The following is a 288,358-nucleotide window of genomic DNA, read 5'->3' as shown; positions in this document are numbered from 1 at the left end:
AAACCAGAAATGGCCAGAAACTGATACTCTTACTAGACTCTCCTTAAGAGCACTTAACTAAGAGCAGTTAGTTTGAAATTAGGATTTCTGTTTTCCTTACCAGTTTTCTAATCGTACCCCAAACTATACATTTCTGCTTCAATGCCCTTTACCTCTTCATCTTTCTTGCTATTAAGGAAAAATCAGTTTCCTCTGATTCAGGAAAAACCTAAGAGAGATCAGTAGAAACACAGTGTGTCCTAAAACATAAAGGATCGGAGGCAACATTTAGGGGGGCTGCTAACGACAGAACAGTGGTGTTTGCTTTTTCTACCGGTGAGTTTACGGGGGTCGTGGGGCGTCATGCATTCACTCTACAGCTAGTGTCTGACTAATGAACAACAACTCACAAACTACAACAGTTTTTTTTTTCTGAAAATAGACTATGTTTTTACCTCAAAATGTTGTACAGGCTTGTGCCTAGGCAACAATGAGCAGTTACGTCTTCAGAGTGCAGCACACACAGGCCAACAGTGCGTACCAAGTCTTATCTGTAACCCCAACTGCATTCACTTGCCTGCTGCTGACTTCACTACCAGACATCGATGTCCTCTTCACCTTCACCTTTTCAGACAATGCAGCAGGATTAGCGTGGAACCAAATAACCAAAGGGCTGACGGGAAGGTCTGCTGCTTTGCAGTACAGTCAAGCTTCTCGATATCATTAAGGGGGCTGGGTGGTAGCCTCCTCACTTAAGAGGCTGGCATTTCTCTTAGGAAGTCTGGTGTCAATGCACTGTGCCTTTACCAACTTGGAAGAGTGCACACCAGGAGCAGTCAGCAGCCGAGGATGTGTGACAAAGTGAGTGCTGCTGAGCAAACAGTATGCAACAGTTGAGATGCTCCTTTTATATGTACTATGATTAAGCAATCCCAACAACAAGATCATTTAACAAATGGTTGGAATCCATTAGAGGGTAACAGAATAGTATGGTACATATTACAGGGAAACAGAACTGTAATCCCGAAGAAGTATGTATAAAGAATTAGTGTCTCTTTCCTCACCTAGAAAGTTGAATAAAAAATCTTGGTCAAAATAATTTTCTGACAGTAAGACGATGGGTATTTAAAGTATAAAAAGTTGAAAAATCAAAGTTAGAAGACAAGCAAGGTGGGTTTACGTAAGTACTGCTTGACAGAAGAAATCATACTTGTAATTCCTCTTAAAAACCATAAACGTTTAAGATGTTTTAAAGGTTCAAAAAGCTTCTAAAATAAAAAGAACTAGAACATCTTCAGTTTAACAGACTTATAAGAGAAGAGGGAAAGTTGTATTTAGATACTGCATTTTAAAAACCCAGGGCACACAACACTAACATACAGACTTTCTATTCAGGGCATAACTTAAATATTTCAGTCTACATGACTAATAAAGAGTTTTCTTTGAATCAACTGAAACATGCTGGTCAGCAAGCGGGAGCTGGCATATACAATAAACGATACAGTAACAACACCTGGTTTTCCCTGCTCAACCAAAGTCTGTATCAATAGAGATGGCTTATCAGCAAGGAAATACAAAATATGAGAATCTTCTGAGAGCATGTCAGTTGTTAAAGTGCAACAGTGAAATAATCCATTCTACAGAAATAAAGCTAGTTAATCGTCAGACTAATACGAACTAAGAACACATTCATGCTCGAATTTCTTCTGAAATCATAAATCCAATCCTGTTCCTACAATTCAAAAGGTGTTATAGTCTCAAAACTTTAATTTGCCTAACAAAGTGAATGCAGCCTGTCATACGAGTAGAAAAGGGATTGATAAAACGGCTGACAACCTCAAGAGACTAGAAATCACGACTTTAAACCATCAAAAACAAACTTGCTATTTCAAAGCATATAAAAAGGCTATTAATGTATTTTAATCCTAAATATTGCACATTAACAATGACCTAAAATACCTTACTCAAAAGGAATTTTGCACGAAATGTATGAATAACATGCCAAGCGGGCTTTCAGATGCTGCACGCTGAGCCACACCCGTTCTTGCTCCTGTTGGTCATTAATTCCAATGGGCTTTCTGCCTGGAACCTTTCGCTTATTTAAGTGTGCATTTCCCAGTTCATTACATGATATCCCTCTTGTTCCAAAAATAATAAAAAGTGCCTGGGGCATTACAGACAACGTATTTCAGAGATAATGAGACTTCAATGACATTTTACTTAAGAAAAATTCAGTTATAGAGAAATAATTCTGCAGATATAAAATGTAAACAGTTAACATACAACTTGTCAGGAGCAGCACCATTCTTACACTGTTCAACATCCACATTGTGTGTTTTACTGAAAATCAGGTATTAAAAAAAAAAAAAGGAAAGACTCAGACTAAATAACCACCACTTATGCCTGCTCTGCTCAATGTGAAGAAACAGTCCTTAAAACATGATATCCTATATATGGCTGTGTGCTACTATTTTTAGATGAACGGTATATTGCTCATTTTATACATCACCTACAGAAATCTAAGTAGGCTTTGGAACCTCCCGACAGCTAGTATAAATATGATTATGCCACAGGTAGACTCAAATGGCCAGAAACACCTTGAGAACTGGTGCTCAACTGACTGATACTCTAACAGGAAACTGGACAGGTCCAAGGGCCCGAGGCTGCAGGAAAGGGAAAGACCAGACTCCAGATCACTGCTGGGACCCACAGCCTGCGTAGATTCACTCAGTGTATACAAAAACAGGCTCACGGCTAGTAAAGGTGAACCATCTGTTTATTTGCATTGAAATGTATTATTCATGAAGTATCCTCTTGATTTTACGTGACCATAAGCTTTGAGCATGCCACAGATTTGCAGAAAACACCATATTCTCCTACTTTACTTTTGGTGGGTGGGATAGGGGGATAGGAGAGTGGTGGTAGACGCCCAGCATCTTCATTGACATGCTCTGAGTTATTCTGCCATTTAGATGATGGGGCTTTTGCTAAAATTTGTGTAGGATTACCTACCAATTGTTGTTAACTAAATCAGAATTGGCAAGTAGAAAATATTGGAGGCTTTTTTTTTTTTAAAAACACGTTCATCATTTACAGTAGTTATTCCTGAATATAACTGGCTGCAGGTTATTTTCCCTCATTCCTCTGGGGTTATTTCATTGATAAGCACATAACCCTGAAGGATAGCATCATGAACAAAACATTTGAAATAAATTCTAATTAAAAAAAACTATAAAAATCTTAAATAATTCATGATATAGGCAAGTCACCACATAATAGTTGCTTTGATAAACAAAATCTTACAAGTTCAGTAAAAAAAAATCAGCAGCATAAGATAAAGCAAATATGCAAAAATTTAAAACCATGATAAAATAATTAGGTTTACATTATACAGTTAATTACAGCAAAAATACAATACAATTTTGTTGCTGTTTTAAAACACAACTTAAGTTTTAAATTACATCACTTGAAATTAAAAAAAAATAAAACTACTTTACTACAAAATGAATTCTACATTTTTGAAAAATCACTCAAAAATAAGACCACTGAATTGTTTTCAAAGTAGTTCTATCAATGACTAAACGACTCCCCAACCCTCCCACCCCCCCAAGGCCCAAGTAGTCATCTACAGCAGCCCAGAGGTCCAGCTGATGCTTCTAGACTGCTGTCTGTATCCGAGGCCAAAGTCGGATCTGTTGACATTGAAGACACATCATTGACAGACGATGATGACGATGGATGTTGAGAGCCATTGATCACTGCTGCACCTGTGCTATGAGAAACAAAACAGCAAATCAGTTGCAGACAGAGTTGCAGACCGAGCTACTTGTATTGTACTGACTATCTCTAGTGGTCAGTAACGTCTCTTTTGGCTTTAAAAGGCTCACTAAAAATAATCGCAAGTGATACTCAACCCAACACTAACACTTCACTGCAAACTATGAGGTGAGAATTCTGAAAATGTCTGGAAACCTGAAGCCCTGTCCTTTCTACTAATTTGTTTTTCATTTTCAATTCAAGACAAAAATTGTTAAGTCCAAGCCATATTTAGAAATGATCCTATGGTAAGATTCATGAATTGGCTTTAGGTTGTGTATGAATAATACTGATAATACATACAAAACTGTCTGTATTGCATTTTGTTGGAGAGAGGATCTCAATGGGATGTATGACTCAAAAAGTTAAAAACTGCTGCCCTAATAAAGAAATGCTTTATGACATCTTCTCACTGTGAAGTCCAAACAATCCTTCTGGTACATCCTGTTTTAAAGCAAAAACCAAGACAAAGACCAAAATCAGCTTACTTCAAAGGATCCTTAGTTCAACTGCCCCATTTTACATGAGGTTACATGACTTGCCAGAGTCACACAAGTGCCCTAGTTAGGTAAAGTCAGGTCTTGTTGTTTCTCTTCTAATACTTGATAAATGCAAATATGAGTTTATTAAACAGATAAAGTTGGGGAAGACCTTTACCAAAAGCATACCCTAACAAGAATTTCCTGGATTTTAAAAAGTAATAGGAATACTTAACATAGAAAAATCCTCTCAAGGGGGTTCGGTAAGGAAGGAGAGGGAATGACATGGGGTAGGAGATGGGGAATATGTTAAAGGTGATTCATGCCCTAGGTGAGTGCTTTTGAACTAAATGATCATTAAATAAAAGTCACTGCAAATTTGAGTATATTAAATAATGCAAGTTATATAAAAGTCTTTAAGAACACATTTATGGAATAAAGAGAAATGGTTTACAAACTGAGCAATAAGAATTTCTTAGGGGTGAGTTTCAGGGACCCAATGATGTTAAAACAAAACAGGCTGAAAAACCACTGCTCTAGAACTCAGCACATCAGTGCTGGGGTGGAGGCTGGGAGACAGAAAGGAATGGAACCACAAGGGAAAGAGCAGGAGATGGGAGGTGAAATGGGAAAGGAAAGCAGACCAGGCACTTTAGGCCAGACAGAAGAGAGAAAACGGAGAAATGTGATAACCTTCTAGACACAAGGAAGGTCCATTAGGTTCCCAGTCGGAGTGAAACAGAGACATTACTTGTTTGGAAGTCCAACCCATACAACACTGTGCACCTAGAAAAGGCTGCACCTTTTCTAACTGAAGTGTACAGAATACATACCATGGCTAGCTTCAAAGACTTGTACTGAAACGTTCAAATCATAAAAGAGTTTTATCATATATAATTTTTCATGCCTCTGTTTTTTTAGTCCAAATTTCATTTTAACCAAATTTCTTAAGCTGATAAAAAATTAACTTTTAAATGCATCATAATTAAAGTTATTTTAATCTGAAAATCAAATACCTAAGGGAAAAAAAAAACCACGTGTTTTTTTCTAACCTTTAAAGCAATACAGTAAATTCTCAAAATCTGAATGGCAATAATATGGAAAAATCTTTAATTTCAGGTATCTGGGTCATTTCCCTCTCGGTGAGTCTCTACACACTCAAAAAAGTCATGCAAACTCATTTTAATATTAGCCAAACCAAAATAAAAATAAGATGCAATCCAGGTGAAAAAATAATATATTTGAAAATCAAGTCAAAATGGCACTGTGATTATCTGATATTTTGATTCATTAAATACTGTTTCCTTCTGTTTTTGCATATAATTAAGAACTGAATATTTTTATAACAGATTAATTTACTAACACTCTTCTTTGCAAGCTACAACTGAGAATCCAGAAATGTCTAGAAATTTGCAGTCCGGTCTTTTTCCACTGACTTATTTTATAACCATAGTCAAGTAATGTCTAGGATTCAAATTCTTCACTTATACATTAAGAACAAATACAACTGCTCTATCATGAGATTAAGTTTACTCAAACATATGGTACTTTGGATGTGCCATCCACTAGAACAGTATGCTAAAGTGTAAAACTCTCCCTGATAATGGACTTTTTCAAGTTCTATTCGAGTCTCCATCATGAATAATTCACTTATATGACTACTGTATATCAATACAAAGCTAATTAACTAACAGCTATAAAGCATTTATAATATAGCTTTTTAAAAAAGCAACTGCAGGTAAAAGATGTCAAAACCAATTTATATTTTCAATAGATCTATATTATAATTTGGAAGATTGCATTCCTGATTAAGAATTTAAAAAACAAAGAATTAAAAGAACTCAAAATACAACCAAAAATGTTACAGGAAGCTACAAAAATTGTTTAAACAAATATATGTTTATAGTACAATAAAATGGGCACCTAAAACTATAGTTATAAATCTTACTTATAAACAAGATGTTAGATACGACATCCAATTTTTTTCTTAGAATGCAGAAGAGTTTTAGAAGGATGATTCAAATGGCACAGTTTTACTCAAATTCAAGATCTATCTGTTGAAACATTACTCAGCCTTCAAGGTTCAGCTCAAATTTAATCTTTTCCATAAAACTGTACTAATCTCTGTAGCCAGAAGTCTCTGCTGGCAGCCAGAGACCACATGGGATCTGGAAAAACCATGTCCTCTAAACTTACTGATAAACATGGCTTCAATTATTACCTTTTCTACATAAAAAGATCTATTGTCTTATATCATTTAATTTTTCTAAACTTTAGTTTCCTCATCTGTAAAATGTTCATAAACAATCCTATCCTTGGGGTTTTGGAGGGCCAAATGAAACAAAGTACGTAAGCCACCGGTGTCTGTCATGTAGTGTGTACTTAATATGTACCTGTTACCTGTCATTTAACTTTTCCTTTCAATTCTTTATGCTTTACAAGTACTAAAATTAAATATAAGATGAGCTTATGATAAAAGAAAATGTTTACATCCTACAAACCAGCGTTCTTCTTAGAGATAGAATACTTTCTGACAGGAGTTTTATCGTTACTGCCTTAGTTAAATCAAAAATACCAAAAGGAGAAAAGCGTTAACTAGGCATCATGTTAAGTGCATCATGTTAAAATTTTGCACTGAAGCTCTAGTTTATTTATCCAAAGTAAAGACTGTTAAAATAATAGAAAGGTAAATATAATGGATTATGAGAAATTTTTTCTTTAAAGACAATGCCAACAACAAAAAAAGGTTTTAAATTTCTGTTCTTTAATGGAAAGTCAGTAGCACAGGAAAAGATGTGCATTTTATGAAGTCAGTTACTGACATATTAGTACAATGCACTGGTACAACCGTGTGCCAATGCTTTCAAATTTAACCACCCAAATTGTACCCCATATACTTACTACACTTTGAATAATGATGGTAGTAAATATGGAAAGAACTGAAGGTTTCAGGCCACTGAAGATTACAATACAAGAAGTAAACTGTAATCTTAACCAAGCTTATATTGTAACCAACCTAAAGGAGAGGGCTGCCCCCGTATAACTCCATTCTTGGTTCTCTCCTCCAAGTCCATAACTTCTTTGTATATCAATTCTGAAAAAGAGGTGAACAAAGTTCTCAAAGTCTGAAAGCCAATCTCACAAGATACGTATGTTTCAAATAAGAAATTTTTACACACGTTAAGTACTATGAATAGTTTCCTTACGATGGTCCAGAAGTGTCAGACTCCCTGACATTCAAAGGTGTTAATAACAAGTCCTTGATCCTCAACCATGAATTATATTGAAAGAAAAAAATCTCTGCTATAATACTCTGAAAGGTGGGGATAGAGCTGGGGTTAGAAGCTTTATCTTTCTTACTCTACCAGCACTTTGTACTATAACCGTATCACACATAAATCATTCTGTACTAAAAATGCTCATTTAATTCTCTCCGTGAGGGCTTGAATCAAATTTGTCTTATGAACTTCTATTTCCTGAGCCCTGACATTACCTGATACACCGTAGGTACTTACCCACAGATACTGTTCAACAATTTAGATGCAAGAGTATGTGGAAGCTTCTTTAATCAGAACAGAATACAAATAAATTTTCATTAAAGGAAAAGAATCAGGCAGCTGTAGTTTAACTCCTTCTGAGTTGAAACACGGCATGCTATCACTGCCAAGACTTCTCCATGGGAATCTTGTTCCTTAACTAGGCTTCTGGCCAGTGTGCAGACTGCTGGGAGGACTGCTCCAGAGGCAGAGAGATGCCGGACTGCCCTACCGGTGGATGTGCCTTTGGCCCTGTATTCGTCTACATGATCCTGACATCAAGTGTGACATGCCTTGTGAGCCTGCAAGTCCACTTAGGAAGAACCTTCTGGTGGATGCTAATATTGCCATTATTCACTGTCTTCTCTGGGTCACGAAATCCTTTGAGAATTGCATAAAAGCAATAAACCCTCTTCTGAGGAAAACGTACAAGCAAAAATGTTGCACAGAATTTCAAGGAGTCTGTAATTCCTTATATTTTTGACAAATTATTTCTGATCACAGGGTATGGCAACATTTATGCTGATAATAAGGTAAAACAAATGGATACCCTGGAATGAACAGGAACTACAAATACCTAAGTTTGCCTACCACCGCGGTAACCTACTTGGGCTGGGAAGGGGAAAAACAGGAAGTCATGATAGAGGAAAGAATGGGAGATGCTTTTCTTCAAAGAAACAAAAAGGAATGATAAGCATTTTAGATAGGAGGTTTAAAAAAAAGAAAACATCACCTGTTTATGAAAAGGGATTAAGGCAGGAGAACCAAAGCTAATTAGGAGTACTACCTAGATAAAGCAATCTGTAATCAATGGCTTTGGCAATGAATTTTTCTTTCTGAAATGATGCTAAAATTCTTAAGAAGATCTTTAAAAAGATAGTTTGTAAGTACTCACTAAACTGCATTTGGGGCTGGGGAAAAAGATACAGAATAAAGATAAACATGTTTAGAGTAATCAAAAATCCCAGCTACATCCTTCTACAAATGAAAGTATTATGTTTCACTGATTTTAAATATGCACTTTTTTCATGGTTTAAAATCTCTGAAATTGGGTTGCATCTTATAATCAATGGTGCAGTACAGCTGGCATTGTTTTCTCTTTCTCAGTGGCGCGTTACGGTGTTTTACAACTGGTGACCTATTAAGATTCCATGAAATACCGTAAGTATTTATTGTAGATGTAATGATATATAAAAATATCTTTTTAGATATTTTAATACATACTCTGACCCATAGTTACTATACTCTTATAAATTACATATCTTACATATACAGATGCACTAGGTTCTACTCAATTCTATCATTCTGGTGGGCTCTATAGAGTCTAACTATATGTCTCCCAAAGTCAACTTACAGAAAACTAGTCTCTGGTTTTTTCTAAGAAGAAAGAATCAAATTCATTCCTCCCCGGTGAATTGATAGATGGATTACCTGCTCTGGTTTATACCTCCCCAGTCCCCTTTCCCTTCCAAATAGTTAAGGTCTTAGCTCTTGTCTTCTGTCTACCTGATTTTCAGATCAGGTGAAAAAGGGGATCAAGTGACTTGCCCAAAGTCATGAGCTTCAAGAGCGGTCAACACTCTAAATGACAACAATATAAATGGAGGTAAACAGGATCTAAAAGTTACATGGCCCAAATGTCCCAGAAAATCTTGTAAAGAAATATTTTAACATTTCCATGACTAACAAAGCATTATTCATGTTCAACAAAAGTAAAAAAAATACAATAAAACTATTATATTAGATATGCAAAGATTAAAAATTAACTCACCCTGCTGGTGAGGGTAGGGGTAAAACAGACACTCCTACACAACGCTGATGGAAGTGAAAAGCGGTACAATTCCTTTGGAGAGGAACTGGAAATAACTGAAGAATATCCTCTGGCCCAGCAAATCTCCTTGTAGGACTTTTCTTACAGGCATGTGCACGTTCTCAGATGTGCACAAGAACACTGCAGTTGTTTGTAACAGTAGACTAGACACAACTTAAAGGCTCTTCAAGAGGTTGCTGGATACAGGACAACCTTGTGACACTGCCACACAGTAGATCACTAACCTGGCACTAAACGAAATGAGCCAGGAAGAAGAGAGAATAATCTCTAAAATGTATGATTATATCAACAAAGCAAGTGTGCTGTATGCAACCACTGGTGATTAAAACAAGGTGGGAGAGAGAAAGCTGAGACATCAAACACACGTTTGTGTATCTGTAGACTGCGGAAAAAAGTAAGTTCTAGAAAGCACTAAAGTGTCTGTGTCTGGGGTGGGGAACACAAGACATTAGGATTAAGTCTGCGAGGGAAGGAGACTAACTTTCTACTTTCGTAAAAATATTAATAACTATATTATCAAATATCAGTTACGAATAATAGAAAATGTCTTTCATTTCCCTAACATGATGAATAATCAATACAGAAAGCCAGAAGCTCTTCCAGCTTCATCTTAAAGAATGTGGTGAATGTTACCTTTCCACTCTTCTATCGTGTGTTCCCTTTCATCTAACTGCTTGTCAGGTATCTTTGGTGGTGGCTGAAAAACACAAGGCAATAATAATTGAGCCAGTTTATTGGGAATATGGAAATTCTTCATAATTATTTGAAATATTAGTCAGACAGAAGGCCTGGAAAAATATATCATTAGACCAAGATTAATCAACAATCAACAATGTTCTTGTGTAGAGAGGCTAGTTTTGGAAGACTCCATGACAGGAAAAAAGATGTTTAACCCTGTTTTTCTTTTCTTCTTGTTTTTGAAAACTGTCACATTTTACTTATATCATAGAATTGTGCAAGGCTTTGGAAACAATAATATGTTTCACAACTAAATTAAGATGTTTCCCCAAAGAGCTCCTCAACATGCTAACTCATCATATCAGGTATCGAGGCAAAAAGGCAAGAAACTGGGAGGGAACCTTATTTTGTGTAAGAAGTGATTGGGTATGTTCGTTCTCTTAAGGAACTTTTCATGCAAAAATAGGAAAACACCATGATTATTTATTTGTATTTTTATTTAAAAATTTAAAAATCCTCTAAACCTAACTTCAATTCTAACTGTAAGAGTGTAACATATTCTTAAAACATTAAGAAGACAACTTACAGCCTCTGCTTCAGAAGGATCATACCAGACATTGATATACGGGTGCTGGAGAGCTTCATCTACGGAGATCCTTTTAGATGCATCAATTACCAGCATTTTGGATAACAAATCCCTTGCCTGACTGGCTGCAAAAATAATGATGTTAATGTATACATATCTCATAAAAGCTTTAAAATTATCAATACATTTCAGAAACTTGAAATTATCACTTATTAAAAATGTTTTTAAAGGATAGAATTTACTATAAAATTATGCACATGTTTAGAAAATACAAAATTACCAAAAAAAATTAACTAAAAATAAACTGAAACTTCACATTGTTCCACTACCCAGCGATAATGTTATGTCCCATAAGAATATAAACACAACCCCACGTAACCCCCTCATACACCGAACTACCCACAAAGGGATTAAAGATATATATTTATCAAAAGTACCTTTAAGTTTGTTGTGTTCTGAGTCAGCTGGGAAAAGTACATCAGGGAAGAGTTTCTCAAAGCTATAGCCAGCATATTTAGGTCTGTTCTCGACGTAAGTCCTTACTGTTGGCTGTAGTTTCTTCATGAATTCAGGACATGGCGTTCCAAGCTGTTCAATAACTTTATTCCACTGATCAATATCTAATATCAAGTAGCTAAGAAAAATACTGTGTATCTAATGTCCAACATATTAGTCACATCCATATTAAAATAACAAGAAAATGGCAATTAAAAAATCCTAAGAAAGAATGTGGCAGTTATAAATCTTATAGCCACCTTGTAAAAGGCAATGACTGCAGGTGGACAAAAAGATCAATAAACAAGCTTTGTTAACCTTATTTATTATGTGTATGTGTATGTCTACTAATACTGATTTTTATCATAAAAATGGAAGCTTAAAATCACAAATTCTAAATACAAATGGTAAGTGGCTCAAAGAAAAATGATAATTAGTACCCACAGGAACTCTAAATGTAAACTGTACACAGTTCTAGAATACAAAATTTGCCTTTTCTTCCAGCTTATCGGAAAATATGAATGCATTTCCAAGAAGGTAAGAAATATTTCTTATCATCTGTACTGCTTTTTTGAGTTTTCTACACTAACAGAAAAAAATTAGTAGCAATAAAAATGATGGCTCTGATAAAAGTGGCATTTTCTTTTGCCATTCTGTTTAGCTTATGTTAATAAAAATTTTTTAAAGCTCTGAAATTTAAAAACATAACTCATTATTTTGGTAAGTTGTAAGGTCAGAATCCCTGGTCTCTTTCCCCTGAGTCTTTAACACTTCAAGTCCTCCCTATGGACTAAGACCTAAAACTTTATTGTAATTCAGTGAATATGGCTTTTCCCATTCTTCTTCCTAAAACAATTTCAAGTGTCACTAGCTGATAAACACATAACAGATCACTGTTAATGTAAATATTAAAAGTAGTCAGCTGAACAAAAATCATGAACCTAAATCTACTCATCACCATATAAAACTATTACTGCTGAAATTCTTTGGCAAACAGATCCGTATGTTATGCTGAGTAATGAGACAACAACCAAAAGACATAAAACACACAGAACATCAACAAAAAAAGGAGGTGGGGGGGTACAAAACAAAAGGATGACCAGAAGCAACAGACAATTCCAAAATTCATATTAAGTCATAAGTACTTTTAGACTTACTCAAGTGTAAAATTACTGGGAAATTTTAATGCAAGCCATGATTTTTGATTTAGGTCAAATAAATCAACTCAAAGCCAGCAAGTGATTGTGGATAATTAACTTGAGCAGTTTTCAGAATTAACATATGAGACAACCAATGAATGAGGGAAAGGAAAGTCTATGTCAAATAACAGGTGGTATTTTGAAAGAGTAATTTAACAATACTTTCTTATCAGGGAGAGACAAAATACATTATACCTGACCAAGCTGAAGTGCTGTCATACATTTTGACCTTTAGAAACTACACTTTAGGCCAAAGATAAGGATACGATCTGTACCTGGGAACAAAACACCACCTTTGATCATTTCTCCCATGATGCACCCAACTGACCAAATGTCAACTGAAAACAAAATGCAATGACATTAACGTAAAGATTTTGGTTAAAATAAAAAAAATATAAACATTAAAAAAAAATCACGCACACCATGTATACTTCAAAATTATAGAAAGCCGTATAAAATAAAAATGAGTGACAGTGAATGTGCTCTAACTACCAGCAGAGACTGTATGTCCTACTGCCAGATGCAGCCTACAAATATTTCAGCTTCATCTCTCAACAATTTTTGAACTATAACAGCCACAAACTTTACGTCTGTTTAAAAAACCCCACCTGTATGAATGTGCACTCTATTCATTTTCATTAGAGAACATACTGGGAGTTCACCTGACTAATTAAACTGCTGCAGCAGCACAAGGATACAGTCCCTTCCTGGAAAGAGGATTTTGTGGCAAACCATTTCTCCCATAATGCACCCCACAGACCATAAATCCACTATATGTTTGCAGCACAAAAGAAGGAAAAGCAAAGCAAAAGGTTGTTAAAATCAAAGAAGCATAATATGACTGCATTATATAAAAACGGCAAAACATCACAAAAAGAAAAGTGATCTTAATTTTAGCTAATGGAATAATTTAAAACACAAAGTATTTTTCAAAAGGCTTTGATTCACAAAAGCAAATGTGAAGTGTGGCCTTTTAACTACATATTTAATTTTAAAGTGAGAGCTATGCACAGAAATCCCATAATTAAAAAAAACCTATGTATCTTGTCCCTGAGAATTTGTTTACAAAATATAAGAAAGAACCAAACACACATCTTGTAAATTAGGCTGAAAATGCACATGAAGTAGCAAAATTTTAAAAATAAAATCTTGATACTATTTTGAAGTTCAACTGTGCATTATACTCTCTCTTTAAGTCAAATGAAAGAAAAAAGCATGAGCAGAAATAATCGAGTATATCAAAAGGTTTAACAGAAAGAATGTTTCTATGAATGACTATAGTTAAAAAGTTAAAACTCTTCAGAAATTTTCAAGTTGGATTTCATAAATCTGCATTGAGAAGTGCTAAGTTTATTCTGAATTGAAAGTTATCTGTCTTTTTGGCAACACTATGCTGCATTTACTCTACTGTTCCCAAAGGAAAGCACGCAAAGAATGAACAAATAATCAATTAAGGAAACTTAGTAAAAAATGTATTTCATATGTTTTTCGCCTTAAGTTTTTTAAACCCATAAATCCAAACTATTTTGACTTAAGAAGTTAGTTTTGGCTGAATACAGTATGAAAGTTCCCACAGATTTATTATCTACAGTCTCCTGGTGGATTTATTGGCCCTTGTCAACTTTAAATGAGAGCTCTAATCAATGCTGAAAAGAATCTGCTAGACACAGAAATGGGCAATTTGAGGACCTCCACCTGTTTCACTAAAACTAACAAATACTCTGACATTTTCTATCTTTCGGTTTCAAAGTCGGATAAAAAGTAGATGCCTGTAATTTAATATAAGAAAGGGAAAAGGAGCAACGTGAAAGGAAAGCTTCAGAAACCTGCATTTGTTTTTGAAGTCTGAAGGCTCCAATTCTTGAATAGCAAAATGTTAGGAAGGATGTTAGAGATATACCCTTTACCCATGCTGCAGAACTCAGGCACTTAAAAGTCTGTACTTTCTAGTACACTCATAAGGAGACGGCTAGTTCATTACAGAATTTTAGGAGTTAAGTTGGGACAAATTTTGGAAATCCTATGGAACTAAGGTTTCTCTAAAATTTCACATTAAAATACATTAGAATCTTTTTACATTTACAGCATGATTCAACTTTCAAGGATAAAATTTTAGAGGAAAAACTAGTATTCATAAACCAGTTCAGAGAAAAACCTTTTCCAGGGTTTTCATTTTTGGCAAAAATCTATGACAATAATTTTTCCCTATGGATTTTATAGAGAATAGCAAGATTTAGTTAAATATTCAGAACACAACTTATGCAGGTAATCTTAAGAAAAACATTTTAAAACAGATTTCAAAAGCTGCAAGCATGAGAGAAGATACTGTGTGGGTTAGTAAAGCCTTTCCTCAGAAAACAATAAGCCTGATTTATATGTAAAACTAGCTTTACAGGGCCTAACTGCTTAGTCTATTGGGCAGTTTAAATATATTCTGTTATCTTACACTTTCCAAAAAGCATTGGGGTAGCTTGCAATAAAAGCCATATAAAACAACGTTGTTAGAACAGGTGGGGGTGGATGGGAAGTGTCCCCAAAAGGAGGAAGGTCTTATGTTTAACCCTGCTGGCTAATGCAGTTACATAATTAAGCATTACATTTGACTCAGTTTCCTGGGGGCAAAAAAAGGCAATAAAGTGATCTATATAATTCTTATCTAAGAAAGGAAAGTATGTCAATTTTTATGTCAATTTTTTATATGATAGTTTTTCTTGGTGCTAATTTTTGGTAGGAGGCTCCCAAGATCACAATTATAGGACCGAGTGACACATTACACATTATCTGTGACAATCAATGGTTTTACAGCAAATGCAGAAGTAATCTTCATGCTGGTCACTGGAAGTACCAATTCTCAAAAAAAAAAAAAAAAGTCTAATACTAAACCTAACATGCTGAATTCTATATGGTATAAACAACTTTAGGAAAAGAGTAAGAAACAGTCTATTTCAGAACAAAAGAATTATAGTAAATGTTTAAAGTGTTTGTTTTTAATTAGCTCAGAAAAAGAAATTAAGCTATAGTCCTGAGTTCAATGTTATCTTTTATAAAAAAGAACCCAGAAGACTGACTTGATACAGTTTCCTGATTCGAAGTGAACTGCTGTTTCGGACTCCTTCCTAGCAAAAATGTCTAGGTCCTATTTCAGGAAATGTTTCAGATTAAATTACCATATTAAAAAAGTTATGGTTTAAGTCAATAAAATCCTGTATAAACTTATTCATCTCCTAAATGACTGAGATTCAACAAAATTTCTTAAGTATAAATATATGTATGTATATGTATACAATTTTTTAAAATTCATGAACTACATGCCTAATAACTTCCTTCAACCTTGATTCTAGTGCTGATATATATAACTGACTATATTCACACATATTTATGCCACTTCTTTAAGGCTGGACATAAGGGCTTTGATGAAACAGTGAAAGTGACCCTCCGAAAGGTCTCTTTACATCAGTTATCCATCAGCTTTGCAGAATGGCCTTGTTGTAACTCTCAAAGTTTGCACTGAGCGCTACTGCTATTAACTTTTGTGTCATGGGGTTGGAAATGTGTGCAAATATCACTAACGCAAACTAAGATTACTGAAGGTAAACTATTGGTCCACTGTATACTTCCTTGAGCCCATGTTAGAATGCTCATTTTCAAGTTACAGGCAAGCAAATGGCATATGTTCTGTTACAGGGGCCATGGCAACAAATTCTTCATCCAATGGTAGTGTTGATGGTTATGTATTTGTGTTTAAATAAACAGGGGCCCCCAAGTTTTTTCAAACATTTATGACAGAATTTGTAGTTACTTGTAGTTTCAGTTGATAAACGTTTCTAACAGCGATACACATTTAAAACTATGCACTTCATTTTAAGTATTTACATAAGAAATCTGAAAAACAGAAGCAAATAAACCAGAACATTATTCAAGGAAATAGCGTTTGCTGACCGTTTTCTTTGTAGCCCATCCCTAGGATGACCTCAGGTGCTCTGTAGTAGCGAGTCACTACGTAAGGTGTCATCATAAAACTAGTTCCTGCAGTCCTGGCCAGTCCAAAGTCAAGAATCTTCAAAGTGCAGTCTGATTTTACTACTATATTACTGGGCTTTAAGTCCTTCAAAAATAAAAATAAAAAAATTACTGCTATGATATAAACAAATACTTTGCAGTCCACAAGTTATAAGATCACTTGTAAAACAATTCACGTTAATTGTTCATTTTTCTCACTGTAATTATTATCACTGCACAGATTCATTATAACAGGCAAATTTGAGAAATGAGCTTGATGGCATTTTAAATTTATGAATACATACAGTTCTTAAAGAAGTTAGCAATGTTTTATTTGCTAGAAATTATGATTAGGTAGAAATTAAGTAGAGTAAAAGTGATTAGGAAAGGCATCTCAAAGCTCACATAAGAACTACTATGGTAAAAGAAAGAATCTTAAGTTAGCATTTATATTCGTTTGTATACTAAATTACCAACTTTTAAAAAATCTCATTTTAAAGTCACAATAAGCTTTATACAGATATTATACATCAACAATGGGCCATTCTATGTCAACCAAAGCAAATGTCATTTGACCTTTCGAATCGGTAGATGTTCAACTCTAAAGGACTGAAATAGTCATTATCAGTCTTTCCATCACTGATTTGCCACCCAAAGTCATACAAATTTGTTCATAAAATTTTTGACTGACCTTAGAGTTAGGACACCATTGTCTTGGTGCCACTATCCATAAAATTACTTGCTATTGATACTACAATGTCTTTGTGAAGAATTTCCCACCTGATTCCAATACACTGAATTAATTAATTAAGGAATTCTGTGCTATGATCATTAAAAGGCAGCAGCATAAACACTCATGGCTTCAAGTTCAACCAATCTTGCCTGTTAGCTTCCATAAATCCTATTATGAACTAAGAGGCCAAAGAAAGCAAGCGTACACCCACATACATTGAATACCAATGACTAATACAACGGAAAAGAAAGCAGACCTGAAAGATAATGGTTACTTTTGTAATGTCTATAATCCAGAAGGGCATGTATGTTGTCTGTAACATATTCTGATAGGCAATCATGGATGGGTTTAGAAGATGTGTCCTCTAAATGTTTTATCAAATTAAAAATAGGTATCAATAGGCTTATTGAAGTAAGATGAAAATTTTCATTATTGCTATCCTGTAAATATGTTGCCACTGTTTCCAACATATAATGTCTCAGCAAAGTAACACTGCACATTCAAAAAAAAGTATTACAAACTTTGATACTACTTCAATGTCTACCATGTTGGTTAATGATTAATGGCTCTTCATACTACTGCATTCTAGTCTAGGAATAAGGTTCCAACCTTAAACACTTTTATTCTGAAAAAATTAAGAACAAAACACAATTTTTAAAAAACAAGTATTTTTTGTTAAGAAAAAGAAACTCAAAAAAATGCCTCAAAGAGTGTCATCTGAGATCCATTCTTGCATATCAACATGTATCTCTCTACAGATGCTAGTAGCACTGCTATCCATATTTGTGAAGAAGAACTGAACTTGTGTGAATGTGTGTGGCAGAGGTAGTGGACTAACTCAATATTTCACCTTTGCTCCCACATTTTTCCAGCCCAATTGTGATTAATTCTAGTCAATGAATGTGAGTGGGAACAAGGAACAGAAGGGCCAGTGCATAACATCTTTTTGTTTCTTGCCCTGCTCTGGTGATGAGTAATATTCTAGATAGTGAATTGCTGAGCATCTGTGTAAAGCAGTCTTCACCTCACCAAGACCTGTGCTGGACATGCAGTGTGGGAAAGAGATCTTAGTTGTGTTAAGTCATTGAGAATTCAGTGTTTGTTACCTTGGCCTACTTGTGATACTGTAATTTATAATCAGAAAAATAGATATGGTCTTTGTCCCAATTAGTGGCACAGAGGCCTTAGAACTCTTGGAATTTTCCAAGTGACAAGAGCAATAAAGGTGAAAGGAGTGCATAAGAAGTACCTTTCAACTACACCAGAGTTTATGTTAATGGGGTGTCTTCTGGAAAGTGTGAAAGGATGAGACTGGCTTCCCGGGAACCAACAAAGTAATTAGAGGGTTGGCTCTTTCAGCCCCACCCCACAGACCTCCTGGGAGGGAAAAGGGGCTAGAAATAGAATTCAATCACCAATGGCCCAATATTTAATCAATCAAGCCTATGTAATTGAAGCCTCCATAAAAACCCCAAAGGACTGGTACAGAGAACTTCTGGTAAACAAATAGAGAGAAACACATGGAGGTGGCTGGGAGAGTGATGTACCCAGAGACGGCTTGGAAGCTCCATGCACGTTCCTACATACTTTGCCTTATGCATCCCTCCATATGGCTATTCCTGAGTTAGGCCCTTTGTAATAAACCAGTAATCTAGTAAGTAGATGTTTTCCTGAGTTCCGTTAGCCACCCTAGCAAATTAACTAAACATGAGGAGGCAGTTGTGGGAACCTCCAAATTACAGACAGTAGACCAGGAGCATTGGTAACAACCTGGGATTGTGACTGGAATCTGAAGTGGGGGCAGCCTTGTGGGACTGAGCCTTTAACCTGCAGCATCTAATGCTATCTCCAGGTAGATAGTGTCAGAATTGAGTAAAATGATAAGATACCCAGCTGGTGTCCAGAGAATCTGAGAACTGTTTGGTGTGCGAAAAACTATCACACATATGGTGTCAGAAGCATTATGGCATTAGTGTGAGAATAAAGGAGACACAGAAGAATGTCTTCCTTTATATTATTCTGACACTGAAATTGATACCAGGAGTGGGGTATTACAATTATAAACGAAGGATCATAGCTTAGCAGCTGAGTAGCAGTTCAAAGGTTGGAAAGGTGATCCAGGTTATAGAATAGCAATACATTCATTACATTCATGACACTGTCATCTACAATAACCAGAAGCTCTAGAACAGGGGTTGGCAAATTAATGCCTGCTTGTTTTTGTGAAGAAAGTTTGATTGCAACACAGTCACACTCACTCATTACCTACTGCCTATGGCTATTTTTGTGTTACTGTCATAAAGTTGAGAAGCTATAACAGAGACTGCAGCTTACCATCAGCAAAACCTAGGATATATACTATCTGGCCTTACCTTTACAGAAAAAGTTTGCTGACCCCTGCTCTAGAAGAAGAGATTGAAAAGCAAAACTTTAATAGTGTGTGTAGGTGGCTACTGGGTGCATATCAAAGAAGTGGCCACTTTACAAGATATATTCAAAGTCCTAAAAGGAAAAACCTGCAACCTAGGATACTCTACCCAGCAAGATTATCATTGAGAATAGAAGGAGAGATATAGAATTTCTTGAACAAACAAAAACTAAGAATACAGCACTACTAAACTAATCCTAAAAGAAATATTGAAAAGTCATCTCCAAATAGAAAAGAAGCAAGAATCCACAAGAAAGAGACAATCACAACTGGAAAGTAAATCACTTAAATAAGCCAGTACACAGATTAAAAAATAAAATAAAAATTAAAACATTTAAAAAGAATTGGCCACTCTACAAGAAGAAATAAAAGGAACAGAGAATCCAGAATTTCAGGGCTTTGCCATTCTGGAGAAGTTAAATGTTACTAGATCTTTTAAAAAAAAAAATGGTGGATTGTTCAGCAAATATCTCCTCTTCCCAACTTATATACTTCTTCACCTTATTGATGGGCCTAGACTAATTTTGGCCAATGGAATGTGAGGGAATGTGGTGTTCACAAAATCTGAAGAGAAGTTTTACATGTGCCTGATTGAGTTAGCATGGCTCTTGCCCTTCTTTCACTGTGAGAAAAGGATGTGCCTCAGGAAGGCACTCCTTCAGCCTGGATGCTGAAACCTGAACATGAATCAAACCCTGAAACTGACTCTGTGACCTGCAGCAGTGCCACACAGCCAAACTGCAGACCCCTAAGCAAGCAATAAATGTTTTAAGTCACTGATATCTTGGATTTGTTTTTAATGCATTATTTTCACACGGCAATTCTGAAAGCCTTTGAGGTAAAAAGACCTGTAAACTCTTTAAGCTGATGAAAATATTTCAGACTTGCCAACAGAGGCTTAAAAAACCATAAAGGTAGACATGGAGTCCAAGAATCTATAGAGGCAGTGAGCTAACAGATGTGCTCTGAAAAGAACTGTAATGAAAAAGGTAAGAAGCCTCCTAAGTTTCTAAGAGAGTTGTACTATTAAAAAAAAAATTCTAGCCTTAAAACAATGGTTCTTAAACCAGGGCAGTTTTGTTCCCAGAGGATATCTGGTAATGTCTAAAGAAATGTTTGGTTGTCATAATTGGGGAGTACTACTGGCTTCTAGTGGGTAGAGGCCAGGAATGCTGCCAAACATTCTATAATGTATAGGAAAGTGCCTCAAAAGAAAGAATTATTCATCCGAAATGTCAGTAGTGTCCAGGTTAAGGACTGCCTTAAATGACACTAGGGCCCCCAATCTTTTACAGATAGGAAGCTGAAAAAGCTGTGCAGCCCTCAATGAGAACACATTTCCAATACTCACTTGATACATATTCAAGAAGGCTGGTAGAAAAGACTCTCCACAGGGTGGAGAAGGTATCACAGAGAAAAGAGAGTATTCCTTGCAGAGATAAGATTCAGGGCCTAATCACATAGGCCAATATCACATATGAACACAGATGCAAAAAATCTGCAACAAAATAGGAGCAAAACAATTCCAACAGCATATCAAATTACACACTATGACCTAGCAGGACTCACCCCAGGAATGCAAGGGAGGCTCAATACACAAAAATTAACCAATGTAATGTACTACATTAATTGAACCAAGGAAAAACAAATATATGATCACCTCAACTGATGCAGAAATGCATCTGACAAATCCAACACCTTTTCAAGATAAAAACTCTTAAACCAGGTATAGAACGTATGTGGTGAAAAATTAATCCTATGTAAAGAGAGGTATGGTATTTGCCCTCAGCTACAGCTGATCTCTAAGCCAGTGGAATGTCCTGACTGACAGCAGTGACTTTATTTGCCAGGGGGTTTTTGTCACAGGACAGTCTAACAATGTGATTTATGACTGGGGCTTTAGGACACATGTTAGTTCCAACTTCTGGAGAAATAGGAGACTAAAGGTATTAGCGTGAACCTTAGGGAGGGTTGGAGACTAAGGGAGGCAGCATGTGATTGAGCAGCAAGGAAAACTCTGGAGTGAGCTTTCCTTGTTGGCAATACTCTGCATGCATTTTCATACTTTGTGGCTGGGAGAAAAAGGATTAATGACTGAAATCTCCATGATGTCTCCCACATTCTGCCCTAAGCACCTCCTTCTTCAGTTGGTTTTAATTTGTATCCTTCTGCTTAAAAAAACTTTTAAGTGTAGTGCTTTTTGGAGTTCTGTGAATCATTCTAGTGATCACTGAATCTGAGAGTGGTTGTGGGGACCCCAAATTTGCAGCCAGCTAGTCTGAAGTGAGGGTAGTCTTGTGGGGTTTGTGCCCTCTAACTGTACAATGTGATTAACTCCAATGCAAAAGGGAACTTACTCAAACAGATAAAGAGCATTTAAAATGAAACCCCATAGGTAATATCATACTTAATGGTGAAAACTGAAAGCCTTTCCCTTAAGATTAAGAATAAAACAAAGATGCTCACCTTTGCCACTTTTATTCAACATTTTACTTCAAGTTCTAGCCAGAAAAACTAGGCAAAAAACAAACAAACAAAAAAACCCCCAAAAAACCAAAGCAACAACAAAAGGCACCCAAATTGGAAAGGAAGAAATAAAACTATTGTGCAGATGATGTAATCATATATAGAGAAAACTGTAGGGAAAAAAAAAAACAAAAAAACAACCCTAATAGGATAAACTGAGCAGAGGTGCAGGATATGAGATCAACACACAAAAATCTGTTCTGTTTCTATATAACAGAAACGAACAATCTGAAAAGGAAATTAAGAAAACAATTCCACTTATAATACCTTCCAAAAGAACAAAATACCTAGGAGAAGATTTTAACTAAGGAGGTGAAAAGACGTACACACTAAACACTACAAAACATTGCTGAAAGAAACTAAAGATCTGTTGTAGACTGCACTGTGTACCCCTAGCCCACACCCCAGAGCAAATGTTGAAGCCCCAACCCCCTAATGTGACTGTATTTGGAAACAGGGTCCTTATGGAGATAATTAAGGTTAAATGAGGTCATAAGGGTGGGGCTCCAATACAAAAGAACTGGTGCCCTTACAAAAAGAGAGACACCAGAACTCACTCTCTCCCTGCATGCACAGAGGAAAGGGCATGTGAGGACACAGCAAGAAGGCAGCTATCTCCAATCCAGGAAGAGAGGTCTTCTCAGCAGAAACTGAATTTACAGGCACCTCGATCCTGGACCTCTAACCTCCAAAACTGTGAGAAAATAAATTTATGTTGTTTAAGACACCCAGTCTGTGGTATTTTGTTATGACACCCAAACAGACTCATACAACCTATGTAAATGGAGAGACATCCTGTGTTCATTAGTTGGGATACTAAATATAGTTAACATGGCAAAACTACCCAAGCAATCTACAGAGTCAACAAAATTCTTATTAAAAATTCCAGTGGCCTTTTCTTCAGAAATGGAAAAGCTAATACTCAAACTCATATGGAATCACAAAGGGCTCTGAGTAGTCAAAATGATATTGAGAAAGACTAAAGTGGTGGACTCACATTTCCCCATTTCAAAATTTACTACAAAGCTATAGTAATCAAAATAATGTGGTACTGATATAAGCATGGACACAAAGGCCAATGGAATAGGGAACTAAGAGTCTAGAGGTAAAACCACATGTCTATGGCCAACTGAATTTCAACAGGGGTGCCAAGAGCATTCAATTAGAAAACAACTGTCTCTTTAATAAATGGTGCTGGGACAACTGGATTTCTATAAACAAAAGAATGAAGTTGGCACCTTATTTCACACCATACACAAAAATTAATTCAAAGTGGGTCAAAGACCTACACTTAAGAGATAAAACTATAAACCTCTTAGAAGAAAAACTAAGGATAAATCTTAATGACCTTGGATTTGACAATGGATTCTTACATATGACATTAAAAGCACATGCAATCAAAGAAAAAATAAACTGATTTTCATAAAAATTAAAAGCATTTTTGCATCAAAAGAGATCAAGAAACTGAAAAAACAACATATAAAATAGGAGAAAACATTTACAAATTACATATCTGATTAAGATCTAGTTATCCAGAATATACAAAGAACTCAACAACAAAAAGACAAACAACAAATTAAAAAATGGGGCCAAGGGCTTGAATAGACATTTTCCCCAAGAAGATATATAAATGGCCAACAAACATGAAAAGATACTTAATGTTATTAGAGAAATGCAAGTCAAAAAACCACAAGATACTACTTCATATTCAACTAGGATGGCTAGAATGAAAAAAGACAGTAAGTATTAGCAAAGATTTGAGGAAATTGGAACTTTTTGTGCATTGTTGGTAGGAATGTAAAATGGTGTAGACATTGTAGAAGACAATTTGGTGGTTCCTCAGAAAGTTAAATACGAGCCAGCAATTCCATTCCTAGGTAGATACTCAAAAGAACTGAAAGTAGGAATTTAAACAAATGTTCATAACAGCACTATCCACAAAAGCTAAAAGGTGGAAATAACCCATATGTCCATAAATGGATGAATGGATAAAGAAAATGTGGCAAATACATACAAAAGAGTATTAATCAGTCATAAAAAGCAATGAACTATTAATACATGCTTCAGCATGGATAAACTTGAAAACACTATGCTCTTAAAGAAATCAGACAGAAAAGGTCATATATTATATGATTCCACTTATATTGAAATAACCAGGAGAGGCAAATCCATGGACACAGAAAGCAGACTGGTATGATGCCAGGGGCTGGGGTGAGAGGGATACGAGGAGTGACTGCTCGATGGGTAGGAGGTTTTCTTTTGGGGCAATAAATATATTTTGAAATTTGCTATTAGTGGTGGTTGCACAATGTTGTGAATACACTAAATATCATTGAATTGAACACTTTAAGATGAATAATTTTACATTTACATGAATTTCACTTCAATGATCAAAAAGAGAATATGATAATTTTTTCTACTAACCCGATGAATAATTCCAGCAGAGTGAAGGTGCTTGATTCCACACAGCATCTGGTAAAGAAGGTAGGACATTCTTTCATGATCTAGTTCCATTTGAATCACTTGACAAAGATTTGCATCCATGAGCTCCATGACTATGTAACTTCATGGGAAAAAAGAGGACAGCTGAAGTACACAGTAACAATCAGAGAGTAATATACTAACAAAATTTTAACTGTCACACTTACACATCTTGAAATTCTTCTAGGGACTTCTGTGGTGTAAAAACATTCAACAGGCCAATTATCTGTGGTAAAAGCAGAGAAATAAAAAAATCAGAAATTGCTTAATAATTTTTTTAGAGGAGCTGCAAATACATAGATTAAGAAAAAAAAACTACCCTCAGTGTAAAAATTTTCTAGTCTTATGTTCTAAGCTCAAGCAATCTTTTTTATTTTATATATTACAACTTTATGGCCAGGGGTTGGGGGCAGGGAGGGAAGCAGAGCACAGAGGATCTTTAGGGCAGTGAAAGTACTCTGAATGATACTATAATGGTAGAAATATGTCACTATACATTTGTCTAAACCCAAGAATGTAAAACCTCAAGAGTGAAACCTAATGTAAATTACGGATTTTGGTGACATGGACGTGTTAATGTAGGTTCCCTGACTATAACAAATGTACCACTCTGTTGGAGATGTCAGTAATGAAGAAGCTATACATGTATGGGGGCAGAGGGTACATGGGATATCCTCTCAGTTCTGCTGTGAACCTAAAACTGCTTTTTAAAAAATAGTCTTAAAACACACACAGGCACACACACACACACACACACACACACACACAAACTATATCAACAGAAGAGCCTCACAAAATCTATTCCATTTATGAACACTCAATTATCAAGGACCTACATTATATAATCCTCTATAATTTGTAAGCAAATCTGAAATACCTTCTGCCAGCTCTTATCCAACTCAGTATTTCTAAATAATCTCAGCCCTTTTGCCTGCTGGTTTTTCATTAATACTGCACTTCCCCAGTTTTCCTCATTTCCAGTCTATTCCACTAGTTCATCCACAGGCATGTGCTCTTTCCTACTATTCTGTCTTAATCCTCCTCCTTTCTCTATCTGTATCCTGTTCCTGGGTGATACTATGTATGTTTTTTTCTCCAAACATCTCTACGTGGGTAACTTGTAAGTAGGCATTAAAAGTCCTTTTTTAGCTTATGAGTCTTAGATTTTCCTTGATACTTCACATGATCTCTCACAAAATAATATAAAATTGAACTCATTATCATTCCTACCCAAATCCCTTACTTTTCCAGAGTGCCTTTTCTTTTACAATAGAAGGTTCAAAGTCTTTTTTGACATTTTTTCAATATTTGCACCGTAATAAATATTTAAAAGGATGTTGCCCACTTTACTGGCAGTTTGAATTTCAGCCTCTTCTTTTCACTCCCTGTGCTACTATACACGTTGAGGATTCTAACATTTCATCTAGGCTGTTCACGCTATAATAACTTCTAACACTTAGTTCCCTAACAACGATTTTCTGCAAATCCAGCTACCATTTTACTGCCTATAATATACGGTAATGAAAAGACCTGATAGTATTACTCACCTTCTCAAAAACTTGATTCTAATAACAACAAAAATTACAACCCCCTCTTGCAGTACATTCAAAGCCCTCCACGACAGGACAGCAACCCACTTCATCTCCTGCTGAGCCCTCTACTAAACTTGATACTTTATCCATACTAAATCAGTTTAAAGAATATCGTTAAAAAAAAAAAAAAACCACAAAGGCCTTTAAACATACTATTCCCTATGTTTGTTATTTACCTACTAAACTCTAACTACTAAAACTTCAAGACAGGCCTCTTTGGAGAGTCTGACAACCCCCTAGTCCTCGACAGAGCTGAATATTCTACTTTGTCCCCACAATATCTTATGTGTTATTATGGCATTTAACACACTATAGCATAGTTTCACTTTCACAACAGCCTCATCCCAACCACACCAAAACCCTTGTTAGAAAGAATTGTGTCTTATTCCCCTTTACAATTCCAGCATATAGGAAAATATCTGACACACATTTCTGAAATGTCTTTTGACAATTATACTTAGAAATGGGAATGCTTTTCTAGGTATACACTTCATGTGGGCAGAATCTAGGTTACTGATTTAAGCATAAAGCTTTGCTTTAGAGGCATTCAGGTATTTGTTCAGTGAATAAATTCGGAAAAATAATTTTCAGATCAGAGAGGTTTTAAACAAATTTGTTTAAGACAGAGGAAGTGATAATAAATATTTAGTTGCTTGAAATGAATTCCTGTCTTCTAACCAGATGAACTGAATACATATACCTGGACACTTGGAGAAATACTAAAACCGTTCTCATTAACATCTGGGAAATCCCAGAGTAGAAGAGAGGTGTTAAAGATGAAAGCCATTTAGACACAGAAAGGTGATGAGTGGTTGCTTAGAGCTGAGGGGGATGGGAGATGGGGGAATGAGAGCTAAAGGAATGGGGCTTCCTTTGAGGTGATGGAAATGTTCTAGAACTGACTGTGGTGACAGTCACACATATCAGTGAATATACTAAAAACCACTGAACTCTACACATTAAACAGGTTAGTTGTATGGTATGTGAATTGTATCTCAATAAAGCTGTTATTAAAAAAGATTAAAATGGACAGCTTCAGCAATTACATTAATTATGTAATCAAGAAAATTACATCAATCATAGACTTACATCAACAAAAGTCAAGGACTGATTAAGTGGGTGGTATATGACTACTTTGAAAGAAGTAAAAATTACTAGAAACATGTAAAATTTTATTTGTTTATTACTTCTGTGAATAAAAATAACAACAAAACAATAACAACAAAGAATAGCAGCAGTAGATCAGGGAAATGCAACCAGATATAATAAAGATTTCAAAAAGGCATTTTTGAAAATGTCACTAGTAACAATATCCTTGTGAACAGGTTGAGGAATTGAGGAGATCTGGGCAACTGTTATAGTGAGACATGTACTTTTTTGCGGTATACCCAAAAGTTGCTAATGAATTAATCCAACTATTATGCAGGCATCCTGAGCAAAACTAAGTGAAGCGAACAAGTGAAAAATCAGAACAAAGAAGAAGAAAGCGATCCCCAACAGTCCAGTAAGAGGAGCCAAAATTCACATGTGAAACTGAATAGGAAGATACAGAAAGTACTAATACTTATTATCTAAAACAAAACAAAACAAACAAAATGAATGGGAAAGACCTGTTAGTAGGTCTGTGACAAAGAATAACTTGCTGAGATAATGTGAGTCAGATGATGACCTGATTTCCAAACAGGATTACAATGTCCACACTTAAGAAGAGATGATATGCCTCAGTCCCTCTCAGAGGATTCAGTCAGACACGCAGTACTGTGTACTAGGTGACAGAGCCAAGTGCATTCAGAAATAAGTGACCAAGTTGAAAAGGAAATTCAAAACCGTCTATGAAAAGAGTGGAAAATGTACAATATGAATGTACTTAGTACCCCTGAACTGTACACTTAAAAATGGTAGACAGTAAGTTTTATCTTATGTGTATTTTACCAGAATTTTTAAAAAAAGAGAGAATAGGAAAAACCAGAGATGTTTAGACCAACGAAGAGATGATTTGAGCAAAACATGAAATTGTTTAACAGCCAAGACATTACAGAAACATCCATCCATGAGGGAGTGGAAAAATCCCATTACCATTCTTCTTTTCCCTATCTCTAGTTCCACATTCATTCACTGAACAATTCACTGAATAAGTATGCTCTGAGCACCTATTCTGTGCCAGCACTCTTCTAGGTGCCAAGGGTATTGCCTAGATGAATTTGCGACACCCACACTAGAGGGTTAATCATGTGAAACAAGCTTTCCATGCCCTCTATTTAGGCGACAGAATCATCTTTCTTTGAAGTCACTTGCCCAAGCTCAGGAGGAGGGTGTCACTGGCCATCACCCTAGTATAAAACCAAGGGAATGCCACCATTATCGCCACAAAACAAGGCACAAGCACTTCTATTCCAGAGCAGGAGCCACCAGCAAAACCCTGACAAGCAACAAGCCTGGTTCCCATGCAGAACAAGAATGGCTGACACACCTTCTTTCCCCATCACTGATTGAGCAATCTTCTCTCTCCTTAAATCTCAGCACTTTTTTCCATTTGCCATAATTTGACAATTAACTTTTACTGCTTTATTACATTTGATGTTTAACTCTTTCTGTATTTATTCTGTCTTCAAAGTAATACTGTAATCTCCCCAAATGAGTAGTCTAATCCTTAACTTCCATGAATGCTTCCCCTTAGGGGCCAACCTAACAACTGCAATACATGGAGGCTTGCACATAACTAGCTCTCAAAATGTGGTAAATTGTGTTATATGCAATCAGAAAGTACAGAGCTCTTCATATCTTATAAACTCCCTTGGACAAACACCACAAAACGTCTCCAATCAGATGCTTTTGGTTTAGTACTTCATAAAACTGTCCCTTTCAGAATTCACTCCTAGTTTGTTTCCTCTTGACTTGGAAAAATCATCCATTAAAATAATCATAAAAGTAAAAGTATGCTTAATTTAAGTTTAAAAAAGTGTAAATGGGATGAAAGTCATATGTTGAAGTCTTTAAAATCATTAGAAAATAGTATTAGGAACGTTTTACTAATTTCACTTAAATATTTTTTTAAAGTTTCTGCTAAACTGCTTTATCCAATAGTATTAAATAACAGTTCCAATGTCGAAGAATAAGGGGAAGGGGGAGGGAGGGTTTAGCTCAAGCACTAGAGCACGTGCTTAGCATGCACGAGATCATGGGTCAATCCCCAGTATCTCTTCTAAAAATAAACAGATAAACCTAATTGCCTCCCTGCTAAAAAAATAAAATAAAATAGAAGTTAAAAAAAAAAAGAATGGGAACAATTTCATCTCTGTGCTAAGGCTTCAGTTTTTGGAAATGTCAGCTTAATAGAAAACAAAAAGCAGAAGATGAGATCAAGCCTAAATAAAGTTCTAAAACACCTCCCTCTTTAAAGATCCTTTTGCAAATTAAACGTCAGAAATTTATACAATCTAAATTTCAGAAGCCATTTTTCTTCTGACATAATTTAATAAAGTTGAGAAAAATTTCACAATGTAGATATCCCTTTAAGCAATGTTTCAATCCAAAGGAACAATTTAAAGTACCTATTTTAAAAGTTTTTTGATATCAATGTATTCATGAACAAATCTTGATTTCATTTATACTTAAGAAATTTTCTACAGTGTTCACTTACATTTTTGTGATTTACACATTTCATAAGAACTAGCTCTCTGTAAGCACGCTTAGCATGAGTTTGATTCTGAAATGGCCGGCTTAGCTTCTTGATTGCAACGTTTCTTTCAAGAATGGCATCATACGCTGCACTGTAATAAGAAATTCAAACAACAAAAAACTTATAAAAATCTGCAAAACTGAATTTATGAAACATTCATGTAGATTCCTCACTTTCTCCAAAGATAAATGCAAATGAATCAATTTCCAGACTTTGATGCTCAACATGTTTTTTCTAGATCTATTACAGCATATTCCAGCAAAGGACAGCATTGTTACCTGTTTCTTAATATTAAAAGTAAAAAATTGACCGTGAAGAAAGAGACTGTTTACTGGGTGTCGTCCAAGACCACCTAGCATACAATGGGCACTCAATGCACAAATGTTTAATAAGTATTCAGGTACAACAGATAGCTTAAAGCCTAAATGAATCCTTTTCCTGAAATCTACACCAAGGAAAGACAGGATAAAGAATACATGTGGTCATAAGTTCTACTCAAAATACTTGCTGAAGAACTCTACATTAAGTACCTCACCTTCTCCTCTTTAGACACAACAAAATGAATATAGAAAGAGGAAGGCACATATAGAGGCATCTATATGAAAGATTATTGTTTTAAAAAGTAAACACTTAAAATTTGCTTTGGAGGAGAAATTAAAAATCAAGGTATTTATAAACATAAATGCTAGATTTCAGGACATTAGAAGTGGCTTCATAACTATTAATGAAACACCTATAATTCTGTGAAATATAACACTATACTCATTACCCTTCACATCTTCCTTTACTGTATGACACTGACTAAATGGCACTTCGCAAATGACAGGTGAGAGAAAGTAAAGCACAAGTAAGGTAAAGTGTCTTAAAATTATACACTATCATGATTGAAAGAGACTAAAAATCATTTGGATTAATCACTTCCTGTTATAGGGCCAAAGAGGTTAAGTAATTTCCCCAAGGTTAGCCAGAAAATCAAAAGCAAAGCTGAATGAATAAATGGACACATGTACATATTCTATATACAGCATAAATAACCATTGCCTGTCTGCATATATATATACATACTCATACCAAAACATACATAAATATTATAATCTTTACTTAGAAAATGCTGTTATTTATAGATAGGTCCTTCCCAAATGAAAAATAAATATTAGGGGTCAGGCAGAATTAGAAGTTTTGACTCAGAAAAAGTATGTTTTATTTTTAAACACTGAATTCACTCCTATTAATTTTTTATCTGCTAAATCAAAGTAATATTTCAAACTCTAAAAGTTCTAAAGTTCAAAAGTATCTAAAAGTTCAAAAGCACTATTTTGTACCCAAGGTAATTAGATTTCTAACTATTAATTCCTAAGTGTGCACAAATTAGAAATACCTGGGGACTCAGAGGCCCCAATCCAGACCCAATGAATCTTACTATCTATAATTGGGGCCAAAATAATGCCTTTTTAAAAAAATTTAAGTTCTTCAGTTGATTCTGATAGTAACCCAACAGTGACGTTTAAAATATTTTTTAATGTTTCTCTATTTCATAGCAATCTTTTATGAAGGAATAAGCAAAAATTTGAAGGCATTTATTCCTTAGGACAGAGGCTGGTTACCTTCCAAAGCAATTAAAAAAAAATTCTGGTACACAAATTTCAAAAAGCACTTACCTGAGGATAAGGGAAAGCACAGAAACCTAATAGATTTTTAAATCCTATTAAATATTTTATAAATATATTCCTCACAACAACACTGTAAATTAGATAGGAAAACAGGCTTTAGAAGAGCTAATTTGTCATGAGTCACAAAGTTAATCATAGAGCTAGAATATGAACCAAGAGTGAGCTATCAAAAGCCTTTCCACATTGACATTACATTATTTTCTTTAAATTTAATTTGTGGTTGGTTAAATGTGATCAGTTAAAATGACCACCAGCCAGCCAATAATGCATTTTTTTGGTATTCTTTTTTATTGCTGTATAGTCAGTTTACAACACTGTGTCAATTTCTGGTGTACAGCATCATGTTTTAGTTATATATATCATACATATATTCATTTTCATATTCTTTTTCATTGTAGGTTACTACAAGATATTGAATATAACTCCCCATGCTATACAGTATAAACTTGTTGTTCATCTATTTTATATACAGTAGTTAGTATTTGCAAATCTTGAACTCCCAGTTTACCCCTTCCCATCCCCTTTACCCCCAGATAACCATAATTTTGTTCTCTATGTCTATGAGTCTGTTTCTGTTTTGTAAATAAGTTCATTTATCTTTTTTTTTTTTACAATTCCACATATAAGAAATATCACATGGTATTTTTCTTTCTCGTTCTGGCTTACTTCACTTAGAATGACGATCTCTAGATCCATACATGTTGCTGCAAATGGCATTATTTTATTCTTTTTTATCAGTCAGCCAGTAATACTTTATAAAATAACCCAGCTTCTGTAATTTGTTATAGTATAAATTATTTTAAGAATACATAAAAGAATAAAAATAGAATACATAAAAGAAAAAAAAGTTCCCATTACACAAATTTGCTTGATTCTAATATTTTTATCATATTTGCTCTGAATTTTTAAAAAAATAAATATATTATTTTAGGTTTTAAAGTCCCCTTCTTTCTCTTTATTCTCAGAAGTAAGTACTATCTTGAGTTAGGTGTTTATGAATGTTTTTACACTTTTCTACATGTATATGCATACATAAATACATGGCATTGTTTTCCATATTCTAAATAATATATGTGGTATAATCATGTGTGTATATTATACATCTTGCTTTTACACTCAGAATTACACTTCTGATTATCCTTGTTGATATATATAACTCGTTAATTTTAAATATTGTATAGTATTTTGCTGTATGACTATTTTTTACTCTCTTACTAATGGATTTGATGCTGTTACCAATTTTTTGCTATTATAAATTGTATAGCAAAAAACAGCCCTTTGCAGGTCTCTTTCTACATATGTGCAGAAGTTGTATGCAAGAGTTTTTCTAGAAACTGGGAGAACTGCAGGGATATAAACACTTACGATTTTTTAATGGATCCCAAAACAAATCTGGTTCAAAAAGAGGTAATAAAAATATAATTATGCTTGAGTGAGGCTTAGAATTCCCTAAAACACTAGCTTATTATGCTAACTTAGTGATCTAAAATCATTAACAGAACTGTCCCAAAGAGCATTTTGATTTTCAGTTTATAAGGAATTATGCTGATCCATAAAGCCTAGGCCTTTTGCAGAAATTAGCTTGTAAATCAATTTTAAAGATACATAGGAGTTTTGAAACAAATATAGAGATACTAGCTGACTTCATTCCCCAGCGTAAAGTAAGATTTATGAAATTCCAGAATTTTGTTGCAGTGTAAAAGTGATGATTAAGTGAAGCTTCTTATTAAACAATTAGCTATGGGAAGAGATGTAGACATGGAATTACCAAGCATGCCACTTACTCTTTTCTGATAGGTATTTGTCTTTATATGCTTATGATCAAGTATTTAATCATAATTTATACTTATCGATGACAGTGCTGATTTTAAAAGTTATGTTTTATGAATAATGAAAAGGTCATCAATCTCAGAACAAAACAACTTACCATGCTATGGCTTTAATTTAAATTTTATAGGTTTGATTAAATTTTTTGAAGCAAGCTAGATATTTACCAAGGAATCTACACTGTGAGAGTAGAAAACAGAGCAGTTAATGATTCTTTGCCTATTTTTAGAAACAAAAACTTACCACACTATTCCTTGAGCTCCTGAGCCTATAGGTTTTAAATTCTGATACCGTTTCAGGACTGTGAACGTAGAATCTCCAATCTCTACACTATAAAAATTGCTGTCACGCTTGCTTCTACTCATGGTGGCATGCAATTAATTTAATGGCTTCATCCAAAAATTCACTGAGAAGCTGCAAAATATAACAAAATGTGACATTAACAAAATGAATTTGTTTAATCTTAACATTCAAGTCACCACTCTGTTCACAGATTGCTAGATCATGTTTAAAAAAAGCTGCTTCATTAGAAAACACAATTAGAAAGAAAAAAAATCACAGAGCCTGGTTAGCGCACCTGTTATACTTAAGGAAACAACTGGTGGTTTATAAAAGAAAAGAAAAAAGCAAATAATTATAACTAAACTTGTTTTAAGGTTACTTCCACAGTTTAAAACTTTAAACCAGTCCTTTTCATATGTTTATTATAGAGTACTGAAATCTTAATTTTTGTAAGTGATAGGCTAGTGAGCTGGTTATCACGTTATCACCCCTACCTAACAAACTAACAAACACAGAGCCGCACAGTCTGTCATTATAACATAGCCCCTGACCCACAACAGCAACTTCTGGGTGCAATGCATATGCTGAAAGATATGAGAATCAGGGTAGCAAACAAAAGATATAAAGATACAAGATAAAGTTATTTAAAAAATAAAATGTAAGAATGAGAGAAGCATTTAGTATATTAGGATATCAAAACAATACTGTTCTGAACTGTTTGGGGCATTATAACCATGACCTAAGTCCTGACCACAGTTTTTTTTTTTTTTTTTTTTACCATTTGTATGATTATAAGCCAATGGAGTCTTTTTCTACCCATCTGAATATTGGTTAGTGACAAATCTATTATCCATCCTTACTAGACAAAAGTGGCCTATTCCAAAATGCATGCAAGACAGCTCCGGCTACTCTCCACATCCTGCAATAACAGAGAAACCAGTTAGGTCTAAAGAACTACTGCTTTTGTGTGTGTGTGGTTGTAAGACAAGGCTGACAACAACAACAACAAACCCAAATCCTGGTAAGACTTACAATGCAGAGATTTAATCCAACAAATATTAAGTGCTTACCATGTGCCAGGCACTGTGCTATGCCCAGGGGCCAGACTATGTAGAGGCCCATAAACTGGATTCTAACAGTGGAATTCTTAGGCTAGGATAGATGTCACTGGAAAGTACAGAACAAGAGAGTGCCTTGACTAGATACCTAGCTGCTAGCTGGGCATACTGCAAGAGGAGGGGGAACAAGAGTTGGAAGAAGAAAACTAGTGAGCTATTGAACTGCATTTCCAAATGAAATAAAAGTAAAATTAGTAAGAAGTCCTAGGTATGTAAAGTTAAAAGTAAACAAAAACTAAACCAAAAAGTTCAAACAATGTAGGTTTTAAAAGAGAAGATAAATAAATTGGAAGTAACTGAAGAGGTAGAGAAAAGATATGGATAAATTAAAGACCCAGAGAAACAGTTTCAGAATCAATAACTAAACTAGTCATGTAATTAACTCCAGAGAGGACTGAGTAAGTCTCATTAACTCTGCCTAAGTTGACAGACCGTATGCTTTAAAAAAAAAAAAAAGTGTAGTAATGATGTAAACACTCAGCTATGCTCATAGGATGATCAAATACAGGTACTGTCAACCAGACCAATTTCCCACCTTAACTTGGATTCCCTCTTGCCTACCAGCGTAGGAAAAAGGGAAGAAGAGAAGTGGGGTCAGGAAGACAGGAAGTGTTGGGTGTCAGGCCCTTCATCAAATAGTCCATAGATCTGTCCTGGAAACTGGGTCAGCCCAGGGCTTGAAGACAATAATGATGGTCTCCTGTAATCTGCACAAGGCTTAGAGGCTGAGTGCAGATCTGACGGTGCTTGTACCTCAAGTAGTCAAACTGTGTTTGTAGATGAGCTGTCTTAAGCCTTTTTGGAAGACTGGCATTCCGTTCCTTAGGAAGTTAAAGGATCCTCTCAGAGAGAAGGGGGTACTCTGCAGTGCTTCACAGGAGTTTGCTTACTGTTACCAAAGCAGGTAACAAACAGACTGTGTTTTGGTTTCCTAACTTGCTGAAAATCAAAGAAAAAAGCGGAGTAGATCCAGGAATATACTTTCTGCTAAACAATTAACAGCAAGGAAAGGCTTCTCTCTATTCTCAGCATAGCCCAGCAGCAGGCCTGGAGTCCATGGTGCCCACATGAAGTCTGGACAAAGCTGTGGCTCAGCAATGACAGCAACCACAACTCCCCAGGAACAGCGCAGGGGCAGCAGACAGAGGGCCCAAAGTTAAGTTGGCAGCCTCAGCCAATAGCACCTTCTGCAGAGGCCACAGCCACTCCTATGAACAGGAGAGAGAACTCTACTCACTTATGCTCGGTTGTACAATATTTACTGGAGTATCTGAGTCAAACTCTGTGCTCAGTACTATGAACACAATAGTAATTAGCGCTTGGCACTTAACAGAGCTTGTAGTTAAGACAGAAAAGCAATCTTACGCTATTTAGTATACCATCTGATGGTAACTATGGCTGTGATCAGAACAAGGAAGGAAAAGGGCAGGGTGCTACAGAAGCAAGGCTATGCTAGTCCAGGCTCAGGAAAGGATTCCCTTGATATGGAATGTTCAAGCAAGATCTCAGTATTGAATATGTGCTAACCAGGCAGGCAGAGAAGGGAGCTCTCTAGCAGAAGAAATAGTGCAAAGGCCCTAAAAAATTCACCAACTCTGTACCATTTGATTAGTTTTTTTATAAACATATACAACCCTGTAACCACCACCAAATCCTATAACCAGAACCAAAATCATGATATAGAATATTTCCATCACCACAAAATGTTCTGTGTATGGCCAATCCCTGCCCCTACCCTCAACCCCTGGTAACCAATGAACTGCTTAGTTGTGCCTTTTCTAGATCTTCACATAAATGAAATCATAGCATGTCATTTTTGTGTTTGGCTTCTTTCACTGGCCCTAATGCTTTTAAGATTATCTGTGCTGCAGTCATTTTTATTACTGACTGGTTTTCCATTGTGTGAATACACCATTTGGACACTTGGATTGTTCCCAGTTTGGGGGTTGCTATAAATAATGATAGTATAAGCAATCACACATTTTTTTTTTAATCCATCTTTAGTTAATACCTAGGAGTGGGATTTCTGAATCCTATGCTTAATAAAAAACCGCCGAACTGTTTTACAAAGTGGCCATACCATTTGTCATTCCTATTAGCAATACGTAAGAGTTCCACTTGCCCCACAATCTTTTGATTGTCATTAATTTTTCCATATATATATATATAGATAGATATATATATCTATATATATATAAAATAGTATTTCATTGTGGTTTACATTTGTATTTCCTAATAACTAATGATGCTGAGCATCTTTTCCTAGGCTTATATGCTATACATGTATCCTGTAGTAATGTACCTAATTAAAAATGTAACTGTCTTCCTTTTATTGAATGCTTATATTTATATATTCTGGATATATATCCTTTATCAAATGTTCGCAAGTATTTTTCTCCCCATTTGTGGTTTGTCCCACCATTTTCTTTAGTGTCTTTTTTTTTTTTTTTAAACTTTTTACTTTGAAAAGAACTTTAGAATCACACAGAAGTTGCAAGAATAGTACAGAGTTCCCGGGTATTCTTCACCAAGCTTCACCCAATAACAGTATTTGACATAATCATAGCAGAATTACCAAAATGAGAAAGTTGACACTAGTATAGTACTATTAACCGAACTACAGACTTCACTCAGACTTTATGAGCTTTCACATGCACTGATTCTGTGTATGAATGTGTTTGCATATGCAGTTATACATATGTATATTTATATATGCAAACTTATCACATACACATGTATTAGTGTTATCTCCACCACAATCAGGATACAAAACTGTTTCATCACCCTCAAGAAACTCCTTTGTGCTATCCCTTTATATAATCGCACTCTCTAGCCAACCCTAGCTCTGGCAACTGCGATCCATTTCTATCATGATTTTTTTTTCCTTTAAAAAATGTTATATAAATGGAATCACATACGAGTACTCTTTTGAGACTGCTTTTCTCACTCAGTATAATGTCCTTCAGATCTTCCAAGTTGTTGGTATGACAACAGATTCAGTTCTTCTGCATCCTTATCAACACTTGTTCAAGCCAGTGCTTTTAATTTTAGCCATTCTAGTGTGTGCAGCATCCCATTATGGCTTTAATTTGTATATCTCTAATGGCTAATGATGTTGAACATCTTTTCCTGTGCTTATCTGACATCTGTATACAATCTTCGGTGAAGAATCTGTTCAAGTATTTTGCCCAGTTTCTAACTGGATTGTTTGATTTCCTACTGTTAAGTTCAGAGTAAATATACTCTGGATACAGGTACTTTGTCAGACATATTTTCTCCCCGCTGTGGCTTGTCTTTTCATGCTCTTAACAGTATCTTTCACAGGGTTAAAAACTCTTAATTTTGGTGAAGTCCACGTTACTGATTTTTTTCTTTTACGGATTTTGCTTTTGGTGTAAGAAATCTTTGCCTAGGCCCTAGATTAACAAGATTGTCTTCTATGTTTTCTTATATAAGCTTTATAGTTCTACACTTTACATTTAGATCAATGATCCACTTTTTCTTAATTCTTGTATAGGGTATGAGTTTTAGGACAAGGTTTTTAAAAAAAATTTTGGCAGGGGTTGGGTGGAGGAGATGCTACAGATGTCTTATTGTTCTATTTGTTGTAAATAGCATCCTTTCTCCATTGAATTGCTTTTGCACCTTTGTCAAAATTCATTTGGCTATTCTTCTGTTGAGTCTACTTCTGGTCTTCTTGTTTCATTGATCTACCCCTTGACCAGTAGGTACCACAATGTCTTGAGGGCTAAGTCTTAAAATTGGGTAGTGTGATTCCTCCAAATTTACTACTCTTACTCAAAATTGTTTCCAGTTACTGCACCTTTCCATATAAATTTTAGAATAAACTTGGCTATGTCTATAAAAAATATTGCTAGAATTTTGACAGGAATTGTGTTACTAATGAACTTGAATAGCCACTTTCGAAAAGCAAATGTTTTTAATTCAGATGAAGTACAACTGATCTTTTTTTCTCTTACGGTTTGGCTTGGTACGTCTCATCCAAGAAATAGACCTTTCCAGGGTGACATTTTTTTTCCTATGCTTCTTCTATGAGTTTTATGGTTTTAGCTCTTACATTTAATTGAAATCTATGATCCATTCCAAGTTAATTTTTGGGAATGGCATAAGGTAATGATTAAGGTTTGCTGTTTTTGTATATGGGTGTCCAACTGACTCAGAATCATTTGTCAAAAATACTAGTTTCTTCCATTGAACTGCCTCAGCATTTTTGGAAAAAATCAGATGAACCTAAGTTTGTGCGCCTGTATCTGAACTGTATTCGATTCATTTCATCTATATGTCTATCCTTAAGCCAATAAATACCATGCTGTCTTGATTAATACAGCTTTACAGTAAGTCTAGAAATTAGGCAATGTACATCATTCAACCTTGTTGTTTTTCAAAATTGTTTTAGCTATTCTAGGCCCTCTGCACTTTCATATAAATTTCAGAATTAGCTTGCCAATTTCTACAAAAAAGCCTGTGGAGACACTGATTGGAAATGCACTGAGTAGTAAACATCAATTTGGAGAGAAATGACATTATAATAATTTTGAATTTTCTCATCTATAATATGATACTCCTTTCCATTTATTTGGTTCTCCTTTTAAGTTCTCTTAGCAGCATTTTATAATTTGCAAAACACAGGTCTTGAAAAATTTTGTTCAACTTCTCCATAGTATCATTGATATTTAGATGCTATTGTAAATGTTTTCATGTTTATTGTAATAAAAATTTTAGTTGTTCATTGCCAGTACAAGAAATACAATTAAATTTTTTTTGCATAATAACTTTATACTAAGCTCATTTATTAGTCTTAGTAACCATTTTTTGGTGGATTCTTTGAGATTTTCTACATATACAAGCAGTTTCATTTCTTCATGTCCAATCTGGATGGCTTCCCATTCCTTTCCTTGTCCCACTTCACTGACTGTAACTGCCATACAACCCTGAACAGAAGTGGAAAGAGCAAACATTATTCCCTTATTCTTGATCTTAGGGGGAAAGCATTCAGTCTTTCACCACAAAGTATGATGTAAATCACAGGATTTTACTAAATGCCCTTTAACAGGCTGAGAAAGTTCCCTTCAAGTCCTAGGTTGCTGAGAGTTTTTATCAATAAGAGTATTGAATTTGGTCAAATGATTTTCCTAAATCTACTGAGATAATCATAGTTTTTCTTTCTGAGTAGGTTCATATGATGAAGTACACTGATTGTCAAATGTTAAACCAAACTTGTACTCCTGTAATGAATCCCACTTGGTCAAAAGTATTATCCTTTTTTTTTTTTCCATAGCACTGACTCAGTTGGCTAAATTTTCATTAAAGGTTTTTCAATCTATTTCTGTGGCAGATACTGGTCTGTAGTTTCTTTCATGTTAAGGGTAAATGTTTACCTCATAAAATGAGTTGGGAAGTATTCCCACTTCTTATTTTCTGAAAGACTGTGTAGAACTGATACTATTTCATCTTGAATGGCTGATACAACGCCTCAGTGAAGCATTCTAGGACAAGAGATTTTTTTGAAGGAAAATTTTAACTGCCAATTTATTTTTTGAAAGTATATATAGGGCTGCTCGGGTTACCTATTTCTTCTTAAATAAGCTTCAGTAATTTGTGTTTTTCAAGGAATTTACTCATCTCATCTAAACTGTCAAATTTAATGTCTAGAGGATCTGCAGTCATGTGTCCTCATTTATTCCTGCTATTGTAATTTGCATCTTCTCTTTTTTTCCTGATGAGTCTGGCTAGAATTTTATCATTATTACTGATCTTTCTAAAAAGCTAAAATTTAATTTCTAATTTTCTTTATTGTTTTGTACTTCTCTATTTCATTGGTTTCTGCTCTTTTTATTCTTTTTTATTTGTTTTGGGATTACTCTTGTCCTTCAGTTTCTTAAAATGGAAACTTAAGAGTACTGATTTGAGAACTGCTTTTTTTTGTATAATATAAGCACTAGATACTATAATTTACCCTTAAAGTACCACTTTATAGCTTCATCTCACAATTTTACTGTCATATCCATATTTAATGATAATAAAAGCAAAAACTTTTGTAGAGTTTAACTTTATGCCAGGTCCTTTTTCAAGTGCTTTATAAATAATCTTAATACTCACAATACTCACAACAGTCCTATGAGGGTTTTCTAACTGTTTATGGCTAGAAAGTAAATTCAGTTACTGTCACTACAACTTGGCTGGAAGTATCAGTTCCATATACTCACTATGTCTGATGTTTCCTTATGTTAAGAAAGGAACTATTGTGTTTCCATTTTACATATGATGAAATTGAGTCTTAGAAAGGTTACTTATGGTTACAAAGTTAGTAAAGAGTAGAGTGAGGATTTGAGTCCTTTATCCATACACTGTATTGAGTCCAACAGAAAACAGGTCTTGGTGCTGAAGAAGATATGAAGGAAGAGAAGTTATAAACACGTTAAGTCTTAAGCATGTTGAGTCTGAGATACTGCCCCAAAACATCCAAGTGGAAATATCAATTTGGTAGCTAGATACAGAACAGGACCTAAGAGGAGAAGCCTGGATAAAAGATATAAATTTAAGAATGGTCATTGTTATTGAAGCAATGAGAGAGAATGATATTACTCAAGAGGATGTAGTAGTAAGAAAAGAAAGGCCTAAGAGTCAGCTTTGTGGATATCCACATTTAATGAGCAATTAGAGAAAGATAAGCCAACAAAGTCAGAGAAGATGTAGCCAGAGACATACATAGAAAATGAAGAGAATATGCTGGAGAAGACAAAGGAAGAGTGTTTTAGGGAAGAGAGTGACCAACAGCATTGACTGCTACAGAAATATCAAAAAGCCATTTGAGTTGAGTGATGTGGTAGAAGCTGGATTAGAATGAACCGAAGTGTGAACAGGGTATGACTTTTTAAAATTTATTTTTATTTTAAGGATACAAATGAATTACTTATTATTTATAACTTAGATGACTGATTTCTTGAATATGTGTAAGCACATTTGACTGTCTTTTATGATTGGATTACTGCATTGTTGATTCTTATATTGTGGTTGGCTTTATTCCTTTGATAACTACATAAGTTTAAAAAGCTAAAGCTCTAATCCGTTCTTAAAAACAATGAAGAGTACATATATGCAAACAAACAAAAGTGCAGTATATTTGTATTTACATGCAATATAATGTATATGTGCAGTCAAATTACAATAATTCTACCTAATAAAACTGAAAAAAATGTATTTTTATTTATTTTTTAGATGATGAGAATATACATGCCATTTATGTCGTCTAGGATATGATTTTAGAAATAAGTTAAGTGGGTGGAGCTACTTCTTTAGAAAAGTTAAGCAAAGAAGAGGAAATGGATGGAGAAAAGTATATGGTCAAGGGAGGATGATTAGATGTACAATACAATATACAATACAGTGCAGCATGGCATAGCGCACAATATATATAACATAGAGACAACCTCAACACATTCATCTGCTAATAAAAAGGGCCCCAAAGCAGGGGAAGGGTGAGACGAGAGGAGTGAGAGGAAAACTGAGGTTTCAGTTAGCACTACATCTCTGAAAAAGTAGAAAGGAATGGGATCCAGAACACATGTGTGGCCATACAGATGGAGATACTGGTGTAGCAATGCCATCTGAAAATACGTTCAAAGGACTAAGGCAGAAAGAACAATTCCTAAGACAAGGGCATGAGGATACTAGTGAAACTTATGGAGGATGCATTTGGTATACTCTTCTCTCCATGAGGAAGCAGGAAGAGGAAGAGAGTGAGGAGGAAACGGTATGGAGTCTGTTAACTCAGTCCCCTACTCAGGAAGGTCCATTTGTGGACTGAAAAAAAAACTCAAAAACCAAAACCAAAAACAAAAAAACAAAAACAAAAAAAAGCAAAGGAACTATAGTTTTAGAATTTAGATGTGACTGGTTATAAGGCTCACAGGAATAAGAGAAAAGACATTATCATGCCATTCAGTAGATGAGTAACTGAGGCACAAAGGGGTTAACATGCAACATAATGTCATGGACATATTGAGTCAGGTTTCAAAATACTCCTCTGCAAGAACACTACACTCATGTCAACATGGCTAAATGATCATCCCCTAAAGCTCTCATGCACCGGATTTGCTCATTTAACTTTTTTTTGGTGGGGGGGGGTATTTTCACCTCTTTTTTGTATCTACCCAAATTCTGTGTAACAAAGACTGGCTTAAATATGATCTTCATGAAGCCTTTTCCAGCTTGAATCTAATTTCTCATCAAAACTACCTTGCTATATATTTAGATATGCAGATTTTACTATCAGACTGTGGTCTTTTTGAGGGCAAGGACTGTGTCTCTTACACTTTCAGATTTCCAAAACATGTCAGTTCTTCAAGAGTTAAAATTCAATACATAACTGCTAAAAATGTTAACCAAGAATGTGAATCTTTTTAAAGTAACAAATTACTTAATAAATTGTTCTGTTTATCTTCACCATTGTTTTCCTTCATTAGCAGGGAAAAGAAAGATTGAATAAGATTTTTATGACTCAAGGTCTATTTCTGTAATGTCTATACAAGAAACAAGACTCAACTGCTACCAAGTTGGCCCATTCATAAAATAGTTGGTCTGGTGAGCCTGAATGTAGGGACAAATAAGTTAAACTAAACAATTACAAAAAAATGAACTTAGAGAAAAAAAGAGTGAGTTCAATGCAGCCATACAGCCAGGCCTCAAAGACAATGGAAAATAATTCAGGCAACACAACAAAGCCCAGAATTCAAGACAGCTGTAATCATCGCACATTTTGAGACTAAGTCACTGGGGTGAACTGGAGCAGATCTTTACTTATCTTGCTTTCATGACTACCAGCAAACCCCATCTGTGATGGTTAATTTTATGTGTTAAACAGACTAGGCCACAGGGTACGCAGATATCTGGACAAATTGGTCAAACATTATTCTGCACGTTTCTGTGAGGGTGTTTGGATGACTCTGACATTTAAATCGATAGACTGAGTAAAGCAGATTGCTCTCCCTCATGTGGGCAGGCCACATTCAATCAGCTGAAGGTCTGAATAAAAACAAAAAAGGCTTATTCTCCTTTAAGTAGATGGGAACTCCTGCCTGACTGCCTTCAGACTATATAACTAAAATATTAGCTCTTTCTGAGTCTCGAGCCTGCTGGCCTTCAGGCTAGAACTTACATTATCAGCTCTCCTGGGTCTCAGGCCTTTGGACTTGGACTAGTATTACATCAGCTTTTCTGGGCCTCAAGCATGCTGACTGTAGATCTTGGAATTTGTCAGCCTCCATAACCATGTGAGCTAATTCCTTATAATCCATCCATCCATCCTATAGGTTCTGTTTCTCTGGAAAACCCTGACTAATATAACACCTCACTTTACTCCGAATATTTCTTCCATATAACTCTTGGCTTCTACTATCTCACGGTGGCTGCATGCTGCTTTTTCCTCTTCATCTTCTACTTAGGACTCTGCCTGAACATCAGCTTCTGAGAAATGCCCTTACATGACAAGCCTATCTAAAATGGTACCCTCTAATCATACCCTCTTCTTTCCCCAACTTCATTTTTCTTCAAAGCACTTACCACTACTGACATCTTATTACACACAAATTATCTGTCCTCCTCAAACAGAAGTTCCATGAAAGCACGAACTTTGGTCTGTTCATGATTAAATCACCAGAGCCTAGAATAGTAACTGGCATTCCTTCAGAAAGACTCAAATGCCTGACATTTTCTAATAATAACTTTCGCCAAGTCTTTTAGTAATAAGATTCTCAGGCTTACAAGAGAAGAAAATGTTGATGGCATTCAACCACCACCAGAGACATTTCTTAAAACCACAAATTAGGAATAGCAAATAAGAAGTGTCCCAGATGCATCTTAAAGGGAATTTTATTCATGTTAGTTAATTCTACATAATTACCTTTAGTTTATCTCGCCAGAAATGTAATTATGATGAGAATTTTTAAAAAGTGCTAGGTGTTAGAAGAAAATGATTCCATGACAAACAGGTTTCTGTAATAAAATGTGCCTATTCCCAGCAGGGTGGGGGGGAAGACCTTAATTTCAGTAAATTACACCATGTTTCAGAATCTGTAAACTCAGCAAGATGGGGAGAAAAACAGCATTTCCACTTGATTGTGTTAACCAGATACGACAAATCTAAGTTGAAGACTTGCAAGATTAGTAAAAAGGCTTAACTGTCCAGCTACAAACCTATCATCAATCCCTCAGAAACAGGTTCTGTTTTAAGCTCTATCACATCTTTAAGTTGCCCTTCATTGGATAAGACCTATAGCTTGAGCTATAAAAATCTTTGTTTACTACCAACACATTAACAGCAAGAAAAGCTAGAGATTAAAAACACAAAATTTTTCCCACATAAATCTGTAACATATATTAAGTGTTTCTCCTATCTTCTCCCCCCTCATACCCCATAAAGAGATATATGACTTTCTAGAGTAGTTCAATAACCTACATACGGAAAAAGCTCATGAAGTCACTTAGAAGACTACAGGAATATAGCATGGGTGTCCAACATGTCAACTGGCAGGAGTGATAAAATGACTTGCTTTTTTCCGGCTTGGATTTTTTGATTCACAAATGTTAACAGGGCTAACTATTTAAAGTGTTATTTATTTGTTCCTAAAGGGCTCTCTAACAATTTTAAACTATAACACAGTGAAGTGCTTTGAAGGAAAAAAGTCCTTGAATAATAAATCCAAATGACTTAGAGGAAGAAGACCTCAAAAAACAAGGCACACTAGAACCATTCAGTACAAGAACAAGTCCTAACAGTGCTCAAAAGGCCCCAGCAGTATTACAGCCCTGAGTAATAACTATGATACTCCTGAGGCATTAAGAAATTAGGCGACCAGTGTATTCCATTTCAGAAAGCCAGAACTTGGCTAATAAATTTGTGTAAAGCAAAGTTATGTTTTTTAAATGTTAACATATTGAGATTTCAAAAATCACATATAATATGCATCATTCATTGGCAATAAACATACTGCCAAAAAGTCAGTTAATCCTCACATCCTTACAATCTCCTTTCATGTTCCACTGTCTCCTGACCCCTCTGGAGAGCCACTCATGAGTTCCCAAATCCGGTGGCCTGCTCAGTCAACTCCTCTTTAACCTCTCAAGTTTCTCTGCAAATTGCTCAAACCCTGTAAGCACCTTTTCTCTGCCTCTACCTCTCACTCGTTAAATATACACAGTACCTAAGACGACCTTATCACTCTCTGTATTTCTCTTCTTGGTGAATGCATGGATTCAATTATGACTCCCAATTTTGTTTTCAGCCCTGACCTCCCTCCTATATTTTCAACTGCCTCTTGGTCATCTTACTATGACATTCTAGAGGTATTCAAAATCTAAATAGTGAAAATCAAACTTATCTTCCTTCCAAAATGCACTCTTCCTTCCATATCTATTTTTATTATCAGCAGGACTATTTGCCCAACAACACAGGCACTCTCCAAAGAAACTACTGGTTCATTTCCCTTTAGTGACACCTTCATTTGAGGATCAGTTCTCACACTGAGTTACTCTCACTTACTGTCTGCACATAAAGACTCCTACCCAGGCCTTTAACAACACTACTCTCCTGTTGGAGCTCCCATGCTTTTACTTCTTTCCTTCCTCATGTTATATTCCATGGCCCATCAGTTAGATCACCATGATGGCAATATCCCTGCCCTGCTCTCTCCTGATGCACCAACCTGAACTTGCACTTCATGGACCAAACTAGCTGTCTCCTTCTGAGTGTATACCTAGGCTGCTGAATGAACAAAAACCACAATGGTGCATATAAACCCAAGGCCTTCAATCTAACCTAGGCAGAAAACCCCAGATTTCCCTAGTCAGCTACCCTCTCTAATTTCTACAAGGTCTATTTCAGAGTCTCACTGCTCTTTACATCTTCAGCCGTACCTTACTTGTAGATAACTCCAATTCCTTTCCAGAGAAAACAAGTCAGAAAATAACTTCCCTTTACTAAACCAGGGTCCATACACTTCTTTTTGCTTCGTTCTTCACTATTAGAATGCAGCAGTGCTCTGAATAACTCTTCTGATCTTAAACAAAAATACACACACACTTAAAAACACTATTTCACTGTCAATAACAAACACTAGCCATTGACTCCTCTCTCTCCTTCCTCTCCAGCCAAATTTCTCAAGCACTGTTTATATTTGCTATTTTGATCTCTTTACACTCCACATAAGCCATCATATAAAGCCAGGAAATGGTAATTTTCATCTGAATTTTATCCGTACTTCTCATGACACTCAATATTTTTTATATTATACTAAACGTTGTCTACGTACCTATTAACTTTTTATTGAAATATAGTTGATGTATCCGTTAGTTTCAGCTGTACAACACAGTGATTCAACATTTAAATACATTACGAAATGATCACCATACTGATAGTTACCATCTGTCCCAATACAAAGCTATTACAATATTACTGATCACAGTCCTTAATGCTCTATAAATTACATCGCCATGACTTATTTATAACTGGAAGTTCATATCTCTTCATCTATTCTACCCATTGCCATGCCTGCCCTCCCCTGTGACAACCTCCTAATTGTTCTCTGATCTATGAGTCTGTTTTGTTTGTTCATTTGTTTTGTTTTTCGGATTCCACATATGAGTGAAATTATACAGTATTTGTCTTTCTCTTTCTGACTTATTTCACTTAGCATAATGCTCCCTAGATTCATCTAAGTTGTCACAAATAGCAAGATACCATTTTAAAAAAAAATATTCTTTATCCAGTCATCTATTAATGGACATTTAAGCTGCTTCTACATCTTGGCTATTGTAAATAATGCTGTAATAACCACAGGGGTGCATATATCTTTCAAGTTAGTGTTTTTGTTTTCTTTGGTAAATACCCAGAGTTTAAAATTAATGGATCCTTAGTAGTTCTATTTTTAATGTTTTGAGGAACCTCCACGATGTTTTCCATAGTGGCTGTACTAATTTACAATCGTGCAACAGTGCACGAGGGCTCCCTTTTCTCCACATCCTCACCAACATCTGGTATCTGTTGTCTTTTTCATTACAACCACTCTGACAGGCATGAGGTGGTATCTCACTGTGTTTTTCATTTGCATTTCCCTGATGATTAGTGATGCTGAGCATCTTTTCATATGTCTGTTGGCCATCTGTATGTCTTCTTTGGAAAAGCGTCTATTCAGATCCTCTTCCCATTTTTTAATCGGATTTTTTTTTTTTTTGGTATTGGGTTGTATGAATACTTAATATATTTTGTATATTAATAACCCCTTATTGAGGTTATTATTGGGGTGGTAATTTGCAAATATCTTCTCACAGTCAGTACGATGCTTTTTTGTTTTGATGATGGTTTCCTGCACTCTACAAAAGCTTTTTAGCTTGACACAGTCCTCTTTAATTTTGCTTTTGTTTCCCTTGCCTGAGGACACATCCAGAAAAATATTGCTAAGACCCCTAATATTACTGGATTATTGCCAATTTCTTCCTTGATATACGTTAATATTTGCTTTATATACTTAGGTACTCCTATTTTGGGTGCATATATATTTAGAAGTGCTGTGTCTTCTTGTTGGATTGATTCCTTTATCACTATGTAATGCCTTTCTTTGTCTCTTGTTACAGTCTTTGTTTTAAAGTGCATTTTGTTTAATGTAAGTACTGCTTTTTGTTTCCATTTGCATGGAATATCTTTTTCCATCCTCTCACTTTTAGTCTGTGTCTTCACATCTGAAGAGAGTCCCTTGTAGGAAGCATATATATGGGTCTTATTTTTTAATCCATTCAGCCACTTTGTCTTTTGAATAGAGTATTTAGTCCATTTACACTTAAAGTAATTACCAATAGGTATGTACGTACTGCCATTTTGTTAATAGCTTCCTGGTTGTTTTTGTAGTTTGTTCCTTTCTACCTCTCTTGCTTTCTTCCCTTGTGATTTGGTGACTACCTTTAGGGCTATGTTTGGATTCCTTTCTCTTTATTTTTTATGTTATCTATTATAGGTTCTGATTTGTGGTTACCATGAAGTTCATATATAACTATATATATTTATATACATATATATATATATAGAGAGAGAGAGATAATAAGTCTGTTTTTGTTCAGTCTCTTAAGTTTGAGCACATTCTGAAAGCACTACATTTTTACTCCCCCTCCACCCCATTTTGTTTTTTACCTCATATATTACATCTTCTTGTTCTGTGTATCCCTTAATTACCTATTGTAGATATAAATGATTTTTACTACTTTGTCTTTTAACTTTCCTACCTGCTTTATAAGTGGTTAATCCACTACCTTTACTGTATGTTTGCCTCTACCAGTGACATTTCCCCTTTTGTAACTTTCTTATTTCTAGCTGTAGCCTTTTCAGTTCCACTCAGAGAAGTCCCTTTAACATTTCTTGTAAGGTCAGTTTGGTGGTAATGAAGACTTTCAGCTTTTGCTTGTCTGCAAAGCTCTGTAACTCTCCTTCAGTTCTGAATGATAGACTTGCCAGGTAGGGTATTCATGGTTGTTAAGTTTTTTCCTTTTATTACTTTGAATATATTGTGCCACTCCCTCCTGACGAACAAAGTTTCTGCCGAAAAGTCAGTTGATAGTCTTGTGGGAGTTCCCTTGTTCATAACCAGTTGCTATTTTCTTCCTGATTTTAAGACTCTATCTTTAATTTTCGTCATTTTAATTACGTCTTCCTGCAGACCTCTTTGGATTCATCTTGTTTGGGACTTTCTCTGCTCCGTGGCCCTGGATGTCTGTTTTCCTTCCTCGGGTTAGGAAAGTTTTCATCTATTACTTATTCCAGTAGGCTCTCTGCCCCTCTTCTGTCTTCTCCTTCTGCGGCCCTTACAATGCAAATGTAAGTGTACTTGATGTTTTCTCAGAGGTCTCAAACTACATATTTTTTAAATTCTTTTTTTCCCCCTATTCATCTTGGGTGAATTCCAATACTTTGTCTTCCAAATCACTGATCCATTCTTCTGTATCATCTATTCTACTGTTGATTCCTTCTAGTATATTTTTCATTTCAGTTATTAAATTCTTCAGGTCTGACTGGTTCTTTGTTACATTTCCTAATTCTCTGCTGAAATTCTCACTGTTTTGTTGCTGTTGTTGTTGTTGTTCATTCTTCTCCCGAGTTCACTGAGCATCTGTAAAATCATTACCTTGAATTCTTTACTGGGTAGATTGCTTACATCCATTTCATTTAGTTCTTTTTCTGTGGTTCTGTCTTGTTCCTTCATTTGGAACATATTCCTCTGTCTCCTCATTTTGTCTAATTCTCTGTATTCATTTCTAAGTATCAGATAGATTCTTTATGTCTCCCAAATCTTGGAAAAGTGGCCTTATGCAGGAGATGTCCAGTGGGGCCCAGCAGCATGCTTCCTTCTGGCCACCATAGCTCAATATTCCGGGCTGTCCCCTATGCGGGCTGCACGCACCCTTCTGTTGTAGTGGAGCTGACTACCGTGAGCACACTGATAGGTGGGACTGGCCCCTGGCCCTACTGGCTGTGAGGCCCTGCCTCATGCGGTTGCTGTGGTGCATGTGGCAGGTTTCCCAAGTGACTGCTATGGGCTGCTTGCTGGCAGGGCAAGCCCCCAGCACTAACAGGCTAGAGTGAGGATTCCAAAATGGTGCTTCCTAGTGCTGGTGTCAACAGGGTAGAAAGAAATCCCCCAAATGGCTGCCACTAGCATCCCCAGGGAAGTCCCAGCTGCCTCCTACTTCTCCAAGAGGCTCTCCAAGATTAGTAAGTGGGTCTGACCCAGGTACCTTTCAGATTACTGCCTCTGTGCTAGGACTCAGTGTGTGTGAGATCTGTGTGTGCCCTTTAAGAGTGAAGTGTCTGTTTCCTATATCCTTCCACCTCTCCCAATCATGAGCCCTGGTCGTTTTCAAAGCAAGATGTTCTGGGAGCTTATCTTCATAGTGCAGGAATATGATGTGGAACTTGGACCCCTCACTCTTCAGGAAGGTACTCTGTGGTTGTAAAAGCCTTCCTATTTGTACATCGCCAACATGGGGGTGTGGGTCCCAACTAGACTGTGTCTCTGTCTTTCCAACAGTCTTGTGAGGTTCTTTCTTTGTATCTTTAGTTACGGAAAATCTCTTCTGCTAGTCTTCAGGTCCTTTTCACAGATAATTGCTCATAGATAGTTATAATTTTGGTGTGCTCATGGGAGGAGGAGAGTTCAAGGTCTTCCTACTCTGCCATCTTGATCCCCTTCCTAACTGTAAACTTTCATGTCAACCAAGAAAAGTCAAGTTTCTTGTTTAAACAAAGATAAAACATGCAAAGAATTCAATATAAATAAAATAACTAATATACTAATGCTCCCAAACATGATAATAATCATGGTTGCTTATAATTAATTAAATTGCATTTGTCTACAATGTAGACTTTCCACATTTAGAATGTTTTCATTACCAAGGATCAATCTTTTATCCTAGTTAATGACATCTCTCTAAACTTGAAATGTATTTTCTATTAACTACAATGGTCTTAACTGGAGCTGTGCACAAATAACCACAGTATCTCAATCGATATTAAAGTTTTCTTTGTGGGCTTGGTACCTCAGATGGCTCTTGGACTAACTAACACCTTCTAATCATTCAGTTGAAATGGCAGTGTTTTCCAAACTATGAGTTCTAACTCACTGATGTGTCACTGAAATCAATTTAGTGGATTCGAATTTTTTCTTAAATGAAACAGAATAGAGAATATCAGAGTATAGCTCACATGTTAATAAGTATTTGTGAAACTTTTACTTATTTCACACATAAACACAAATGTGTACTGTGTCACAATAAATTTTTCTCCTATGGACCACAGTAAAAAAAAAGTCAAAATAACAAATCAATGATATGTATAAGACATAGAGAATTAAAATATATATTGAAAAGTGTTTTTAAAAACCTGCTGATTTTCAACTAAGAGTAAGTTATAGTGGGTTAAACATTATAATATACCTAGGGCTCTCTTATTACATGAGGACATTCACTCACAGTCACATCAAACTACAGGAAACAGACAAGTATTCTCAAAGAATTCTCTTCTTCTGTTTTGTATTTTTTGTGGACTTTCTTTATTCACCAAGGACATTCTGCAAGCTATGAAGTAGAACTGCTACCTATTAAAATATTACATATTGCGACTTCTCATTGAATCAGGAAGTGACTAAACAATACAATATGCAATTAAGATTTGGATGGAGTTGATTCAACAAGATGTAATTATTATCCAGTTGTCATACCACAAATGTAACTCATTGAACATGCTCGTTCCCTGACAACTGAAAGTTCCTTGCTTATATTCATACCTAAAATACCTTTTAGATACAGAGCTATCAACAACAAAATGGCTAGGAATTCAATATATTTTTAAAAAATACCCTTGCCAAAGATTCTATAGGCAGATGAATAACTGTTACATTTCCCTCAAAAAGATGAAATAAGCTCTTTAGTTTATCATTATTCTGATTATCAAGAACTGGTAAAGTTTTGGAATTTCCACACAAGGCAACATTTTGTAAATATGGTAATAATATTATCAACACCTGACAATATATAAAAAGAGAAAAAAATCTCTGTATATCCAGGCAGTGTGTGGATGATTTACAAGATGACATGAAAGTTATAAATTTACTTACGATCATGGGAAGATGGCATTATTTAACTGAAATCTGATGATACAAAATGGTATCAGTGAGTTCAAATCAACAGCACTAATTATTTTTCTTAATAGTTGTGAAAGTACAATATCAACTTTGAAGGATATGTACCTAACGATTGTTTACTGAGACAGTGAAAAAGTATAAAGACTACAGAGCCAAGAAAAATGATACTACAGTCATAGAGAAATCAAGTACTCCCTTTTAATAAGTTTTTTAATTGCTTGTTTTACTTTATTGTAGTCTTGATTCTTTAAGAACCTTGGATAATGATCTTATTTCCTGTTTTACACAATTTAGCTGCAAAACCCTTAAACAACAGAGAATACAAAGGAGTTTTATGAAAAGAAACAAACTGTTATCTAGTTACAATACTGTTAATACTTTGTGCATTTTTATATCAATAACTTGCTATTTTCCCTTAAATCATATACTATGTTTTCAAACTGACAAAAGTAATTCATAGTTACTACCATGGGTAAACTAAGTATATACATATACATATGCACAGACAATGCTTGAAGAATAAGATTAAAAGTAAACAGCTTCTCTGGATAAATCAAATTTTATACAAAGTTTACTATTATTCTAAGGTTATCTGTCAAAAGACAGTATGACTGATCGTTCTAATTTGTCAAGAACACTTTTTTACATCAAAGATCTTAAAAAAAAAATCAATTTTCAAAGGCAATCAATCAATCCATTGCTTGGAGTTTTCTGCCTTTAGCATATGGAAGTATCCAACCAGTAAAGGTAATTATCAAAAATGGTTCTGACACTTCAGGAAATTTTTTTTTTTTTTTTTAGTAAAAGAATAAAAGCAAGCCTGTATATTCAAAAAGGCCAGGTTCCCTTTCTGGAAGCAAGCATCATCTTCCCAGGATACTACACAGATGCCTGTAAAGAATGAGAGCTTTAAAGAAGGTATACGATATGGATCCAAATTTGGTCTCAAAACATACTAGCTCGCTGATCCTGGGCAACTTACTTAACCCATTTGATTCCTCAGTTTCTTCATCCATAAAATGGAGATATTTTTATTTGTCTTCCAGGTTACTGGAAGAATCAAATTAAATAATAATACACTGAGCTGGCACATGATAAGCATTCAGCCAATCTCAGTTCCCTTTCCTTTTCACTTAACAACTCAAAATAACTAACCGTGAGCATAAAATATTTCTAAAGAATACAGTTTTAAAATTCTTGTTTTCATGTGTATCAACAAGGACAATGTAAAAAAGAGATAAAATTCTCCTCCTACAGTACTCATAATTGATTACAAACATAACCTCCATCAGCCATTTCATTCTACCAATCACCTGGCTTCAGAAATTCAAGGAAAAAAATTAATGCGGTAGGCTCCATACTGATAAACATGTTCTGTTTATTCATCTGGTATTTACTAATAGGACAGTATCAGACAATGGACACTCAATAAACACTGCTACTGAACTGAAGCGAACAGCCATAACGTGCCTCAAAAACTCCTAAAGTATCACCATATTCTGCAAAACGACTATGAGCCAGGAAAAAAAGAATGAGTTAATAACTGTATGCCCAGTTTGAGGGAATCTATATACAGATTACTGGCAAGTGAACTCAAGTCCAAGACTGCTCTTGAAAGGAAAAAATAAAATCTAAGCATTGCAATACACTGTTTTATATAAGGAACACTTCAGCTGCTTTTCAGATATTTGTAAATAATCAGAAAATGTGGGGAAACTTGACATCACATACATGTAAGTTGGAATGATTGGTCCAGATAAGATGTCATCCAAACAACTTAAAAGCAAGCAGTAATCAGAGAGCAGAAATCACAGGCAAAGCAAGTAAATGTCTATATGAGCTGACAAAGTGGTGCACTTGAGCCATCTAGTGGATAAGGGGAAAAAGTAAGTTTAATTCTGTAAGAAAAATGTCCTATTGTCCCAATCTCTTCTATAAAAACAGTAATAAGGTATATGTTTGGAGGAACAGTAAATTACAATTATAAAAGATAGTAGAGACCTAAGCAGTAGTACTGGGAAAAGATGAAGGATAAAGTGGTGACAGATTTGTCCAGGTGGAACTCAAGAGTTCATGGACAATTAAAGATGAATACTAAAAGCAAACACTACTCCTCATGATATTTTTCTTGAAACTATATAACCATCAGACTACATGTAAATTTGTAAAAGGCCATTATAGAAGATAAGAAAAATTTCCTACCAACTACAAAGTTCTGAGAAAGGGCTACAGGCAGTAAAAACAAGGAGACTCAGCCTCTTGATTGAAAGAAGAAAAGGGAACCGGAATAGAGTGAATTTCTATGGAACTAAATGAAGAAAATGATGATGCCAACATTCTGCCTGGGGACTCCCATCCAGTTAGGGTTATGACAGCCCCAGCTCACTTAAGATCTCCCATGACTCCTCTTCCAGCAAAGAGGGAAAGGTAGGTTGAAAGGATCCACTTTCAGTGGCATCTGTTCCAGCACTGAAAAAACAACACGAGGTCCTGTGGAGCAGTATGAGATTGGAAGTGGAGGGAGAGCTTTGGAACTTGAGAAAATGAAAACATTATAAAGTAAGCGCGGTGGTAATCAGAAGTCAACTCAGGGAGTCCACTGGAATAGACAGGCAACACGGGAAAACCAGGAAGATGACAAGACTGGCTGACGTGACAATTTTGAGATCTCCGTAATGTGATCAGGTGGTGGCATCTTAACAGTTATACAATACAAAAGTTGAGCAGTTTTTAAAAAGTGGGTCAGATTTCCACCTCACATATAAAAGCAGCTAGCCTGATACCACTTCCATAATATTTATCAATTCACGTCTCTCATTTCTTTTGATCCTACTTTGGTTATTTATATTTCCCTTTAAAAAAAAAATAAACCACTCATCAAGATTATAGATTTACCACTTCATCAAGATTATAGATTTACTGGTTCAGAAATTACAAAGAATTCATCCTATGAAATTTATTATATATCAAAAAATGTATTAGACATACACTTAAAAAAATAAAGTGAATGTCAGTGTAACTGCCACCCATTACCAGGATCCTTGAAATTCCTCCCCAACACCATCCTTCTCTCTCATCCACAAGAAGTAACATTTATCCTAAAGTATGTGAAAACCATTCCTTTGATTTTCTTTATACAGCTTCATAATCTAGGTATTTAACCCACTTACATTTTTCAGTTTTGCCTCTTACTGAATTTCATACAAAAGAAACCATTGTGCATATATTCTTTGGTGGTTTGCTTTCACTTGATGTTATAACTGTGATGTGTGTGTGTGTCTGTGGAAAGGCATTGCACTGTATGAATATACCAGTTTTTTAAACCAATCTACCGTTGATGGATATATTTAGGCTGTTTCCAATTTTGGGCTATGATGAAAAGTGCTCCTATAAACATTCTTGTTGGAATCTCTCATACACATTTGCTTATGCTTTTCCAGGGTATTTACTTACTTTTTAGTTTTTCTCTTTTTGAAGTCTTTTTCCAGTTGATCTGTTAAAGCCTATGTAACAGGCTTGGAAAAGAATGACAAAACTAAAAACATCTGCATGGAACAGTAAATTATAAACAAAAAACTACTAAAAGTGACATCCATAATTGAGTTAATGAAAAAAATTAAAACTTGTGGGATACAGTTATATAGTATATTGATGGAAAGCTATACCCTTAAAAGGTACTTTTTAAAAAGTAAAAATTAATAAACCAAATATTAATCCAAGAAAGTTAGAAAAAGAACAGTGAAATAACTTAAGCATACACAGTAAAATGAAGAAAATAATGAAGATGAGATGGGAGCACAAAGTAATAAAACAAAACAAACAGTACAGGGAATGGCAAAACCAAGAGCTGGATTTTTTTAAAAGACAAACAGAAAAAGTTGGAGGATTCACATTTTCAAAATACTACAAAATTACAGTAATCAAAACAATATGGTACGGCATAAGGGTGGGGAGTTTGTCTTCTTGATCCTGGACTTGGCAATGGGTTTTTAGATATGACACCAAAACCACAAGTAGCAGCAGCAGCAGCAGCAGCAGCAGCAGCAGCAGCAGCAGCAGCAGCAGCAGCAACAGGATGAGCTGGACGTCACCCAAATTAAAAACTCTGTACATCAAAGGAAATTATCAAGAAAGTAAAAAGACAACTCATAAAACAGGAGAGAATATTTGCCACTCATATCTGACAAAGGTTTAGGATTCAGAATATATAAAGAACTCTTACAATTTAACAACAAAAAATAAAAAACCTAATTAAAAAAATAAGCAAAAGTATTTCACCAAATAAGATATACAAATGGTTAGGAAGCACATGAACACTCAACATCACTGACCATCATCAGGCAAATGCAAATCAAAACCATGAAATACCACTTCATATCCATCAAGATGGCTAGCTATATTAACAAGACAGACAATAACAAGTGTTTGTTGGCAGGGATGTGGGGAAATTAGAAGCCTTGTATATTGCTAACAGGAATGTAAAATGGTGCAACTGCTGTGGAAAGCAGGTTGGTAGGTGCCTCAATAAGTTAAACATAGAATGTTCATGTGACCCAGCTATTCCAGTCCTGGGCATATAACCAAAGAACTGCAAATACGTGCTCAAACAAAAACGTGTACACCCATGTTTATAACAGCACTATTCTCAATAGCCAAAAGGTAGAAACAATCCAAATGTCCAGCAATTGATGAATGAATAAACAAAATGTTGTAATGCACTATATACATACAATGGAATGTTATTCTGACATAAAGAGGAACAAAGTACTCACACATACTACAACAGAAATGACTTGAACTGAAAACATATTGGAAAGTGAAAGAAATCAATCAAAAAAGGGCACTTATTAAATGGTTGCATTAATGTGAAATATCCAGCATAGGCAAATCCATACAGACAAAAAGCAGGTAAGTGGTTGCCAGGAGCTGGAGTGGGGAGAATGAGGAATGGCTACTTAATGGGTACACGGCTTCCTTTTGGAGTGATAAAAATGTCCTGAACTATATAATGGTACTGTAATTGTACTCAATGTGACTAATGCTAAATTTTATGTTGTGTACTTTAAGTTTTTTGAAAATTAAAAAAAAATTGATAAATCTCTGGTGAGACTAGCAAAAAAGGCACGAAACTCTCAATATGAGTGGTGAAAAAAAATGGATGTGACTACAGATGCTACAGACATGAAACAGATAAAAAAGGATACTATAAACAAGTTTTATGTCAATGTTTTATCTACTTGTTCTATCCACTACTGAGAAAGCTCAAAACTCTCAGGTTATTCTTATAGATTCATCTTTTTTCCTCCTTGCATTTTTTTGGCCTTATATATACCTTATATACCTTTTATATACCTGCTACTGTGACCCCAAAATATATAATTGGGGCCACAGTAGCAGGTATATAAAATTTAGAATTGCTTTATTTTCCTATTAAGTTGAAACCACCCAATTTATCTTTAGTAAAGTTTTTCGCCTTAAAGATCTACATTAGTGTTTGCATGATGAATCTTTCTGCGTCCTTTCAGTTTCAGCTTTGTTACACTCTCCTTTTTTTTGGGTGGGGGTGGGGGTAAACTGCATAATTGAATTTTTAAAATCCAGTCTGACATTCAAAATTAATGGCATAATATATTTTATATTTAATATTTACTGATATATTTGGATTTATGTCCACCATTTTATATTTTCTACTTATTCTGTAAACTATCTTTTTTTTCCTTTGAATTTCATGCTTTTCTTTTCCTTATCCCATTTCCTACACTATGTCAGAAGTTATTCCTTCTGTTTCTTTCAGGTGCTAATCTTTATTATAACATACATGCTGATTAATTCAGATTCTGAGAAGTTGTGTATCTTTACTCTCCTCACCAACAAGTAACTTAGAATACCTAAAGCTGATATTCATCCCTCTTTAACATATATTATTATTGGCATATATACTAACTCTCCTTTAAGAAGCTCATGGACACAATTACTGTCTTATACAAATTACTTGTTTAGATTTACCACAGTATTTATTACTTCATGTTCTTTTCAAGCCTTCGTACATTGAGTACTTTCATTTGAGAATCACCTTCCTCCTACCTAGAGTACACTTTTCAAAATTTCCTTTCGTGAAGACTTCCCGATTGTCTGTTTGAAGTGTCTGAATTTCCCCTTAACCTTTTCCCTTGGTGTAGAATTCTAGATGGTTTTTTCCTTTTATTTCCATTCCAGTGTCTTCTGGGTGTGACACCACTGAAGGTAAATCTCTCTTCCCTCTCTAGATAGTTTTAAGATCTTTGTCTTTGATGTTCTGCTGTTTCACTGTAACAAAGCTAAGTGAGAACTTCCTTTTATTTAACCAGCTTGGGCTCTTGTGATTCTTGAAATGCACAGGTTAGCATCGTTAATGAGTTGTACAAAATTCTTAACCATCATCGTTTCACCTGTTAACTGTTCCCATTTTCTCTTATGGAAGGCCAATTCAAGTAAATGCTTATTCTTAGATAGTTCTCAACTTCCCGTTCATAGTTCTCATCTGTTTCTCTTGAATACATGCAGGGTAATTTCTTCAGATGTTTCTTTCAGTTCATTACTGCCCTCATCAAGTTTACATGAGTGGTTACATCCATCTATTAAGGACTTTTTAAAAGTTAAGTTAGTATGATTTTCAATTCTGTAAATTCCAGCTGCTTTTTAAAAGAAATATTTTGGGGATATTCTTTACAGTTTCTTAACCTTGGGACATATTTTCAACATGTCTTTAAACGTATTAAGCAGTTAGTTTACATTCGATGTCTGGTTACTCTTACTTCCTAGCAGATCTCCTGCTGTCTCCTGCTCATGGTTCTTACTTAGTTTCTGTGTGTTTTTATTTTTGACTGTCAGTTGATCTACTTACTTCGAATTTTATTTCCAGGAAAACTTTCAGCCCTGGGATAGAGATGAGTTTCTCCAATGAGAATCTGTATATGCTAAGAGCTTGGAGACACATTCGTAGTATGATCACTACCATTATGAGAGTAAATTCAATATCTTAGGGAAATTTTTTTAGATCACCTAGGTGGTGCTAAATTCAAACTGCAAACCACATAAGCATCCACTGCTGAAAATTCTCAACAATAATCTTGCACCCACATATCTACACTAATGATTTCTGAAGTGTGGTCCCCAACCAGAAAAAATCATCATGACCTAGGAACTTGTTAGAAATGTGAATTCTCAGGTCTCACCCCATACCTACTGAATCATAAACTCTGGGGATGTCAAACTAGCAATCTGTGTTGAACAACCCTCCAGAGGATTCTGCTGCATATTAAAAACTGAGAAGCATAGAGAAAATTAATCTCCCTCACAGTCATGAAGGATGGTGGGATTGGTGGGGATTTCTAGTTTAACCCTCTGAGGCTCAGCTTTTAGGGGAAGAGGATGACTTATTAGATTTATCATCTCAGAAAGACCTTACTATTTCCTCTTGTTCCTCAGTACTTCCTGAGGCTGAGGAAAGGAAACTCAAGTTTACCAGGTTTTGCAAATGCCCTCTGGATAAAAGCCAGTTTAAGCGTCACACAATTAATTTCTCAGAGACCTTATGCCTTCATTTAGCTTTTTTTCATCTGCTTGCCTATGGATATCCAATTGTGCCAGCATTATTTGTTGTAGAGACTATCCTTCCTCCACTGTCTTCTGCATCTCTATCAAAAATCAATTAGCCTCAATTGTGTGGAGCTATTTCTGGCTTTCAGGCCTGTTCCACTGTCTAACTGCCTGCCAATACCACACTGTCTTGATTATGCTAGCTATATAATAAGTCTTGAAATTGAGGAGAGTGATTTGCCCCATTTCATTCTTCTTTTTTTCAAATTGTTTTAGCTACTCTACTTCCTCTGCCTTGCCATACACATTTTAGAATAATTTTGTCTACACCTAAAAATATACCTTCCTGAGATTTTGATAGGAATTTTGTTAAACTTGTATGTCCATTTTGGGAAAAGAGATTTCTATACTATGTGAAGTCTTCCAATCTATTGAATAAACTGTCTCTGCATTTATTTAGGTCTTAGATTTCTTTCATCAGTATTTTAGAGTTTTCAGTATACAAGTCCTATAAATGTTTTGTTAGGTTCATATTTAAGTATTTCTTTTTTTTTTGGAGCAACTGCGAATGGTATTAAATTTTTAATATCAGTTTCCACATGTTCTTTGGTAGAGTATAGAAACTGATTTTCGTATGTTAGTATCATACCCTGCCATTTTGCTGAACTCAATTACTAGCTTTACAGGTCTTTTCACAGCTTTCTTGGGATTTCCTACACTTATGATTATGTCATAGGCAAACAGGAACAGTTTCATTTCTCTCTTTCCAATCTGTACACTTGTTTTTTCTCCATCACATTGGGCTGGCTGAAACTTCCAATATTATGCTGAACAAGAGCTGTGAGAATGGACATCCTTACCACCTTGTTCCCAATCACAGGAGGAAAGTATTCAGTTTTTTTTAACAAGTCTGGCTTTAACTGTATGTTTTCTGTACACGTTCTTTATCAAATTGAGGAAGTTTCTCCTTTTCCCTAGTTTTCTGAGCATTTTAGTCATGAAGGGTGTTCTACTGTGTCAAAAGCTTCTTTTCTGCAACAATGGATACGATCATGTGATTTTCTTCACTATCCTGTTAATATGGTTGATTATATTGACTGATACAAAGTCCACTTGGTCACAGTGTAATTTTTTATACATTGTTGAATTATATTTACTTGTAATTTGCTAAGGAATTTTTTGCACCTATACTTATGAGGGATATTGGTCTGCAGTTTTGTTTTGGTTTTTTTTTTTTTTGTACTGTCTTTGTCTGATTTTGGTAACAAGGTTAATAACGGTTTCATAAATGAATCAGAAAGGGTTCTTTCATCTTGTATTTCCTGGCAGAGATTGTGTAGAAATAATGTGAATTCTTCTTTGAGAATCTGGTAAAATGTTCCAATGAAAACACCCAGGTCTGGTTTTTGTTTTAAAATTACAAATTTAATTTCCTTAATAGTTTAGGGCTATTCAAATTATTCATATCATGCTGGGTGAGCTGTGGTAGCCTGTGCTTTCTGAGTAATCGGTTCATTTTATCAAAGTTGCTGAGATTTACTCTACCTTCGTTGAGAATTTATATTTTTTCATTTGTTACAAGTGTTTATAATTGCTTGTTGAAACATTTCCTTGGTGGCTGCTTCAAAATCCTTGTCAGATAATTCTGACATCTGTGGTATCTTGGTGTTATTAACTGCTTTCTCTATTTTGAGTTGAAACATTTCTGGTTCTTGATATATTTCCAACTGAAATCTGCATTCCTGGGTATTATATTATGAGACTATGGATCTTATTTAAATATCCTGTGATAGCAGGCTTCTTCTGACACTGCTCTGGTCGGGGAAGAAGGACACAGCCTTGTTGTCTGGCAGGGTGGAAGGAAGTGCAGGTTCCTCAATAGACTTTTGCTGACCACTGGTAGAGGGGAACTGAAGGAGGAACTTCTCATACTGGGTGAAGGTAGTTCAGGATCCTCACTAATAGTGCCCTGGCTGGGAGGAGCGCGTTGTTACTGCCCCCTCCGCCCCTATGACTTCCACTGATACCATGGAGGGGAGAGGTTGCCTTGTTATGTCTGAGGAGAGAGAAAGTCTAGGTCCCCACCTGGCTTCTGCTAATCAGGCGGATTTTTTTCCTGTGCATTTGGCCGGAGTGGAGTGGTTACTATCTAAAAGTTTTCTGCCTTACTAGGCTATCCCATTCCTAATCCTTGGCTAAAGAGGATAGACCTTTCTTGAGGCTTCTGTCTGTGCCAAACATATCTGGGTTGCCAGCTTCTCCATACCTATTCTAGAATATATGACTCCATAAGAAAACTTAGGATTTTTACAGTCATGCTATTATTTGGGTCCTGAGAGACTAAGCCAATCTATCTTCTTTTCACTTTTCCAAGTCTTTTATTTGCTTTATACACAACATCCAGGATTTTAGCTGTACTTAGCAGGAGTAGTAGGGAAATGTACATTTATTCCATCCTTCTGTAAGCAGAAGTCTATACTGCACCATTTTTAAGTTTACTTTTGTATTTTCTTCAGGCTTAGGCTTGGATAGAGAGAGTGGCGTGTGTATGTGTGTATGTTTAAAAAATCAGATCTTAGACTCAAAGAAATGTTCCTGTTTCATTTTATTCTCTATAAATACTTCGTAATTTTACTTATTTCACAAAATATTCAGAATTAGCTTTCTAACAGGAAACAGCAAAGAACCCTAGGCTTGTATACCGGCTGACTCACAAGCCAAAATGAGAAGGAACCCAGTTGTTATGAGAGAGAGTCGATCATAAAGAAATGAAGTGGAGAATTCACAAAAATATCAGATCAAGCCATGAAACTGGGAGTTCCAGACAAGCTTATTTAAATCTCTAACATTTCCTATGGTCTTGTTTATTCTCTGCACACTTTACTCTCAGAGATAAGTATGTTAAATTCTCCCACTAGGATCTATCAATAAAAAAAGAATCTTTCTGTTCTGTTTAATGTTTTATGCCTTGAATTCTACCACATCGGATATTCCTATTATTCTTGGTTTCCTTTACAATTTTGTAACTTTTTTTAAATGCTCGTAAATTTGCTTTTTAACTTTTAACCTTTCTGCTTCAAGATTTTGTTTTCTCACTCTCTCTGGATTTCAGTAGGTAAAGAAGAAGACATAATGAGGGACGTCCATGATCATATAACAATCTTACCTAGAATTCCTGAACTCCTACAGCATTTTAACTTTACTTGTCTCAGCAATTATAACTACATTATTTTGGCAAATTCATATATATGTTCTCTCTCCATAGACTGCAGGCATTTGGAGGGTGGAAAAATTTTTTATAACTTTTTCAGAAGTTTTCCAAAGTATTGAGCACATTACTTTATTTATAGAAGACATTTAACAAATATATTCTGAACTTAAATCAAATCAAGTCAGGACAACTAATCTTTGCACTAAGCACTGTGAGGCGAGGCTAGAGAATATATCAACAATGAAATCCCAGTAAGCAGTCTGCCAGCTTGGAAATGCATGCTGAAAATGGCCACCAACAAGATATTCAATCAGTTTCTGTACAGTGGCCTGATGTGAAACTCCCCAAAGCAGGAGTGAACAGAATTGCTTTGGTTAAGTCATGATGAAAAACTAATGACTAGTGGGAAACAACAGCAGATGGTCAATCTGGCAACAATCTTAAACGGGGGTATCTCTTTAGGAATAAAGACAACAGGGAATTATAAATAGTACCAGAATCTGTAAACTCAAAAGCAGCTCACAAAATCTGTGCAGTTTTAAAAATGTATATAGAGAAGCAAATCTGTTACCCTAAACTTACTAAGCTTCATCTGGACCATATTTACTTACAATAATTTTCAGAGGTGACCAGCTATAGTTGCTGCTAAACTATTATGGTCACTGAGAGAACCCACTAATAGAGTCAAAACAGCATGTGATCTTTGTTTGCTCTGATATTGCTCTATTTTTACCAAATACTCAATTTACATTCCTTAAATGTATCCTAAGTGGGAGAAACTGGAGGTGTACCAGAAATGAGCTATGTTCCATGGGTAACCCATATGAAACTGAAATACTACAAACCCACATATCAAATAACCCAGATTTTTAATTGATATATTTATAGCACAAATTTTCCATATACTTTAATGTATGGTATCGTCTTCTTTTCTCTGTCTCCTTTACTTCTGACTCCCTGTTCTCTACTGTCTTCTCTTGAAAACAGTAGAAACAAAAAACCTATGAAAGCTTCAGTGCTTGCCTTTTTAGGCAAATTAAGACTGAAATCAACTGCAACTTTCACTTCAGGTCAAGTTAGTTAATTATTTTGGGAACTGGGCCTAGTGCCCATCATCTCAAAAAAAAAAAAAAAGAAAAAAAAAAAGATAAGACAAAATTCATCATGGCTCTCACTCATTTCATTAAAAAAAAAAAATTAATGCCCAACCAAATGCCCATCATCATCCATGGAGTTCTATACCTCTATGACCCTGACCAAGGCCTCTACTCCTCCTTAACTTTCCCAAACCATTCTATGGAGCCATCATAACTGCAGCTTCAAATTCCTCTATATCCTATATTTTCCCCAAGCACTTACTCTGCTTCTTTGCTTTGCATAAAATCTTATCTTCTCTCAAACCACCGCTTCTTATGCTGCTCTCTCAAATGGTGGTGTAGGTAGGTATCTTGCTTACTCCCCACTGTTCCCTTCTATCCTTTCCAAACTCTTATAAGACCCCCCCACACACATACAAACCTGCTCCTTTAAAGCTCATGTTACTCAGCTATAATACCCAGTTGCCCTCTTTGTTGCTATGATCTACCAGTCTCCTAGCTACCCCTGCCCCCTGACATTCAGTGAGGACTTTCACACCATAAAATCTTCCCCTTTACCCTAAGCTTTGCTATCATCCTGTGATATCAACATCCCTGAGACCAAACTCTCCAAAACTTTCAGTTCTTCTGACATCCTCATCTATAATAATCTACCTCCTCATCTAACCTGTGATCACTACCTGGGATTTAGTCATCATCTGAAACTGACCCACTTGGAGAAAACATAGTTCAGGTATCCTATACTAACCACTATCTCTTCCTGGAAGCTTGTTTATAAACTATGCTTATTATGAACATTCTTTGACCCCAGATGATATTTTAGTACCTTAATTTTGTAGCTTCTACTCATCTATCTTCTTTTTTATTCTTTTACTTTCTTAGGCAACTTAAATTCTATGCTCCAGCCTGTTAAAAAAAAACTTTCATGAATACCCTAAGCTCCTTAGATTCCTGTCTTATAAAATTCCCAGCCTAGACAGAATGTCAGCTGTCTGCTTGCTCCATACTCCCGCCCAAGAGCAAATAGAAAAAGGAACACAACAGGATAGACAGATGCAAGTATCATTTCATGATCAACCTCAATGAGTGTGCAATAATGTTCTTTTCTCTGCAGAATTACTTTCTATTCTCTATTTTTATTTTAAATTTTTTTCATTCTCTTCTAACTTTTAATCCCCATCATTTCCTTCTCTTCATAGAAGAGAAGCTATCAAACAAGAAGTCTTGCAACTTCTAGCTACCAAACACCCTGTACATTCTCCAATATGACTTCTGCTTCCATCAAACAGGTCTCTCTGAGACTACCAATGGGATCTTTTTAAATCCACATTTAATTTGATCCCTCAGAAATACCAGACATAGAAGATCAATTGAATGTCTGAGGCATTCTTGTGTGGCAGGTTGAAAAATGCTCCCCCAAAGATATCAGGTCCTAGTTCTTGGAACCTGTGAATGTTCATGTGACACAATAAGAAATACATAATTGATTTAGTCCCTGACACCTAGCTCCTAAAACCCTGGGAGCAGTAAGCATGTCTTTTGTATACTAATGAGATGATTGGTGGGTGGAGGCCCACAAGTAGCTTCAGGATGAATGATGGTTGCCAGAAAAACCAAGGCATGATTGTAGGGTTGGAAATTTAGGCCCCACATCTTGACCTCCAGGAGGGGAAAGGGGCTGAAGACTGAGCCAACCACTGATGGTCAATGATTTAATCAACTGTACCCACATAATGAGACTTCCACAAAAAACCCCTAAACAATGGGGTTCAAAGAGCTTCTGGGTTGGTAAGCACATCAAGGTTCTGAGGAGGGCACATCAGTGCCTGGAGAGGGCATGGAAACTGCACACTCCTTGCCCCCATGCCTTGCCCTATGTATCTCTTCCATCTGGCTGTTCTGAGTTTCACCCTTTATAATAAACCAGTAACAGTAGATAAGAGTCCTTCTCTGAGTTCTGAGAGCCATTTCTAGCAAATTATCAAATCTGAGAGGAGGGACTGTAAGAAACTAACCCCCTTCACCCCTGACCTCAACTTCATAGCCATTTGGTCAAAAGTATGGGTGGCCAAGACTTGGAACTGGCATCAGAAGTGGGGGTACTCTTGTGGGACTGATCCCTTGACCTGTGGGATCTGCACTAACTCCTATCGTTAGTGTCCGAGTTGAACTATAGGATGACCACTTCGTGTCCAGAGAGTTGGTGAACTGGTTGGTATATGGAAAAAATCCACATATTTGGTGTCAGAAGTGTTGCGTAGTTTAAAAGCTCAGAATAAAGGTTTGGCAGATGTAAGTATATTAAGGATCTTGAGATGCGACTGTCCAGGATTATCCAGGTGGACCCTAAACACCATCACAAATGTCCATATAACAGAGGTAGATCAGACACAGAAAAAGAGGAAGCAATGTGACTATAGAGCCAGTGATTAGAGTGGGGTGGCCACAAGTCAAGGAATGGTGGCAGCCACCAGAAGCAGGAAGAGTCTCTGGAGGGAGCACCGTCCTGTCAAAACCTTGATTTCAGCCTAGTAATACTAATTTCAGACATCTGACCTCCAGACCTATGAGAGAATATAAATTTCTACTGGTTTAAGCCACTAAGCTTGTGGTATTAAAGCAGCCATAGAAAACTAACACAATGTAGCTTCTTTAATAATTCACTGTCCCAGTGTACAGAAATCAGTTCTTTGGCTTCTTGAATGATTCATTATCCTCTGTACCTGGACATTAAAAAGGAGAATTCCTCAAAGGCTAGGCATTCTCTTTTCTTTCCGTATTCCTTTGTTTCAGTTAGTTTCATCCACATCCACAGCAATTACCACATCAATACAAGAGATCCAAATGTGGATTTTCAACTCTGATTTTGCCTCTCATTTCATGGTATTTCCATTTGAATGTTCCAAAGTCATCTCCAATTCAACATCTCCAAAACCCAAACCTGGCCCCCTTCTAGTATTCCTAGTCTCAGCACCTGGTACTCTACTCTCCAGCCACTACATTAACTTTCCTCCATTCCTTGGAACATGCAAGGCCCTCTCTTGATAGCTTCTGCATAAGCTTCCTCTCAGCTTAGACTGCTCTGAACAAGTCCTTTTCAACCTACTTCCTTCTCCTTACTACTGAGTTCCTGCTCATCTATCAAATCTCAAATTCCAGTTCAGCTGTCACCTTCTCAGAACTTCCCCTGACTCTTCAATCTAAACTGGGGGTCCTTATACACTTTTATGATGCCATGTTCTTCTCACTGTATTTATCAAAGTTCTACCTGTTCATTTATTTTTGCGATTAATCCCCTTCACTAGACTATAAACTCCAAGAAGGTAGGGAATGGTTGTTTTATTCACTCTATATTCTAAAAACCTAAGCATAGTGCCTGGCATATAGGAAATACCAGATAATATTTGCCAAGTGAACAAATGAAAAATGAAAACTATTACTTCAAGCGCTAATGTCCTAGAAACCACCTAACCTTTCTTCCTTTACAGTTGGCCCTCCATATCTGCAGATGCAGAACTCATGGAAACAGAGGGCTGACTGTTCTGTGCCATTTTATACAAGGGACCCGAGCAACCACAGATTTTGGTATCCATGGGAGATCCCTGAAGATACTAAGGGATGACAAATTTTTACATTTTGTTACCAAGACTATTACTATGTTTTAACTCAGATCCACAGCTATTTAGATTTTCCTAAGGAAAGAAAAAATGTATCACTGTCCAATATTACCCATTATATATTAAATGGGGTTCACTTCCTTTAAAATAATAGTTCCTGAAACAACTCCAAAAATAAAAATTAAAAAAGCTGACTTCTGCCTCTGGCATGGTGGAGTACTGGGATCAGATTTACCCTCTTTCAGTAACTAAAAAGTGGAGAAAACGTGATACTGCTATCAGACACCAGATAAGAGAGATTAGGTCTTCAATCCCTAAAGGGGAAAAAAGGAAAACAAATAAATTAAGCCTTATAGTTTCTCTGCTGTCCTGCCCGGGGCCTTTCCAGACCACTGTGTAGAAACGGCCACACTAAATGGAGCACAGCAGCCTTGCTGAGTTGAGAAGCTAGATCAGGAAGGCAAAGGTGACCGAAATCTTGAGGGCAGAGTAGACAGAAGAGAGCCACTCAGAGAAAGTGCTCCAGCAATGAGCATGGGAGTCCTTTTCTGTCTTTAGCCAAATGCTAATCTACACATGCATAAGGCAAAACTCCCAAAGTCTGAGGCAAAGGACAACTGCCAGGGAGCTGTAAGATAAACAATTTCCACAATTTATTCTGAAACAAGGATAAAAATTACCACAGACTTCTCTGAAATTGTCAAGTCAGAGACAGGAAGCTACAACTTTAAAGTGCTGAAAGACAAAAATGTACTTACATATCATATGCACAGAAGTGCGTATCATTTGTCTTTTTCACTCTCATCCTCTTACAAAATGCACAAGAGTTTTCCAGAGTCTAAGAAACCTATGATACCACAACAGATTATATTGTTTTTTCTTTTGGAAAATAGTTAATTTTTATTAAAAAGTTATTTACGTTAACTTGTAATTGGTTTATTATTTTGTAAATGAATTGATGCTTTTTAAAGTTATTAATTTTAATTTTTAATAAGGTAAATTTGATAGCTATAGCCCACATAAAGAAAACCTGTTTAAGATCTTCAATAATTTTTACGTAAATATATTCCAAGATTTAAACAGTTTGAGAATGACTGCTTTAGGCCTAGTGGAGTCATCAAATTAGTGTTTCCCTGTGATGCCACAGAGCTTGTGGGAGTTTTTCATTATAAATTCAGTTTCTCTAATATATACACAGCTTTCTTGTTTTGTCAGTCTGGAGAATGCATTATCTTTAAAGGAATTTGTCTTTTTTTCTTATTAAGTTGTATGAACTGTTTATATATTCTGGAAATTAAGCCCTTGTCAGTCTCATCTTTTGCAAATATTTCCTCCCATTCTGTAGATTGTCTTTTTGTTTTGCTTATGGATTCCTTTGCTGTGCAAAAGCTTATAAGTTTAATTAGGTCCCATTTGTGTATTTCTGCTTTTACTTCTATTGCCCAATCCAAAAATGGGCAGAAGACCTAAACAATCAATTCTGCAATGAAGACATACAAATGACCAACAGGCACAAGAAAAAATGTTTAATATCGCTAATTATCAGAGAAATGCAAATCAGAACTACAATGAGGTATCATCTCGCACACGTCAGAATGGCCATCATTCAAAAGTCCACAAACGATACATGCTGGAGAGGATGTAGAGAAGAGGTAACACTATACTATTGGTGGGAAGGTAGTTTGGTGCAGCCACTACTGAAAACAGTATAGAGATTCCTCAAAAAATTAAAAATAGACTTACTATATGATCCAGCAATCCCATTCCTGGGCATATATCCAGAGGGAACTTTAATTCGAAAAGATACATGCACCCCAATGTTCACAGCAGCACTATTCACAACAGCCAAGACATGAAAACAACCTAAATGTCCATCAACAGATGACTGGATAAAGAAGTGGTATATTTATACAATGGAATACTACTTGGCCATAAAAAAGAATAAAATAATGCCATTTGAAACAGCATGGATGTCCCTGGAGAATGTCATGCTAAGTGAAGTAAGCCAGAAAGAGAAAGAAGAATACCATATGCTATCACTTATATGTGGAATCTAAAAAAAAAAAACAAAAATAAACAACTTATTTATAAAACAGAAATAGATTCACAGACACAGAAAACAAACTTATGGTTACCAGCGGGGAAAGGGGGTGGGCAGGGATAAATTGGGAGTTTGAGATTTCAGATACTAGCTACTATATATAAAATAGATAAACAAGTTTCTACCATATTGCACAGGGAACTATATTCAGTATCTTGTAGTAACCTATAATGAAAAAGAATATGAAAACGAATATATGTATGTATATGTATGACTGAACTACTATACTGTACATCAGAAATTGATACAACATTGTGAAATAATTAGACTCCAATTAAAAAAAAAGAACTTGTCCATTTCACCTAAATTATTATTGTTAAATAATTGTTTATAATAGTCCTTTAGGATATGTTATGATATCCCTCTTTTACTCTAGATATTGATAATCTGTGATTCCTTTCTTTTTATATTGTTTAGTCTGACTACAGATAACAATTTTATTGATTTTTTCCTCCCAAATATTAATTGTATAAATTTTGACCCTCCAATACATGACACAATTGGGGTTTTGGTGATGGCCTTCGAGTTCTCATAATACCCAATGGCAATGGTGGTATAATCAAATATATAAACATTTAGAAGATTTGCAGACCTCATTCAACCAGTATTTTCCAAATTATCAATGCATGAGCAAAAAATTCATTTAAATGCAAGATAGATCAATGGATTTTAATACAACAGAGCAAGAAAATTTTATTTATATGGTTTCAGATTTCACACTGCAGTTAAATTGTTGAATTTTGGTGCAGTATAAAAGAGGAAGATCTAAATTACCTGTTTAATGAGACAGGAAGTAAACACAAGCACTTCTGTTGTATACTGAAAAATAACTGTTACCTGAAAAAAAAAAAAGCACCTGTGCAACTATTTGAGCTGTGAGCCACTTTTCCATGGATCACTACCATTTTTACTTGAAAGAAATGGACGAACTATTATTTGGACTAGAGTATCCAGAAGACGTTCTCTTGAAAATGAACAGAGTGCTTATTACTTCAAGGAAAACAAATGACAGTATTTACCACCAATGATAAAATTCAAACCTTCAGAGAGGAGGGTATGGCTCAGTTGTGGAGTGTTTGCTCTAGCATGTATGAGGTCCTGGGTTCAATCTCCAGTACCTCTATTAAAATAAATAAATAAACATATACCTAATTACCTCTCCCCTAAAAAAAAACCAACTTTCAAATTCAAATTAAAATTTTGGAAAACTTCTACCTGTTCCTGGGAGCCTTGGCAGCTTCCCAAGATTCTTCCAGTAAGACAGGCAGTGATACTAACAAATTTTTTTTTTTTGTATTATATAATGTGGCAGTTTGAACTTTTTGGTTTCAAGACTACTTAAACCCTTTAAAATTATTGAGGATCCCATAGAACTTTTATTTTGGGGGGTTGAATCTATCAGCGTTTACTATATTAAACATTAAACTGAGCATTTAAATTTTTAAAACGTATTTTAAAATGACAATAATGAACCTATTACATGTTAATATAACTAGTATTTTGATGGAAAATAACTATTTTTAAAAAAACTCTAGTGAGAAGAGTGCCTCTGTTTTACATTTTTACAAATCTGTTTTCCTGTCTCGGTTAATTTCAGACAGCTCTATTCTCTTATGAACTTCTAACACTTTGTTACCACATCACAGGTAAGGTCACATGGCCTCTGAAAAACTCTTGAGAATAAGCGTGAAAAAGGCAAACAGCATGTTAGTATTGCTATGAAAACAGTCTGACTTCATGGAACTCTTACAATGCCTTCCTATATTTTCCATTAATAAAGTTAAGAGATGGCTAAGGTATAGAAACTAATGTTGTAAATCTCTTCTTCAATAAAAATTCTTACTCTGTTATGGGCATATTTCTTTTAAGCAAAACATATTTCTTTAGGCTCTACGCCTAATCAAATCAAAGCAGTTATCACTACTCTAGTCTCCAATTAATACATACTAACTACTTTTGGATGGCTTACAAAAGTATACATGCATGTGTGAGCCCATGTGTATAAACATATATAATCTCTCTCTCACATGCACAAAATACATGGAAAGAAATACACCAAAATAATACTAGCAATATTATTGTAATTTTGATCTTTATTTTTCCCAATATTCTATACGTGTATGCATTTGATTTTTTAAAAAATAAACAAAAAAATGCTTCCCACTACTCTCTTCCTCTCATTAGCAGTGGATAATATTCTTTTCAATGGGAGTGTGCTCTGACCTTAAGGAACCAGCAGGCCTTAGTATTTACAAGGAGGGAGAGAATAAGAAGAAAAGGATTCCAGGAAATAGAATGCAGTGGACTCCATGTTAACCTATCAAAGGATGGAACTTAGAATTCTGATCTAAGAACCTAGGATTTCCACTAAATTACGTTCTTCTTATAAAATAATCATCCCTATACAGTGCCAGCAGGAACTATGTACATCAATAAATTCATTACAAATATTTATCTCTCTGTACCTTCTGAAGTGTTCTCACTTACTCTCTTTTGATTTTATAACACTACAAAATACAGTACTTTAAAATTCATACTCTAAATGGATTTAATAAACTTTAAAAAAAATGAGACCTCAATCTTTTTGGACCTTATCACTATTCATGAAAATGTTTGTCTCTTGGACAAAAATAATTGCAGCAAAGGGCCAATAACTCAGAGCAATGCAATACAAAGCTTTGAATTCTTCTAATTAGGGATCTCAAAACTCTATTACTTAAATAACTGGTGCCTGCACACCAAGGCATTATGGTAGTACAAGTGCCACCCATTATGCTGTAATTAACATGAGAAGAAGGGGAACATGGTGCTGAATCACAAACAACTCTTCTGCTTAACTAGCGGAGGAAAGGCAGCACAAAGCAGTGACTGAAGCTCAGACTCTGGAGCAGATTGTCTGGATTCAGATTCTGGCCCCATCATCCTGGGCAATTTACTTAAGTTCACCTGCCTCAATTCCCCCATTAGTAAAATGGAGGAGAGAGTAGAATAATAAATAATACAACCTACAAGGTTGTTAGAAGGATTAAATTGTGGGTTTATATTTGTAAAGTGCTGGCACACAGTAAATATTTGTTAAAGAAAAAGTAACAAACCCCTGAAGTTCAAACACTTTAAAATTAATGATGAAATAATTGTAGAGATGCAGAAAAGCCAAATCAGATCATTCAGAATACTGTATACTCAATTTTCTAGCTCCTTAAAAGGGTATAGCAGTATGGTGTTCAATTATCTCTCATACAGCAGGAGTCCAAACTGCCAAAGGACAAATCACCTTCAGAGACCTCATAGAAGACTATGGCTCTATGTTTATGTCCAGATAAACTGAACCGAAAAATGTTCTGTTTTTGAAGTAAGGAAGGATACCCTGAGTACTAGCATTGACAGGAGGCCTCAGCTGTTCTACAGACTACCAGAAAAAAGCAAAAAGGCAGATCCTGTGAGGCATATCGGTTCAAAACTTGAATGAAAGAAATGAACAATCATATAAAATTAAGACGGAAACTAATTTTCTAAAGAAATGGAGTGTTCCAGGTTGAGGCAGGATAAGTTCAAGCTGAAACACAGACATCGTATTTGGCCAGGAAGCCGGGAAGCACTCAATGGACATTCAGGTCAGATCAAACTGTCAGAGTAGTCACCTAAAGAAATTCCCACTGGCCAAATCTGGGACAATTTGAGTATTAAAGAGAATACTGACACCTAAAACAAGCAAAAGAAAAAATAACAAGGATCAGAGCAGAAATCAATAGAATTGAAAATAAGACAACAGAGGAAAAAACTCAACAAAAACCAAAGCTGTTTTTTTTGAAAATATAAACAAAATCGATAAACACATAGCTAGATTAAGAAAGGAAAAAAGAGAGAAGACACAAATTACTAATATAAAAAATGTAAGAGGGATCATCTACTAATTGCATATACATTAAAAGGATAATAAAGGACTATTATGAAAAACTCTGTACCCACAAATTTGATAACTGAAGTGAAATGGACCAATTCTGTGAAAGACATAATCTACCAAAATTCCTATAAAGAGAAATGGATAATCCGAATAGGTCTACACCTATTAAAGAAACTGAATCAGTAGTTATTAAACATCAATTAAAAACACCAAGACCAAATGGTTCACTTTTAAGTGAACATTTAAGAGAAAAAAAAAATCAATTGTCTATAATCTCTTTCAGAAAACAGAAGCAGAGGAAACACTCCCTAACTTATTCTATGAGGGCAGCATTATCCTAATACCAAATCAGATACATTACAAGAAAACTATAGAGCAATATCTCTTACGAACACAGATGCAAAATTCTCAACAAAATATCTGTAATCAAATCTAACAATGAATAAAAAGAATTCTATACCACATCAAAGGGGGATTTATTTCAGGAATGCAAAGCTGGTTCTAAAATCTATAAATGCAACACATCACACCAAGAGGCTAAAGAAGAAACATCATATGATCATATCAATGGAAGAAGAAAAAGCATCTGATGAAATCTAATACCCATTCATGATAAAAACTCTCAGAAAACTATCTACCCCCTCCCCCTCAAAACACCCCCTATAGTTAACACACTTAATTGTAAGAAACTGGTTACTTTCCCTCTAAGTTCAGGAACAAGGTAATAACATGTCCTCTTTCACCACTCCTATTCCATATCATACTGGAAGTTCTAGCTATTCCAATATGACAACAAAAGAAAATAAAGGGTATAGAGATTGTGAAAGAAGTAAAATTGTTTGTTTGCAGATGACATGATTATATATGTAGAATTTTCCAAAGAATGGACAGAAAAACCTCCTTGTTGATAACAGCTGTTTCCACTTGGGTATGGATTAATAACTCTGATACTGCTATACACATATACATACTGGAATTGAACAATTAAGTGAATGGATGGTATATGGTGGGAGGCAGGTATCTCACTAGGAAATTCAGTGACCAATAAGGGGAGGATGCCAGAATGATTTATGTAGTAATGGATTAGAATGGAAGACAGTAAGAATTCATGTGTGCTTTAATATAGACATAGATGGTTACACACAAAAATATTTGTAGACATGTATATAGACACATATTTATATACATGTGGGTTAATATATACATATTCATTTCTTTGCTCTGTCTGCCAAGAGTGCCTAAAAGAAACCACATTCCAGAAACAATAAGCACATCTAGCACCTCCATCTTGGTTTCTAACACCATTCTCCAATAAAAGAACACAGGGCTCCTTGGAGAAATGGCTAATTCTAGGTCTGGGGCAGAAAATGTACAAGATGAGCTTGGAGCATCTTGTAGTGCCAGAAAGTAAGGATGTCCTCAGAAACAAGTAACACCAACTCTGATGTAGGTATGTCAAAGGGGCACAGGAGCCAACTAAAAGATCTCTTAATAGCCAAAGGTGGAACAATCTGAACAAAATAAAATAAAGTAGTACTGGATTACAACCCAAGGTTTAAAGTAAGTATTCATACATCCATAGTGATATTAATGATGGAATAAATTAATAAATGGGAAAAGAGAGAGAGTTCTCATGCAGGATTCCAAATAATTAATACATTCTACTCTCAAGGAGGGAGCATTTAACTCCTCATTCTTCAAGTGTAGGCTGCACACAGTGACTTCTTCCAAACAGTACAGTAGGGAAAGGGGTTAGAGGAGAGATCTGACAAATACTATCTCAGCCAGGTGATCAATGTCAACATCAACAGTTGTGAATTATGGTATGCACTCTTGACATTACATGATGAAAATGGCACTTTACCTTTGTGATCTTCCTCCCCCAAATCCATAACCCTAGTCTAAATATAAGAAAAACATCAAATTCCAATAAAGAGGCATCCCACAAAATGCCTGTACGGTGCTCCTCAAAACTGTGAGGGTCACTAAAAATCTCAAGAAATGTCTGAAAAACTCAAAGCCAAGAAGATTCTGAGGAAACATGACAACTAAATGTAATGAGGTATCTTGGATGGGATACGTGAAAGAGAAAAAGGACATTAGGTAAAAGCCAAGGAAAGTGGAGAAAACTATGGACTTTAGCCAATAATAATTCATCAATATTAGTTCACTAATTATAACAAATGTACCATACTAATGTAGGCTACTGATAACAGAAGAAACTGGGTACAGAGTATATAGGAACTCTCTGTAACATATTATCATTTTTTTTGTAAACCTGAAATTTGTAAAAAATAAAGTCTACTTTAAAAAGGGACAGTGACTAAATAATGATAACCACCCCTCAAACAAAAATCTCTGTAATACCAAGAGAGAGAGAAAGAGAAATAAAATTTTTTGACATCTTTGGAGATGACCAGTCACCCATTTTCAGAGTTGAAATTGAGTTCAGAGTTTCAGAGCTGAAAGAATTCTCAGAGTTAGAGTTGATACATCAAAGGAAAATAAGCATTTCCCTCATTTTTTCAGGAAGGACTGTAGTTTAATCTCAGTTGACATGGGAGAGGTCTTTTATAGGGAGGACTGTTAGCTGATAGATCCAGAAGGATGACAGGGTTAGAAAAGCACCACTTTACAAGCCCAAATGAATTAACTGGTTTAGACAAGGTTTATCAACATATGCTAAAAACATCAGGTAAAAGGCTGCTGGGAACAGAATATTTGCAGGGAACTAAAATATCACCTCACCGATCAACTGCTGATTGCAAAGTGGGGGAACCATCTTTATTATGGACAGATCTAGTGAATACCACTTTAACCAAATGATCACATTTCAGGTAGATAACCTGATGTGGTATGCCTTGTATCATGAATCAACATAACATACATAGAGTATCTAAGCCCCAAAACCTAAATATAATGCAACCTTTAGTTCCAACCCTCTGTTCTTAGGAAACACAGTGGCTAGAGAGAAAAGTTAAAGACCACAAGGAAACAATCAGACAAATCAAGAATGAGGGAACATTCTATAAAATGACCAGTCTGATCTCTTCAAGAAGCTACCATTGTGGGGTAGAAAAGTGGAGGTGGGAGCAACAGTAGTAAATTAAAAGTGACTAAAGTAACAACAATCAAATGTAATGCATGAACTTTGATTGAATTCTGGCTCAGGAAAACCCACTACAAACAACTGGAAAAACTTGAATACAGACTAAACATTAAGGGTTTTCCCTCCACCAAAGATGACATTTATAAGAGAATGTGTTTAACTTTAGGAGATGCTTTAGGGGTCAAAAGCAGCCAAAAAAAAAAAAAAGCTCTATTAAGAGAGAAATAAACAAATATAACAAAATGTTAACTATCGTATCCAAGTGGTAGTATACAGGTGTCAATTGTCCTATTCTTTTCATTTGTCTGTTATGTTTGAACATTCTTAATAAAAGCTGAGGGTGATGTGGAAGAATACAGTCATTAAAAAAAAAAAAAAAAAAAAAAAAAAAAAAGCTGGCTAAATGATCAGTTGCAAACCACCGGAAGACAGTAATAGCAATTTCTTCGGACAGGTATAGCAAGGAAACACAGGTTTTAAACCAGTCCCTATGACACATACACTACATACATAAACACTAGAAAAGGAGGGGCATGAAAGAGATAGAATCAGTTTAAGAAACAATTCCTATCTTCTAAAGTTTAAAATATCAACCAAAACTCTACTGATAAAATCACCTAAGACTGAACACCTCCAATATCCCATTTTTTTAAGAAGAAAAAAGGGACTAAAAAAGAGAGAGCTCCCTCTTCAACTACAATGGTTGAAGAGTGATAAAAGTTTTGTAACTTTGAAATTTTAGAAATATATGAGTGAGTTGGAGGATGAAGAACATAAAGAACTCATGAAGACCATAAATTAATTTACATACATAAAAATACATGTGAAGATAGAACACGAAATCAAAATCAGCAACATTTCATGTCTTATATTAATAATGGGTTTCACAGAATTAAATTCTCTCTGCAACCTCTTACTTTACTAGTGCCTGTGCTGTAGGCATATACCGCTACAACCATTAAGTCCGGTCCCAACGTCAACCCCTCCATATAATGACTTAAAAAGTTATCCTGGGGTTTCTCTGTGGGACAAATTCTAAAATTTTACTCAATATAACCGAGTAGATACTTCTTATTGCCTCCTCCACACTATCTAGGATTCTCCAGCCTTACAACTATGACAATATCTTGCCAACAAATATATGTATGCCTGCCATTTCTCATTCCTGATCGACATGAAAATGTTACCTTATCTTTAACCCCCCCAAACTTTGCAAAAATGTCATTTTCAACTGCCATTTGTTTACCTTTTTCTACTCTTAATCTTATTTTCCTTTCTCTAATAATTGCTATAATGTATATACAATGAATATATATTGTATATATAATGACAATGGTACTCAAACTCTCACTTTGAGAAAAAACTAAAACCATATACAACATTCCCTTATAATGGTTAACTAGGTACTTCAGACCAATTCTTATACTGAGAGCAAAGGAAAAACCTGGACATCCCCTTTCCCCAAGCAAAATTAGAAAAACAAACATAAAATACCTCTTTGAAGGCATCAGACTGCTAAAAGGGCAGTAAAAAAAGCATGGAGGCTAAGATCTGGGAGAGTAAGGACATCATCAGAGGTGAGCCAAACATCTGGGGGCCATTTTCTCAGGAAGCATCTGCCAATTCCGTAAGGGTGGCTGAGAAGCCGAGCTAAACTTGCCAGATTTGCAAGGCTGGTGGGGATCAGGTGTTAATTATTAGAGGTAAGGAACCAACAAAGTACAGGGATAGAGAAACAGGGGGCTGATAACATCCCTGGTTTTATGTTGAGACCCCAAAGGATCATATCCTAGGATTAAAGAAAAAAGAAAATAGATCAGCCTTTGCAGACTCTGGAGAGCTCAGCTTTGAAACACTTTAGTCTCTGACTGGATTAAGATGATCCTTAAATTATCTCTATAATTTTTCATACATAATGTCTTAATTAAAAAATCCAGGTATAGGAGACTAAGACAGTATGCTAAAAAATTAAGTGACACAAAAGCCTACAGGAAAACACTTACAGAGGATCAAGATAATAGTTATCCAATACAGACATGCTTAATATATTCCTTTTTTTCTTTTTTTAACCAAGAGCCATGAAAGACTGGCCCTGTTTCAAAATTTCAAATCATACTTTATTTCCTAATCCTTAAATTCGATCTGATTGATTTTTGAGGAATTCCCACAGCTGTTCTAAAGCCTCCTTTGGTCCACATACATCCAAAAAGAACACAACACCCACTAAAGTAAGAAAAATCAGTCCTCCAATCTAAAAGGAATTCACATGCCCACAGACAGGCCCTCGAACTCGCTCTACTGGTACAATCCCCAAGAGGAAGCACATCCCCATTAAGTTGCCACCAGAGAGTGAACTGTTGCAGGAAGCCACCATAACTCAAATGACAAGTTTTCAAGCATTTTACATCACAACCATTACATATACACCTCTGTGTGTATCTATATGTAATGAATTGAAACACAAATTTCAAAAAGCAATTCTTAGCTCCAGTAAGCAAGATAGAGTGATTGACAGAAGGATAGACATGTAGATTAATGGAGTAAAACTGAGAGTCCAAGGGGGATAAAACCCATTAAAAACAAACAAGAATGGTAAGAGAGTTCAATAAGAAAGCACAGTACAGTTGACTCTTGAACCGCCCGTGCAATTGAAAATCTAGGATTACATTTATGGTCGGCCCTCTTTAATCCACATCCACATCCTTGGATTCAACCAACTTTGGATCATGTAGTACTGCAGTATGTATTTGTTGAAAAAAATATGCATATAAATGGACTTACACAGTTCAAACCTAGGTTGTTCAAGGGTCAATAGTATTTTCAACCAATAGTGCTGGGACAACTATATACCCATATGCAAAAGAATGAAGTCAGGTCCCTTCTCACATCACACACAGATTAACTCAAAATGAATCACAGACTTAAATATAAGAGCTAAAACTATAAAACTCTTCACGATATCTTTACAAGTTATCTTCACAATCTTCAGTTAGGCAGTGATCTCGAAGATACAACACCAAAAGCACAAGCAACAAAGAAAAAATAGATGAACTGGATTTCAATAAAATTAAAATCTTTAGTGCTCCAAATGATAACATTAAGAAACTGAAAAGACAACCCCCAAAATAGGAGAAAATATTTCTGAAATACTTGATAAGTTCTTGTATCTAGACTATATAAAGAATACTTACACCACAATAAAAAGATAAATAACCCAATTTTTAAAATGAGCAAAGGGTTTGAATGAATATTTCTCCTAACATATACAAAGCACGTGAAAGATGACCAATATCATTAGCCATTAGAGAAATGGGAATCAAAATTACAGTAAGATACCACTTCAAACCCATTAAGGATGGCTGTATCAACAGACAGACAATAACAAAAGCATCAACAGGATGTAGACAAACTGGAACCTTTCATACCTTGCTGGTGGATATGTAAAATGATGCCGCCACCCTGAAGAACAGTTTGGCAGTTCCTCAACATGTTAAACGTGGGATTACCCACGTGACCAGCAATTCCAATCCTAGTGATATACCCAAGAGGACTGAAAACATACATCAAACAGGAACTTGTGCCTGAATGTTCAGCATTACTTATTATAGCCAAATGCCCATCAACTGAAGAGTGGATAAATAACATGGGCTATATCTATACAAACGAATATTAATTATATCATAGAAAGTAATAAAGTACTGATACATGCTACAAGATGAATGAATCTTGAAAACATTACGCTAAGTGAAATAAGCAGTCACAAAAGATCACATATACATCCTATATGATGCCCAGAAAAGGCAAATCTATGATAGAGACAAAGCAGAAGATCAGTAGTTACTTGGGGCTGGGGCTGGGACTGGGGCAGGGTTTATGGGTGTAGGTGTGTGTATGTGCACATGAAGGAATGGGAAGTAGAGTTGTTAGAAACTCTAACAAGCAGAGTTTCTTTTGGGAGTGACAAAAAAATGTCCTAAAATTAATTTGTGGTGATAGCTGCATTACTCCATGAATATATGAGAAAGACTTTGAACTGTATTCTTCAAATAGGTGAACTGTAATGATATGGGAATTAAATCTCAATAAAGATGTTAAAAAATTTTAGCGCCTTGTTACTTGTGATACACTGTGATATTTTCCATTGCATTTCATTTAAAAATGTAATCTCTTAAATTCATTCTACAATCCACAAATGGGCCATGACAGGCAATTTAAAAAAACACTGCCACAGAGTCCTCTAACAGTACAGCTGGCCACCTTCTCCCACCTATGAGCAGGATTAATCCCCTCAAACCTCACATCCCAGAAAAAGTCCCACTCTTCCTGGTCATCTATTATTTTCTGAGTTGTCATTGCCACACTGCTATGTATATCCTCATTTTCCCCAATTCCACAACCCCCCCCTAAATACTTTACTGGGCCTTCTGAAATTCCTAATTTGTGACAAGCAAACAGCCAATTTATGTTACCTTTACTATTCCTTATCATTGTCTACCCTCCCTCCAATTCTCCCTCACTGAGGACATTAGCAACTGGTACATAGTAGGTACCCTTACTCTGAGCTTCACCATTTACTAACTTCATCATTCATGCAGACTGACTGACGTCTTTAATACTTCAGCCCTTTAATTCATTGCCCTCCTCATTTCCACAGATTTTCTCTTCTATTCCACCTCAGGAGCCCACTCCCAAGGCTACCCTAGATATTATCATTGTCAGAAGTTGTTATATCTCTGTCTGTCATTATCTCTATTTCAAGCATCCTACCTGACCACCACATTCAATCCTTCTGGTTCTCTTACTTCATCCAACCACCACCCGCAACAATTCTAATTGAAATTTCCAATACATTGATGCTACCCCTTCCTTACTATCCGTCCTGACTTCACTTCCTTTCTTGTCCATGTTAGATTTCATGATTCATTACCACCCCTCTAAGCATTCCCTTTAAAAAGCCCTAATTTCCCTTGTTCCCTTTCCTTTTATTTTAAATTTTTAATATAAAATATTCTTAAAGTATAGTTAATTTACAATATTATGTTAGTTTCAGGTGTGCAGCATGGTAATTCAGAATTTTTAAAGATTATACTCCATTAAAAGTTATTATAAGATAATGGCTATAATTCCCTGTGCTATGTAAGATATCCTTCTTGCTTATCTATTTTATACACAGAAGTTTTTAATCTCTTAAATCCCATACCCTTGTCTCGCCCCTCTGCCTTTCCTTCCCCGCCACTGGTAACCACTAGTTTGTTTTCTATATCTGAGAGTCTGTTTCTGTTTTGCTATATATACTCATTTGTTTTTTTCACATGTAAGTGATATCACACAGTATTTGTCTTTCTCTGACTTATTTCACTAAGCATAATATTCTCTAGTTCCATTTATGTTGCTGAATGGCAGAATTTCATTCTTTTATGCTGATCTAGTTTTATGTGTCAACTTGGCTACAGTTCTTCTATTCAATCAAATACTAATCTAAGTGTTGCTGTGAAGGTATTTTATAGATATGGTTAACATCCACAATCAGTTGACTTTAAGCAGAGGAGATTATCCTCAATAGTGTTGGTGAGCCTCATCCAATCAGTTGAAAGGCCTTAAGAGCACAACTGAGGTTTTCCTGAGGAAGACAAAATTCTGCTTCAAGACTGCAGCATCAGTTCCTGTCCAAGAGTTTCTTGCCAGCCTGCCCTACAGATTTCCAACTTGTCAGCACCCATAATTGTGTAAGCAAATGCCTTGAAATTTCTTTATATACACATATGTACATACATATTTCCTAGTGATTCTGTTTCTCTGGAGACTCTGACTGATACACTTGACAAAACCTCACCCCAGAGAAACTGAAACATTTGTCTTATCTTTGCTTATATTTAACCAGTTAAATAATGCTGGGTGGGGGAAAAAAAATCACAAAACCAGGCTAACAGATACCACTTTAAATTCAAGACTTTCTAATGCTTAAATGGTCAATCAATACTTCTTAAAAAACTGTTTTAAACACCCCCATTCCCCTCCCACCTCATACCAATGAGAAAACAGAAAGCAGGAGAGAAGATGAAAGCCAAGAAGATAAACTTTCATCTTTCAGCAACCAAATTTCCTTGGAAGAACACACAGCTTTTCTGCATTCCCTATTTGATGCAAGACATCTTTCTAACAAAGGCCAATCTCTCTACTAGTGCTCTCCACCTCCTTTCCCACATATTCTCCTTTTTATTCACTGAACCCTACATTTTTCTTTACCTACCAACCTACTTCTCTGTTCCACTTCATTAGAGAAATACCATCTGCAAATTCTCATATAATCTGGAATTAGGGAAAGATTTGCTAATCTTTCCCTAATTAGAAGTCAACAACCAGAAGGACTGGGAAGCTTAACTACTGAGGAAAAAAAAATTTCAGCATGACAAAACCATCACAAGCAAATTTAAAAAGCAAACAGTAAACTAGAAAAAGTATTTCCAAAAAAATAGCACAGAGCTATTTTCCCTAAATATAAATCCTACAAATCTAAAAAACAAAACAAAACAAAAAAAACAAAACAGTAACAAAGCAACAGAAAAATAGGCAAAGGTATGGATAGTTCACAATAAAAATACCAACAGTCCTTAAAAGACAAAAGATGTTTAACCTCATTCATACTGGTAATGAGAAAAGCAGCAGGCATCCTTACACAGTGCTGGTGGAATGTTGGAACAATCTCTACAGATAGCACTTAGGCAATATCTATCAAAATTATAAATGCACATACACTCTGACCTAGCAATTCCACTTCCGGAAGTGTATCCTACACATTTCTATACAAGGGGGAAATTATGTATGCACAAAGTAATCCGTTGCACCATGGTTTTTGATAGCAAAAGACTGAAAACAACCTAAATGTACCTCAAAAAGGGGCTACATAAGAATGTTACACCTGTATAATGGTATTACTGATTAAATTTTTGAGTCTTCCCAAAATTCTTATATTGAAGCCCTGACCCCTAGGTAATAACCTAGGTAATCAGGTTTATAAGAGGTCATGATAGAGCCCCTATAATGGGATTAGTGTCATAAAAAGAGGAAGAGAGAGCAGAGCACTCTTTCTCCATATGAAGTCACAGTGAGAAAGTGACATCTGAAAGTCAGAAGAGTCCTCACCAGGAACCAAATCTCCTGGCACCTTGATCTTAAACTTTCCAGCCTCTAGAGCTGTGAAAAATAAATGTCTGTTTTTCAAGCCACCCAGTCTATGGTATTTTGTTATAGCAGCCCAAGCTAAGACAAATGGTATACCATGAAGGTGTTTAAAAAAAAAAAAAAGAATAAACATGCTATTTATGTACTAATAAGACTAATATGAAATCATCTCTAGGCTATACTGTTAAGTTAAAAACAAAAGGTGAAAGATAATGTGCATGGTATGCAACTTAAAGAAAAAACAGGGGAGGCACAGGACATATACACATAAGATACACAATCCTTCACTGTCAGTTCTGAAATCCATAAAGCTTTGAGAAATACAAGTTTATTGTAAATTTAGTACAAACCTATTTGGTGTCAAACCTGACCAAAAATTCCATAAGACAATCTGCAATTTTTATTTATCCTTGCTGTACTATATTTATGCTTTCAATACAGAAATCTTAATGTGTTTGATTATAGGATGTAACCCCTCCTCCTGCTAGGGTTTCTGGATAGTAGAGTAGATGCGCTACATTACCTTTCTACAGTCCCCTCATCCCCCAACCCCCAAAAAACCCAAAACTTAATTCTGAAATACTTCTGGACCAAAGGTTTTGGAAAGGAATTATACATCTGTATTTACTTGCACACACATAAACTATCTTTGAAAGGAAACTTAACACTGTTTCCATGCAAAGGAATGAGGTGGCTGGGCTGCACAGGGTACAAAGGAAATTTTTCACTGTATACCTTTTTAAATCTTTGAAATCTGAATCAGTAAATATACCACTTAGTCAAAAGATAAATAAAATGTAAATAAAATAAAATCACTGAAAATTTAAAATTTTTAACAGAACAGACAAAGCAAGATGCTTTGGTTTTTTATTTAACTGAAAACTGACCCTTTCTTAAATCACAGGGAAATCTGTACAGTGATGGCTTTCCTTTATCTCACTTTTGGTTGACCCAAATGGCATCTGAGAGAGAATCCCCCTCTCAGGAGCAAGGCAGAGAATGGTGTACTTCCATTCCCATTAACAGCTTTTAGGAAATAGCAACCTCCCAATGTTTTTGATACATCATGCCAAGCAAAGCACGTGTGCTTGACTGTTTTTCTCTTCTAGTGTCCCCAGAAATATGATGGGGCTTAGGCCTCTCAGCAACAGGAAGCAGTGAAGCTCACACTTCTCAATATCAGAGAAAGGCTTAAGAAAGTGCTCCCAGCAAAAATTTTGCCTTCGGTTTTCAGAAAGCTTCAACATAGTAGAGTGGGAGGACTCCAGTTAATATTTGACTAGCATCTTTTCTACTACCTGATTTTCATACTTTTCATACACTTATTTTGATACCCTGTTGTGTTTTCCAAAATGGATCTGAGATGACTATAAGGTTTGCATTTTCTTCTGACTTAGATTTTGACTAATCTGTACCACACTCTCAACTTTAACCAGAAATGAGGAGAGACGACATCTTGCTTTCTGTGGTTTATCTAGTGAGCATTACTTTAAAAGGCAGAGCTAGAAATGTATATGGTTCAGAAGTCCCCAAATGCCCCAACATCCGGCTCTAAGCCTGATAACTAAAGAAATTCCCAATGAAATGCCTAACAATACTTGGTTTCTTGTATTAGGACATAAATGCACTTATGTTTGTTCTTATCTCCCATCAAGTTATACTCAGTGAAAATAGAGCCTGACTTCTACTTCCTGTGGCCCCCATATCACTTAATACCTGTTTTGGTATAGAGTGGTTTCTCAATAAATACTACCTGTGCAAAACCAGCATCATCTCCTAGTTGCTGTCCTCAAGGAGGAGCAAGAAATTTAATGTACCAATATAACCACAGAAACACTACTCAGAAAACTTAGAAAAACACAGAAAAGAAAGATAATAATTCCTAATGCTACTTAATAATCTCTAGAAAATGCTTAATGAACTGTTGTGGTTACCTGATCTCTAACAAATCTGCAGTCTTCACGTAGTCAAAGATCTCAGTAAGATCAAATTTAAAAGATATGACAGTATTCCATTTTCTTCAAATGTGGGTACATGATAAAGCTATTCTCAGCTCTTGGATTCCCATTCCCTTAGATATCTGCCAAACTAAACCTAGGAAAGCTCAGGCAATTCTCTGCAATGGGAAAGGTAAATGCGGCAAAACAACATTGTATCAGAGAATGTGGTAAATTTTCCCTTTAGTATTTGCTTTTGGAACATTTCCCACTTTTTAGGCAGAGAGGATTACTAGTCCAAATGTTAAAATCATTTCAGTCAATTCAGATTAGATAAGACGATCAAATTTTAACTAAACCCCCAGAGATGCAGAGGGAAAGAAAAAAAAACTAATGTATTCTGGAGAATTTGAATGTATACTGTACATCAAAGTGGTTTTAAATTTACTTGGCATTTAGCATTTGTTCCAAGTTAAAAAAAAAAGTAAGTGACAACAATAGCTAAAATTTCTTTAATACATACATTTAGTGTTCCAGGTACTGTACATGCAGTACCTTGATATAAACCTCACAGCCCTATGAGAGTATGTGCTATCATCACTCTCATCTGATAGATAATAAAACAGGCCCAAAGATGTTACATAACCAGAACGAGCCTATGCCATATAGTTAGGTAAATTTGGAGCATGGATTGAACTCAAGGCTGACCCTAAAGTCCATGCTAGCAACTTTAACTACTAAGTTTGGGCACCTTAACTTTCTAAAGAATTGGCAGATTTTAACCAAACCTAATGCACTACCAAAGAGGAACAGGAGACACAGACATATATTTGTGCTATATTTGCTATATCTGTGATATAATCCACCACCCTGAAAAAGAATGGCAATTAGTAAGTTTTCTAAAAGTCTTTATACACATATATACTCACATATAATTTTAAAAACTAGATTTCAATGAAATTTGGCCTGCCCAGAGAATTGGGATAGGCTTTTGTGCATTTGGGGGAAGCCCTCTCATAATCTTTTAGAAGAACATAAATTCACTCTTTAGATATGCCTTAAGTTCCATCCCTGATCATAAGCTTCCTGAGGCTAATATACTCTTCATTTTCACATTTTCCACTAAGTCTCTGAGAGCACTAAGTTTCGTTAGTAAGTATGGCTTTGTGTAATGAATAAAATCTACCATCCAAAGAACTCATGTTAACTTACAGTGAAGCTTTTTATTTGATTTGTAAGTATAGGTATTACAGAAAATATCTGACTTAATTTTCTCTGCTTCTGTAAATTATAAAAATCTAATTTTCATTTGCTGTTCTTGACACAGGATTCTGCTATCACCCAAGAAGAACTCTTTTTACCCCAGTATGTTTTCTGAAGAACCACCTATCTGAGGAATAATCTATTAAAAAATTTAAAAAGAGAGTTCCAAAAGCCTTTACAGTTCTAAATCCAAAAAGGTAAGCCACTTGTCTATGGCTTTAGAGCTTGTTGATGACAAAGTCCAGATGACAGCAATGAGAAGTGAACCCACGTCTGATTCCTGGATAGGTCTATTTCCACCTATTACCCTGAAATGACAGGACAGTTTATCTTAATACTCCTGTCACCTTTTAGATAATAAAAGTTTGTTGACTCAGAACTCATTTCTGAAATCAAAGTTCAAGTTAATCCACATTAGAAGCAAGAAGACGAAGCTGCTGAATGTTCATGTAAGGAGCTCATGACTAAGACAATAAGCATCACAGCTCACAGAAACAGGCAAATGATTCATATCTAAAGCTATGTGGCTATAATGACTTCCTTGCACTACATGAATCAGAATGGCTACTATCCATACCACTGACCTGACCAGAGACCTCTAGAGAGCTGGCATCTTAGTATCAGGCATTATTTTATACACGTGCAACAAAGCATCTCAACTATCTAGATGACTCAAATATGTCAAAATGGAACTCACTGACAAAGTGAGACAGTAAGAATCAGGTGTCTATTCAACAACCTCTTAATTGCCACTAGGATAGTTTGTGACTAGTGACTTAACAAATTATTTCAAGTTGTTTCACTGAGGATGAATATCATCACAAAGTTATTTCCATAATATTAGGCATCGAGCAAATATTTAAGATTCTAACTTCATTAATTTCGGTAAAATTTATTCTTAAACTAATTTCCTCTCCCAGTGGCTTTTCTCCCAGGATTTAAAGGAATATGAAGGCTATCGCTTCCTAGTCTGCCAGGACACTTAAAGGGAGCTCTTTTCAAACTCATTAATGGAATATGCTTACTAAAAGAATCAGTGCTACCTTTTCCTTTAAAGATAATGTAGAGTGGAATGGGGGGGTGACTGCTAATGGGTGTGGGATTTCTTCTTGGAGTGATGAAAATGTCCTGGAATTAGATAGTGGTGATCAGTGCATAACTTTGTGACTATATTAAAAACCACTGATGCACACTCTAAAAGGGTAAATTTATAGTATGTGAATAATGTCTTGAAAAAGCTGTTATTTTTGAAAACCAACAGAATTTAGAAAACAAAGCAAAAAAAAAAAAAAAAAAAAAACCCCTCTGGTTTGATATGTATATACAGCCTGACTGAAAATTTGTATCAGTAACTCTTACTGGAATCTCACATACCTTAACTAGGTAGAGCAATAAAAGTTTAGTATCTCGAGATTTTCATCCCTTATCTTAATAATGTATTATTTTATTTCTTTATTTGTACTCTAAATCAGAGAATGATAAGCTCACCTGAAATTCTTTCACATCCAAAACAAATGCTAAAACATACTAAGCAGTGAGTAGAAAAGAGATGTAATGTGGATAAATTAGTATTATTTTGAGTTTTAGGCCCACATGCCTCACCAACAGTATTAGTAAAGGAAGAATTTAAAATTAAACATTTCTAACAAACACTTCTAAAATGTTATTAGAAAATAAACATTTCTAATAAAACTTTCACGCCATTTATTTCCTTTGTTCTAACTTTTCCACTTAAAGGAGTATTCAGAAACTTTTCAAGTAATATTCACAAAAGGACAAATGCAATTATTTTAGACCCCTATTGAAGTATCATTCTGTGTGCGTGTCTCTGTATGTATATAAGTCACACAGAGACACACACACATATAGAAAAAATTTTAGACAAGGTTTAATTTTAGGATAGTCAATGATTTAGAAGTGATAGGAAAAAAACCGATATTGAAGTGGTTCAAAAGCAGCTACTCTCAAGACCGATAATACGAACTGATCATTTAGCGGCAGGGAAGACAGTTTGCATGAGGCTTCCAAAACCTTACAGAGAACATCAAATGCTTTTTCTTTTTCTTTTTTTTTTTTTTTAATAAAGGCCTGAGTTCAAATATTATCAATCGTAAAGAACTTTTCATCCATCTGATTTTTACTGAACACAGCATATTCCAGACTAGGTGCTGGAGACACAGATCCAAGACAAACTTGTCCTCAAGGAAGTCCCATTTTGATTGCTTGTTTATGTCAGGTACACGAAACATGTTCACTTATAGCATCTGATCCCCTAGGCTTAACCCACAGCAGGAGATTCTGAAGTAAACATTACAAATGACTGTAAAGAAATATATAAAAGCTGTTGCACGTTTAGATCAAATTTAACTCTATTTACTAATATGTGTAACATTACACTAGAAGTTCCAGGTGCACTACTAAAAAACAGTAAAATGACACAGAGTGTAAATATACCTTCGTTAACACACATAATTTATACAATCGTCTTACTTAAAGATACATCTACCTTATTTCAGTCAAAGTATCTTCGTTCATTAAAGGATGTTTCTCTTTACCCTCAAACTCTGGGTATAGTACTGAACAGTTGCTGAATGAATGAATGAATGAAATAAACAGATGTTCTAATTACCAAGGAGGTACTCGCTTAATGCTTATCTCAAAACACAATGGACTGACAGACCAGAATTCAATTGGAAAGATCACTGAATCTCAGAGGTAAAAATAGTAACCATTGGACATTGATACCGTGCAGTCAACGTGTTATTAAGTTCACAGTAAACATATGATGGGAAACTTTCAGAAATTAAAATGAAACATGTTCATCACAATACTTTAAAATAGACTTGGTTCCACCACCTAAGGGTTGGGAACACAAACGCAAGACAAAGAGACGGGAGAGTAGGGTGAAACAGTCAAAAGGTCACCATCGAGTGACCCTCAAGAGAAATGCGCGCTGACCACTGAAGCTCGCGCCGAGCTTGACGGACACCTCCCGTCGAAGCCACGGGCCCCGGCTCTCCCTCGCGGCCCGGAGCTGAAGGCCACCCGAGCCCCTTTCGACGCCGCCGCCTGCGTTTGCCCAGAACATTAGCACAAAGAAACCACCGAGAAACAAAACACCGTCCCCGTGGGCGCCGGGCAGGCTTCGAGACCCGGCGATCAGAACGCTCTCCGCTGCTCCCCGCCGCCGGGAGAGGTAGCCAGGACGCGGCGGACCGCCAGGGCACCTCAGTCCCGACCTTCCCCGAAGTGTTTCAGAACTTGCCACCCGCCCCCCGCTCCATTTTCCCCTCCCGACGTGGACGCGGGACCCGCGCAAGGAGGGCGCGCGAGGACCGACGGGCGGAGCTGGGGCGACGGGCGCGGGGGGGTGGCGGCCAGGGCGCGCCGGAGTCCTGCAGCCCCACGCCCCCTGGCCTTCCCCCGCTTCCCCGGCCGCTATTGTTCCCGCGCCGCCCCCGCCGGCCGCGCGCCCCCCGCCTGCCGCGCGCTCCCGGCCCCACTCCCGGGAGGGGGTCACGGCTGAGGAGAGGCGGCGGCGGTGGCGGCGGCACAATAACATAAACACTGCGGGGCCGCCGGCCGCCCCGGCCCTGCGGCACCCGCCGCACTCACCCGGCAGTGCAGCGAACGACGACAGGAAAGCCCGGCGGCGGGGACCGGCGCCGTCCCGGCGGTGGCCGCGGCCGTTACCCAGCCTTGCTCGCGGCTCCGCACTCCGGGCCGCGTCGTCCGGCCTCCGCCGCTCCGCTGAGTAACAGGGACGCGGGCCGTCACCGCGCACGCCCGCCCACGTCATCGCGCAGGGCCCCGCCCCCGCGCTTTGAGAGCGGCCCGAGGGGCGGGGCAGCCCCGGGGCCCGGATTGTGGGGGCGGGCCCTCAGTCCGGAGGCGGGGCTACTTTAGGGGACCGGTAGGATTTGCTGGGGTCGCCCGAAGGCGCAGCTGCCAGGAGAGCCTCTGAGAGCCGCGTGTGAGGGGCGTGGCGGGGAGCCGAAGGGGTGGGGCCCTCCTCCTGGCACGTGGCGGTGTGTGGCCTGAGCGCCCCGTTTGTGTATAAGGGCGGTCAGCTAGTCCGCGCCAAAGCCTCAGGGGCTCCTCTCCCCAGGATTTAAAGGTCAGGTGCACTTAGATCAGACCCCCCCGGGGAGCAGGCACCCCGGCCAGGGCACACACCTGAGAGACGAAGAACTCTTTACTTTGACCGGCAGTGCGTTCCAGTCTGAGGACACCTGCTCCGGGCCCAGCAATCCACAAGCTAGTAGTCTCTTCAACCGCCTGGTAAAAGCTGCCTCCTGTTTTCCCGAAATCCACTTCCTACAAGATTCCATGCATTACCCTATTTGTCTCTGGGCCCCACAAGGCGTGTAGATGTTAGTTATAGAAGTGACAAATTGGCAAGCCCTTAAATATCCAGCAATGAGTGGAAAGATGTCTAAATTACATACATGCTTGCAATAGAATCCATTTTAGCAATTTAAATGCCATTTGATCAAGAAATTCTTAACAACATAGGAAAATGTTCATTATACATCATTAAAAGAGAAGCAAGACTATATATAGTCTATATGTAGAGAATGATCCTACTTATGTATTATGTATACATAGAAAGAGCCTGGAAAGAAACGTGCCGAATTATTTTAACGGTAGTTCATCATTGGACTGTGACTAGGTTCTCTTTTATACTTTGAGTATTTTTCCGTAGTTTACAAACTATATTCATCATCAGAAAAAGTGTATTACTTTAATAATGAATTATCCATATTTGTTGAGTAAATGAGTGAATTCAGATAGGCTATCTTCCACATCATGTCCAGTGATTCTGAAATGAAACATAAATGTGAACATTCATTCATTCTCTCCCCAATTCCTCCTTTCTTCTCAGGCTTCTTTATTTCCTTCCTTCCCTTATTTCTCAGATAAATATGTATTACATGTCCATTCTGTGCCAGGTACTGTGTTAGCACTGGCAATACGATGAAGCTTACAGATTTAATCACTATAATATAGAAATAATAACAGTAAACCTACAAAATGATCACCACATTATAATACAAACTGATATGGATACCCAGTGTTATGGAACTAATTGATGGAATTAAGAAAGGCAGGAAAGCCTTCCTTGGGGAAATGCCTCTTGAACTGAGAATAGATTTAACTAGGCAGAAAATATTTCAGACAGACGTAACAGTGTGCAAGGGTCCTGTGGTAATGTGGAGCATGGCAGATTAGAGAAATTGAGGACAGATCAGTGCCACTGGAAGAGGAAGGAAGAAGAGGCTATGAGATGAGTTGATCTAGAAGATTGGAAAAGGACCAAACCTGGTGAGCCATACTACCCATGTTGAAAACCTTGTCTTTATCCTAAATGCAATGGGAAACCCCTGACATGCTTCAGCAAAGGGGGTGGCATGGTCAGCATGGCATCTTGAAAGATTCCTTGTTGGAAGGAGGCCAGATAGATACAGGAGTAGTCTAGATGGCAGATGGTAGAAGCTTGGTCAGGGTGATGGTCACAGAAACAGTAAGGGGAAGGATCTGAGGACCATTTAGGAGATCCAGTGACAGAACTTGGCGATAGATTAGATGAGCAGTGAAGGAAAGGGAGTCATCAAGGAAAAGTCACAGGTTTCTTGCTTGTAGGCAGCGATGGATGTGGGTGCTGGTTCACTGAGATGGGAATCTTGGAAGAGGACAGGGATTGAGTGGAAAGATTGTGAGAGCAGATAGTTGAAGCCTTTTGATCTGTCCAAAAGAGATGCCAAGCCGTTGGGTATACAGAGCTGGGCTCAGGTGGATAAGAGCTGAATCATTAACAGATAGTGATGACTTGTAGCCTCGGGTGTGGATGAGCTAGCCTAGGCCTGAGGAAGGAAGGGTAGTGAGCCAGAAAAAGAAGAGGGCAGGGAGTCAGACTTGAGGAATTCAGCACTGCATGGCTAAGAAAACAAAGAACTGAGAAGGAGCTACCAGGAGATAGAAGGAAAACCAGGAGAGAGGGATTCAAGAAGGAAGGAGTGATCAATAATATCAAATATAAGAGGAGGCTTAAAATCCTGGGATACTTAGATCCGGAAGCGGTTTAGAGTGGGCTGAGGAATGAATGGGAGATTGAAAATGAAATGGTGGATATTGATGAGTCAGGCAGTGAAAAAAGACACAAACATATTTTACATCTGATAAGAAGACTGTTGAGAGGGAAAGGTGAGATAGAAGGAAAAAGCATGACTGTAAGTTTCCTGGGAGGGTGGGCCGGGGGAGGTGTAGAGGTTGTGTGATTGGACACACAAGCATTGACAGATACCTCCTGTTCCCCATCAGATAACATTAAAGACCTGAAGGTAACAAAAGACAGTATAATCAGAGCAGTTGTGAGATGAGGGGTATGGCAGAACAGAGCTCCCAAGGTTCATGCTAGTTTTTATAATGTTATTAATAGCCTCTCTTACTTTCAACAGAGAGGGTTTCAGACTTAGCACCAGCCTGCCACTGTCAGCTTCCAATTATCTACATCTAGAAAGGATGTCCTGCAGGTTTACATGTGTGTATGTGCATGTGTTTGATTTCAAAAGGCATTTCACTACTTGTGATTGAATATAATCATCCCTGATATTCTGCAGATTCAAAACCCTTTTTGTAACCCAGACAGGACTCTGGCCTCCTCCTTCCTTTTCATGGCATTGTTCTTTGTTAATGTATTATGGTTCCTTGTGAACCTACTGGGGGCTGGCTCAGAAAAAGAGGAAGAGCTAAGGAATTCTTTCATTATTGGCGTTCTTCCCCTAATATTCTGCCCCTACTTCCCACAGCTTAGACATACCTATGCTAAATTGCCCTCTCTCCATCCACATCCACATATTGAAGATAGTCAATATTTATCCCCTGGAGAAAAATACAATGGGAATTGAATAGGATGGGAAGAACATGTCACTGAAGTCCTGTAACAATAAATAAAATCCTTGCTGTTGTTTTAAATAAATATATATTTAGGAAGAAGGGTTTTCATCAGATCTCTCAACAAGGATTCTCTGCCTCCTTTACAATCCTCTCATCTCCAGTTTCTTCCAGCCCAGTGGAATTTTGCCATTTGTAACTCCTGTAATTGCAGAAAATTTGTCTAGGTCCCATGGCAGAGAGAAAAAGAGCATCTCATTACTGGTCCCTCTCCCTTGGAAGTTTTAGGGAGGATACATCTCCATTGCTCCTCCATCTCCATCTCTCACTTCATCTTCATCCCCCCTTCCATCTTCATCTCTAGCTAGTGGGAAGAGATGGGGACACCATCCTGTTTGGATCCCCTTGCGTGGGCACATACCCACATACTTAGAGAAGATGGGACCATGCAGAGTGACATCACGTTCAGATACCTGGCTCACTCTACCCTCAACAGCAGGCTGGGGCATCAGGACCCGGGAGGCAGAATTTCCCTGTTGTTTCAGAGGTCAGCAGCCCTGAGAGAAAGACTGGACAGGGCTGAAAGAGGCAAGCCAAAGAGAAAACAAAATACCGAGAGCTGGCCTGTGGAGCAGAGATTTTAAACACAAAAGAAAAAAACAAAAAAACAAAAAAACACTACACAAAAAACAAAATCCCCCAAGGAGACTTGCCAAGGCACTAGATTTCTCCTCACCCCCAAAAGCCCCACAAGCTTATAGGTCTGAGGGAAGAAGTCTAAGAGCTCCAAGTAAAAGATGAGTTCAAGGATTATTGAGTTACTCAGTTGCCATCGAAAAGCCAGGATTCAAAATGGCATATATAAGGGCACAGCTCTAGAATCCTTGCCAAGTCAGAGAAATAGAGACAATACTTGAAGGGGTGTATCCAGGAGCTGGGTTTTCCTGGGCACATCAGGTGGAAAGGCTGAGGGCAAGGAAATTGAAAGTATTCCTGAGAGGATCAGGATAAGGACTCTGGGGTCTGGGCTGGACAGGAAGGCCAGTGAGGCCAAGTGGAGGGCAAATAGATTGGGGCAATATTCACACAAGGAGCAAGGGCTTTGGGTACTTTAGGACTGAGAATGGTTAGCAGTGCACATAAGGGCATGTCAGAGGGAGAGGGACAGAGAGGAATAAGATGAGATAACGTGGTTTAAGTTTCCGACGTGGAGCAGCCCCTAGGCATGCTCACTACTGTGAATTATTGGTCTAAAGTAGAACTAAAGATTTCTCAAAGTGAGTAGTCAAGGCACGGTTTGCTTTTTGTGTTCGACAAGTAGTTTGACCAGATGTCCCAGGTCGTCCAGGATGGGCCCATTTTGTATCTGTTGTTCCAGTATGATTATTAATAATACTTCCCACACTTTCAAAAAGATCCAGGTTTGAATGACTAAATCCAATGGCAACAGTAATAGAAGCAGCGGCGGTGGTGGCAGAACTGGCCATGGCCCAGGAGAGACGAGGGGATCTGTGTGAGCGCAGGGCTGGGACCCCAGGGGGAGGCAACTTCCCATCATTCTCCGGACCCCATCCCTGGGGCATCTGCACAAATATGAAGGCTTTGACCTGAACTCAAGGACAGACACTGCCCATACTCAGACAGTTAACTTTGTTTACTACAAAATTGTAGTTTTTTACAAAGTAAAGATACAACATAGACATCGCGATAAAGTGTATCAGGGAATTATTAGAGTTCTTCAAAGAGTTTAGAATACCTGGTTTTGAAAACTGCTACAACGTGGCAAAGCAAACATATACAGGCTTATTTCTGCCAAAATAAAAATTAAGGATTGTTTTATTCAATGAAAAAGGATGCCATTTTCACATGAAGCTGCAGGTGAACCAATTCCTAGTGAGGAAGATAATTTTAAAATTAATTAGTCCTTGTAATCGATGACAGAGCAAGACAGCAATAACGCACAGATAGGTGTTTTGAATTATACACAAATTGTGAAGCCACTTTTGGTTTCTTGTTCACCTTGCACAAGTTACAGAAAATATCAGAGGAAATGCTAAAATGGTATTGCCTAAATTTACATTTAAAATGATAGGACTTATATAAAACTGACTTTTACAAAGACTTAAATCTTTTTGGGAAAGTTCTTTCTTAATAATCATCAGTTCCAGATATACTAAAATTTATGATTTTAAATAAATGTATCAGAAATGTATCCTGATGTTATTACAGACTATAAAATACTCTAAACAGCACCAGCAGCCGTGGCATCCACAAATTCTTCTCAAAGTTTAAAATTATCAAAAATTACTTGCAGTCTTCACTTGCCAAGAGCAAGTGATGTCACTTTCAAGTATATCCAAAAAATTGTATCCATTGGAAGTTGTAAAGCACGATTTTTCAGTTATATATAAACATATATATATTCATTGTCACATTTTTTTCTCTGTGAGCTACCATAAGATCTTGTGTATATTTCTTTGAAAGTTGATTTTTAAAAAGTTGTTAAAACTAAGTTTTGATGACCTGACAAATAAATTTACAGAAAAATGACCCAGAAATTACTATGATCAATCAAGATACCACATTAATAAAGTATTATATTTCATTATAAAAATTATGATATCAAAAACAAATAGTATGAAATAATGTAAAATTATGGCACTAAAAGTACAATCTTTTTTGCATTTTGTAGATTTATGCTGTTACTCATGAATCATTATTAACCTCATTATATTTTATAAGTAAAGTACTTTAAAGGAAAAAGGTTTATACTTTAGTACCTTGAATGGTATTTTTTTCCATGCTTTTGAACAGGGGTCTTCTGTTTTCATTTTGTACCAGGTCTGCAATTATATAGCTGGCCCTGCTTTGGGCAGTGAATTTACCCATAGTGATTGTATGATATGGGATAGAAACATGCCCAAATACCTTGTGAATGTCAGAAAATAAGGAAATGGCAGAAGGAAAGCTTGACAAAGAAATAGCAGACCTCTCAAAACAGAGGGGCTCTGGCCGTGGGGAATGAGTGCCAGCACTTGCTATGAGGACTGAAAAGGCAGCTCTGTCTTCAGGGAGGCCAAAGGCGGTCAAGGTAGGGAAGGGAGAGAAGTGTTCCATGGAATCCTGGGGGAGGAGGTCATTGCTGTTGATTGGTTTGTTTCCCCTCAGCAAGGTTCAAGTGAAGGTGGAGACAGGTGAGATGGCTCAGACAAGCTCAGCTTTAAGCAAGGAATTACCTCAAGGATGAGGCTGGGGAGTGGAAGCTGCCTTGCTCATCAAGGAGGTTAACTTTTAATTTTATTAAGACTTCTGCAAGGTATTTGCATTATATGTTTGTATCAGACACTATCCCCAGAGGAAATAAGTAATGGAGTAATTAAGGACAGTTTAATAAAGGGCTATTTCTGGAGGTGTAGGAAGGGTTAAAGGAATCCACCAGGTGGTCATGCAGTATCTAAGGGCTAGCAACAACCTGGGAGCCTTAACCACACCTGGGTCTGGAGGGACAAAGGAAAGGAGTGTTTTTCAGCATCCAGCCAGGGCAGCTGTAGGAAAGAGCCACTTGACAGGGGCTGTGGTCTGTGGTAGAAGGATACAGACAGCCCTCAACAAATAGGTAGGAAGTGAATGCACACCCTGTCTCTCATCCTCTGTCTCCTGCCATTGCCCACTGCCTCCCGTTGTCCATACACAGCCACAAGCAGAAGGCCAGGGAGTCCACCAATACAGTCCATACAGATGTTCACGCCCCAAGTGCAGAGCAGATGAGAGGGTGGAGAGTGGATCTATTTGCAGGGACAAAGAGTATTCAGCATTGTGTATTTGTATATGGTATATCTATTATATATACTGCATATATATCATGATATATGGTATCTATTATCGATATGATATCACATCACATTATACATATAATATGTAATATCATATAGATGTATATGTACACATATACATAAATAAAATCTTGTGATGAGTGATATCGTATAGATATATATATATATACACACACGTATAATCTTGGCCAAGGATAGAGGGGTAGAGGGGCCTGGGGTTCAGTATATATATATATACATACATACACACACACATTATAGGAGAAACAGCCAAACTAAAGTTTGAGAAGTAAAGAAAAATTACAACAAAAAGCTATCACCTGCTACTAATTGCCCTCATATTTCTGGTTCTTTCAAAACTCTCTGAATATATAGGTAGGCAGAAAGAAGGGTGCTTTCTAGTTTGCTTGGCTACATTTCCCCTGGGGCAGGCAGGAACCATAGGAGAAGGGGAGGCAGTTCCTGGTTCTATGTGTGTGTGTGTTTGTGTGTGTGCACATGTTTGTGTGTGTAGGGAGGGTGGAGGTACAGGGCAGAGACCTGGGTCAGATATTGGTGTTTTAGGGTGGAGCCTGATAATGTTTCCCTATTGCTCTGTTTGAATGTCTTCATATTTGAACATGATCCTCACTGGCCCAGAGCCAGGTATAAAATGTGTTGGACTAGTCCCATAGAGCTACTACAGTAGGGCAGTGGTGCAGTCCAGACAGCAGCAAAGAAAGCATCTGGAGAATGCTTGACATGTGTTGAAATAGGGCATTTCTATTGTCCTGGGGGCCTTGGTGTCTTTGGTTGGAATCCTCAGGAACCCCATTCAACCTCCAGCCACTACTCATTCTCTCCAACCTGATTCTATCTCATCTTCCCTCCATGCTCTGTGCCCTTCAAACCTTCTTCCTATCTCTTTCTTCTTTTCTCTGCTCCCCTAAACCAACTGGAGAATCTTGAGGGGGTCCTGATGGCAGTAACCAACAGATCTGCTCATTCCAGGGTCCTACCCTAGTTTTAAAAGATGAATTTTTTTCAAGAAAGATTTCCAATATTTCCAAACAGAGTTCCTCCATAAGAACTCAGCGGATGTAACAGGAAGTTTACATCAAGAAAATAAAGGTTAGAAATAATGAGGCCTGGGTAAGACCTCAGTATTTAGTCAAATTCCTCCACTACCCAGGAATCCCTGAGAATCACTTCGGCCTATTTATGAGCTGCTGATGTCTGTACTCCGTCACTTCCCCAACCCTTGCCTAGGTTAGCAGACCTTGGAGATCACAAGGACTTTCCCTTGTTGAACTTATTGGTTCTTCTACACCAATGCCAGATGGGAGAGAAAGTGAGACCAATCACTCAAAATGAACACTCACTGGAATCCAAGAGATACAAGTTTGCTCTACAAAGGGTTTTTGTCAGTGTCTGTCCCAAACATGATATAGCATACAAGTGTAGAGATGGGCCAGGTCATGCTGGGAATGGCCCCCAGGAAGCCATGCTGCTACCTCTTCTCCACCCTGATGGGATATGGAAAACAACTACTTAATAATAACTAATAATTTATAAGATAACCCTGACAGGAAAAGAAACAGAGTATATAAAAATATATAATTTTAAAACTAGAAGAATGAGAAAAAAAATGATTAAAAGTAACAAATAAAAGCTAAAGCAAAAAAAAAAAAAAAGATAGAAAAAGAAATATTAAATAGGCTGGATAAATAGAAAGCACAAATTAACATGGTAGCTTTAAACCCAAGTATATCAGCAGTTATTTTAAATGTAAATGAAACAAAATCTCCAGTTAAAGATAGAAATTATCACTGTTAATTGAAACAGAAAAACAACTATATACTATTCATAATTGACAACTTTATCTTAAAAAGTTTGAAAGGAAAAATTACTGGTAGGAGATTTTAATATTCTATTTTCAGTAATTCATAGCATAATAACAACAGAAATTCAGTAAGTGTATAAAATATTAAATAACTTGACCAAATGGTCATTATTTAAAAAGCTGTTATCAATAACTGCAGAGTTCACATTCTTTTCATGTTCAGAGAAACATTTATGAAAATGATCCAAACAGCAAAACTTGAAAATTTTCAAATGATTAAGTAATACAAAGCGTGTTCTCTGATATACTGCTCTTAAATTAAAAAAATCGATAACGAAAAGAAACACATTTGTAAATAATCTATTGAGTCAAATAATTAATCATAATGAAAATGAAAAAAAGTGAACTAAGAATGAAAACAAATGTACAACATCTGTGAGATGCAATCAAAGTGCTATTTAGAGAAAAATGTTATAACTTTAAATGTCTTAAATTAAAAGGAAAAAATTACAAAAACTTAATTGAAATACATTAAAGAAATTCCCCTAAATACATAGAAAGATATACCATGTTCATGGATTAGAAAACCCATTATTGCAACAAACAAGCTAGGCATCCACTCCAAGATGTTAGAAAATAACAGCAAAATAATTCCAAGGTAAGTAGAAGGACAGAAATAATACATAAATATGAAAACAAAAATGGATGAATTAAGTAGGAAACAGAGATAGAGATAGAGATGGGGGAATGACTAACCAATGTCAGGATTTTTTTTTAAAAAGTGACAATTATAAATACAATGGCTATTAAAAGGAAATTATATAAAAGACAAATTCCTAAAAATAAATAACTTATCAAAATTAATTCAAGAAGAAAGATAAAATCTGAAGAGTCTTAAACCTTAAAGAAATTGAGTAAATTAGAAGAAAAATCTTTCCATAAAGCTTTAGCAGACTCAGAAAGCTTTATCACCAAGTTCTATCTAAAATTCAAGGAACAAATAATTCTCTTATTATATTACCAAATCACTTTATGAGGCTATCATAACCTTTATAACTCAGAAGGTCAATAAAGAAAAGAAAATAAGCTAAATTCACATAAATATTAATGCAAAATTTCTAGGCAAAATATTAGCAGACTGAATCCAGTAATGTATAGAAAGGATAACTCATCATGACCAAGTTGAGCTTATCTCAGGAATGGTGATTTAACATTAGAAAATCAATTGAAATAATCAACTACAGTAGCAGGTGAAAGGGGAAATATCACATGATCATCTTAATAGATTCTGAAAAACTGTTTGATTTTTAAAAACTCATTCCTGGTAAAATTTTAAGCAAACTCTGAATAGAAGATAATTTCCTTACACATTACTATGTGTTTACTCAAAACAACAAACATCATCATGGCAAAATGTTGAAGACTTTCCCTCTGAATTCAGAAATCAAATGAGCAAACCCATCTCCATTTCTAATTAATATTATACACTATGCCCTTACCAATATGATAAACAAGCAAGAAATAAAAGATATGAGGATCCAAACTGTCACTGTTCAGGAACTATATGTAGATACATGTTGATAATCCAAGAGACTCTACAGATTAATTATTATAATTAATAAGTTTAGGAAAGTAAACCATGTATAAAATTAATTATATTTCTATATATACCAAGAATAAGCATAATAAAATAAATAGTAAATTATATTTTATTTTATTTAGTACTATTTATTAAATAAATACTAAGATACTATGTGTATTAAAAGATATTTTAAAATAGCATAAAAATTTGGAGTACCCAGGTATAAACCTAACAAATCATGCAAAAGACCTCTATGAAAAAATTTATAAAACTTGATTGAAAGGCATTAAAGAAGACTTAAATATGGAGAGAGACATACTATGTTGGTGAATTGGAAGACTCGGAATTGCAAAGATGTCATTCTCCTTAGATTTATCTAAAGATTTAATGCAATTACCATCAAATTCTTAACTAGGACTAGAACCCTATTCTGCCTTGGCATTGGAAAGAATCCTTCCATTCTTCTTTTACCCTCTCTCCAACACTCTTTCCAAACAGGGCATCTTAAACACCTTTAAACTACTGCCTCTCCTCTTCATCATCTCCCACACACGTTACCTCTTTGCCATCACTCTGGCCACCATGGCCTTTCCAGCCCCTGGCCCTGTCAAATTGATTATCAGGCCCTGGGCAGGTGGAGGGAGGTTCCCAGAATGGTGGAGCCTGTGCTTTGGCTTAGAAATGCTTGTCTTTAAGGCTAGAAGGAGGAAGAAGTGTCCAAGTTCAGCCTGATGAAGAACTATGGCCTTTCAAGACAGAGGCAGTTGTGTGTGGTTCCAGTAGTGACCAGCAGGTGTCGCAGTCACCGGTGGGATGCCGCATGCTGGGTCTGCACCGTTGGATATGGGACTGCCCTGCCATTGCTCTTGGAAGCCTTTCTTTTTAGCAACTTGACAAGGGCAAAAGAAAATATCCAAGACAATGAGCCCCACTCCCTCTTTGATTATGGCCACCTCCCCACGTTTGGGTGAGCCCTTTCATATCGACATAGAGCCCATGACCCAAGAGAATATAAAGAATTCTTAGATTTCTAAAAGAAATGGTTTATTTAAAATATTTTTTACAGGGAAGGGAGGTGGGTATCGCTCAGTGGTAGAGCACACGCTTTGCATGCATGAGGTTCTGGGTTCAATCCCTAGTACCTCCATTAAAAAAAAAATATATATATATATTTTTTTTTCTTACAGGTAATAGACTCCCGAAGTAGATACAGGGGGGTGGTGTTGCAGACCTCTCCAGCCCTAAACTGGTTAAACACAGGTCTCACATACCATTTTTCTTTGCACTCTATAAAAAGTGTGCCTGCTGCAGAGTTGATTTTGGTAAATATTTGAGGAAATAATATAGATGATAATGTAAACAGGAATAATAATACTGATAACCTGTATTGAGCACATAAAATATACCAGAGACACCCATGTCCTTGCTCATTTAATTCTCACAATCATTCCATTTTAGCAGAGAGGTACTCATCCAGATTCCGGGGGCCTTTGGGTGGTGGGATAAATGAATGAAGGGGCAATTGAGTGATAGAGATAAGCTTCATTCTTGTTCTATTTTTTTTCAGGCCAGGCATCAGTCTGTGAATGGAAAACTCAGGCAGAATGGAGCCTACAGCAGGAGCTGGGAGAAGACCAGCAGAGGCAGAATTTCTCTTCCCCAGATGGGTGGGCCATGGAAGGCGCAGGAAGGCTGGGGCGGTACAGCTGTGTGTGTGGCCCAGAGCCGCGCAGCAAGCCCCCACCTTCTCATCTGTTGAGCCAAGAGCAGCACTATCAGAACAGACTGTGTATAAGCCAAACCCATCGTGGGCCATTTTTGAATGAAATCCACCTCATTCACCAAAGAAAACACTTGAGCAAGAAGTGGTGGGAAGATTGCGTGCTGGGGCCCTTTCTTCATGGACAAATCCAGAGGGTCTACTTCTCCTTGCCATGTGGAAGTTAGCAACGACAAAGGGTCAGCCCTGGCAAAGCCTACCTTCTCAGTGCAGAGAAGGCACCTGCCCATGGGCCCCTTTCCTGAATTTGGTGTTTATTTTTTTGATTGGGCTCTCAAAGCATCATTTGTCTCTTCCTAGCACCTTGCCAGCAGCTGGCACCTTGCCTGTTGCCACAGGAAGAAAGGACACAGGACCTCCGGGTCTTCAAGCTTCACCTTGGGTGGCCTTGACCTGCGATCATCTCCATCTGTTTGCACACTGAGGGCCCTTGTCTGCTCCTCTTCTGTCTTCAGAGCTGGTTTCAGTGGATTCTGGCCCCAACTCACTGCTGCTCTGTCTCTGAGCTCCGGACTTGTCTTCTTTTCCTCCTAGGCCAGAGTGTTCCATTTAACTCATTGCACCTGAGAGGGGAGCCACCCAAACCATCATGGGCAGGGAAAAGGTGTCTGCATCCACAGAACCTGGCCCTGAGGTGGGTGGTCCTGCGTGGGCCATGAGGACCCTCCCTCAGCCTCCTTCTCGTGACTTCCAGGGTTGGACCATAGGACCTTGCCATGGGAATCATAGCCAAGGGTGTGCCTTCCTTTCAATTATGTTTCAAAGAAAAACCCAGCTGCCTTTTTTCTAAGCAGGCAGTAGCCACACTTACCAAGGTCAGTCATGCTAAATCAACGTACATCTGTGAGATGGCTATGTACCTGACAGGTGAGTTTGGCAGAAGCTGGAACTGCGGCCCTGAGGTCGGTAAGTAAGGCAGCAGGTCCCAGTTCCTGCGCTGACACTTCTGGCTGATCTGCCAGTCTCGGTTGGCTCTGTCCACTGCTCCGCCCCAACCCCACCAGGCCCCTGCCCTCCCAGTCTGTTCTGTACATACAGACCCAGCTTGGCCTAGTCCTGTCCTTCTCAGCACTGCCTGGCCCGGGAACGGCCCCTTTCATGACCTTTATCAGGATCTTCCTTTCTCTGTACACAAAGCTTCTTTTCTGCTCATTCGTCTTCAAAAGTTACCCAGGTACCATCTGCTCCAGATTTGATCCAATCCAATTTTTTTTTTTTAATGGAGATACTGGGAATTGAACCCAGGACCTCGTGCATGCTAAGCACATGCTCTACCACTGAGCTGTACCCACTGCCCAGGTTTGAAACCTGGGTGTCCGATCTTTAAAAAAAATCCCTGCCCTCCCCCACCAACAGGACATGCAGTATTAGGGACTGAGCCAGGCTTTGGCATTTGTCCCTGCCTTGTCCCAGTCACCCGCTCCCTCACTGGACCTGCCCCTGGCCTTCCTGATTCTCTGACCCTCTGCACAGCCCAGCCCCTTGGGTCCACCTGCTGCTCAGTACCTTCTCTATTCCTCCCGAACTGGTCACCATCTTGGTCTTCCCAGTGTTCGCTCCAAATCGTTTCCATTTTCCAATCTGAATCTCATCATGCAGATGACTTTGAGTGCTGCTTTCCTGGAAGGATGGAAGCCATCTGACATGAGACGTTTCAAATTCCCTCTGTTGGTCTCAACATTTCCATGCCTTTCACTCATCCTTTTTCTCCCTCCCACATCTCAAGGAAAGAGTGACCTCTCTACCTCGCCAAGGCTTTCCCTTGTGTTGGTTCTTCCAGTGGAAGGAACACAGGTTTCGAAGTCTGACTGGAATTCAAATCCTAACTCTATCATCTGCTATAGCTGTGTCCTTGGGCAAATTGTTTGACTTCTCTGAGCCTCAGTTTCCTAAATCTGTAAGATGGGGTTAATACTTCCCACTCCCTAGGGTGTATGCATCTGGAATCATATACTGTGTGATAAAAAGCACTGACACACAGGAAACTCTCATTAAACTAGTGACTCCTGGTCCTGCTCCTCGGTAAGACCTCTTATCATCAATCATTCCCATGCTCTTGAGTGCAATTTCTGCTGCTTTTGGAATTCTCCATGGGTTTGATCACCATATCCACTTCCCTGCTGGGTGACCTTACCCAACTCAGTTAACTTCCCTGAACTTTAATCATCTTCTTTGAAAAATAGCAAAAAACATTGACCTCATAAGGTTGCTCTGAGAGACTAGTGAGCTGAGGCCAAAGAGAGACATCTCTATAGCATCATCGTGGGTGCTGTCTGGGTCCTGTGTCTGTCACTTTTAGTCTGTAAGGGCACAGATATTCCATCATCCAATCAGTGTGTATTTAGTGGGCATCTGTTCTGAGCAGGGCCTGTTCTGGGTGCTGGGGGTGCAGCATTGTGGCAGACATTCTTGGTTTTTCACCCACTAGACACACAGCTCAGTTTTCCTTCATCTCAGGGCCCATGTTTTTGCCATATATCAGGAAGCAGGTGCTCTGGAAAGATGGGCTTGTCCTCCCCAGCGAGAAATCGTGTCTGATCAGAGCCAATCATCCTCATCCTTTCCACTTTGGGTGAGCAGTGGCCCCATGACTTCATCTGGACAATCTTAAAAAAGAAACTGGCTAGGATTCAGAGAAAGATTCCAGAGAGACTTGAGGGGATGAAGTCCTTTCTGTCCCCTCTGAGCTGGTTGGGTTAGGATGTGAAGGCTGGAGCTGCAGCAGCCATTCTTCAGCATGAAGGGAAGTGCCAACCCAGGGCTCTGACATTGTTGAACTGCTGAATGTACATTTGCATGAAAACACAGATGTCCTTGATTGTCTAAGTCATTTTTTATGGTTTCATCTGTCACATGCAGCTGAAAATTTCCTGCAAGCACTAAGCAAGATGGATCATGTCCCTTACATCTGTCAGTTTGGAGATAGAAAATAAACAAGTTGACAAATAAAATATCCTATTAAAGTAAAAAATTATAACTGCTATAAAGAGAACCAAAGGGGAACCAGAGTGATAAAGGGAAAATGTTCTATGTGGGTAGCAGTTAGGGTCCTAGGCTGAAGAGCAGGGCACTTGGAAGAAAGCCCAGAAGAGGGGCACAGATGCTGATCAGTATGAACCCCTGGTCCATGGATGTCTCAGCCATTGGGGAGAGTGCCTTGAGAGGAGAGCAGAGTGGGTCTTCTTGCCTGAGTCTGACTTGGGGACTTCTTAGGAGTGAATAGGTGATGGCAGAAGGGTAGCAGAGCATCTTGTCGCATGTCTCAAAGAGGCTCAGGTTTTGGAAGGAGGATGTAAGACAAGTAGAGGAGCAAGAAAGATGCCTCCTGGACCCTATGGAGGCAGCCAAGTGAACCGAGGCTACAGGAGATAGATTCTGGCTAGGCATTTGGGGATGGGAAGAACTGCACATCCTTTGAATAACCACCACCTCAAGCAAGATGCAGAACTAGTCCATCACTCCAAAGATTTCCCTCATGGTATTCCTTTATAATCACCCACCCCTATCCCTGACCCCTAGCAGACGCTAACCTGATTTCCATCTCTATAATTATATTTTGTCATATCAAGAATGTCATATATAGAGAGTCGTACTATATGTGACCCTTTGGCTTTTTCCACTCAGCATAATGCCCTTGAGATCCATTCGCATGTTGCACGGACCAATGGTTCCTTCTTTTTTACTGCTGAGTAGGATTCCATGGACAGTTTGTTAAACCATTCACCTACTGTAGGACACTTTGGTTGTTAACAGTCTCTGACTGTTGTAAAGAAAACTGACAAACAACTATATATGAGTTTCTATGTGGACAGAAGTTTTAATTTCTCTAGGATAGTTGCCCAGGAGTTCAATTACTGGCAAAGACATGTTTAGTTTTTTAAAGAAACTGCCAAACTGTTTTCCAGGGTGTCCGTGCCATTTTCATATTCTCAGCAGCAATGAGAGGCCCTGGATTCTGTTTAGAATAATATAACTTTATTATTTTAGATTTAATTAATTTTCTATTTCTGACAATTTCAACATTGGACCTTGATATAAAGCATAAAATAAGAGGCATAACTGGGAATTCGTTTTAGTGTTGAATTCTACTTGATTATATTATCCTGCTTTCAAAAACTGTATGTAAATATGGATTAACGTGGTTCTTGAAAGTGAAACAATTGAATTTTTTACAGATATGCAAATTCAAAAATTTCGGTACTGAATTAGGATTTTTCCTTGCTTTAATTTGAATGAAAGAAATCTTAACAGAGGTAACCATAGGAGGTGATTACTGTGCTAATGTTTGTAACAAAGAGGTGAATCACTGGTGACTTTAAGCTGCTGCACGAGCCTGGGTGTCAGTGATTTACTGACCGTCAGTTGCTCTCTGCTCAGCTATGAACCAGCCGCATGACCCCAGGGTTCACTTTCCCCTTGGGGAACTCAGGTTCTTCATTTGTACATGGTTGACCTGAATAAATTACTAAATAAAAATGACCTGGCCTTTGCTAAAATGCAGATGTCCTTGACTCTTCCCCAGAGGTTAAGGTTCAGCAGGTCTGGGGTGGTGCTGGGAAATCTACATTTAATCAAGTTCCCATTTAAATCTGATGAGTTGACAAATTTGGGAGAAATAGCACAAGATGGTTGCAATTATTGTAACTTGTAACATGCTTTACTAGCTAGTGTGGAGGGCAAGTAGCTTTAAGTAGGAAAAAGATAAATTTTGTAAAACATTATACAATGTTTATTAGTTTTTTTTTAAAGCAATAGAACACAAGGGTACAAGGGGTAAAAATCCAGAAATGGACAATAATTTCCCTGAATATGTAACAACTAATGACTAATAACTCAAACACTCTCTCCCCAAAGCAACTACTATTAAGTTTCTAGTGATTCCTTCTAGTTAAAGAATATATATAAAGTACAATGTATATAATGCTATATATAATGTAAAGAATACATATTTTATACATATATTGTATATTTTATATATAACATATATTGTGTATTATACACATACATATAAAACGTATATATTATACATATAGGATATGAATATAATGCATATTTATTATACATGTATTTACACTAGGAGGAATTTCATACAGGCTGCACCTTTTGTTTTTTGAAAGATTTCCTTGCAAGTGTTGAATGCCAGCACACACGTATCTACGTGCCTCCTTTGCAAAGCTATGTGTGTAGTTAGTTTGCCACTGTGTGTGAACTACAGTTTATCTGTCCACTGTTGGTGGACACTTCAGCGGTTTTTAGTTTTTCACTATTACAAAAATACATGGCAGTGAGCATCTTTTTCATATGCTTGAGTGAACTTTTGTGAAACTGTTCATGGGGTCAGTTCCTCACAGCTGGATTTGCAAATGACATGTACATTTTCAGTTTTGATGAATATCACCAAATGCCCCTGCTGAGAGTTTGCACTAATCTATATTCCCAATCCTGGCATATGGGACTTCTCACCAACCATGCCCTCACCAAGCCCTAGGTTTCATCAAACGTCATTATTTTATTTTTTGGTCAGTATATAAAGTAAAATGCATGGTGTCTCTTTTTTTTTTTTTTAAAGTCTCACCACTTTAAAACTGCTGTTGATTTAAAGGGCTCTGGAGAGCTGTTCTTTCACCCTTAGCTCTGCAGAGATATGATCACTCTAATGCTTGCTGTTCCCTCTCCCTGCTGACTTTTGAACCTGAGCACCAGAGAGTGTGAGGATTCCTCTTCCCTTTTCTCCAACCACATTCCTATTTTTTAAGAAAACATTTTATCGAGGGGTGATTGACACACAGAGAGCAGTATATATTTAACCTATACAACTGGATGAGTTTGGAGATCAGTGTATATGCGTGAAACCATCACTACAATCTGTGCCACAAACATATTTGTCACCTCCCAAATTTTCCTTCTGTCCTGTTATGACGACGATGATGATGCTGTTGTGTGTGTATGTGGTGATCACAACCACATTCCTCTTGCCTTCCGACTGGCAGCTCCAGGTCATCGTTTCTCATTATGATCTTGCATGTTGCTCTGTCCTTTCGGTGCAGGCCCAAAGGGCATGGAGAATGGTTGAGTTACAGAAACTAACTAAGGCTCAGCTCTTGGCCGGCCCCTGGTTCCTTGCAGGGCTCTTTCTTTTGGTTGGACCAGGAGATAAAGTGACATCATTGTAAAAGCCCCCTGCTGAGTCCCAATCCCATTGCCTTCAGTGGCACCTAATCCAGCTGAGCTCTTACAGGCTCTCTCGCGGATCACCGGATTTGAGGATGCAGGCTGCTGGGTGGCTCTGCCTGCTAACTGGCCAGAGTCTGCACAGGGCTCAGGGCATGCGAGCCAGCAGCCAGAACGGGCAGAGCCTCTGTTGACTCACTCGCTGGGCCACCAAGTGCTTAGTAACAAACAGTCAACAAAGACAGCAGCACAGGCGACAGTGGCAGCTGAGTGGAGAGACAAGATCCCTGCTCGTTGTTGGAAAGCTGTCCATGATGAAGGCCTAGACCGTCACGGAGACTTTTTGGATGCAGCCTTTGACACAGGACCCAGGTACTCCTTGGCCTCATTCACTTTTCTCCTATCTGGATCAATGGAAGGGCAAACCCATTCACTGGGTCTGGGTATCAGGAATAAGAAAAGCTCAGCTGGGGTAGGCTCTGTGTCAAAGTCTCTTTGCAGTGTTGTCGGGAGCATGATTTGTTCCAGGCTACTAGTAGGGACTGATTTGCTTTTAATGAGTAGAGAATGAGATAACTTGGAGTTTAGAGTCAGACCAATTCTTGTTTGAATCACCACTTGGCTGTTCAACATCTGTGCAAACTCAAACAGATGCTTTAACTTTCCTGAGACTCAGTTTTGTCATCTGTTAAATGGGGATACTAGTACACACTTCACAGCAATGTTGAAGATACATAGGGTGACATATGTAAGGGGCTCAGCGCTAGTGCTGGGAGCATACGACTAGCCCAGTAAATGATAGCTGTCACTCTTTTTCAGGAATGAGTGTTTTGGTCATTCCTTACAGGAGGTCACTGGTTTAAGGTAGAGTCTCAGGCCATGTCTAGTTGACTTCCAGAAAACAATGAAAAAAAGAAAGAAAAAAAAATGTCAGTGATTCATCTGGTTTTATACGGTATGCCTAAAGGAAAGAAAAAACTCAGTTGGATCTTTTCTACACTTTAAATAACCTTTTTTTAAAGCAACAATTGAATTCAGAGATGAATATCTACTGGCTAGATCCTGTGATTTGCTGTAGGCTCTTAGCTGAAACTAATCAATTAGCTTATCAATTCAATAAGCACGTACTAAGTATCTCCTGGGTGCCAGGCTGGATGCTAGGTGGTGGGGACACCTCTCTGCTCAGAAGATCTTCCAGATGAGTAGAGGAGCCAGAGAGGTGGACCTGCACAACAGCTTATGGTGGTAGCAAGTGCCAAAGCACAGGCTTCTGGAAGAGATTCTGTCTGAGCACTGTTTGAATGCTAGGTGGGAATTAGCAGGAGGTGGGAGAGGAGGAGTTGGGGAAAGGCATCCTAGGAAAAATTAAGCATGTGCAAAGGCCTAGTGGCACCAATAAAGCATATTCTGGGAACAGCAGGCACTTTGGCATAACTTCAGTGAAGTGTGAGTGTGAACATCTGATAAGAAAGGAGGCTTCAGAGGTGAATAGGGCAGATCAAGGAAGGCCTTCTATAAAGTTTGTCTTTCTTCCTGAAGGTCCTGGAGGGCCATTGATTATTTTAATGAGGGGGATGTCGTGATTGCCTTTAAATATTAGAAAGATTATTCTGGTGGTAATATGGGCATGGGATTGGAGAGAGTGAGCCTGAAATAATGATGGATAGCCTAAGCTAAGGAAACCGCAGTGGGGATGTAGAGAACCTCCAAGCAGGTGCTGCCAACACTGTGAAAAAAAACCAAACATGCATACATACGTATATAAGTTCCCTACAAGCGTTATTGTTGTGAAGGATGTGTCAATATACAATACTCTTTACTGCCAAGTGTGTATAGCCAGCTGATTCTCATGGAATGCATCCACTGATTTTTGTTGAACTCTTGTATCCTTAGTCACCCTATGTTTGCAATTGACTGATGAGTGTAGTCCCAACATTAACCGATATTTTTGTTTACATTGACAAGTAAGAAGAAAGTTAAGCAATGAAGGTGAATGAGTTAATTCCATTCATTTGTCAATGACACAAGTGACTTTTTTGCTGAACAGGACAACAGTTTTGAATTCTGGGAGAATATTTCCTCAAATTTTTGTTCTGTTTACCATGTAATAGCTGCAGACATGACACATTTTTGGATTTAATCTACATTGTTAATATTTTCTTTATCGTTTTCTTAAGTCTTGTTGACTGCAAAAATGCACCACCTAAAAGTTGAGAATTATATTTTATTCGAGGACATTACTGAGGGACTATAGCCAAGGGAGGCAGCCTCTCAGATAGCTCAAAGAGGTAAGGGAGCAGCCAGGAAATATAGGAGTTTTTGCTGAAAAGAAAAACAAAAACACACATGTAGTCAAACATCAAAGGATTACTGCTAATCACGACAGACATGTCAAGTTAATGATTTTAGTGCTTTTCTATGCAGGAGTCTGGGCTCACTGAACTGTATTCCTTTGATATACATCTTAACTATCTAGGGCCAGTATCCTTTTTCTCTCCATCCTGAATCCCCTCAGGGACCACCATTGGGAGTGGCTGCAGTGGCTGATGGCTTGATGATGGACTAGCATTCTTTGTTTACAGGAATGGCAGACAACCTTTTTCTTGTCCACAGCCCAGACAATCAACAAAACAACAAAGCAAGCCCTGATTTGTAGCTTTTGCCAATTTCTTTGGTATAAGTACTCCCACTATGGCCAATTCTAAGCTCCCAATGTGATATCACTGAGCACAAAGTTGAAAGAGATATGCACCAGCATACCATTATGTGTAATTTCTACCATATGCATGCAATTGATTTAAATAAGTTCAAGGGCATAGACAACATAGTATATAGTAAATTAATGAGGACATGGTGAATTCTGAGGACATTATTAATATAATTTATTTAATTGGAAGTTTCTATAACTTAATTTTTTATAATGGCTGCAACGAGCTTGCAAAATTTCTGGAGATTATAAATAATTGGCTCTCACAGGTCAGTAGGAGCCTTCTTCAGCACATCCTAGGGTGCTAGAGAGTTTTAAAGAGGCAGAATCCATGGGGATGGGAATATGATTAGTGTAGATGGGAGAAGGGGATGTAAAGACAGGAATTAAGGTTACCTGCTTCTCTTTGTGGGTAACTGTATCACTTATCAAAATAAGAAATACAGGAATGGATTCAAGGTGCAAGTCAGTGCTGGACTCTTTGAGAAGACCAATATGGAAAGATGACTGTGATTTAAATACAGAACAGAGAAGGATGAGGGAGGTTTGCAGCCTTCAAGAGATGTCACTGGACCTCAAATGCCTGCAGACACCGTGCTCACTCCCCTGGTGGGATCCTGTTTGAATTCCCAGCATCTAAACCTCCAGGTCCGGCTCATCAGCACTCAGTGAAACTTATTTTGGCTAAGTTATTGTGCATTGATCCTCTCATTTTTATTTTATTTTTTACTCTAAAATGTCCTTTAATGCAACCTGCTGTTTTTCTGTCCATTAGTGTAAACAAGACAAGCTAAAAGGGGTGAGAACCTTTGTGACATAGTCATACAAAAGCATCCAAGAAGTGAATGTTATTGTAATTATTTCAATTAACAAATATTTGGGCTATAGGGAATAATAATATATTAGGCTAAAGGCTGACCTCTTGAGTTCCTTTTATTTTTGATGTAGTGTTGACTTCGCCCTATTATAAAATGAATGTAATGCTACTCTCTACAAAGTGTTTTTAGCCTAAAAATATCAGGAAAGCCATGTAAACCCTCCTGGAAAGACTCCAGTGCTGTCCCTGGCCCGTGCCCTGCTGGTCGCCATCCCCGCATCATCCCCTTTTGCAGATCCCTCCCATCCATAGCTTTTGTGTCCAGACCACACAAGCCCACCTGGTTTATGGCCTCAGCTCATCCTCTGATAATATCTTCACTAAATTCCTTTTCTTTGATCTAAGTGAGTAGTTACCCAGGTTCCCTGGAGCACTGACAAGCCCCAGGTATGGGTCTCCTTGGTTACTCAACACCGTAATCTACCTCCACATTTTAGGTGGCTGTAGCCATTGCCTGCCTGTCGCTGGTTCTTCCAAACAAGCTGATGGAACCAGGGCAGTGCTCTGTAGCTTGTAACGATTAGATGAACCACTCAGTGATCCCCACTGGTCTTGTTAAAATGCAGATTCTGACTCAGGAAGCCTGGGGAGGTCCCGAGTCTATTTCTGATAAGCTCCCTGGTGATGCCAGTGTGGCTGGTTTGAGGGACCGGACTCTAAGTAGCAAAGATTGCTGTGTACAGCCTGGCCCAAGGCCATCTGCAGCTCCACTGATGAAGCCATTTCTGTTCTCAAGTCCTAGTTTTGTGGGTTTGTCCCTACCCTACCCCCTGCCCTCACTGTATACTCAGTAATATAAATAGAAGCTATTATAAGACGCTACTATGTGTCAGACTCAATAAGCCATGTTACACACGAATAAAGACAAAAACTACTTTGCCCAGGGTAGATGAGGGTCAGTCCAACTGGACTTTAGAACCTGCCCGCTCAGCCACCACACTCTTTCTCATTTTCCTTCTGAGTTTCTTGGCCTGGAGCTCAGTGTTTTTAGTTGCTCTCCTCCCACACCTCTCCTCCCCGAGACTGGCTAACTCCGCTTCCCCAGACTTGGTCTTCATTTTTATGCCTGGTCACTGGCAGCTCTGTTGCTAATTGCCCTGATTTTTCTTGCCTTAGTTGTAAACCTCCTGCTTCATATATTTCCTTGAGTTAAAATGATTGGAATAGCCTAAAGTCATTGGAAATAGAGTGGGCAGTGAAGAAAAGCAGGAAGGTGATCTGGAGCATGCTGGAAAAGGACCAGTTTGTGGCGGGCTGGTGTCAGTCAAGGGTACATTTTAAACTTCCCCCATCAGAACTTCCCCTTTCATAGATTTAAAGAGGAATAAAAAGATGTTTGGCTATTAAAGAAATGTGTCAGACATTAAAAAAAAAGGTATCATCCAAGTATTTCATTTATTTTCTGTATCAGTATCATTTCTGTGTGATGCTGGTCACAGAGTCCGGGCAGCTCCCACTTGGTCATTCATTGATTTCCTCGGTCATTCAGCCTATGGGGAAAAGGGAGCTCCAGGTGGGAGTGTCCCCACGCAGCCAGTGGGAAGGACAGGCAGTGAGAGAGGGCGATGCATCAGAAGCCTGGAGAAGGGCTAGAGAGACAACAGGAAGTGGTCGGAGATCAGTCTGGAGGGGTGGACTGGAGGTCCCAAAAGCCTTGGTCTGGAGTTTGGAACCTGAAATGATCCTGTGGAGAATGGAAAGCTGCTGAAGGAGTAACACAGTGAGATTTGTGTTTGAGAACAAGGTCTCTGCAGAATGGAGAATGGATTGGGGTAGTAAGACTGGATGTGAGGAAACCATTTGGAGAATACAGTGGTCGATCAGGTGGGAGAATGCTGGGAGCTTAGACCAGGACAGTGGCAGGGGGGCTGGGGAGAAATGGATGTACTTGAGAGAGATTCTGAAGGTAAGGATTAAGAGGATGGGCAGTTGAGGGACTGGAGAGAAGAGTGATGCCTGAAGTTTTGGCCTGACTAGCTGGGTAGGTGGCGGTGCCATTTATCTGGATAGGGAGCTGGAGGGAAGATGATTTCAATCTTGCACATCCTAGTGGGATGGTCTAACAGGCAGCTGGAAACACCAAGAGGGACATCAGGAGAGAAGTCTGAACTGAAGACATGACCGGAAGTGGTGGGTTGATAGTTGGTAACTTCAGAGTATGTAGAGTGATTTGAGGAGACAGGCTAGGGCAGAAAGAACCCTGAGGACCACCAGCATTTGATATTTCATTGATTTATTATTACATATAATGCTATGGCAAATCTCTTTGAGTATATACCTTTCTCTGTTATATTCTTAGTGTAAATTCCCAGACAAGGAATAACTTGACAGGAGGGATGGATATCCCTTGGCTCCCGGTAAGTATTGCCAAATTGCTTTATAAATCAGCTGTCTGAAATTGGCCACACCCTAAATAAGGTCTCTGGGAGGAACAGTTTCATTGCAACCTCACAAGCACTGAGTGTTCTCAGGGCTGAAGCCAACTTGATGGATTGGGCCGCCCTGATTGTTTCCCCTTGCATCTCCTTGATCACCTGTAGAGATGGACAGGGCTCCATATGCTTTAATAAAGATTTGCAGTTTCTGTTACGATTTTTCTTAATCTCACTTTCTGCTTGCCTACTACCACAGATTTCTCTCTCTCTCTCTTTGGACAGAAATAGACACTTTCAGCTTGACCTTCATCCCTTACCACAGCTCATTGTTACGGCTCTTTATAGACGTCCCAGCGGGAAGCAGCTTCTAAACTCAGGAATCTAGAAGGGGAAATACGGTGACTGAAACCCAGGCAAGAAGCTTAAGACTGTAATTCTCTTCTTAAAACCACTTGGCATGTCTGGTGAGAAAAAGCTTTTGCTTCTTCAACCCTCAGCTGTTCTCACATGTCTCTTTTCTGTGCTAAATCAAGGTCTTTTGGATCAGTGAAGCTTGATACAGATAACTAAGAACTGTTTCTTTTCTAGCTATTATTTTAATTTCTTTTTTTATTGAAGTGTAGTTGATTTACAATGTTGTGTTAGATTCTGGTGTACAGCACAGTGATTCAGTTATGCATACATCTATTCTTTTTTCATTATAGGTTATTACACGATATTGAATATAGTTCCCTGTGCTATGCAGTAGGACCCTGTTGTTTATCTATTTTATATATAGTAATTTGTATCTGCTAATCCCAAACTCCTAATTTATCCCTCTCCCCTCCTTTCTCCTTTGTTAACCATAAGTTTGTTTTCTATGTCTGTGAGTCTATTTCTGTTTTGTAAATAAGTTACTTTGTACTGTTTTTTAGATTCCACATATAAGTGATATCATATGATATTTGTCTTTTTCTGTCTGACTTACTTCACTTAGTATGATCATCTAAATCTCTAAGTCCATCTGCAAATTCTGGCCATTATTAGTAATGGTCTCTTCTGAATGGATAACTTTGGCTGAAGGATGTAGCTTCACCCCTAGAGGAACATTTAAAACAAAGTATTCATTTTGCGGGCTTTGTGACAGAGTGAACCACCTCTCTATTTGCATTCGGTCGGGAGCTCACTAAAGTCGCTGCTCTGCTCGAGTCCCCTTTGCCAGAGGTTGGTCTCCTAGCTGTCGCTACAAGGTGAGAGGAGATTAAGCTCTCTCTAAAGAGGGGCCCTCCCGGGCTTGTCTAGCTCCTGGACCCCTCTGGAGGCAGACGACCCCTTCTCGCTATCTGGTATTCACAGATCACTTTCGCCAACGCACTTACCTCTCTCTGTTTCACATTTTATCTTGCTGGTAGGGTGATGCAATAGGCCAAAAAACAAACAAACAAACAAACAAACAAAAAAAAAAAACCTGCTCTCTTTGTCTTTGGGTGTCAGGCAGAAATGGTTGTTTAAACATGAAGTCCCAGTCCACTTTCCAGACCAAAGTGAATGTCCGGAGGAACTTGGACCAAAAAACTGGCTTATTAATGCTAACTCCAGGAACTTTGTTTCAATGTTTATTTTATATTTTATTTTAATTTATTTTTACTTTACTATTTTGTTTTATTTTATTTTATGTTAACAGATTTTCCCTTTAGAGCACTCAGGATAATGCCTTCGAGGTCCATCCAAGTCACTGCAGATGTCAGCAGCTTGCTTTTCATTGCTGAGCAGTATTCCACAGTGTGGATATTCCACAATCTGTTTAACCATTCACCAGATGAAGGACATTTTGGTTGCTAACAGTTTTTTCTCTGCATCTTCACTAGCATTTGGTATTATCACTTTTTTTCCTCTTCTGATAGGTGTGTAGTGATATCTTGTTATAGTCTTAATTTTCCTTCTTCTCACGGCTAGTGGTGTTGAACATCTTTTAATGTGCTTATTTACCATGTGTATACCTACTTCAGTAAAATGTCTCTTCCTGTCTTTTGCCCATTACATTTTTTTTCTAAATAGACTTTATTTTCTAGAACAGTTTTAGGTTCACGGTAAAACTGAGCAGAAGATAACAGAGATTTCCTGTATGTTCCCTGCCCCTTCTCATGTGTAGGCTTCCCTGTTATTAACATCCTTCACCAGAGTATAGGACATTTGTTACAACTGATGAACCTACATTGACACATCATCACCCAAAGTCCACAGTTTACTTTAGGATTCACTTGGTGTTACACATTCCATAGGTTTGAACAAATGTAAAATGACATGTATCCACCATTACAATATCATGCAGAATAATTCCACTACCCTAAACATCTTCTGTGTTCCACCAGTTTATCACCCACCCCCACTCTTGGTAATCACTGATCTTTTTACGGTCTCCATAGTTTTACCTTTTCTGGAACGCCATATAATTGGAATCATACTATATGTAACTTTCAAATTGGCTTTTTCCACTTAGTAATATGCATTTACATTTCCTCCGTATCTTTTCATGGTTTGATAGCTCATTTCTACTCAGCCCTGAATAATATTCCATTGCCTGGTTGTACCACAGTTTATTTATCCACTCACCTACTGAAGGGCATCCTGATTGCTTCCAGGTATTAGCAATTATAAATAGAGTTATTGTAGACATCCATGTACAGGTGTTTGTATTAACATAAGTTTTCAACTCCTTTGGATAAATGCCAAGGATTACAATTGCTGGATTGTTTAGTAAGTTTAGTTTTGTAAGAAATAGCCAAACTGTCTTACAAAGTAACTGTACCATTTTGCATTCCCACCAGCAATAAACGAAAATTCCCGTTGCTCCACATCTTTGTCAGCATTTGGTGTTGTCAGTGTTCTGGATCTGGGGACTCTAATTACGGAATGCTCTCTTGTTAAGCACACACACATTAAGGATTGTTATGTCTTCTTGGGAGTATTGACTCCTTTATTGTTATGTAATGTCCCTCTTCATCACTAATTGTTTTCTTTGTTCTAAAGTCTGCTTTGCCTGAAATTGAGATAGGTACTCTCCAGCTTTCTTTTGATTTGTGTTATTATGGTGTATCTTTTTCCATCTCTTTCCTTTTAATCAGTCTGTGCCTTTACATTTAAAGTAGGTTTCACGTAGACAAAATGGTGGAGATTGTTCTTTAATCTACTTTCTCTCGGTTTCTGTCTTTTGGTTTGTGTATTTAGATTGTTTACATTTAAAATGATTATTGATATATTGCATTAAAAGCTGCCATATCTATCACTATTGTCTATTTACTATTTTTCTTCTGGCATCTTTCAAGATTTTCTCTTTGTGTCTGGTTTCCTGTAGTTTGATAAGCATATTTGTTGATTTTTTGGGTATTTATTCTGCTTGATATTTTCTGAGCTACCTGGATCTGTGGTTTGGTGTCTGTTATCAATTTGGGAAAATCCTGAGCTCTTATTACTTCAATTGTTTTTTCTGTTCCATCTCTTTTCTTCTTCTGGTATTCTAATTACATGTATGTTATACTTTTTGTAGTTGCCCCACAGTTCTTGGATAGTTTGTTCCATTTTTACATTCTCTTTTCTCTTTGCATTTCAGTTTTGGAAGTTTCTATTAATATATCTGCAAGGTCATTGATTTTTTTTTCCTCAAATGTGTACAGTCTGCTAATTAGCCCATCAAAGGCATTCTTCACTTCTCTTACAATGATTTTGATTGTAAGCATTTCCTTTTGATTTTCAAAAATAATTTCCATCTCTCTGACTACATTACCCATCTGTTCTTGCATGTTGTCCACATTTTCAGTTAGAGCCCTTAGCATATTACTCAGAGCTATTTTAAATTCCTGGTATGATAATTTCAAGATCTTTGTCGTATCTGAGCCTGGTTCTGTCACTTGCTGTATTTCTGTGTATTTTTCTTGATTTTATACATGAGTTGTAACTTTTTGTTGAAACCCAGACATGACATAATGGGTAATAGGAACTGAGATACATTAGTGTGAGCATTTATGTTTATCTGGCCAGGAGTCACACTGTGTACTGTTTGCTATAGGTTTAGGTGTCTGAGGCTTCAACTTCTAGTATCTTTGCTTTTGTCTCCCCTGTTGTCTTTGGATTTCTCTAAAATCTCCTTCTTAAATAGAATCTTTGCAGTTCTTTACACAGTTATCCTCTGCTATTATATAGGAGTTGATGTAGTGGTGAGGTGTGGGGAGAAATTGTGTTCTATAATCCTATGATTAGGTATCAGTCTTTTAGTAAGTCTGTTCTCTTGGGCTGTGACCTTCACATGCTCTTCTTAGCTTCCTCCTCCCTTGAGGTGAGACAGGAAGACTAGAGGCATTGGGTTTGGGTATTTCCCCTCCCTTAGGTTTGTTAAACTCTGGTAAAGTCGCTTCACTTGCAGGGGAGATCAGAATACTCTTGGCTTATTTCAAAATGGTTATTTTTTTCTTCCCCTGCTGGAAAGCATGAGGGGATTTTTCTCAGATATTCCCCATGAGAATCTGGTGGCACTTCTAGAGACAAAACCCACAAAAACACAGGATCCCTTTAAGACTGGGCCCCACAGAATTTTTAATTGTTAAGCTAGTCCACCTTCAGCCTCTGCAGTTTGTCAATTGCAGTCTAAATTTTCCTTATTGTTACTGACTCCAGCCACTTCCGTTTATGGTAAGCTGTGGCCTTGTATTCACCCATCTCTTTAGTTTTGGGGACATCAGTTTGCCTTGTGACCTCAGCTCTCTGATAGACCTAACAAGAGGTGCTGATTTCAATTTGTTCAACTTTTTACTTATTGTTAGGATGAGAGTGATGACTTCCAAACTCTTCACATGTTGGAGCAGAAACTGAAAGTCTGCCTGTTGCATATTTTAAGGCTTAATTCATGTAAATTCCATATCAAACTTTTATATTTGTTAATGTAGTCCAATATATCACTTGTCTTTCATGGATTTTTGAATTTTTTATCTTGCTTAAGAAGGCTTTCACCATTTTATTTATAAATTAATTCAACATTTTTATATTCTAAGTCTCTCTCTCCCTTTCATTCTCTTTACCCCCTCCCTCTCTCTCTCCTATAACAGATACATAATATTTAGTATTTTAATTAATCTTAAATTTTGTGTGTAATACAAACTAGGAATCCAAATATACTTTTTGCCAAATGAGCAACTCTTGTCCCAATATCATTCACTAGTCAATGCATCTTTCCTCATTGATTTAAATTACTAAACTTTCCTATTCAATTTGATCTATTTCTCTTTTATATTCTGTTCCATTAGTCTGTTCATATGCCGACACCACACTCTTTTATTCATAAGGCTTTGTATAATACAACTATTTTTTGTTTTAACACTGGGTAAAAAGTCTTTGCAGCTTCTTCATTTGCATTTTCAGCTTCACCAGAGAGCCTGGCGTTATGGAAAACACACCAGGTCTGGAAGCCACTAAACCAGCCATTGTGAACTTTAAAGGATAACATACTTGAAATACTTAAGCTTTAATAAAAAAAAGTCTTTATATATTGTGAAGAATTTTTCTTAATTTATGGAAAAGTTTTCCCCTGATAACTGCTGACTTTGATCTTTGGGCTTTCCCCTGCCTTTGTTATTCTTATTTCTCATCTTCATTTAGATTTTTTTTTTTTGAACTAGTAATCCATTGATCTAGCTAGATAACTTTCTTTTATTTTCACACTGTCTCTAACTGTGTGCAACAATGTTGATGCCCTTGATTCAGTAGCTCAAGGGATGTCTCATGTTCTTTCATTTGAAAAAAATGCTTTAGAATTTCACACTTTTCTTTCATTGCTAAAACCTGTCTCCTCTTACACTTGCCAGAAGAAATTATGCCACAGCACGGTTCTGTGGCAATTTCAAACCATTTTGCATGCTTAATATTTGGACTTTAACATTTGGCTAATGATGTGCAAAGATCAGAGGAAACTTTAAGACAGAATACTTCCAAAGCAGAGTGAAAGAACGCACTGCGTGAAGAGGGAGTACCACAAATGAATGGGGAGAGAAGTTCAGTGTCCTATTGGCTTACTAAATTCAACTTTGTTACTTGACCTTGTTGTTATTACTTGGTGGTGCAAAACATCTCAGTTCTAGGAAAAAGACTAAGTAAATGTTTACCAGTGTTATTTCCATATTATATTGACTTCATTTCCCCTGTTTACCAATCATGTAAGAAATAATTTATATAACAGAAACATGTTTGTTGATCATAGATTTATTAGAAAAAATAATGTTATTGTTCAAGTCTTCAATATCATTATTTTATCTGTCTAACCGATTTCTAAGAAAAATATGTTATCATCTCTTCCTATGACTGTCCCTTTATAAATTTTACCTGGTAATTCTGTCAATGTTTTCTTTATAGATTTTGTGTTTGTATTTTTGGTGCATTTAAATTCATGACTGATATTTTTTTTAAAGGATTTTCTTGGTCATGATTTTGAGAAAAATTTGACTTTTGTCTCATTAATATTGCTGTGCTAGCTTCTTTTGGTTAGTGTGCTTCCATAGCATTCCTATCCTCAGTTCTGTATTTTCAACTTCCCTGTCATTTTGTTAGAGCAGGCAGATAGCTAGATGTGAGCAGAGAAAGGGGGACACAGACCAAATGACAGGAATTGGTCAGAAAGGAGGGGCACAGGCCAAATGCAGGAAACCACACATCATGTAAGCACCAGGGGTCCCTGGGCAAAGAAAGAAAAGCAGGAACCTATGGGCTGATAAGGGGTCATGCTTTTTGGGGTGACAAGTGGCCTGGAGAAGAACAAAGAAAGGTGAGAAAAGGCAGGAATTTCCAGTTTCTGAACCTTTCGCTCATTATGCCCTCATTTCAATAAAATTAGCCTTGCAGATCAGAAATACCCATCATGCACTGATGCCATGACACTTCTGATCCAGACTAAATAAGGACAAAATTCCCTCCTCCCTTTGGGAAGGTGGAGTTGGGATGATAATCAGGGAATATGACCCCAACCCTTCCCTCCCCAATGAATATTCCGCCCATTCATCTTTACACCCTATGTAACTAACTTGCCAAAGAAACTCAGGGCAGCCACTCACCTGAGCCTGCCCACTCTCTCCTGAGAGTGTACTATCTATCCTTTAATAAATCCTCACTTTACCTTTTTTTAGCCACTACATCTTGTCTCTGAATTCTTTCTGGGACGGGACAAGAACCTGGAACACCAATTGCATCTATCGGTAACAATTTTGCTTTAAGCTTCCTTTAAACAACTCTGGCAGGACTTTCTTTTCCCTCTAACCTAATGAACTCAGTTTTTTAAAAAGCTTTTTCTTAACATTAAAGATAAGTAAAGAAAAGTACAAAAAATTATAAGTGCACATCTTGATGAATTTTCCCAAAGTGAACACACCTGCATAACCAGCACCCAGATCAAGAAACAGAACATTACCAGCATGACAGAAGCCTTACTTGTACCGTCTCCACCACTATCCCCTGACTAAGGGTAACCTCTATCCTGACTTCTAATGGGAAAATTTAGTTTTACCTTTTTTTTTTTTAAATTATATAGATTGAATCAGACGGAATATACCCTCGTGCATGGCTTATTTTGCTCATTATTCTACTTACTGGATGCATTTAGTTGTAGTTTGTTCAATCTCATTGCTGTAGAACATTACATTGTGTGGTGTGTGTACTATAATTTATTTATCTATCCTACTGTTTATAGGCATTTGAGTAGTTTCCAATTTGGCATCACTATGAACAGTGTTGCTATGTCCATTCACTGCATGCCTTTGGTGGACATGCGTAAACCTGTTGAACATATACGGAAGAGTAGAAATCTGGGGCCATGGAGGAGGCATATGCTTAGCTTTAGTGGATATTGCCAGGTAGTTTTCTAAAGTCATTGTACTAATTTACACTTCTGCCAATGAGATATGACGGTTCCAGTTATTCTGTCTCTTCACCCGCACTTGGTCCTTCATGTCTTTTTCATTTCAGTCCTTCTGATGGGTCTATAGTGGTGTCTCATTGTGATTCAAATTGGAATTCCCAGATGACTGATAAAGTTGAGCACATTTGTATATGGTTGTTGGCCACTTGGGTATTCTCTTTTGGGATGTGCTTGTTCAAGTTTTTGCCCATTTTTTCCTATTGGGTCTGTTCTTTTAAAATTGATTTATGGGGTTTCAGAAATATATTTCAGATAAAACTCCTTTTTTGATATATGTATTACAGATATAGTCTTCCCTTCCCTGCTCCCAGGCTATCATTTTACTCCTTAATGGCTGGTGTCTTTTGCTAGAGAACAAATTCAGTCTTTCAGTGGGTACATTTAGTTTTTTTGCATTTATTGATTCCTGATATATTATTGATGTGTTTGGTCTTATTTTGTTTGATTTATTTATCATTATTTTTCTTTGTTTTTCCCTTTTCTGCCTTCTGTTGGATTGATAAACATGTGTATTCTTTTTATAATCCTTTGCTGACTTGAAAACTATAGATTGTATTTTAATTTTTGAGATGTGTACCCTAATTTTTTTCTTTAGTTTATATGCTACTGTTAAGATAAAATTTCTAAGACAAGTATAATTGCTTTGTAGATAATCTATCTTTATATCTGATAACATATTTTGTCTTTGATGTTCTGCAGTGTTAATGCAATGTGTCTAGGTGTGAATTTATTTTGATTTATCCTGTTCGGTTCTTGAATGTACTTTGTATCTAAGGACTCACATTTCTTTAACTCTGGACAACCCTCAGCTATTTATTTATTTCTTCAAATATTCCTCCTTTCTTATCTGTCCATTCTCTTCTGGAACTTATGCTAGAAGAATGTTGGAGCCTTTCAGTTCTACCATGCACCCTGCAGCCAGAGTGATCTTTTAAAAGTATAACTTCTATTATGACAGTCACCTGCTTGCAGCCATGTGTGCTGGACATCTTCATAATCACTCCCTGTTTCGGCTTTGCAGCTCTTCCACTGTTTATACAATTACTTTTTTGTGTGTTAACTTTTTTCCCATTGAAAGACCTGGAAGAGTTTCTGTTATCCTGGATGAACCTGGATGAACCCTGACAGATGATGTCTTCGTTAATATGACGTTTTATTTGGCAAAATTCCAAATACCTTCCCATGGCTTGAACACTCCTCTATGATGTGAGCTCTGCTGACCTCCTAGTCTCATCTTGTTCCATTCTACCTCTCCTCCATTGTACACTAGCCGTATGACCCTGCTGTGCACAAAAGACAAGATAGCAGGATTGACTGCTATTCTTTGAAAAAGCCTGCTTGCAAGATTGGCCCTTGGCTGATGTCTGGGAATTTGTTTTTTGGGAGAGTCTCTCCCAACCTGACTGATAAGAGTGTTTATCTGTGCCTAGATGGTGCAAACAATGTGGTTTATGCTCAATACACACTTTCCTTCTGGGAGTCTGGAATTTTGGTATGAATTAGGGAAAGTGTGCATATGTGGTCAGTCCCCAATAAAAACCCTGGGTAATGAGATTTCTTGGTAGACAATATTTCAATCATGTTGTTACAACTCACTGTTGAGGGAATTAAGCATATCTTCTGTAACCTGACTAAAAGAGGACTCCAGAAAACTTGCGCCTGATTTTCTTGGGATTTACCCTATGCAACTTTCAGTTTTTGCTAATTTTTTATCCTTTCTCTGTATTAAATAATAACAGACTATGACTATATACTGAGTCTTTTGAGTCCCCCTAGTGAATCTTGGGACCATCACCTAACACACCTTATAGGTATGTGGAGGCATGAGATACTGTGTAGTGTTTCAAAGTCCATTTATTAGAGTCACTTATTTCCAAAAGTAAAAAAAATTTTTTAATGAAGTACAGTCAGTTTATAACGTTGTGTCAATTTCTGGTGTACATTACAGTACTTCAGTCATAAAGGAACATACATATATTCGTTTTCATATTCTTTTCACCATAGGTTACTACAAGATATTCCAAAAGTAAATTTTAAACAGACAAAACCTTCAAGAGAATCTTTGTGGATGCATTTTTAATAGATATACAGGCAGTGTAAAGTGTGAAGAAGCCTTACAGTCACAGTGAATTAGTTACATAACGTAATTATTAATCACAGGATTGGACACACTAACTTCCTATTGCAAATGTTATTGTCATCTCTGGGTGAAACAAACATGCTTCTTTACAGCAAGCCTTCTAACAACTGTGGTTAGAATTTCCAAACATACAGTTTCAAGGTTGTAAGTCACAGAGATTGTAGACTAACTATTAAAGCAAATAAACAAGTACTGAGTCAGAATCTCAATTTTAATAAAATGTAGTATACATATAGATTTAACTTAAATTTTATAATACCTCATAAGTAAATCAATAATCTTCCCCCGCCCCCCCCCCCTTATCTTTCTAATCCTGAGCTTTCAAACACGGGTCAACGATTTCTTTACTCAGTCTTTCATTAAGTACCATTGACATTGTCATGATTTCAACAGCAGTTTTTAGTAAGGTTGAATCAAGATATTATAATCCCCTCCCCTACAATTCCTCAAATACACCAGTTCATCACTGCCATAAGGCTTGACCTCAGCAATTCTCTTCTGCCATCTTTGCAAGGCTCTCTTTCTTGTTCAGATCTCAGCTTGGATGCTACCTCCTTAGAGAAGTTTTCTCTCTAAAGTAATTAGCTATTCACTCTCCCATGCTTTTATCTTTGCAGAGCACTTATCACTCTCTATTTTTATAGTTTCTCATTTCTTTATTCATTTCTTTCATTTTTCTTCCCCACTAGAACATAAGCTTCCTGAGGAGAGGGATTTGCTACATCCCTAGTGCCTTACACGTAAGTGGTCAGTGTTCATGGACTCAATGAATGAAACAATAATGCTGGATTTAGAATTCTCTTGATATTTTAATAACTTTTAATTAAAGTATAACATACTATGAGCACACCCATCTAACCACTGTCCTGATCAACAAATAGGACATTAACAGTACTCCAGAATTACCCCTTTGTTTCCCTCCAAGTCAATATGCCCCTCTCCCCAAAACCACAGTTTTGACTTCTAACATCTAGATTGCTTTGTGAACTTTATATAAATAGAATCTTGTATAATTTTTTGTCCAGATTGTGTCCTTTAATATATTTGTCATATTTACCCATGTCATTGCATGTTGTGCTAGTAATTTATTTATTTATTTTTGCTGTCTAGTATTTTTCTGTTAGAGGTGACATTTGATCCATTATATAATTGATGGCTATTTGTATCGTTTCCACTTTGGGATTGTTATAAATAGTGCTGCTGTGAACATGCTGGTGCACATCATTTGGGGCCACACATATGTATTTCAGTTGCATACCACTAGGTCATAGTGAATGTATTCATTCAGCTTTAGTAGATCATTAAAACTAGTTTTCTAATGTGGTTGAACCAATTTACCCACGTACCAGCAATGCATAAGATTTCCAGTAGCTCAGCATTCTCACCCATGCTGGGAATTGTCAGTCTTTTTTGTGCCATTCTCAAGTCCTTATTATACCAATAGCTCTTTGATGCCTTCAAATAGATTAAAAAATTTTTATTTAGAATTCTTAATTATCTTGGGTGGGAGGATTGGTTTGATATTAAATAGTCCCTCTGAAGAATATTTAAGCCTCAACGGGTCTGGAATTATTTTTATTAGAGGATGATTGACGGAGAGAAAAAGATTAAAAAAAAAAAAAAGGGGAAGTCATAATGGATTAAGAAGGAAAGGGAGAGGGTTAGGAAGAGAGAGCTCTTGTATAGGTTGCGTGAGAGGTGACATTATCTTTGGAACACTACCAAGGAGGTGAGAAAAAGGGGAGAATGGTTGGAATTTTTTTCTGGGTGTTCTAAAAGTATCACATCCCCTGGTTCGATATTTTTAAAAGAGCCTGCAATAAAGATTCAAATTACTTTAAATGCCTTTTGGTTGGTAATCTGATGGTCCTCTGAATGCTTGTGAACTCAATTCTGTCTAGCTGTGTGTGAGTTACATCAATTTCTTGTTTTAAATTTGTTTAAGAGAGATCACATAATTCACCAAATCCTTTCCTAGTCAGAGAAGCATAGTATAGTAAAGAGCTCTGGTGCTAGACTGATTTTTATATCCTTCACCCCATGATTTTATTGTAAAATTTTTCAAATATTCAAGAAATTTGAAAGAATTGTACAGTGAACACACACAACTTAACATTTAAATCCCATCAGTCATATTTTTTATATTTGCTTGATTGCAAATCAATCCTTTAATCATCTATCACCTTTTTTTTAAGGATATCTTTTATTTATTTTTTTTGAGGGGGTGGTAATTAGGTTTATTTATTTATTTAATGGAGATACTGGGGATTGAACCCAGGACCTCGTACATGCTAAGCACATACTCTACTGCGGAGCTATACCCTCCCCCTCCATCTTATTTTTTCAATGCATTCCAAAGAAAGTTGCAGACATCATACCCAAACACTTCAACATGCATATCATTAACTAGAATTCAGTGACCTGCTTGAAATTTAATCCTTATTAGTTACCAACAGTGTGCATTTGAGCATGTGACTTCAGTTCTCTGAACTTTGGATTCCTAATAGGTAAAATGCTCACATTAATAGTTACTTTATAGCGGGTTGTTAGGTGGCTTAAATGATATATGCATATACATACACATATGTATTTATTTACAGAGAAATGTTTAGGTGCACATATTTACTTATAAGGCATGCTGTAGGTTTGCATAGGTAGCCATTGCTATTGCCATTGTTAATCTGTGCCCTAGAGGTCAAGAAAAAGTTATGGCCACTGACCCTCCTTCCTAACAGAGCTCCCTACCAGGAGGATGATGCTTACAGGGAGCTGCCGAGGGCAGAGGACTGGTGCATTACACAGACATTTACCTATCACAGCATGGTTCATCCTCCTGTCTCTGGGATTTGTAACCACAAACATTACAGGAACTGCATTTCTGTGGACAGAAATTCTAGTCTTGGGCTTTCTCTTCTATTCAGTGAACCGATTATGGGAGCGATTCAGGAAAAGCCAATTTTTCTTTCACATGCTGTGAAATCAGCATGGAATGCCAAACAATTTCCAGACAAATAAAAGGCTGTCCAAAGAAGGTGCCATAAGGGCAGAATTTAAACACGGCCTGATGATAGTCACATGGGGTTTTCTTGTCCTCTTGCTTTCACTCTGCGTGGCAGGGAGTGTGCGGCCTGGAGAAGCACTGCTGGGACAGGAGATGGGTATTTGAGTATTCTCAGCCACTTGTGGGACATCAAAGAACTATAGAGAAGTGGTCAATAACATAGGTACAGGGGATAGATAAGAAAGGTATATGAAGAGGGTATAGAGTCTTAACAGTGAAACTTGGATGACAGAGCACTTAATTATAATCAGAATGAGCAGCAATACATCCCATTAATGTGACTCAGGCAAATAAAGCTCATGAAAAAGTGCTCAGTACCCGTTGTAAGAGGTTGTGTTGTAGAACAGAAAAGTCCCAAAGCTAAAAGTTCAGCTAGTTAATCTGCAAAACCTTGGACCCAGGTCCGGAATCTCTGAAACTCATCTGTAAACTAAATATTTAGACCCGGTAGCTTCCACTAGGGAAGTGAAACAAAAGTTTGGGAAGACAAAGACAGAGCATTAATAATTATAATATTCCTTTAAGGATCAGCCTTGTAATCATAAAGAAATGGGTTTATTTTTAAGATGTTTGAAGTATTTAAGAAATTATGACATATTAGAGAACACTCAGCATGCCTGACTTGTGATTTAATGTGAATTTGTAAGGATGTAATTAGTTAAGTTTATAAACAGTGTTTAAGGGTAGAAGGTATATGGAGACACATTCAACTCAAAAACAGTCAACTATTGGGGAAGGTATAGTTCAAGGGGTAGAACGCATGCTTAGCATGCAGGAGGTTCTGGGTTCAATCCCCAGTACCTCCTCTAAAAATAAATAAATGAATAAATCTAATACCTCCTCCCTTAAAATTTTTTTAAAAAGAGTCAACAATTCCTTGATAATTAGAATTTGAAATTATAAACATAATATTAATTGCATTGGCACCACAAAATATGAAATGTTTACAAGAACCTGAATTGATATTCCACCTTTATTCTTTGGATTTATAGGAGTCGTGTATGTATATAAGAAGACTTGGCCTGATAGGTTTGTAACTTTGCTTTGGCTTAATTAAAAGTATTAAAGAAGTTGTGGTATATTTATACAATGGAATACTACTCAGCCATAAAAATATTAAAATCATGCCATTTGCAGCAACATGGATGGCCCTGGAGAATGTCATTCTAAGTGAAGTAAGCCAGAAAGAGAAAGAAAAACACCATATGATATCACTCATATGTGGAATCTAAAGAGAAAGACAAATGAACTTATATATAAAACAGAAACAGACTCACAGACATAGAAAACAAACTTATGGTTACCAGTGGGGAAAGGGGGTGGGAAGGGATAAATGGGGAGTTCCAGATTTGCAGATTCTGACTGGTATATATAAAATAGATTAACAAGTTTGTACTCTATAGCACAGGGAACTATACTTGATATCTTGTAGTAGCTTATGGTGAAAAAGAATTTGAAAGCAAATATATGTATATTCATATGACTAAAACATTGTGCTGTACACCAGAAATTGACACAACATTGTAAACTGACTATACTTCAATAAAAAAAAAGTATTAAAGTTTAAAATGCAGTTCAAATGTTCAAGGGAATTTAATTACCTAATTTTGAAAAAGGAGTTAATTTTCAGGAGTATTTAATATGTCAATCATAGATGTGATGTTTAGTTTATGATGTGTCAGCTTGGCTAAGCTACACAGTGGAAGGAAGCCCATTCATGGAGCAGGAAGTGGGTTCTCAGCAGACATTGAATCTGCTGACAACTTGATCTCGGGCTTCCCAGCCTCCAGAATTGTGAGAAATAAGTGTCTGTTGTTTATGAACGTCTGTTGCTTATAAGCCCCCTAGTCTATTCTGTTAGGGCAGCACAAACTCACTGAGACAGTACTCAAATCCATCCGGTGGTTATTTACCCAGTTTTGGAATGCATAATTGGAATAGGTATACTTAGTCACTGGCTTAACACCCACATTGGCCCCCTGACCTATGGAGTGAGGGCTCTTGTGGTGGGAAAGGCCAAGTGAAAGCCACTAGAAAACAGTCAACCAAAAGCAATACTGCATTTCTGGAGGGATTACAAAGATTAGTGGCACCACCAAGGACTTGAAGATGTAGGGTAGGGACGCTTATCACATCCTTGTCCAGTTCTTCTATCTGACCCGTGCAGAATACAGATGGATCTTGGAGAGTGACGGTAGATTGTTGTAAACATAATCATAACTCCTGTTGTCCCAGATGTGGTTTCATTGCTTGAGCAAATCAGCACATCCCCTGGTACCCAGTTTGTAGCTATTGACCTGGCAAATGCCTTTTTCTCCTTTCTTATCCATAAGGACCACCAGAAGCAGCTTGCTTTCCACTGTCAAGACCAGCAGTACACCATTGGAATCCTTCATTAGGGGCATATCAACTCTCTAGCCCTCTGACTTTTCTTGGGAGGAGAAATGGCCGGAGGTCCAATCTATACCGATTCATCGGCCGTGGCCAATAACTTAGCTGGATGGTCAGGGACTTGGAAAGAATATGATTAAAAAATTGGTCACAAGGAGGTCTGGGGAGGAAGTATGTGGTCAGGCTTCTCTGAGTGGGCAAATTACTACTGGTTCTCTGGAGAACTCCCTGACAGTTATATTATGAATTAGTTGAGCATTCATCAAATATCCTGTGAAGTGGTTCTTTTTTATATCAATCACTGGATGAATGGAGCATAATACTTTAAAACTGAATTTAAGGTTTAAGACAAAGCAGCTTTAAAAATTCACAACATCAATACATTGAATGCTGTGGGGAGGGTAGACCTCAGCTATTTATATCCAATAATACTAATTTTTCACTTACTTTAAGTATATACAGTTTTCTTTTTAAATAAATGCACTTAAATTGAAAAAAAAACCCACTTGCCTCATTAGGTAATAAAGGAATGTGGCAAATACTAGGGAGATGGTATGTGAAAGTGGAAGATGGGAGTGATCATGTTTAGAATACTCTAAATATTTTTCTGGACACAGTATCCAGTCTCTTATCTAGAAGAGCAGTCTTCCACCTTGGAGTTGAGGAAAGGTAGGTCATCTGCTAGTTGCCTTTTTTCCATTTGCTTGTTCTGTTTCTCACAGTCATCTTGTAAAGTAAGAAGTATCATCTCGCTTTTGTAGATGAAGGAAATGAGATTTTAGGAGTTTACTGGTTCAAGGTCATGTTATGCTGCAGCCAGTATTTAAATCAGGGAGCAGGTCAGGGCCTCTGTGGAGAATGTGGCAGCGATGTCATTTCATGCATGGCTCGCTGGAGGTCAGGTTTCAAGGAGCTCCCTGTAGGAGAGGTCTGGAAGATAAAAGCCCCGGCCACTTTACCTCTTTAAACAGAGCCCAAATGAGACCTTCCGGTGGGGAAGATGCCATTTGCCTTCTGGAAAGTTTTGCTCAGATTTAGGTCTGAGTGCAGGTGGATGGTTTTTAATGAATGTCCAAAGGGAGAAGAAATGAAGGGAGACACATGGGACCAGAGGAAGAGAGAAACAAAGATCATTCTTTGCTTTGATTCCTGGGGAGCCCCATATCCTTCCCTCATCCCTCCCTGTGGTGTCTATTTTGGGGACATTGAGATATTTTAGGAATTTTGCTAAGGTTGAAAATGGGAAGTTTATAGCGCCTCCATCCTGGCAGACAGATGGAAACAATTAACACCATATCTTAACATTCTCATAGTTGGAAGCTACTCAGCAGCCCTGATGCTTAAAATAGGGATTATAAGTTGGCTGGAGCAGAGATGGAAAGAGAAGGGAAATCAGATGTGCTCAGCACCTTTCATATACTGAGCACTTTAATATAATCTTCCCAAAAGTTCCCAGGGAGCTGACATGATGCACCCTACTTCCCAGACGACAAAACTGAGGCTCAGAGAGGTTAAGTATGTGCTTTGTGCTCAGGCTCACACAGCCTGACAGCCTGGCTGGGGGATTCAGCCTCCCTAAGCTCATGTCTTTTTTTAGCCAACAGGTAGACAGTGTTGAATGAAAAAGAGGCTTTGATAGACTGAATGATGCCTCCCTCCACTGTACCCCTACTCCCCCCCGCCAAAGATATCCACATCCTGATCTGTGGAACCTGAGAATATTACCTTAAATGGCAAAAAAATACTCTGCAGTGGTGATTAAGTTAAAGGATCCTGAGATGGGGAGATTATACTGGGTTGTTCAGGTGGACTATAATCCCAAATGTCCTCAAAAGAGGCAGGTGGAGGGAGATTTCAAACAGACAGAAGAGGAGAAGGTGAGGTGACTACAGAGGCAGAGATGGGAGTGATGTGGCCACAAGCTGAGAGATGCTGGTGGCCACAAACACTGGAAGAGACAAGGAACAGAGCCTCCCTGCAAGCCTCTGGAGGGAAGGCGGCCCTGCCAACACCGATCTCAGCCCTGTGAAATGAACTTCTCTGCGATAATAATTTCTACAAACTGCCAAGTTTGTGGTAACTTGCTATGGCAGCCACAGGAAGCTGTTACAAGATCTGAGATAGAATTGCAAGGGACAACATTTCAGGGAAAGTGAGAAGGAGAAAGCATACTGAGAAAGTTAGGGGGAACCAGGTGTCTGAGGAACAGGGAGAGTTTCACAGAGGGAGTGGCTCCCAGTGGCCTGTCCCCATGAGACTAGAGGCTGTGCACATTGTCCCCACTGTACAGGTCTCCCCCACTCACTCCCACCTTCATGCCCTCTATTCCTGGGCAGTGGCCCCTTGAAGTCCCGAGCTAAGAAAGGTCTTTGCAGCTCCAGAGATCTTGGTCCAAGTTCCGTCCCCTTTCAGAGGTGTCTCCTAGGGCACTGCAGAGGGTTATAAATCACACCAACCACACAGAGTTTAAGACCAGAGATCATCATTGGTGCCTTGGTGGAGAGTGAGGGAGAGGAGCTAAATGAGGGCAGAATGCGGGAATGTGACTACAATCTCACTGCCCAAAAGCCATTACACAGTCAGTCAAGAGATGGTCAGGATCAATAGAGATCCTTACTTCTTCAGAAGCCAGTGCTTTCCAAACACTACAAAATATCATGACAATAAATGCGGAAGGCATGCCCTTGGGTGGGTGGCTTGATCCACCAGCTGGGACTCGGTGACTGTCCCTGTGCAAATGTCCAGGTGTCTTGGACATGGTTGTTCCTGAGGGGCAGGGGACAGATGTGAGCCTTGCCCTTGAGAAAAGTCCTCCCCACTTACAGGACTGGTGAGGGTTTAAATGAGATAAGGTGTTAGACTCTGGCCCTCAGGCACAGTCACTTCCCTCTCTTCTCTAGTTAGTACTCAGCCCCGTGACTGTGTCAGCGAGGCTTCTGCCTGGCTTTGTTCAGTGTGGGTTGCATTTCTGCCGCAAGCTAGCAGGTTGGCCAAGTTTCCTACAGCTCCTGGGCAAAAATGCAAACTCCTCTCCTTGGCCTGAGAGGCCCGGCAGAAGGGCGCTTGGCCAGCCCTGCTCTTCCCCTCACACCTGTCGGCCCCCTTGCTCGCCTCCGTCACCCCTTGTTCCTGCCCCTCTGGTCTTGGAATCGGCCAACCCCCGAGATTCTGTGCCTGGTACTCTCTCTGTCTGGAAAGTTCTTCCCAAGACTGGCGCCTTCTCAACCTTCAAGTCGCAGCTCAAATGTCACCTCCTGGAGGCATCTCTCGGGACCACTCCAGCTCCAGTGTCCCTAACACCAAAGGCATGTGGTAATGCATCACATTGTCTACTTGTTCCGCCTAGTCTTTCTCTCTGTGGAATTATTTCATCTGTTTATCTCCTCATGGTCTGTTCCCCTCTCCCCATTCCCCCCTACAATGGAACCCTCACAAAGGTAAGATGCTACTTGTACCTACCATTCTATTCGTAGCACAAAGCTTAAAATATACCAGGTCCTTGATAAGTATTTGTTGAGTAAAGGGATGGCTGAGGCAAGGGTATGGGGACAGCCTCACAGATGACGCTCAGGGCTGCTGCCACCATGGCCCACGTGAGAGGGCAGCCCAAGAAGAAGCACTAAAGAGCAAGGGCATGGATGGAGCTCCTAAGCCAAGCCAGACCCAGGTGTGAGGCTGTGGGAAGCCGGAAGCCAACAGGTGAGAATCTCTTGCAGACAAGATGCACCACAGGATGAGAATTTACAGAAGGGAGCCCCGGGAGACTCCTGAATGGGCAATGGGGTATCGGATGGAAAAAGAGACTTTTAGGTTATTAGATGACCACAGGAGATTTCAGAGAATGGAGCCAGTACAGAGGACTTGGGCCTCGGAGGCGAGATCCTGGAAGATACCTCAGAGATGAAGATACAGCAATGGAACTCCCCCCAAAAGACATGCCTTTTGGCTGGATGCTTTCTCCAAGCAGCCTCACTGGCAGGAGGACTGGGTTTAGCCATATGGTGGGATCCCTCCATCCTTTCGTTAACCGTCCCCTTTTTAGTCCATGGTACAGCAATACCATGTACTCGCCCACCAGACCGTTTAGAAAACCTTGGAGTGAAGCCCAGAGGCATCACAGTGTGCTTGACTGTTTCATAGCCAGAGATTTACACACAGAAAGCTCTCAGGACAGTGCTTGTATTCAGTAAGCTCTATGGAATGTCTACTTGTATTGTTTTTAGAGAAAGTATCCGTTCGTTGGCTCTGAAATGACATTTGCAATATTACACAGAGATAGCGATGTTAATGTGAGTCCAGGTTGCTTCCTGAGGGATGGTGGGCTGGAGAAGAGTCCCTGGATTATTCCTCATCAGAGTGGAGGGTGTGACCAGGGCTGCCATGGAAATCCAGAGCCCCGCATGGTTCCAGTCATCAAAACTCTTTCCAAACACCAACCTAGCCTGTGGGCAGAAAGTACTATTCAGCTGTGATCATGGAGACAGATGGAATTTGTACAGAAAAGCAGAAGGTGCACATTTTCTGTAGTAGATCATGTATGTGCATTGGGACAAGTGTGACAGATTTATTTTTTTTAATGGAAAAGATGATGGATAGTTTGCTGGCACTTACTCCTGGGTTCAGCCTTGCATTTGATGAGGAAACTGTGATTCTGACACTTCCAACAACAACAGCTTCAAGCCTCCAGGAACTCAGCTCTAACAGCCAAGGGGTGCTTGATTGGCCAATGTGATTAGTGATGTGGTTTTTCTAGATGTTGGACGCTCCCTTATCTACCCTAGATAGAGAGAAAGCATGGTTGGGCCTTTTAGCTGGTTAGCATTTGTGGGCAGGATTTCAGAATAACTCTTCAGACAAGTTTAACATAACCAATGAAAGTTGTTAGATTCATATTTCAAGAAAGGAGGTGGTAGAAACAGAGATTTTTTTTCCTTTTTTTTGGATTTGCTTAAGAACATTTTTTGCAGGGCAATGCTTAAAGTTGTTTTAAACTTTATTTTTATTGTAAAATAACAGAAACAGAGAATCATAGGACAAATGGAAAGCTTAATGAGTCATTTTAAGGTGAACACCTGTGTAACCATTGCCAGTCCAAGACACAGAACTTTGCCGCCAGTTCCAGAAGCCCCTCAGTATATTCCATTTCAGTCACAGGGAACCATTCTCCTGATTTTTACAGTCACCACTTCATTTTGTTTCTTTATAGCTTTATGTATCCCTCAAATGTGCATCCATAGACATTATAGTTAGTTGTGCTCATTAAAAGAAAAGTTGATATGTCTTTTAAATACAGGTTCCCTTCTATCTCCTTCTTTTAAAAACAATTATTGAGATGTAATTCACATACCATAAAATAAACCGTTCAAAGTGTACAATTCAGAAATGTTTAGTATGTTCACTAAGTTACTTAACTATCACCACTAATTCCAGAATATTGTCATCACACCCAAAAGAAATCTATACCCATTAGCAGTCATTCCTCAGTTCCTCCTCCCCCCTACCCTTGCCAACTGCCAATCTACTTTGTCTCTACTGATGTGTTTATTCTGGATATTTCATAGGAATGAAATCATACAGTATGTGATCTCTAGTGATTAGCTTCTTTCACTTAGCATAGTGTTTTCAAGATTCATCAATTTTGAATGGAATAGATTGTGGTGATGGTTTCATGGGTATATATTTATCTCCAAACTCATCAAATTGCATACATTAAATACAGACAGCTTTTTGTATGTCAGTCCTACCTTAATAAAGTGGTTTAAAAAAAGATTTGTTCATCTTTGGCATGTAGCTGTAAGTACTTCGTTCCTTTTCACCACTGTATAATATTCCATTGAATGTGTATACCACATTTTGTACATCCATTCATCAGTCAATGGATATTTGGGTGGTTTCCACTTTGGGGACATTATCAATAATGCAGCTATGAATATTTGTGCACAAGTTTTGGTGTAGACATATATTTACATTTCTCTTGGGTATATACCTGGGAGTGAAATTGCTGAGTCATATGGTAACTCTACAATCGACTCTGAGGAACAGCTGAACTGTTTTCCAAAGTGGCTACACTACGTTATACTCCCGTCAGCACTATATGAAGGTTCCAATTTCTCCACATTTTGTCAACACTTTCTGTTGTCCATCTTTTGGTTATAGCTATCCTTATAGATGTGAAATATGATCTCATTGTAGTTTGATTTGCACTTACCTAATGATTAGTGATGTTGAGCATCTTTTCATGTCCTTAACTGGTTACTTGATAAAGCTTCTTTGGAGAAATGCCTATTCATATCTTTTGTCCATTTTTAAACTGGGTTATTTGTCTTTTATTGTTGAAATGTGAAAGTTCTTTATATAGTCAGGATACTGTTCTCTTATCAGACATATGATAAGCAAATAATTTCTCCCTTTCTGTGAGTTGTCTTTTCACTTTTTAAGTAGAGAAGCATAGAAGCTTTTAATTTTGATGAAGTCTGATTTATCTGTTTTTTTGTTGCTGCTCATGTTTTTGGTACCATATTTATAGATCCATTGCCAAATCCTAAGTCATGTAGATTTTGCACCAATGTTTTCTTCTGAGAGTTTTATATCTTTTGCTCTTATGTTTAGGTCTTAGATCCATTTTGAGTTTACTTTTGTTTATGACATGAAGTAGGAGTCCAACTTTATTCTTTTGCATGTAGAAACCACTTGTTTTAGCACTATTTGTTGAAAATAACCATCTTTACTCATTGATTTGTCTTGCTACACTTGTAAATCATCCATGAATTTTCTAGTTTCTTAAGATGGAAGGTAAGGTTATTGCATTGAGATCTTTATTTTCTTGTTAATATACATATTTTCAGATATAATTTCCCTTTAAACACTACTTAATTGCAACTGATAAGTTTTGGTATATTGTGTTTTGGTTTTTATTAATCTCAAAGTATTTTCTAATTTTCCTTGTGATTTCTTCTTTGACCCATTGGCTATTTATGGTATTTAACTTCTACATTTGTTAATTCTCCAAATTTTCATCTTTTATTAATTTCTAACTTTATTCTGTTGTTTTCTGAGTACATAATTTGTGTAACTTCAATCTTTTTAAATTTATTAAGTCTTGTGTTATGATCTGGCATATGGTTTATCCAGGAAAATGTTTTATGTGTGCTTGAGAAGTATGTGTATTCTTCTGTTGTTGGATGGTATGCTTTATAAAGTCATTTAAGATTAGTTGATTTATAGTGTTGCTAAAGTCTTTGTTTGTCTTCTTTATAGTTTTTCTATCCATTATTGAAAATGTGGTAATGAAGTCTATATTTTTGTTGAATTGTCCATTTCTCCCTTCATTCTGTTAATTTTCATTTCATGTATTTTGAGACTGTATTGCTTAAGTAATATATATTTATTTTTGATATATATTCTTGGTGCATTGACCCTTTTGTCATCATATGATGTCCTTCATTGTTTCTAGTAGTAATTTTTGTCTTAGATACTATTTTGTGCCCAGTCTCTCTTTTGGTTATTGTTTACATGGTATATTTTTTCCCAAACTTTTACTTTTAGTTTATTTGTGACTTTGAATCTAAAGTATGTCTCTTGTAGATAAATACAGTTGGATCATATATTTTAAAAGATGAATTCTGACAATCTCTGCCTGTTGATTGGAGTGCTTAATCTATTTAGTTTTAATGTAATTACTGGTAAGATAGGATTTACTTTTGCCATTTTTCTGTTTTTTTTTTTTTCTATAGGTCTTATGCCCTTTTTTGTCCCTCTTTTTCTCCATTACTGCCTTCATTTCCATTAAATAGATATTTTCTCTTGTATTGTTTTAATTTCCTTATCATTTCTGTTATTATACTTTTTGGAGTTACATTCTTAGTGGTTTCCCTGGGGATCACAATTAACAATTTATAACAATCTAGTTTGTATTAGTCTCAACTTAATTTCAATAGTGTATAAAATTTTATTCCTGTATAACTCTATTCCTTACCCTCTCCTTTGTGCTGTTATTGTCATATAAATCACACCTTCATGCATTCCATGCCAATAAACACCGATTTATAATTATTGCTTTATACAGTTGTCTTCTAAATCCAACTGGAGGAAAAACATGTTCTAGTCAAAAATCGTTTTCATTATCTTTTATATTTACCTATGTAATCACTTTCACCACTGCTCTTATTTTGCCATGTGGATTTGAGTTTTTGTCTAGTACCTTTTCATTTCAGTCTAAAGAATTTCTTTTAGGATTTCTTGGATGGCAAGTCTCTGCTTCCTGTAAGTTCTCGATTTTTACTTATGAGGGTATTTCTTACTTTTTCTATCAATTTCAAATTTTTGTTGTTGTTGTTGTTAAATACAAAATTCTTGGTTGGCAACCTCTTCCTCTCCCCAGCTACCCAGCATTTTGAATATGTCATATAAGTGCCTTCTGGCCTCCATGATTCTGAGGACAAAGCCATTAATCTTATTGAGGATTCTTTATATGTGATGCTGCTTTCCATATTCTCTTTGTCTATTTTTGACAGCTTGATTAACATGTGTCCAGCTATGGATCTCTTTGAGTTTATTCTACTTGGAGTTCATTGAGCTTCTTAGATGTGTAGAGTCATCTTTTTCATCAAATTTGGAATTTTTTGGCCATTAGTTTTCAAATATTTTTTCTGTCCCTTTTTCTCTCTCCTCTCCTTCTGTGACTTCTATTATGCATATGCTGACAAATGTGATGGCATCCCACAGGTCTCTGAGGCGCTCTGTTTATTTTTCTTCATTAGTTTTTTCTTTCTGTTCCTCAGACTGGATAATCTCAATTGTCTTCAAGTTTACTGTTTTTCCTTCCTGATAAAATCAGTTGTTGAGCTCCCTCCCTCTTTCATTTCAGTTATCATACTTTCCTTTTTGGTTATTTTTCTTATACTTTCTCTTTATTGAAATTATCTATTTAATGAGATATTATTGCTATATTTTCCTTTAGTTCTTCAGACATGATTTTCCTTAGTAATTTGAACATATTTTAAATAGCTGATATAAAGTTTTTCTCTAGTAAGTCCAACATCTGGGATTCCTTAGGAACAATGACTATTTAACTACTTTTTACCTCTGTTTATGGGCTATATTTTCTTGTTTCTTTGAATGTCTCATACTTTTTCTGTTGAAAACTGGACATTTAAAATAACATAATATGGCACTTCTGGAAATCACATCCCCTCACCCCTGCCAGGGTTTGTTGTTTTTGCCATTTGTTGTTTTTGTTGTTTGCTTATTTACTTTCCTGAACTAATTGTGTAAGTCTGTATTCTTTGTCATGTATGGCCACTGAAGTCTCTGCTCAGTTAATTTAGTGGTGACCTAATGATTAGACAGGGATTTCTTTAAGTGCTTGTAACCAATAATTCTCCCAGTCTTTGCTGGAGGGTTTTGTGTGGTGTGGGAACATGCCTTCAACGCTCAGCCAAGCAGAAGATGCTCTGTCTTAGCCATTACTTCATACTTGCTCAGGGCCTCATGGTCAGTCAGAGGTGAGTGTTTAGGACCTTTCCATTTCTTCCCTTGGCATGTGTACAAGGCTGGGCATGTTCACAGCCCTGTACATGCATGTAGCCTTCTAGACTCTCAGGGATATTTTGGAGATTTTCAAAGGTTACTATAGACATCTTATTTCCCAGCTGCTTCTTTTAAGTTTTTTTTTGATTAGTTTGCTGTTTGCCTACCTGTTATTGCTATCTCTAGCAAATACAATGTTAAACAATTGCTGTTGATTGTTTTTGAGAAATGTCCCTAGGGGAAAGACAGTTTGTACTGAGCAAGCTCCGAATCAGGTAAAGTACTAGCAAACATTGCGAGGGGATTTCCAGGGAACTGCCAGACAGGTCAAATAACAATAATTCTCTGAGAATGAGGTTTTGAAAGAACTACAACTATGTTTTGACCTTTACTGTGTCTGTAAGGCTGCTTATTTCATCATTGCCTTTATGGAGGGGAGAGTTTTGGGGAGGTTTTTACTCCGGCATTCTATTCTCATTTCCTCCTTTTCATTCCTCTCTCCTTCCTTCCTTCTTTTTAAAATAATTTATTTGCTGAAAACCCAGGCTGTTTGACTTGTAGAGTTTCCCAAGTTTGGATTTTGCAATTTCAAAATATTCTTTATCCTCTAAAGTTCAAAACAATGGCAACTGGATACAAAGACCTGATCTGATTTAGGCTTAATCCCTTTGTAAGACTATAGATGGTGTTGTGTTCCTTCTACAGGAGGCACTCAGAATTAAATTAGGAGCAGAAATCTCATTCAACCAAGCCTAAGCCCTCTTACTAAGCTATTAGATAAGAAAAACTCAATATGTTGCTTTGTTGAATATAGAATTTTTCTAATGGATCTAAGACCATCCATAACCATAATAATTTTTGTAGTTTTTCAGTACCATACATTAATTACCTATGAATACTCGGTTAGTGTTGCCCAGTAATAATCACAAAAGCTAATATTTATACAGTGTTTATTTTGTGTTAGGTACTATTCGACCCCCTTTTACATACTGTGCATATTTTTCATTTGTCTCCTCTTGATCCGTAGTAATATTTCTCTAAGGGCTAGTGATGTTGAACATCTTTTTTTCTTTGTCATTTGTATATTCTCTTTGGTGAAGTGCCTGTTCATGCCTTTTGCCCATTTTCTAATTGGATGGTTTATTTTCTAATTGATGAGTTTTGAGAGTTCTTTATAAATACTCTATACATGTATATTTTGTCAGATATGTGGTTTTCAAATATTTTCTCCTAGTATTTAGCTTGTCTTTCCATCTTCTTAACAGCGTCTTTCTTTTTCTTAAATTTTATTTATTTATTTTTATTAATTTGGGGGGGTAATTAGGTTTATTTATTTATGTTTGGAGACAGCACTGGGGACTGAACCCAGGACCTCGTGCATGCTAAGCATGTGCTCTGCCACTTGAACTATATCCTCCCCACAACAGCATCGTTCTAAGAGCAAAAGTTTTTAATTTTGATGAGGTCCAATTTGTCAGTTTTTTTCTTTGTATTTTTGGTGTCAAGTCTAAGAACCTGTTGCCTAGTCCTAGATCCCAAATATCATGTCCTATTTTTTTCTAAAAACTTATAATTTTATGTTCTACATTAACCTGTCATCCATTTTGGGTTAATTTTTGTATAAGGTGCGTTTTTTTCTTGATGGGCCCAGTACTATTTGTTGAAAAGCCCGTCCTTCCTCCATTGAATTACTGCGCTGAAACGATGGCCTTAACTAGCTACACCAGCTTTTCTAGACTTTTAATGTATTTTTCTCTAGTCATAAAGTAACTAGAAAAAAACACATTTCATATATTTTGAGAGTCAGAGATTTCATTTCTTAGTAGTCCATAGGTCTTAAGAAAGGTTTGAAAGAAGTAGGAGGAAGAATAAAGAAAAGAAAGACAAGAGAGGGCCTGTGTTTCAGTTTTGTTTGTTTGTTTTAACTTTTTTTATTGAGTTATAGTCATTTTACAATGTTGTGTCAAATTCCAGCGTAGAGCACAATTTTTCGGTTGTACATGAACATACGTATAGTCATTGTTTTTTTGTTGTGAGTGTATTTCAGTTTTGATTCCATCATTTCTTCTCCTAGGTTCTCTTGGATTGCTTTCCTACCTGTAAATAGGACCAACAGCCCCTCTTCATAGACTCCTTGTGATAAATAGCATCTCACACAGAAAGCTTCTCCCTAGGTCCTGCTGTAGTGCCCTTCTGGCCCCTGGGGGACAGACAGAAGAGCCAGGCTTCCTCTCCTGGGAATCTGTCTCTCTTCCTAAGACTGCAGGAGGCTGGACTTAGAGGCATATGTAGACAGCAGCTGGTGAGAGGAGAGCCTGGATTAGCATATCGGATGGAAGGTTGAGGGGGGCCATAATGTGCTCCCCACACCGCCAGCCCCCAACACAGCACACCCGCCCTCCCAGCTCTGGCTCTGGAAAAGATCAGTGACGTAAATGGATTAGGAAAAGCCTGCCTGGCCTCTTCCTGCTGCCACAGCACCTGGAGATTAGTGGGTGGCAGCTTTGTCAGGGGGACAGACATTTAAATGTCAGCTTTAGTTTAAAGGAGCACTTCTAGGAAGAGAGAGGAGAGAAGACCAGCCTTCCTCACCTCCTCCTCCAGCAAATCAGTCCTGTGCTTTCCTGTGAGTCTGCACCTTTTCAAAACACAGCGCTTACTATTCCGTCTAGCGAGTCTCGTCTTTCAGGCAGGTGTTAGTGATCATCAGAGACTGGGCTGGTGCTGGCATCAAATCCAGCTCTGGATGTGGCAGCCGGAGAGGAAAAGACATGAATCATGCATTGGACGCAAAAGAGGTTGTTAACCCACTTTCCCAGACAGAGAGGAGAGCAGGCAAGAGACATTCCCCGGGCAAGGAAGCTCTCTGCAACAGTGCATGCCCAGCTCAGAGGGAGCCATTCTCATGGTTCATTTGTTCATTTATTGACTTAACCCTTAATTGGAAGATTATTTATTTTTTATGTACTTATTCACTGAGAACCAGCCGAGCCCAGCCAGCCCCTACCCCAGTGAGTATTTCTTTAGCTTCTCCCATGTGCCTGGCTCTGTGCCCAGCCCTGGGGTTGCAAGTGATAAAACACGGGGCTGGTGTGCTGCAGAGGGGGCTGGACCATGCCTGGGCTGGCATGGTGACTGCTAGTCCAGGCACGCTCCTGAGCATTACAAGGTCTCTGCCACACGCATGTCTTTGCAGGCATGAGCCCGGCCTCTGTGACTCTGGCCAGTGTCCTGCAGGTCCGGGGCGAAGCTCTGTCTGAGGAGGAAATCTGGTCCCTCTTGTCCCTGGCTGCTGAGAGACTGCTGGAAGACCTTCGTGATGGTAAGAGAGTGTGTCTGGGGCAGCTGAGTCACAGAGAGCTGAACGGGAAGCTTCCTAAACAGACATCTCCGGATGCTGCTTCCCAATCTGTCATCAGTCCGAGATGTTAGAACCAGTAGGCAGAGGACACCCACCCACGGAGCTGCTCTGGAAAGGCAGCGCTGTCTCTGGACCCATGGCACAGGGCAGAGTTGGAAGAAAGTCTCTGCTGCCGCCTTGGTATTGCAGCTTTTCCTGGGCATTAAACTGATAACTGGAACAAACACTGAGTGCCCAGACTCAGATGTCAACTCAGAAGTCACACGTGCTTGGGGGCTGCCAGGAGGCGGTGGAGGCTCCCCACGCGGGAGATGGCACACGCGCAGTCAGGGTGAGAGTCCTGACGTGGGGAGCTGAAGGGAGGCTGTGCACCTGCACTTTCAACTGCATCGTCCTCCTGAGTCTTCACTCCCTCCTTCCTGCCTTGGAGGTTCTGATGAACAGCGATAGTATGTCCAGCAGACCAGCTAACTTGGTTCCTGACTTGGTTCTAGAGAACTCAGACTTGTGCGAATTTCTAGGTGGACCTGACCTCTTTTTACCTTTTACCTTGAGATTCTTGGGTCACCTATGAATTTGGATGCAGGGGCTAGTTTCCCAGCCACTGCTGCTGCCACCATTCCTGCCAGCAACATGTCAGGGCTGAATTCCCTCCGCTCCCTGTTTCCTCGGTCCTTGCTCACAGTCTATCCCAGAGAAGGCTCTGCAAGACACCTGCTGGGCACAGTCCCATAGATGGCCCTCCAGACGGTGGCTCTGTCTCTATACCCCCATCACTGCCTTGGTTTCAGATTCCTCGGACTATGTGGTCTGCCCCTGGTCAGCCTTGCTTTCTGCAGCTGGAAGTCTTTCCTTCCAAGACCATATTTCTCACATAGAGGCAGCTCCTTTCAAGGCCCCTGAACTGCTGCAAGGACAGAGTGACGACGAGCAGCCTGATGCATCTCAGGTAAGGCAGGTGGTGTCTCTGCAGCACCTCTGGACCTGTCCTCTGGGGAAGACCTGGTCCTAGGTCATCCCCAGCTCAGCCCTGAGGAATGGATTTAAAGAATTTTATTCCTAGGCTTTCTTGCCAGCAACTTATTACCTCTTAGATGAGGCCAAATGAACTTCTCTGAGCCCCAAGTTCTATATCTGTAAAGTGGGGTTAATATGACCTAATCCATCACCTTACTGTAAACATTAAAAAAAAAAAGTGCTGAAAAAACTGTAGGTTCATGGTCTGGGGCATTAGTACCATTGGCAGCATGGAGCCAAAATCCTAAAACAGACGCAACAAGTCCTCAACCGGGATGTATTGCAAGGCACGAGTAAAGATTGATTTAGCTGCAGCAAAGTTCACTGCTGTATTGTTGACATTAGTGATAAACTGGAAACAAGCTGAATGTCTGGTAAGAGCAGACATGAAATAAGACAGCATTAAAATGAAGCTGTAGAAACGTATGTAATGACTTGAAAAGAAATGAAACATACGTATGTACAGTGTGATCCTAGTTGTGTACACATACACAGAGTTCTAAAAACATGTCTGCAGTGATTATTCCTGGGTGGCAACATCCGTGGTGATTTTTGTTTTTCCGTAGTTGTGTTTTGCTTTTGAATAGCACAAAATTCTGGTTAAACATTCTTTTCAATTTTAAACAGAAGAAATTCTAAGGAAAGAAGGATGTCAGCTAGGCACACAGTACTGGGCAGGGCATGGTGGGCATTTAGAGGTCAGTGAGTTCTGTTCCTTTCCCCTTCACGGGAAAAGTGCAGATCTGGAAAGTCCACTCCTCTCAGGAGGCATCCTGGAACAGGAGCTGCTTTGCCTTTTGGGCTCCGGGAACAGGGCCTCAGTGGCTTACAGGTTTGGTTTGTCCGGACCCGTGTCTGACTGGTTTGTCTTCAAGTTAGATCATGACAGTGAAAGCATGACAGTCACCATTGCAGGGGCCAGGACTCTGTCACCCCACTTGCAATCGCCTCAGCACCCGTTCCTATACTGTCGGGATCCCTGGGGTGAATGCCTGGACTCCTGTGTTGGACGCAGACTTGGGTGCCTCTCAGATTCCCTCTATTTGGGTCTTTTAGATGATGCACCACCCACACCTACACTGTGGACTCGGCTAAGAGGGCACAGCCTGAGCTGCGGGATCTGACTTTCTGAGCAACCGCTAGATGGTCCTGCTGCTGAAACCTGAACATGCGGGGTGGGGGCGGGCGGGGCGGGGGTGGTGCTAGTTTCCTATTGGGTGACCCTAGACCAATGGGAATGAGAGGTGGGAGGGGACTAAGAAGATAAATTCTCCCTTCTTTCTCTCTTTTCTTCTTCCTCTTTCTCTCTTTTCTTCTTCCTTCCTTCCTTCCTTCCTTCCTTCCTTCCTTCCTTCCTTCCCTCCCTCCCTCCCTTCTTTCTTCCTTTCTTTCTTTCTTCCTTTCTTTCTTTCTTTGCTCGTTCATTCCTTCCTTCTTTCTTCATGAACTGCTTCAGGATAGGCAAGACTTCCAGGCCTCCTAGAGAAGTTCTGAGTGCAGAGGCCATGTCTGCTCTGCTTCCTGCTGTGCTCTGTGTCTTGGTACAAGGAAGTGACCTACCAGCATGAGGACCCCACACATCACCGCCATCCTTGCCTCACTGTCCCATTTCTCCTCACCCTCATTGCCCTGGACTTGCAGCTCCTATATGAAGTGTCAGCACTTAATCCTTGCTTCAGATTCTGTTTTCTCTGGGACCTGGGCTAAGACAGATCCTGAGTGCTCTTGGGGGTCTTTCTCTGTCCCTCTCAACTTGCATTGGTGAGGAATAGACATCACCTTCCTGACTGCAGCTTGACCTGCAACTGAGTGTCCTGTGAAGGTCTAGTCACTCCTTGCTCAGAGCATCCTGGAGCTGAGCCTAGCTGGGGAACATCCTCCTTCCTCTGCTGTGGTCCTCCATGGAGAGGAGTGAGGGCTCTCAGAGTTCCAAGGCTAAAGGAGGAGCCTGAGTTAAGAACCAGAGAGGTGTGTTGTGTTACTGAGATTTGGGGCCAGGAAGATGAGGGTGAGTTTGAGCTGAGAGAGGGTCAGTGCGGTCAGAGACTGAGTCCTGAATGAACCAAACAGCAATTTTTGTTGGTGGCTTAATTCTCTAGGTGTGGCATATGGGAGTGTGGCTTAAGGAGCAGAAGCCAATGACCTTGAGCCCTATTTGTTAGGCCAGGAAGCAGAGTCACCTGACCATTCTGTCTTACAGCATCCCTGCCACTCAGTTCTGTTAGTTGCTGTTCTCCATTCATCCCAGGCTCCTCTCTTCATCCAGTTTGGCTCGGGTCCTGGGGTAGGTGGAGTGGGCAATCAGGACAGTGGTCTCAGGACAGGCTGCACTCAGAATCCTCCCACAGCCCTGATTAGGAGGATATACCTTGACTCCTCTCCTCAGGCCAACATTCAGCTCTAACCAGCACAGAGATGTTTGCCCCACTGGTTGGAGTGTTAGTCCCAGGTGCAGGTGGAAGGTATGGGCAGGTCTCTAAATCCAAGTCACTCATGCCACCATCATCAGCCCATCCCAACAACTACCAGTGGGCAGGACTTGGGATTTGGGATGAAACCTGTTGTCATTGTGACCTTAGACCTTGCCTTAGGGCAGTTTAAGATAGAGTCTTTGGAATCCAGGTAGGTTCCCAGGTGTGAATGAGGCCTCTGGCAATGCTCAGGCAGCCCTTCTCAGGATCCATTCTCGGAAATGAAAGTGCAGTTGGTGAACTTCCCTGCAGATGTCTAGTCACATTTATCAGAGGAGTGGTTGGCTGGTTGAGGGGCACAATTTCGGACAAAGAAGAGAACTAATTGGCATATGTGACACTGGACACATGCCCCTGACCTAAGATGTAAAAACCAAAACCCAACCCACCTGTGTTAAAGTCAGTCGATTGCTCAAGTAAACCACGTGTTTCTACATACCATGTTTTGTGAATTCAACATCTCCTTTTCAAAGTTCCTGGAGTCATTTCATGAAAAGAGAGATCTTAATGGAAATGTGCCTTTTCAGTTAAAATAGAAGCATAATAATAATAATAATAATAATAATAATAATAATAATAATAATAATAATAATAACATTTATGGAGGACTTCAGAGGTGACAGAGACAGGGCTCTGGGGCCTGGGTTCAAGTTTAGGCTTTAGGTTTTATTTGGGCAAGTTCCTTAACTTGTCTTTGCTTTAGTCTCCTCCTCTGTGAAATGGCGACAATTTTAAATACCGAGGATTTGTGGTGAAGACTAAATGAGTTAATATAAGTAAAAGACTTGGAGCATAGCTTGGTCTGTTATAAGGGCTTTCTGTCCAATAAAAACAAAACAATAATAGTAATTATTATTACCATCTACAGGTACTTTTTACTCATTTTAAAGATGAGGCTCAAAGAAGTCAGATATACTCTTCCATTACACACCATGTTGCTTTCTGACAACATATGATGCTTTTTAATCAGGCTGAACCAGTGTGCCATGTACAGATGGCTATGGCTACTAGAAACAGAAACCTTAAAATACAGCAGCTGGAACCACAGATATAGTTATTATTTACTTAACAAGAAGTCTAGAGATTGGTCAGGGATTTAGTAAATATCATCAAGGATCCAGGCTGTATATTTCCATTCTACCCTCCTTAGCTGTTGCCCTTCTTGTCCTTACGCTTGTTGCCTCATGGTCACAAGATGGCTGCCATGATTCCATATATCACATCAGTGTTCAAGACAGAAAGAAAGGTGGAAAGGATGGGACTAGCCAATGTGCTCCTGTTAACAGTAAAGAACAAACTTTCTCAGAAGCCCCCTAACAGACTTACTTCACATCTTTCACAAAAATTGAATGTCACAGCCACTGAGGCTTTCAGCCTCTAGAGTAGGATGCAGCAAAGGTTAAGGGAGTTGCAGGTGCTTGTTGGGCTAGCCAGCCAACAGTGTCTGCCACACGTGGAAATTAATTATATGTTGTTTACAGGACCACAGAATAACAGGTGACAAATCTAATCATGTGCCTTTTCTCTTGGGCAGATGCATGTCTATTCTTTAGGAATGACCCTCTACTGGTCAGCAGGGTTTCATGTTCCACCAAATCAGGTTTGTAAAGAAGATAATCAAAGTCTTGCTAGGTCATGTCTTTGGATTTATTTAGCATTTTGTTGTTGTTGTTTGTTTGTTTGTTTCTCTCTCCAGGGCAGGCACCACATCTGTTGAGCTATGTGCCATCACTCTGTCCTCCTAGGTTCTAGGAAGGCATTGACAGTTGATTAAAAACCTGGTCTCACTGAATCCAGAAACAATCTCAGACTCCTACTCAACGTGGCACGCTGGGCAGCCACAATTTGGGATTGGCAAACGTGATAAGACTTGTTTGCCACTCCAGCCTTGAAGAAGTAGGAAGCTAGAGGATTTTATAGATACTGAAGATACCAACTTATTAAAAAAAAAAAAGACTATAAAGCAGCCCATCCCAAAGTGAGATACATCCATGAAAAAAGCTTCTGTGCTCAATCAATTTGGGAAAATGTTCCCTACAATATCTTCTTCTTGAAGATTTTTCAGAGCAGTTTGTGAGTGACTGAGAAGGCTTAAATCACAGAAACTTTTAAACTTTATCATAGCACTTTACAAAATTTTTGACTGCAGAGTGCATACGTGTGTTTGTGTGTGTGTGTAAATTTTCATCTGACATCATAAGAATTCAGTACAAACTAGTGTAACAAGAACATATCCTGGAGAACTCTGCTCAGCCTGTTTGCCTCCTTTCTTTACTCCCTCCACCCCTCCCTCCCTTCCTTCCTTCCTTCTTTTCCTTCCTTCCTTCCTCCCTCCCTCCCTTCCTTCCATCTCACTTTTGCCCTCTCCATTTCAACATCCAGGCACTTCTGGTGCTCTTTCTTAAGAGAAACCTACTCATGTCCCTTTTCTGTGGAATCTTTCACTGCTCCCCACTCCCCATGGGCTTTCATTCCACTTCTCAGAAGAGCATACCTGGAGTCCAGGATCGGTTCCTACCTGTGGCCCTGGTTCCTCTCTGGTACTCAGCCAAAATCAGGACTGGCTTCGTGGGCATGTGGCCTGCATAATAGCACAGGGCCCTGCACTTGGAAGGGCCCCACACTTGATTTAATGCTCTGCTGTCACTGTCTTGAAATTCTTAACAATTTTGAACTACATTGTCCTTTTGCCCTGGGCCCCGGTCCTGCCCGCATCCTCCATCCTTCCAGACATATGCCAGCCTTTGCCTACGCTGGTCCCTCTGTCTGTGGCTCACTCCTCCACTTTTCTCCTGGTCAACCCCAGTGTGCTTTTTGAGATTCAGTTCAAATTCTTTCCCCATCTCCCTTCTTCCTCCCCAGGCTGAGTTGGTCCCCTTCCTCTGTGTTATTGCCATGTCTTGTACGTCCTGAGACCAAAGCCCTTATCAGCCTGTACTGTCCTTGTCTCTTTAAGTGACTGTCTTTCTTATCACATGGTGCACCTCTTGAAGGCAGGGACTGCCTTCTGTCTCAAGTAACTGTGCAGTCCCAGGTCCGTAAGAGGCACTCTGATGTGCAGGACTCAGTAACCTGGTTACACGTGAAGATAGGCACTCATAACTGATGCTGCAGGACAAGGAATGGTGGTGCAGCTTTCAGCTGGAAAGTGACTTGCAGTGTGGGTGAGTGCGAGAAAACTCCTGATTGTGAGTCCGAACTTGAGACCTTCCCCGTGTAAATGGTGGCCATTTAAACTCAGGAGGGAAGTGTTTAATAAAACACCTAATTTTTCTTCTGCTTAATGTGTACATGTGACATAAAGTTCAACCAATGATGACTGACTGACCTTATGCTGAACGCTGGAGATTCCAAAGTGAAAAAGCCACAGTCCTTGTGCTCCTGGAGCTCCCATTCTAGGGTAAAGGTCCAGTGAGACCCACCTAAATCATTTGAGAAAATGACAAGCTGCCCAGATGCTCGTGAGTTAAAAGCTGCTCTCCCATTTGCTCTGGGTGCTTGGCATAGGTGGAAATCCATTTTGTCAAGCATCTATCTTTTGTAGACATTCCAAGCACATGGTCAGAGTCACTGCCAGGCACTGAAGGGCATTCCAGATGAGAAAGCAGCAGACTACACACAGCTGATGCAGAGATCATTGCTCAGCATTTTGTGGCCTCAGTGATGTCTCTGGTGCCCCTCCCAAAACTCCCCAGAAGGAGTGGCCACCTGCCTAGTTAATGAGAACATCTGTTCCCAGTCGTCCCCACTGCACACCTGACAAGGCGGTGGACTCAGCGGCCGCCCCTCTGCTCTCCAGCCCCTGCAGCTCTGTGAGCCCCTGCACTCCATTCTGCTGACCATGTGCGAAGACCAGCCCCGCAGGCGGCTGTCCCTGCCGTCCATCCTGGAAGCTTGTCGGGTTCACTGGGAAGAAGTGACTGTCTACCCAGCCTCTGCCAATCTCCACATCAGACAGCTGGTTGGCATGGTTCTGGGCACCATCTCCCAGGTCAGTGTAGATCTGCACTTTCCAACCCGGGAGCCACCAGCCGCATGTGGCTGTTGAAATTCAAATTTGCCAAGTTTGAAAGGAGGTCAAAGAAAATGTGCAATTCCTTAGCCACACCAACCACATTTCAAGTGTTCAGTAGCCACTTGTCGCTGGTGAGGACCATACTGGACAGGGCAGACCTAGAATTTTTTTTATGTGTTGGGTTTGGTTTGCTGTTTTGTTGAGAATTTTTGCATCTATGTTCATCAAAGATATTGGCCTGTTATTTTCTTCTTTGTTTGTGTCTTTGTCTGGTTTTGATATCAGGCTGATGGTGGCTTCATAGAATTGGTTTGGGAGTGTTCCCTCCTCTTCAGTCTTTCGGAAGAGTTTGAGAAGGATCAGTGTGAGTTCTTCTTTGTATGTTTAGTAGAATTCCCCAGTAACGCCATCTGGTCCTGGACTTTTGTTTGCAAGGAGTTGTTTGTTTGTTTGTTTATTACTGTTTGTCTTTCACTTCAAGTGAAATCGATCTGTTCAAATTATCTATTTCTTCTTGATTCAGTTCTGGTGGACTATATGTTTCTAGAAACTTGTCCATTTCTTCTAGGTTGTCCAATTTGTTGCCATATAGTTGTTCACAAACAGGGCAGATCTAGAACGTTCCTGTTATGACAGTTCTGTTGGGCAGTGTTGGTGAAGACCTTTGGGTGAGCCTAGATTTCTAACGTGACTAAGACCCTGGGGATCTTTGAAAAAGCCTCTTTATGTAAAAACGATCACATTTATAACTCATGAACTCATTCACCTATCAAAATTCAACCCTAGCCCTTACACTAGAAGCCTTCCTTGACCATGCCTATGTGGTCCCTAGCCACTCCCTCCCCTCTGCTATCTTGTACCTGCAGAGGGTCCCTTTGCTGTGCCTGTCGCCCTGGGCTGCTTGCTGCCCTGTGGCTCACATGGGGTCTGGCTCATAGTAAGCATTTGACTTACGTTGGGTCTCCTTGAAGCAAAGCCAGCGATGGGCATTCTTGGGCAAGTTAGTTATTGGGGAAATGCTCCCAGGAGTGAGAGTGATGGAAGGTCGGGGGACAAGCCGAGTAAGGAAGTGGTCTCCGGTGGAGACCACCTCCACCTGATCCCACAAGGAGATCTGGAGCAGGATTTTCACAAGTGTTGGTCCCCCTTGAGGCCAGGACAGAGCTGGGGCTCAGGTGAGGCAAGTGAGGTGCCAGCTGGGCAGTGTGGCCCTTGTCCAGAGAGCGTGTTGGGGATTTGAGAGCAAGACTACACAGGAGTCATGTGGATGGAGAGGAGAGGACGCTGGTGGGATGCTGCCCACAGTCATTCAGAAAATGCCTCTCCCATCCTACCCTCATTCTTGGACCCTTTTTCTCTTTGGCTTGTAAATATGTTGCTCCTATTCACTGAGCCCGAGGATTTGATGGGAAAGAAGGGGGTCTATTTATTTGAAAGATGCTAGTGCCTACCATGCATTGGTATGTCGTTTTCTCCCACACTGTGCAGCCTTGCCATCAGGAAATCAGAAAATGATTTCCATCACTTATTCGACACTTACTAGGGCACTGAACTAGGTGAGCTACAATGGTGCATATAACACATGGTGAAGACGGGAGAGACAGACAAGCAAGCAAACTCACTGTAACGTCGTGTAATACAGGCGGATGTGAGTAAAGTGATGAGAGGACATTTATACCTGCCCTGAGAGTAGAGTGGAGAGGGTTAGAAGTGGAGAGGATGTAGCCCTGGGTCTTGGTGGCACAGGGGAGCTCATCAGGGAGACCCTAGCCCATGGAGGGGATGCATGAGCAAAGGCACAGGTGTGCATGGGGGGGGGCAGGATGAGGGAACCACCTGTAGGATGTGTGGGTAGTGGGCACAGAGCTGGTTCTGGTTGCTGCCGTGCGCATTGCTGGGCTCCCACTGGATAAGACAGACTCAAACTGATAGCCAGGCTGTATGTATCTATGTAAATATCCCCCTTCGACTTTGGGATGCCGATGTGCAACACACTTGACCTTCAGGTGGAGCAGAGGGCTGTGGAAGAAAGCTCGTCCGGGCAGCGGGACAGGAGCTACCTGCTCAGGAACAGGCTGCATCAGGCGAGCCGCGAGAGCCCAGCTGCTCAGGTCCTGGGGTGTCTGCATCCCTGTAGAGGTAGGTCCAGTGCCCTGAGGGTTTTTTAGACTCTTTTAAAAAATTGTTTTGCTTTTTCTTCTTGGGGGAGCTGGTAATTAGGTTTACTTGTTTTTAGTGGAGGTACTGGGGATTGAACCCAGGAACTTGTGCATGCTAAGCATGTGCTCTACTGACTGAGCTCCTTTTTTTTTAAATTGAGTTTTAACTGTCCAAGTTGCTAAAACAAATTTAAACAAACAAGAAAGAAAAATTGTCCTTTAATTGATTTCTAGGTGGAGAGAAGAGAAAACCAATTTGTGAAAGATTGTTTTTGTTGCTCCAGGTGTGTTAGGTAAAGAAGGGCTTTTTAGAACAATCTTCATGCCTTCTGTTGTTCTCTACTTTTCGCCTGAATCTAAGATTCTTTAAAAAATTGATGTTACTGTCTGTTGTCCCTAAGACAAGGTACTCTTTGCTGTCAGGTTTTATCTTTCCCTCTAGAAACTCCCCCAACCCTCTGTGACTGTTATTTCCATTTCCACTTCTCACATGAGGAAACCGACTCAGAAAGGTCAAGTAACTTTGTCAACGTCACACAGCTAGTAACTTGTGATGTGATACCCACACCCCAGGCTGCTTAATTCAAGAGACCGTGCTCTTTGCCTCTGCCTGTGCCTTCTACCATGCTGCTTGGTTAGTTTCAGAGAGAAACACAGAGACCCAGAGCTCCCCAGAGCCCAGACTGAGCGCCGCATCTCACGGTCACTGCAGCCTCTCTGTTAACAGGTGAGCAGCAAGGTGTACCGGGCAGTGAATTTGGTGTGGGATGCGGGTGTGGGAGCCGCTGTACTTTGCTTTCTTTTTTCTTTCCTTTTTTTAAAAAATTGAAGTATAGTCAATTTACAATGTTGTGTTAATTTCTGATGTGCAGCATAGTGATTCAGTTTTATATATATATATATATTCCTTTTCATATTTTTTTCATTATAGGCCATTACAAGGTATTGAATACAGTTCCCTGTGCTATACAGCAGGACTTTGTTGTTTATCTATTTCATATATGGTAGTTAGTACTTACAAATTCTGAATTCCCAATTTATCCCTCCCTATCTCCTTTCCCCTCAGTAACTATAGGTTTGTTTATTATGTCTGAGTCTGTCTCTCTCTGTTTTGTAAATAAGTTCGTGTCTTTTTTTGTTTTGTTTTGTAGATTCCACATATAAGTGACATCATATGGTACTTGTCTTTCTCTGTCTGGCTTACTTCACTTGGTATGATGATCTCCAGGTCTATCCATGTTGCTCCTGCTTTTTTTTTCTTTTCTGATTATTAAAAATGAGAAGTCCCTGGCTTTGCCAGAAGAAGCTGACCCTATTCCACTGGCAGGTGAAAAAGCCACATTGAAGCAGATATGAAGCCAAGGTGATGAGGGGCCTGATGACAGCTGTCAGGGCATCCTGTCTCCTCTGGGACCCAAGTTCAGGCTCAGGTAGAGAACAGTGTGCTTCCACGTTGTTGGGATGATCTATTGTCACACAAAGCTGCATAACAAACAGTCACAAAATGCAGGGGATAAGCACAGTGGTTAATTTAGCTCTGATTCTGTGAGCTGGGAATGTCAGCTGAGCGCAGGTGGGAGGGGCTTCCGGACTCTGCTGGACGCCCGTGTGCATCCGTGATTAGCTGCAGCTCGGCTGGGCAGCTCCACTCCAGGGGGTGGGGTGCTCTTGTCTAGGTGAGCCCTGGCTCTTCACCAGCAGGCTAGCTAGCCCAGGATTGTTCTCATGACCGTGGCAGAGTTGAGATACAGAGGAGGGAAGGAGAAAAGGAGAGCGAGAGAAGATACTCCCCAGAACCTCCAGAGCTAGCCCTCGCCCTTCACCACTTCCACCTTATCCTATTGGCCACAGCAAGGCCAGATTCAAGGAGTAGGGGACAGACTCCACCTCCTGATGGGAGGAGGGGCAAACTCACTGTACAGTGAGTGGATCAGGGAGAAGAATTGTGGCTGTTTTTGGAATCAGTCTAACAAATCTGCTCAAAAGCCACATGGGCCCATATCGTCCTGGAACATTATACATTTTGAAGCTTTATTTATATATGTATTAACTTGTTGTCCCCCATGGTTCAGCCAAAGGCTATAGGCAGCTTGATGTCAAACACACAGCTGAAAAAAAACTTAAAAAAATAAACCAAACCAACAAACAAGGCGGGGGAGGGTATAGCTCAGTGGTAGAGCGTGTGTTTAGCATGCACAAGGTCCTGGGTTCAATCCTCAGTACCTCCATTAAAAAAAAAAATACACAGCTGCAGCCTTGATGAGAGGCTGCAGAGTTCATCTTGCAATGCTTTTTTCTCTATTTAAAATTCTATTTTTTAAAAGGAACCCCCCTACACTACTGGTGGGAATGTAAATTAATACAGCCCCTATGGAAGTTCCTTAAAAAACTAAAAATAGACTTATCATGTGGTCCAGCAATCCCACTCCTGGCCATATATCCAGAGAAAACTCTAATTTGAAAAAATACATGCACCCTAAATAGCAGCACTGTTTACAATAGCCAAGGCATGGAAGCAACCTAAATGTCCATCATCAGGTGAATAGATAAAGAAGTTGTGGTGTATATATATATGGTGGAATATTGCTCAGCCATAAAAAAGAATGAAATAATGCCATTTATAGCAACATGGATGGACCTAGAGATTATCATATTAAATGAGGTAAGTCAGAGAAAGAAAAACATCATATAATGTCACTTATATGTGTAATCTAAAAAAAAAGCTACAAATTTTATTTACAAACCAGAAATAGACTCATGGACATAGAAAACAAGTGATGGTTACCAGCGGGGAAGTTGCAGGGAGGGGTAGATTAGGAGTTTGGGATTAACAGATACACATTACTATATGTAAAATTGATAAATAACAAATACCTACTGTATAGCACAGAGAGCTATATTCAATTTCTTGTAATGAGTTGTAATGGGAAAGAATCTGAAATATATACGTATATATACATATATGTGTGTGTATGTATATATATGACTGAATTGCTAACATTGTAAATCGACTACACTTCTTTTTTTTAACATTTTTTATTGATTTATAATCATTTTACAATGTTGTGTCAAATTCCAGTGTTCAGCACAATTTTTCAGTCATTCATGGACATATACACACTCATTGTCACATTCTTTTCTCTGTGAGTTATCATAACATTTTGTGTATATTTCCCTGTGCTATACAGTGTAATCTTGTTTATGTATTCTACAATTTTGAAATCCCAGTCTACACTTCTATAAAATAAAAGAATTTAAAAAAGAATGAAAAAAAACTGGGGAAAAAAAGAAAAAATACCTATTTTTTATTATCCCAATGAAAATAGCTTTTTTTTTTTTTCTGATTCCATAAACAATGTGTGTTTATTGTCCAAACATGTTGAACAAGGTAGACAGTTCCAGGGAGGAAAGTCAGAATGCCCTGCAGCCTATCATCTGCTGCAGGTGTTCAGGCCCTGGGGTCACAGGGCCTGCCTGTCCTGAGCACGGTGAGCAGAGACAGGGTCGGGGGCTGGGGAGGAGATGAACTGAGCCCTTGCGCCTCCAAATTGCCTCCCACGGCTGTGCAGCCCTAACTTCTCTGGGCCACAGCTTCCTCCTTGGCAAAGCAGATATGATAACTCATGGGGTGAAGGGGCAGAGATGGGTACACTCTGTAGCGGAGCACCTGTATGCAGGGTTGGGGGGGAAGCTATTTCCACTGTTCATTGTTGCTGCCCTTCTCTGACCTCCTGGCCAGCGCACTTCCTGCTGAAGGGCCCCCAGATCCTCAGGAGGGCCGGCGGCTCAGCTCTGGTTCTGCTCTCCCTGAAAACTCACGGCCGGCCACTCCCTCTCAGAGGGGTTTCCTGCAAAGAAAGGGAAAGGTGAGCAGAGATGCCCAAAGGGCTCTCCCAAGGGGGGTGTGAGTGGGGAGCCATGTATGACTCACCCAGCAGCTGAAAATGGGCCGGGTCCTCTGGGGGGCCTGCTTTCCCTGGGCTGAGATCTACAGAGCTGGACTAAAATCATCCTGAAATGTGCAATTCAGGGCATGTTCTTGAGTGGTCTTTCTGTAGACTCCGTAGGACAGAAGGCTGAAGCTGCCAGGTTCAGGAAGTCCACAGCCATTGGTGTGGGGTGGTGGCAGAACATGGGAGTTGGTAAGAGCTGGCAAGGTGGAATGTTCTTGGAAGGGGCCTTCTGAGCAGGTGAAATGTGGGACCGAAGGTCTGGCTGGGACAGTCATAGGGGAGAGATTCTCCATTCTGGTTGGTACACAGGGCAGTAGGATTTGGACAAGCATGGGAGGTTGAGGCTTGGAAGCCTTGGAAATCCAGGCTGCTCATGGCTCCAGGGACCCCTGACTTCTTGCTGGCAGGCTGGTCTCTGCTAAGGGGCCAGTTTGCTGAGCCTGTGCTGGAGAGTGAGATCCAGGGTGGTCCCAGGATGCACCTTCCTTCCGAAACAGCCCTAGCTCCAGCCATCAGAGCCACTTCCGGTGTTCAGATAAAAAGCGTCCCTTCTCCATGCACAATAATGTCATTAGCTGAAAAACTGTTTAAAAATTTTTTTTATTTGACCCCATTTTTTACTGTTTCCTCCAACATTACCACCAAGTCATTTTCCAGTAATGTAACCATTTTTACTTTCATCAACAGCCCACGAGTGTCTGTTTCAGTGTAACTGTTCTAGAATCAGGATGCTATCATTGGCAATCTTTGACATACTGATGGCTGAAAAATGGCGTTTACATTTGTTCAATTAACAGTGAAGATCAGATTGAACATTTTTCTTATACTTATTAGTACTTTGTATTTCTGTGAATTTCTTGTTCGGTTTCTTTTGAAAAATTTATAATAACCACACAAGCCCACAATGACTGTGGGGATCGGTGGCCCTGGATCTGTGACAAGTCCCTCCTGGGCAGGCTGTTCACTGAGGAGGCTGCCTCTGCCAGGCCTTCTGTCTGAGTATCAGGGATCCTTTGGGAATGTCAGACCCAGATGCCCCCAGAAGGCCTTGTCTGTCTGTCTGTCTGCCTGTCCGTCGCAGAGAGAGATTTGCTTAAAGATGCTCAATAAACTAGGGATGAGCTGAGCCCAGGGTATCCTCAGGACATCCTCTCCTGTGTGCCTCCGGGCTCTCACTCCCCTCCAGCCCCTGCTGCCCTCCAAGGCCACTGTCAAGTCTTCATGACTGACCCGGCATCAGGGAGGGCTTGTTCACCTGCTTTAGGGTTTCTTCATAACCACTCACTAAAGATGCGTCTATTGGGAACTCTTTCAGGACACAGGTCACCCCCTGGCAGGACTGGTGGCCTCTTGGGGGACACATTAGAAGGCCCGCCCAGTCCTATCACACACTGGTGTTAGATTTGGGTGAGTTTCTTACCCTTTTGGGGTCTCAGCTTCTTGCAAAACAGGCTGAGAATTCACACTGCACAGGGTGATGGCTGGGTCTAAATAATGATGGTATGTAGGCATTTCCTGGGTCACAAGTGTGACAGAAACAGCAGGTATTGTGAAACTGAGAATAGCTGTTCATGGGCACGACTGATTCCATATCCAGGGTTGGGCTGGAAAAACGTTTCATCGAATCTAAATCTAAAGGTATTTTTGTTTTCAGCAAAACTTATTGCATATAATATCTATTTGTCTGGTATACTGTGTTTAATAATTTTGAGATATTAAAAGATGATATAAAGGAGGCATAAATTATGAAATTTAGAATGAAGTGGATCCCCGAAAGAAGAGCTTGAACACTCCCAGACCACACCCACTTGTGAGACATCCACTCCCAGATGCCCAGCCTACTAGGGCCTCAACCCAGTTGAGCTCCATTTCACTGGCACCTACTTCCCACTGGCTCTGGGGGTGGGCATGCTGGTGGTGGGTGGGGGATGTGAAGCCACGGGGGAAGCCCAGTTCTGCAGCTGGGGGTCCAGCCCCGTGGAACATGACTTCTCTACAGTGAGTGACTCTGCGTGTTTCCTCAGTTCTCCAGGCCGGAGTTCGCCCTGCTGGCTGGAGAGGCCCCGGTGACCTTGCACCTGCCCGGATCGATTGTGGTAACTGCTGGGTTAGACGGAGCAGGGCTGGAGGGTGGTGGGGGACTGGCCAGCTGGGCAGGCCCCGAGGCCGACTGAGCTCCTCCAGACGCCTGCCAGCCCTCACCAAGTCACACTCAGCTTTGTGTCCCCCAGCATCCCTCTTCCCCTTTAAGAGGAACCCTCTGTAACAAAATCCAGCTGGTCCTCCAGACGAGGTCAGCCTTCATCTCCCCATTCAGTTGGAAAATGTTGTTTCAGGTCTAGTAGTTGCCAGCCACTACTCCAGACCCCAGAGCTCTGTTATGAACAAAACTGAGTCCTTTTCACCGGGAGCCCATGTTCTAGCCTTTAGGTGTTTGTCTCATTTCTGGGGAGGAAGAATCAATCTCCCTTCCCTCTGCTCTGCTGCCCCAGCCCAGGTGAACCACAGACCCATCAGGGGTTGTGACCTCTGTATGGAGAGGCACTTGGTACCTGGATTGGGGGTGAGTGACAGGCTGGCCCCTCCTGAGGCCCAAGGAAACAGCTTTGGTCCTGCCAGCCCACAGTGGGGACAGCCCTGCTCCTAGATGTCCTGGCGTGTGTATACCTGACTGGGACCCTTCCTGAACCAGCCCCCTGCAGAGGAGGGGAGTGATGGTGTAATATGAGCTAGTGGCCGCCCTGGGAGGAGGGTGGCAGAGGTCACAGGGTAGTGGAGGGAGGAGGGGCTGGACAGGGCCTGGGGCACCAGGGAACAGTGCCCCAGGAAACAGAGGAGTTGGAGGCTGGAACCCATTACCAGAGATGGGGAGGGAGGACCACAGTGAACCAAAGCCTCTTGTGCATTTTGGATGGGACCTCACTTTGAAAACACCTGTACATGAACCCCCCAGGTGACACAGGTGTGCAGGACGTGCAGGAACCAGGGTGGCTTAGAATGTGCCATGTGGTTCACCCTGCTCGGGGTCATGGGGGAAGCCCTTCCCACAGGGTCCTCAGACCTGTGCTGGCCCCTGGGTGTAGGAGAGTCATGGTGTGGCTGTAGGCATGGTCTCAATGGCACTGAAGCCACACCCCGTGTCCATCTGTGACTGTCTATTAATGAGGACATTCTGGGAAGGTCTGGACCCAGCCCCAGGCTAGGCTTTGGGGCACAGGGGATACTTAGCCCCTGTCCTTAGGAAGGCTGGGGACCTGAGCACAAGGTGTGGTGGGATTAGAGAAGGGAGTGGGAGCCTTGAACCTCCAGGCCACAGACAAGAGGTCCTGAGCCCGTCCTGGAAAACTCGTAGGAACTTGCTTTGTGGGGACGGAGGGGAAGAGCATTCCAGGCAGCAGGCAGTGTGTGCAGGGCGTGGGCAGACAGGCCGTGTGGTGGCAGAATGAAGGGCCATTCTGGGTGGCTGAGGGGAGGAGACAGTGGTTGGGGGGTGGTGGCTGTCGTAGCGGATGGCTCCGGAAGTAATCTGAGCGGGGTGAAGAGACAGAAGGCGGGTGCTGCTCTGCATCATTGGATGTGGCTCTGCTGATCAGTTTCTCAGTTCACCATCATCCTCTTAGCTCCAGCCTCTCTCTTCCTTGGATCTGTGCCCACCTGTTCTCACTGCTGTGTTCTCTGAAGGCCAGTGGGGGGTGGTCAGTATCAGGTTGTCCCCTACTCCTGGGGGTGGGTATATGATTGATCGATGTGGCCCTGAGCAGTCCTCTTGGGACGCAGGGCCCAAGGGGTCAGGGGGGATTTCTGCAGGGCAGAGACATCCATTCATTACACGTGCCTCCTCCGCCTTCCTGGCCCTGTTAGGGCCTGTCAGAGAGCATGGATTTGAGTCTGGCCCTGCCTTTTACTAACTGTGCAACTCTGGGCAAGTCCCTTACCTTCTCTGAGCCTTGTCTCCCATCTGCTGAATAGGAACCGTAAACATATTCATCTCTTAGGGTTGTTTGTCAGTTAAATGAGGCGGGGCCTACAGAGTGCTTAGCCCAACCGTTAGCCCATGCTTTGCAGTTATTGTTACAATGTATACTGTTCTTGTTTGCAGACCAAAAAAGGGAAATCCTATTTGGCTCTCAGGGACCTCAGTGTGGTGCTACTGAGTGGACAGTGCCTGGAGGTGAAGTGTGACATCACGTCGACTGTGGGAGCCGTCTTCAACGCCATTGTGTCCTTCGCCAACCTTGGGGAGCTCACCTACTTTGGCTTGGCTTACTTGAAAGGTACGGGTCTTCCAGGTGGCCCACTGCTGGCCTGGTGCCGCAGGTAACCCAGGTGTCTAGATACCTGAGTGCTATTCTTTCCAACAAAACTGCTTGAGACTGGCAGGCCTCACCTTGCACACCTAGACATTAGCCAGCATATCAAATCCTCCTGTGCAAATGGTCAAGTAAGTGCAGAGGATGGTAAGGAAATGGTGCACGTAAGACGTTGTGGCTTCTGTGATTTGCAGGGTCTGGTTGACCGATCTCAACGCCTTGAGGTTAGATAAGCAAATGGGAAAAATTTTTCCATCTAGGTGGGAATACAAAATGGTACAGCCATTATGGAAAACAGCATGGAGTTTCCTCAAAAAATTACAATCAAATTTACACAGTGATCGAGCAATTCCACATTGGCATACGCACCCAAAATAAGTGAAAGATATTTGTATGCCCGTGTTCATGGCAGCGTTAGTCACGGCAGCTAAAATGTGGAAGCAACCCAAGTGTCCATTGATGGAAGAACAGACAAGCAAAATGCAGTATATACATGCAATGGAATATTCTTCAACCTTCAAAAAGAAGGGCATTGACACATGCTACCGTGTAGATGAACTCTGAGGTCATTTGCCAAGTGAAATAAACCAGTTTACACAAAACACAAATATTGTATGATTCCACTTACGTAAGCTACCTAGAGGAGTCAAATTCATAGGACAGAAAGCAGAATGGTGGTTGCCAGGGTCCAGGTGGAGGAGGAAATGGGAGTTATTGTTTAGTGGGTTTAGCTGCAGTTTTGTAAGATGAAAAAGTTTTGGAAATGGATGGTGGTGATGGTTGTGTAATAATGTGAATATACTCAACACTACTGAACTATACACTTAACTGTGGTTAAGATGGTATATTTTATGTTGTGTGTCTTTTAACCACAATAAAAATTTTTTAAATGTTGTTTATCTAATCATACTGGACTAATGGAAAATCAGCACCCCCACCCCCTGGAGCCCAAGTTGAGAATCCATTCTGAAGATCCTGCAGGAGAGGGTTTTCACGCCTGCCCACCTCTGCCCTTCTGTTATGTTAACGGGACTCAACATCCATCTACTGCAAATATCCCTTTGTTGCAGACAATGCTCTTAAAACAGTGTGTGGAGGGAGTAATGGGACAGAGGCTGAGCTGGGATCATACAGGCCTTCAGGTTAAATCCTGGCTCTCCCAGCCCACCTTGCTCCATCTCATAATTTCTGTGTTTCTCTGTTCTCTCCCATCCCTGATGGGAGAAGCTCACAAGCTTGTCATAGGATCACTCAGCGGGCCATGGTGGTCAGAAGAGGGTCCTCCCCTCCCATAGTTCTCAGGGGACCTCCAAAAGGTCCCTCTCCCAGGTAAAACAGAACAACCATTACACACTTTGATGTGATCAACTGATGTTTGCTCAATCTTTTGTAAAGTGTGAACAGAAGAACCTTCAGGAAACATTGTATTTTTATTGATCTGTAACATGCAATCTTCGTAAAACCCCTGGCTTGTTCTGAGAGGACAGCCTTAAAGCTTATCCTCTGCTTTCTCCTCCCAGCCAGGTGTCCACCCCGGACCCTTTCCAGGTGGACCTTCTAGAGCTACTTAGCTTGGGCCTCCTGGGCAAATCACTCAACAGTGATCAGTCTGGGGATTGGATATAAACCCCCTTGGGAAGGTTTGCCAGTCAAGCTGTAACGGGGACCTGTCCATCCCTTGAGGAGATGTGAGCCACAGGGGAGGGTGAGTTGGTATGGGCATCAGATTCAGCAGCAAGGGCTGATGGCACAGGGGGCAGAGGTCAGGGCATGGTGTGGTGACACCTATTTGAACCACTCTAGACACCTCTTCCTCTGTCCCTCTCCCCAGCGTGAAGATACCCTTGGGAGGAAGGGCTGGTTACCTGCTGTGCCCCAGCAACCTGGTCCAGAGTGCCTCTGCACTGAGAGGACAGAGCATGGAGACGGGTGTGGAGCAGACTGTCAGGGGCCCCAGGGGGCAGTGGCCAAGGGGCCCACCTGGGTGGTTAGGGTCAAATTTTGCCTTGAGGAGAGCAGAGGGTGGAGGTGGGCCCATCAGTGGCTGGGGCCGGTTCAGCCTCCCTCCCAGAGGTGCTAGTGGCATTGAAGTCCGGAGCTTGGGTTGGTAGAGGTCTCAAGATGGCAACATTCAGGTCAAGAGACAAAGGGTGACCTTACACCCTGTCTTGGTCTTCTCGGGCTCCTATAACAAAATATCCTAGACTGGGTGGCTCAAATAACAGACCTTTATTTCTCAGAGTTCGGGAGGCTGGAAAGTCCAAGATCAGGGTTTGAGCACGGTCATGTTCTTGGTGAGGGCTCTCCTGTTGGCTGGCAGTCAGCCACCTTCTCACTGTGCCCTCCTGGAGCAGAGAGAGCGAGCTCTTCCTCCTCTTATTACACGAATCCTGTCATGGGGGCCCCACCCTCATGACCTCATCTAAACCTCATTACTTCCCAAATGCCTCATCTCCAAAGAGCATCACATGAGGGTTAAGGCTTCAATACATGAATTTGGGGGTGAGGGATACAAACATTCAGTCCATCCTACTGTGGCTGGGGAGACTTGGGGATGGCCTGTTTGATGCGGAGTGCTTGGTCCATTGCAGAAATGGAATAAATACTCATTTCTTTGTTTTAAAATTTTATCTTCATAAGATGGTAGCTGGAAGGCAGATGTTAAGTGGTATCTCCCCTGTGATAAATAATCGTATCTTCTCCACTAGGTGCTGAGTTTCTTTTCCTTGACTCTCTCCTCTTTTGTCTCCTGCTCTTGGCCCCTGGTAGACCCAACAAAGTTCCTTGGTACTAAGTTTCCAGAGGACTTCCTTCCTGCTCTCTCCTGCATTCCATTGACTCTTGTCTGACACTCTGGACAGAGCTCAGGGCTGTGGGTCTGCAGGGCGGTGCCTGCCCAAGTGCTTTTCCTTCTTAACATGCTCTACTTCCATTTCAGGCAAAGAGTTCTTTTTCCTGGATGCTGAAACCAGGTTGTGCAAAATTGCCCCTGAAGGCTGGAGTGAGCAGCCCCAGAAGAGGAGCGCCCCAAAGACCTTCACGCTCTTTCTGAGGATCAAGTTCTTTGTCAGTCACGGTGGGCTGCTCCAGTGAGTTCTGCAGACTTCTTGGTTTTTAACTTAAGGCTTTTACAGATGTCCAGGCAGATGTTAGAAATAACAGCTAGACAAGGGTTTGGCAAACCAATGTATATATAACTTAAACCGTTGTTTGCTGTTGGTCTTCTGTTGAATGTATTCCAATATGACCAAAAGGGGGGAAAAATCAGTGTTTGGGGACAGGTTCTGGTCAAAATGAGAACTTGCCCTTTTGTTTCAAACATACAGCTGTCAAGGTCAAAGTTCTGTCTCCCCAGACCCCAACACGCCCTGCCCCCCAGCAGCCCATGAAGATGAGGATTGGAGAAGAGGGTCATGGCTTGGGATTGGACCACTGTCTCTATTCCTTTGCTTACTTGAAGCACCATCTAACTGAATATCACTTTTCTCATTTGAACTGCAGCAACAACCGTCTCCATGGGTGTTGTGTGGAGTGACTGGCACAGAGCAGCCCTCAGGGGTGACAGGAGGCACAGGGCGGCTAAAGGAGGCTGCCCTTGTCTTTCTGGCATTGGCTTCTGGGTTCTGTTGACTTGTATACCCTCTTCTCTCCTTTCCCTGCTTCCCAGACTGAGAAAACCCTCTGGCTTTAGAGTTCCCCCTCTCCTTCAGCATTTCCAGGACTTTTATTCCTGCATTTCTTTCCCAGGCACAGCTGGACAAGGCATCAATTTTACCTGCAGCTTCGGAAAGACATCCTGGAGGAGAGGCTGTACTGCAATGATGAGATGCTGCTACAGCTGGGGGTCCTTGCCTTGCAGGCTGAGTTTGGCAGCTACCCAGAGGAGGTAGGGGTGGAGACCCGGGGCCCTTGCATGGAGTTACCAGAGTAGCAGTTATGGGATGGGGGGAACTGTTAGAAATGTGAACACTGAGTTGTATTGTTAGCATCTACCACTGTGATTAGGGTAAACTATATCCATCCGTCCATCCATCCATTCATCCAACAATCATCTATCAAGTGTTCTTTGCTAGGCTCTGGGGGATACAAAGATGAATGAGTCAAGTTTATACATTGTAATGTAGTTCTAATCTAAGGTCCTGCCTAAAAACAGTAATTTACTAGTTTATTAAGTTCCTATCATCACCGGCTTTCAAATGTTTGGTGCCATGGCCCATGATAAAAAGATGACAGACATTGTAACCCAACCCACACACATGTGTACATGGGACAGAAGTGAGGCAAATGTTTAGGAAATCAGATGCACTTTTTTCTATACACTTCGGCATTTCCTATTCTAGTCTAGATAATTTGAAATTGCTGGTTATGAAACACTAAATTGATTTCATAGCTTAGTAATCGATCGTAGGCTGCAGTTTGAAAAACACTTTGCAGAATACACCAATATCATCTTGCTTTCCTCCCAGCATCTGTTCAGAAGGTGCCGCCATGTCTGAACGTGTCTAAGACCCTCTTTATCCCCTCGCACTGCTGTGTGCTCCCTCCTAGAATTTTTCACCACCGGGTGTGGTTTATTCGTTTATTAATCAGTCTTGTTGTCAAGCTCCCTGTTAGAAAGGAACCCACCAGAGGGTAAAGGTTTTGTCTGCTTTGTTCTGCCATTTCCCCAGCACCAAAGTGGTGCCTCCAACTTAGGAGTTTGCTCAAGGGCTGTTGGTCTAAGGAGTGGATGGATGGATGGAGCACAGGCTTCAGGGACTGGGTAACACCAAGGATAAAAGTCACCCAGCAGGCAGGTCAGCATCTTGCTTGTCAGGGAAATGGAGCCGTATTCCCACCACCTTGCCCTCTGACCCCTCTTCCCTGCTCCCACTTCAGTCCCTGGGGATGGAGACTTCACCTTCTCCTCCTGGCAACACCCCAGCCCTGGTGGGCAGCCTCCCAGAGCTGGCCTGGACCCCGGAACCCCTCCCTGCCACTTGGACAAGCCTCCAAGCCTGTCACTGGTGACACTGGTATATCCTTGCTGTCTGCTCAGCCCCCAGTGCCAGGGTCCTAGCCGTCCCTAGGCCAGCTCTCCTGCCCTTGGGCTTCTCCCTTGGGGAGGTCTTGGGAGGAGAAGGGCCCGGGCACGTGGAGGCTGCTCTCAGATGGGGTGGGGGGGCAGTGAATTGGTCAACATCCTCGCTGCAGCCTGTAGGCCAGCCCTGTACACGGCTCATGTGGACAGGCGAGGGTGGCTTCCAGGGACAGTGCCCCAGGGAGCAAAGGCATGGGCCTGAGATTTGGAGTCAAATGGAACTGGGTCCAAGCCCTGCCTCTTTGGGTAAGTAGCTACGTGAGCTTGGGCGTGTTAATCTGAGTCTCGACTTTTTCCTCCGGAAAATGGAAATAATAGTAGGTCAAAGCTGCTGTAAGGGTGGAAGGCAGTGATGTATGTACAGGGCCCGCAGGTAGCAACTGCTGTCTGTGAGCTTCCCTCCCGCCTCCCCAGCATCAGGAGCGCTCTGCTAGCAAACAGCGTGAAGACTGACTGTCGGTCTGTAGATGCAGACAGGCGACGTGTAACCTGAGACTGAACTCGAGGGCTGAGAGTGGTGAGAGCTGTGGGCCAGGTCCGCTGAAGGCAGTGGGGAGCACTCAGGCCCAGATCCTCCTTGTGGGATCACTTGTCCCAAGGCTCCAGGGCCCAGACCTGTCTCTCGGTGCCCCATTCTGGCGGCCCACTGCGCCTGTCACCTGTCCAATTTATGACTGGCCTCACCTAGCTTCTGCCACAGCCCAGTCTCATCTTTCACCTCCAGCTTCTCTCCGGGATCCTTCCTAACCTCAACCTTGCCTGCTGCACTGGGGCCCAGTGTGGTTCCAAGATGTTCTCTGCTGCCCCCATGTGGCCCCCAAAGGCAGAGCTTTTCTGTTTCTGGATGTGTGTGTGTGTGTGTGTGTGTGTGTGTGTGTGTGTGTGTGTAAGCCTGTATAAAGGTAACAGATTACAGACACTCATTCATTAGTCCTCAGCCCTAATGTATGGAGGGCCTGCTCCAGGTTTGCGTCATCTAAGTTTGTGCCAGCCTTGCAAAACAAGTGTTATTTCCATTTGCATTTTAGAAGAATTGTGTCCCTGTGAGGTTAGGAAAGCCAGTGAGAGCACCGCCAGGGCTCACTTCTAGGGCCTTGCTTCGCTGTGTGCCAGGCACTGCGGTGGGCACCTCAAAGGGCATTAGGGGGAGCTCAGAGAAGAGACCCCCTCCCTGTGTCTGGGCCACTGCGTGGGCCGGAGGAGGAGCTGGCCTGTCCAGGGCTGCAGGGGTTTCATGCAGTTTTAGCTAATGCGCCTCGAGGCTGGGCGGCACCGCCAGTCAGATTTAGGAGGAACTTAGTGTGCCCTCCTAAGGGGCGGGTATTTTGTTTGATAAATGGTTCTGGTGCTGGAAAAGGAAAAAGAATTTGGAAACCACTGCAGTGAAAGACTGGGAGCCACTGATGAATTCTAAGCAGGGAAGTAACATGATTACATTTGCATTTTAAAAAGAGAGACAAAGACAGTTTGGTACAAAAAATAAATCTCCTTAATCGCATCATCGCAGCAGAACAACTTTCCTCTGGGAGACTTCTCTTCCAGCCTTTGATCACACGCAGGGATTTTTATGCAGTTGTAAACATTGTCACATTCAGATTGCATTCTGCTTTCTCGCTCAATGGTGCATGTATTCCCCTGGCCTTCCTAATGAGCATCTGGGATGGCCACACGCGATGCTTCAGCAGGACCGGAGCTTTCCTTACTTATTTGTTCTCTCACTCTTGGGCATCGCCCAGAAGCACCGTGTAAGTGGTAAGAATTACTCTTATTCTTGTTCCAGTTCCTTCTGATCTTTCTTTTTTAAATAAGTGACATAGAAATACCTGTTTGTGCTGGACTTCTTTGAGTTGCATGTGGACTTCTCTAGGACATAGTCCTAGCAATAAGATGAGAGGTCAAAGTCCTAAATACTTTTTTTTTTTTTAATGTTTAATAGACTTTTTTTTAGAGCTGTTTGAGGTTCACAGCAAAATTGAGTGGATGGAGCAGAGATTTCCTATGTACCCTTTTGCCCCCACACACGCATAGCTTCCCCACTAGCCATGTCCCCCAACAGAGTGGTGCATTTGTTGAAATTGATGAACTGACATTGACATATCATTATCCTCCAGAGTCCATAGTTGATATTAGGGTTTGCTCTTGGTGTTGTATACTCTACAGGCTTGAACAAATTTATAATAACTTATATCCACTATTACAGTGTCATTCAGAGTAGTTTCACTGTCCTAAAAATCCTCTGTGTTCCATCTGTTCATCCCTCCATCTCCCCCCAGCCCCTGGAAACCACTGATCTTTCTACGATCTCCATAGTTTTGCCTTTTCCAGAACGTCATATAGTTAGAATCAAACAGTATGTAGCCTTTCCAGACTGGCTTCTTTCACTTAGTAATATACATTGAAGTTTCCTCCATGTCTTTTCAGCTTGATTGCTCATTTCCTTTTCTCGCAGAGTAATATTCCATGGCTGGATGTACCAAAGTTTATTTATTCATTCACCTACTGAAGGACATCTCTTGCTTCCCAGTTTTGGGAGTCATGAATAAAGCTGCTATAAACATCCACATACGGGTTTCTGTGTGGACATAAGTTATCAGCTCCTTGTGGGTGGATACCGATGAGCAAATGTTGCTGAATCTTATGGTAAGAGGATGTTTAGTTTTGTAAGAAACTGCCAAAGCATCTTCCAAAGTGGCTGTACCATTTTGCATGTCCACCAGCAATGAATGAGAGTTCCTGTTGCTCCACATCTTTGTCAGCATTTGGTGTTCTGGATTTTGGCCATTCTGATAACATTCTGAATGATTTTTTTCATGCACTAGATTGCTGAGCAATGTCTTCCCCTTTTCGTCTCTGAGCTGAGCTCAGAGCCAGAGCCAGCATGCACCAGCTCTAGGCTGGAGGATTCTCAGTCCACAGCTTCGTGGGGACAGGCCTGTGCTTGTGTTAGGAGCGTGAGGGGGCCGTGGAGCTGTGCTCTTCCCTTCAGACCCCCTCATCCGACCAACTTGCCCATCCCTAGCCCTGAGAAGCCACATGCTCCCTACTCCCAGCTACCCTCTTCACAGGTAGTTGCCCTTGGCTGCGGGGAACTGTCTTGCCCAAGATTAGGCTGGGAGGGGCTGCCTGAGACCAGGACAGGCTGCTTCAGGAATACAAGGGAAGGGTCACCTTCTCCTTTTGCCAAGTCCTGCCTCCCTCCTTCCTTACAGTGAACCCTGAGACCACTTCTGCCAAACTTCTTCATTCCTCTCCCTGCCCCAGAGTCTGGACCAGGGAACCATCAGGCAGCAAGTGATGCTCAGTCATGACGATCTTTCCTCAGTTCCTGATGGGGCTGCAGCCTCCAGTCCCTGAAAGCGCAGATCTGATGAAGGTTCGGGCCTGGGGCAGGAATGGGGGATGTCAGATCTTCTCTTGCTCAGGGGGCGACTTCTCCATCACTTTCTTGCGGAGAGATGGTGCCACAGCCAAGACTTCCCTTGGGAGAGAGGACAGTAGCACATGCAGACGGAAAAGCTAATATCTCATATGGCAGAAAAAGATAGACCAGTGGGCACTTCAAAGGAGCATCCTTGCCCTGGGGACCTAACTGGGGTTTGACTGCAGTCAGGCTTCTGTTCTGCTCCGAGTCCCATCGAAGGCATCTTTATTGTGCCCTTTTTCTTCTGCATCTTTCCAGCAGGTTGAAAATACAGCCTATTTTCGAGTTGAAGATTACATCCCTGCAAGTCTGATTGAGAGGATGACAGCTCTCCGGGTCCAAGCCGAAGTCTCAGAGATGCACCGTCTGAGTCCTGTGCTCTGGGGAGAGGATGCTGAGCTGGAGTTCTTGAGGGTGAGGCCTTTGACTCTTGAGAGGGTATGATGGTGTTCAAAGGCATGCAATCAGCAATCCCCTTTGGAGATTTCTCTGGGGCTGGATGTACTCAGACCCACGAGCAGGTATGAGCAAGGCACTTAAGACTTTGGGAGGAAGGCAGCTCCGTCACCCAAGGAGAGGCTTCTGGAAGTAGATGGCATTGGAAGTGATTCCCCCGAATGAGTAGGGTTTCGTGGCTGGAGTGGGTGTAGCAGGGCCTTCAACCTCAGAGCTCACAGTCATGAGAGCTCTACTCTACTTTTCCATGAGTGGGAGACCACATTTCTCATAGAGACGTTTGGGACAACGGAAGTACAAAACTCAGGTGTGAGCCAAAAAACAAAGCCATTGGAAGACCTCAGATTTGCAGCCTTGTGGGCACCTGTTCTCAGCACAGCACAGCACAGAGGGTGTGGTCCATACATTTGGGTGCAGCTCTGGTCCACTCTGTCTTTGGGCCTTTAGCAAAAGCAGCGATAGTTCAGTCCTTTATGTCTGTGGGCACATACAGAGCCTCCGATGAATAGCCTTTGCTCACTGCATGACTTACACCTGCAGTGGGTCAGGCACAGTAGGAACCGGAGACAGAAAGGACATGCTCCCTGCTCCCAGGGAGTCCTCAAGTCTCCTAGGGAGGACAGACGGGTACCCAGAAGCATGCAATCCTGTGATAACTGCCCGATGGGAATAACAGCACCAGTTACTCTACATCAGGCTGGGAGGGAGTGGCTGCCCTGCCTGTGCTGATGGAGCAAGTGCAACAAGTAAGAGGAGGTCCCCAGCTTCGCCAGGGTGATGCACCTGGTGGGACATTTGCAGTTGGGGAGCAGTTTCAAAAGGAAGCTCCAGGCTTTGTACATTTCTCTGCACAAAATCTCCCAAGGCAGAAATATTCTGTCTGTGTTTTCTTGCTTTTAATCTGCCAAAGTAAGGTCTATCTTTTTTTTTTTTTTTTCCTGGTCGGTCTCTTTGAACTGTCTGCCACACCCAGCACGGTGTAAACCCTCAAGCCTTTCATTTGAGAAACCCTGGTAGAAAGGCACCCACTGTATTCCATAATTCAGCCTTCCCAATGTTCCCTGTCAAGAGCTTTCCCTTGACCAGGGACAAGTGGGGACTTTAAAGACATCAGCACGTCTGATGGAGAGTGGCCACAGGACCGCAGAGCCAAGGGCTCAGGTGTGCAGGGGCTCCTGCAGGTGGATGATGACTACCCGCCTCTGCCCAGGCCCCGGCTTAGAGTGCTGGGCTCACTGTGTCCCTCCTTCCTCTGGTTGAATGATGACAAGTGATTGTAAAGGAAGCCATCATCTCATAAGCAGAAACGCAGGAGATTTTTTTTTTAATTGAAGCATGATTGATTTACAAGATTGTGTTAATTTCAGGTGTACAGCAAAGCGATTCAGTTATACATATATATATTTCCAATTCTTTTCCATTATAGTTTATTACAAGATACTGAACATAGTTCCCTGTGCTATATACTAGAACCTTGTTGTTCATCTATTTTATATATAGTAGTTAGTATCTGCAAATCCTGAACTCCCAATTTATCTCTTCCACCTCCCCCTTTCCCCACTGGTAACCATAAGTTTGTTTTCAATGTCTGTGAGTCTGTTTCTGTTTTGTAAATAAGTTCATTTGTGAGTTTTTTAAGATTCCACATATAAGTCATATCATATGATACTTATCTTTCTCTGTCTGACTTACTTCACTTAGTATGATCATCTCTAAACTATTTTTTTTTTCCGTCTTTGATGGAAAACACTGAATAGATTTGACTTGATTTGCAAGTGATCTCACCAGTTTCAGGAAACACAGGCTTTCGTGGTTCCCCTCGGCGGTTGGCTAGGCTTGCTAATACTGAGCCTGCCCGCGGAGCAGACATGAACTAGAGAGGGCTTGGTAACATTGTGACTCTTCCTGTTAGGGCTAGTGTTTATTAACCAAGTCCTTTCCCCCATGATTTTAAGAGGAACAATTTGCTCGTGATTCTGCCCCGTGGAGATAATATAATTACACTTGGGTATATTCATCCTCCTCTCTTTAAGCAGTAACGTGTATATGTATATATATTTAAAATTGGATTTATACTATCTAGTCACTTTTGTGGCTTTTTTAATAATCCCATCCCTCTAAAATTTTGAATCTTTATTTTGAATCAGCATATGGTGTATCCTAAATTTTTTCTCAATACTCTGTTGTTTGGCACAGAAATTGTTTCAAATATGTGACTGTTTTAAACAATACTGAGATAACTTTTTTTTTCCTACATAAGTCTTTAGCTGCATTTGTGCTTAATTTTTTGGGGAGAGACTGTCATGAGTGGGATTACAGGGTCGAAGGTTAAGAACATTGTGAACAATGTTGATACCTATTGCTGACACCCTTCATGGCTGTCATTTGTTCCTTTCTTGTCCCCTCTACTAGGTTGTAAATGTCTGGAGAGCATGGGATCCCCAGAGACCCACACAGGGCCCAGTTACTCCATAAGCAGTTGCTGGATTATTTAATTAGAGCATCTCAGGGCTGTCTTTTCCATCATCAGATAGCTCCTGTTGGCCTCCGGGTCACGGATGACTAATTCTGCTAGTTCATCGTCTCACACTAGGAAAAGCCTTGGCGGAAGTCCAATTTGGGGAACACTGAGTAACACACTCTGTCTGCAAGATTCACAGCTACATTAGCATATCAGTCCTAGAACAACCTGCTCCAGGTTAACTCAGTATTTTCCAAACTTCTTCAGCCATGGAACCATTTTTTCCACCTAACCAGAGGTTGCAAAATATGCTGTTAAAATATTTTCTTTCTTTTCTGTTTTTTTTTTCTTTTTGCTATCGAAGTCACACCAGTTATACCCTATATTTCTCCCCCACTTAGCATTATAACATATGCATTCCCCAGATAATTACAAACGTTTTGTAAATATCCTTTGTAAAGCTTGCCTGATCATCTCTTTTAAAGCAGTGCTACCTTTAGGAAACCATTTACCTGCAGGAACTAACCCCTCTAACCCAATTCTGCAAGTCAGCACTGAACATCACTGTGATCAAGGGTTCGTCTTGATTAGCCAGTATGTTTTCTTAGGACAGAGTCCCAGGAGTGGAATTATACGGTCAAAGAATATGAATTGTTCTAAATTTCTTTTTTTCTTTTTTATTTCATTTACTTTTTGTTGTTGAGGTACAGTCAGTTTACAATGTTGTGTCAATTTCTGGTGTACAGCATAATGTTTCAGTCATATACATACACATATTTGTTTTCATATTCTTTTCCTTTATAGGTTAATACAAGATATTGAGTATAGTTCCTTGTGCTATACAGTATAAATTCATTGTTTATCTATTTTATATATAGTAGTTAGTATCTGAAATCTTGAACTCCCAATTTATCCCTTCCCACCTACTTTCCCCTCTGGTAACCATTAGTTGGTTTTCTATGTTCTTGAATCTGTTTCTGTTCAATAAATAAGTTTATTTGTGTCTGTTTTTTTTTTTAATTCCACATATAAGTGATATTATATGGCATTCTTCTTTCTCTTTCTGGGTTACTTCACTTAGTATGGTGATCTGCAGGTCCATCCATGTTGCTGCAAATGACATTATTTTATTATTTTTTATGGCTGAGTAGTATTCCACTGTATATATATACCACATTTTCTTTATCCAGCTGTCTGTCGATGGACATTTAGTTTGCTTCCATGTTTTAGTTATTGTAAATAGTGCTGCTATGTAAATCTCTTGAAGAATATCTGGAAACAATCTATATGTTCTGACAGTTTTGAGTACAGCAAGGGTGCTTGGTGGGCTGGGAGCCAGGAGAGCCTGGGTCCAGTCTTAACTTTGCAGCCCACTGGAGGGATAAGGGGAAACCAGTGAGATGGACCTAAGCAGATCTAAGGAGATGAAGGGACCCTCAGAGAGGAAAATCAGCAGTAGCAACACTGTGGAGGAGGAGAGGTGCCCCAGAAGATTCCTTAGCAGAGCATGGAGACATAGATATTATTATTTATTTTTTTATAGACTGAAGATGCACGTAATGACATTACATATATTTACTGATATTTCCAGACTTTATGGAAACTCTGTATTTTAGTCATTAAGAGTGAAGACTCAAAAGCAAACAGACTCGACGGAATATAGCTCAGTGGTAGAGTGCATGCCTAGCATGCACAAGGTCCTAGGTTCAATCCCCAGTACTGCCATCAAAAAATTAATTAATTAATTAATTAATTGACCTGATTACCTCCCTCCACCAAAAAAAAAAAAAAAAAAAAAAAAACACACACACAAAAAACAAAAAAAGGGAAAAAAAACCCCACCTGAAGAAAAAAAAAGGCAAACAGATTCATGTTTCCATGTTTGGCTCCAAGTGGGAACTCTGACAGATTGCTTAAGCTTCCTGTACCATTTTTTTCTTTGAAGAGAGAGAGCGCCACCTATCTTTATGATTGCTGTGAAGATTAAATGAAAGAATGCTTGGAGAACGTTCAGAATGGCACTTTACCATTTTAAGAATTTCGTGGCTCCGAATACTTCAGTATCATATCCCTCTCTACATAATTAAAATTTTTTTAAAAATACTAAACAATTAAAAAAATATAAGCAAGTCTAGCAAAGACATTTCTATTCTAATGGGGACTATTTTAATGTTTTAATTTTTTAAAAGATGTATCGTATCAAATTCTTTAAAAGAATTTACTTAGTTGTTTTGGGATGGCCTTGCTTTGTCATACTTTAAGCACATGCCTGGTCTGGCCATTGGATATTTCAGAACCAGAGTCCAATGAATATTGTTTTGAATGATGATGATGATGAAGATGATGGTGACAGAGTGTCTCCAAAGTTAAGAAAAGCAGGGAAGTTTAGGGGCCAGACACTTGATAAAGGTCACATGAAGAGTTGTAGGTTTTGCAGGCAGCGTGACCTCTCTGCACATATTGTTTATTAGCAAAAGGAGAAAGGTCAGCAGGAAGCCTGAGAAAGGAGCCTCTCAAAAGCCATAATTTGTCCTCATTTTTGTTACCGTGCCTGGGGATGAGAGAGATTGGACAAGGCAAAGAGCCCTCTGTTTGGGGGTAGAGATGGGGAATCAGATCTCACCAATGAAACCCTTATGAGAGTTTCACACACCTGGAGCAAGATGTCGCTGCTGTGAGCCCAGGTGCGTCAACCTTCTGGTGAGGACCGGTGTCCTTCAGGTGAAAAGGAAAATGATAGAGATGTGATTACCATTCAGACATAAAAACATTTGCATTTGCTCCAGCCTCCTAAGAATGTGGCTGGCCTGGTGCAGTCCCCAGCTCTGACTGACCCATGACAAAATTCCGTCTCCTAACCTGGTAAACTGAAAACAGGTCATAGGCTTTGGGGACCCCACAGGCACCTGATTGGTCATTTTCTCTGCAGGATGTTCATGGCTCATTTTGCTTTAAGAGTGATGCTGATCCTTTGGAAGGCTGCTTTCTGCGCTTGAGCCTCAGTTTTTCCATCTGTGAAACGAAGGGGTTGCATCAGATAATACCTCAGTAGACTCTGGAAAAAAGAACCCCTTACCTTGAGATGACTCAGAATAGTCTGAATTCTACAACCTTGTTCAGAATATTCTTCCTTTATTGAATCATTTTCATAACTGTGTTCCAAGTGTCTTAAAGTACTCCATTAGGAAAGGATTCCTTGGGTTAATAAAACAGGAACACATTACCATATTAGAGGTGCAGAGAAATTCTGTAGTAAGGAGATTTGTTTAGCTCAGTGTTTCATAACATATTTGGCAACCCTGCTCTTTTTTTCCAGACCATCTGTTTAAAGGTGTTTTTCATGGAGTGGTTTGAAATCCATTATTTTAGACCAATTTGCCTGTCTGTTCTAAATTGGCTTTTTTCTCGTTCCAGGTCACTCAGCAGCTCCCAGAATACGGTGTGCTGGTTTACCAAGTTCTCCCGGAGAAGACGAGGCCAGAAGGGGAGATGGCCTTGGGAATCTGTGCCAAGGGTGTCATAGTATACGAAGTGAGAAACAACAGCAGAATTGCAACTTTACGGTTTCAGTGGAGAGAAATTGAAAAGATTTTGGCTTATGTGAGTGTGGCTCAGTTGATACTGACCTGGGCTTCCTTTGCCTTTGATCTGTTACCCCTTTAAAGGAGCAGCGGGTCAGGTGATCTCCTAAGCAGATAAGCTCACAACCAGTCAGCTAACCTGTGCTCTGATGCACTGTGGCATGTTTGGAAGAATCTACCAGGGGATTTGAGGGTCCCCAGGAGACCATTTCTTCTCTACAACCCCTCACCCAGTCCCCCTTCACCCCCATGGACAGCGATTGGCCTAAAGGGCTACACTTTCCCTCTGGGTGAAGTTCTCTTAATTTGGGGAATCTTCTGATGTTGAGAGCAAGGACGGAGGTGGGGGATGGGGGAGGAGAGTGTATATTGCGGGTGCAGTGAAGTCTGTAAAGTTTTGAAACATTTTCCTTGTATTTTAATTTTCCCTTTGTACACATTGTGCCCAGGCATCCGGCCTGTCTCCCGTGGACTACAAGTGTGCAAATCTTTGACAGCTATTGAAACTATAAAAGCCTTATTTTAACGCCCCCACCCCCAAAACCCCTATTAAACGTACAATGTTTGAAATAACGTTTGAACACCACTCGCTGGAGTATTTATAGTTCCTGAATTTATTTACAGTAAATGTGGCATCAAAAACATGTGTGTCCCCAGAGCAGATTAATGTTCTAGTAGGTAATGTCCCCTCCTGTCCTGTGGGTCGGTCATCCCAGTCAGTATGCTGTTACTTCAGCAGTGATTTCATTATCAAACATAAAGTTTTGTGACTTGTGGCCCAGGAGAAATTTTAGTTTTTCTTTCTTTTCTTAATTTTTCTTGTGGTTTTAAAATTTTTTCACACTAACTAGAGCTTTTTTTTTTTTTTTTTTTTTTTTTTTCCCATTACCTGATTCTTTTGTTTTGGTTTTTGTCATCATTATCTGATGTTCGAGTTCCCTAAGTAGGACGTAATCAGTTTTATTCTTTTTCTCAGTGTTTCTTGTGTTTTTTCCATCTTAGCTGTTGAAGTTAACATATTGTTAAAGTATGATTCTTGATAGGATTTCACAATAAAGTATTGTTTGTCTTTAGGGAAAAAAGCTTACATCTAAAAATAAATGATGATTGAGCATAATTTAATTGAGTTCATTAAAGTGGCCTTTATAATATCAGGAAACTGACTTTGCCCCAAATATTTCTGACCTTCTGTAAAAATACTTGATATTTATATTTGTGAATGTTTCAGAATTTTAATGAGTCAGATTACTTTAATTCAACTGAAAGATTATTTGAAGAATTTTAATTGTTGAATTTATGCAATACTATTGCATCATTACTTCCTTTTTTTCTTTATCTCATGTTTAATTGTTCAGAATTCTCAGTGTAAGTTGTTTTAAGACATTTGTAAAAATGCAGACAACCTACAGAGTAATTTTGAAAAATAGAGTTCTTTGAAGCCATAAAATGTAACAGTCCCCAAAGTATTTTATATTTAAGTTGATTTAAGTTTTACAGATATTTATTTTCCCCATGACCACAGACAATTTCTTGATTAAAGCTGCAAATTTTCTCCAAACAAACCTAGTAGCTTAAAAACACCCTTGTCATTAATTAGGATTTCCATGTTCTGATGATCAGCCTCTTCCTCAGCATAAAGTTCCTTTTTTAATGGAAAATTCATCCTGGAAAGTGACATCATCATCTTCTTGCCATAAACCAGGCATCTTACACAGAAAATGACTTGAACTCCTCAAGCTTCTGCAAGCAAAATATGGGAACTCCAGGAACCATTCAAGAATGAGCTCAGGAAACTGGTTTCAAATTTGCCCAATTAACAGCAGAAGCCAAAATGCTTCAAACAATTGCAGACGTTCTTTTTTTTTTTTTTTTTTTTTTGTCAGCCTGGAGAGAAGTAGCAAAGAAAGGAGAGAAAAATGCCATTTTTTCAACGAGCGTGATTTGTAGGTGCACTGGCCGCCTGTCTATGACAGAGACATCATTTCAGAAGCCTCTTCAATCTAGAAAGCGTTCATTGTAGAACCAGGACCCCACCCGTGTAAATAACTGCTCTTGGCTATTAGCACTAGTTAAAATGTCTGAAGAGAAATCCATGAAAGCTGGGAGAATCCAGGCTCTGCAGGGCTCTCTTTAAGAGCAAGAATGTCAAGTTCCAAATACAAACAAGGTTTTAAGGTGACTGTTCATTTCAAATGAGAAAAGAAATTACCACAACTTGTGAATTTAAAAAAGCTTGAACAACTACCGCAAAATCACAGAAGCTCAAAAAGTAATATTCTAATTAATGAACTCCCTGATCAACTCTATAATTTTTTTTTCTTTCAAATTTTTGGTGGCATACGCTCTGATTACTTTTCTATGTGATACTTTATAATGTCATTTTCTCTACAGAGGAGAGAAACATAATTTAGTCTTTCTCCTAGCGAGGCTGATTGAAAGTTGTTTTTATTATTGATAAGATGCATAAAACACGCAGCTTTGCAACTGAGACGTACTTGCTCTTTGTGGTGCTGCTACAGGTTTCTGTGCTACCAACACAGAACAACCAGAAAATTCCATATTGTGTGAATCCATCAAGAAAAGAAAAAAAAAAAACAAAACTGTGTGCTATATTGGCAATGCAAGATATGCAATTATAAAGTATATCCCTACTAGGATAAAACTTCCACTTAATTAGGTGTTTTTGAGACTTAAATTAGTTTTCCATTTCTGATGATTAAAAATATTTCTCCCAGACTGGCCTCTGGGTCTGTGCATGTCAAACCTCGTGCTCCTCCTGGGCTGAGGCCGCATACTTCCGGTGCTGGGTACTGTAGGGCATGGTCAATTTCATATGGCCATTGGTCCTGTATCTTTATGCTGAGACTTTGGGTGAGTTGGTCCAGTGGAAGGAGTATTCTGGGATGCCTGACAATAAACTATTGCAGAAGAGACTGCAAACCGCATAAATAAATCCCATTAAATCTGCACAAAATGTAGCCCCATCTCGACTTCTCCTTAGTGAGCTCTGCTTCCCCACCATGCAACGTTACCTAAGGCGAGAAAAGTAAGAATCAGTTGCAGCAGAAAGAAGAGTCAATGGTCGTAATGGATTGTGGTGAAAGCACCTTACTTTCCACATTTTGTAAGAACACATGAAGACGTCGATTGCCAGGACCCTCCCTGGAAACGGCCTTCCAAGTAGGGAGCTAGAACTTTGGCTTCCTTAGCTTCATGGCACATCCGCCTCTATCTGGAAGAATATTATTATTCTGCAGGGATGTGTCAAATCAAACAAATGAGCCTGTGAAAAAACAGCAATGACAATAAAACTACTGGGGATGAAATATTTGAAATGGTGATCTGATGCTTTGAAACAAACATGCGGTTACAGAAGCACCAAGTATTTTTGTTCCGCAACAACAGGGATGTAAATAAATTTTTCGCACTTGTGCTGAAAGCCCTGAGATTCAAGTTATACGTCGTCTTATTCATAGAGCACCAAGCCGCTGTGAAAGCTGGCCTGCAGATTTGAATTTCCCATTAAATGATGTTATCAAAATGGAAAAAAAAATCCAAATCACTACAGTCAAGACTGTTGTCAGCTTTATGCCAAGAAAAGAAATCAAAATTCTACTCCCTGGGGTGTCTAATACCTTAGAGCGCTGATGTCCAAAAGGACAAGAGTTTGCCAAGAGTTTATGAGCTGGAAGAAAGATTGGCATGTGTGTGTGTGTTTGTGAATGATTCTCTTTTCAGATTTGTTAAAGAAGAGTTATTTGATTTTTTGGCACTCAATAAATTGTTTAATAATTCAAAGCTTAGGAAAAGATGACATTAATTTAATTTAGTTTTATTTTTGTAATTGAAGTATAGTTGATTTATAATATTGTGTTAATTTCCGGTGTACAGCCTAATGACACACACACACACACATATATATACATAAATACCTTTTTATATTCTTTCTCATTGTAGGCCATTACAAGGTATTGAATATTGTTCCCTGTGCTATACAGCAGGACCTTGTTTATTTTGTATTCACAGTTACTGTCTACAAATCCTGAACTCTCAATTTATCCCTCTCCACCCTCCCCTTCCCCATTGGTAACCATAAGTTTGTTTTCTATGTCTGTAAGAGTTATTCAATTTTTTTAAATGACTTACTTATCTAAAAATTTTTAATACCCGAATGAACTTGATATAAAATTGTCAAGACTATACAAAAACATATCAGTGCATACTGACAAAGTGGATGGATTCTAAGCAAATATTCCACTTTGGAACACTGTGCATAAAGCCAGTGGAGTTTAGGTATTATTATAATTTGAATACTAAGGAAGAATTATTAAAGCTGGTAGGACAGCATCTATGAATGTTTGAGAAAACACATTATATGAAAAAATATTAAATATAGTAGAGTTCAATTGGATTCAAAATCCATTCACATTCATATAAGGAGGGTCAACACTGTTAATAAAAGAAAAGAATATTTAGAGAATGCTCAAATTATTTGAAATTAGGTTAATGATAAAAAGGAGTTTCTTGAAGGAAAAGCAATGAATAGTTATCTGCCTTTTGTTAATATCTGACTGTGTGAATGGAGTTTCTTGGGATTGCTGACTCTCATGAATTAAAAGGGATAAGTATTAAAAAGGATCATGGGATTCAGGGAGCCCTTTCAAGCATAAACCCTGCATTTATAGTTGACCTTGTAGGAGCAAACTCAAGGTTCTTACTGAAATATGTAGAATAGAGATTTTATTTGGAAGTTATATATAAATTTATATATAATATAATCTCTCCTACTTTGTATTTTATTGTTCTTATTTAGAATTATATATTGGTAAAAGTTACAGATTTTGTTCCAAGAATTTTTTTCCCTACAGATAACCTAACCCCATATAGATAATCCTCTCCAGTGTATCCCAGTGAGCTGTGCAAATATCACTTTGTGTGTGGATCATTTTTTTAAATAGATACGTGTGGGCTTTGACGGTATAAATGTGGGGAAGCACATTTATGATGTGATGTGACCTCAATTCCTGCTGCATTCTGAGAAGTCTTGGTCTGGTCCCTCATCTGTAGAAAGAGCATAATGATGGTGCCTCCTTTGTTCTGTAGCTTTGAGGATGAAATGAATCAATACCCAGAAAACACTCAGAACAGATCCTGGCACATAATACCATGAAAAATGAAAATACATATGTGCTTTTGTCTTTTCTGTAACCCTGCTAGCTGAGATTGTACCTTCAACTTCTGGGATTTTGTACAATGAAAATTACAGGTATATTTACTGGCCTTTCAAATTGAGATCACTAGTTATCAGAGAAATGCAAATTGAAACTACAATGAGGTATTACCTCACACCAGTCAGAATGACCATCATTAAAAACCATCATCCACAAATGATAAATGCTGGAGAGGGTGTGGAGAAAAGGCAACACTCCTATGCTGTTGGTGGGGATATAGTTTGGTACAGCCACTATGAAAAACAGTATGGAGATTCCTCAAAAAACTAAAAACAGACTTACCATATGATCCAGCAATCCCACTCCTGGGCATATATCCAGAGGGAACTCTAATTTGAAAAGATACATGCACCTCAATGTTCACAGCAGCACTATATACAATAGCCAAGACATGGAAACAGCCTAAATGTCCATCGACAGATGACTGGATAAAGAAGCTGTGGAAAAAAAAAAAAATTTACAATGGAATACTACTCAGCCATAAAAAAGAATGATATAATGCCATTTGCAGCAACATGGATGGACGTGGAGATCGTTATTCTAAGTGAAGTAAGCCAGAAAGAGAAACAAAAATACCATAGGATATCACTCATATGTGGAATCTGAAAAAAGAAAAAAGAAGCCACTAATGAACTCATCTACAAAACAGAAACAGACTCACAGACATAGTAAATGGTCTTATGGTTACTGGGGGAGAGCGGGGTGGGAAGGGATAAACTGAGAGCTCAAGATTTGCAAATATGAACTACTATATATAAAAATAGATAAAAACAAATTTCTTCCATGTAGCACAGGGAACTTTATTCAATATCTCATAGTAACCTTTAATGAAAAAGAATATGAAAACAACTATATATATGTATATGTGTGACTGAAACATTATGCTGTACACCAGAAATTGGCACACTGTAACTGACTATACTTCAAAAAAAAAAAAAAGATGCAAAAACCCCAAAATGCACATTGAGGATTATATTCACTCCTTGCTGAGGGCCAAGCATGTAGTGAACACATTTCACATTCTTTCCAGCTAGCACACTCCTTGGCAGATAGCAAATGCCTAATAAACAAACATTTGATTTATGAATGAAGGGAAAAATTTAAAAAAAAAAAAAAAGGGATTGTCTTTGGTCTAAGAAAAAATATCGGGCCGTAGTCAGGCAACATCTGCCAAGTACCTCTGGATGCCTAGTCTATTCGTATCCAACTGATGGCTCCGCGTTTGGTTATTTTCTGGATAGTTGTGCTTCCGTGGATGGGTAAGGATGATCGATACATTAAAGTCTGTGTTTGCTTCCTTCAGCGAAAGAAGTTCATCATCACAAGCAGCATCACTGGGAAAAAGCACACATTTGTCACCGATTCAGCCAAGACCTGTAAATATTTACTGGGACTCTGCTGCGCCCAGCATGGGTTTAACGCTCAGATGAGCTCTCCCGGAGTTACACCTGGTGAGTAGACACTATCTTCTCAGTCTAGTGAGGTCTGGCTTTGAGTGCTGGGATATATCACGTGTGCTGTTGATCTCTCGCCATTGTTTCTTCTTCAGTTACAAAAGGGAACAATATAACATAGTGGTTTCGCTCATCCGTATTCAGAGTGGTCTCTGCATACGCATCGCCTGGGAGCTTGCTAGGGGTGCAGAGTTTCAGGCTCCTGAATCAGAATCTGCATTTGAAAAAGAACCCAGGTGATCTGGATGCACATGAACCTTTGGGAACCCTGGGCTTGAAATGTGGACCCTGGAGTCCAGTCCAGTAGAGTCAGAGCAGTGCCACTTACTTGCTGTGTGACTTTGGATAGCTCCTTGCCCTCTCTGAGCCTCGGTGTCCTCAGTTGAGCAGCTGGCTGTCTGGCAGGTTTTGCTGCACTCCAACAGGGTTGTGTGTGTGTGTGTGTGTGCGTGCGCGCGCTGCTTTTAGCTCTAGAAGGCATGTCTGGCATTCATGGCTCCAGGGGAATAAGTCACAGTACCTCCTGCTCATGGGTGTTTTGTTTGGTGCTGACCAATTCACAGGGGAGCTGTGTCACTGGGCCCTGGGGTCCTGGCTCAGGGGATCAACTAGGAAACAAAATCATGGAGCATTCAGAGGCAGAACCAAATACAGAAGATAAAGCTGGCATAGTCTTTGCTGCAAAACCAAATAAATATATAAATATTTTATTGAAATCACAGAGTAGTACTTCCATGATGGAGATGGTGACTGTAAATTGATTATGTCTTACCTGCTATTGCCGAGACCCCGTGTGAAACATCATCAATGATTTTATTGCCTGGTATCAGTGAACATTAAATATTCATAAACATTCCATGGGCTTAGTGGTAAAATTAGTCCTTTTAAGCCTCTTTTGCTCATATTATACTATTTTTTTTCAAACTGCGAATTCTACCATCATAGGAGTTTATGGGAATCTAACATTTGTACTACAAGGATTATTTTAGACAATTTTTCTTCTTTCTTTTTTGGGGTGGCTGTTATTTCATTTTATTTTGTTTTATTTTCTCAGCTTCAAAATTATTGACATGTTTAAGGTGTACAATGTGATGATTTGATACATATATGTATTGCAAATTGATTACCACAATAAGGTAGTTAACACATCCTGTCACACAATTACCATTCTTTTTGTGGTAGTAACATTTAAGATCGACTCTCTTTACTTTCAAGTATATAATATAGCATCGTTAACTATAGTCACCATGGGATGCATTAGATCCCCAGAACTTGGTCATCTTATACCTGGGAGTTTATGCCCTTTGACCATCATTTCCTCAGTTCCCTCAGCCCTCAGCCCCTGGCAAGAACCATTCTACTCTATTTCTGTGAGTTCAGCTTTTTTTACCATCTCATATAAGTGAGAACATACAGTATTTATCTTTATCTTATTTCATTTTGCATAATGCCCTCAAGGTCAATCCATGTTATTGAAAATGACAATTTCTTCTCTTTTTTAATGGCTGAATGATACCTGTGTGTGTGTGTGTGTGTGTGTGTGTGTGTATTACATTCTATTTTTCTGTTCATCCATTGAGGAACACTTAGGTTGTTTTCCCATCTTGGCTGTTGTGAATAACGCTGTAATGAACATGGGGGTTACTGTTTTCATTTCCAGTTAGTCTCAGTGTTTTCATTTCCTTCGGAGATATATACCCAGATGTGGAATTGCCAGATCATACGGTAGTTCTATTTTTAATTTTTTGAAGAAATTCCATACTGTTTGTCATAATAGCTGTATCAATTTACATACCCACCAGCAGTGTACAAATGTTTCCTTTTTCCCACATCCTCCCCAACACTTGTTATTTCTTGTCTTCTTGATGATAGTCATGCCAACAGGTGCAGGTGGTATCTAATTGTGGTTTTGATGTGTTTTTACTTCCCTGATGATTAGGCACGTTGAACATCTTTTCATGTACCTATTGCCTTTGAAAAAATTTCTTCCAATGAGAAAGTCTCTCTGCAGTCACTGTTTTCAAGGATTACGTCCAGCTGAGAGCTGGCCATCTCCCCCTGATGGTCCCACATGGTCCTCAAACTCATCTGATCTCACCCTCCCACTCGGCTCCCTTCACCATGGTCTTCATCTTGTTCAAATGAGACCACCCACCCACCTTTCGAGAAACTGGGACGATCTGGGGCTGCACCCTCTCTTCCCACCCAACCTGTCACCAAGTGCTCTCAAATGGGCTTTCTGCTGGGAGTCGTGTTCGCTCTAACTCGTCCTAATCTCAGCCTTCACAGGCACCTTTCAAAAAGGCCAATCCAGTCACGTTCTTCCACACTGAAAATTTGTCAGTGGCTCTCTGCTGCCTGCAGGGACAAGCCCAGACTTCTTAGGATGGCAAGTCAGACTCTCCCCAATCTGGCCCCAAGCCTGACTTGTTTCTTGCCATGACTCTCCCACTTTTCCCTCGAGCTACACTGTATGCTTGCTTGAAGGCTGCTGGACGCCTGAGAATGTCTCAGATTCCTGGGTCTTTGTGCTCAATATGGCCTCTGCCTGCCATGCTGTACCTGCCCGCTTCCAGGCTCAGACTACCCAGATGAGTCTGATTCTCCAAGAATAAGGTCCAGGACAACCTCCTCCTGGAAGTCCCTCCTGATTGACTGCCCCCCCCACTCCCTTCCCAGGTGGAATTGACCACTCCCTCTTTTGTGCAGACTCCATCTTCTGATCTGTAATGTCCTGCCCCTTTTATTTGTAGATACGCCTGCTTCCAGTCTGCAGTAGACTGGGAGTTCCTGGAGGGCAGGGACAGTGTCCCACTACCTTTACGGTTCCAGCATGGAACAGAGGCGTGTCAGGTGGGAGGTGGTTAATACATGTGTTTTTGAATGAATGAATGGATGATTCTTGTGGAAATGCAATCATTTACTTAATTATTCCTCTATTTTGATTTTAAGTTTGCTTTTCATTTTTTAATATTATAAATAGCATTGCAGTAAACACCATTGGAAGAAAAGTGTTCTGTACCTTCTATTATTTCTTTAAGCTAGATCTCGGTTAGATTTGGGGGGCAAAGGCTGGGACATTTTTAAGGTCCTTGCTGTTTCCCGAGTAAGTCATTCCCATGTTCAGTGTCATTGTGCCTGTTTCACCAAATCCTTGCTGGAATTGATTTTATCATGTTTCTCTTGGTTCACTTCATAGGGAAAAATGATTTCTCTGTGTTGTTTCATTTGGCCTTTCTTTGATTGTTGAGAAGTTGGACATTTTCCAAATGTTTCTCAGTCATTCTTCTGTGAATTGTCTCAACAAGCATATTATTTTATAGTCTTATTTGACACGGGGAGAGAAAAATTACCCGGCTTTTGCAAGTGTGTAATTTCAGGACTAAATCAGGCTGGATGTGTCAGCATCGCAGAGTGGGACCACGGGCTCTTTCTCAGCCGTTTCAGATGGGTGGCGGGGGCCTTCAGGGATGCTTGTGGACTTTCCATGAACTTATGGCTGTTAAGACTCCACAGACCTGCAGTGGCTGCCGGGATCTTGGGCTGGTTCCCTCTTCCTTACGGCCCTAGGTGTCTGTGCTTTTGAAACGCTGTAACTAACTGAGACCTCAGCCTTTGCCATCCAGACCAATTTGTATATCTCTCTTCTACTTCGCTGGTGCCACGGTTGTACTGTGAGTCACCCCTGACCTGTGGACAGAAACCATTCACTCTTCTTGGCAAGTCAGTGGCACTGGGATATTCTTGGTACCCCTTCCTTCTGTTCCTGAAAGATCATCAGCTCTTGGCTGTCCTGCCTACCAGTCAACCCTGCCTGCACTGTTTCTCCAGCCAACCGAAGCCCACTAAGCTGATGTCTAATAATGATTAGAGCACTCCCACCAGCCCCACGAGCCCCCTCCTGCGTCTTGCTTGAAGCTAAGTGCTTGGCATCCGGGCTCTCATTCCCAGACCTCCCTGTGTGGCTTGTCCTGTCAACGGAGCTTCCTCCCCGGTGCCCTGATGCTCTCCAGCTTCTTGCTGGGGACAGAGCCCCGCTTGGAACCCAGGCTCTTGGTGGTCTCACTCCTCTGCTACCTCTCCTAGAGGACAGCCCCCTTCTGCCTGCGTCTCTAAACTAACCTCTCTACAAAGGCTTCCTTGAAACCCACACAACCTCTCTGAGCTGTGAGCCTGCCACCACTTTCTCCCCTTAGAATGCCCCCTGTGTGTATTAATATCTATCATAATTAAGGCTGAGGTCACTGTCCCTTTAGACCAGTCAGAAGGCTGGGTGTGCTTCAGATGAATCTCCTGTGTTACCATTTTTATCATCGTGTCCTCAGCATGTCCATTTTCTGGTGTGGACTGTGGAGTCCGCTGACCCGAGCCTGAGACCTGCTCCACCTCCAACAAGCCCTGGGACCTTGAGCAAACTGTTAACTCTCTCTTAGCCTTACTTTTCCTCATCTATAAAATGGGTATAATGATATCTACCCCACAGGGTTATTGTGAGGATTAAATGAGACAAGGCAGATAGCATGCGTACCCTCATGCCTGGCACATAGAAGCCTGTGCCTTGCGGGGGCTGTTGGTGTGGGTGTTACTGCCTTGGCTGCTGTGTCTTGAGGTCCAGTCTCTGGAGTCAGAGACCGTGCAATTTGTATAAAAGCTGCAGGTCATATTCAGATCGCTTAGAATCCTCCTCCCTTCCCTGCCTACCGTATGTGAGTGATGGTACCAAGTGCCTCATAGACACAGAATCCTCCCCAAAAGGACTTTTTAAAGGCTACCTTTTTCAGCGGGCACAGTCCTGGCAATGAACCAGGTGCCACTGTAGGAAAAGGGGGAAATGAATGTCCACGGACACGCCCTCAGTGAGGGTACCTCACTGTGCTTGAGATATGCACACACACACAAAACACTTACACACAAGCACAAAACACACATAAACACACCACCCCAAACACACATACACATAAACACACACAAATATGCACACAAACTCACATACACATAAAACGCACACACAAACACGCACACAAAGCACACATACACACAAAACATACAAACACAACACACACACACACACATAAAACTGGAGCCACACAAGCGCCACGTGCCTGAGTATTCTTTCCTCCTCAGTTTTAACAAGGAACAGATAGATGGTCAGAATATAGTCATCATTTCCTTTTTTCAAATTACAAACTGGGCTTTGTATGAATCCTGGTTGATTTAGGAATCTGTCAAATCCAGGTTCTCATGAATGACATGAAGAGCGACTGGTGAGTCACTCACAGTCACCGTCTCATGTTGGGGATTTCATTTGCATCACTTGTCACCTCTTTCTGCATGAAGGGAGGAAGGGATGTGTCAAAGCTGGGAGACGCAGCACATCTGATATGTATTCCTATTTCAGAAAATCGAATCTTAAATGTTATTCCCAGGGCAGCTAAGCTGTGTAGAGATGAAAGGTGACATCCCACAGGGCAGAGTGTAATGTGCAGACCTGTTTGTTAAGACAATCTTTGGAGGGTGGTTTGTAAAGGCGGCGAGCAGAATGGGTGGTGGTGCTTCATTTTATACGAGGTTCTGTGGGCACCGTGACACGGCGTGGACGCCCCCAGGTGAGCGCCCATCTGATCCGTGGCTCCACGTCCTGTCTGTTGCTGGGGAAAGGGAGCATCCCATGTCCTCCTTCCTGTGTGTCTGGGGTTTCTGCCACGAGGGAGTGCTAATTAGGAAGACGTGACATTCTCAGGGCTAATCACAGGAACCCAATCACGAGCTAGCATGAAGAAAAACAGGCCCCTCTGTGCAGACAAAGACAAGCTGGAACAGGACCTGGGGCCCGGGATGTGTTGCAGCCACAGGAGTGATGGAGCCAGTGTCACTCTTGTCAGTACTTACTTGTATCTTTTTCTCCCACATTTCAGACTATGATAAGTGTTTGCAAATGGCTAATTTGAGTCTTGCACATCTGGCCCGGTCCAAGCCTCTCAGTTGGATTCAGAGATTGTCCTGCTCAGAAAACGCGCTGTTCGTACCCAGGCTGGAGGATGCCGCAGGAGGCATGGTGCAGACGTCACTGGATAACTTGACCGTGGAAGTCAGCAAGGAGACGGGAGCTCAGGGACTCAGAGGCAGGTGGGTTGGATGCATCTGTTCTCTGGGCCCAAACCACCATGTACTTGGTGCTCTGGAATAATCCAGAGCTGAAGAAATTATTTGAAGGATGTCAGAGGTCTAAGGGAAGTATACATTCATTGGGTGTCTATCAGTTGATTCCACAGAGATTCCCCGAAGGCTGAGTATGGGCCACATCCATGCTAAATACTATAGGGCAGACATCCCATGACCTCCTAGTATGTTTCCCTATCTTTGGCGGAGAGAGAACTAGATGATAATATGAAATTGAAGGGGACAAAATAAACACGTTGCAATTGCCTTTTTGGGCTGATCATGAGCCCGGTGCTGTTCTAAGCACTGGACCCACCAGCTCATTGAACCCCCACTGCCCATGGAGTAATTTCTATTTCCTCCCAATTTGATATTTGAACACAGACAGCTGGCCCTGGAGTCCAGACTCCTAACCTCTACACTGCTGCTGCCTTTTCTGTTGATGGATTGCTTCTAATTTAATTTGCAAGTGAAAGTAATGAGCTTATCAGCACAGCTTTATATATGACACAATGATCCATAAATTTGAAAATAGCCTAGAAGGTGGACTGCACTTACATTGCAAGTTCTAGAAATAGCACAGAGTCACAGGCAGCCCGGGACCATGGAAGTTTGCTGTAGGTGCTGTTTTGGAATGAGTTATACATTTGCTTCAGCAAGAGGGTGTGGATGATTGATTTGAATTGCAGTGCATCTACTATATCTTAAAGTAATTCTTAGGAAATGATTGCTTCAAATTCTGCTGATGCAAATGTGCCTCACCACACACTGCAAACTAGTTCAATAACAATGAAGCGAAATCATCTATTGCGGTGTAACAGGAAACTCCAAAGCAGAGTGGCTTAAAAACAGCAACCATTTTGTTTTTCTGTTTCACCGGGTTAGAAATTAGGCAGGGCTTGGCTGGGCGATTTTTTTTCCACTTGACAGGACTCATCAGGACTGGTCTGGAGGCTCCAAGACTGTGTTCTTCACTTGCCCAGCCCCTTGGTGGAGGTGGCTGGGACGGTGAGCTCAGCTGGGCCCTTCTCACTCCCCACGTTGTTTCAGGCCCTCTCCATGTGGTGCCTCTATATGGAAGGTGGTCAGGCATCTATGCAGAAGCTCAGAACTCCAAGGGCCCAAGGGGAGGCTACCAGTCTACTTAAAGGCTGGGCCTGGAGCTGGAACAGCATTACTTCCGCCATATTCTCTTGGTCAAAGTAGTCCCGGGTCAGCACAGATTTGGGGCAGCAGAAATCCACCTCTCGATGTAGTGTTGTAGAAAAACGTGTTACAGCTTGGTGTTACAGCTCAGTTGTGACAGCAACCTGGATCCGGGTGAGAGAGCAAGCAGTACTCGGAGAGTTGGAGAACTCAGGTTTATTACGCCAGCGGGCCCAGAGGAGTTAACACTCCAAGCTCTGGACCCCGTCTGTAGGTTTACACAGGCTTTTACAGGCTGTCAGTCTGCACTTTGCAACATCATATGCAAATAAGGTATAACAAAAGTTGACTAATTAGGAAAGGCTTTGTAGAAATGGACCAATCAAGGGGGAGAGAAATAACCAATCAGGAGTGAGGGAAATGGACCAATCAGGAGGGGGAGAAATAATCAATCAGGAGTGAGGGAAATGGGCCAATCAGGAGTGAGCTCCGCTTTCCTAGACGTTAGCTGTTTCAGAGGCAAAAAGTGAGATAAAGCTGCTGCACCAGGGAGCCAGATGGTGCTGGCAGGAGAGTAGTGGCCCTGCCTGGGGGTCCTGCCGGGTTTTTTTTATGGGGCTTCCCACCTCAGTAGGAGTGTAAAAGCATGTGTGGCCCTCTTTGATCTATCACTCAGATGAATAGTACTTTATAGCCCTTTACAGATTAAAAGCCTGAAGAAGCCATGACTGACTCAAGGCCACCTTGAGAATGTGTTGACTGCAAAGTACCCTTCCTGAGGAGGGTGGGCTTCCAGAGACCATCCAGGGGCACGCACAGGAGGGGATTTGCAGCCCTACAGGGCAGCCAGACCTCTTAGTAGGAAGTTGAGTTGGCATCCTCAGTAATCTCTGGTACTCCTCTAATTTTAGTTCACGAATGTTGGATTTTCACAACCCTTAATAACTCAGGTCAGAGGTTATGGTAACCTTCCATGACAAGAAAAATCTAGGGTGTCTGGCCATCTGGGAGGCCCCCAGAAGCAGAGCCCTAGACGGTGACTTGCGTGCGGGTGGTTTTTGTGGAGGTGAGATCAGGAAGCAGGAGTGAACATGGTGAGTGAGACAGAGAAAGAGGAAAGTCAAAAAGGGGGGAGCAGTGTCGTCAAGGTAACGATTGTGGGCACCCAGGGCTAATTCCAATGGCAAGGTCTCCTGGAATTGTCTGTCTGAAGGATCAAGAGGGTGGACACCAATGCCCTGGCTCCCATCCCTCTCTGGTGGAATCTTGTCTGTGGGAGGTACTGACTCTCCTATACTTTTGGGCAAAAGGGGATGAGTGAGGTGCTCAAGATGTACCAGAAGCTCTAGGGTAGAAAGGGACCAGCGCAAGCTGAGCCTGAGCTTATGTGGAATGGCCGGCCCACCATTGCTGTGGCCAAAGTCTGAGGGGGGCCAGGGGCTGGCATCCCTCTGGCTCTGTCGATTCCTATGACACGGATGGGAAGTTCATCTTTTCTGTTGCAGCTGCTGCCAAGATGACCCAGCCAAGGGTCGCCTTCAGGCCGAGTTCTGGGACGAGCCCGTCATCATGGAAATCTGTCACCCACACCTGCTCAGCTGTCTGCAGCTGTGTGATTTGGGCTAGTTGTTTATAATGCCTGTGCCGCAGTTTCCTCATTTGTCCAGTGGTGGTAGCAGGACTACCCATCCACTGGGTGGCCGTGGGAATTAAATGGTGTTATAAAACCCTGAAGGTGGGATGAGTCTGGTGAGCATCCTGATGTTGGTGCCCGTCCCCTTGCCTCTAGGGGAGAAGTAGGAACAGAGACCCTCTTAAGGGGGATAGGATGGAGTAACTGTTTAAGGAAGGCACAGATACAGAGTGATGGCTCCCCTGAGAGTGAGGCTATTTCCAAGGAAGGGGATTGAGGAGGGCTGCCTGGGGGATGTGACACCAAGTCTCGAACAGCCGTAGGTCTGGAAACAGTGAGAAGGGAGGGAGATGTGCCGGCATGCCATTAGCGAAAGACCAGTTCTTCTTGCTAGAAAAACTGGTTGAGCACCTGCTGTGTGCCAGCCCTGAGGACTCAGCAGTGAGCAGGACAGACACAGCCCCTGCCCCTTGGTACTCCCGGAGGTGACAAGCAGAGGGCCCATGTGGCAGGAGCAGGTGGTGCTGTAGACCAGTGGGTTAGAGGCAAGAAAGGAAGGATGGGAAAGCATACAGATATTGACCCTTAGAGATGGGCCCCGTCCCCACTGCTAATCCCAAGGAGCTTTGTGCCTGGCTCAGAACAGGGGTGCCAGTGGGGGTGCCAACCCTGATACACAGCCCCTGCCCCACCTGTTTCACGGCACCTTTTCCGTGAAGCCTGTGAATGAAGAATATTACCTGCCCTATCAGTAAACAGAGGAAGTTGCAGCCATCAAGCCATCACCTTGCAGCCGCTTTTAAAGGTGAGCCCCGAGGGAACTCAGGATGGAAACAGGATGCCTGCCATGCCCGGGAGGTGCCCCCTGAGGAGACTCAAGATGGGAAGTACAAGACACTGGCCCTACATGGCTCAGGTGCACATCAAAGGGATGATTTCAGTGAGCCCAGATTTTGCATCTTCCCATACACAGAAAAAAGCTAAATTCCATAACTTGAGATATCTGGGTTTTTTTTTTTTTCCTTTAATTACCAGTAATCTTTTGATGTTCTGACTGCTTGGTCTTTGTTGCAAAAACTCCCATATATCCTGGCTCCTCCCTTACTATTCCCGGACTTGAAGTCCTCAGAAAGTCCACCAAATAAAACATAATTCTCAACTTTCAGGTTGTGCATTTTTGTTCAGTTGACAAGCCTTTCCCGACTACCCAGGCAAAGGGTGACTCCTGGACACCACCAGCTCCCTTATGAGCAGCCCCGACTCCTCTCCACCCAGACATCACATGCATTTATCTGTCCTGTTAGCGAACTTCCAGAGGACAGAAACATGCCTGATTTTTTCCTCAGCTCTGAGGCCAGCAAGCGGAGACTTTCAGTAAATAGCATTTTTTTTCCCGTTAGGTTTGCATTTTTAAAAGCTTATTTTAATTGTGGTAAAATATATATAACATATAATTCACCATTTTAACCATTTTTAAGGGTACAGTGGAGTAGTGTTAAGTATATTCACATTGTTGTGCAGCCAATCTCCAGAACTCTTCTTATCTTGCAAAACTGGACCTGCATCCATCACAGGACACTCCCCACTGCCCCTCCCTGAGTCCCTGATGCCCGCCATTTCTGCTTTCTGTTTCTGTGAATTTGACTTCTCTAAGGACCTCACTCTGCTGTCTGAGTGGAATCACACAGTGTTTGTCTTTTTGTGATTTGCAGTAGATGCTGGTTTTTATCCTTTTTAAACAATAGTTGCATGTGTGGCTCGGGTCACATGGGCCAGAGCAGCTGGGGCAGAAAAGCCTTTCCTTTGCTCTGCAAGGCCCTTCCACGTGCCGCCTTGTCCTCCTGGCCTTTCTCGACACTTTCAGGACTGCTGGGGTGTCTCCTTCCTTTAAATCCAGGAGCGCTCTGCCAGCTTCTCTCCCTGGACACTTTGACTGGCCCTGGGTGGCATGAAAGCCACCCACCCCACATCCTGCGATGGGCTGGGAGCTCCCAGAAGGCAGAGTCCATGTCTGGCTCACCTTTATCCTTGGTGCCTTGCCAGCCCGAGGCCTGACTTCTAGTAGGTTGTCAGTCAATGTGGGTTGAACTTGCTGGAATGCACAGTATAAACAGGAGCCAAGTCAAAATGAGGCCCCATCCCCAGTCTCTGAAGAATGGCTCTGTGCTTGCCCCTCACCTGCTTTCCCTCCCCCATTGCTCTTGTTCTTCCCTCTGGCTCTGGCTCCTCTGTCCAGTGCTGGGCTCTGTGCCAAGAGGACCTGGCATCACAAATCCGAGGGTGCAGGGAGAAGGTCCGTGGGTGGCTGCATGCCAGCATCCATCCCCACCTCCATCTGGCTGCTTAAAGCAGTCGGGTGGGTGTGGACTCCCAGAGGCTGGGGACAGCCTGGGTGATGAGGGGCAGCCTGGGTGATGAAGGAACAGCCTGGTTGTTGGAGGGACTGTCTGGATGATGGAGGGACCACCTGGGTAATAGAGAGACCATCTGGGTGATTGAGGGACAGCCTGGGTGATGGAGGGACCACCTGGGTGATGGAGGGACAGACTGGGTGATGGAGGTCCACTGGATCTGTTCAGATGGTTGACTTCCTGGCTTTCCTTCTATACGAGGCCCAGTGCTGGCTGTTTCCAGGGCTCTGAGTCCTGTGGCTTTGACTTCGTTATTCCTGCTCACTCTTTATTTTATTCATCCCTGAATGTAGCTTATCTTGGGCAGAGATGGCCCTGTGGGTAGGGAGGGGTCCCCACCTAACTCATTATCCTCCTAGGACCTAGAACATCCTTTGTTTGCTAGAATGCTGGCTTGGCAAAGCCAATTGAATGCCTGTGTGAAGGGTTCCTGTTCTTAGCTCAGTATTTTTAGTGGGTAGCCAACCTGAATGTCTGCAAAGATCAAGCAGGGAAGTTACTGTGTGAAACACTCAGGGGCACATCACAGTGGGGGTGCTGGAGCCTGCGCGGCCCTGCTAAAAACGAAAGCAAACAACTGAAAATCAGGACTTACTAAAAGTGTCAGGGCTTTAGAATTACTACCTCATTTAGAAGCCTAGGAAATAGGAGTATTATTCTTATTATATGGTTAAGGAAATGGAAGGTTTGAAGGCTGCATAGCCAACCCAAAGGAGAGGTGGTGGGAAGTTCACAGTGGCCTGGGTGACTCTAGGGTCCCCTCTAAGACAGAAAGCCCCCAAAGCTGTTCTTCCCAGTGCACTTCTTTTTTTTTTCCTTCGGTTTTTAAAATTGAAGTATAGTCGGTTTACAATGTTGTGTTAATTTCTGGTGTACAGCATAGTGATTCAGTTACATATATATATATATATATATATATATTCCTTTCCATATTCTTTTCCATTATAGGCTATCACAAGGTTTTGAATATAGTTCCCTGTGCGCTACAGTAGGACCTTGTTTTTCTATTTTGTATACAGTAGTTAGTATCTGCAAATCCTGAACTCCCAGTTTATCCCGCCTCACTCCCTTTACCCCCTGGTAACCATGAGTTTGTTTTCTATGTCTTTGAGTCTGTCTCTGTTTTGTAAGTAAGTTCATTTGTATCTTTTTTTTTTTTTTTTTAGATTTCACAAATAAGTGATATCACATGGTATTTTTCTTTCTCTTTCTGGCTTACTTCACTTAGTATGATGATCTCCAAGTCCATTCATGTTGCTGCAAATGGCATTGTTTTATTCTTTTTTATGGCTGAGAAATATTCCATTGTATAAGTATACCACAACTTCTTTATTCAATCATCTGTCAGTGGACAGTTCCATGTCTTGGCTGTTGTAAACAGTGCTGCTATGAACATTAGGGTGCATGTATCTTTTCGAATAAGAACCTTCTCTGGATATATGCCCAGGAGTGGGATTGCTGAATCATAGGGTAAGTCTATTTTCAGTTTTCCAGCACACTTCTAATAACCAGATCAGGCCCTGTTGGGGTATGTCTATGGATCTGCTGGGCAATGGAGCCTGGGGCCACCACCCATACTCAGAATACTAGGAAGTTGCCTCCTTGGGGCATCTTATCTCATCTGTTACCTTTCCCCACAGCCCCTGCCCTGGCCATGAGCAGCTGGAGAACATATGTTTGATCCAGAAGCCAACAACTTGTGACCCTCTCTCTGGGCTGCCTGTTCGGAGCGTGCGCACAGGTATGGACCAGGCCACAGGCCAGGTCGGGGTAAAGGACACCTTACATGTGACCCTTGCTTTAAATCTTGCGGCACCACTTCATATTGCTTCCCTAATAATGTTCACAGTCTTTTTGCTTTTCACATTAATCTCAAAACTGTTTGTGGTCAGGAAGAGCGCTTGCTGCCCATCTTTGGCTTGGGCTTGGATCTGAAACGTGTTGGTGCTGGCAAGAGGATTCCCACACTCTGGTCCAGCGCGAGGAATTCCTGCCATGGAGGAGTGTGGTTGGAAAAACACATCATTCATTTTCTTTACAACTCTTCACGTGGGCCCAGAATATCATCTCCCACTATCCACCAGAAAACATAGACAGGGCAGGCAGCATTCCCCTGTGTCGTACATCCTCCAGGCAGGTCCCTAGTGAGACACAGAGACAAAGCGATTCCTGAACTACAGAAGATCTTTTTATTTGATGAGCGTTGAGCCTGGGGATTGGATCTGGAATACCACTAGAGGGCTCTTTCCATGAACTGCGTGCCAGGTTCCACCATGGTCCCTTGGGGGAGGGAGAGATGCGGAAAGTGCTGGGTGGTGGGTCAGCATTTGGAGTTTTTTCCACATGCTCTGTGGTCAGCATTGGAGTGTCCATCAGGGCTCTGCGTTGGGTTCCCTCCAAGACCCAAGCTGGGGAAGCCACCGGGTTCCTGTGCTGGGTTGAGAGACTGTGTATCATCCCCTGACTGTTAGAGGTCCAACTGCTATCTCCTCTCTGTGCTCCAACTATAGTTTCAGTTTTTGCTGCCAGCAAGGACATCCCTGTTCACATTCTGTCTTGTCCCAAGGCCAGTGCAAAAAACAAACAGCTACAGTAAGTCGTCCAGAGCAGGCACCATGGCCCACCCCACCTTAGCCTCTGCTCTTATTGAGCTGACACTGACCCAGTGAGGTGCATCCAAAGTATGTGTTCAGCAATCCATGTCCAGTATTATGTGTGTGTGCATGAAACACTATTCACACCTTTTGTATTAAGCCTCAGATAATTTTGGAGAAAAGCACAATGTGGGGCTTTGTTTCCACCTCTAGGGCCCCAAAATAACAAGAGGAGCTTTACAGCTGAACCAGACCGAGAAATTGTGCACGTGACATTGAACAGGGATCCACGCCGTGGTTTTGGTAAGAGGGCCTCCCTGCAGAGGGGACCCAGTTTCTCCCTCTGGGAGGAAGGGTGGTATGTCCCATCTTCCTTTAGACTTTTCTCCTCTCCTTCCTACCTGTCCTTTTTGGTGATCACTTCTTTTTATTTTCTCTAAATATCCCTAACAAGCAATGGGACTTTGGGATCAAAGTTTTCCTTTTAGGCCTGATGAGGTTTTGGGGTGCAGATCTGGAAAGTCTAAGTACAAGATAGAAAAAGATTTTTTCCCCCGATACCACGTAATAAGCTTTCTCTCATATATTTGGATTATTAGTGATGGGGAAGAATAGTGAGTCTTTTTCACGTCTTAGTATTTACCACATTTGAAGACCCTTAAGAACTGCATAAGAAACAAGGCACTGAGAGAAGGTACTTCATTAAGGATCATCTGTTTCCTCTCTCTGATCATGTATTGGAGCAAAGTCCACGCACACTGATGGGCTGTGTTCCTCGCTTTAGCTGTGCTTACAGACAGGGGACAATCCACTTTTCTCCACGTGCTGTGGCAGAGTAGAAAGAGATGTTTGAGGATCAGAGGACCTAGGTGCAGATATCAGCCATGCTACTTGGTAGCTGCGTGATCTCAAGCCGATAACCTAACCTCTCTGAGCTGCAAAAGCATTAAGTACCATCTTATTTAATATCATTGGATTACAGGTTTTGTCATTCATGAGGGAGAAGATGTAGGCAAAGTTGATCCTGGCATCTTTATATCTTCTATTATACCTGGGGGACCAGCTGAAAAAGCTAAAAAGATCAAACCGGGTATGTCTTTTTAAACTGCCAGAGATGCTGCTTTAAGGACCTGCTCTTTCTCATTTCCTTGATGGGATAATTGAGGTGTCTCATTTTTCCAGGAGGGCAGATACTAGCCCTGAATCACATCAGTCTGGAGGGCTTCACGTTCGACATGGCTGTTAGAATGATTCAGAATTCTCCTGACAACGTAGAATTAATCATTTCTCAGTCAAAAGGTATGTCTTAACCTGCTTTCTGAAGCCGGGGAGCCTCCTTTATTTTCACGAGTCCATTTTTCCCACCTGGGGCTTTCAGTCCACATAGGTCTTCCTCGTAATGAATGGCTTTGGCTCAAATCAACAAATTCTGCAATTTCAGGGGGCAGAATGGGCTCTACCATTGCTCAGGTGGGAAGGAGACAGGGGAGGTGTTCTTGAAGCTGAATTCACATAACAAGCATGCTGTTCTTTCTTGGTTAAGACTTGGCATGTTAGGGATCAATCAAAAGAGTAAATTTTTTTTTTTAAAAAAGATGCTTTTATTCATACATTAGATAACTATATGAGAGCAATAATTGCTTATATCAAAGAATAATATTACTCTGTTTATTTGTGGACAGGTTTGGGGGGATTGATGGAGGTAATAGGGGGACGTGAACACCCCTTTCCCTCCCTGTTACCTGGCCCATGACTGCTTCTTGGTTGGGTGATCCCGCAATTTAACAGCAGACTGTCTACAAAGCCAGGCTTACATTCCAGGAGCTTTGGACAGTCTCCCCTCATGTACAGAAATGCTTCACGTTACATCAGCCAGCATCTTCTGGGTCCCGAATGTGGGCACCCCATCTGCCTTGCCCTTTGAAAACCATGCAGACTTTCCCGCTCTTGCACGTGTGCACGCCATCATCAGATGGCTCTCCCAGGTGTTGGAGCTGCCCCTGGTCCAGCAGCTGTGGGGGATGGGGAGTGGCAGAGCTGGGGCCTCAGCCAGGCACCTTCCATCCTGCGGTTGGAGCTGACCCGGGGGCCTGCCCGGCACTTCGACAGCATCAGCCCTGGCTCACTGCGCTGCTGGATTTCCTGCATTGTCACTGTTCTCCCCAGTGTTTTAGCTTTCCTTGTGCTTCCCTCCATACTTTGCACAGGGGAAAGATGAAAAGGAGCAATTGAACCATCCTTTTTTGATCAGGAAACATAATGCAGCCAAGGTGGAAACAATTTAGAATCAAGGATGGCCTGCTGGGATGGGAGGGTTGTCAAAATTGGCACCCAACGTCTGTGAAGCCCAGACATTAGAATTTTAGATGATGGAGTTCCCACAGTGCCTGTGAATTACATGTCCTCACACCCTGGGGCCCCTGTTGGTAACTTTGCCTGGTCACAGTTGCGGTTCCTTGGCACAGCTGCCACCTTTGTTGGAGGACGATGTTTCCATGGTGATGCTGGCCAGTCCCCTTGGGCAGAAGCTTGATCACCTGGAGTTTTTATCCAGTTGGGCTACTGTTGGGGCAGGTGCTCTAGGTTGAAGATCAGAGACAAGACAGACAGCATTGCCTTTCTGAGCAGCCATCACCGTCTACGACAGAGTGAGTGTAAATTACCTGTGGAAAGTCTCCCGGCTTGAATTTCCATTAGGCAGGACATAAATTGCACACCTTGATATTTTAATCCAGTCATAAGTGCCATCCTCATCTCTTGTGGAGTGTGGGGGGCAAAATGAACAGATGCTTACCACATTGCCAGGAGGACAGTGACAGGAGAATCTGTGAATGAAACAGCCAGGAATAAGGCCTGACTGAACGGTGGCCCCACCGCTCTCTACCGAATACCTTTAGGCTTGAACAACTTCTAATTCATTCAATGAAGTTCATTCACCGTGTTTGGGCACTTTCCTGGGTGCTAATGTGTCTGTATCAAAAATCATAAACGTATTTGTGTTTTCGTATGTCCAGATCTAAAGAAAATCTAACCGTATTCTTTCTCCCCATATACATTTGGTGAATAGCTGATATTAACATGAGAATAGTAAACACATTTACTGAGGCTTTCAGTACAATGTACTGAGCTGTAATCTTTTTCTCTCTGTATATAAAAACTTCTCTCCCTATATAATCTCTAATCCTCACCATCCCTACAAGGTAGTTGATATTATCTCTATTTCAGAGATAAGGAAATTGAGGTCCAGAAATGTTACGTATCTTGCCGGAGGCCTTACCTATTGGTTCTTGACCTTATGTTGTTTCCTCTGATCTGTGTCAGCCCATGGGTCAGACACAGGGTAAGTGGGAATCAGTGGCCCAACCTTGACCCAAAGAGAGCCCACTGTCTGGTTAGTCCCATGTTCCCACAAAGGACCTGAAATATTGGTCTTTGGATCACATGACGATTACAGGTGAGCTCCGCAGGCTCTCTGGAAGAGGCTGGCTTTAAGAGCACCACCACATGCTGGTTGTGGGATCTCGGGCAAGATCTTAATCCTTTTGACTCTAGTTTCTCATATTTGAACTGAGATCACACCTTCCCGGTGGGTATGTTGAAAAGATGGAAATAGATAGATGTGTGTATGTGTGTGTTTGTGTATACGTGTGTGTGTGTGGTGCCCATCACATGGCAAGAGCTTAATAAAGAGAAACTGGCATTATTCACTGTCCCTTGCTCCTGTATTTTCATAACCAGGTCACACAAGCTCTATTTAGATTTCAAAGTCACATCCAGAATCTTCCCTTCCTCTATTCTAAACACATCACCTTTCACGAGGTGCTAACCTCACATGCTCCCCAGCAGCTATAAAAGGTATCTCTCTCATTGGAGGCAAACGCTTTGCCCCACATAGAAATGCCACTGAGATGCCAGCCTTTCCAAGCTGCTGACTTCTTCCTGGCTTGGTTGTACAGGTGTTTGTGGCAATACCTCCAGCAAGGAGAAGAAGAGCACGGCCAATTCCAGGGTCTGCTCTACAGACAGCCTGAGCGACGGGCACCAGGGAGGTTTGCCATCACACACACAAGACCAGGAGAGAATCAGTGAAGAACTAGGCATGGCTCGGACTCAGAGCTTGATGCCCGGGCTGAGGCCTCAGCTGTCCACTCTGCCACTCAAGGTAATCGCCCTCTTGCTTCCCTCCCTAGAATTTGGGGGAAAGAGAACAGACTGTGGAGTCCAACAGCCCTGGCTCCAAAGTCCCTCCTCATTCTCTGCCGTCAGGTGGAGGGAGGGTACCTAACCCCTCTGACCATCATCTGTCTTATCTGCAAAATGGAAATAAATGCCTACAGTGGACTGAGCTTCTCGTGACCTTAGTCACCAATTATAACTGTTACTGGTAATAACCAGATGTTGCCAAGGGCAACACATGGGCAATCAGACATTTCATGTCCTTGGTCTCTAGTTGGGCCTCAAGCAGCAGCTCATTGGCTTTGCCCTTGACAACACATCAAGGAGGAAGAAGATGAAGGCTGGCTTTGGTGTGCAGAGAGCTGTCTACATTAGTCCCAGGGCCACCACCCTCCAGCTGTGTTTCCTTAGACACTGGATGGAAAGGTCTCTCTTTGCCCCTCCAGACCTCTCTCCCTTCTCCTCTGGGCCCTGAGAAGCTGACGTTCACCAGCTGGGTCGGCCCTCCGGCTTCTGGTTAGCTCTGCCCGGGAAAAGCCTTCTGTTTTCCTTCATCTCAGCCACTGCCCCACTCACAGCTTGTGTGATGTAGCGCGTGGTTAGTCACTCAGTCAATGTCCATTGTTAGTATTATTTTTTGCTGACTCCTTGTCCAGCTCTTCATGGGATGTTCTGTGGCCGGGGGAGCACCAGGGCCACTCAGGAAGGAACTAGCATTCATGGAGTCCTGCTGCCAGCCAGACCCTCAGCACTCTTGTCGCCACAGCTCAGTGCACAGGCATCATTACCTCTCTCATAAGAGATAAAAATGAGGTTGAGACAGGTCAGCTCTTCTTGGCACAGTTCATTGAAGTCCCTTCCCCACTAGAAATACTTCAACAGGGGAAGGTCTGTCTTATCACTGCCATCTCTCCAAATTTCACAATACCTGGCCTGTAGTAGGTGCTCAGTGAATGGTTGTCACATGATCAGATGGATGAATAAACATATCGTACATGTCACAGCACTGAGCAAAATGCCTGGCACGAGACAGATCTTCTGTCCTTCCCTCAAGCATTCAACTGTTGTGGAAACCCAGTGCAGCTGTTCTTGCTCAGGATGATTGAAGGTCCTCCCAAGGTTATCTTCTGCCCAAGAAGCTGCTGGGTATCTGGTATCCAGCATGCCATCTCTTGATTGGTGTCATGTGTGAAGCTACTAGGAAGTGTCCAGATGACTTCAGTTTTCATAATAATATTTGCATCTTGAGTGGAAACAGGAGGGAACCTACTGGGCCCCTGCTATGTGCTAGCATCATTCATAGTCACTGTTAGAGGGCGATCTCTCATTCCAGTCCCATGGATTGGGAAACAAGACTAGAGAGACCAAGAGACTGGTCCAAGGTCATATGAGGAGGAACTGACAATGCTGGGAGTGAATCCCCTGTTAGCTCAGCCCGGAAACTTACGGTTGTTTTTGGTGTGCAATGCTGCTGGCTCCTGAGAGCAGGTGAGAGCTAAGAGGGACCATCTGCTTAGGCAAGTGCCTTCAGGCCTTCTTACTTTTTTTTGTTTGTTTGTGGCAGGGTGCTGGTTCTCGTCCTTCATCACCCTCAGAAACCAATGCCAGTGAAATCTACTTCGTGGAGCTGGTTAAAGAAGACGGGACACTTGGATTCAGCGTGACTGTAAGAGTTCTTAGGAAAGCTTGGAAAGTAAATAGTTGAAAAGGGGTTCATTGGAGCTTGGTGGCCATTCCACTCTCATACCAGCCTCTGAAGTTTAGGTGCTCATAGGGAAGTATGATGGGAGTTCTAAGTGGAACTGGGGGACCAATGGCAAACATGGGGTGAGTAGACACTCCAAGCAGTGTGGGTGGAATTAAAGTTATTCCAGACAACAAGGAAAGGACAGCAGGGTGAGGCTTCAGGAACACAAGCCAAAGGTGAGTGGGACAATCCCAGGTCATCCAGAGCAGGGTCACGGTGGAGCCTAGCACTCCCACTTCCAAGGTCAGGACAAAGTCAGATTGGCAAGACCTCCGTTCAGGATGGACATTTTGCATTTGATTTCTGAGCTCCATCTGGCAGACCCTGGAGGAGGGAGGATTAAAAACTATACAAGAATGATATAATCCCACTGATGTAAAATCTTTATATATATATTTGCATATACATGCATGGATAAATTAGAAGAAAAATATAGAATTAGATCTTTACCTAGGGACCTGTAGGGATATTCATGATCTATTAAGTTAAAAAAAAAAAAAGTAAATTGCAGAATACTGTGTAGTTGAATTCTACTTTTGCATCCGCAAACAAACACACACAATACAGGGCATGCCAGGCACCAACCTGTGGGCCCAGAGATGCATCTGTCTTTGCTGGTTGCTGCTTATGGGGAGAAGATGTGCTGCATTGATGTGACTCTGGTTTATGAGCACCTACCATGGGCCAGTGCTGAGCTGGATACGGCACAGCTCCCTCACACAACTCATATAATTATACTTCTTAAGAGCATCTAAACTTCCTGCTCAGCGGATAATATAGCTTAAAGGAACAAGTGGATTGTATGAGATGGTGTCATGTGGAGATGATGAGATGGGATAGAGTGACAGGCAGATGGGGGGTCTCTGAGTCAGAGAGGTTGGGGAGGCCCCTTCAGGAGGAGGCAGATGGGTGGTTAAGTTTTCCATTGTGTTTTCCAGGGTGGCATTAACACAAGCATGCCCTGTGGAGGTATCTATGTGAAATCCATCGTTCCTGGAGGGCCGGCTGCCAAGGAAGGGCGGATCCTGCAGGGTGAGGGGTGGAGTCCTGCTGGGATCTGCATTCTGTGGTGTGATGCGCCCTGGCCTGGGGGTCGGGGGTGGGGAGTGCAGCCTGCAGGCCTGTCCCACTCCCACTCTGACACCTTGTGCAAATGACTGCCTCTCCAGGTCATGGATTCCTTACCTGGAAGAGGAGATGATTTCACCTACTTAATATGTTAACGTGGGGCTCAAATGCTTGCAAAACATAAGGTGATTTGAAACTATGAGATTTTAAATAAGCTTGTTGCTGTTTGGCCTTCCTGGGAGAAGCAGAGCTCCCCCCGGAGGACAGAGTGAGCATTATGACCCCTATTTTTGTATCAGGAGTGAGGGACACCAGCCAGCCTTCCCACTGCTCTGAAGGAAGGGGCTGATTTTTACTGTTCTCCAGAATGGCCAGAAGTGAGCTAAAAAGGGCGCCTAAGCTCTTACCTATCGCCATTTCCCCTAGAATCCCAGAACCCCTGGCATCAATCAGGTCACTCTGACCTTTTTTGAAATAAAAAATATCCTGGAGATATAAATGGGATGCCTACGCAACTTGAAAAAACTTAGCAAAAAGTTTTGCAGGAAGAGAGGAGAAAGGATAAGGTTGCAGAGGGCTGGCTGGCCTACTCTGTGCGCCAGCACTAGGGGGCTTTGCAGACGACTGCTCTGTGGAGGTGTTCAGACAGGTGGCGGGTACTCGGGCCCTGGTGGGGCTCCTTGAAGCTCAGCTTTCTGCTCCTCCTTGAGGCTGCGTGGAAGGGCGCGGGGCAGGGGCCTCCCAGAAGAGTCCTTCCTGCAGCCCCAGGAGCTCGGGGACATGACGTCTGTCCCCCTCCCAGGTGACCGGCTCTTGCAGGTGGATGGCGTGAGTCTGTGCGGCCTCACCCACAAGCAGGCTGTGCAGTGCCTCAAGGGTTCCGGGCAGGTGAGTGCACCATTATGGGGGAGCTTCCCTTCCTCCCAGAGCTTTCCTGGGCACCGTCAGCAGCTGCAGTTGCCTCTGGGTGGGAAGAGGGGTGGGCAGGAAACAAAATGAGACTTTCTTTTTGTCCATCTTGTTTTTTTTTTTTTTGTTTTTTTTTTTGCCTTTCACACGTTCCTGTTCCCAGCCCTTTTCTGTGGAGGTGTGACAGGAGGAAGAGGGCAGATGTTCCCAGGCAGGAAAGCTCACGCCCTGTAAAGAGCCTTGAAAAGCCTGGATGTCACTTGCCTAGATTCTGGAATCAGCTGAAGGGAGCTGCCGGCGTGAAGCGACTTCTCCTGCCTGGTTCTGGCTTCCCCTCTCACGCCCTCTGCTTCAGCTCTAAGTGGCCAATGCCTCCGTCCACTCTCAGGGCTTCTCACCAACTGCCTTTGCACGTGCTGACACCCTCCTCCCACCAAGGACGTGCCATTCCCATCACCCTGTGTGACGGCCTGGGGTCCTCTCGTTACCATGAGAGAGGAATTCAAGCCCCCAAGAGTGTTTGCCCCTTAGGCGCTTATTCTGTGGAGTGCCCAGGCAGCATCTGGATGTCACTACACTGTGTCCCATCCTCCGCTTGAGGGTGGGAGCTTTTCCTTGTCACGGTGTCCTGATGTCCTAAGCAATAGAGTGGACGTCTCCCCCTTGGTAACTGGGGAGTTGGCAGAGACACAAAGGACTCCTGGGGCCCCTTTTGACCAACAGAGAAGTGGAAGGGCCCCTTTTTATGCTTCCTTTTCCAAAGCATTCTTCTGGTTTGTGGTGAGACTTGCTTATCTTGGCAACCTTGATTGATGTATTTTGAGAACAGAGTTCTAATTTACTAGTATTCTCTGTTCTTTAGAACTTTGCTAATGGACATGCTTAGAGAAGGTACTTGGCCAGCCTACTGGCGGTGGTAGGAATTACCACTCTGGGGTCACAGGCTTGGGGCTGAATGACAGTTGCTACAGAAGGATGTTGCCAGGGTCAGTTCCTCTAAATGGAAGCTTGGCATTTCTCAAAAACTTCCAAGTGATGTCTTGCCAGTGGGTCTTGAATCACACTCCGGGTAACAGGAATATACAGTGTGTGGAGAAGAAAGACGGGAAACTGAACCAGAAAGAAAAGGGGGAGGCTGGATGGACGTAGGCCTGGGATTCTGTGCTGGGGGGTTGGATTTTAGGTGATGGGTAACATTGGAGGCTTTCAATCAAGAGTGTTGCATGTTCCACTTGTGTCTTATATCAATCCACAGGTAACCTTGAGAGGAGTGGACTGCAGGTGGAGGAGACAGGGTCCAGGAAGCCACATTAGAGGGAGCTTTCCCCGGTCCAGCTGACCACTGGTGGCAGGAGAGGGAATGGAGTGGAGGGGAGCACTGTGGGGGATGTTTCTGATGGAGAACATGCAAGCCTTAGAAGCCAGAGGGATATCTGGAGGGCAGAGGAGGGGGAGAGCTGGACCACTGCGTGTGTGGCCCCTGGGAGGTTAGGTGAAGGATGGGTCCATGTTCTGAGAGAGCAAATGCAAGAGGAGGGATGTTTTAGGCAGAATGAAGAGGGGGAAGTGAGGACGAGTGAGAGGAAGAAGATGAATTTGACCCTGAATACCCTGAAATGGAAGTACACATGTTACTTCCAGGAGCATTTGTCCAACAGACAGGTGGAAATATGGCTCTGGACCCCAACAAATAGGCTAGATTGGAGATTTTGATTTGAGATTCAGATGAAGCAGCCACTGGAAATTTCAGAAAATTAAGAAGCATCGGCAAGGTGATGGGAGAGCCTTCTGACTGCCATATGAGGTGTCAGCTGAGTTTGTCCACCCATCCTTCTAGGTTGCAAGGCTGGTCTCGGAGAGAAGAGGGCCCAGGATGGCACAGCAGTGTCCTTCTGCTAATAACAGGATGGGAGATGAGTGCACGGCTGTTTCCTTGGCAACAGTCTTGCCTGGAAGGCCCGCGAGCTGTGTCTTGGCGACAGATGGTGAGATGAAAGGGAATTGAGTGTCACTATTGTCATGTCACTCTCTGCTGCTTTTGAACCGTCAACTCCAAAGGGAAGCCAGGAAGGCCTCCTCTGGGTTCTCAAAAGATAGCGAGCAGGGGTTGTCATCATGTGGCCAGTTTTCTGATGTGATGGAAGTCAATCGAAAGAAACACATTTCTGGAAAAAAATGCATTGTCCCCGAATGATTACCAGGCATAATGCTGTCCCCGAGCCTTCTGAGGTTTTCTGATCAGCTGCTGGAATGTTTGTGTGTTAAGTATTTGTGGATGACATTGGAATGAAGGGCTCATGCACTTTCTGATCAAAGCTCCATGTTCCAGCCAGGACAAAAATCTGAGAAATGATGAGGTGGGAGGGGAGAGGAAGGTGTTCAGAAACCTAGCCTTGTTAATAGCATCCATTTAAAAAGCAAATCCATGATCAGTTTACAGGGGAATTATTGCATACCTTCTGATGGGCTGCCTCTCTTCATTTCCCTGTGATTTTGGTTCCTGCTAGGAAAACATTTATTTCCTTAGTATATCATGATTTGGAGCTTTTCAACCCCTTTATTTATTTATTTTTTAAATTTTATTTTATTGAGTTATAGTCAGTTTACAATGTTGTGTAATTTTCCAGTGTAGAACACAATTTTTCAGTTATACGTGAACATACATATATTCATTGTCACATAGTTTTTCACTGTGAGCTACCACAAGATCTTGTATATATTTCCCTGTGCTATACAGTATAATCTTGTTTATCCATTCTATATATACCTGTCAGTATCTACAAATCTTGAACTCCCAGTCTGTCACTTCACACCCACCTCCCTCCTGGCAACCACAAATTTGTATTCTATGTCTATGAGTCTGTTTCCATTTTGTATTTATGTTCATTTGTCTTTTTCTTTTCTTTTCTTTTCTTTTTCTTTTTCTTTTTTTTCAGATTCCACATATGAGCAATCTCATATGGTATTTTTCTTTCTCCTTCTGGCTTACTTCACTTAGAATGACATTCTCCGGGGACATCCATGTTACTGCAAATGGCGTTATGTTTTTTTTTTTATGGCTGAGTAGTAGTCCATTGTATAAATATACCACATCTTCTTTATACAGTCATCTGTGGATGGACATTTAGGCTATTTCCATGTCTTGGCTATTGTAAATAGTGTCAAAAGACTAGAAATAGACTTACCATATGACCCAGTAATCCCACTCCTGGGCATATACCCGGAAGAAACCCTCCTTTAACCCCTTTAGAGAGATTTTTCTGAAATCAAGTTGAAGGTAAGGTAACCATAGTCAGTGATGGGGTTGAGTGGAGGGGGAACATGTGTGCATAAAACAAGTCTCTTTTCTCTTTCACTGCTCCTCTGTTCACTTCAGTGAGGGCCTTTGAGAAATTGACTTTGGAATGAGCTAACAGGATCAGGTGATAGTGATGTGAAATTGGTCATCTGATATGTCTGAACCCAACTGCTCCCCTTTTTTCGTTGCCCCCAATCATGGTTCACAAGTTAGTGCTCTGTCCTTCTACTGACGGACTACCAACTGAGTTGGTGAAGGCAGACTCGGGGAGGCCCCGAGGCCTCTTTGGCTGCCAGATTTCCTGGAGCTGTGTCCATCCTGAGTGCCCAGAAGCAGCTGTTTTATCTTACGGTCAGTTCCTAGGGCTGAACAAAATGGCACCTAAACATTTTCATAGAGTTGGCCATAATTGTCTCCATGGCTTAATTATGCAAAAAAAATTTTTCAAGTATACTAAAAAACGATTGGGATTAGTAATACAAATACACGTGATCCAAGTTTTACTAAATGATGTAGGCGTGTTGTGTATGTCTACAAATTGTATCTCTACATGTAAACTTTGTTGATTATCTGTAATTGTTATGTCTAATACGGTATCACTTGCCAGTGTGGCCACTGAGTACTTGAAGTGTGGCCAATCCAAATGGTAAAACACCTACTCAACTTTTAAAGACTTAGTTCACAAGAAGAACGTAAAATATCTCAATATTTTCTCCTTTGATTACATGTTGAAGTGGTAATATTTTAGCTATGTTGGGTTAACTCAAATATTTGATTAAGTTTATTTTATCTATTTTCTCTTACTTTTTAAAATATAGCTATTTGGAAATTTTGAAATCACGTACATGGTGTGCATCTGCAGCTCACGTATTTCCATCAGATGGCACTGGCCTATCGCATGTATAATGAACTCTGTCCTAACAATTAGCAAAATGAAATCTTTCCAAGTAAAAGAGAAACAAATTCATTTACCTGACAATTTGCATTTGGAGCCTGGCCTATTTCATTTGTCACCTACTTACTGAAGGGTGGATCTCGTTCGCATCCCATGATACAGGTCCTAAGTTTGAAGTCAAACTGAAAAAGAACATCAGTGGTTTGGGATTCAGTTTCGTGCAGATGGAGAGAGAGCACTGCGGCCACCTCAGGAATGATCTGCTGAGGATTAAACGGCTCTTCCCGGGGCAGCCGGCAGAGGAGAATGGGGCCATCGCGGCTGGTGACATCATCCTGGCCGTGAATGGAAGGCCCACGGAGGGCCTCGACTTCCAGGTGGGAGGCCATGAGGGATGCAGCCCTGCGCACAGGCTGAGGTCAGCCGCGCTCCTTTCAGGCCCACTCACCATGGGGTCACTCCGGGCTCTCGGATATCACACCTGGAGCCTGTGCTGGGATCACACAGAGAGAGAAACTGGAGGAACATTCCCAGATTAAGTTTTCCATCTCAGTTCTTAAATATCTGACCTTGAATAAGCCTTAGCATGCACAAGGTCCTGAGTTCAATCCACAGCACCTCTGTAAACAAACAAACCTAATCACCTTGCCCTTGCCAAAATCCCCCCCAAAAACCCAAAAGTAAAAAGAGAGTAAAAAGTGGACACTTCTTAACGCTTATAGCACAAAATCTCAATGAAATATTATACATATCAGTCAGAGTCCTGGCAGAAATTGGACCATTTGAGAAAGTGTAATAAAGGGGTGGAGGTGGGTGGGAAACTCAAGGGAGAGTATAGAGCCCTGGGGCTGGGAGCAGTGGGTGCAGTTATCCACCCTCCCTCCCCCTGCCAACCCAAGTCCAAAGGGAGATGGGAAAGAGCAATTACCCACCTCCAGAAATGGAGCGAGCTAGGTGGAGGAGGCTCACTGACGTGAGCTGTGAAATTAGCCGAGGGACACAGTCATCCCGTGACAACCCCACAGGGAGGGAGACAGGAAAGCACCCATGGACCTCCCTCTCCTCCTCATCCCTGATCGCTGCTCACCCTCCCATTGGCTGAGCCCAGCAGGAAGTCCCTCTGCAGCCCATATCCACCTCCAGGGCACAGAGGAAGGCAGGTGAAGGTAGTGAGTGGCTCTGGGTGGGATTGGAAGGGATGCAGAATCCTCAGAACAGGGGTAGGGTGGAGAGGCCTTCCTGCCTCCTGCATCCTTTGTCTCATGCAGGAACTGTCCTCAGAGGACCAATGCTGGGCCAGCAACTGTGGGAGGAACTGAAGACACAGAGGTGGACATTTCATAGTCTCAGAGCTCATGGGGGTGGTGGGACAGACAAGAGAACAACACTTACCGTGGGAGTTAAGTGTCATGAGAGATAAAAACCCCTGCTCCAAGGCTTGCACTGGGGAACCGAGAAGCAGCCCATTCTGCGGCAGTCCATCACAGCTGGGGGGTGCTGAGTAGCGTCCAGATCAGAGGTTCCCGAGTAGGGGTGATCTCAACTCTCGGGACATTTGGTGAAGTCCAGAGACATTTGTGATTGTCACAGCTAATGGATGCTACTGGCATCTAGTGGGTAGAGACCAGAGATGCTGCTCAACATCCCGCAATGCACAGGACAGCCCTGACAACAGAGCTATCCAGCCTGAAATGCCAACAGGTCAACAGTGCCGAGAGGCTGAGAAACCATGGTTTGGATAGGTAATAAGAGCTATTCAGCCAGCCCCACGCTCTGGGCTTTGAGAGGGTGGCTTGGAACAAGAGGTTCAGCATGGTGGGAGCTTAGGATGTGGGTGCAGGTGGGAGCAGGTGGGAAAGAGATCAGAGTGAGAGCAATGGCAGGTAAGAGCAGGTTCTGTGCTTATGTAGGGTGAGGTGAGCCAGAGAGGGGGTTCAGCAGGAGAACCGGTTTATAAATGCCTTTTGGAGTGATGCACTTAAGTGATTTAGAGGGAGGAAGGTGGGTGAATCTGGAGGAGGCAGGGAGCAGAGAGGAGGGCCCTGTAATTCCCCAGGTGAGAGGCTCTGAGGGCCTGAGCTGAGCCTCACAAGGAGCTCAGGGCTGAATGTCAGGCTTTAGAGATCAAAGTAGGGGCACCTACATCACTGGCAGCCCTGAGATGAATGGGGTCGGGACGGAGAGGAGGTTGAAATGGGAACAGTTGTTAATTTGGGTCACTCTCTCTCTGAAGAAAAGGCATCAGTATTGATTGGCAGATGCTGCCACGGAAAAGCCCTGGGCAGACCCTGGCCATTTCCAGCTCAGCATCCATGCCTGGTCTCTGTGGGAACCACAGGGTGACGGCCTTGGATCCATGCATTTTGGGGTAGTCGGGCCCACAACATTGTTCTTCAAAGTTCTGTGGAGCCAAGAAACAGATCGAGGTGGGAGGAGGAGGGGCCAGGGCCAGGAAGATAGTGGGGACCCCAGAGAAGGAAATCCCACAGCCACGCCAGCCCCACATCTAACCACGGGCTTTGGTTTCTGGTAGGAGGTGCTCCATTTACTGCGCGGAGCCTCGCAGGAAGTCACACTCCTGCTTTGCCGACCCCCTCCAGGCACGCTACCTGAGATGGACCAAGGATGGCAGGTAAGACATGGTGCCCTCCAACTCTCCACGTGCCTCACGCTCAGCACCGCGTTTCTTGTCTGCTGGGTCCTGAGAAGGCCACCTCTGCTTTCAGAAGGGTTCAACGCCGCCTTCTTTCACTGGGGCAGGAGAACAGCTGGCCCCCACACCTCAGCTGGTCTGTGACAAGTTCATGAGGTCCTATCTCTGCCTCCTCCTTCCTCTCCCCGCTTCTGCCTCTCCCAATATCTGGGTCTTCCTGTAGACGATTCCGTGTTTACATCCTGGCTGTGAAACTTCTAGAGCCAGGCTCTCCGGAAACCCAAGCATCAGACAGGGGAACCCCAAAACAAGGGGAGTAGATCTAAAATCAGACGAAGGGAAGGTAAGAATTGGCATTCTAAGGAGTGAAATAGAGAACAGGATGGATGGATGTCCACCCTCCTAAAGCACGTGTGATTCAGTGCAAGGAAGCGAGGCATGGGAATCAGGACAAGCCAGAATTTTTATGTTGAAGCCTCTATTAGTCACGTTCTCTGGAGAAATAAGACCAATAGGGCATATATGTGTATATGCATGTGTGTTTATAAGTATATATTATAAATTTATATATACATAGTATATGTGTGTATATGTATATATACATATATACATGTATGTGTGTATATATGTATGTGTATATATACATATATATATATATATAGAGAGAGAGATTTTAAGGAATTGGCCCACATGATTGTGGGGCTGGCCAGTCTAAATTCTGCAGAGCAGTCTGACCGGCTGGAAACCCAGGAGAGTTGTCACTTCAGTCTTGGGTCTGAAGACAGTCTGGAAGCAGAATTTCTTTTTTCCTGGGAATCTCAGTCTTTTTTCTCTTAGGGCCTTCAACTGATTGAAGAAGGCCTACCCACCTCATGGAGGGCCATCTGCTTCACTCAAAGTCTGCTGATTTATATACCAATATCATCTAAAAAATACCTTTATTTTACATCTAGATTAGTGTTTGACCAAATATCTAGGGCCTGTGGCCCAGCCAAGTTGACACATAAAATTAACTATCACCTGTTGTGTTCCTGGGACACAGACTGGAGGCTTATGGGGCTGGCTCTTGGAAACACCCTTGTGAGGGTGCGGGAGGCAGGGATGGGTGGAAGGGGAAGTTAATGTGGTGCAGCTGCAACAGGGGCCTCGGCTGACCCCACAGGGAGCTCTGAAGCTGGGATGGCCCCGTAGTGCTGTCCCGAACTGGGACAAAAGAGCCTGGACCTTTGCCATCTGCATCAACCAACACTGGGGTAAGGGCTGCCCCAAGGGAGGGGGCCTGACTTTGGCTGAGACAGTTCCCTTGAGCCGAGGATAATGCCTGTGGAGAGGCTAGCTGTGGGCTGCCAGCAGCCAGCACTCCCAGCAGCCGGGAGAGGGGGGCCTTAGTCCTGGAGGAGGGTCTGTGTGAGCACCTTGGGGTCGCTGCACCTGCTCTGCTTGCTGCATGGGCCCCAGGCACTTGCCTGACTTCTCCAGGCCTCTTATTTCTCATCAGAGACGTGGATAAGATGTGGATGAAATTGATCACTTACCATTACTGAGGGTGACGGTCACTAAAGACAGCACAGGGAACTTGTGACGCAGATCCTCTTGATGTTTGGACTCCGAGAGGTCATTTGATACCAATTTTGGTGAGAAAAGAGCTATGGGAAAATAAATCAGAAAGCTGCCAGTTTGGAAAAGAAGGTTCAAAAAAAAAAAAAAAAGTGATTGTGTTAAACAACTGAACAGAGTGGGAGAGGGTCAAGTTTCACGCACATAAAGATCAGATCAAAGTGCCAGGAGCCTGTGTTTTTGTTGAGATATCTGGGAAATGCCAGAGAAATAGCCGTCCTTCTGTCCTGGAGAAGAGCTCCTCTTGGGAGAGCCCAGAAGATTCTGGTGGCAAGGGCTTGGGGTAAGGAATGGCGGCATGCTTTCTTTCTCCTCATGCCTGGGGGCCAAGTGGGAGGAGAATTTTCATTCATCCACATGGCTCAGACTGAAGGTCAAGGAAGGGAGCATTTAGTTCATAACTAGAACAAAGTAGTTATGAGAAGAGGCAGCTGTGCAGACATCGGGAGCAGGGTCACTCCAGGCAGAAGGAAGAGAAAGTGCAGGGGCTCTGAGACAGGAAGGACCTGCATGTTTGAGGGACACAGAGATAATGGTTGTGCCTGGATGGTAGTTAATGGGGGAGAGTGTGGAGCGGAAGGAGTTGTGGAAGGATTCGGGGACCACATCATGTAGGGCTTTGTAGGTCTCGATCATGTGCTGAGTCTATCCTGGCTGCAATGGGAAGCCACTGGGCTGGGAGGGGTCAAGCAGGAACGTGGCCTCAGCTGGTCTATGCTTTAGCGAGATCACTTAGGTTGCTGGTGGAGATGGAGTGGATCGGGTAATGTGGCAGTGATTCAGGTAGGATATTGTGACTTAGATGCAGGTTGTAGCCAAATAGCTGGTAAGAAGTAGTCAGATTTGGGATACATCTGGGAGGCAGAACACATGGGATTACTATGGGATTCGATATGGGTATGAGGATAGAGGGTAGGGTCTGGCCTGAGCAACTGGATAGCAACTGGATAGATGGTGGCACCACTTACGAAGACAGGACGAGCTTAGCAGGAGCAGTTCAGAGTGCATGGGGGAGAAGCTGTCATTCTTGCTAGCCTGCAAACTGAAATGTTTATGGAACGCTCAATGAAGATATCTGTTAGGTAGTTGTTTGTGGAGAATTGGCATAGGGTCAGGGCTGGAAAAAGTGAATTTGGAATGGTCAGCCAATCATGCCACCAAAAGCCATAAATGGGATGAGATCATCTTGGGAGAGAGTAGAAAAAAAGTCAAGAAGAGAGCTGGGAAGTGAGCCGTGGGACACCCCAACATTGAGAGGTCTGGGTCAAAGGAATGAGGCAGCACATGAGGCTGAGAAGAAGGGGCCTGGGAGGTGGTAGGAGAACCACTGAAGGATGAGGTTCAGGGTAAACTCCACATTTAGAGTAAGTGAGTAAAGGCTGCTCTCAAGAAGGAGGAGGGGCCAATTATGTTGAATGTTGCTGAGAGTTAGAGTGAAATGAGGGCAGAGAATTATCCTGTGGCTTTAGAGAGATGAAGGCCATGAGGGACCCTGATCAGAGCTCTTTCTATTGAATGATGAGGACAGAAGCCTGGTTGGAGCGGGTACAAGGGAGAAGGAGGGGGCAATGAAATAGTGAGTATAGGCATTCATTCGAAGAGCAGAGAAAAGGGGTGGATTGGTAGGTGGGAGAGGACATTGGAGTAGGGGTGCAGGCTGGTTGGTAGACTTTGAAATGGGGAGATGAAGGATTCTTCTCTGAATGTGTCCATTCTCACTGTAAAGTAAGAGGCAACTTGCAGGGGGTGGTTATTGGACACTTGTGGAAAGAGAAGATGAGAAATCATTTAGAGGGTAGAGAGAACAGGGAAGTGAATTTACTAAGGACGTAGAGGAAGATGACCTGGAAGTCTTGAGTGCCTGTTTGACATCTGTGCTCCTATCTGTGGCATTAGTCAGGGGCTCAGAAGCGGGTGTGGAGCCCACATATCATGGCACTAAGAGCTGGAATTAAAATCCAGCACCTGTGAGCAACATGTGATGGAGGCAGGGATGGGGGAGAGGATGGGAGCTCAGGAATTTGTTTTTCAGGGAGTGTTTATGGGACAGACTATGGAATCTAAGCAGAGTAAAAGGAAAGTGAGGAAGGACTTTGAAGATGGGAACTGGGAGCAGTGGTGAAAAAGCAGCAGGTCCCTCCACTGGAAGCCTTCAAGAGGCTGAAGAATTTCTGAAGAATGAGTCCTGGGGGTGATGAGCTGGAAGGACAGGAGTGATTGAAAAGGAGGTTTCTGGAGGTCTCCCAAGGAGGATGAGAGAAAAGATAACTCCTTTTACTATCTATGTATCTATATATGTATGTATGTATGTATGTATCTATCTATCTATTTACTTAATTTTGAGTCCCAATTTTTTTTTTTAGTAGATATTTTGAAGGATCTTTCTTCAAGATTGCATAGAAAGCTGGTATCATTTTCCCTTTAGGAGTTGCTGTCTCTTTTTCCTCCCCAGCTGTATCGAGATATAATTGATATTACATTGTAATAACATCACATAACAATGTGTTTCGATACATTTATAAACTGCAAAATGATTACCACTGTCATGTGAGCTACTCCCTCCATTCCGTTACATAATTATTGTTTCTTTTGGGGGGTGAGAACATTTTGGATTTACTCTCTGAGCAACATTCAGGTATATGATACAGTATCATTAATGGGATACTGTGTCGTTAGAATCACCATGCTGGATGTTAGATTCCAGAACCTGTTAGTCGTCTTCTTTTTTTATTTTTAAAATCAACTGTACTTCAGTTAAAAAGCAAACAACCCATTTAAAATATGGGCAGAAGAACTGAACAGACAGTCACTATTTCTTTTTTATCTCATCTATTTCAAATTTCAGTTTTGAGTATACCCTTTAGAGTGTACTCATATGTCAGTAGAGTCCTAAGTGTTTATAATTTATAATTACATAAAAGTGCATATTTTTGGAGGTGCATCCTCCCTCACTGTGGGGAGTGGGCAATCAGAAAGATGAGACCACTAGGCTGGGGGACAGGGGACAGGTTCCTGTGTTATAGGAGAGGGCAGGGGCCAGAGCCCAGAGCCCAGTCCCGTCTGGCTCGAAAGTCCATGTACTCTGTCACATTAGGGATGTAGGTCATGAGACAGAAGTAGTAAAAGATAATTTTCAAGAAAAGGTAAAGTCACGATTCTTACAGGGAGAGAATATAATGATGAACACATGTTCAAGATTTTATTTAACTCATTCCATGAGGGAACCAGGCAGATGTTCAAACTTGCTCAAAAGAGTTTTCAAAGAGCAGCATTTTTAGTTATACAGAGTTTTAAAATAGATCAAAACAAGGAATATAGCTAGAATCAGATAACTCAGAAGGCTGTGCTGTGGCCAATGCATGGTTTTCTACTGAAGCACAGGTTTTTTTTTTTAACCTATAGAAAGCTGAGCAGTGTTAGTGTGTCACAGCTGGTCATCAAAATCAGAACCTAAAAGGCCCAGTAGGGATGTAAGCAGATGAGGAGAATCAAGAAATGTTTGGAGAAGTGAGGAGGAGACCCAGGAAAGGGCATCATGATGGAGGGGAGATGAAGCTGTGAAAATGGACCATCTTTGACTGAGGACCAATGAAGACAAAGAGTCTTTAAAAAATTCCTTCTTGCCAAGTGGGATAAAGAGTCATTACTTCTGTTTTCATATTTTCTACATTTTCAAGATATTTTTATTAATAAATGAATGATGCTTACATTTATCAAGAGCTTCCAATGGTCCCAAGCTAAGAGGCTTAAGAGATGGTTCAGTGTTTTGCTCAGTGGAAGCTGGGGTTCTGACAGAAGGAGACTGATCCCATCTCTTAATGGCTCTGCTCTCCAATTACATGAAGAAAAAGCTTATTATTTTTTTTTTTAAAAAGCAATTTTAGATCTTGCTCAGTGTGCGCTGTGGATCCAGTAATCCTTACCATTATTTTTCAATAGACACCCTTGCTGTCAGCAGACAAAGAATTCACCAGAGCGACATGCACTGACTCAAAGCAGAGCCCCAGCCTGGATCGAGAGGACAGCCAAAAGGACAGTGCCTCCCCAGATGCAGGGGAAGGCCTGGGTCTCAGGCCAGAGTCTTTCCAACCGGCCACCAGAGAGGCACAATGGGACCAAGACACAGAGAGACCCTGGGACACTTCCTTGACGTGTCCACAGGATTCCTACCCTCATTTATGCCGACTTCACCGAGAAGTGGTTGCATCAGCATTGGCTACCTCTTTGGAAAAGGATGTGAGGCAAAACTGCTATTCAGTTTGCGATATCAGGAGACTTGAAAGGTAAGTTCACCTCTTTGCAGACGTACTTTAAATCATATGCATTTCATTGCTAGAAATTGCAATCAAGGAATCAATAACTGTGCCCAGATGCTTATGGGGCCCAGGACCTGTGCTGGGCATGTGGAGGGAGGAGGAAACAAGAGAAACATAAAATCTGGAGCTGCTGGAGCCACAGCTTGTGAGCTTTGGGGAAAGCAGACCCCATCCAGAGGTCCTCCAGTATCCTTGGAGACCACAGATGGCAGGCTTTGGGATTTCTTCCCACCACACAAACCTTTGTCCTGCACCTCTCAAGGCCTCTTGAAGCACTGTGTTAAGAAAGAATTTTTCCACGTGTGCATCATCATTTCTACTGCTAATATAATGCTTTATAATCAACACTAGCTTTTAAAAAAAAATCTACATCTTCAAAACCAGACTGAAGCATTCATTTCAATAGCCATTTATTTTTATCTTCGTCTGCATCTTTGTGCTCATCCACCCGTAAGTATTTCTAATTGTCAGTCCTGTTCTGTTGGAAAACATACTCCTCCATTCAGTTTGATGAGTGCTTGTTACACATACTCAAAGTGCTTGGAAACTTGTTAGAAGTAGAGAGAGGGGATCCAGCACAGAGAGAGGGCAAGACACTGCTTCTGGGTGTGTGCCAGCTAGATTCATAGGCACAAAGCAGCCAAATATGAGGAACAGTTGCTTGTGTTTGACACTGTAAAAACTCACCGAGATTAAATGGCTCTTAGTTGTCGGTCATCCTAGGAGCTTGACGAGGGACTGGTAGGTGACATGAACTACGAAGCAGCTGGGGTAATGCAATTAGGCAGCATGAGATCTGGGACAGCAGGAGCCAGACATGTTTCCTAGAAGCATCCAGAGTCAATTTTTTTAAAGTATGCTGTATTGTGCCAACCAAACAAAATTCAACTACTCTGCGAAGCAGAACCGAGTGGGTGAGCAAGTTTGGGCGGTGGTATTCATTTTCATTTTCTGAAACGCATGAGCACCAGTGTGTTTATAATTCCTTACAGTTGCCTTCTTCTAGGCCGTAGTTGATACACTTGATCAAATGATACAGGAAATTAACCTGCAGAGCTTTATCCAAGGACAAGTATTTGTATGATCTTGTAGGAAATACACAAGGAAATGTACTTCCCTTCAGGCAAGGGACCACTCATTCGGATTTCTGAAGATTTTACTGATAGTCTGGGGTGATGGACAGAAACCCTGAAAACTGGATTATAAAGTGTGACTCTGGAGTTTGGCTTGCCATGTGCCTTAAATCTAATATAGTCATTATTTATTAATAGTAGTATTTTAAACTAATTATTAGTATAGGTTGTCACTGTTTTATTCACGAACTCACAAAAAACTCGGGGTTGTTCAATGTAAAAACGATCTCATCTAACCTCACATTCCATGCTGGCATCTGCTCTGTGACATCCCTGAAGTAGAGGGCCTGCTTTTGCCTGAATAGCTCCAGGGATGCAGAATTTGCTACCTCTTGAGGTGGCCCATTTTATCATCGTGTCGTTGTCAATCAGCAAGTTCTTCCTTATATTAAGGTGAAATCTGCCTTTCTTTATCTTCTTCTTATAAAATCCTGACACCTTTTCCCCCTTATATTTTTGTCATTCCTTAAAAAAAAAAAAGAAACATCATATCATTTTATATTTCTGGATCAAATTAAATTTGGCTTAGCGTCCCTACTTGCAAGGGTATACCAGATGTCCAAAACCTGCCATCCTTGGAAGGGGGTGGCCCCTTCCCAGAATTATACAAGAGTATTGACAGCCTGTTCAGAACATTCTGGTGGAGCCTCTGATCGGGCCATCTTGGTTGCTGCTCCATGCTCAATGCCCCAGACCATGTGGTCCACAGGGTAACAGGTGGGCAGGCTTGCTGTTCTTTGCATTGACTCCCTCCATGGCCGACTCCTCCCCCTTGCACTTGGCTCCCGTGGCCCTGGTGATGGCAGCTCTCCACCTCATCACATTTCCTTTTACTGTGTTTCACTTGTACTTTTGTCTCCTCTCTCCCATTCAGAAATGGAAGTCCTCTTTCTCTCCAAAGGAAGGACTCAAACCACATTAGCTTCTCCTCCCATGGGACATCAGCTTGCGCTTAGAGCACACGTACTTAGTGGCTGTCCCCTACAGGAGGAAAAGCATGGTACATACCCAGCGATCCTCGGACACAGTTCCCCGAGCCCCTGGGTAGGGTAGGAATTAGGATTCCAAAGTGGGGTTGTGGTTCTTGGTGGACCCCATCTCGAATGTCCATAGCTCAGTTCTGAGGTGGCTGTCCCAGGTAACTGCCCCTTTGTTTGCCAGCATCCACGAGTGAAGTTCTCTTTCTGTGGTTTAGAACAAAAAGAGCACTGACTTCTTGATCAGAGAGCCTTGCTTTCAGCTCTACCACTTCCTAGCATGCCCATGCCCAGAGAGTTGAATTTCCTGAGCTTGAGGCTTCTCAAATGGAAATGAAGACACAGACAATTCCACAGGGTGCCGTGCAGTTCGAAAGAGATAACACATGTGCAGAGTGCTAACCCAGTGCCTGGCTCCCAGCAGGAACTCAACCCAAGTCAATTTTCTTTCCTTTTCCAGAGCCATTTCCAGCTAAAAAGCAGGTCCTATCAATTGAAATTCCCAGCGCACTGTCATCTACCAGGTGGCTACTTCCTACAGTCAGATGGCTGCCAGCACCCAGCAAAGCCAGTGTTCTTGGAGAAGATGAAGTTTGACATTTCTTCTTCTTTTCTTTTACCACACTGTCCATCTATTACTACCATAGCACGGTAGATCTTTATAAAACATGTAATAAAGCAGTACAGTACATTTTCATGGAAGACCACTGGAATTGTGTGCCTTCCAGAGAGAGGACTTGGTACTTGGCTGGAGTTGCATCTTATGCAAGGTTAGTTTCTAAAGTTAGGGCATAAGGCAAAAACCACATCAAGTCATGTTACCCTGAACATCACTTTGCAAGGTGTGATGTTTTTCCCTCCTTGGTGTGGGAGCAGGTCGCTTCTTCTTTGGTTGAGCCACAGATGAAGTCTGGTGGTTTGCCTTTACAGGCCATACTGACTGCAAAATGCTTCTCTTTAAATGTTGACCTCACAGGAATGAAGGGATGGCTCATTCAAGTTTCCCACTCATGCTCGCTTCAGGGCTGAGCCTTGGGAAGTTGGTCTTTCCTTTCTCTCTCTCTCTCTTTCTCCCTCTCCCTCTCTTTCTTTCTCTCCCCTCCTAGTGTATATATTTATATTCCTGTAATTAAAATGCATGTCATTTCAGCAAGTATCATGTAGTGAACATGAGGATATAAGTCTTCATGATCATTTAAAAATGCAAAATGAGGCCGAGTCCTTGAAATAAACCTAAAGTTACTGTGTACCTTCTGGGGAGGACAGAGTTCCTGGAATAGCAAAAGATGATGAGGGGACTAGGGGTCTAACTCAACTGAAGCTTCCATGCCAGGTGTGACCTCAGAGTAGCTGGCCGAGGGGTGAATGAGGCTGCCAGGTGGGCCGGCTGTGGGTCAAAGGGAGGGCACAGGGGACCCCTGTGAAGGCCTGCTCTGGAGCTGGAGTGTGACTGAGGAGAGCGAAGGAGGCAGATGCCTGGCCAGGAGCATCAGTGGTTCATCTAGCCCTGCAGAGCAGAGCCCGCTACAGGCTGGTCGTGGGTGCTGCCTTCAGCTGAGTTCTCTCCCCACACTTACAGGCTCCCTGGGGAACCCCCCTCCCATACACACCAAGCCAGGCACCCCACTCTGATGACTCTTAAATATTGCTCTCCAGCTCAGGATTATCAACTGAGCTTCAAACCCAGTGGTCCACTGAACGTCCCTTCTTGATGTCTTAGAGTCACTGCAAACCCAACCTGCTGATGTTAAACTTGGCACGGACCCTGAGATCCCAGCTGCACTCACTGGGCTAGCAGGGACGTGGCGGGGGGCCTGGTGCAGGAGACCTGGAGAAGGTGGAGCCCCACACGAAGAGACACGAAGCCTGCACTTCATTGCGGGTTTCCCTGCAGTAAATAGGGCAATTACGAAACCTAGCATTTCAGGCCTGAAATGCTGCTGTCTACGCATTTGGCTTGTTTTCCTGAAAGGCACACGTGATTTTGGTGGCCCAAGGTTCCACTTTTGCCCTGGCTCCTGGTGCAAGTGAGATTTTGCGTGCGCCCTTTAAGAGTGGAATCTCTGTTTCCCCCCAGTCCTGGGGGGCTCCTGCGAGTAAGCCCTGCTGGCCTTCAAAGCCAAGTGCTCTGGGGGCTCACCTTCCCAGTGCCGGAATTCCGGCCTGCAGGGCCCAACGTGGGGCTCAGAACTTCTGCCCCGCAGTTGTTCTCCAGTTTGTGGGTCACCCTCCTGGATCTGATTATATCGTGAGTCCGCCCCTCCTACCCGTCTTACTGTGGTTCCTTCGTTATGTCTTTAGTGGTAGATCTTTTCTGGTAGGTTCGTCTTTTTCATCGATGATTGTTCTGCAGATAGTTGTGATTTTGGTGTGCTCAAGAGAGGAGGTGACCTCTGGGTCTTTCCACTCTTCCATTCTGGCCACTCCCCCCAGGAAGTCAGTGGCCCAAGTTTCTAAAGAACAGCTCTCCAGGGATGTTGGGCACGGTGTCGGCCACTCTCAGTAAATACCCTGTAGCAAGCAGAGGCTTCACACTGATTTCACTGACCTGAGCTGAACCAGGGCTCCTTTCCTTGAAAGCAGAGGCTGAAGAGTTGCAGGGTCTGGTGAGGGGTGTGGTTCCTAGGCCCTGCCAGCTTGTGTTAGGGAGATGGCTGGGCAGAGATCCCAGGTGGGGTCTCCAGAGTCTCCTCCAGATGCCACCTGTCTATAAAAGGCTCCTTTTGTCAGACAACTTGGGAGGGAGGGGAAGAGTGCAGGGAGCAGCTGAGGTCATAAAATGGACCTGCGGGTGAGCAGAGAACTCAGAGCACCTCAATCCCTTTCAGGTTCTGGATGGGAGAATTATGCAGCATTATTCCCAGATCCTGAGCTGGCCTTGAGCCCTGGGTGAAGGACTCTGCCTCTTTCCCTGGCACGTCCACCTGCCAAGACATCTGGCCTTGCTCAAAAGCATACCACCATCCTTATCAAATTCTCCGCATCTCCAAGTCTTGCCCCTTCCGTGCAGGAGGCTCTGCCTGGGGGCTTCCGTGGGCCTTCTGGTGCCTCTTCTGTTCTTACTCCCTTTCCCCACGCCCACAGGCAAACTCCAGGTCAGATCCCCAAGAGCATCCTGGTGGCCAGGGTGGAAGGGTGGATGGAAAGGCCATTATTCTCCCCGACTTGTGGTGGGACAATGGCCAGGATGTCACCTTGGAGATCACCAAACCTTCTCTGGACATCCCAACAGCCTTGCCTCTTGCTGCTCGGGCTGATGGCCTCCCTGGGTCTCCCTCCAGGCAGGGCCAGTAGCTGGAGCCCCAGATCCAACCTGGTGAGCAAAGAGCTTATTAGAAATGTTGAAGGAGCATGGTCGTGAGAGGTGAGGCCTGGATCGTCAGGCACTGCAGTGTTGCCACTTGCTTCTTGGCAGGGAAGGGGGAGAGGGGGTAGGGGACAGGGGACAGGGTGGACCTGGGCACCAGGCTAGATTTCTTGTCTTTTGACAAAACTTCCCCAGCATTCCCTTCCTTTGTTTATTAAAAAACACACTTTCTACACAATTCAGTCAAGTACTTTAAGGTTTTAAGCCAAATTTTCCTTGAAATGCTTAGTAATTTTTAAATGTTGTTTTTTCTTTTCTTTTCTTAAATATTTTTAATTGAAGTAGAGTTGATTTACAATGTTGTGTTAGTAAATATTGTTTTCTTAAAGTAAGCGTTCCTCTTTAGTCCTTGGAGCATATAGTGTCCTTTTCAAACACACACGTGTGTGTATATTTACATGAAATGCACACTCACACGAGCCCTGTAGCTCTTGTGAGCAGAAATGATGTCTCTTTGAGAGCAAAACTCGGGTTGGGACTGACACTATGGCTCCAGTGGGGGAGGAGGACCAGCTGTATGGGTGTTCGGGGGGCTGGTAGCTATGGGGAGGGGCCCAAGCTGACTTTAAGGGGAAGAGGCACTGTGGGAAAGAGAGAGGGAGGGCAGGGGACACTGACAAAGCCAACGCATTGATTTGGGGGTGGGGCAGGAGGCTGATAAACAAGGATTTGTGTATTTGGTACAAAGTTCAACCTGTGTACATTTCTTTTAGATTTTCCTTCTCATCTTCTCTAACCAGACTCTCAACAGACATTTTCTGAGTACCTTCTCTGCATGTTGGAAGCACTGGGCAGAACGCTCTGTCTGCATGGACCGCTCTTTCTAATCACAAAGCCTGTGTGGTGACCTTCACGCAGCCTCTGGAAGGCTTACTGCTCACCGTTGCATCTGCATCTTTGTCACCAGACAATGAGCCTCTCTGTTCATCCTCTTTCTGTGTCACTCAGGGAGTAAATGCCATGCCAGCTGGCTGCCTCTCCAAATAGGCACTTTTTCTGTGCTCAGAAATGGACCTGAAATTTGCACAAAGCACCTTGAAGGTCACCTGCTTAAGTTGTTCCCAGCCTCCTGCTTTGGCCCTTTTGATTTAATTTCTCTGTTGAAGGAGCGATCATAATCATAGTAGTAATCATGGTTTTGTCCATTGGCTGAGAACTTACCCTGGCCCAGGAACCGTGGATGGCTATATCAGAATTATTTAACTTAAGCATCCCAACAATCCTGTAAGTTTCTTGACCTTCCCATTTTTCAGATGAGAAAACTGAGGTCCCAGGGAAGTGCATAAATTTGTTGGAGGTCTGACTGACTTCCAGTTCCTAGAACTGGGCCAGAGCTCTGCTTTTGATGCCACCCCCTCTGGCAAATTCCCCCATGGTCTCGTGGACTTGACAGGGAGCTCCCCTGCCCCCACCGCTTCCATAACGCTGTGTGCTGCCGCTACCATAGTGCTTACTACTTGGATTGTAACATTTCTTCACTGCTCGCTCTTTCTGTTAAATCCGGGTCTCTTCAAAGACAGGGGCCATGCCTTATTCACTATTCACCTCCTGGTCCCAGAGCAGTCTTTGGCAGGAACTGTCTGAAGCCTGGCTGGCTCTCCTGTGATGGGTCACCATGAGCATCCTGAAAACAAGGGAAGGTGGGGAGAGGAATTTCTGATCAACACTGGAAGACACATGGGTTTCTGTTTTCTAGTCCTCAATGGTACAGTGATGATGAGGAAGGTGACGTGTGCCATCCACCTGAAGCCCCTCCTCCCACCTGGGGGGATGAAGCCTATCTCATCATCAACTCTGCCTTGGAAGACCAGCTACCCTGTGGAGAATGTCTGGAGGCAGATTCAGGGACCATTCCCTTACCGCAGTTCTGTTCTTGGGGGACTTTCTCAAAGTCTTTGCCTCCAGAAGAGCCCCATGACAGTGAGAGTGAGTGGGAAGACCTCGAGGAGGCTGAGGACCCGGATGATGGCACCCTCAGGTGGGTATCGCTCTGTCTAGGTGGCATGAGGCTGGGCTGACTTCTAGAGGGACACAGTGTTTTTACTTTGGCTGCGTGATGGTCCACGGGCATCGCCATGTTCCCCTTACATCCCCTCTGGAGGTCACACCTCATTGCCACACTTATAGTGGTCCATGTTCCATGGCAACAACCCTATGAGAGAGGGTTATTGTCATTTCCATTTTACAGATGACACATTTGGGACTTTCCCAGAGACACCAGTGAGTAAGGGACAGAGTCACAACTCAACCCTAGGTCTCACTCCATGAACCCCCTGCTCTCCTCTGCTGACCCTGGACCAGGAGCCGTGGATGGATACTGCCTTTCGCATGTGGCCGGCTGTACCATCTCTCCTCAGGCCTCTCTTTCAGTGGGTTGCTTGGGAAGTGCTGATTCCTGTTTTGTCTGTCCCTGCCAGCCCCTGGGCTAAATGTGTTTTGGAGAAGACTCTTGGTGTCATATGACGTGGCCCATCTCAGCAGCCCCTGTGTCTCAATATGGTGAGCTCTTGCTTGAACAAGAAAGTCAAACTGTTGACACAAGGCTCTGCCAGAAGCTGGGACTGGGTGACCAGGCTGGAGTCAGATCATACTGATAAAGAGTGTATGGGAGGACTATTTGCAGCAACATGGGTAGACCTGGAGATCATCATACTAAGTGAAGTAAGCCAGAAAGAGAAAGAAAAATGCATATGCTATCACTTATATGTGAAATCCAAAAAAAAAAAAAAGACACAAACGAACTTATTTACAAAAGAGAAACAGACTCACAGACATAGAAAACAAACTTACAATTACCAGGGAGGAAAGTGGGGAGGAGGGATAAACTGGGAGATTTGCAGATATTAACTACTATAGATAAAATAGATAAATAACAAGTTCCTACTGTGTAGCACGGGGAACTATATTTAATATCTTGTAGTAACCTATAATGAGAAGAATTTGAAAAGGAATATATGTATGTACATGTATGACTGAAACATGATGGTATACACCGGAAATTGTCACAACAGGTAAACTGACTAGACTTCAGTTAAAAAAAAAAAAAAGACATGGGAGGAGTAAGTGTAGTAAAAAAAATGTCAGGGAGGGAGGGTTAAACTCTGGACAGGTTGGTAAATCACCCAGCTTGCTGTTAAAGTGCCTACAATATAAGTAGTTCCAGTATTTGAAAAATGCTGAATGTTCAAGAAACTTTCACATAAACACGTTTTCAAGACACATTGAAACTGACGAAGGCATTGGCTGTGAAGCTTTGGGTATGTTCAATTTCATTCCATTGTGTCCCAGCTACATTTTCATCACAAATGATTGAACTGGATTCTTAGAGGACAGTGGCAGGCTAGCTGATAAGGTGGGTGGATATTTGAAACTCAAATATGACAAGAGGGCTGGTTCTTACCTGAAATAGGAAGCAACACGTTAATAGAGGGGATGACATGCAGGCTTTGAAGGTTGGTATGCCATTTATGGGGAAGTCAGACATTCTGACAGCTCTGGGAATGATGCATTATGGATTCACAAAAATGTTTAGTAAGCAGGGAGCAGCTTATATGTGGAGGGCAATCTTCCCAGAGGGGGCTCCTCGGGGCTGGGGAACTAAAAGAAAATAGAGTGGTGCTTTGGAAATCCACAGGAAAGCAACTAAGGACCATACTTGTCAGCACTTATGAAATGTCCCAGGAAATCTGCAGTGCCCTGGAGGGAAGGGGCAGAGATCAGAGTATTGAGAGCAGGGCTCCAAGTCAGGTCTGCTACTCACTACCTAAGTGACCCGCAGCAAATGACTTTTAAACCACCTAAGACTCAGCTAACTGACTGTCAAATGGAGATAATGAAATCTACCACGTGCTGTTCTTGGGAGGGTTAGATGACAATGCGTGTCAAATGTTTAGCGCACTGTGTGGCATGTAGTAAGGACTCAAAAAGTGTTAGCCATTTTTAAAAAAATTGAAGCATAGTTGATTTACAATGCTGTATTAGTTTCTGGTGTACAGCATAGTGATTCAGTTAAACAGATATACATTCTTTTTCATTTTAGGTTATTGTAAGATATTGAATGTAGTTCCCTGTGCTATACAATAGGACCTTGTTGTTTATGTATTTTATATATGGCAGTTAATATCTGCAAATCCCAAGCTCCTAATTTATCCCTCCTCTTCCCCTTTCCCCTTTGGTCACCGTAAGTTTGTTTTGTATGTCTGTGAGTCTGTTTTTGTTTTGTTATAAGTCCATTTTTTGTCATTTTTTTAGATTCCACATATAAGTGATATCATATATTTGTCATTCTCTGTCTGACTTACTTCACTTACTATGATAATCTCTAGGTCCATCCATGTTGCTGCAAGTGTCATCATTTTTTGTGGCTGAGTAGTATTCCACTGTATAAATATACCACATGTTCTTTATCCAATCATCTGTCATTGTTTCCATGTCTTGGCTGTTGTATACAGTGTTCCATGAACATTAGGGTGCATGTATCTTTTTGAATTAGAGTTTCCTCCGGATATAATATGTGCAGGAGTGGGATTGCTGGATCATATGGAAATGTTAGCTGTTTTTAATCATAAATCTTAAAGGAGGAAACTGCTTCAGTGAAATGATGCAACATTACTAATGCATTCAGTACTGTTGGGGTTTTTTGCCCCACGTAGACAAAGGAACTAGGCAATTTTGTCAGATTTGTGCCCTAACATAAGGTGTGGGGTGGGGAGAGGTACTGGTTTATGGTAAAAGTGTCAGGATCCAAGGTGGACTGAGTAGCCCTCAGCTATGGATGATGGCTTGGGGCGTAGTTAGGCTGAGTCCTGTACACTGTCACTTATCCACCTTGCTGACTGAAGACGGGCCTGCAGGGTTAAGTGCTCAAGGCATGACTTAGCCTGGGCTCCATGGAGCTGCCCACACATGTGCTTCAAGGCACCCGGGGAGCTCTACAGTTAGAGTGTTGACTCGCTGCTTCTTTGGAGAAAGCAGCTCTTAACATTCTTCAAGTTCCGTAGGCGGTCCATCACCCCCAAAAGGTTGAGGACCTCTGTTGTATATATTCTCTCTTCATCCCGGAAGTACAGAGAAGTCTTGGAGGGTGTAAAAAGGACTTTGCTTATGGATGGAGTCATGTGTCCTTCAAAACTTATAACAAATGGCTTTATTTCGCCCTGTTATATATTGACAGTAATATATATATATAGGAAGTGTCTATAGGTGATTTAGTTTAATCCTCTTATCAACTTTGAGTGGTATTCTTATTTCTCTTTTATAAATGGGGCTTGGAAGGTTTATTTAATTTGCCTACGATCATACAACTGGGAGGGGCAGATTCACACTGCATCTGTCTGATTCTACTTCTGGTGCATTTTTACATTTCCCCTAGAATGTGTCTTTCCACATAGGCCTGTGTTACACACACGTCTTTCCATCACATGTCATGAATCCTACTATTTTCCTCCCAAAGTATTTCTCTCTTATGAGGCTAAAACAACCCCTGCTGCCCAGTGGGATTAAGAAAGCAATTGAACTGTTCTATTTAGGGAAGGCTGCTGACCACAGGCAGAGGTGACCCAGTAAAAGCTGCTTATTGTTTTAGATAAGCAGAGAAATGGGGACAGTCTCCCGAGACAGAACCCAAGGATTTCTGCATGAACATCCTTCTGACTGTGATCACATGGAAGAATCCTCAGATGTTGGTCCAGCCAATGTACCCACATACTCCACAATCAGTAAAGGAACTTGAGGGTTCCTGAGAACGTGACGTGGGATGGAGGGTCTGGCCCAGTGGTGAAGAGGTGACTTCAAGAAGATCATGCCTATCACTTCTGGAACTCATTTTGAATAGTGGTTGTGGCCCCTCTTCAGTTCTGGGCACTTTTAGGTTCTCCAATGGTTGAAGCAGTTTCCATGGTTTTCAAAGAGCCCCCGGTTCCCTCAAAGGAATCTGCTGAGAGACTTGGCTCGAAAGCCATGAAGAAGTATGTTTTGTCATCTCTCATCTCTCTGTGTTCTTCCTATGCATCTGCCAATGGTTATAAACTCTTAAAATTATTTTCCTTTTTGGGCTATGATTCTAAAACATTACATGAAGGAAAAATGTGATGGCAGCATCTAATAGTAAAAGGATGGGTGAAGTGGCAGATCCAGCATTGTGGTGGTGGTTACCACCATAACAGAACACTAAAAAGCTAAAACTTGGGATTATCAAGTGTACAAAAGAAATAGACCCAGTGAGCCACAGTGTGAGCCACGGAACACACTCAGTGCTATGTAACAGGGGATGCATGGCAGTCAGTGTCTCAGTATGGGGGAGGGAGGCCAACTTCAAAGACAGAACTGGGGTAGCTGGAAAAGATGATTTAGACTCGAAATTCCCTTCATCTACTAAAATTACATTAAATTTAATTTAAAGCTTGATTAAATTAAAAACACATAGGCAAACTGGTAGAAAACAGACTCAAGCTTTATCAGATCTACAGAGGAGTAATAAACGTCCACTAGCTGCCAGCAAGAGATAAAAAGCATAACAAAAAGCCTACAAAACCGACAACATTGAAAAAGTGAAAACTTAATATAGTAACAATGACAAAATTAATATAAAAATAGGAGCTATGAATTCGGAAAACATTGATGTAATTGTGAATAGAGATGAATGTTGATTACATTTAGAAAGCCCATTATAATTTACAATATGTTAATAAAGGATTTCAATAGACAACGTGTGTGATAAAAACACAAATGGTAGACGAACACATATTCTAATAAAAATAATGCCAATGTATGAATTTGCATCCATCACATTCACAAAATTAAAAAAATACTACCCAATTTTGGCAAAACTTCGGTGAAGCTGGTATTCTCAGAAATATCAAAAGCCATAAAAATATGTATGCCCAGTGACCTAACAATGCTATTCCTGTATCCCAGAGAAATAATTCAGCATAAGGAAAAATCCGTTTATTTTAAGATGCTTATCTCAGCATTCTTGAGAAAAATAACAAACTGAAAATGGCTGAAATGCCTTAGAATGTAGTCATAATCAAGACAATGTGTGTAGTGAAAAAAATGGACAGAATAGACTAGAAATGGTCATAGAATAAAATATGGTAATGTTAAAGACCACAGGGTGAAAAGAAAGACAGTTCTAGTACGGGGGAATAAGAGGATATTCTGCAGCCAAGAAAACAACAGAATAAGTACAAAAAAGTCACAACTTAGAAAAGTGTTTGATATAATAACCCTAAAGTGTATGCCAACTGATTAAAGCAACAGGAAAGCATGTCTGCACGCAGAGAAGGACAATGAATTGAAGGGACTAAGCAACGATGGGAGAGAAGTCACCCCACATTTGAGTGATGGAATTAGGAGAATATATTTTGTTACAAATTCCTTTACTTTTATATATTTATTACCTACATAATGAATTTTACACTGAAAATAAAGAGATTGAAATAGAAAAGAGAAAGAAAGAGAGAGAACAAACAAAATCAATGACAGAAGTTTAAAGAAGCCGGTGCTCTAAACTTTAATTTATGAACTCATCTCTATGTATTTTATTTCTAATTGCCTGTTCTCTTTCTAATAGAAAAGTCTTATAGGTTATTTGATTTGTTCTGCTGTTTAAATGAAAAAGAAGTTTCGAGGCATCTGAACAGTCTTCTTTCCAATGCTCTCGGAGCTGGAGTCAGCTCCCTCGGTGCCCTAGGCCGCCAGGTTAGGGCATTACCAAGTATGCAATACAGCGAATAAATAACAGTATTTACTGGTTTGCAACTGCTTGCATCCTGCTGAACTCTGGACGCTTATTTCCTCTTTGGAAAAGAAATGGGTGGCTACAGGTTCAAAATGAATCTAGTCCTCCTCCTTATAGGAAGGGACTTCCTCCCTCTCCCCAGGGTTATGAATGGAGTCATGCATCCTTTAAAACTTGTAACAAGTCATATCTCATGAAGGACATGTTCACTCGTCTTAGGTGGACTTGACCGCCACTGCCACTTGCTTTGTTTCAGGACAAATATCAGAAAGAAGCGTACAGTCCTAAGGGACTCAGCCCATTGCCTGCAAACTGCTTCCACGGCTGGCTTCTGTATCGCACCGTCTCCAAACTAGCTGTGCCTGAGAATCAGCTGGGGAGGATGTTAGAAATAAAGCTCCCCCGGCCTCAATGCTGGAGACTCTGATTGAGCAGGGCTAGAGTGAAACCCAGAAATTTGTATTTCTTACCAAGCTCAGCAGAGAACTGTATGTGTGGCCAGATTTGGGAACCACTGATCCAAACTCTTTAAGACTTTTCCCAGCCCTCCCATCTTCCCTCTCTGCCATAAGCCTTTATAAGCTCCTATTGTATGCCAGCACACCACTTGTATGAGATTGTTCAGACGTGTCCACATTCATCACTGAATTGCAGAGCCATAGTGGGCTTCCCATCTCAACACAGTAAAGATGTCAGTTCTCCCCAAACTAGTTTAGAGGTCTAATGTTCTTACCAAATTCCCTGTAAGGTATTTTTTTTTTAGGGGGGAGGTAATTAGGTTTATATATTTATTGTTATTGTTTTTTTTTTAATGAATTAGACCCAGGACCTTGTGCATGCTAAGCATGTGCTCTACCACTGAGCTGTACCCTCCTCAACCCCATCAGGTATTCTGTAGACATAGGTAAATTTGATAAATTTTATTGTATCATTTACATTATATAAATTAAAAATATGTCCTGAAGAGGCACAAGCCCTAGAACAGCTAAAATCATCTTGAAAAAGTAGAAGAAATTGGGAGAAACTACTGGACCCAATATTAAGGCTTATTAAATGGCTACCATAATCCAGTCTGGGTACTGTGGCAGAGGGATAGACATATAGATCAATGGGCTAGAAAAAAGAACCCAGAAATAAACCTGCACAAATATTCCCAATTGATGTTTGACAAAGGTGCAGAAGACATTTAATGGAAAAAGAGTAGCCTTTCAACAAATGGACAGCCATTGACCAAAAAAAAAAAAAAAAAAAAGAACATTAAACTAAACATCACACCCTGTACAAAAATAAACTCAAAATGGATCATGGACTTAAATCTAAGTGTAAAACTATGAGACTTTTAGAAAATGAAAAGGAAAGAATTGGGATCTAGGGCTAGGCAAAGAGTTCTTAAACTTGACACCAAAAGCATGATTCATAAAAGGAAAAATTAATAAATTGATCTTTTGCCCCATGAAAGATTCAGTCAAGAGGATGAAAAATGCTGTAAGCTGAGAGAAAGCATTTGCAAAGTACATTTCCAACAAAGGACTACCATCTAGACTATATAAAGAACTCTCAACACCCAACAGTAAAATGCCAAAAAATCCAATTAGAAAATAGGCAGAAGACATGAACAGATACTTCCCTGGGGATGATATATAAGTGACAAGTAAGCACATGAAAGATGTTCAATCTCATTCGCTACTAGGGAAATGCAAAGTCAAACCCCAATAAGATATCTCTACTATATATAAAAATAGATAAAAAATTAATTTCTTCTGTAGAGCACAAGGACTGTATTCAATACCTCGTAGTAACCCTTAATGAAAAAGAATATGAAAACAAATATATGGATGTATATGTATGACTGAAACATTATGCTGTACACCAGAAATTGACACATTGTAACTGACTATACTTCAATAAAAAAAAGTTATCTCTATACATGTATCAAAATGTAAAATAAAAAAAACAACAGTAACACTAAATGCTGATGAAGATATGGTTGAATTGGGTCCCTCCTACATTGCTGATGGGTATTTAAACGGGCATAGTCACTCTGGGAAATTTCCCACAAGAAAGTAAACATTGAATTACCATAAGACTCAGCAATGGCACATTAGGCATTTATCTCAGAGAAACAGAAACGCGTTCACACAAAAACCTGTACGTGAATGTTCACAGCAGTTTTATTTGTAACAGCCCAAACCTGGAAATAATCCAGATGCCCTTCAAGCAGGTGAATAGGTAAACAGACTTTGGTACAGCCATACCAAAAGGACCAAACTATTGACACAGGCTTGGATGGACTGCTAGACAATTATGCTGAGAAAAAAGCCAGTTGCAAAAGTTTGCACAGTACGATTCCATTTATGTAACATTCTTCAAATGATAGGGTTATAAAAATGGAGAACAGATTTGTGGTTACTCTAGGTTTAGGAGGAAGCAGGGGAGGAGAGGGGCAGGTAGGAAGGAAGTGGGTGTGGTTACAGGAAGGATCCTGACAGTGATGGAACTGTTCTGTATCTTGACTATGATGGTGGATACAGGGACCCACCCGTGTGATAAAATTGTATAGCACTTAAAAAAATTAAAATATAGTTGATGTTGTCAATTTTAGGTTGTATAGAACTTAATAGACACATACACACACAAGTAGAACAAAAGAAATGCAAACAAGAAGGGTGGATTCTATTAATGTTGATATGCTGGTTGTGATGCTGTCCTAGTTTTATAAGATGTTACTGCTGGGCAAACTGGGTGAAGGGGACAGGGGATCATCTGTATTATTTCATATAATTGCATGTGAACCTTTAATTATTGCAAAATAAAAAAGATTAATTTTAAAAAGGGGTCTTCCAAACTCTCCTTTAACCATGCTATGACTGCTCAAAGATTAGCAGGGCGGGTTCCACAGAACGTTACAGAGCCACTGACCGAGAGGGACAGCACTCAGCCTCCTCTGCCAACCGTCTGGATCCCACACGATTCCCCAAGAGCCCTTTGACACAGTTAGTGCCATCACTGTGGCACTTGTGGTGATATTAGGATTATTTTTTATAGATTACAACTCCATCCTTCAACCACACACATCTCGGCTGCAGAATAAAGGACTCAGCTTCAGGGTCAAGCAATCCTGGAGAAAACCAGGAAGACTATCTGGAACAGCTCTGCATGTCTCTGCAACACGTACCGTATCGCAGGCTATGGACGAGGCTCGAGGAGGGTAGAGATGAATGTGAATGATGACTGCCCACTGGGAACTTGCATCCTGTGAAGGAGACAAAATACAAACACATCTCTATAATCAATGGGGATAATGCTGTAATGATGGCATAGGAATGAATGTTGTACAGAAAACAGGGAGTTTTCCCAGAAGGAAATATTAGTCATGCCAGAGCCTGGGATGGTGTAGCAAAGCATTCACTCCTCTGAGAGGAGCCGTGTAAACACTTAGGGGCATGAGAAGCTGCAACCAAGATGCAGCTACGGACAGAGTGAGCCGGGGTCGGGGGTGCCGAGATGTAGGGGAGGAGTTAAGAGGCGGGGCGGGGACAGATTATAAACTACGCTGGGCTGTTCGCAGGTGTCTGTTATAACCAGATGTCTAGTCAGAACGATGAGCCTGGTGTGTGGGATGGAGGAAGGACTGGTGCAGGAGAGACGACAAGTGGTCAGATCACTCTGGAGACCACTGCTGATTCTGGAGTGGACGGATGAGTGGCCCCATCCACTGAGTTGGGAAGGAAGATCATATTTGGTGATCAGTTTGGTTTTGTAACATTTTGAATCTGAGATATCTCTGGAGATGTGGTACCCCAGCGAGGGTATTTTCACTGAGGTGGCATTATCTTGAATTCCACTGCAAGGGATACAGTTACTGGGGCCTCAGAGTGATGCTATGAAGTGGCTTGATCTACAAGAGATCCTGTAGGACGGATCCGAAAGACAGTTGTGCTGGGAAGCTCTAATACACAAGCAGCAGAAGGAGGGAGAGATTAAAGGTGAGTGTAAATGGACACATCTCATGGCTGTGGAGGATGAGGAGAGAGACGGATCCTTCCTCTGTACTCCGTTAGACCCCTCGTTGGCTGACGGGCAGGCCTTACCAGGTCATCCCATCTCTCTGATAAGACACTGCTAAGACCAGCAGTCAAAAGCTTCCATCTCTAAATCGGTCGCTAAAACCAGACCTGCTTATTTTCACTGGGTACCGAGTGGATGATTAGTTGTCTCTTCAGCATTCTTTCCTCCTTCCTCCTGCCAGGGTAAGACTCAATTCGTTTAAAGGCAACTCCGTTTTCTATAAGAATGATTAAGTTTAAGCTAGTGAAATAAAAGCAGCTATTTTGCAGGGACTTTTAGAGAAGCACCCCATGTGTCTTTAGGGAAAGTTTCCGGAAGGCAGTTTCTCTACACCAGTGGATAGCTTCTGGCAGCCTTCCCGTGACCTCAAGAGGAACCAGGCTTAAGATGAAGCAAATAAAGTCAACCCTGTGGAGGCCTGAGCAAAAACGTGGAAAGAATCTTGGTCCTTCTTGAGCTGCCGAATCAACCAACCTGGAACCCTGCCCTGCAGTGGGACTTGGAATTCACATGGTAATAAATCTACTCGTATTTAAGCCCATTTGGCTTGCAATCAAAAGCCTTCCAACTTACACAGGGATATTCAGCTGCCTTCCCCCCAGTTCTGTACCAGGACCCTCTATGTCTATGCCTTGAAAATAGAGGCATTTGCCAATCCTAATCCTTTTGGATTTCTGTTTCTCAGCCAGGCTTTTCTTTGCTGGAATTTTCAAGTTTCCTTCTATCACTTTGAAATGGGAGGCCCAATGCCCATCCGTTGTTGAAGATACAGTCCTTTTCCTAAAGTACTTCTCAGCAAGAAGCTGGGAGTCTTCACGACAGCTGTGGGTGGAGGTTATGCTTCATCCAAGAGCTTTGTCAGAACCTTGTGGGTTTCAGGCTCTGTGTCAAGCACTTTGTGTTTAACCCCCACCACGGTCTTGTGGGGTAGGTATTTGTAGTGGAAGGGGCCATATGATTAGTTATGACCAAAAGTTAGGAGCAGAAGTAATGCATACTGTATCCAGACTAACTGTAGACACATCCACGAGTTTAACTGCAGGTGCTGAACCGTCTAGAGATCTCTTTCCGCATTAGCCAGATGATCACAGGGTGTGAGAGGGTGGGTCCTCCATCAGCCTGCAAGTTGAAGTTAAGGGTCATGGAGCAGAGGTTCCAGCTGACCCACACTGGATGTGCATTGAGAGCAAGAATCAAAACTTTGCTGCTCTAAGTGACCAAGATCTGGTGGTTTGTTTATTACAGCAGTATAATCTAGTTTATTCTGACTCATACATTATTAGGGTCATTTTTATATATGAAGAAACTGAGACCCAGAGAGGCTCAATATTTGTCTGAAATCACAAGTAAACAGTGATGCTGAAATAAAACCTAGATCACGCTGGAATAAAGCCTTTCTCTCAATCACAATGCCTCCCAAAATGAAGTTGGCCAAGCAAGGAGGATGAGTGGCTTTCTAGACGGTATTAGAAAGACTGAGAAGAAACCAGAACAAAGTGAGAAATTCTTTACTCTGATTGGAAGATCCTTGGAATATTGCTTATTAATGCTCTTAGCTCACACCAAAGAAGTCTCCACTCTCACCATGCCTCTCCACACTGCACCCAAAGGCAGCAGGCTAAGAGGCTAATGAAAACATGCACTCCCTTGTTTGATGGCTAATCCTGTGGGATGACAGTCAAATTTCCTAGCACAGTTTGGAAAACACTGCAGGATGTGGCTACCAGTAGGTTCTCTGACTCTAATTTCATCTCAGACCAGCCCTCAGGCTCTCAATTTCTCCTGCAGTCCTGTGAAGCTCCTAGAATATGCCATGTTCTCTCAGGCTCCTTCATGTGCTGCTCATGGAGCAGACTTCCACTTCCAGATAGCACACTCTTCCTTCTTCCTTCAATTATTACTACTCATGCTTTACGAGTCACCTCCTCCCGGGCAAGCCAGCAGCCCTGGTGATCACCCATCCACAGTCTATAAAGCTTTAGAGGGTAAAGTGGCCAGGAATGGAAAATTCCACTGTAAAGTGTTGTTGCAATGCTGTGGCATTTTTGCTTCCAGCCTTGGGGAGGAGAGGAAGGAAGGTGGTGCTTCTCCTTCAAGACCTCTGTGTGCATGACAGGAACTTTAAGTGAATAATTTACTGTCTCCTGCAGTTTGTGGGACACAACGGCTTGGTGTCTGATCGATGCCCGAGCAATCTAAAGGTGAGAGGAGATGGCTGAAACCACGAGCTTGGTGGGAGAACAGAGAGACAGAGGACCGCCCTGGAGCACACTGCAGATACCCATGGTAGGGTAAGGATGTGGAAGCCCTTTTAGAGCTAAGTGAACCTACAGGTGGGGCACAGTCTGGATATGTCCTGAAACAAGCAGGGGTGATGTGGACCCAAACAGAGAGAAAGTCAGACCCTTAGCTCACAGAGGGGTCCACTGGTGAGCATCACAGAAATACGTGGCTGATGAATGGCACGAAGGTGTCCTGTCCTCCACTTTGAGAAGACTGAATACATGAGGTCTGAAAGGTGTGCATCCAGCTCCTGTCTTAGAATTTGGCAGTGTTTGCATTTCACTTTCTGCCATATCATTATTTGATTGTTAATAAGCAGAGCTGGGAAGTAGAAGGCAGGGCATTTATGGGCCAGAGTTTGTGACAGACTGGCCTGCCAACTTAGCAGCTCTCCTGTGAAAGCCTAAAGAGTCTCTCTCCCTGGGGTGTGTGTGCTCAGAGCGACGGACTGGTTGTTGCTCTGCAAATGGGTGAGCCACCCACTAATGGATCCATCAATTCCTATTTATTGGGTATCGACATGTGCCAGGCTCAGGAACTAGGCAGCAGGAACTTCACAACAAGGTAAGTGCATGTTCTGCTTTTTAAATGAAATAGTTTTCAGCCTCCCCTGGGATGTTTACTGGGGTTGAACTCTCCACAATTTATTTTAATAGAGTCTTTTATGGGAAGTGTCTCAAAGCGGAGCAGATAGAAAGACACACACAGGAACAGCCCCAGAGCTCCTTCCAAGCTCACGATCCTCATCGACTCACACTTGGTGGTGCTGCTTGTGAAGAACACCATCTAAAAATAAACTGGAAAAAATTAAATAAAAAAATAAAAATAAACCAGGCTTCACAGCAGAGGCCTGTACCACAGTGGCTCCCGTGGAAGAGTGGTTTTGCTGAAACGATTTTTAAATTTTTTTTTTTTTTTTTGGTCTATGTTTCTTGTTCTTAGTTATTTGCTCTTCCCTGGCCCCAAGCCAGGTTTAGAAAACCCTGAACTTGAACATGGGCTTTGGGGACTGTGAAGAAATGACTGGGTGCTGAGGTCCTGGGTGCAAGCTATCCACGGGGGTCTGAGAGGCCGTCAGGAGTCCTCTCTGTTTGTGTCTGGAGATACGTAGCTTGGAATGACAGGCCATTTCAGCAGTAAATTCTTGTACTTGAAAGGGGCAGATGGGTCACAGTTCAGCAGGGAAGGCAAGGCTGCTGGTCGAGAGATGGGATCTACTATCAGTGACTCTCGGAGGTGGAGGCCAGCCCCTCCATGCCTGGACCGAGGGTGGCTGTTTTTGCTCAGCCCCAGCTCAGCTCAAGAATATGACTCCCCTGGACCAACACTGGAGGCTATAGGTTAAGTAAAGCAGGTCTCATCATGACTTTAAGGGATCTGGATCCGCCAGAGTGGCTCTGGTCATGGAGAGAGGTGCACTTCTTAAGCTAAAAAGATTCTGTCTTGTACTGAGGCAATGCCTACCAGCTGAACTCCCCCTACACTGATCACCCCAGATGAAACTGTCTCACGTGGCCTCGTAGCCAACTGACCTCACGTTCTGGCACAGGCTAGTGACTCCTTCTGCAATACTATATCCTGTCCAAAATGCCCAAACACTGCTGCCCCTTTGTGATACTGCAAACCAGACCCCTTACCCCGCCCCTCTCCAATTCATTAGGGAGATTAGAGGCAGGTGTAAACCAGGTGATCACCTCCCAGAGAACACAATCCTCAGTGGTTTAGGATGTGGGCATGGCTCAGAGAATTGCTGGCATTATGAGCCTGGCTTGGGAGGAGACAGAGACAGGGCGGTGATCCAGGGCAACCACAGGGAATCCTCCCCTGGATCCGAGGAGACCGCTGCAGTGCTTCGGAGGGCCAGCAGGGGGCGGCACTGCCGCCTCCGGGCCCGGCAGCAGAGGGCGCCGGCGCAGAGTGAGGCTCCAGTGCGCAGGCTCGCGGGAGCCGCCAGGATTGGATGGCAGCGATCCCGCAGGACCGGCGGGCTCCCGCGGGAACCCACCTGGCGAGGTGGGCTGGGGGCGAGGCTGGGCGCGACAGGTCCAGGTGAGGAGAGGTGGCGGGGGCCAGGTGGGGCAGGGTAGGCGGCAGGGTTGGGGGCGGTTGAGGGGCGACTGCGCTGGGGTGAGAGGGCAGACTTGGGTCCACCTAATGGTCTTGAGAGCAAGATGCCATTGATGCCCAGGGCTGAAGGTGTGGACTGTGGCCCCAGCCACAAAGGGGCCCCCTGGGCAGGTTTCGGGTGGGCCCTGGGCAAGGTGAGGCCAGAGTGCGCCGCAACCTCGTGGGGGAGACAGCCAGGGCAGTGTGATACCGCACTGCGCTGCGACACGTGTTGTGGGTCCTGTGTGTGACAGGTTTGGGACACGAAGCGCTTTGGCTCAGTGGTAAGATAGGCCTTGACCTCTCGCTGAAGAGCATGAAACTGCTATGATTGATAAGAAGCCACAGTCAGGTGCTAGGACACGGTCCCTGCTTCCTGGGCTGGGGAGGTTTGGAGGCCAGGAGCTCCATTCTCACTCAGGGACCAGTGGGGGTTGAGTGGCCCAGAGAGAAATAGGACATTAATTCATGATTAATTCCACAGCTATTTTTGAACACCTCCTCTGTACCAGGACTGTTCTAGAAGCTGGAAATATCCATGAACAAGATAAGCAAGATCCCTCCTGCACGGACTTACATTCCAGGTGGGAGGGAGCCAGTCAAGGCTGTTCTGGGTTTTTACCTTGCTATTTAATGAGATGGGGAAAACTGTAGGTGAGGCAGGTTTCATTTTTGGAATGGGTGGAATCAAGAATTATGTCTCGGGTATCTTAGGTTTGAGATGCCTAGTAGGTTTTTTCCAAGTTGCAACATATGAACAATATAGTGAGAATTTTATAGTAAACTCCATACACCCACCACCTAGACCCCACCATTAACATTTAGTTACACTTGTTTTTTCACATATCTTTTCATCTCTCCATCCCTCTCTCCATCTCTCAATCACCTGGTGGATTGTGTGTGTGTGTGTTTGTGTGTGTGGTAAAATGTATACAACATAAATCACCTAGTAGACTTTTAAGCTGAGACATTAAACAGGCCATTGGAAATTCAAATCTGAAATCCTGGGGAGTGTTAGGGCTAAAACTGGCCTTTGGAATGGTCACCATATAGGTGGTATTTAAACTAAGGGACTGGATGAAACTACCTAGGTTGACAGTGGACAGAGAGAAGAGAAAGGGAAGCCAAAAAGAGAGGGAGCTGGTGGTCAGCCATGGTGAGTGCTACTGTGCAAGTTAGTTTGGCAATTAGGGGGATTTTAATCATTTTAACAAGAACAACTTTAGTGCCATAGATGGGTCTTAAGGTCAAGTGAAATTTTGTTTTTAAGACAGAGAAAATTCAGAATATGTTTATATGCCAGTGCGATTGAACTCATAGAAAGGGAGAAATATTTGAATAACTAAGAGGGGAGGAGACCCCAGAGCAGGTGAGTAGTTGTCTTTCAAATGGGCAGGAAATGACATTCCATTGTCACTAGAGGGGAAGCTGAGAAAACGGGTGCAGGTGCAGGTAGGTGGTAGAGGCCCCATCTGTCTGTGAAGGTGGTCACTCGCTGAGAGTTGGGGCAGCAGGGGAGCAGGGAAGAGATGCGTTAGAACAGGGAGGAGACACATGGGAGGGTCCCTCTGGAGAGTGGGAAAGTGAACCAACTAGGGAACTGGAGTTGGACTGCTAGGCAGTGCTGAGTGCCCGTTTGAGATGTGAAATCATGAACGTAGAGTGAGATCACCCCAGTGGGGTTGTGGTTGCCAGTGGGGAAGTTCAGGCTTGGAAGGATGTTGTGAAGTTTAGTAGGTGAGGTAATACATGGTAAACATTTAACACAGTAGCAAGCCGGTGATGGATGTTACCTGTTTTTGAATTCTCATTTTGTTTTTCTTTTGTTTTTACAAATGTACCTGAGGAAGGCTGACATTTACCACTGGACAGGATCGTCTCCTGTGACATGTTCTCTCGTCAAACCAAAGTCCACCGCAGTTTGCAGCTACTTGGAAGTTTGGCTCCTGGCGTGGTTACATTTATACAGCTTGATAATTGAGTATGTGTGCTAAAAAGAGCCAAACTATAGCAACTGTAGCAAACGGAGCTTTCCATTTTCATACGGACTCCTAGTCTAGGACTGGATCCGCTAGGGGTTTGTCACAGTAGCGGTTCTTAAGTTTTGTTTATCTTTTATTCCTGCAGCTTTTACTGGATCTGATGAAATGGGAATCTACAGAATCTACAGATCTAAGGTAATCAGGGGAGAGTTGCAGTTTCATGGGCTGTCATTTCTCCCTGACCCCTTTGGGCTGTCGTGTGATGCAAATAACATCTGACAGGTCTGCCAAGTGCCGGGCACTGTTGTAAGCACATCACATGCATAATCTTGTCTAATTGTCACCTCATCTCAGTGAGGCAGGTACTATTGTTATGTCTGTTTTTCAGATGCAAAAATAGGCTCAGAGGGGTTAAGTAACTTGCCCAAGGTACACAGAGGCTGATCTCCAGTTTCTCCTGCAGACATCAACTTTTTTTCTTTTTAGGACCTCGGCCATCAGTCATCTACACTGTAGTAGAGTAAATAAGGTAATGGACTGGAGCAGGTTGCCTGGGTTCAGAAACTGCCACCTACTAGCTGCGTGTCCTTGGGTAAATTATTTATCCTCCATGTGCCTTTGTTTCTTTATCCATGAAATAGAAATAACAGTACGTGCATGATAGGGTTCTTATGAAGATCACATGAGTTAATACACTTAATAAGCCTAAATTCATCCCTGGTTGTTTAAATGCTGCTCTTGTCATCTGCCTGGTAATGCGGCCATGGTGATGTGTATACTGATTGACTCCCCTAGAATCATTCTCTGTGGGCCCTATTACTGGGTCTAGGTGGAATTTGGACATGCTCCTAACTCAGGCATTATCTTTGTTTCTTCTGATTTTATTATCTCTCTGATGGAAGCAAGCATACCAGTGCTTCTAGGTCCAGAAAACAACTTGGATTTCATTCAGATTCATCTGGCCGTTGATGTTCATTTAATTTGTCCTGGCATTGCAGTATCTCTTAAAGGGAAATGAGGCTCGGGGAGTAATATGCTTCCCTTTTGCCCTTCCAAGGCAGCCTGTTAGAGGGATTGGGTTGGAAAGGCCAATGGACTACATACCCAGTGCTGGGCACGGTGTATGGTAAATGATGTGGGTTAAGGGGCTGCACGTGAACATGAGCATCAGTGATCTATAAAATTGAGACACCGTGATGTGTTGCTTCCGTTACTGATTAAAAGCAACTGGTCAGGCTTGGCATGGGAGGCCAGTGAAAGTTCTAGACGATGTTTTCTGGTAGACAACAGGGAGAGTAAATGCATGGTATCAAGTAGTGGTTCCCAGTGGGTTTACATCAGGATAATCGGGAGAGTTTTAAGAAGCTTTGCAAAATGATGGGCTTCACATCCACAGATTCTGAATCAGTAAGTCATGCTGGGGTTCTGGATTCAATCTGTTTGTTAAGAGCTCCCAGAATGACTCAGATGTGCACTTAGCATGGGATATCATTAGTGCAAATCAGTGCTGTTCAGTCCTGTTTTTTAAAATCGCTGTTCATTTGGATTTTTAAAAATTACTGATGCCCTGGACTTACCCCAGGGATTCTAATTCAAGTACTTTGGGCAATGGCTGGACATTTGATAATGGTATTTTTGAAAAAGTTTCTTAGGTGATTAACCTGCAGCCATGTTTGAGAATGACTGGTGTAAATAATCAGCTAGATTTCCCTTCACAGTTTAGTTACTCCTAGATTTAAAATAGATACAGCTTCAGACATTATCTTGTTAGGAGAGTGAAAAAATGACTGTTTCTAAACTTCCCCATTGCACATGTTCGATTTAATAATCAGGTGACAAAGAAAGATATGAACTGATGACTGAATCAGCATTTATCACTGAGCAATGAAGATTTCATCAGGTTTTCCCTGGGAAGAATTAACATTTACTGAGACTTTATGTGTAATCTCAATCTTACAACGACTCTAGGAGGTGTTTATTATTCCTACTTTGTAGATGAGAATTTGGGGGCTTAGGGAGGTCGACTAACCTGCCCAAGATGTACACCCAAGTATGCACAGCTCTGAAGTCTGGGTTTCATTTCCTCAGTGATTTTCAACCTTCACTACACGGTTGGATCACCTGAGGAGCTTTAATGATGGATCCTTGGCTCCCATTCTCAAGAGATTCTGCTTTAATTGATTTAGTGTGGCCTGGAATTGGGATTTTGCAAAGCTCTCCAGCTGCTTCTAATTGGCTGAAATTGGCAATCTCTGCCTTATACCATACAGCCTTTGGGCAGTGGGTATCTAAATTTATTTATTTATTTAATTTTACACCAGTAGGTTGTCCCTCTGTAGAGTGCTGTGACTCGGTTCTTTGCCTCCATACATTCACATATCTTAGAGTCCTTTCTGCTCCTTCCTGCCTCTTAATATGTATTGAGTGCCCAGTTTTTGCCATTTTTCTTAGTGCTGAGATGACACAATGGTGACAAGACAGACCAAGTCACCAGCCTTGTGGTACTTATATTGAGGAAGATACACAGTAAACATATGAGCAGATATATTTTGACTTATGTACATAAGCAAACTTAAGGGTAATGAAAGGTGCTTTTAAGAAAAGTAAAACAGGGTAATGAGTAAAGTGATCCTAACAGCAATGATGAGCGTTCCGGTTGCTCCATATCGTTGCCAGAACTACTTTGTATTGGGGTGTGTGTGTGTGTGTGTGTGTGTGTGTGTGTGTGTTTCATTTTAGCCTTTCCAATAGGTATGTAGTGGTATCTTTTTTTTTTTTTTGCATTTTTTTTGTTGACTAGTGGTGTTGAGCATCTTTTCATATGTTTATTTGCCATCTGTGTTTCTTTGGTAAAGTGTCTGTTGAAATTTCTTGCACATTTAAAAAAATTGGGTTGATTTTCTGTTTTTTTTTTTTTTTGAGTTGTAAAGGTCTTTATATGTTTGGGATATAAATAATTTTTCAAATAAGTGGTTTCTCCCATTATGTCTTATTTTTGTATTGTTTTCTTAATGCTATCTTTTGAAGAGCAGGTGTTTTTAATTTTTATGAGTCCAATTAGCAATTTTTCTTTTGTGGTTTGTGCTCTTAGTTTCCTAAGATATATATTCTCTCACAGCTCAGGAAGCTAGAAGTATGAAATCAAGGTGTCGGCAGGGCTGTGCTTTCTCTGAGGTTTTAGGGGAACATCTTTTTTGCCTCTTCCTCTCTTTTAGTGGCTGCTGGCAATCCTTGGCAGCAAAGTTTAATTGGTTGACACAATTCAAATCAAAGCAGTCTGCCTTTCACACCCAAAACTTATGTCCTTAACATGTGCAGAATACATTCACTCTGTCTCAACATCCTCAAGAGGCTTGACTGCTTCCAGCATCAGCTCCAAGTCCGATATCTCAATAAAACTTCTCAACTCAAAATGTCCCAAATCTTATCTTATAAATCATCTAGATCAGATATGTGTGAGACTCTGGGTATGGTCTATAATGGGGCAAAACTCATCTCCATTTGTTTGTCTTGAAACCTAGAAAACAATGGTCTTATAGTCATAAGATAGACACTCTTATTCCAAAAGGAAGAAAATGGGAGGAAAAAAAGAGTCACAGGTCCCAAGTGATGAATCCACACAGCGGGGCCAGTTTCACTAGGTTTCAAGGCCTGAGCATAGTTCTCTGGCTTGACCTACCCTCTGGGCCCATTGACGCCCTGTTGGCCTCTGAGCTGCCCTCAGTGAAGTCAACCTAACTGACCTTAGCCTGTAGCAGCAGATACACCTCTGGGCAGTTTGTTTCCTGTTTGTAGAGTGCAGAAAGCCTGACAGCCCTCCTGCATTTCATTCTAGCTCTGCCCTCTTCTTTCCAGGCTAGCAGTGTTTCTGCTGGGAGGGCGGGTTGGATCCACGAGTCATAGACCTCATCTCTTTGGTGAAAGCTTGTCCAGCTACACCTTTAGTCCTGTTTCCAGAGCATGATACTTTGGATAGGTTGAGAATTTTACAAATCGTCAAGTGTTGTTTCCTTTCTGCTTAATAATTTACTCCTCAATTTATCTCTTTCCTCTTGGATTTTACTATAAGCAACGAGGAACCATGGTTACATCTTCCACACTTTGTCAGGAAACTCTGCAGCTGAATAAACAAGCCATTACTTACAAGTTTTACTTTTCACCCAGCAGCAGAACAAAATTCAGCCAAGTTTCTGCCACTTTGTAACAAGGATCTCTTTTCTTCCAGTGTCCAATAATATGTTCATCATTTCCTTTTAAACCCTCACCGGAGGAGCCTTTAAAGTTTGCATTTCTAGCAGCATTCCATTCTTGATGATATATGTGTTCTCTAAGACTGTGGATGCTTTTTCTACAGTTCCCCTCTTTTGTTGCTGACCCCTCACCAAATTGCCTTTAACATTTGTATTTCTCCCAACAGTCTTTTTAAGGCAATTTAAGCTTTTTCTATCACGTGCCTCAAAACTCTTCCAGCTTCTACCATTACTTAATTCCAAACCCATTTCACAGTTTTTGGGGTAATTATTATAACAGCACCACACTTTCTGGTATCAAAATGTTTATCAGTTTCCTAGCTTTGCCATAACAAAGTACTACAAACTAGATGGCTTTAAAAAAGAGAAGTGTTTTCTTTCACATTTCTAGAGGCAAAATTCTAAAATTAAGGTGTCAGCAAGGCCATGCTGTCTCTGAAGTCTCTATGGAAGGATCCTTCCTTGCATCATTCTAATTTTTAGTGGTTGTCAGTAATCGTTGGTGTTCCTTGGCTTATAGACATATGACTCCAATTTTTTTCTTCTCTTATCACATGGATTTCTTCCTCTGTATCTGTGTCCCCATTTCCCTTGCCTTATAAGGATACCAATCGTTGGGTTAGGAACTCATCTTAACTTGATTATACCTGCAAATACTCTATAAGTTCACATTCACAGGTACTGGGGGTTAGGACTTCAAAATATCTTTTTAGGGGACACAGTTTACCCATAACAATTACACAGGAGAGAATCTAGGTGGCCTTAGTTTTGGCAATGAGTTTTTAATTACAACATCAAAAGAAAGAAAAAAATGTATAAATTGGATGTTATTAAAATTAAACACTTTTGTGAAAACTTATTTTAAGAAAATAAAGACAAGTCATACACTGGAAGAAAATGCTTGCAAAACACCTACCTGATAAAGGACTTGTCATATAGGTGGAATCATACAGTAAATAGCCTTTTCAGATTGGCGTTTTTCCCTTAGCAACATTCACTTAAAGTTCCTCCATATATATTTCTGGCTAGATAGCTTATTTCTTTCAATCATTGAATAATATTCCATGGTATGGATATACCACAGTTTATCCATTCAACTACTGAAGTACATCTTGATTGCTTCCAGTTTTGGATGATCATGAATAAACCAACTTTAAACATTTGAGTGCGTGTTTTTTGTGTGGACATAAGTTTCAGGTCAGTTGGGTGGTCTCTAGGAGAGCAATTGCTGGATCATATCACAGCACTGTGTTTAGCTTTGTAAGGATCTGCTAAAACAGTTTTCTAGAGTAACTGTGCCATTTGTGTTCCCAGCAATGAATCCACATCCTTACTGGCATTTTGTATCGTCACTTCTTTGAGTTTCAGCCATTCTGATAGTTACGTAGTAACATCTTATTGTTGTTTTAACTTGCAGTTCTCTAATGACACATGATGTTGAGCATGCTTTTCATATGCTTATTTGCCATCTGTACATATCCTTTGATGAGATGTCAGTTTAGCTTTTTTTTTTTGCCTATTTTAAAATTGGGTTGTTTTCTTATTGTTGAGCTTTAAGAGTTCTTTTCTTTTAAGCCACCCAGTTTGTGATACTTTGTTCTGGTAGACATTGGGCACCAATATTGTTACCTCCTAGAAGTTATTTATAGTTTTTTGTTTTGCATTGAGGCTTATGATCCATTTGGACTTAATTTTTATGAAAGTATAAGATCTATGTTTAGATTCTTTTTTTTTTTTTTTGCATATGGGTGTCCAGTTGTTTTAATACCATCTATCAAAAAGAATATTTTTTCTCCATTTAGTTGCCTTTGATCCTTTGTCAAAGATCAGTTGACTCTATCTGTGTGGGTCTATGTCAAGTCTATTTCATTTATCTATTTGTTTCTTCTTTTACCAGTACCATGCTGTCTTGATTACTGTAGCTTTATAGTAAGTCTTGAAATCTTTAGTGTTGGTGTTCCAGCTTTATCCTTCTTCAGTATTTTGTTGGCCATTCTGGATCTTTTGCTTTTCCATATACACTTTAGAGTGAGTTTGTTGATAACTACAGAATAATTTGCTGGGATTTTGATTGAGATTGCATTGACTATAAATCACATTGGGAATAATCAAGATCTTGACAATATTGGTTCTTTCTGTCCATGAACATGGAATACCTCTCTGTGTATTTAGATCTTTGATTTCTTTCATCTGTTTTGTAGAGTTCCTCGTATAGATCCTGTATATATTTTGTTAGATTTTTACATATGTATTTTATTTAGTGGGGGCACTAATTTAATGTTATTTTTTTTTACAATTCCAGTTGTTCATTGCTGGTATACAGGAAAGGAATTTACATTTGTATATTGACTCTGTGTCTTACAACCTTGTTATAATTGCTTATTAGTTCTAGGAGTTCTTTGTTGTTATTATTGCTTCTTTGGGATTTTCTTCATAAACAATCATGCCATCTGGGATGAAAGCAGTTTTATTCCTTTCTTCCCGATCTGTATATCTTTTCTTTCCTTCTCTTGTCTTATTGCATTAGCTAAGACTTCTAATATGAACTTGAATGGGAGTGGTAAGAGAGGACATCCTTGCCTTGTTTCCCATCTTAGGGGAAAGCATCTAGTTTCTCACCATTTATTAAATTACCTGTAAATTTTTTGGTAGATGTTCTTTATCAAGTTGAGGAAGTTCCCCTCCTCTAGTCCTAGTTTTCTGAGAGTTTTTATAATGAGTGAAATTTGTATTTTGTCAGATGTTTTTCTCTGCATATGTTAATATGATAATACGATTTTTCTTCTTTAGCTTGTTTTGTTGCATTACATTAATTGACTTTTGAATGCTGAACCAAACTTGCATACCTGGCATAAGTTCCACTGGTCATGGTGTATAATTCTTTTTATACATTGTTGGATTCAATTTGCTAATACTTTCATTGAAGATTTATGTATCTGTATTCATGAATGATGTTGGCCTGTGGTTTTTCTTTCTTCTAATGTTTTATTTGGTTTTGGTGTTAGGGCAATGCTGGCTTCATAGATGAGTTAGGAGGTGTTCTCTATGGCCTTATTTTCTGGAAGAGATTTGAGAGAATTTGTATAGTTTTTGCCTTAAATATTTGGTAAAATTCACTAGTTAAATATTCTGGGTCTGGAATATTGGAAGAGTATTAGTTATTAATTCAGTTTCTTTAATAGACATGGGCCTATTCAGGTGATTTACTTTTCCTTTGTGAGTATTAGTAGTTTCTGTTTTATAAGGAGTTGGTCTCTTTAAGTTATCAAATTTGGGGGCAACGTAATATTCCTTTATTATTCTTTTAATGTCCATGGAATCAACAGTGATGACCCCTATTCATGTCTGATATTAATAATATCTAGTATTAGTAGTCAGTAATTTACTCACTTTTTTCCTTTGTTATCCTGGCTATAGGTTTATCAATTTTGTTTATCTTTACAAAGAACCAGCTTTTGGTTCATTGATTTTCTCTATTGATTTTCTGTTATCATTTTCATTTATTTGTGCTCTAATTTTTTTTATTTCTTTTCTTTGCTTGCTTTAGGCTTACAGTGCCTCTTCTTTGTTTAATTCCCAAAGGTGGAAGTTTAGTTGTTCATTTTATGTCCCTTTTTTTCTGATATATGCATTCAGTGCTATAAATTTCTTTCTAAGTGCTGCTTTTGCTACATCTCTCAAAATTTGATAAGTTGTATTTTCATTTTCATTTAGTTCGAAATATTTTTCAATTTCCCTTGAGACTTCTTTGACCTTTGTGTTAAACACATGTTGTTTAATCTTAAGCTGTCTTTCTGTTATTTATTTCTAGTTTAATTTCACTGCAGTCTGAGAGCATATTTTGTATTTCTGCTCTTTTAAATTTGTTAAAGTGTGTTTTATGGCCCCAGATGTGGCCTGTTGTGGTCAGTGTTCCATGTAAGTTTGAATAGTGCATGCATTCTGCTGTTGTTAAATGAAATATTCTATAAATGTCAGTTAGATACAGTTGATTGCTGGTGTTGATCATTTCAACTATGTCCTTACTGATTTTCTGCCTGCTGAATCTGTCAGTATGATAACGGGTGCTGAAGTCTACAACTGTAGTAGTAGATTTGTTCATTTCTTTTCATAGTTCTGTCCCTCTTGCCTCACATATTCGGACACTGCTTGTTAGGTATATACATGTTCAGGATTGTTAATGTCCTCTTGGAGAATGGACTGCCTATCATGTAGTGTGTCACTCTTTGTCCTTGATAATTTTCCTTGTTCTGAAGTCCATTTTGCCTGAGATTAATATAGCCAGTCTAGCTTTCTTTTGATTAGTGATAGCATGCTGTATCTTTTTCCTTCCCTTTAGTTTTAGTCTGTCTTTATCTTCATATTTAAAGTGAGATTCTTATAGACAACTTACATTTGGATCTTTTTTGTGAATGTATTTAGACCATTCACATTTAAAGTGATATTAGCATAGTTGGACTAAGCCTACTGTATTTGTAACTGTTGTGTACTTGTTACACTTATTCCACCATTTTTCTGCCTTCTCTGATTTTAAATGTTCATTTTGTGATCAATTATACCATTTTATCTCCTTTAAATTAAAAAATTACTTTTTTTTAGTGATTGCCTCAGTGTTTGAAGTACACATTTACAATTAATATAAATCTACTGTCCAAGAACACTATGCTGTTTCACAGGTACTGCAGTTACCTTGTAACACAATAGTCCCAGTTTTCCCCTGCTGTTCCTTACAGTACTGCTGTCATTTTCACTTATCCATGTGCTATAATCCCCAATACATTCTTGTTTTTATTACTTTGAAACGTTATTTATTAGATCAATTAAGAATAAGAAAAATAAAAGATTCTATTTCACCTTCATTTATTTCTTTTGTGTTGCTCTTCATTTATATAAATTTTAGTTTCTGGGTAAAAGAGACGGAGAAGATGGCGGAGTAGAAGGACGCTCGCAGGTCACCCTGTCCCACAAATACACCAAGACCCACATCTACAGACCCACTCAGCCAACCAGAGCACCTGTGGAACTCCGACAGAACATCGCCCTCTTCAAAAGATAAAGACGCCAAAAATCTGGTAGGAGAAAAGGAAAAAAGAAAGAACAAAAGGCAAAGCAGCGCGGGACGGGTCCCGCGGGGAGGGAGCGGCAAACGGGGACTGGCGCTCGCTTGCTGGGTCTCCCCTCTCCAACTGAGAGGCCAGCGGGACGGAGGGGGAGCCTCCGAGGCTCGGATCTGTACAGAGCAGCCCTTGACTAACAGAACTAAGTTAAATGGGCACAGAGCGTCCCCCCGACACCCAGCCTGAGATGCGGGCCGGCAGCGGCGGGCAGGGCCAGGCTGCACAAGCCGGGCGGAGGACGGAAGTGGCTGCATGGAGGCAGCCCCAGGGGAACGCAAGGGGCTGCGCGCCGTGGCTGTGGGTGCACAGGGCAGAACAACCTGGGCCCTCCATAAAACAGCAAGGTTGATGTGCTCCCGGGGGAAGGGTGCACACCCCCATCTCTGAAAACCCGCGGAAAGTTTTCGGGGGAAGAGAGGCGGGGCTCAGGCACAGCCGCCATATCCTCCGCGCTGAGCACTCAGGCAGGGGCGGGGGCGAAACCTGCATCACACCGAAGGGCTTAGCAGCCTCAAAGGCCAGACTGAGATTGGCCTGCAGCCCAGGGCAGACAGGATCCTTCCATCCTGGTCCCTCAGAGAACTTGCTCCACAAAGACAAACAAGGAGCTGGGTTTTGGCTCGGAGCAGAGACAGGGCTGTCCCTAGGTCTTCCCCGAGCCCACCCGCGGAGCGCCGACCAGGGCGGAGCCCGCAGCCACACAGAGCAGCGGAGCTACCGGTGGCGGCGCAGGTAAAGCGAGAGCGGCCCCCGCCTTTCGGGCAGGAACACAGCCCCTGACCGAGGTGCTGGGAGGGGGCACCACCCGCCCTCCTACCCGGCCAGTCTGCAACATTTGACTGTGGCATCCGGAGGGGCAGCGACCCGCCCGCCCACAGCAGAGAGCTGCACCTGACCCAGTGTCAGGAGAAGGCGCGATCTGCTTGCCGACAGGTGCTGGGAGCAGCACAGAAGAGGGCGCCAACGGAGGGCCTCTGAAAACAGCAAGCTGAGCTTCCAAAACAGGATGAAGACAGAAAGACTTCACATTAAAAGCACACAGACTCCAGAACACCGACAAACCGCCCCCCTTTTTTTTTTAAATCTGTTTTTACCTGTTCTATTTTTTTTACTCTCTTAATCTTTACTTCTTAATTCATTTCTATTTCTCTTGGGTTTTGATGTCCTGCTATTGATTAGACACAGGTTTCAAATACATCTATTCATCTCCGATCCCCCCTTTTTTTGTAAAGGTTTCAAAAGGACATCTCAACCCGATTAATACTCTGCTTCAACTCACTCTTCTATTATTCATTATACACTGTTTTCAAACCCTCTTTCTCCCTTCTTTTAAAATTCTTTCTCTCTCTCTCTTATTTTTTTTTTCTTTTTTTCCTAAGTTCTATTCCTAAATAGGCATCAGATAGATAAAATCCTTAAGGACCAAAATAAACAACTGATACTCCATAAACCACAGTGCCAAAGAGGTATGAGCAAGATGAAGAAGCAGAAAAACGTTTCCCAATTAAAAGAACAAGAGAAATCCCCTGAAAGAAAGATCAATGAAATAGACATCGATAGCCTACTAGATCAAGATTTCAAAAAAGGAGTGATCGAATTGCTGAAGGAATTAAAAGAGATAGTGTTTAGAGATATAAAATATGTCAAAAATGAAATTGAAGCTATAAAGAAGAGCCAAGTAGAATGGGTAAACTCATTGACAGAGATAAGGAATGATCTAATAGCTGTGCAAAGCCGACTAGATAATGCAGAGGAACGAATTAGGGATCTAGAAGACAGGGCAATAGAAAGCACCCATTCAGAAGAACTACAAGAGAAGCAAATAAAAAATAATGAAAATAGCATAAGGGACCTATGGGATAATATAAAGCATCCCAATCTTCGCATAATAGGGGTCCCAGAAGGAGAAGAAAGATCAAAGGGGATTGAAAAGGTTTTTGAAGAAATCATGACTGAAAACTTCCCAAACTTAAAGAAGGAATCAGATATCCAAGTACAGGAAGCTCAGAGGGTCCCAAACAGGAAGAACCCAAATAGACCCACACCAAGACATATCATAATCAAGATGGCCAGAGTCAAGGATAAAGAAATGATTCTAAAGGCAGCAAGAAAAAAGCAAAGAGTAAGTTGCAAGGGAACCCCCATAAGGCTCTCAGCTGATTTCTCTACACAAACACTACAGGCCAAAAGGGAGTGGCAAGATATATTCAAAGCCCTGAATGAAAAAAAGATGCAGCCTAGGATCCTTTATCCAGCAAGGCTATCCTTGAGGATAGAAGGAGAAATAAAGAGTTTCACAGACAAAAAAAAGCTGCAGGAGTTTAGCAACACTAAACCCATGCTAAAAGAAATATTGAAAGGGCTATTCTAAATAGAAAAGCAGCAGGATGCTACAGAAATGAGAAACACACAACTGGAAAGGTGATAACTCATGAATTACAAATAAAGTAAACATGAAATTATAAAAGAAGACATACAAATCACTGAGAGTGGGAGAGGGAGGCAGGGAAATATAGAATATTTTTTTCTTTCTTTTTAAAATTTTTTTTAACAGTAGGATGGGTTTGAGATCATGTTACTATCAGTTTAATAAAAACAGTTATAGTAATGTGTTGATAGATTTACAAAAAAGGGTAACCACAAGCCAAAAATTTACAAAGCAGTCACAAAAAGTAAATAAAATCCATGATAATACAAAGGAAAATTACCAAACCACAAAAGGAAGAAGAAAGGAACAAAGAGGATATACCAATTCAACTGCAAAGATAAGTTCAAAATGGCAATAAACACACATCTATCATTAATTACTGTAAATGTTAATGGACTAAATGCTCCAGTCAAAAGACACAGAGTGGCAGACTGGATAATAAATCAAGAACCTTCAATATGCTGCATACGAGAGACCCACTTTAGGGAGAAGGACACATATAGATTGAGAGTGAAAGGATGGAAAAGGATATTCCATGCAAATGGAAAAGCCAAAAAAGCAGGTGTTGCAGTACTGATTTCAGACAAAATAGACTTTAAAACAAAGGCCATAAAGAAAGATAAAGAAGGACATTTTATAATGATTAAAGGAGTGATACAAGATGAGGATATTACACTCGTTAATATATATGCACCCAATATAGGAGCACCTAAGTACATACAAGAATTACTAACAGAGATAAAGGGGGATATTGATGGGAATACAATCATAGTTGGAGATTTTAACACTGCATTAACATCACTAGACAGATCTTCCAGGCAGAAAATAAACAAGGCAACAGAGAAATTAAATACTACAATAGAAAAACTAGATTTGGTGGATATTTTCAGAGCATTACACCCCCAAAAAATAGGATATACATTCTTTTCAAGTGCACATGGAACATTTTCCAGGATCGATCATGTACTTGGGCACAAAAGAAACCTCAACAATTTTAAGAAGATAGAAATTATCTCAAGCATCTTTACTGACCACAATGCCATGAAACTGGAAATCAACAACAGAGAAACAAAGGAGAAAAAAAGGGAAGCATGGAGATTAAACAATATGTTATTGAAAAAACAATGGATCAATGAGGAAATCAAAGCTGAAATTAAAAAATACCCTGAGACAAATGATAATGAAAGCACAACCACTCAAAACCTATGGGACACAGCAAAGGCAGTGCTAAGAGGGAAGTTTATAGCGATACAGGCCTTCCTCAAAAAAGAAGAACAATCTCAAATAAACAATTTAACCCACCACCTGAATGAATTAGAAAAAGAAGAACAAAAAGCCCCAAAAAGCAGCAGAAGGAAGGAAATAATAAAGATCAGAGAGGAATTAAATACAATAGAGATTAACAAGACCATAGGAAAAATCAACCAAATCAAAAGCTGGTTTTTTGAAAAAGTAAATAAAATTGACAAACCTCTGGCCAAACTCACAAAGAAGAAAAAAGAGAGAGCACAAATTAGCAAAATAAGAAAGGAAAATGGAGAAATTACAACAAACAAAATAGAAATACAGAATATCATACGAGAATATTATGAAAAACTATATGGAACCAAACTGGATAACCTAGAGGAGATGGACAAGTTTCTGGAAACATACTGTCCACCAAGACTGAATCAAGAAGAATCTGAACACTTGAACAATCCGATCACTAGAAAGGAAATAGAAATAGCAATTAAAAACCTCCCTACAAATAAAAGTCCAGGACCGGACGGCTTCACCGGGGAATTCTACCAAACATACAAAGAAGAACTCATACCAGTCCTTCTCAAACTCTTCCAGATGATTGAAAAGGAGGGAATACTCCCAAACTCATTCTATGAAGCCACCATCACCCTGATACCAAAACCAGGCAAAGACACTACAAAAAAAGAGAATTATAGGCCAATATCACTGATGAACATAGACACCAAAATCCTCACCAAAATTTTAGCAAATAGAATCCAACAACACATAAAAAAGATTATACATCATGACCAAGTGGGGTTCATCCCAGGGACACAAGGCTGGCTCAACATACGCAAATCAATCAGTGTAATACATCACATCAACAAGAGAAAGGACAAAAACCACATGATCATCTCAATCGATGCAGAAAAAGCATTTGATAAAATTCAACACCCATTTATGATAAAAACTCTCGCCAAAGTGGGTATAGAGGGAACATATCTCAACTTAATAAAAGCTATATATGACAAACCTACAGCCAGCATAGTACTCAATGGTGAAAAACTCAAAAGCTTCCCACTAAAATCTGGGACAAGACAAGGATGCCCACTATCACCACACCTATTCAACATAGTCCTGGAAGTCCTAGCCACAGCAGTCAGGCAAGAGAAAGAAATAAAAGGGATCCAAATTGGAAAAGAAGAGGTAAAAGTGTCATTATATGCTGATGACATGTTACTATATATAGAAAACCCTAAAAGGTCCACACAAAAGCTACTAGAGCTGATTGAAGAATTCAGCAAGGTAGCAGGTTACAAAATTAATGTTCAAAAATCAGTTGCATTTCTTTACACTAACGATAAATCAACAGAAGAAGAAAGTAAAGAAACAATCCCCTTTAAAATAGCACCCAAAGTAATAAAATATCTGGGAATAAATCTAACCAAGGAGGTGAAAGAATTATACACAGAAAACTATAAACCATTGATGAAGGAAATTAAAGAAGACTTTAAAAAATGGAAAGATATTCCATGCTCTTGGATTGGAAGAATCAATATTGTTAAAATGGTCACACTGCCCAAGGCAATCTACAGATTTAATGCAATCCCTATCCAATTACCCAGGACATATTTCACAGAACTAGAAAAAATCATAATAAAATTCATATGGAACCATCAAAGACCTAGAATTGCCAAAGCATTACTGAAGAGAAAGAAAGAGGCTGTAGGAATAACTCTCCCAGACTTCAGACAATACTATAGAGCTACAGTCATCAAGACAGCATGGTATTGGTACCAAAACAGACATATAGACCAATGGAACAGAATAGAGAGCCCAGAAATGAACCCACAAACTTTTGGTCAACTCATCTTCGACAAAGGAGGCAAGAATATACATTGGAATAAAGACAGTCTCTTCAGCAAATGGTGTTGGGAAAACTGGACAGCAGCATGTAAAACAATGAAGCTAGAACACTCCCTTACACCATATACAAAAATCAACTCAAAATGGATTAAAGACTTAAACATAAGACAAGATACAATAAACCTCCTAGAGGAAAACATAGGCAAAACATTATCTGACATACATTTAAAAAATTTTCTCCTAGAAGAAATAAAAGCAAGAATAAACAAATGGGACCTAATGAAACTTACAAGCTTCTGCACAGCAAAGGAAACCAGAAATAAAACAAGAAGAAAACCTACGGAATGGGAGAAAATTTTTGCAAGTGAAACCGACAAAGGCTTGATCTCCAGAATATATAAGCAGCTCATACGACTCAATAAGAAAAAAATAAACAACCCAATCCAAAAATGAGCAGAAGACCTAAACAAGCAATTCTCCAAGGAAGACATACAAATGATCAAAAAGCACATGAAAAAATGCTCAATATCACTAATTATCAGAGAAATGCAAGTCAAAACTACAATGAGGTGTCACCTCACACCAGTCAGAATGGCCGTCATTCAAAAATCCACAAATGACAAATGCTGGAGAGGCTGTGGAGAAAGGGGAACCCTCCTACACTGCTGGTGGGAATGCAGTTTGGTGCAGCCACTATGGAAAACAGTGTGGAGATTCCTCAAAAGACTAGGAATAGACTTAACATATGACCCAGGAATCCCACTCCTGGGCTTGTATCCAGAAGGAAATCTACTTCAGAATGACACCTGCACCCCAATGTGCATAGCAGCACTATTTACACTAGCCAAAACATGGAAACAGCCTAAATGTCCATCAACAGGTGACTGGATAAAGAAGAAGTGGTATATTTATACAATGGAATACTACTCAGCCATAAAAACCGACAACATAATGCCATTTGCAGCAACATGGATGCTCCTGGAGAATGTCATTCTAAGTGAAGTAAGCCAGAAAGAGAAAGAAAAATACCATATGAGATCGCTCATATGTGGAATCTAAAAAACAAAAACAAACAAACAAACAAAAACAAAGCGTAAATAAAGGACAGAAATAGACTCACAGACAGAGAATACAGACTTGTGGTTACCAGGGGGGTGGAGGGTGGGAAGGGATAGACTGGGATTTCAAAATTGTAGAATAGACTACACTGTATAGCACAGGGAAATATACACAAAATGTTATGATAACTCACAGAGAAAAAAATGTGACAATGAGTGTGTATATGTCCATGAATAACTGAAAAATTGTGCTGAACACTGGAATTTGACACAACATTGTAAAATGATTATAAATCAATAAAAAATGTTAAAAAAAAATTTTAGTTTCTGACCTCTAGCACTTTGTGCTAAAAACAAAAAAGTCACCTTCTTTTACCTATCTCCTGCAAGGCAGATCTACTAGTGACAAATTCCCTCAGTTTTTGTTTGTCTGACAAAGTGTTTATTCCTTCTTCACTTTGGAAGGCTAATTTTATTGGATACAGAATTCAAAGTTGGTGGATTTTTCTTTTAACATTGAAAATATTCCACTCTATAGTCTTCTGTTGATGTATCGTCAGGCTCACTGCTTCTTTCTTCACCTATGTCCAGTTCACTGATGAGCCCATCAGAGGCATTCTTCATTTATGTTACAGTGTTTTTGGTTTCTAGCATTTTGTTTTTATTCTTTCTTAGTTTCCATCTCTTTGTATACATTACCCATCTGTTCTTGCACATCATCTTACATTTTCCATTAGAGCTCTCAGTTATTTTAAATCTCTGTATGACAGTTCCAGTATGTGTGCCACATTTGAGGTCTGGTTCTCACACTTGCTTTGTCTCTTCAGATGTTGTTTTTTCTTTTGGAGTGCTTTGCAATTTCTGTTGAAAGCCAGACATGGCATGTTGGGTAATAGGAACTAAGACACTTAGGCTTTCAGAGTGAGTATTTATGTTAATCTAGGCTCTCTTTATGTTTCCTATAGCTGTAGGTGCTAGAGGCTGAAGTTTATTGTAGTTTCCTTGTCCCTCCCCACCTTTTATTGTCTTTGGGTTTCCCTACAAACTCCTTCTTAAACAGAGTGTGTGACTTGCAACTTTTCCACTTACAGTTCACTGCTAACATACTGAAGCCTAATTGATACGGTAGGATTTTGAGGATGAGAAGTATTATATAACTTAATGATTAAATTTCAGTTTTTTTTATTAGGGCTTGAGTCCTTGGGATATGACATTTAGAAGTGTTTTTTATTCTCTTTTTTGCCCCTTACATGAGACAGGATGGCTACAGGGGGCTAGAGTTGACCAACTGTCTTTCTTCCAGGTCAGATAGGACTCTAGTCACATACCTTTTCTTGGAGGACAGGCCTCCATTATGGAGAGTGCTCTAGGTGCATTTCAAAAGAGTTACTTTTCCCCTCCCTTTGTCAGAAACACATGGGTATTTTTCTCCACTCTTTCCCATGAGAACCTGGTGGTGCAGCAAGGCAGTGCCCCATGACTGACTGTGTATGGTCATGAGGGGATGGTAAGAAACAGGGGAAGACAGGGAGAATGTGAACAGATGAAGTAGTGGTAGTAGAAACGTGGAAACTTTATAACTTCAGTGACTTGAGAAGAACACAGAACACAGTGCTTTCATACAAATAAGATGGTAAGGACCCATGAAGGGTGATAGTTCTCTCTCATTTCTATGGTTGATGGGTAACACCTTTTTTTTTAATATTTAAACTTTCATTAATAACTTGATTTTTTTAAAGTAATCAAATAATTATCTCTGTTTTATTTTACTTTTATGGAAGTAGATTATATTTTTATGGATTTTTAAAAATAGCTTTATTGAGGTATAATTATGTGTAAATATTGTAATGTCATGAATAAAGATAATTTCATTGCTTCCTTCCCAGTCTGAATACCTTTATTTCTTTCTCTTGCCTGATTGCACTGGCCGGGATTGCCAGTGGTTCTTGAGGTGGCTCTTCAGCACTTCATTCCTCCCGGCTTCATCCTCCACACCCCACACACACATTACAGACAATGAGTATTAAACTGCTGATCAAGAATGAAGTTTCCTAGTGGTAACTTTACTTTCTATGTGAATATTACTTATCTTTATAATCAGAACAAGCAACAACATCATTCCTTAAAAAAAGAAAACTAAACTAAAAACAATTGTTAAAAGGTATAAAACATGTTATATAATTAATAATAGTCCAAGAAGCTTATACTGGCAGTGTGGTCACAGGAAACCTAAATTTCACAGGAAGGAACTCTTATCCCTGAGGCGACTTCAGGAAGGCCAGCAAGATGACTCAATATTGATCGTTTAGGGGTTTCATTCTCTTCTCTCCAGGCCAGTATAGGTCTCTGAGAGTGGGGCGAGATAGAACTTTCGGAAGAATTGAATTGGAAGCAGCCTCAGCCCTGGAGGTCAGAATTACTGGGGCAAGGTTCATCTTGCAACTAACATAAAGTCAGTATGAAGAAATGGCCTTTGTTAGCATCTGCTTTGGTTTTGAGAGAGTTTAAGATAAATTGAAAATAGCACCCCAACTGAGAATTTGAGAATATATATGGTATTCATTGGCCCTTCTATGACACTCTTAACTCCTGAAGAAGAATGTTCTGCTTTTGTTACCTGGTCAAACAAAATACTTGTGTTTTCGTCCTCTTATGATCATGTGAGACCACTTTGTGCCATGTTGGAGCTCTTTTCCTCTATCCTCAGAGCTGTACCCAAAAACAAGTAGTAATTTTTTAGGCATCCCTCTTCTCAGGCTTAATTCACTGATTTTCTACACTACAGCATCTTCTCTGGGGGCTGGAGGGAAACCTTTAATTTAGGGGTCTGACTTCTGAGTTCTTGAAATGGTCATGCAGACTGGTGATGCAGACACATATTTTGCAGAATTAACTAATTAATCCGTCAACCACTTCTTGAGTGTCTAAAATGTCACTGAAGATTCAAAAATGAAAAAGTTACAGTTCCTGTCCTCCAATGCTTTTGGTCCAACCTGGGGAGATGTGTCCAAGACAAACCAGAAAATAAGCACTGATTTGGGCTTACTTAGCCAAAACATAAGGGGAAGTGGGTAATACAGTGGAAGCTTTCAACTATTTCCTGAAAAGTTATCTTTTGCTTTATAAAATAGTGAAGATTCTGTTTCTATTGTATAATTTACTTTTGTAGACCTTATAGACTGCCTAGACATCAGTACACATTTGTCAGTGGTGAATTGTACAGTTTTTTACTACTACGGATTTACCACAGTAACTGTGACTTAAAAATTAAATATTAATCAGTTTAGTATTGACATTCTTTTGTCTGTTTCTTTTGTGATACACTAGGTCAAATCTAAGAGAAGAGAAATTCATACAGTTTGGTTCTTGTATTTCTATAGGATTATCTCAAACTTACTGCGCTAATGGACACACCAGAAATGGGTACACGTTTCTGATCAAAGCTGTTTGTTCTGGGAGCTCTACTGACTTTCATGGAAGATTTGAAATTGGTGACTGTTGGTATGGATTAATATGAATTTCAGTCTACTCATCTGTGTGCTAGAAAGATCTTACTAATTTGTGTGTGTGTGTGTGAATTTACATGAAGAAGATAAGTTGCTTGGGTGCCATTCACACGTTTATTTGGTAGAATGCATTGGATAGTGCATTTAAACATTGGTATTTAAATAGAGTATTTCCGGTTATCAAGGAGCATCTTGACATTTCTGAAGGAAATTCATTTTAACTATCTTTAATTCAGATTGTATCATTTTAAATATTTTCAATCATATATTTGGGAGGCAGAAGCTTGGGTGTCATCCTTGGTGCGTTTTACTTAACAATGAGGTCTTTAACTTTTCAGTGTTATTTCCAGGGGAGGCCCATCACTTAAGTCTGTGACCTCAGTACCAATCACAAGACCACTGCTGTCCTTTAAAAAAAAAAAGAGAGAGAGATTGTTTTTCCCTTTATCAAAGTAAAATTTTCAAAAAATTAAATACATGACTCATTAAAATTTGAAATGAAACCATGTTAAGGACTTTATTCAATTTATTTATTAATGAAGCAACCAGGAAGGTGACAAAGGTAATTCAGAGAACATTTTGAAGATCTAGGTTTTTATATGCACTTTGAATGAATGTTGAAGTAAGAATGCTGTATTAGGTTTTAAAATCCTGGTTAATATCTGACAGGGCAATAAATTATAATCTTTTGTATTATCTTTCCTATCAGAGAGAAATTAGTGGTACCCAGACTGGATGAAAATCGTTAACACGATAATTTCACTGAGTCTAGGCCTTTTAATCAATGGTAAACAATGAGTTGTACAAAGTACAATTTTTTATGTAATTAAATAATCCTTGGGAGGCCCTTTTAAACATCATCCTCATGTAACATTGAAAGGATATGCCACCTGTGTTTTTGCCTTACTTCCATATTTAAATAATATTTCTTAACATCCTATATCTCAAAGTTTTGAAATATATATTTTAAAACATTAACTTTTAGATTCAGATTATAGTAATCTCATTTCATTTGCAAGTAACTAATGGAAATGTTGCCAGACCAAAAAAAAAAAACCTCTAGATTTTAATCAATGGGAGCAATGTAACATCATCTTACAGACCTATTATGGCACAGATTAGAAGAGAGAAACATGTTTATCCTATGTGAGGGCTTTTTATGGATTGAACATGAACTCCTTGAAGACGGGCTCTGAAGTTAATTTTGTCCTTCAAGATCGAATCCCCAGCCCCTAATTCATAATAAGGTGGCCTTGAAAGAATTAACTTGTGGAGTGACAGTGACTAAATAAATGAGTAATAGTATGTCAGAACTGTGAAAACTTGAGTTGTCTAATAGAAATGCTTTTCTGTTGTGTGCTGGCCCCAGGATACTAATTAGACCTTCTGCCTGACTCTAAGAACATAAGGCCCAGCACCTGCAGAATCCTGCCTGTGTCCTCTGGGCATGGGGACAACATGTCTTCACCCAAGAATGCCGAAGCAGGGTCTTGTAGGCTCGTGTGCATTGTGCACTGGGAAGGTGTGGGGGCAGGAGGAGCCAGAGCAGTGCTTTTCAGGCTGTAAATATGTGTTGAACCACCTGTGGATTTGTTACCTGCACATTGGGATTCACTGAGTCTGTGGTGGGGCCCAACGTTCTGCATCTCTAACAAGCCATCCTGCTTAGCGGCAAGGGTTAGACTCTGTGTTTTATTTCACAATGATGAAATAGCTTTGTTTTTTTTTCTGATTGTAGATGTGATATATATTTATTGAGGAAATATTTATGTCCTTTGGAAAGTACATAAAAGCACAAAAACGCAAAGAAGGATTTTGGTGCATAATATTAATGCAGTGTTTTAATTAGATGATGCTGCCTCCCGGCTGACCCACGTTGTTATTGTCTTGCCTCAAACATGAGTAGCTTGCCCTCAGTTTTCAACCTTTCTTTTATACCTTTTCTCATCCCTTCTGTGTTCAGCTCAGCTCCTGGTTCCTCTCCTCCCCTGCCTCCGTGTAATCAGTGTTGCTCCCTCCCACTCGAGGTTTAAGCCAGAGTTCTACACAGAGGATTTCGTGCCAGGCTGCTTCTCTAGCCTTGCAGGTCCGACTCCAGAAGGACTTCTGGCCCTGTTTACACTCTGAAAGGCCTAGAGGCAGCTTTCTTTCTCATTATGTTATTACTCGTTCATAGCACGTATGTTGTCTCCAGTTTTTTTTTTCTTCAATTATAGATACCATATTGACAGTTAGAATTTTAGATTTTATTCTTTGATTGAATTCTTTCTTTAGAATAAAAGGTTGGGATCCAAATTGGGATCCTTGAGCTAATAGATCTGAATTTTGTATTACTTTTACTACTTATTGCCATATTATTTTTAGAAGTTAAGCACGTTACCAGCAATGTACCAGTTATACTGTAACCTCACATTATTTGGTGTCATTACAACAAAAAGAAATGTGGTTGATTTCGTTGTTGTGAAATGATGCCCTGAGCTTCCTTTAATTCCTGTGATTCTTGTCCAGGATTATTTATTTACTTTTGTGTAACATGATTTAAAAAAAAAATCTGCTTGATACTTTTTCCTTTTTGAGCTAACTGTGCGCTGACAGTTCTATAAATTAATAATCTTCTAAACTTCTATTCAAGAATCTGATGAAATTATAAATTTGGCTGGAGTCTTTTAAAATGTAATTTTGACTCGGCTTCACTCCTGTTATATCCTAAACACTCCATGCCTTTGTTTTAGCTTCAGTGAAAAGGATCAAGACAGCATACAAAAAAATAATTGAAGCATTTATTTTCTTAAGACATTTGCGAATTAATATGCAAGTGGCCAAACTGGGTGGGCTTCCTTACAAGAAATTAAAATAAAATTAGTGATTCTCATATTTTATTGGCAGTACTGATTTTTAGATTCTGAACATATTTTTCTATATTCAAAAAGTACTACATTATGTTATAGTAATTTATAATTTTATTTTTTATTTATAGAGTGAATTCACTCTATTTTTAGAGTGAGTTATCTCTTTTCTCAAGAAAAGAGAATGCTTTGCAAAGTTGAAAAGTTAAACATATAGATGAATTTAAAGTCTAAAATGAGAGACAGACAGACAGAGCAAGAACCAGGTTACTTTAAATAGATTAAAATCTTTATTCACAGACACAGTCCCCAAATCTCTTATTAAAAGTATTTACAGTTTTCATGGAATTCCAGCTGGAATTTGTATTCTCTTTTCTCAGCTCCCATAAGCCTTTATTTATATCCTCATTTGTGTGTTTTATTGTCTGATTTATCTTTACATTTTCTTATTGAACTGCAAACTCCTTGAGGATGGAGGTTGTGTTGTTTTCCTCTTTCCTGAAGCAAGCTCAGTACTTTGTCTGTGGTAGATATTTAATAAGCGTTTGTTGGTTTGGACCTGACCTCAGAGCTGCGCTTAGTAGTGGAAGGAAACAGAATGGAGGAGATAATAATCTGTAGTTTCAGCAGTATTCTGTCCTGCACCAAGTGATGGATTAGCAGTGTTGACTTATGGTAAATTTTTATTACCAAACAGATGTCTGTGAGCCCTGAAGAAAGAATGATCTTTAGAAACTGGCTGAGTTTCCCTGAGAAGACTGGTTAAACCAGCCTCTGACTGTAGTGGTCTAGAGCAGCCCTGGATCAAGAGGAAGCTGTCATTCTGGTGGAGTAGACATTCTTCTTCCTGGTCATCCCGAGAGTGGGATGACTCAGACCACCAAACTCCAGGGAATTCTTTGCGTGGAGCACTTGCTAGCCCTAAAGCCTCCCTTGGAACCCTGTTGCAGGTCCAAATAGTTGTTTGAGCTTAGCAATGCATGCTGAAATCAGAAACCATCCTTTTATGATTCTGAAAATGGTGGCATACATAGAGGACTCACTTAGTCGTTTAACTAGTGTGCTGGTCACTTAGATGTCCCATTGGCAAAGTCTATGTGACGATCCTTAGCCTTCTTCATGTTTCATGCACCTTTAAAACTTAACCACAGTGATCTGAAATTTCTGGTGATCTTACTGCACCAGGTCCAGAAATCTGAATTGTACAGAACCATGTAGGACCTGAGCTGGCTAGCCCAGGGTTTATGCTGCTCTCTGTCAATTCCTGAGTATCCTGGAAGAGAACATGGTTGTCATTGTAGTAAATATGCCAGGGCAGACCACTAGGTCCTTTGTGCTGGTTCATCTTTAGTTTTTCCAGTCAACCCTACTTTTTCTTAAGAGATATTTTTTCCTAGTCTTCCCACTCATGTGTCTGAGAGAGGGCCACATTTGTATCTTGTAATTTTTAAGACCTTCTAAGTTCATGTCCATCTATCAATAAGCCAGGTGGGGTATTTAAAGGAGTCACTGGGAAGTGCTGTTGGTACGGTGCCTTATATGGGTAAAATGACAGGCTACATAACTCTCAAAAGCAGTATTAATACACAAAAGGTAGTTAAGTCAGTCCACAAATCTTTCTTAGAAATTATGTCCTTAACTCATAGATCTGTACTCTATCTAGAGCCATCTTGACTCTGGCCATTTGTCAAGGAATCTCAATCACAAGAAAGATTTATAGAATACTACATGAGGGGCTGCTGGTAGACCTCAATTGACAGCATTGCTCACCAATAGAAAGCATCCCATCGGCAACCTAGACTCGCTCAAGTCGCATATAATCTCTATCTCCTGACCCTTCAAGAACATTGAAGGCTGTATTCTGTGTTCTTCCCAAATCACTGAAGTTATAACTGAAGTTGACAACTTTCTAGTACCACTACTACATCTGTTCGTGTACTCCCTGTCTTTCACTGTTCCTTACCATCCCCTTGTGACCATACCCAGTCCATGGGGCATTGCCATGCTGCCAGGACTTTTAGGATGTGCTCAACAAACAGCCTCCACCAGGGCTTGGTCTAGTGCTTGAGCCAAGGAGAAAGGCTGGATACCAGAGGAGTTCACAGGAACAGGAAGCTCCAATAGACTTTCTTAGGGGAAGGATCTCAGACGGGACAAAAAAGGGACACCCCTTGCCTTATCTCAAGGTTATGGTGTCTGGGAATGAGCAGGAAGGGAGAAGGGGTATGCTGTGCAGCCTGATACTTTTAAACTCTCATATCTGCCCCTAAGCCACACATGAGCACACATAAAAATAGCTCTCTGATGTCTTCATTTCTCATGGACCCATTAATTTATGGCCTTGTGTGCCTTGTATGACTTCTGCTCTTCTAGCTTTCCACTTCATGTTTCATTCCTTGAGCTGATGTTTAGCACCCGTTCTCCAATTTTGACTTGTCACTTTTCTTCTTTGATTCTGATTTGGACTCTTTCTGGCCAAGTTATTATCATGATTTTGAGACAATACCTTGTTTATTCTAGCCTGCTAATCTGGAATCCATGATGGAAGGGCACACCCCTACTACCATAACGGAAAAGCATTCCCATTGCCCAGCATCTTGCATTTGTCCAAACCTGGGTAGAGTAATCTTATTGCCAGAGAAGCATGTAATAACATGGATCATACAATGACAGTTGTTAACCAAATTCATTATTCCATGGATATTTATCTACTGCATTTTCTAGCCTGGGCCCTGTATTCTAGGTTGGAAATAGGGAAGTGTTAGTAGAAATGAAAAGAAATCAGGAGAGGAGGATAAAGTTGGATATATCTTTCAGAAAATAGAAGAAAAAGGTAAAGAGATAGAAAATACAAGAAAGATAAGGGTAGAGCATAAATCTAAGGCAGCTTTCATTTAACTAATAGGAATTCAGAAAAAAGGGGAGGCTGAGCAGCTAATTATTAAAGACTTATGTATTAAAGATAAGATCAGCTATAATATATAGATCCTACAAATTAAAAAAAATAGCAAACAACTCAGTAGGAAAAAAAAAAGAAGATATGAACAGAAAACTCACATGAAATAGAAATAGCCAATTAACAAAAAAGATGACAACCTTGCTAGTATTCAGTTGGGAAAAATTATTAAAATGGATGAAATTCACTGCTGGTGAGGATTTAAGGAAATAGGCTAAAGGAAATAGGTTAAGTGTAAACTGAAATAGTATCAGTCTCCTTTAAACGTACATAAGCTTTAACCAGAAATTCCTCATCTAGATTTCTTATACAGAAATACGCACACACGTAAAAACTGAAGAAAGAGCAAGGATGTTTATTTTAGTGCTGTTTGCGACAATAAAAATTGGGGAAAAACCCAAAATGTCCTTCAATTATAGGACAGTTAATAAATTAAGACTTACTCATAAAATGGAATTCTGAGGTGTCTCCCCAAAAGTCTCCTCTCTTTGCAGCCAATTCATCTCTGCCTGTATTCACCACTGACTTATGGCCTGGATTTTCAGAGACGTCCTAAATTTCCCTGATTTTGATCCTACTGCCCTTTCAAAGATTTTTGAACCTGATGAAGCTCTACTGAATCAAAATGGCTTCTGAGGTATAGCACAGTTAGTTACAAATAATAACCAAAGAGCTGAAGTTGTGGGTCACATGTGTGTAAGTTACATCAGAAGTAAAGTTATTAATTAAATAATACCACTTTATTAAGATGTCTGTCTGACAGAAAAAGTTATGGTTTCAGTGCCCTGTAGGACATTAGTTTTATTTCTAATTTAGCAAACTTATTTCAAAATGCCTTTCCTAATAGACAAACATACCCTGTTCCTTAAAATGGTCTTTCAACCAGCTTTTATCCTCTTACTATTCCTTGATATTTAATGAATTGAACAAATTATTTGAGACAGGTTCTTTCTATAGTTATTTGTATGAGTTTTCCTCTAATATAAATTAGCTAAATGGACTGACACTTAAACACAGAATGATTTTTTCAAGCATTTATGATTTTAACGTTCAGAAAAAAAGGATTGTGTCTACTTGTCTACAGTGCTTTTGAGAATTTTGTCAAATTTCAAGCTTTCAAAATTTGGTTTGAGTAAATGAAGAACCCTCAAGTTGAAGACCTTGTACTTTTTAAATAACTTACCTTCTCTAAAGGAATGCACGGCTGTTAAGAATTATTTTTTTAACTAAAACAGAAACCTGCTAGATTTACTGAACTGCTTTTTTTTTTTTTTTTTTTTTTTTGGCTGTGCCAGACAGCTTCCTCTCTACTAATTTAAAGAATAAAATATTTATTGTCATAATATAGCACATCTTATTGTCTAGTTAGATTTTAAATGAAATAGTCTAGCAATCCCTCAAGGGGTCCCTTTATATAATTCTATTCAAAGTTATACAGGTTTGTATTGACAGTTATGATTTCACCACTGAGTATCACAGGCCGTTAACAAGCTAAACCAGAGTCTCACTCTGTAATCCTTAACCTGACTTCTGCACTCCTCTATAAAGAGGATTTATTTCTACTCCCCTATTTATTTATTCAATCATTTGTTTATATCAATATGGATTCATGTATACGTATTTTATACTGTATATTATAATCTAGTTGTTATGTTACTTTGTTTTTCACATTGTTCTAGTCCTGGCCCTTGGGAGCCCTTTCAAGTTGACCATTGTGTCCCTTTGGCATACTCCATCTTTTTGTTTTTTGAGCACTTTATTACTTTATGCATTACAAGATACTCCAGGCTTATCTTGCATTTCCCCCTCCCTAGCCCTAGATTCAGCCATTTCTCCAGAGAACTTTCTTTTCTCTTATTGGATAATAGCATTTAGAAACCAAGATCTGGGCACTGGGCATGTTTGTTGCTGATGTAGTATTGTTGTTTCTAGGCTCTGACTATCTTTAATAAATTAAAAAGTAATTACATGGTTTAATGGAGTAAATATTTCTTGAAAAATGTAAATGAAGAATATAAATTCTGGAAACTCAGACAGAAGTAACCAACTCATCAAATGCTGCCCCTGTGTCAGGTGCTGTGCTGAGTGCTTCACACGTATCTGGTTTAGTTAGTCATTGTGACATCCTTGTGGCACAGGTACTGTTAGTATTTTTTTCTGTAGATGAGGAAAGTGAGGCATAGAAAGTAGGGAACTTGACCCAGGTCACACCAAATGACAGAACTGGGATCAAAGCAGACACAAGAAGAAGGAGGCCACCTGTAAACCAAGGAGAGTTGCCTCAGAAGAAACTAGACTTGCTGGCACCTTGATTTTGGACTTGCAGCCTCCAGAACTGTGAGAAAATAAATTTCTATGGTTTAAGACACTCAGTCTGTGGTATTTTGTTATGATTGCCCTAACAGGCTCATACAGTAGTGTTTACCTCGTAGAATGAAGTGAGAAGTGTATGCATCTCTTCAGTGTTTTTGAAAGTTGGTTTAAAATTGGTGCTTTTCCTTAAATGTTTTGAATTTGCCAGTGAAGCTGTTTGGGCCAGGTGTTCTTTGTGGGAGGATTTTAAATTATAGACTCAATTTCTTTACTGGCTATAGGTCTGTTCAGATTTTGTGTTTCTTCTTGGCTGAGCTATGGTAGATTGTGTGTTTCAAATTATTTGTTCATTTCATCTACATTGTCAAACTTACTGATGTAGTTATTCATAATATTCCTTTAACATCCTTTAAATTTCTGTTGAAATATTATGGAGTCCTCTCTTTCATTCCTGAGATTATCAGTTTGTTTCTTCTCTCTTTTATTTCTTGATTCATCTGTCAAGATATTTACCAATTTTACTGATCTTTTCAATGAACCAGATGTTGGTTCCATTTTATTGTTTTTCTCCTTATTTAATTGATTCCTGTTCTTACCACTCTATTATTCTGCTTCTTTGAATTTATTTATTTTTTCTTTTTCTGATTTCTTAAGGTAGAAGTTTAAATCATGGATTTTAGGTCTTTCCTTATATTAGGTGATGGTGGACATTTTTTCATAAATTTATTGGCCTGTAACTTTTCTTCTTCTATGAGTTGCTTGTTTATAATTCTCATAGATGCTCTTTTTTTCTTGTAATTTGCCTCCCTAGCATGTGAAGCATCTTCTTAAGTTTGCAGAGCTCCCTGTCCTTTAAGTCTTGGTATGAGGAAGTAGTGGCAGTGACGTCCAACGTCAAGGGCTCTGGGAGGATAGCAGTCCGTATCAGGAGTGTTAGATGTGCACCCCACAGCGTTCATGGACCGTATCTTATTGCTCAGTTTTTTTGGTGGTTAAAGGAGTTTCCCAGAGCACATGTAAATTTTCTTTATTCGCAAATCAGCAATAGTTGGTTGCTGTTAACTTGCAACTAAGAGTATCAACTAGTTTAATATATTTTACTCATTTTTTTTTCCAATTGGCTTGTTTGTCTTCTTAATGAATTTTAAGAATTCTTTATATATCCTTGATATATTCTGTAATCTGTTGTATCACTTCTCCCTGGTAAATGCTTATTTTTTGTTGGTAGTATCTTTTAATTGAATTTCAAACTTAATAAATATTATCTTCTATAAATTGTGCTTTCATAATTCCAAAATCTGTCCTTACTCTGAGATAATAAAAATATACTCTTTACTTTGCATATTTTGATCTTTGATCTTACCATGCTGTGAAGAAGGGGTATGATCTTTTTTTTTCCTGGGAGGAAAGCCAGTTGTCCCAACCCCACTAATTTTAGGACTTTCCCCACTCTGAGCTGTGCTGCCGTCATTATCAAATGGCAGATGCTCATGTGCTTGAGACTGTTTTTGAAGCCCAGTTCTCTTTTATTGATCTACTTTGTTGTCCTTATACCAGTTCACACTGTTTTGATTACTTTAACTTAGAATGAGTATTGATATCTGATAGGGCAAATGCCCCCAATTTGCTTTCCTTTTCCGGAATTGTCTTTGCTGTTCTTTAGTTTGTCTACACACGTAGACGTGTACATAGACACAAATATACCCACATTTCCTGCTTGAAGTTTGACTGGATTTGCATTGAATCTACAGATAAATTTAGAAGATACTTACCATTATTATGAGAGGAATTTTCGCCTATATGAATATATGTGCCTTATTTATTCTATTTTTTGTATTTTTCAATAAAATTTTGCAATTTTCACTGTATATTTTTGGTTCAGTTGATTTCTAGTTACCTTATATTTTTATTTCTATTGTGAATGACATATTTTCTTTGTTGCGATATCTGATTGGTTATTGTTGGCATATGAAATGTTTCTCCTCTACTGATCTTGGTGTCAGCTCTTCTGTCAAGCTTTCTTATTATTTCTAATATCTGACCATAGAGACTCTTTAATTTTTTATGCAGGCAGTAACAGTATTTGCAAGTAACAGTTTACTTGCTTTTTTCCAATCCTTATGGCTTTTTTTTTTTCTTTCTTCTTACTTTTCATTGCTTGGGACCTGTATCTTATACAGTATTAAATAAGGATAGTGGTAGTAGGCATTCCTATATTTTCTTTAAAACAATGAGAATATGTCTAAAGTTTTACCATTAAGGATAATATTGGCACAGTATTTTGATTAGGTAACCTTTTCTCTAGGTTAATGAAGTTTTCTTCTATTTCTACCTTGAAAGACTTGAATTTTTCAAATGATTTTTCTTTATATGTTCAGATGATAATATAATTTCTATCCTATCTTTTATTAACATTTGTTAATATGCCAATTTACACTCATAGGTTTTTATGATTGTTTATGAACCTGAGGATACTTTGAATTTTTGAGATAAATCTTAGTTTACACTCATAGGTTTTTATGATTGTTTATGAACCTGAGGATACTTTGAATTTTTGAGATAAATCTTAGTTTACACTCATAGGTTTTTATGATTGTTTATGAACCTGAGGATACTTTGAATTTTTGAGATAAATCTTAGTCTGTGCATTTTTTTCACTGCATCATTTGGTAATATTTTATTTAGGACTTTTGCATCTGTGTTCATTTTTGAGTTTGGCATACAATTTTTCTTACTTGTATTTTACATGTTTTGTTTTCATGTCAGGATTTACCAACCTTTTAATATGAGTTAAGTATCTTTACTTTAAAAAAAATTCTCTGTAACTGTTTGCATAAGAAAGAGATTTTTGTTCATTGAAAGTTTGATAAAATCTCACCTGGAATTCTGTTTGGGTCCAGATGCCTTTTTCCTCCTGAGTGTGAGACTTTTAATTATTGATTTAACTTTTTGAATGATTATTATACTACTCAGGCTTATATATTCTTGAGTAGATTTTGATAATTTATAATTCTTTGTAAAAGTTTCTACTTCATCAAGTTTGTTCAAAGGTTCTCAGGATTTGCTTATTAGTTCTTAAAATGACAGTTGGATTTGTGGTTGTGCCTTTTTTTCATTTTTGATGTTATTGAGTAGTGAAAGAGATGTGCGTATTTTTAAGTATTTGATTTCTAAGAGTCAGTCTTTGATTTGTTGATTATTCTATTATTTCAGCTTAGTTTCTATTTGCCATTTTTCTTTATGATTTCTTCCTTTCTATTTTGGGGAGTTTCCTCAGCCATTCTTGGCCTTGATTGAACACAAAACTCATTTTTGTCATTGTTTTCTGTCTTTTTTATAAATGTTTTTAAAACTATGCTTTTCCCCTTTAGCTACTTCACATTAGTTTTGATATATTGTCCTTTCATTGATATTTTTTAATGTGTACTTATAAAATTAATTCATGTGTTGTAATAGTTCATAATTTCTATTTGATTTCCTTTTGACTCATTCAGAAATGCACTAGTTTCCAAAGTACTTGTTTATATTTTTACTATACTTTTTATTGTTGATTTTTTAATATGATATGTTATAGATTTCTAAATCATAATGTTTAAGGCTGCCATGACATAAGAAACAATACTCTGTTTAATTCTAAGATCAGAGAAAAATCTCTCCCTTGGCTTCTATATGAAAGATTCTGTGTAGTGAAATTAATAAAGTAATTAGCAAAAATCCTATAATAAAACCAGCAATGAGTTTCCTAAGGATCATTTGTATTACATTCTTCAATAAAACAGCTTTCTGTGTACATTAACATGTTGCTAATTTATTTATTAACAATACAAGACATTAAAATGAGACTTACATAACACACTGTTTTTTATCCAAGAAGTAGACTCTGAAACCCAGAACTGAATTCTGTAGATCCCAATGCATAGGTTCTTAGGTGGTATATATTTAGAATTTATCTGAAGAGTGCTTTGCTGAATAATACTGAAGTAGGAACAAAGGGACTGCTCAAAAATCAGCTTTCTGAGGATAACCCTAGAAGAAGGATCATGTTTGCTCTGTTATTTTTTCAAAGCAGGGAGAAAAGTGATTAGTGTAGGAGACAAAGATGAGATGAATCTAGAACAGAAAAAGCAGGTGACAATTCCCCTCAGTTAGCTTGGCTTTTCTTTCTAAGGCTCAACCTTTCCTTCTCTGTAGGCCTTTGCATTTGATCAGTTCTTTTCTTTTCTTTGTTCAGGAAAAGATCAGAAGGGAGAGGACTCTGATATGAAAAACCTGGATCCATCTTTGCTTTCATCAGATCAGCAAGACTTGCCTTCATCAAGTCAGGCCACGACACCTCGATCACTGAGCTCTGAGGTAAAACTAGAAGAAGAGGGATCTTTGCTAACTGACTCTGGCTGATGCCTAAATCACTGACTAAGCTCTCTAAGTTATAGGCAGCTGTTTTGTTCTCCTTACCACAATGATTTCTCAATTCTGTGTCACTCTGATGTTCAAGGTGATCAAAATAGGGGTCTGGAAGAGTGGAACTTTTTGCAATGGAAGAAAACCCCTTTCAATGCTATTTTGGAAATTTTACTTATTTTAGCATCTGTTTCACTTTGTGCTACTAGCAGGTACAAAATATCATGTAAAATTTGAAGCACCTTGGATATATTGGTGGTGGAATTTTTAACTGAGAGAGATAGCATGGTGCAGTGGCTCTGAACTATGGAATAGTAGACGGCTGTGAAGAAATCTGGGGCAAAACCCTCCCCTTGACACATTACCTTTCTTGTGGAGATAATCCCAGGGTTAGAGCACAAAAAGAGAAATATGTTTTCATCTTGTGGGTGCCTTGCTTTTTTTTTTCTCTCTAATCTGTTGGAGCTTTAGGGCTTCCATCATGTTACTGTCCTCATACTCACTTCCTGTAGGTTCCAGCATTCATAGAGATAGAAATCAGTACCAAGAACAAGCACTGCTTCCCCCACTTTCCCAGTTTGGCTGCCACCCCCACCCAGGGCTGACAGCCGTGCTGTGCTGCTCTTTCAGAAAACAACATTGTAGCTTGGCTGTTCTCTCATGTCGGAGTCAGTCCATTCCTCTGTGACACGTAAGGTGGCCACATCAAGTCCACCATCACATCTCTGGCTGGCAGGCTCTTTTAGTGTAATTCTGGGCTCTCAGCCCCACTGTTGATACTTTTCTGTGATCAGAATGATTTCCTACTTGAAGGACAGGTATTTGAAAGTGGACAACTTCATAGAAGTCTTGAGCAGATCCTTTATACAGCCATACTTGACACCCTTCTAGAACTGACTATATTTTATGGTTTGGGTTTTTTTCCCCTGTATTTTATGGGTTGACTTTTCTAGGATGAGATTTGATATGCTTTAAAGTTTCCTTTTAGAAAAGAGTATCTTAGAACATTTCTGGGTGGCTTTTAGAGTATATTGTGAAAATCAGCTGGTTTTATTAGAATTTGCTTTGCTTACATTTCGTGAAGCAATTAATTTGATGTAACGGCCACTTGATGCCCTCTCAGTACGATGCTGTCCCTGGGAACTGTCTACACTTCATAGACTTGTATGTAGATGTTTAGATTTAGAAGATAGATCAATAAATTTTTGTTCTAGTGCTCATTTTAGAGGTGAAGAAACTAAGTCCCAGAAAGCTGAAACGATTTCTCTGTGATCATACAGCTCTCTAGTCGCAGAGAAAGACTAGAAACCAGGCTCCTACCTCTCAGTATTGCTGCTTTCCTTCTGTCCTCACAAGTCTTTGGCACACACAGTGCAGAAAAGTTAACTTAGGCTCCTTTGAAAAATTAATCCAGCCTTTTCTTTGACATAATTGGATTCAGTGAGCACTCTCCAAAAAGACCTGGTTTCTTGATAATTTAGAATATTTCTCCTTGTGCCTTCTTGGCATCATTAGCCAGATCAGATTTCATTCAATCAGAGACATGTGACAGTCCTGAGTGAGCCTTATTTGAATTACAGCTATCTGGAACAGTTTGCTTCTTTGATAAATATAATCAAGTTGATCCTGAAGCGTGACTTTAAGTACCTCTCAGGTTTAAATTATGCTAGGACTTCTCGTTCAGGTGGTGTCACTTTTTCTTAGTAGATGAGTTGTGTGCAGATGGCTTTTTAACGTGTCTTGTTGGAGCTGGGAGGGGTTGTGTTGATGTGATAGCATTACCCCTTTCTTTTCCTCTGGGCCATTTCGTTCGCAGTCTCCACATTCCTACTTTAATTACCTGAAATTAATTTTTAGAGATTAGCTTTACCTAGTAGTGTTGATAAACTATTTTTCAGGACTAGGTCGACTCTGTAGAACTCATCTCATTTATTTTAGTGGTTATCCACATAGGTTGATGAGAATAAATCTTGGGGGAGTATTTTCTCTTGATATTTTAAAGTAGAAAAATTAAAATACACAGAGGAACACTAACAAAAAAGAGCTGGTATAGCTATAGAGATATCAGAAAGAAGACACTTAAAAGCAAACCATTAGGTATTAAGTCACTGTATAATACTAAAAGGTTTGTTGGCTCACACGGAAGATATAAAATTCTAAGTTTATATAAGCACCTAACACTAGCTTCAGAATATGTAAATCAGAATTACAAAGAGTAATTGATAAATTCACTATGATAGTGTGCCATTTTAAAGTATCTCTTTTATTGATATATTAGACAATTAGTTAAGAGCATAGAAATTATTTTAAAAAGTGAATTAGCAAGCTAGATATAATGAACATATACAGAACATGCATCCAAAAATTAGAGAGCACATAATTTTTTTCAAATATACATAGACCATTTATAAAAATTTACCATGTGCCAAATCAAAATATATCACAATAAATGTCAAATAATTTTTGTAGTACTGACTGTGGTCTCTGATATAAAGAAATTCAGTTAGAAGTCAACCACAGAAAGATGAAACATACATTTGGAATTTAAAGACATGTACTTCCAAACCTGTAAGTGAAAGAAGAAATGAGAAAATGACCTTATGTTGGCCCCCTAGTACCCTGTTTCTCTGGAAACCTGAAAAGACGGGCTGTCAGCTGTTATCAGGCAGCACTGATTATGGTAAAACTGACTCCTGGGCTGGAAGGGTTATGACTAGGACTTTAAATGTCTTGTTGAAAGTACAGATAGAGTGCATGTAGGAAGCTCCTTGCTGCAATCTCCGGGGCTTAGGCTCTTGGGTTGTTACAAGAGATACTGGTTCGTGTAGCTTGAGACTTCTAAGTCAGGGTGCCTCAGGGACCCACCCATGTCATTTCACTGCCTTCACTTGTGGTGACACTACAGTGCTATCAGAGTTCCTGATGAGAGCAAGCCTGAGGCTGTTCTGCTGACATGTGTTGCTCCTTTCCTGTGTCCTTCTGCAAAGCTCCCCTGGTGCCAGGTGTGGTCTGTTGGATCTTGTGAATGTCCATTGAATGGAAGATCGTTGTTGGTGGTTGAACAGAACGGGCAAGGTACACTCTACACTGCAGTTGATTCTAGGTCAATGAAATCCCCAAATATTTAAAGCGAAGCTTAAAAGAGTTATATGAGAATTGACATATTTTTTACCTTTATAAGGAAGGACTTTTTAAAAATTTGTTTTATATATTAGTCAAAATGGCAATTACCTAATCCACTGGAATTTAATATATTCTAAAATGGTCAAGTTATTGCTAAAATGTAAGTTAATTTTATATTTTAGGCAGTGCTTATTCTTTTAGGCTAAAAACATAGTAAGTTGTATGTTTTGCGTATATGCTTGATAGGAGTATGAGGTAGTTGTTTACATCTTTCCATTAGTATGCTTGTTTTTAAAACTGATTGTGCTCCGGTCCATGTTCTAGAATGACGGCTGTATATATGCCCATAAGATGTATTCCAGGTCTAGGAAGTTTCATGGAATTAGGCAAAACACATACACGTGCACACACACTCACAAGAGAGGAAAGGATTTATAAATTTCACAAAATAAGAATCAGAAGACACTTGAAAAAGGATGAAAAGACATAACATAGTGGATGGCTGGAGATGCTGCATGAGAAATAGAGAAGCGGGAGATGAGGGAGGGAGATTAGGCCAATGCCAGACCATGGCAGGCCAGGTGGACTTTGGACCTGCTGCTCCTTTTGCTCAGGATGCTCTCCTGTCTCTTTGCCTAATCTTTCCTTCTGTCTTTTAGGTACGTGGCGATTAGGTATCACCAAATTCTGTTACGGCATTAACGCTTGTCGCCAGCTGTAATTTTTACTTGTTTGTGTGTGTATTTCCTCTCTCACCATGAGAATATACATGCTCCACAAGGAGAGAACACATGCTTCTCTTGTTCAGTGTTTTATCCATAGCAGTTAGAACTGTATCTGCACGTACTAGGCCCCCAGAAAAGAACTGTCAAATGAATGTATTAACCGAAGCAGAATATTGGTTACTGCATCTTTATTTTAGTATTATTTTTCCCTTTAATTATATTCAATTTGCTTACCAGCGGGCCAGGTGCTGTATAGGAGGCTGCAAAGGGAACAAAACGGACTAATTAATAAAGTCCATCAGGCAGTACAAATTCTTGTGGCACAGACGTACTTAGAGTTACTGGATTAGATTATACACATGCTAAAATAAAGATAAATATAGTACTAGGAATTTTATACAAACAGTAAACTAAATGTGATAGCACTTGTTATAAGAATCTCCTCTGGGCTGCAGTTTTTGTTTTTGTTTTGTTTTTTTTTTTTTTTAAGAAAAATGAGGCTTATTTTTATGAACTTTTAGAAAATAACTTGGGTGATTCAACAGAAATCATTTATATGTGCGTAGTACTCAATGCTTTTGATGGACTGGAAAATATTTAATAGGCAGATGTACATTTCAAGTGATTTTCTAGGAGTAGAAATCACACTGTAATTGTGGTTTTAATTCTATAATTGAAGACCTTATTGTTCTTCTTAAGAAGCTATAGGAAACATTTTCTTTTAAACTGTATATTCCTAAAATTATAGCCATAATTTTTTCCTTTCTTATGCCTGTAGTTTTGGAAAGTGAAGTTAACTCAGAGAAGGTAAAAGTCTTTCTTCGGGATTTCCAACAAAATGATGATTTTGAGGGTCATTTTAAAGAGGACACAGAATGGTATAACTAATATGCTTGTTTAGTGAGTTTTCTGCTTATTCACATGCATAGCTAGCCCTCTTGAGTGGAGACAGTGAATAATGGCCCTCAAATGTTTGATAAGTTTTAAAAATACAGTTCTTAGTAGTAAGTACAACCTGATTTGTCTAGAAATAGGATGTATTTATGATCTAATAAGTATGGTATTAATTCAAGAGAAATATATTCCTAAAGAATTAAATTTCTCTATCATCTCAACAATTACCTAGTTCCAAAGCCTTTGTAAATAAAGTCTTTGGAGCTCTTGGAGGGAGCAGTGTACTTAAAGTAAAGCTCAAAGCCCAGCTTAATTTTATGAGAAATTATATCTGTTTCTAGAAAGAAAATAACATGCTAGAAACAGGACTATTAGCATGGTGAACTCTTGGTACTATATATGAAAAAAATGTAAAGAACCAGGAGAAAAGTAAATTTCCATTAGAAAAACAAAAGGAACAGCAACTTTTCATGCTTATAAAATGTTCAAATCCAAAAATATATCAAGTAAGAAAACATTTTATTGAGCCATATTTTCTTAGAGATTTAAAAGTACTGGCTACAGTCACTGAGATAGTAACGTGTATAGTGTACATCTTGTGTAAACGACTTTCAGAAGTTAAATGAACAAATAATACTAATTCAAAAGGCATTTGAGATAATATTATGTGCTACTAATATATGCTAATTAGTAGGTGCTAATTATATTCTAAGCACTGTATACAAATATAAAATAGTACGTAGTTCCTATCCTTTAGTTTACAGTTTAGCTGGGGAAACAGACATGTAAAAGACAAATTTAAATGCAGTGTAGTAGATATTATTATAGAGTCAAGGTCCAAGGATTGTGGATACAGAAGACAGAGAACTATGCAAGGAGAGAGTTTCCCACCAGCTTCCTTGAAGAAAAGATACTTTGGTTGGATTTAGTATCTCAAATAATTAGAAATTCAGCAGGGAAAAAGGGACAGAAGAAAATTTCAAGCTGGGGGAAGAAGTTTGAGCAAAGGTAAGGAGCTGTGAAAATACCTAATTCATGGTGAGAAATGTTATGTGTCAAGAATTGTAGGGTGTGTGTGAATTGGAGTGCAGGGAAGCTTGAGAAGAGGAGACGTAGAACAGAAAATACAATGTGGGCCAGAGTATGATGGAACTCAGTGTGTGTGAAACCAAGGAGTACGTATTTTATTCAGTCTGTTAGAATGAAAATGAAGCGCAGACAAGTCTTTTGTTTTATTCATGCATCTGCCTGCCTATCAGTCATCTGTCTATCATCTATCCGTCTAGAAGGAGGAATGCTGGTAGCAAGGTGAAAGAGGGCTGGCAGGAAATGGAGAACAGGTAGATGTTGACAGTAATCCAAGAAAAATTGAGAAGGAGGAAGGAGTAAGAAGCCTGAAATTACCTGCAGAAGCAAAAGGAGAAGGCTGTTACTTTGCGAAGGCTGAGGCATAAAGTGTATAAAGGAAATGAGTAGAGATGAGGATGAAGAGCAGGCAGGGGCCACATTACCAGCGTCCTCAATTTATGAGTCCAGTAAGGAGCCTGGGTTTACCCTGAGATTGGTGGGCAGGTGTAACAATTAAATTTGAGTTTTAGGGAGAATTTTCTCTAGATATTGGAGATTAGATTCAGAAATCAAATTAGGAGGCTTTTGCTAAGTGGGGTTGCAAATGAAAATGCGAAGACAGCCAAGCAGGTAGCATAAGTGAGTAAAATTGAATAGTGAGAAGTTGGAAAGGAAACAGAAAGTGAGCATGGGCTAGTATTTGAGAAATCTGTTAGAGCGTATAGAGCAATAGTTAGATGGAGATGAAAGGTTAAAGGGTTTGTTTTTAAGGTGAGAGAGAATCAAGTATTCTTATAAAACGGAAGAATTTGTAGATAGAGATTAATTTTGCATATATGTATATATATAAGGAAAGATCATTGTAGAAAAATGTCTCAGAGGGGACAGAAAGCATAAGAGCTGAGAACACAGAAAGGATTAATTCTGAACATGGAGAAGGTAAGGAGTAATGAAGAATGCTGATCCTTCTAAGTTACATTTTAAAAGAGAGTAAGTTGAAAGAGTTCTTGCTTTCTGGCTTACATTTTATAGAAGGGGCTACATTTTTCCTAAAGCAGAGAATTAAGATGGAAACTACATGACGGCGGTAGTTTGAAAATTAGGAATGAAAGAGGAAACAGGATAGAGACATACCGGTGTTTTCCAGATGGCTCTCTGCTGGCACTGCAAACCCCAGTGACCCCAGTACTTTTCTTCTACCACAGCCTGGTTAAAGGAGGAAAGAAGGTGAATAGGTGGATTGATCCAAAGTTGGCTAGTTGGCAAGCCAGGTGAGAGCGAGAGGAGATGGATGGAGTTTGTGATCAGACGTTGAGATTTAGGAGTTCTCTCTGAAAGTGGGCCAGTTCCAGGGGCTGACAATGGAAGTGGGTAGCTGGACTGAAATAGCGGTGAATGTCAGTTGAACAACTAATATAGATTATAAGAGATTCTTTCTTAAATAAATACATTCTCTGAAATATAAATTTAAATATAAATACAAATTTCTGTTCTAGTGACAGTGACCCCAGCTTGTGGATGACCAGTGGCTCCTTCCTAAAAGACAAGTCCAGCAGTGAGGAGAGGCTCGCAGGGCCTTCCCAGACTGACTCCCCTACGTCTCAGGGTCTGACCTCATCCCCTTTTACTGGCAGATTCTTGAAGAAGCTGTATTTCAGAGGTATGCACAAAGAAGTTTCTAATATAAATGCAGGAAAGAGCTAGGAAACACTTTTTCAAATGGGGTAAACGTGGTTCTCTAGGGTTTTCCTTTAAAAATGAAGAAAATGCTCCACACCTCACGTTCATAAAGGGCACATTTCTACTCTATCCTTAAATATTTTAGTATAGCAAACATATCAATTTAATAAATGAGCTATTTGTATTTCTGAAACTAGGGATTAGCAATGTGTTTAGACTTGAATATGACCTGCTTCCTCATTTTCTTAATTTTAATTTGTTGTACACTATATACTTTCTAAATAAAATAATAACTTTTTTTGGATGATACATTATCACATGTTGTGGGAAAAAGAAAATACAGGTATGTATAATAGGATAAGTCATAATACTGAAAAGTATTCAAAATTTTTTCTATGAATATGTTATTTATAGTTGTATATGATATAAATATAACCATGGAGAAAAAATACATAATTACAGTGTATAAGGTTGAAGAATCACAACGTATCTCAGAAACCTTTAGAGAAGATCTTACAGATCACCTGTCAGCCTCTCATCAAGTGACAGAATCATCTTCTCTAATGACTTTTTAGTTTGAGGAATGTCAAACCTAATTAAGGCAATATTATATGGTTATTAAAGTACCAGTCTCACACAAAAATAGTTTACAAGAAAATACTTTTAAAATTATATATGACAAAATTTACCAGTTTAGCATACAGTTCTATAAAGTTAGACGAAGGTCTACCACCATGATCTAGATATAGTACATTTCCTTCACCCCTCAAATTTCTCTTGTGCTCTTTTGTAGTCAACCCCTAACCCCACCACCAACACCTGCAACCAGTAATCTGTTTTCATTCTCTTTACTGTTATATTTTTTGAAGTCTCATTCATATAGATGGAATCATAAATACATTGCATTTCAAGTCCAAGTTCTTTCACTCAGTGTAAAGTTATTGATATTCATCCACACCATTGCATTTACTTATTTACTTTTTAAATTTTGTTGAATTAAAAAATAAATGGCTACATCAATTTGTTTATCCATTAACCAGTTGAAGGACATTTGGGTTGTTGCCAGATGTAGCAATTATGGATAAAAGCACTAAGAACATTCACATACTGGTTTTGTGTAAACCTGTTTCCATTTCTTTAGTCTAAGAGTGGGATTTGTGAGTCATAAGTATATAAATGACAAACTGTTTTCTTTTCCAAAGAAGCTGTACCAATATGCTTTTTACTTTTTTTCTCTTTGTGTTTCTGTTTAGGTAATTTTTATCAACCCATCTTCAAGCTTATTGACTCTTTCCTCCCTTGTGTTGACTTTACTAATGAGCTTATTAAAGGCATTCTTTAGCTCTTTTACAGCCTTTTTTTTATTGTTAACACTTCCATTTGACTTTATCTTACAGTTTTCATCTCCAGTCAGATACCATATATGTTCATGCATTTTGTCCACCTATCCCACAAAGACTTAAACACATTAACTATAGTTATTTCAAATTCCCTCTCTGATAATTCTCATTTCTGAGTTTTTTTTTCTGTTGATTACTTTTTTTTTTGACGGTGATTTTTGTTTCTGTTGCTGCTGCTGCTTTGTGTGTCTCAAAAATTTTGAGTGTTGGTGTTAGGTGCAGAAAGGTAGAGACTGAGGTAAATAGAATTTATGCCTGGAAATAGTCATGCCTGTTCCTCTGCTAGGTCATTAGGTCACTGATTCAGCGTGTTTAGGGCATGTGCTGGATTTTGAAACCATGGTTAACTATTGACTTAAAATTCCTCAAGATTTAACTTGTACTTAGGATAGTAACTGGAATGTTTCAGAGTTTCTTTTCCCATTTCTATTCCATTCTTAGCTTTAGACCCTCCCTGTATGCCTGTGCCTCAGAAGGAGTCATCTCTCTACCCTTGCCCTCCCTCCAGCAGTAGACTGTTGCTTGTCATTGTAGCCCAGTGTCAGCCTGACAGGTCCTCTATCCCTGGATCTAGGTCGTGGGGCTTTGTCAGTGATGCAGCTTCCCCTCTCTATGCTGTTCAAACTCTGTCTTATGTTTTTGACAAGTCTACTAAGGAGAGAGTTTCCTGGAAGGAGTGTTTTATAAAGGTCAGTTAGGTTAAGTTCTTTTTCATTCCTTTTGTGTCCCTATCAATTTTCTCTGTGCTTGTTCCATTGATTCCTGAGTTCAGAGTACTGAAGTCTTCAATTGTAATTGTGAATTTTCCTGTTTCTCCTTTCAGTACTAATTAGTTTTTACTTTATGTAGTTTGAGATTCTGTTGGGTACAAATAATGTTTAGTATTGTTATGTCTTTTCTGTGAATTGACCCCTGGACAATTTTTTTTAAATAGATTTTTTTGGAAGTTTAATTTGACAGCAAAATTGAGCAGACGGTACAGAGATTTCTTATATACTCCCTGCCCCTACACATGTATAGCCTTTCCTTGTTACTGATGTCCTCCTCGGATGGGTAAATTTGTGACGGTGGGTGAAACTGTGTTGACACATCATCACCTGAAGCCCATAGTTTACTGTTGGTGGTGTACATTCTGTGGGTTTGGACAAAATGTATGACATGTATCCACCATTATAGTATCAAATAGTAGCTTCACAGCCTTGAAAATCCTCTTACTTCCACTTTCCCTCTCCCCAGTAATGAGCTTTTTATCCCTGGTAATGTTCTTGGTCTGGTGTCTGTTTTATTGTTGACATATTCTCTGATATTAACAAAGCCACTTCACTTTCTTTTTTTATTTTATTTTATTTTTTTAACATTTTTTATTGATTTATAATCATTTTACAATGTTGTGTCAAATTCCAGTGTAGAGCACAATTTTTCAATTATACATGAACATACATGTATTCATTGTCACATGTTTTTCTCTGTGAGCTACCATAAGATCTTGTATATATTCCACTGTGCTATACAGTATAATCTTGTTTCTCTCTTCTACATTTTGAAATCCCAGTTACTTTCTTTTGATTAGTGTTCCCATAGTGAATATTTTTCCATCCTTTAGCTTTACCTTGCCTATGTTATAGTATTTAAATTGGTTTCTTGTGGGCATTGTATGGTTGGGCCTTGCTTTTTCATCAAATCTCCAATCTCTGTCCTTTAATTGGTGTATTTAGGCTGCTTTTATTTGTATCTACCATCTTAGATTTAACTCTACTCTCTTGCTCATTATTTTCTTTTTTGTTTGTTTTGTTTTGTTTTGTTTTTGGGGTGGGGAGGTAATTAGATTTATTGTATATTTATATTTATTTGTTTATTTTTAATGGAGGTACTGGGGATTGAACCCAAGGACCTCATGCATGCTAGGTATGCATTTTACCACTGAGCTATATGCTCCCCCCATTCTTGCTAATTATTTTCTTTTTATTCTTTCTACTCTTTATCTTTTTCCTATTTTTCTGCCTTCTCTTGGGTTATTCTCTGATTCCTTTTTATCTTTCCACTTTGCTTATTATTTGTATCTTTTTCAAAATGTTTTCTTGGAAACCCTATGATTTACAATATACATCTTTCATTTCTCACAGTCTTTCTTTTCTATCTTCACATAACACTATGTCAGTTCATGTGTTGTGTAACGACCTTAAAATAATGTCATCTGAATTTCTCCCATCCATCTTTTGTGCAATTGTTGTCAAACATTTTAATTTTACATAATAATAATCACAAAATACATATTTATTATTTTTGTTTTAGATAGCCAGTTATCCTCTAGAGAAGTGAAAATTAAGAAAAAAAATTTTTATCCAACTACATTGATGGAATTTTTAGAACTCTTCATTTCTTTGCATAGATCAAATTTTTTTATTCTGTAATACATTTTTTTCTGCTTGAAGAGCTTCCTTGAACATTTCTTGTAGTGTAAATTTGCTGGTAATGAAATCTCTCAGTTTTTGTTTGTAAAAGTGTTTATTTCTGCTTCATTTTTTCTGAAAGATATTTTTTATTAGTTATAGGATTCTGGGTTGTCTTCTGACTTGTATGGTTAATGGTGAGCTTTTGGATCTGAGACTTGGTGTCCTTCATTCATTTTGGAAAATTCCCAACCATTATCATTTCAAATATTTCTTCTGCCCAGTTCTTTCTTTCCCAACTCTCTCTCTCTTTCTCTTTCTCTCTCTCTCCCAACTTTCTCTCTCTCTCTCTCTTCTATTTTGGAATTCCAGTTACAAGAATATTAGTCTGCTTGATATTGGCCTTTAGTTATTGGATAGACTTTTCTGTGCCCTTCCCCAGCCACTCTTTTCTCTTTCAGTTTGAGTAATGCCTATTGACCTATTTTGAAGTTCACTGAATTTTTTTCCCCACTTGCCTATATCAAGCCTATTGATGGCATTATTTTTTCTGTTGTAATATTTGTTTATCTTTAGCATTTCTGCTCAGTTCTTATGGTTTCCATATCTCTGATGAAATGCCTAATTTGTTCATGCATGTTGTCTACTTTTTCCACTAAAGCTCAGCATTAAGCTTAGTTTAAATTCGATGTCTAGTAAAAGTTTTAACATTTTTATCGTATATCTGTCTGGTTCTGTTGACTACTTTGTCTCTTGGCAGTTTTATTTATTTTTTCTTTTTCTTGCTTCTTTGTGTGCCATACAATTTTGTTGTTGTTGTTGTTGAAACCTGGATATCTCATGTCCTAGAGACTGAGGTGAATAAGAAAGGACATGCCTCTTTCTTTAGTAAGCATTCAGTATAAGGAGCTGAGTCAGTTTAGTCAGGAATTGAGCAGTTTGGGTTTTGATGTTCCTGTGATTACTCTCAGTGCCCCACCAGCCTCAAATTCATGTGGTTACCTTGTGCTTGGGATAGAAAACGGTATGCCAGAGAGTTTACTTTATTGTATACTCTATCCTCTACTTTAGGTCTCCTGATAGTCCTGCAGTTCGGAGAAGGTTTCTAACCATGATTTTGTACATTCCCCAGTGAGAGAGTGCTCTTATTTGAAATTCTGTTGCTTGCTAACCTCATTGTGGAGGAGTAGCATTCTCTGTGGTCCTTGTTCAACCTCAGTCTTAGGCAGATGCAGTGTCCTTGGGTCTTAGGGATAGTGCCTTCACAGTTACCTTCAGGAAGGGGATATATTATCGTCTCAGCCCCGGATGCTTTCCTCCCCTCTGTATCTCCAATGTTAGTGGGTCTTAATCTGTGCTTTGAGGCTAATATGGTTTGCTACCCTTTCCCCAACTTCTTATTTTTTTGATCCTTGGGGGAGATTGTGTGAAGCTTCATGCCTTTCCTGCAAAAGCTGCTGCCCCCCTCTCCAAGCTTGCATCATAAGGGAGGGTTTCTTGAGTTCCTCACCTTGTCTCCAGTATTTGTCCTGAGCTTCTGATGAGGGCCTTTTATACATTATCTTTTGTTTTTGCCTCTTCTCGTCATTAATTTATATACACATCTTTTTTGTATGAACAAGTTCATTTTCACCTATCTACTTTGTTTTCTACAGTGTTTGATTTAATTATGAGTTTTATAGTCATGTACTTTTGGCCTTTAATTAATTTTCTTAGGTCTATAAATTTATTTCCCACCTCATTCTGTTGTTTTATCTCATTTTGAGCTCTTATTTAAAATAATTCACATTCTTACTACTTCTGCCTTTAGATGATAGATTTACAGTTTAGGTTATGTTTCATTCAGAATGGATTAAAACAATTATTTTTGCATGACATTGCATTACTCATATTTCCATCTTGTTCACTAACATATATAAATCTGCATCTCTTTGATTTTGCTGACTGAGCATGAATGAATTCTTCTGTCTCTCATTCCATTTGATTGGAGTCTAGTCATCTCCCACTATAAGCTACACTTTGAGAGCTAGATTTTGTTTGAGGACAATGGCAAGTGCGCTGAAGATTAGGAGGAAAGAAGCAGAAAGCTCAAAAGGGGTGGATGAATTTTTGTGTGACAGAAATTATAGATCAGTTTACTCAACGTGGATCACACCTCCCTCTTAGTGTACCTTCCTGTGTAATCCAGGCAGAAGAAAACTAAAAATTACATTTCCCAGACATCCTGGTAGCTATTGTGAATTTGATCAGTCATATATACTTAGCCAAGTCTTAAATGTGTAGAGAAGCAGCCATGTTGCTGGTACATACCATAGCAGGCATGGCATTGCTGGTGCCTCAGTATAGCTAAGATGGTACATTACTAGAGACAACAGCTGTGGTGGTGACTTCTACTTCCTCCATGGTTGCTAAGGTAGTGTCACTCAGCCGCCAGCAGTAGTGTCCAGATCCCTCAGATTCTTCACTGTGGCAAAGCTTGCAGTTTTCTTGACAGACCATTCTGCTGTGTTAGTTTTGGATCATAACAGGGGAAGCCCCTAGTCTTCACCAAATAGGTAGATAAAAATCCCTTTCTGTAAACTGACTTTCTGTGAAAATCCATTATATAATTATTACCAGTATCTGTAACTGAAGTCTGACCTGTAACACCTTGATTGAAATTCTTGGACCAGGCTGCAAACAAAAGAAACCAAGTGGAAAATGATGTTAAAAATAAGAAACCTATCTTCTACAATAATGGAGGTCCAGATTTAGGAAGAATTCCAGGTTCAATATGATAAATTGCTCAGTGATGTCATCAAGAACATAGGTTCTTTATGATTCTTTTTCATATTTGCTATACTCAGCTTACTCCTTCTATGGCCACAATAGGGCTGCATGTGGTAATTGGGACCTTTTGCTTCTGTGTTTCCGTATGGGTAACGGAAACTTGCCTACAAGCCTTGAATAACCTCTTTGCTTCCAGTTGACCCAAATCACCTCCCTATTACTAAATTATTCATTGGTAAGAGAATTACCTTGGAATGGTTAGAAATGGCTTTAACGAACCATCAGGGTAGAATCAGCTGCAGGGGTCAGCTACATTGTCCATTGTAGTCATTCTGCCTTTTCTCTTCTTTCCTCTCTGCCTTCTCTGGG

General features: G+C 40.2%; 2 protein-coding genes across 6 annotated transcripts; one reads left to right on the top strand and one right to left on the bottom strand.

Moving 5' to 3' along the window:
• Positions 1-2,177: 2,177 nt before the first annotated feature.
• MAPK8 (mitogen-activated protein kinase 8) lies at positions 2,178-91,429 on the bottom strand. 4 transcript variants are annotated; one of them, XM_074374354.1, is made up of 12 exons: positions 91,251-91,429; positions 33,778-33,948; positions 29,999-30,128; positions 24,934-24,992; positions 24,710-24,848; positions 16,539-16,704; positions 13,298-13,369; positions 11,343-11,525; positions 10,906-11,030; positions 10,275-10,338; positions 7,291-7,368; positions 2,178-3,746 (listed from the first exon to the last, which is right to left on the bottom strand). In XM_074374354.1, the coding sequence occupies exons 2-12, from the start codon at positions 33,897-33,899 to the stop codon at positions 3,601-3,603; spliced, it is 1,284 nt and encodes a 427-aa protein (XP_074230455.1). In that variant the 5' UTR covers positions 33,900-33,948; positions 91,251-91,429; the 3' UTR covers positions 2,178-3,600. The 4 variants fall into 4 exon arrangements, with proteins under 4 accessions (XP_074230455.1, XP_074230454.1, XP_074230457.1 ...); XM_074374353.1 differs by lacking the exon at positions 13,298-13,369 and adding an exon at positions 12,866-12,937 and having other exon boundaries at positions 91,251-91,427; XM_074374355.1 differs by lacking the exon at positions 13,298-13,369 and adding an exon at positions 12,866-12,937 and having other exon boundaries at positions 3,593-3,751; positions 91,251-91,425.
• An 18,541-nt stretch (positions 91,430-109,970) lies between these two features.
• Positions 109,971-232,801, top strand: FRMPD2 (FERM and PDZ domain containing 2). Of its 2 annotated transcripts, XM_074374351.1 has the most exons (30): positions 109,971-110,089; positions 143,926-144,051; positions 144,882-145,039; positions 149,113-149,178; positions 151,378-151,569; positions 153,600-153,732; positions 154,392-154,479; positions 157,492-157,618; positions 159,730-159,801; positions 161,805-161,979; positions 164,954-165,104; positions 165,763-165,901; positions 170,775-170,930; positions 176,848-177,033; positions 183,549-183,696; positions 189,615-189,825; positions 196,689-196,789; positions 197,856-197,945; positions 198,625-198,732; positions 198,825-198,941; positions 201,599-201,804; positions 203,383-203,484; positions 204,504-204,597; positions 205,436-205,521; positions 207,380-207,527; positions 209,898-210,112; positions 212,269-212,367; positions 217,945-218,288; positions 225,495-225,776; positions 229,383-232,801. In XM_074374351.1, exons 1-30 carry the CDS (start codon positions 110,065-110,067, stop codon positions 229,384-229,386), a joined length of 4,149 nt encoding a protein of 1,382 aa, XP_074230452.1. In that variant the 5' UTR covers positions 109,971-110,064; the 3' UTR covers positions 229,387-232,801. The 2 variants fall into 2 exon arrangements, with proteins under 2 accessions (XP_074230452.1, XP_074230453.1); XM_074374352.1 differs by lacking the exons at positions 209,898-210,112; positions 212,269-212,367; positions 217,945-218,288; positions 225,495-225,776; positions 229,383-232,801 and having other exon boundaries at positions 205,706-207,403.
• Positions 232,802-288,358: the final 55,557 nt, after the last annotated feature.

This window comes from Camelus bactrianus, chromosome 11 (assembly GCF_048773025.1).
Source record: "Camelus bactrianus isolate YW-2024 breed Bactrian camel chromosome 11, ASM4877302v1, whole genome shotgun sequence".
In the NCBI taxonomy this organism is placed as follows: Eukaryota; Metazoa; Chordata; class Mammalia; order Artiodactyla; family Camelidae; genus Camelus; species Camelus bactrianus.
This window is presented reverse-complemented; position numbering and strand designations above follow the sequence as displayed.

Coding starts and splice junctions, on each gene's coding strand:
- FRMPD2 (XM_074374351.1), top strand. CDS start 110,065: ATGCAGCCTTTGACACAGGACCCAG. Junction 151,570..153,599: donor TTCTGGGCACCATCTCCCAG/GTCAGTGTAGAT, acceptor CTTGACCTTCAG/GTGGAGCAGAGGGCTGTGGA. Junction 165,902..170,774: donor TTGGCAGCTACCCAGAGGAG/GTAGGGGTGGAG, acceptor GCATCTTTCCAG/CAGGTTGAAAATACAGCCTA.
- MAPK8 (XM_074374354.1), bottom strand. CDS start 33,899: ATGAGTAGAAGCAAGCGTGACAGCAATTTTTATAGTGTAGAGATTGGA. Junction 11,031..11,342: donor AGAACACAACAAACTTAAAG/GTACTTTTGATA, acceptor TTATTTTTGCAG/CCAGTCAGGCAAGGGATTTG. Junction 7,369..10,274: donor CACGATAGAAGAGTGGAAAG/GTAACATTCACC, acceptor CCTCTTTTTCAG/AATTGATATACAAAGAAGTT.